Genomic DNA, 241,564 nt, shown 5'->3' on the forward strand with positions numbered 1-241,564 from the left:
TCCTGCTGTCCCTCCTGGCCCTGCTCTCTGTTTGCACTGCAGTGAGCACAGAAACGAGGAGGTTCTCACACCCCAGAGCTTCACTCCACTCCCTCTGACAGGGATGCTGTGGCTGAAAATCCTGACATCCACTGAACTGGAGTCGGGAGAAATGTGGGGATTTTCATCACAACTTCATTGGGCTGCAGATCTGTTCCCAGGGCTGACTCCAAGTCCTCATTAGTAACCTGCTTTTCCTCAGTTTAGCACAGAATACTTGAAAATTGAAGGAGGCTGAGGTTTATGCTAAAAGAAAATGTGATTGCTGCCACATAATTATGACAGAGTGAAAACTCCCACTGTGACTGCTGGAAGTGCAGATGAGACACAGATCCATCAAAGGGAAACTCATCCCACCTCGCCCTCCTTAATGCCTTCATCCTTGGAACCCCTACTTTTGTCTGTGTTTATCACCCTGCCAATATTCTCCTGTTAATTTTCAGTGTCACTTTGAGGGATTTGTGGGGGTTTTATTGATAGTAATAACACAGCCAGACCAGAGCTGCCTGCGAGGTGGAAAGGTGCAAGGGCTTTTCATCCTGATGGTGTCAAACCTCGTGTGCAAACCAGGGAGGTGGGAGAAAACCTTTCAAAATACATGGATTTGCATGAAAGGGTCTCTAATCCAGGCTAGAGACACTTGGATGCCAAGCCCTTGCTCAGGAAGAAAAATACCCCCTCTGCCCCAAGTGCAGTCCTGCATCCCCAATAGGCTGGGGTGTGGGGTTTTATTGGTGGAATTTTCTGAAAGTCTCAAAGCTTGGAAACTTTTCCACTTCTCTCAGACGCTGTCTTGGCACCGGCACAGGATTTCATCGTGATGAAATTTCACTGCTCAACAGTAGAAACCAAATGTTTTTGCTCACAATCGTGCACTCCTTCTCACTTGCAGAACAAGCATTTAGCAGCATATGTGTCCCTCTGGCCTTATGGTGCTGAGAAAGAAGATCCTGCTCTAGGAACAGGAAATTTGCCACGAGCTTGAAGCTTTCCTAACCACAGATTTGTAGGCAGTTACTGCTCCACGCAGCCACAAAGCATTAACTAAGTTTATTTTAATAAAATATTCATTAAATTGCTATTAGATATAACCAAGAACATCCATCCCTCTGTCAAAATATGTGCTGTAAGTCTGCTGAGAGCTCCTCTCAGTACAAACCCATCGTGCCCATTACTCAATCCATAAATGCTGGGATAATAAGTGAGGAGAGCGATGAATCAGGAGCAGAAATCTGCAGGAAGAGCAGAGCTCAAGCTGAGAGCTGCAGCCTCAGTCTCCTCATCAAACGTAAATCACGGCTGGGTCAAAGCAGCCGGGGCTGGGCTGCAGTCACAGGGAGAGCCAGGAGGGTAAAACAGCCAGTGAAACAACGTCTGGAGAACTCCTGGGGGGTCGTGGACCTGGACTAATTCATTAGGCTGAGCTGGAAGCTTTGGGAAAGGAAGCAAGAGCCAGTTGGTCAGTGGCAGGGACAGGGGGTGGAATGGCACTGGCAGGGGGGTTCTGGCAGCAGCCCTAAATCTCCTCAGTTTGTGCTGACTTTCCCTGGCCCCACAGCTCCTCCCTCGGGCACCAGCTCCTGCTCCAGGATGTGGCGAGTCCCTGGTGATTTCAGCTCTGCTGGCTGCGCAGCAGCAGCGATCTCCAGACTCCCAGAGGGGCCCAGGGCTGGGATTCTTCCCTGAGGAGCCAGGGAGCTCACCCCTGCTGTGGCCTGGCCCTGCAGAGCATGGCCGTGGGCACAGCTCAGAGGTGGCACCTCCAGAGGATCCCATCCTGACCCATGCAGAGGCCAAAGTCTGCTCCACCCCAGTGTTCTGTATGAGAACATCCCCCTCTCACGGCCCTGTGAACCAGAAATCCAGAAGCCTTTTTGCAGGGATCTCTCCCAGCAGCACTGGCCAAGCTGGTGAAAATTCTTCTCATTTTTGGCTGACCTTCCCCTGCAGCTCGAGGGGTCAGTCAGCTGCAGCCCCAGCTTAGCCAAAGCCCTGGCATGAGGGATGGCTCAGCCACCAAAGCAGCCCAGAGCAGCCTGTCTGGCACCCTCTGGGTGCACACAAAGGAAAAGGAGCAGTTTGGAGATGCCCAGTTCATCATTTGTTTCCATCAAGCCAAGTGAGGTCAGTGCCACAGCCACAATATTGTTGAAATTCCAGAAAACATTTTCTGCAATTTCCTCAGTCTAAAAGAGGGGGGGAAACCCCTAATTTGCATCCCTAAATGTTGAATGCTTCCATATCAACTCGTGATTCCAGCATTTGTCTGATCCTCCTGCTGGAGGGTGCATCTGCAGCTGGGAACCTGCCTGAAAGCATTCACAGAGCAGAGCCAGGAACAGGGAAAGGAGAAAACAGATGGATGAATCTCCTCAAAACCATGGGAAAGGAGTGAAAAATGAGGGCCATTTGGGTGAGCAGTGGGGTGTTGAGTCAGGGGGAGGAGGAATCTGACCCAGAATTCCAGGGAATGACTTTGCCATGAGCTGTCTCTGATGGGCCTTTACCTCCCTGATTGTAATCACAGCTTCCTTCCTGCCATGGAACAGCAAGAGAAAGTCTGGCAAATTCTCCAGGTTCCAATGGAAAGTGTGGGTTACAGAAATGTTAAAGAACTTGGAAATACTTCAAAGAAATTGATGAAAATCTGTTCTGCTGAAAAAATTCTCTAAATCACCTCTAAATTATTTGCTTGCCAGAGGAACAGTTGACATTTCAGGCATTTGGAAGTTTCTTATGGTACAATCCAGCAAGAAACAATGAAAAACAATCTCAGTTACAGCCTCTTTGGGAGCTCCCTTCATTCCTGGAAGGAGCACTTTGCATTCCCCATGCAAGCCAGCCCTGCAGCTGGAGATGCATCCCCTCCTCAGCAGCACTGAGCTCACAGTTGACATTGCAATTGTGAACACTTCGTGTCCCTGAATGTATTTCATATATGAACATATTTCATTTATGCACATATTTCATATATGCACATATTTCATTTATGAATATATTTCATTGGTGGCAATACCACACCCTAAGGAGGCAGCACTGAGGACAGACACCAGGATGAGATGCGGGCCATGGTAATTATTCGGAATATTCTCCAGATCTGCAGTTGCTTCTCTTCTAGACATCTACTAGAGGCAACCATGAAATTAAACCTTTACTCCAACGTGTATTCCAAAAAGTCTTTCAAGGCTCCACAGAGATAAAACTGTCTGAGCTCTTTTGGAGATTTACTACCATGATGTGCTCACTTAATTTGTGATGGAAAGAGCCTGTTGGAGTTCACATTACTCATTCCTTCAGCTTCTCCTACACTTTCATTTGTCCTCCTGCAACTCTGGAGAGTTTGCTCAGGCTATAAATAAAGGTCTCTGGGGATGCTGGATGTTGCACTCTGAACAAAAATTTCAGTGACTCATTCTCATACGTATTTTCTGCCATTATCTTCATCACGGGCAAACGTTGCCCCTCGCTGCAGAGGGCTGGGAGGAGCGGAGCTGGGACGGGATTCTTGGCAGATGTAGGTCAGGAAGCTCTTTCCTCAGATGCCCTTGAAGGTGAGGTCTCTCTTACCCAACTGCTGGAGCAGTTTCTGCTTACAGCCAAACACCCTTAAGGCCCGGAGCTGTTGGGTGGTTCCTGCCCAAAAAGGGCAAGTTTCTAACCAGGAGAGTGGTGCCAGAGTGACTGACAAGTGCAGTGACTTCATCTGGCATCACTGACTCGGGAGCAGGCACTGCTGCTGGGGTTGCTGCTCCTGAAGGAACTGTGTGGAGCTGGAGTCACCAGTGTCACTCTTAATTACAATAAATACCAGCTAATGGGCTCGGAATGGACGAGGTCTGCAAGCACTGCCTGCTGGGGACACAAATCACCCGAAGAACCCCACACCTCAGCTCTTCCACAGATTATTCCTACAGGACAACCTCCTGTTTGTTTGAAAAGGTGTATTTAATACAAATAAAACACGGGGAGCAGAAATGATTGGCAATATGTAAAACCAGGAGGGTGCTGCTGATGCCTCAGCCTGTACAGACTGCAGTGCCCCCCATCCATGGGTGCTTCCAGCTCTTCCAAAGGCCCCCAGGGATTGTCCCTCAATGCTCCTGGCAGATCCAAGCAAGGTGCTCCTCTCAGCTATTCCTCTGCCATTTTCCTGGGCGCAGTTACTCATCACTAACTCATCATTAACTCATCACTAACTCATCATTAACTCATCATTAACTCATCATTAACTCATCACTAACTCATCATTAACTCATCATTAACTCATCATTAACTCTTCCCCAGATGAGGAAGATGATGGGATTTCATCCAGGGCAGGTGCCCTTGGCTGGGCATGGATCGTGCACTGCCCAGTGCTGGAATGACCCTGCAAACACTCCCTGGAAAGGAATCCCTCATTCCTGATGGATCAGAGCTGCTGCCTTCAGCTCACTTCAATTTCTGACTCATGGTGACTTCTGACACTTTCAGGAATATTACTTGCAGTGTTAAAAAAAACTGAATTCCAACAAAATCTTCCTCATTCCCTCAGTTAGGCAAAGGCCTGGAGCAGCTGCAGCACCGCTGGGCTTTGTTCTTGGAAAACACTTCCAGAGTGGACAGGAAACCTTTCCATGAAAAGGCCCTGCCCTGGGGTGCTGGACCCCAGCCCCTGGTGTCTGTGGGGAATACCAAATCCAGAGCTGTGTTTGGGGGCACTGGGAGCTGCTCCTGCCCCAGGCAGACCCTGCAGCTCTGGGGCCACCTCAGCCCAGCCCCAGGAGCTGCTCCCAGCCCCAGGAGCTGTGTTTGGGGGCACTGGGAGCTGCTCCTGCCCCAGGCAGACCCTGTGGCTCTGGGGCCACCTCAGCCCAGCCCCGGAGCTGCTCCCAGCCCCAGGAGCTGTGTTTGGGAGCACTGGGAGCTGCTCCTGCCCCAGGCAGACCCTGCGGCTCTGGGGCCACCTCAGCCCAGCCCCGGAGCTGCTCCCAGCCCCAGGAGCTGCTCCCAGCCTCCAGAGCTGCTCCCAGCCTCCAGAGCTGTGTTTGGGAGCACTGGGAGCTGCTCCTGCCCCAGGCAGACCCTGCAGCTCTGGGGCCACCTCAGCCCAGCCCCAGGAGCTGCTCCCAGCCTCCAGAGCTGCCGGATTCCAGAACCCAAAGGAGCTCCCAGAGCAGATAAATCACCCCAGCCAGGCCTGCAGAGGTGCTCTGTGTTTTCTATGTGCAGGATTTGCCTGGATGAGCCCCTGTGATTGCAGACCCTCTCCTGCTCCCACATGGAGCAGCAGCAGCCCCAGCAGCTCAGGAATTTGGGGAGCAGCAGGGATCTGTTCACTTCCACCAAATAAACGTTCCCATTGCTCCCCTGCTGCCCTCCACTACCACACAATGCACTTTGCTTTCATACCTAATGCACATTTAATCAGAATTAAATAGAATTAGGTCTTTCCCAGTTGCTTAAACCCTTGATATAATTATTCCAAATCTTGACAAGAAAAAGAGAGAAACAGATGTTTTCTCTCACCTAATTTTTCTCTGGAGAAATAAAGACTGCTTATAGATTTTTATGGCTTCTCACAAGAACAAAATATGGGAAAATAACAGAGTCATGAATATTTAACATTAATTCAAAGAAGAGTTCAGTGTTCATTTAACAGAAAATCCAAGCCAAACTGATTCTTTTCTTCCAGGCTCTCACAGTTCCACCTGTAGTTTGTGTTCTGGCTGCTGAGAGTTCAACTGATGCACTGGGTAACACTGAAAAATACATTTAAACCCTGAATTTAAAAGGAAAAAATCCTTGATTTGTCTCTTACGCTCATCTCCAAAAGATGAAGTAGCACATGCCTCTTTAATTTGCTCTGAGGAGTGTGAAACCACTAATGCATAATTTAAAGTGTGATGAGGTGTTTGTGCATTCCAGCTCTGCTGTGAAGGAGGAGAAGCAGCAGCACTTCCACCCCTGGCTCACAAGCTGAGTGTTAATAATGAGGAAAGGGAATATTTTGGTTCACTCCTTAACAGGAGGGTCCAGATTCCCTTAGAAGAAAAGACACAAAAGAGACATTTTCTCTCAGCGAGTTCCAGACTTTGGGGTTGAGCAAAATTCCCTCTCCAGGTGGATGTACAGCTTGAAGGACTGGCACATTTGAAGATCTGACAGAAGTCACTCTCCTGGTTCTTTTGGCTTTATCTTCCCAAAAGTTCTTCTTTTCAACCCCTTCCTGTAGAGCAAAGAGCTCCTCTTTGTCCTTTGCTTCCTTGTTATCCTGATGTTTTCAGCCCTGCACCAGAAGCACTTTCTGTCCATTTGCAATCCTCCTCCAAGGAGTTCTGCCCTTTAGCATTGTTATTTTTGCAGCAAAGAGTTCAGCAAAGGAATGACTGGGTAATTATTGAGCTTGGGAGGAGGAATACAAATTTCCAGCTCCTCAGGGAAGCAGCAAGACAGGGAGCTGAGACTTCCTTCTCCTCAGAGATGCCCATATTTTAACAAAACTAGATGTCAAAAATGCTTCAAGGTTAGAAAAACTGCTTAATTCCAATAAAGATACCCTGAAATGGATCTAAATGCAGATTTATTAAAAGGAACAGATAAATGAGATGATAGATTGACATCAACCTCACTGAACTAAGATCTTGGCCCATATTTTAAGGCCTATATTATTGCAAATATAAAAGTCATTCCCTGCCTCTCCCAGGCATTTTCATCAAGGCAAAACATCAGAATGGGGTTGTACATCAGCCCTGGAAGATGAATTTCAGTGTTCAGCAGCAGAGATGCCCAGCCACTCACTGGCAATAAGACATTTATGCTGCAATTGCAAGTTCTAAATGTCATAAAGCTGAAATTAAGTGCTGTGCACACCATGATCAGAGCTCAGTGACGTGGAGAGAGGTGGAAAAGAAGTTTATGGGGTTTTTTTGGTTTGTTTTTTTTTAAGGAAATATTGATCTTTCACACAAATGTCCAGCCTGGAAAATGAAGGTTGAAATTTAAAAGTCCCAGGACTTTGGGCACCAAAGTGCTGTGACCTCTCACAGGCAGAATAAACCATCAGGGTATTTAAAAACAAAGGGAGGGCTGTCATTGGGACAGAAATAATCCTGGTGCACAGATCAGGAAGAGTTTCCAGAAGTTTCTGAGGTCTTGTGGTGCTTAAAGATGAAGGTGAAAACTCTCCAGACAGCAAAATTCCCACTCAGCCCAGATATCTTTGAAAAAATCCCTTTCCCAGCCACATTTCTGTTGTGTTACAAATATTCCTCTGGGCTGGGTACCTCATTCTTAGAGTGAAGAAACCACTGAGAAGGAGGCACAGAAATGAGATTAATTTCTTGTGACAGCATGAGGAGCTTTATCCAGCCTGAATTCACCTCCAAATTTATTTCCTGAGGTGTGGGGATTTATAGCACTGTGGTCACCTCAGCCACTTTATCAGGGCTTGTTCCATGAGCCACAAACACCTCTGAGCTGCTCCTCATCTTGCTCAGCCCTTGGCACCACGTTGGTTTATGCCAGTGAGTAACAGGAGCTTTGTGCTGTGTTTAAAATGGTTTTCTATTTCCAGCATTTAATTCCTGCCCTTTTAATCTCAAGTTAAATATTTTCAATGAAGTTTAACTTATTTAATGTAAATAAATGTACCCAGCCTTTTTTAAAAAAAAGACTGGGCAATCTGTATTAATTTGAATTTCTCAGACCTAGAAACATCCAGTTCATTCCTTTATAATTCTACCCCAAAAGAGGCAAGTTCTGAAACAGCTGAAATGTGGAGCAAAGGAAAGGATGCTTCCAGGAGAGCCTGGTGTCCCCTCCGGCCTCTCCACCAGAATTCAGCTGTTTCCCCTCTCCTGGTTCCCTTAAATTCCCTGCAATTGGGATTAGAACTCTGCCAGGTTGCAGAGCCAGAGTTCCCTGGGTTTGGATCCTCTCCAGGTGGGATCAGGCAGGGATCCTCTTTGCTCAGGGCACTTGGGCAGAGCTTCGGGAGGGATTTGCACTTCCTTTGGCCAGAGGTGCCACTGGGACAGCCAGGACAGCAGCTTGGGGTGCACAGCACAGGCAGGACCTGCTCTTGAGGCCGGGACTCACTTTTCCCAAACTCTGATTTCCCACCCCAGCCAAATGCAGAGTCCATTGCTGGCATCACCCTCACAAAGCCTCTGAGACGAGGCCTCCATCAGTAACTGGGAAATTACTGATGAATGCTGGGAGTCTCCAGCACAGTTCTGACAGAAATGCACAGTGAGAAAAAAAAAAAACCACGGTTCAGTGTGGGCAATGAGCCTGCAAAGTCTGGGAGGGGATTTAGGAGCCAGTGACAGCGTGAAAATAATTGTATTTTAGTTAATTCTACCAAAAAAAATGCTCCTGAAATCCTATTTACATTAAAATGACAAGCACTGAATAACTACAGAAAAAAAGATTATTCCAAATTGCAAGTGTGTGCAATCCTGTTTTGGCAAGTTCCAGCTAATAACCTTGGCTGTTAATACAAACCTCAGAGATATTTCCCTTGCTCTGAAAATAAACCCACAAGGCTCTAAATATCACCATTGGGCAACTGCAAATTAGCATTTTAAATGCATTTTTTTCTCTTCTCCTCATGGAAATTCCCTTTCCAGGGTTTCAGGGTTTGTGTGTGCCAGGGAAATGTGTTCCTTGTCAATCACAAAAGGTGAGGAAACCATAATCCGGTGTATTTCCAATGTCTGTGGGAAGTTTTTAGAATTCTGGCTGAGACAAAGAGGCTTTCCATGAAGGATTAAGTTCTGCCCCTCAGAAAGAATGGAAATGAAGGGAATACATTTCGTGGATGACACTGTGTGATTTTTTGTGATTTCCAGAAGAAAGACTTGAGGAAGGAGCCTTGTATCAGCTCTGCAAACTGTACCAGCCTTATCCACTGTAATGAATAAAACAGGCAATAATTAAGTGCAGCTCTGTAGCTAACACTGATGTTTCTATCAAAAGCAGAAAAAAAATGAATCTTTTTATCAGTATAGTTTTAAGGAGCTCCCTACAGAGAAGCTCTGCTCTGGACACAATCTAGAGCCAAACGTTCTCAGAGCTGCAGATACAATTCTTCATCACAGAAATCTAAACAGCCACCCACAGTCACACCAAAAACCTTCCCCAAGCCCAGCTCCTCGCTCCACTGCTTGGTGATGCTCAGATATCAGGGGAAAGAGCAGAGCAGAGAGCTGGAAAGGCTGGAGAGGGATTGTAGAAGACCGTATGGAGATATTCCCGTTCAACCCCTGCAGCAGCTCCTGCCCCACGCCCAGCTGGGAGCAGTGCTGCCCGAGGGCTCTGGGAGTGTCTCTGCTGTGTCTCAGAGTCAGATCCAAACGCCAGCACGTTCTAACACTTGCAAATGAGGGAAAGGAACGCAGCCCCAGCTAAAGGGCTCCTCTTTCAATGAAGGAGTCATTGAAAAACGACTCTGGGAGCATTATTGAAGTATAATTGACTAGGATCTGGGGGTTATTAAATTCACTTTTTCATTGAACACTGTGATTCATCTGGATGAAAGGAACTCTGCCATGGATGCTGTCTGCACTTCTCTGAGCAGGTGTCTTTGACTGGCTCCAAGTCAAACCTGTGGCAGAAAAAGTCCCCTTTTGTCACAGTGCCTATTCCATCCCTCACCCCCAGGCAGGTAAAGAGTTAATGCTGGTGTCTGAGCTTCAATGCGTTTGGTTCTCTTGCAGCACCTGCTGCTGAAGATCTCAGAGCAATCTGTGAGCATTCACCAGCTCAGGCTCATGATCATGCAGGGTTTGTTTTTGCATGCCTGGTGAGCAGGGCTGTGAGAACACACCTGGCTCCTCCAGGGGCTCTGGGAGATGAGCCCCAGCTTTGTCTTCCTTTGGCCCTGGAATGGGATTTTTCCATCTCTTCTTTCCTCCAGAGGGCACAGAAAGCAGCAGCAGGAAGGGAAGCAGAGTGGTGCCAGTGCTGAGCAAATGTTTCAGTGCAGCCATGAGCAGTCAGGACCTGTTCCCTTCCCTCTGCCCCCTCCTCGGCTGTGGGCACCGTGTCCTGGAACCAGCTGACTCCTGGAAGTGGCTGCTGAAAGGCTGTTGAAAGATCTGGCTCCTTGGGACTACAAAGTCTGGTTGGAGTGTGCCCAAAGCCAGGCAGCAGTTCCAGGGCACTCTGTCCCCCTTGGCAGGCCGGGCATGTCCCACAGGATGCCAGCTGACAGCTCACACCCTCGCAGAGCTTTTCTTACGCAGCCTCTCGCATCCTGCACTGATCAAGTTTTCTCACGTGCCAGAGGCTGTAACAGGTTATGTCTGACCTGATGATCCACTCGAACTCTTTTAAATGGGTGCAGCTCGGCCCCCAGCAGAGGGAGGCTGCAGTGGCTCCGTGCCCCCTGTGCCACCAGGACTGCACTGGCTGGTACCAGGGCAGCGCTGTGGCCCCAGGACAGAGCCCCCAGCCTGAGGAATTCACAGACAAGGCAGAGAAGCACAGTCAGAAATCCCCAACAGAGCTGAGAGGGGAGCCCAGAGGAGCTGGAAGTGTGAAGGATGAATGCCCCAAGTCCAGCTGCTGCCTGCCTCTTCAGCACTGGGAGCTCTGCCGTGCACAGGGCAGGGCAGGAAGGCTGAGGTGAAGCTCATCAATCCAGTGTTTGTTCCTCTCCCCTCCAGTGACTCTATGGCATCATCCTGTCATTCTCGTGAGCATTTCTAAGGGAAGTTTCTGAACAACAAAGCTTTGCCGCAGCCCTGCTGCTGGGAAGGGCCACACCAACATCTGCCATGCACTCCCTGACTGAAATTCAGCTTCTGTTTACAAGGTTTGTCCTCAAAACCAGCAGTCAGCTGCAACTCTCAGCCATAGCTGCCTTATTAAAGATGAAGTTTTTATTTTAAACACAGTACACTTTGTAACAGGAAAATCAATATAGAGTAACCCAGAGTACAGCAGACAACAGCTGGGGGACGTAATCGGATGACAGAAAGTTGAGAACAGGATTTTGGTAGGTTTATGCTCAGCAAATCTCTCACTTGTTGTTTTTCATGGCACTGAGTTCTAAAGATCTGAGATTTCTCCCCGAAGCATCACAAGATGAAGAAACCAAGAAACCACTTTCGACAGTAAAGGCTATTATCTACAGAATAAATCATTATTTATATTTTGCTTTATAGGCTACTGTAAGAGGATGACTCTTCCCAGAGCTCTGATGAGTTAACAACATCCGTGACCTCAGAGCCCTGAGCAAAGACTCAAGGAGATACTTCAGCATCAGAGGACTAAAGGTAAAGTATTTCCTAAAGTAAATCCTTGTCTCTGCCTTCCCTTGGGCTGTGGGTGGGGTGCTCAGCTCTGCTCAGGGCTGGGGCTCACAATAAACTCTGCCTGGAAAAGTTACAGAGGTGGAAAAGAGCAGATGAAGCCACAGAGGTGCCCGGTACAGGAGTGCAGAACAGCATCGAGATTTTACTGATCTGTTACAATTTTATTCTATTATCAGATTCTTAATTAAAAACAAACTGTATGCCATCATTGACTATTGAATAGCAGTACTGAATAATGAATCGTACAAATAAACCAGGGATTTTTGGAACCAAGCTATTTGTCCTTAGGAGATGATTAGCTCTCTAAAATGATGTGTGACTCACAAAATAAACTCCAATAGATTTCCTTAACGGGCAAAGGGTAACAGATCATTTTGTCCCGAAACTGCCTTTTTCACCACGTTCTACCAAGGAAATTCTTCCTCAGATAATGCAGCTGGTTTTTTACAGGTTTGCACTGCAGGGTGCTGTGGCCAGCGAGTTAAAGACCGTGATGTTCCCCCGGCGTCGCCCGGCCGGGATTGCCGTCTAGTGCTGTCCCCTCCCTGCGGTCCCCTGCTGTCCCCACTGCTGTCCCCTCACTGCTGTCCCCACGGCTGTCCCCTCACTGTCCCCGCACGGCCGCCGCAGGGTCCCCGCACCGACAGGGCACTGTCACAGACAGTCCCTGCACCGCCTCCGCACAGTCACCAACAGCCGCTGGCAGTCACCGCGCTGTGCTCGCACCGCCACGGCCACCGCACTGTCCCCGCACTGTCACAGCCCGGCCACCGACAGTCCCCGCACAGCCACCGCAGGGTCACCGCACTGTCACAGCCCGGCCACCGACAGTCCCCGCACAGCCACCGCAGGGTCACCGCACTGTCACAGCCCGGCAACCCATAGTCCCCGCACAGCCACCGCAGGGTCACCGCACTGGCCCCGCACCGCCACTGGCCCCGCACGGCGGAGTCTCGCAGGGACCCGGGGCCATCCTCTGTCCCCCTGTCCCTCTGTCCCTCTGTCCCTCTGTCCGTCTGTCACCCGGTCTCTCTGTCCCTCTGTCTCTCTGTCCCCCGGTCCCTCTGTCCCTCTGTCTCCCGGTCCCTCTGTCCCTCTGTCCCTCTGTCCCTGTGTCCCCTGGTCCCTCTGTCCCTCCGCCTCCGGCGCGGCCGCTCCGGGGCCAGCGCAGAGCCCGCCCCGTGTCAGGCACGGCAGCAGCGCAGCTCCCCCGGCTCCGGGCAGCATTGCTGCTCTGCTGCTGCTCTGCTGCTCTGCTGCTCTGCCGCCGCTGTGCCGCCGCTGTGCCGCCGCTGTGCCGCCGCGGGCAGCGGCTGCCGGGCAGTGCCGGAGCCGGAGCAGCCCCGTGCGGGTCCCCCCGGGCTGCCCGGGCCGGGCGGGCTCTCCGTGCCGGGGCCGCGGCTGCCGGGACCATGAATTCCCCTGCTCGCACTGCCCGCGGCTCTGCAGCCACTTCGCGGGTCCAGAGATGACTTTGAGCTGACTCGCCGAGGGACGCGACCCCAGCTTGCTATGGAGGATGAATTTTAAGATGAATAACTACCTTGGCGATACATCCAATACATCGATACCGGGATATTTCAAAGGCTCTGCACTGAATTATGACAATTTTTCTGCAAACAACTCCAACGAGACAGGAAGCGACCTGGATTCACCTGCCTTGGCCACCAGCAGGGCGATCATTGTGGGGCTGATCCTCGGTGCCTTTATTCTCTTTGCTATCGTAGGTAATATCCTGGTCATTCTCTCAGTGGCTTGCAACAGACATTTAAGAATCCCTACGAACTATTTCATCATTAACCTGGCCATAGCTGACCTGCTGCTGAGTTTCACTGTCCTGCCGTTCTCTGCCACGCTGGAGGTGCTTGGCTACTGGGTTTTGGGGAGGATATTCTGTGACATCTGGGCAGCGGTGGATGTGCTGTGCTGCACAGCCTCTATTTTGAGCCTGTGTGCCATCTCCATCGACAGGTACATCGGGGTGCGGTACTCCCTGCAGTACCCCACGCTGGTCACCAGGAGAAGGGCGATTTTAGCTCTCCTGGGTGTCTGGGTCCTGTCCATGGTGATTTCCATCGGGCCCCTGCTGGGCTGGAAGGAGCCGGCCCCGCAGGACGACAGGGAGTGCCGGATCACCGAGGAGCCCTTCTATGCCCTCTTCTCCTCCCTGGGCTCCTTTTACATCCCTTTAATCGTCATCCTGGTCATGTACTGCCGGGTCTACATCGTGGCCAAGAGGACTACCAGGAACCTGGAAGCTGGGGTGATGAAGGAAATGTCCAACTCCAAGGAGCTGACCTTGCGGATTCACTACAAGCACGTTCACGAGGACTCCTTGAACAACACCAAATCCAAGGGTCACAACCCCAGGAACTCCTTAGCTTTCAAACTTTTAAAATTCTCCAGAGAAAAGAAGGCGGCCAAGACGTTGGGAATCGTGGTTGGCATGTTTATCCTGTGCTGGCTCCCCTTCTTCATTGTCCTGCCGCTGGGTGAGTTGGGGATGCGAGGGCAGGGGTTGGGGTGGGTTTGCTGGATCCCACAGACAAATCTTGGAAAGGAATCAGATGAATGAGAAGGAGATTCTGTAGGGAGAGCTGCAGTGAGCAGATGCAAGGAAGGGAATGAAAGGAAGGGAGCTCCCGATGTGCAAAGAGTCATGTTGAACTTTGGGAAGTGTGCAGCTGCACAGAGCTGCTCACCCGCAGTCCCCGGGGCCCGTGTCACCCCAGGGGACAGTTTCTCCAGGGTTCATATCTTGAATCCCCCTTTGTTGAATTGAATTAGGTGTCAGAAACAGCACCAAAATGCTTTACCCCAAATCCTAGATGAGACCAGAGAGCTGCAGCCCTGCAATGTTGGGGGTTCAGGTCACTGCCCCAGGTTTGGGATATAGCACAGTAGGATTTTGGCATTTTAAGGTGCCCTCACTGGAAATGAACTCAAGTAATTGTGAGGGGCAAAACTCCCCTGAGCTTCGGGAAGCTGAAAAGTTCTAGTTGTGAGGTCAAACATTACTGATCAAACCCCAAAAGCAAAGGACATCCCACAGATCCCAAGGAAGGTGCTCATTGGGGTCACCAGCTCTTCGTTCAGGCACTTTGGACACTGCCATGGGAGCTTTTGGCAGCCACTCTGTTCACTTTCAACTTCAAAATACTGTTCAAGCATTGACATAGCCTTAACACATTGCTCAGCGTGCCCAAAGCTGTGAAATGTTCTTGTTCTGTTTTTAATATTAGCACTGCCTCTGAAGGGGAGTATCTCAACATACTCAATTACTGAGCTCTCAGAAATATCTGTCCAAAATTCATTTCTCTGAGACAATCTGGCAGCCTAATTATGGAAAGAGGTGGATAGAGAAAGGGGAGAAAAAGCCTTTATTAATGTTCTGTATTTGTGTTTACTTAGTTACCCAACCAAAACATTTCTGATTGAGTGGTAAGCGAGTATTTTTAGAGATTGTTGTAGAAAACTAAACTGAGTTCAGCAGCCTGGTCCTAGTGGAGTATTATAAAACCATAATTTCTGTGTACCATTAAGAATCTTTACTGCTTCAGCTACTGCAGGGCAACTTTGTCATCTCTAGCTTACTATACTGAATTTTAAGATCTTTATGACTCGAGACTTGCATAAAGGTCACGTTAAGGATGTGAAACATTCCAGACAGAAGGAAAGCCGTGAGTAAAGTTCTCTTTGGCTACCGAAGTTTAAGTCCTCGTTCTGGCTCTTAGAGGAAGTTTCTAACATAAAACAAGCAAAAATACCCAGCTGTGGATGGAAATGTATTTCACCACATGTAGCAGTGCGAGATTTGTAGCAGCAGGTCCCGATCCCCTGGTACAGCAGATGCCCTCCTTGATTGTGAATTTTTGAAGGAAAAAAGCAGCTGTGAACACAGCAGCTCGTGGGGGTGGGTGGCAGGAGCCAGGACTGACACCCCTCACCCAGCCCAGCGAAAACAGACACAGGGCAGGAGCAAAGGGAGCCTCCAACCAGCTCCCAGTTCTTGACACTCAACGACTCAAGTGTCAGCTTTCCCTTTGAGGAGTTATTTCAAATCTCCTGGGCTCTCCGGGGGGTTTAGTGAGAGGCTGTTAAACCACCTGAGGGAGGATTGATAGCTTGGCCGGATGTGATTTTATCTCCTGTGTAAACTGTGCCGAGGCAGCAGTGGGTGACAGGCTGGAGCCTCCAGCGCAGCACTGGGGCTGGCACAGGGGCTGGGGGACAAAGCCAGAGCTGGGGACAGACCCAAAACTGGGGACAAACCCCTCTCTGGGGACCAAACCAGAGCTGGGGACCCCATCCCAGCCCAGGGCTGTGACCCCAACAGCCCCAGGGTGGGGGCACTGGCACCCCAGAGCCGAGGGCAGGAAGAGCTGCAGGGGTGAGCCCTTGGCAGTGCCACAAAACTGCTGGAATCCTGTTCCTGTCAGAAACCCTCTGGCTGGAAAAGGGGGACAGAGGGGGTCCACAGCACCCCATACAGGCTCCAGATGCATTTCCACAGGGGGTGTTTTCCCTTGGTTTTGCTGACTAGGAATAGGCTGGGTTTTTCCCTTGTCCCGGATTTTTCTTTTTAAATTTATGATGTAGCACTGTCCAACCCCTGTATTTTTATCTCCATGTATCAGTGCAGAGCCAATTGAGGATGTCAGGCATGATTCAAGCATTGCTCACTAGGACAGGTGGGAAAAGTCAGTTTCCTGACATGCACAGTGCAGCTGCTCTCAACTGAGGCAGTGGGGACAGAATTCCTAAGTGAGCTGCACTCTTCATAGCAGGAATGTCTTGCTTTGTGTCTTGAAGACACAATATTCAGTGAAATGCTATTAAAACCCTTTAGAGAGCACCCAGTGCTATGAAATCAGCTCCTGGGATAGGCCAACTGTAGAATCCAAAAAGTGCTGATGTTTTCCAAGCTCCCCACTGGTGCCTGGGCTGTCCAGCTGAGACAGCTCCCCTTGCTGCAAGGACAGGCTTCTTCCTCAGCTTCTCCTTCTCACAGCTCCTGTTTGCCCCAGTGACCCAAATCACAGCCTCACATCTGCATCCTTGCTATTTCTGTCTCTATTTCTCTGCTCCCTGTTCCCTCAGTAATTCCATGACTCTGCAGGAGGGTTTTGGCAAAGCAGCTCTGGATTTCTGTGGATCCAGCCTCAGAACATCTGCCAAGCTGGTAAATGTTATTTCTGCAGCACCACAGCCCCTGGTCTGAACAAATCTACTTAGATGTAGCAGAGTTTCCTTGGTATTCTTAGCAGTTCCTTGAGTTTCCCAGGCAAAATTGTTCTTCTTCTAGTCTGGCATTTCAATTTATTCCACAGCTCCCCGTTTGATATTCCAGCCCAGAGTTCCTCCATCAGGTGGCAGCTGTGCCTGGGAGCAGCTGTGGTGCTGAAAGCAGGCAGATTGCTTGGAAAAATGAAAAGAAATTGTATCAATGCTTCCAGAGCATTTTTCAAGCAAAAATCCCAAGGAAATCTCTGCATCCAGTGCAGATTGGAATTGCAGTCCTGACAGCACAGGCACTGAGCAGCATTACATCCTCAGCACTGAATTACCCCCAGTCAGGTCTGGGGCACTGAGCTGTGCTGCCTTCAGCACCTGGGGATGCAGAGCTGGGGTCAGAGAGAGCTCTGAGAGATTTGGGTTATTCCTGGATTGGATATTCTTTCTGCACAGCAGTGGAGCTGCAGAACATCCTGGCTCCACATTTATAAAAGCTCCCTGCCTGTGCAAACAGTCACCCTGCCACTCAAAATTGTTTGTGATTCACCATAAAAAATAAACTAAAGACATTTGTGTCTTTGAGACAACTTCTTGGGCCATAAATTCAGTGACTCAGCTTCGAGGAGTAAATATCTTGTTTTTTTAAAATAAATGTTTCTTTTCATCCCTTTAATACAAATTCTTCCTTGGGCAGCAGGACTACATTAAATATTCATTGCTGATAAATGATGAGTAAAAGAGATTATTTTTATTTAAAGGCTAGAGCCCTGCAGAACCAAGGTAACTCATTAAAACTCCCTCCTTTAAACAATGGAGGGACCAATTTTGGTCAATACCTCTGTTTTAAAAATGAATGCAAAATGAAGGATTGTATAAGGAGAGGTTTGGTGTCGCTCCTGTAAATTAAGATATCAGAGCAGACTTCCCAGTCTCCTCCCAGACATTCCCAGAGGGAAAACTCACCAGGCACTAAACCAGGGCACTTCCCCAGCCTGCTGCATCATTCCAGGGGAGATCAGAGCAGCGTCCACTGCCCAGTTCAGAGCCTGCTCCCACAGATCCTGCAAAGAAAAATAAAATTCCTGGAACTGAGCCGACATGGGAGAGGTCCCAGCAGCCCCAGGATGAAGACACACCTGGTGGGACTGTCACTAAGGATCTGGCTTTTGGAATCTCTCTGTAAGTAATAGAAAAGAACATAAAATGTTCTGCACATTGAAGGTCAGCCAACATGAAATTATTCCTAAAATAAAATGCTGTTTAAGTACAGAATGTAGATTTATGTTATGTCAGGCCAACCTCTGAAATACCAAATTAGGCCCCCTGGTTTCCATGGGAAACCCTTCCAGGCCTTAGGTCTGGTGCTGGCAGTGCCACTGGGCTCTGCTCTCTGCAGGGCTTTAGGCCTGGCTTATCTTCACCTCATTGGCCTCCTCTTCCCCTCCCTGAGCAGTCCAGCTCTCTCGAATCGATGCCCTGGAGTTAATAGTTACAGAATTCAGATAAATTAGTGAGATGTGGCAATCTGGCAGGTCAATCCTGGGGCAAAGTTCAGCTGACAGGAGACAGCAGGAACTGGACAATCAAACATCTGAGGGCATTCACTGAGCAGCACGGAGTGTTTTGGCACGTGGAGAGCAGCAGATCACTTTGGGATGACTTCTTTTCCTGCTGAAATAGCCTCCCTTAAGCCCTGGCTTAAGCCTTTGCTTTGCAAAGGGTATCAGTTACCAGTCACTTACAGACGTCTGGGGTTTAGGACAAAGTTGTTATCAAAGCAGGGGAAACTGCACAAATTCCTGGGTAATTCCCCTGCAGGCTTTGGATTTGTTTGTCAGAGGAACGAAGGGAAATCCTACAGTGGTCAGTGTCACAGAAACAAATACACAGAGCAGTGCAGAAAAACCACAGAGAAATCACCCAGGGCTGACTGTTCACCCCAGGGATGGCAACAGCTCCTGGGTCAGGAGGACAGAGAGGTCCAAGGAGAAAAAACTGAGGACTGAGGCAGTGAGAGGAAATCAAAGGCAGGAGGGAAGGGAGTCTCAGAGGAAATGTTGCTTTTAGCAGGGCAGTTGGACATTTGGTCCTTACCCTCTCAGAGGGGTCTGCAAACACTTGAGCTGCTCAGGCTGGAGGGCACAGGAGCAGCACTGGGGAAAGGGACACAAATCCAGGTGGTCCTAAATCACCTGAGGCCAGAGCTCAGGGTCTCAGGTGCTTCAGGTGAGATGCTGCCAGGACCAAAGAGCCAGGAGGTTTTCCACATCTTCACTAAAACAATCCTGCATGAGCTGCTGCAAGGTTTGGAGCTGTTTTATTGGGCTTCCAGGTGAGCCCCAGGAACTGGAAAGCAAGAACCACCCATCTCTGAGGGAGCAGAGACAAAACCTGTGCTGGAGATTCATCCAGCACCTCTGGAACAGTGCTGGAAAGCAAGAACCACCCATCTCTGAGGGAGCAGAGACAAAACCTGTGCTGGAGATTCATCCAGCACCTCTGGAACAGTGCTGGAAAGCAAGAACCACCCATCTCTGAGGGAGCAGAGACAAAACCTGTGCTGGAGATTCATCCAGCACCTCTGGAACAGTGCTCAGCTCCATGCTGGAGCTATTTCCCACCAGCCATGGCCAAGAGAGATTGGCTCAGCTGTCAGGCAGAAGCAAGGAGGAGAGAAAACACCAGAGCATGTTCAGTAATTGCAGATATTTAAGTACAATAAATGAAATGTCAGCAGACTCAGATTAGCTTTTCTAGACTCCCTCAATCAGCTAATCCCTTACAAAACAAGGATAATCTTGGCTCGTGGGCTGTCTAGTCAGGAGCTGCTGGAGTCTGTAACTGTTTTGGACTAAATAATAACAACAATAATGCTGTGCTTGTGTCCCTGTGCACTGCCAGCTTTAGAGACTGAACAGGATTCTGACCAAGACTGATCTTGGTTTATCATATTTGTCTGAGGGCAGCACAGTTTAAACACAGGTGAGTTCTCTCAGTGGTGTAAGTCACAGCTGAGAGGTGGTGCCCAGGGCAGTAATTCTGTGTTTAAGTCCAAGGCACTGTCCCTTTGGAAATCAAATGTAGCTGCTGTGCTTTGCAACTGCTCGTAATGCAAGGAGGTGAAGCAGCTCTGGGGTTTAGGAAAGCATCTCGTGCCTATCTGTACTCCTTGAAGTCCTGGCTTTATTTTGGCCACTCCAGATAAGTTTCTATTTTCAGAGCCTTTCAAAAGCTCTCAAATTTGAGTCATTGTGAATGAAGTTCATGCTGTTCTCACTGCAGTGATTTGATCATCTGAAATATGAGGCATCTGCTACAGGTTGTCAGTCCTAGGACATAAATTCCTCACAACCAAGACACTATGGAGCACTGAGCAACCTGGGATGGTGGAAGGTGTCCCTGTCCATGGCAGGGAGTGGAACTGGATGAGCTTTAAGGTCCCTTTAAACCAAATCATTCCATGATTCCAGGATATCCATGAGGCACCTATCACTACTCTGAGAATGACAGCTGCCAGACTTGGAGCCCCATCAGATTTGTATGCTATCCATTGTTACATATAATTCCTGCAGTTTCCCCTTCATTTTCCTTATTGAATTTGATTCTGCTTGTTTTGGATGCTCTCTGTGTTTCTCAAGATCATTTTTCACTGTTTTCCAGCTGTTTTCTCTGTTATCCTAATCCTCTTCTCCAGCAGCCTCCCAGCTTGACCAACCCTTAGTTTTATAACCATCCTCTCCACTTCATCATCTACTGTTTGTAAACATCTACTGTTTGGGGTTTTTTTCCTATATTAAATAAGTCCAGGGGAATGTAAACAAACACTGGCTGCTGGAAGGGAAGGAATCAGGAGCTTTAGAAATCCAATTAGCTCTAAAACCTTGGCACGCTGGCTTGGCTGAGCCCGTGGTGCGAAGGGCTGCAGGAAGCTGAAACGAAAGGCAAGCACATCCTTTCAGCACATTCTAACTCACTACAGCTCTGCTCAGGGGCAGATCATTGCTCCTGCAGGGAGGACTGTGCTGGCTGTGCACACAGGGGAGGTAACTCAGCCATCAGCAGCTTCCAGGAGTCGTGGCTCCTGCAGGAACCAAGGGGGAACACGGAGGTTCCCAGCCTGGAAAGTCTCGTGCTGGTCACAGCACAGACCTGATCCATCACTTTTCCCAGGGAAAGCTCCACCATCAGGCAGATTCCTCGCACAGCAAGGCTCGTTTCTGCACCAGCTGACTCCTGGGGGACAGATGGAGGTGGGGGTTGATGTTGGTGAGGTTTCCTGTGTTCCCTGTCTCAGGACTCAGCTGTTACCATTTGGTGTTTTGCAATGCTTTCCCTCGCCAGAGCAGTTTTTAAAACCTTGGAATTTTCTCTTGAAAAGCTCAGATTTAACTCCAGTCAGAATGGCCCCAATCTGCACCAAAACGGAATCTCTGAAAGAAGATTGGCCTTGGATTGCCTTCCAAGGATACCTGTACCCACTCACTAATTACCAATTCTCTCTTTCTATTTTATGGTGTGCAAACAAGGGGGTTTGGAAACACTTCATTTTCAACCCGTTATCAGTAGAGAGAAGGAGTTTCATGTCATGTGGCTCTTTAATCTTCAGACAATGGCAAAGGCATGCAGGTCCCCAGTTTCCCAGCTGGAATATCCAGTGGCACACAGCAAAGCCCTTACATGACTCTGTGGTACCGTTGTACTGCAATAAATCCAGATGTTGAATTTGTTCCAGGAAACTGGAAAGGAGCTCTACACACTCCCCTCTAGGTGTGTTTTCATTTCAGCAAAACTGGATTAGGAAGACTTTGAAATGCAATTCCTTTGTAAGGCACAGAAAACAGCCCCTGACAGCCCCAAATTCATCCCTAGTGACTTGTCCTTAAATCCAGGGAATCCACGGTACTCGTCCCCAATTATTATCTAATCTAAGTATCAAATTCTGAGCAGAACTGATCATTCTATGAGTAATTTATTATACTTAATTGATATCAAACCCACAGTGCATTAAAAATGAATGTTTAATTAAAACCTCCTTCAGTGAATAGTTTTCTTAATTAAGAGTGCAACAATTAAGCCATTCCAGAAGATTTTGCTGCTGCCCACCCTGATGTTTTAAGGACTTTTCCCAGGTCCACTAAAGCCCTTAGGAGCCTTTTCAAAGGGTTTCAAGGACTTCCCTGACGCCAGTGGACTCTGAATTTTAATGTCTCAGCGGTGCTCTGCCTCCATATTCTGCAGAATATGTGAGCAGAATTAATATGGCAAATTGTTTCCCACAGTGTTCCCTAATTTCATTGAGGAGATTGACTGACTTTCTCTGTAATAAAGCATCCATTATAAAGAACCAGTCAGACCCTAAATGAAATTAGTTCTTCCTAAATAAAATACTTCTTAATTCCTTTTTATGATACTTGCTCAGTGTATCTCCAAGCTCAACAGCTCCATCAAGCCTGGGGACTGTGGGCAAAAAACTGATTCCTCCAAAGTGATTTTCTGAAATATTTCCCGTTCTCCACTTGTGCTTTGCAAAATCTCGTTGGTGTCAGTGGTGCAGTGGGAGGGAGATTGTGGTGCTGTGATTAATGAATCTAGGGTTAGTGTCAAGAAATAAAAGTGAGCAGAAAATGCTCATCCCTTGGAGCGAGGCTGTTAAACGTGGAACACCAGAAGAGCAATCGCTTGGAGCAGGGAAATCCCTCTGGCCACCCCACAGGGAATAAATCACTGAGGAGACAACCACATGCAAATTTTCCAGGCACTTTAAAGAGCAGTTTAAATCAGCGCAGGGCTGATTTAATCTCCTTATCAGGCTGCAGTGGGGCAGTGATTGGAGATTAGAGCAGGAAATATCAGTCTGGCGTGCAGGTGTGTCCAGCAGGCTTTGCTTTAGCATCAAAACAGCCCACACTTGATTGCTCCTGACAGGTTGATGCAGCTAAATAGAAGGTACCTTAGTTAATTAAAACAAATAAATAAAATTAAAGATCAGCATTTAGCTGCAATAGTAGAAAGGTTTTGAAACTGAGAAATTCAGGAGTAAGTTCTTGTGTGATATAGATGAGAGAGGCACGACTGGTTTATCTGCGTTGGTTCCCAGTTCTTATCTCTAGACTTTCCCTCATTTCATCTGGCCTGTAAAATTCCTTGTTATTTATTTATTTTGTTTATAGCATTTTCTCTGTCCACGTTTAATCTGACTAAAATTATTTAAATTTGGTAGAGGAATGTGTTACAGCTTTTCAGCTGTTACAGCATCAGACAAAGGCAGACCTTTCAATCCACCTCTGTGGATTCCAATTTGCACCTGAGAAAAAATAGAGACTCCTGAGCCCCTTCATAAGGTTTGCTGGGCTTTAAGAGCTGAAAATAATTTCTATTTTAAAGGAATTCCAGAAAACAATTTAAGAATTTTATCAGTGTGAGCTCCAAGAAGTTCCTTGTACATCATGGTGCTTTGTAGCTGTTTTGTAAAGCCACAGAGCTTCCCTTTTCCCTAAACTGAAGGGAAACATTAGCAATTATCACTTACAAAATAAACCTGCAAAGGCTTTGCAGCTGAGCATGGGGAAGATTCAGCAGCATCCTCCTCATCTTGGCTGCAGCTATAAACTCAGATCAGCTTTTCCTGAAGCTCTGTAAGAATGTAATGGCTCATTCCATGGAATCCCAGGAATTGTCACTGAATCCTTCATGTGAGACGTGCAGGAGACACAGTTCTGGGAGCTGCACTGATTTGGTGCATGCTGGAAATTTTTCAAAAGCATTTCATGGTTTCTCTGATGTTTGACACGTTGTGCTCTGTAATTCCTGCAGCATCCATCAGGATGGAGGCAGGACCTGCAGGATCTGCAGCTGCTGCACAGAAAAGGCTCTGGCCAAACCCTACAGATCATTGCCAGCAGCACCCCCTGAGGGACAGGGGCTCACCCTGCAGGAGTCCTGCAAAACCCTGAAGTGCAGAGTCATGAGGAAATCCCTTAAAACTCTCCATTTAACCCTGAGTTCCTCAGCTGCAGGGCAGACCAGCCCTGGCACCATTCCCAAACTCTGCCAGGATCAAATCTGGGATCTGGCTGCACAGGACCCTCCGTGCAGGGAGTGCAGCCCAGGCCTGGCACCATTCCCAAACTCTGCCAGGATCAAATCTGGGATCTGGCTGCACAGGACCCTCTGTGCAGGGAGTGCAGCCCAGGCCTGGCACCATTCCCAAGCTCTGCCAGGATCAAATCTGGGATCTGGCTGCACAGGACCCTCTGTGCAGGGAGTGCAGCCCAGGCCTGGCACCATTCCCAAGCTCTGCCAGGATCAAATCTGGGATCTGGCTGCACAGGACCCTTCAGGCAGGGAGTGCAGCCCAGGCCTGGCACCATTCCCAAGCTCTGCCAGGATCAAATCTGGGATCTGGCTGCACAGGACCCTCTGTGCAGGGAGTGCAGCCCAGGCCTGGCACCATTCCCAAGCTCTGCCAGGATCAAATCTGGGATCTGGCTGCACAGGACCCTCTGTGCAGGGAGTGCAGCCCAGGCCTGGCACCATTCCCAAACTCTGCCAGGATCAAATCTGGGATCTGGCTGCACAGGACCCTCCGTGCAGGGCGTGCAGCCCAGGCCTGGCCCCACACACGCTGTGCTGGCTGTGCTGGCACCCCAGAGCTGTTACCCAGGAGCAGAGGAAGTGCTCTTGCATAGTTTTGAGGCCCCAGGCACGACCTCTGCATGTCTGTGAGATGGGAACAGTGCCCAGAATCACATCCCTCCCCTCCTGACAGCCACCACTGACTCAGCTGCTTTCACAGCCCAGCTAATCCGAAACACTCCAGAGGAAAAGGTTCCTTCCCAGCCAGGCTGGGCTGTCAGCCTCCATTTGAAAGGCTCTGCAAACCTGACTCCAGTTCCTGACAGAGGAATTCTCTCCTGGATCCCCACTCCTTGGTCACTTGAGGCAGACACAGAGGTGGTTTCCCAGATGGATAACAGAGTCAGCTCTGTTTGCCATAAAAACCTCATACATTCTTTTCTCCAGTCCCATTTGCTAAATTTAGCTGATCAATTACCACTGAAAGTACAGGAAGTGGATTCCCCAGTGTGAGCTTTTGTTTGGTTGTGAAGGGAAGGGGAAGTGTTCACAGAATAACCTCTTGGTCGGGGTCACACCATTTTTATGAATGCCTGAGATGTGGGAAGTTCCCCAATTGAGTTCATGTTTCGGGAGGTTTGTACTCTCAGTAATCTGAATAAACGGAGGGGCATTCAGGAGCTGCCAGAGGATGTATTAGAAGTTTTAAGGTGTGTCTGGAAATGCTCTTTTTGAGGGGCTTTTCTTTAAAAGTGACCTTTGAAAGCTCTTTGAAGAAGGCACAGCCTTATTCCTTGTGTGCCTCGTGCAACAGCCTGGACAAGGGAGGTTTAATCCATCCCTGGGATCAGGAGATGTTCCTGCAGCAGGTGTGGGCCTAGAAACACAAGGATTGCTTCTTTTTTTTTACCCTTCATCAATGATGTGCTCCTTTCTCTTTCAGATGGGAAACATTTCCTTATTAGCTTTAAAAATAACATTTTAGTACCAAAAGACCAACACTGAAAGCAAGATGCATAAAAAAGTTTTAAAGCACAGATTGTAACAGTGATCTGATGAGCACATTCCCTTCCTGAAGGCAGACCAACCCTTTATCTCAGATATTCTCTGCTTGTTTCCCCTGGACAGGATCCCTGTTTTCAGCTCTGAAGCCCCCTGAAACGATCTTCAAGGTGATTTTCTGGCTCGGCTACTTCAACAGCTGCTTGAACCCCATCATCTACCCCTGCTCCAGCAAGGAGTTCAAGAGGGCTTTCATCCAGATCCTGAGGTGCCAGTGCCACCGGCGCAAGCAGCTGGGCTGGTGGCCCTACAGCTACAGAACCTGGAACCGCTGCTCCCTGGAGCACGCCCGCAGGGATTCCCTGGAGGACAGCGGCAGCTTCCTGAGCGGCAGCCAGAGGACTTTATCCTCGGCATCGCCCAGCCCCGGCTACGTGAGCAGGATCAGCCAGCCGCAGCTGGAGCTGTGCACGCTGCACGAGTGCAGGGACTGCAGCTCCCTGCTCAGCCCGGCCCGGCAGAGCGGCGGGCAGCAGGGCCACTGCCACTTCTTCACCTTCCAGCCGCTGCCCGAGCACAACGGGCACGGCCCCGCCGCCGGCCCGGGCTCCGGCCGGGAGCCCCCGGGCACGCCCTGAGCGGCGGCGCTGCCGGGAGAGCCCCGCTGGACGGGCGTTCCGAGCGCTCCGTGCCCTCCGCACGCTGCCCTGCCCGTGGCCGGCGAGGCCGCGGACCCCGCTGGAGCGGAGGAGAGCTCGGGAAGGAGCGGGAGGGACAGGAGGCTTCGTGCCACAGCGGTGCCCGGAGCAGGGGCTGCCCGGATTCCCGGTAATTCCCAGAGAAACTACTGAAGCCAGAGGGCAGGGAGGGTGCAGGGCCCAGGGAAGGGCACAAGGGACTCCTCAGGTGGCCTGGGAGAGCCGAACAGCCAGACACACCCGGGTGGAGAGAGGGTGACATGGGGTGGGCAGGGAGCGGGGGTGCCCAGCTGGGCCAGGGTGGGAAGGGATGGATGGATGATGGATGGATGGATGATGGATGGATGATGGAGGATGGATGATGGATGGATGATGGATGGATGATGGATGGATGGATGGATGATGGATGGATGGATGATGGATGGATGATGGAGGATGGATGATGGATGGATGATGGATGGATGATGGATGGATGATGGATGGATCGATGGATGATGGATGGATGATGGATGGATGATGGATGGATGGATGATGAATGGATGGATGGATGGATGGATGATGGATGATGGATGGATGGATGATGGATGGATGGATGATGGATGGATGATGGATGGATGATGGATGGATGATGGATGGATGATGGATGGATGGATGATGGATGGATGATGGATGGATGATGGATGGATGATGGATGGATGATGGATGGATGGATGGATGGATGATGGATGGATGGATGATGGATGGATGGATGGATGGATGGATGGATGGATGATGGATGGATGGATGGATGGATGGATGATGGATGGATGGATGGATGGATGGATGGATGATGGATGGATGATGGATGGGGATGGATGGATGATGGATGGATGATGGATGGATGGATGGATGGATGGATGGATGATGGATGGATGATGGATGGATGATGGATGGATGGATGGATGATGGATGGATGGATGGATGGATGATGGATGGATGGATGATGGATGGATGGATGATGGATGGATGATGGATGGATGGATGGATGATGGATGGATGGATGGAGCAATGAGGAAGGCACTGCGGTCATTCCTCTCCAGGTTGTCCCTGGCTCTGCCCATAATTCCCAATTGTTCGGTACATCGCTGTACACTCGCACTTTAGAAATGGAAAACAATGATTAAAAGAATTTCTCAACAATTGAAACACTTGCTCCTGTTACTGTAGGGCTGGAATTCAGCACCATCCCTCATCAGGATTGTCTCTACAAAATAAAACACTCATGGCCACTAACGTTGCCACTGTGGCTCGTGGGATGCCGTTGCTTCCCTCGTCACCAACACCCGTAACTCTTCCATCAGGAATTAGTTACAGGAGTTCCTTCACCAGGATCTCTTTGTCAGTTTGAAAATTGGGGGGAAACTCCACGTGGATCTGAAGGAGGGGCTGCAAAGATTACAGAGGAGAAAGTCTGATATGCCACCTTAAAACACGAAACTTGAGCGAGGCCACCTGACTTGTCCAGATGAGATCTATTCTGAATATCTTCATTTTTCCCACTGGAATTTTTTACAACCTCCACCAGGCAAAGCCAGCCCAAACGAGGCTGTACAAATCACCCTCTTCCTTATGTTAGTCCTTCTTTTGATGCAATGTTTTCCTTTAAAGGAAAAGCTATTTGGGCCAGGGCACAATCCTGAGGCCTTGTGGGACAAGCCCATTTTTTATTACAGCAAACTGGGTTTGCCAAGCAGAACACGCGGTGGCAGTGGCACATGGTGGTATCTTTTCTGTGCTCATTCACAGACTTTCTGATGAACACACTCTGTGGGCAAACAGGTTTGCCTCTCTGAACAAATTGCTGCCGTTTAGCACGGAAGGTGTTCATAAAACACTGAATTTCCCCAGGTTAAGCTGCTGTGTGGAGCTTCATCCCTGAGCAGGGGCTGCTCCAGAGCCACTCAGTGGAGAGGCCCAGCTGGAATGGCTCAGGGAGCTCTGTCACAGCCCAGCTGTACAGAAATTAAACCCATTAGGCTTCAGTGCACTCAGCTCTCAATGTGCTGCTTATTTGTGAGGAGAGTTCTGCTAAAATCAATCCAGCTGAATGAGGCTGGAGCTGGAGAGCATCCTCTGCTTCCTCTGCTCTTTGGAAATGCAGCTCCCCATTATCTTTACAAATGTGATGGCGAGAGGAGAGAGAGGACATTGGTATCACAAAGTACAGTTCCAGCCTGGGAAATGTCAAAAGAGCAACTTTCTATTCAGCAGCTGAGCTCTGTGCTCTCGGTTTGTGTGCTTGACTTTCACCCCAGACAAATGAGCAGAAAATTGCCCAGCGCAGGAGATAATCACAGCAGTTATGGGATGGAATAATGGGTGTGCTCACTGCAGTGCTCCTTATCCCACACACTGACCAGGGAATCCCCAGGGAATGCAGGGATTCTGGCTGGATTCACTCCGCAAGGGCTGCTCACCTTCTTCCAGCTCCACATTCCAGAGGGCAGGGCATGGAGCTCAGGGCTGCTGCAGCACACGAGCAGCACCTGCAGCTGGGGAGGCAGAGAGAAACACCTCAGGATGGGGACACTCACCACACTGCCTTTGTGAAATGCTTGCGCCCACTGGGATTTTGGGGACTGGAAGGCTGCGGTTCCACCAATCCCAGGACAACAGGTTTGTCTGCTTGGGTGGGAACTAAACTGAGGGATAAACCAGGTTTGTCTGCTTGGGTTTGAATTAAACTGAGGGACAAACCAGGTTTGTTCTGCTTGGGTGGGAACTAAACTGAGGGACAAACCAGGTTTGTCTGCTTTGGTTTGAATTAAACTGAGGGATAAACCAGGTTTGTTCTGCTTGGGTTTGAATTAAACTGAGGGACAAACCAGGTTTGTCTGCTTGGGTTTGAATTAAACTGAGGGACAAACCAGGTTTGTCTGCTTGGGTGGGAACTAAACTGAGGGATAAACCAGGTTTGTTCTGCTTGGGTTTGAATTAAACTGAGGGACAAACCCAGTGTCCCTGGGCAGAAAACAGGGCTATGATGCCAATTTGTGTCACTGTGACAGAGACAGCTTCCCCTGCACCACTCTGCTCTCCTGCCTGGGTTAAAGCAGAAAATTTCATTATATTTTTACTCAGGTCGAATCTGTGACCTGGCTTTTCCCCAGAATGGCCAAAATTCCAGTGCCACATAAGTGGAAGGAGACAGGGAAAGGAAACCTGGGGCTGTTACTGGGAATTTCTTACAACAAAACCCACTGGCTTGAGCTGTGAAGAACATGCTCACTGTCTAGCAATTCCCAGAATCTTTATAGCACTCCAGCCAAGACATAGAGAAAAAGAGAATGGATATTCAGAATTAATAAGAATCCATCACTGTTTCTCTAATAAGTCAGCCTAAAAAGCGGATGTAGTAAAACTTTAATTTATGGCTGTGATTAAAAAGCCTTTAATTGCCTATTTCACAATTTCCTTTCAAAACGTTCTTTGGGAAGCACAATCATTTGATTCCACTGAGACTTGTGTGCAAATGTTTAATTCTGGTGAAGAACCTGAACTTTCTGTGACCTCCTTCCAGAAAATGGAAATTATTTTTTCCTTTCCTTGATTTGTTCAGCTTTGGTTTCTTCACTGCGAAGATCAAAAAAGCTGTCCGGAGAAGTAAATTTAACATGCGGCCTGGAGCCTGGGGTAGTTGTGCAACATTTGTCCCTCTCCCCAGGGGCTGAGAGTCCAGCCCTGCCCCGCTGGCACCGAACGGGCCCGGTTTGGCACGGGCGGAGCGGGGAGCGGGCTTGGACAACCCAACATCGCCACCTGCGGGATTGCTGCGCCCGGGAGAGGCGCAAATCCCCCGATCCCTGCAGCCCCCGGGCTTGACACGGCACCGATCCCGCCTTTCCAGCAGCAAGGCTTCCCCTGAGGGCAGGGGGGAGCTGGGGATCTGGGGTTCAATAATTATAATAAAACATTACATATAAAAATTAGAATTATTTAGAATTATGTATAATTTATAATCTATTTTAATTATAGTATAAAATTAAAATAAATAATATTATGGTAGATAATATAGTATAATATTATAATAGTATATAGTATTATAATTATCGTATAAAATTATAATAAATAATTTTATATATTATATATATATATATAATAATGGGGAGGTATTTCCCAAATTCTGGGGTTTATCAATTCCAATTATCACCTGGCTCGTGTTGAATCTTCTGCTGTAGGCAGCAGTATTTAGGAACTTCTAAGGAACCACTCAAGTGCAAAACCTCCCAGGTGTGTGGCTGGTTTTATCCAAGGGTGCTGTTCCATCCCCAGGCACAGCTCAAGCCTCCTTTGGGGCTCAGATTTGGAATATCTAAACGCTTTAATGTTGTGTGAAACCAGAATGGGGTGTGAGGCTGAGCAAGAGGAGCACCATCGCAAAGTTCCAGGGGGAAACCCAAATATTCCTGAGCTGTATAAACATGAAATATTCACGGGGAGAAGCAGGTCCTGGGGATCTCGTGGGGCTGGACACGGCCAAGAGCTGGGGCTGCACCTGGATCGGGGAAATTCCTGGGATCAGGCCAGGCTGGGGAGGCACGGGTGGGCAGAGAGGTGGTGGGGGAGAGCTGGGCGTGGAAAATGAACCCCTGCAGCTGGGCTGGCCCCAGCGGGCAGCAGGAGGGGCTGGGATGGAGCCCCTCAGGTGAGAGCCCACCTGCAGGGCTGGCCCAGCACAGGGAGGGGCCGGAGCTGCTGAGCCAGGCCGGGATGAGCAGGGGATGGAGCGGCTCTGCTGGGGGAAAGGCTGGGACAGCTGGGATCCGTCACCGGAGAGGAGAAGCTTCGGGGTGAGCTCAGTGCGGCCTCACAGCGCCTGAGGGAGCCAACAAGAAACACGGACAGAGATTTACACCAGCGCGGCCCTGGGGACAAAGAGGCCACAGGTGGGACCAGGCACCTGCCTCACCTGCCCTCACCTGCCCACACCTGCCTTCCCCTGCCCACACCTGCCTTCCCCTGCCCTCACCTGCCTTCTCCTGCCCTCACCTGCCCTCACCTGCCTTCACTGCCCTCACCTGCCTTCTCCTGCCCACACCTGCCCACACCTGCCTTCTCCTGCCCTCACCTGCCCTCACCTGCCCACACCTGCCTTCACTGCTCTCCCTCAGCTGCCCCACCTCACACAGAGAACTACAGTTCCCGGCATGCTCCGCGCGCACCCCTTCGCCCATTGGCTGTCGCTGCCGGAAGCGGCGCGCACGTGCCGGGGGCGTGGCGGAAGCCGGAAGCCGGAAGCGCGGCTGGCGCAGGTGAGTGCGGGCCCGGGGCTCGGGGGTCCGGGGGGGCCCGGGGGGGCCGGGGGCGGTGGCCCCGATCTGCACCGGCCCCTCCGCTCCGGGCAGCGCGGGGCGGCCGCTGCCAGCCGGGCACGGCGCCCCGGGGGTCGTGGTGGGGCCGGAGGGGCCGCGCTGGGCTGAGCCGTGCCGGGAGCGGGGCCGGGCCCGCGGGGCTGTGCCGGGCCGGCCCCGGGATCCGAGCTCGGCAGCTCCCGCACTCGCGGGCGCAGTGCCCCGGCCCCGTGTCCCTGCACGGGACATGGAATCCGGGGAAGTTTCCCCCGCCCCGAGAGATCCGAGTTTCCCTTAGGGACGTCAAGAGCGCTTTAAAGATTTGTAAATGCGGGTAAGAGAAATGAAATCATTAAGTACACGTAGATGTGTATAAAAGTGCAAGGGGAGGGGGCAGAGCAGCGCCAGGCTGTGCACCAGGCCCAGCACGGGCACCAGAGCCCAGCAATTCCCCTGCCCCGGAGGCAGAAGTGCCCTGGGCAGAGCCCAGCCCTGAGCAGAGCCCAGCGCGGGGCTGCAGTCTCCTCCCGGGGTGCTCCAGAGGACACCCCCCGTGCCCTGTGTTTGGGAGTGCAGGAGCTGGCCCCAGTGACCCTCTGTGGTCCCCTCCAGGCTCACCCCCGGGGTGCTGGGATTCATTTGCTGACAGTCTGTTAATGATGATTGTTGAGTGTCCCTCCTTTCTCATTCCAGGAGCACAGCATGGAAGGATTCCAAGCTGCAAGCCCACCTGAGGAGGCGCTGAATCACCTGAAGCTGTCGGATCTGAAGGCTCCAGAGACTGGCCCCAGAGATGCCCAGCAGCCCCAGAGCCTGGGCAGTGGCTGTGCCCCCTCCCCTGGCCAGGATCCCACAGAGGAGTGTTTCCATGACTGTCACGACTCCTTTGAGGCCAAAGGAGCTGTGCTGGATGATGAAGGGCACGTTCAGGATGATGGGAGTAGCTCCAGGAAGCAGCCAGAGCTAGAGGAAGAATACTTGCTAGAACTAGAGAAAGATATGCCAGAGGAGGAGAAACAGGTAATGCAGAGCACGGAGATCTGTGTGAGGTGATCTGTGTGAGGTGATCTGTGTGAGGTGATCTGTGTGAGGTGATCTGTGTGAGGTGATCTGTGTGAGGTGATCTGTGTGCAGTGATCTGTGTGCAGGTATGAAATTCTCTGTGCAGAGATCTGTGTGCAGTCAGTGCAGGTGTGAGGTGATCTGTGTGCAGGTGTGAGGTGATCTGTGTGAGGTGATCTGTGTGAGGTGATCTGTGTGCAGAGATCTGTGTGCAGGTGTGAGGTGATCTGTGTGCAGTGATCTGTGTGCAGGTATGAAATTCTCTGTGCAGAGATCTGTGTGCAGTCAGTGCAGGTGTGAGGTGATCTGTGTGAGGTGATCTGTGTGCAGTGATCTGTGTGCAGATTTGTAGTGATCTGTGTGCAGTCAGCGTTGGTGTCTGCGGTGCTCTGGGGCTGACACGAGGCACCTTTACAGCCCTGGAGTGCCTGGTTTGACTGTTGTAAATTCCCTCTTTTAGGTTACAATGTTTGTGCCTTTCCTTGCTGCTCTGACTGCTCCGGTTCCAGGGCAGGCCTTGTGTGCCTCGAGCAGTGGCTGAGGTGGCTGTGACTCAGAAATTGGTAATTTCAGCAACAAAACTCTCCCTGTTCCTGCTGTTACTGTCTGTGCATCCCCTGAGTGCCTGCAAGGTGCCTCTCCAGAACTCAGCAGGTTTCAGGATGGTTTTCCTGAAGGGTTGGAACTCAGGGAGCAGGGGTTCAGTTGGAATAGATCCCTGTGGGTTATTGGGGCTTTAACCAGACAAACCCACATTCGATCTGTGGGATTGTTTGCTTTCTCTGCTGGCACATTGGGCAAACTCATCCTGCAGCAGGGAACAGACAAATGCAGCTTTTCATCTGTGGAACCAATCTTTGTGCTGATATAGAAGTGCCTTGAGGGGGAAAAGCAGTGCTGGGGAAGGACAGTTGGGGTAAGTCTCCTTGGAGCAGGAGTGGGGCTGGAAGCCCTGCTGGGCTCTGCAGGAGCTGCTGGGAATGCCTTTGGATCTCAGTGCCTCAGTGTGGGCTCTGAGTGGGCACAGTGATGCTGCCAGCTGTAACTCCGTGGTGGAGAATGGGGGTGGCAATGTCAGGAGGTGTTCTGGGGCATCCCTTGGAGGATTTTAGTGCAAGTCCCTGCCCAGAGCCAGGGGCATCTCTGGCCCAGCCCCTCTGGCTCCCTGTGCTGCTGTTTAACTCTCCTTTTGTCCTATGTTTAATTAGAATCTCCTTTATTGCAGAGCCCTGAGCATCCTGGAGCCCTCTGGGAAGTCAGGGTCTTGTTGTTGCTGGTGTAGGAAGGAGTTTGTTTGATTTGGGGGTTTTTGCCCAAAACAGGGCATTCTCCACATGCATCTCTCAGGTGATGAGCAGAGGGCAAAAATCCTTCCTTGACCTCAGACATAAAAATCATTTCATTGCCCTTGGGTGTTTTCCAGTGTGAGTGAGCAGTCCCTTTTTTCTCCTTGTGTTTGTTCCTGTCCAGTGAGGAGCACTGTCATCGTGAGTCACGCTGGGGCTGCAGCACCAGCCTGGGACTTGAGAGCTGCAGAGGAAAACTGCTGAAAACTGGGGGGAATTGTTCTGGAGCTGAACTCTGGAAAGAGCAGCAAGCCTGGCGATTGGCTGAGTTAATTTTCGTGCTGTTCCTGGTTTGGGTGTATTTTTAGATAATCATCTCATTTTGCACGTGGATCTTTGCCCGCTGTCAAATGACCAAAATAATTGGGAATGCTGAATGTTGGCACCCAGCTTTGTGGAGCTCCACTGAAAGGGGCTCTGGGAGTGCAAAACAGCAACTGCTTCAAACTGGGCAGGTTTCCTCAGAGGAAGGCGGGAGGCAGCTGCAGCTCTCATCTTTCTGCAGGTTATTTCCAGTGGCGTTGAGCAACTCTGCTCTTCAGGGGGGTTTGTGATTTCAGCTACCCAAACTGAGGGATTCTGTCTCACCAGCACCACAAGTTGTGCATCAGCAGGTTTTGGTGTTCCATGGAGAGATTTCTGCCTCTTGCAGGTTTTCAGATGTAGTTTTTTTCTCGAGCAGAGTATTGCTGGTATCTGACCCAAGCAGAGCTGCAGAGCTCTGAATGCAGAGCGGGATCAGGAGCTCAGACAGGTGTGACAGCCCCTTCCATGATCTCCCCTGGACAGGTCACTCCTCAGTTGCTGCTCCAGCTCTGCTCCTTGTACTTACTACTGATGGCCATGAATTTATTTTTAATGTGAAACATTCTGTATATTCTGGTTATAAAAGATTCTGTTAAATGCTGCAGCTTTTAAGGACAAGTCCTGCAGTCCCAGTCTGAAAACAGTGCTGTACATTCATTTACTCAGAACTTTTTTGAACCTTTAAAGCCTCCTTCCAATGACTCAAAAGGTTGGGGTTTTTTGAGAAGGGCAATGTGATTTTTAATTTATTTTTTATTGCAGCTGCAATGATGAGACAAGCAGATGAGACAGAAATAGTCAGAAGTGCTTTTTGGCTGCTGAGGTGGGGAGCAGCCTCTCAGCAGCCCTTGCTGGGTCATTGGGAGCACTCAGGGGGAGTGGAGCTCTGAGGGTGGTGGTTCTCAGGGAAATCAAGCTGGATTTTCAGATCCAGGGCAGTGCTGGTTGAAGCAGATATCAAACAGCAGCCTGGTGCTGGCAGCTGGGGAGATGGATTTGATTTGGCTGCTTGTCTAAAGCACAAAACCTCGCCAGGAACTGGTGCTGCAGCAGCAGCCGTGACCTGGGGGCTCAGGGCACAAGGAGAGCTGGGTGTGAGCCCTGCTGCAGTCACATTTCTGGAGCTGCAGCTCCTTAGCTTGGGGTTTTTGTTACAAAACCCACTGCTGCGTTCAGCAGCTGCAAGAAACGGGCTCTGTGGAGTGGTGCTCAGTAACGGGCTGTAGGAAAAGCCTCTGATTTATTCTGGAGATGCAAAGGCAGCCCCTGGGCCTGGCTCTGGGTGTTTCAGATTCCAGCTTGGAGTAAAACATTCACCTGTGCAGAGGCTGCTGCAGAGCTCAGAGGAAGCAGCCAGGGAGGCATTGTGTGTTTTCTCTAATTACATTTCAAGAGCCCCACACAGGGAGATTCCTAATGCTAAGCAGCAGGGTTCCTTCCAGGGAGACAGCAGGGAAATCTTCTGGGCACAGAGAAGCAAAATAAGAACTTGCAGCGATATTAAGACACAAACCTTTAAGAAGTGTTCTCAAAACCAGAGCCTGGTTCCTTGCCTGGGCTCGCAGCTCTGAGCTTTTTAAGGATTGCAATTCACCTTTGCAGGGTTTGGTTGTTGTTTCACAAGGCTGCTGCTGCCTCAGCAGAGGCACCGAGCAGCAAATTGCTTTTGATGCATTCCAAGCAGATTTTTCTGGCTGCTTGTCAGTGACAGTGATGGCTTTGACATGGGGCTGCTCTGCAGAATGAATCTGAGGACAGCCAGCAGCTGCTGCAGGGTCATTGTTCAGCCTGCCCAGCCCTGCTCTGAGGGACACCCTTAATGAGGAGTTTATGCAGTCCCTCCTTTATCCAGGAGTTTATCCCAGTCCCTCAGCTCCTCCATCGTGGCAGATGCTGTCCTGTGGCAAGGACTTCAGCACCTGGCCTCTAATTTTGGGTACGGAAGCCTGTGTTCTGTGAGCCACTGCAATAAATACCCAGTATTCCTCCTGAGCAGCTCCTTCTCTGGCCTCTCCACGTGCCCTGCACCTGCAGCTGGTGGATCCCAGTCCTGTTCTGGCAGCAGGAAATGGGTCAGCAACACGAGCAAGAGGAGGTTCTTGAGGAGTGTCTTGTGAGCAGCTCTGTAAGAATGTGGCAGAACTGAATTTAAGAAATAGGATTTTTGAGTGATGCCTGAGATTCTTGCTGGGCCAAACAGTAAAATTTCCTTTTTGAACCCCCCTGTTTTCTGCAGGCTCTAGGATATGTTAGAGAACATTGGCTTAGTGAAGACATTTCCTTTCAGCTGCCCCCTCCTCGCCTTTCCTTTGCTCCCTGTGCCTTTGGGTTGATCCCGTTCTTTCCATAAGGGGAAGCTTCTGTATAGAATCAAACATCCTGTTAATGTTCCGAGTGAAAGCCTGGGGAAGAACACTGGGCAGTAAATCTGTATCTGCTGGAGTCATTACTTGCAAGAGCTGGTGAGAGGAATTTGAATAAAAGCTGGAATTAGAATCTCCCTGTGTGATTCATAATTCTTTGAGTTTTAAACAAACAAAACTCTTCTGGAGTGGCATTTTAATAGGAAGAGGGGAAATTCTCCCTTCGGGTCCCTTTGAGTGCTGCTGTCTGCTTTGAGTGCTGTGTTCAGCTGTGCATTTCTGTGGCAGGGCGTGCTGCTGTCACATCCAGGCCTTTGCCCTGCTGCTGATGGCTTTGTGGCAGCTCCTCTCCCTGCCCGAGGCTGTTCCTCTGGAGCCCCCGGGATCAGGGGCACTCTTGGCACTCAGCAAGGGGCACCCTTAGGCTGGGCTTAACTGGAGCTGCCAGGGAGGGCTGTGACCTCCTTCCCTGGACTGGCAGGGCTGCTTCCAGCTCCGTGGAATTTGGTGATTTGGTAGTAGGAGGAGTAAAGCTCTTTTCCATGGAACCCCAGGGAGCAGGGGCAGGCCAGCTCCATCCCTGCCATCGCCCTGGGACCTCCCCAGTGCAGCTCTGGGAGTTGGGGGGTGACTCCAACCCTAACCTGAAACGCAGAGCCTGGGCTGCAGGATAGAGCAGTAGCTTCCCAAAACTGCAGGGGGAAGCAGACAGCTGCTAATGAGTGACTGAGAAGTGAGGCTGGCAGCTGAAAAACATTCCTGATCTGTGTAAAATCCCAGTTTCTGTGCCCCTCTGGACTGCAGGAATTTGGATGTCCCTGGTTTTGGTGACCTTCCCAAGGGACTGAGGGGCAGGCTCACTGGAAGTAGAACCTCTGCAGAACTGGAGGCAGGAGCAGTCCCCAGCAAAGGGAAATGAAGGGATCAGTCCCAGCACAGCAGCAGCCAGAGGAAATGTTGAGGGCAGTGTCACCAGCTGAGGCCCCCACTGGCTGCTCAGGGATTTCACTTCAATGCACTTTCTGTTGCACTGCTCCCTTCCCAAGGAAACAGGGAATATGTAGGGTGCTGTCTTCTCTAATAGCAGACTAATGGTTTATTATTATAAAAATTACATTTAATGTCCAAATGAAATTGATTTGTAATTATATAGTTATAAATGCATTCTAGAAGGTTCTATTTTATATAATGTTTTTCTCGGTAACCCTGAGTGTTTTGGCAGAGCAGCCGAGGTGCAGGGGCTGTGTGGGATTTAGGTTTGTGCTTCATTGTCACGAGGCCAGGCTGTCCCTTGTCATGACTTGAGATCATCTCCAGCAGCCCTGGCTTTGCCAGGCAGGTTTGGGTTAAATACTGATTTTTCTGAGTACGGGATTGGAATTCAGTATCCAAAGTAAACATTTCCAACCAGATCCTGTAAGAATCATCACCAGTTACATTCAGTTATTTCTTCTGAACTTCAAAAAACTGTTTTAACCACATCACAATCAGTGCCTGCCATGCAATTTGTCATTTTTGCATTACTAAAATTCACAAAACCCCCAAAGCTTCTGATTTTGCTGCCACTGGAGAGGTAAATCCTTCCCTGGGGAGCTGTGGCTGCCTCGGGACTGTGTGAGAGCAGCCCCAGGCAGGAGCAGGCCAGGATGGCTTTTCCTGGGATTCAGGCTGACCTCATTCCCTGCCAGGGAGGGAGGGCAGCTCCCGGGGTGTCTGGGGGGACACTGGGGACATCCCTCGGGACTGATCCATGCCAGAGAGCTGCTGGAGGTTCAGCAGGGCAGGGCTGGAGTGCTTTGGGGCTTTCCCTGGCTCTGAGCAGGGTGGTCTCTCTCCGTGCAGCTGCAGTGGAAATCCTGAGAGTTGTTCTGAGCTAGGAACTCCTGCTGCAGGAGTGTCTGGATGGAGGAATAAATAATGCATTTCTTTCACAGCCAGCCTGCTTTGCAGGGCAGTGCCCTTAGCGTGTGAGGGGCTCATCCATTTTTCATGCTCTCACATTTTGTGGAAGAGCCAGAGGAATTGGCTTGGAGACGTTGCTTCTCGGTCAGTGATACCTGAAATGCAAATCCATCCGTGTGCAGGAGGTTCCCCACAGGCTTCACCTCTTTAAAAATACTTTGGCCACTCAGTTTGGAAGTGAAACCCATAAACCAGGGATATGTTGAAAATGTTGGTCGGGCTCTCACAGACATGCGAGTTTTGAACCATTGCTGCTTTGCAGGGAGCTGAATAAATCACAAAATCATACACAGAGCTCTTCAAAGTGCTGCTTTGTCGCTTTGTTGTTTTTCCTTTTTGTTCTTTTTGACTATAAAGCTTATTCTTCTGAAGCTTTCCTGCTGCAAATCACTTGTCACATTAGCATTTAATGCATAATTAGGGTAAACATGTAATATTTTAAAATAATTTTGATAAAATTAAACAAAATATTGATAATGCAGGTGAAACTTTTCATCCGGCATCCCTTGATTGCAGGGTTTCTGCCTCAGGACTGCTGTGAGCATGCTGTAGCTGTGTGGATAATAAAAATCCTTTCATTCTTGTGGAGCTGTAACTGAACCCTGTGCAGCAGAGAGTGCTCGTGGCACTGAAAGGCCACTTCTAAATAGGTCATGAGCAATGAAGTCAGTGGGGTTTGTGTTTCAGGCAGCCCTTCCCCTCGCTGAGGGCATCCGTGGAGATCTTTCCAGCAGGATCCTCCTCTCAGGCCTGCCCTGTGCTGAGATGGGGCTGCTTTGTTCAGTGCCACGAGAGGTTGGGATCATTGCCACCCTTTGTGCCCTGCAGAATATTTTAAAATGCCTTTTTGTGAGTCCGGGCAGGAATTTCTGTCTGCTCCCTGGCAAACTGAGGTGTAGCAGTTCCACGTTCCCTGTGCTGAGCAGCAGAGTTCTGAATCACGCAGAGATTTGGGGTTTCCATGCAGCCTGAAGTGAGGAATTTGTATGTTCACGTTTAGAGAGCACCAGGTGTGTCCCTTGGGGTGTTGTGGCAGGGCTTGGGGGGTTTGTCAGCCCTCCCTGAGCAAAGGCACTCCCTGAATACTGGGGCATGGTGTGTGTGCCCTGTGTGTGGGGGGTTTCCTTAAAACGTGAGCAGTAATTGCTGTTGGAAAAGCTAATTAATAGGCACTGGGAACAAATGTGACGGTCTGGGCATGTGTCAAAGGGGTCAGATGAGATTCTGCTGTGGAATTTCGTGCCATGGCTCGGTGTCCTGCCACTGAGGCTGATCTGTTCTCGAGGTGCTGCCAGTGGTCAGGGGAATCAGTTCCCAAAGCCACAAAAGCAGGAGGGAGAGCCTGGGATTTTGAGCTGTTTGTCAGCTCCTTGGCATAGCTGGGAGCTGCTGCAGCGCTCCACACTCTGTGCTATATTTAGCTGTTTCCAAGGAGATGTTCTGTGTGATATTGATAATTGCATTAATCCTTGATTCACACAATCTGCAGGAAAGGAAACTGCTCCTTTTCCTACTGTTGGCTTTTTAATCGCTCAGTGATCTGTCATTTGCAGACACCTCCACTGAAGTCCTTTGTGTGCTGGGACAAAAACCAGTGCTCCGAGGTTGGCTTTGTAGCACTCCTGAGCTCTGGGGTGCTCCTGCTTTGCCTGCCTTGTTTCAGGAATGTCTGCGGTGGCAGGGGGTGGCAGGGATGGCTCGGGGACATCCTGGGTTTTCTGTGTCACAGGCTGAGAGCCTGAGCCTGGCCTCCCCATGTTCATGGTTGAGAACACAGCTCTGCTCACACGTGCAGTTCTCACTGCACACAGAACCTGCTGCTGGGGGTTCACTTGCTCCCCCTAAGAAATCTTCCAGGGCAGAAATCTTTCTCAGCCCAGACCTTTTCCTCGTGCATCTCTGGAAATAACCGGAATTGCTGCGGTGGAATTATTTCAAGCAAAACTTGTGAGACTTTACATTTAAAATATATTCTGCACAGTTGACCTGCAGTGAGTGAATTAAATGGAGTTGGAAGGGAGAAGCAAACAGCCAGTAAAAGCTGGTGTGCTGGGTTAAAGCATGGAATTCTCCATGGATGCTCTCCCTGCATCCTGGTGGCTGTGGAGTGGAGCTTTTTAATTGCCTTGCTGTTACACTCCAGTGTGTCATGGATACAGAGAGTATTTCAATTCACAGGGTCTACAAGCAGATCTTGGCAGAGTTAAAACTCTTCAGGTTCTGTTTTATTCTGCTTCCCTTCCATACTTTATTTGGAACTGCAGCTGACCTAGTTGCTCATTTCAGTGAAATACTCTGAGACATTGTCTTTCCTTTTGTAGAAAAGAAGAAAGGAGAGCACGGGGCTGAAGGAGAAAGGAAATGAGCACTTCAAGAAAGGAGGTGGGTTGGTCATTCTGAGCACCCTGTGGGTGCTGCTCATCCCACACCAGTACTGAGCCATCGTGGTGCTGCTGCAGGAAGCTCTGAGGAAGACCTCACACCGTCCTTGTTGAATTTTATCACCTCCTGCATTTTTCATCCAGCTCTAGAGAGAGACAGAGCTATCAGAGCTCCTTTAGAGTTGTTTAAATCCAAAGGTTTGGATACTAAAGCAGGATTCCCATGAAAGCTGAGTGTGTACATACAAAACCATGGATTTTGGACTGCCTTCCAAGAGCCAGGGTTTCTTTCACTGATCAAAAAAGGCTTCCCTGGGGCTCTGAGTTGGGCTGATGGTTGTGCTTAGAATTGATGCAAGATTTGGGTCTCTGTAGCTGTCTTGTACTTTTATACACTGATTTTAGGCAACAAACAGAAGGGGGGAATGGTTTTGACACCTGCCTTTGATCGTGTCTGCTGTGGGTGGAGGATTCCAGAGGAAGCAGGAATTGCAGGTTCCTGCTCCCCCAGGGGATCTGTGTGCCCTGAGGAGCAGGCAGAGGCTGGAGGTGCCTCCTGGAGTCCTCAGGGAGCACAGGCCTGGGGATGATGCCCAGCTCTGGAAGGCATCAGACAGGGCAGGAGGGAAGTGCTCAGCCCAGGAGAGCCACAGGCCTGGAGTGCTGCTGGACTCTCACCCCTGGCCTCTCTGTGATCTTTCAGTCAGGTGAGGATGGTGTGGCCATAGAAGCTCCCTGCAGCTGCTCTGAGCAGTGCAGTGACAGCTTTCAGCACTTCATCCAGAGGGACTCCACCTCTGCCCAAAGAGGAAACGATGTCAGGGATGAGAATTGCATCCGCTCCTGTGCACTCATTGCATTCAGCTCAGTATATTCCTGCTTTTATTAGCAAAATTAAGTAAATCCTGAAATAAGTTGTATTTGTGAACTCAGTAATGATCTTTGAGAGCAGCTACTGATTCTGGTGTCACACCACCAGATCCTGAGAGCTGTTTCCAAAGGAGCCTCAGCCTCGGGGCTCGGTGGTTTGAAATGAATGCTTTGGGTTGGGTTTTTTGCTCTGCAGACTATGGAGAGGCAGAAGACTCCTACACCAAGGCTCTGCAGATCTGCCCAGCCTGCTTCCAGAAGGACAGGGCTGTTCTGTTCTCCAACAGAGCTGCTGCAAAAATGAAACAGGTCAGTGCTGCTTTCGTTCTGTGCCACTGGACTGAGTCTGGCACAAGTGCAATCCTCCAGGACCAGGCTGTGCCCCATCCCCACCCTGTCCCCAGCCCAGAGCACTGAGTGCCACCTCCAGGGCTGGGGACATGAAGAAATAGGACTTCAGTCTAACAAAACTGTTTTGTGTTCTAGGACAAGACAGAGGCTGCCCTGACTGACTGCACCAAAGGTACTTTTTCCTCTCTGTGCTGCTCTTGTGCCAGATTTTTATACCTAAATTGTGTCATTTAGTGCCTTTGCTGCAGAGCTGTAATATTGGGCATAAGGGTCCTTAAAGAATTGAACAGAAACCACCCAATTTGTATTACTTATTTTGTAAAATGTCTGTCAAACCTTTCCTATCTGCAGTAGTTTACTTTCTATTCTCTTGTACCATAAGGCTGCAGTTTGTACTTGTTTTTAATAGGAAAGTCTTTTCTGTGCAAACTGTTTGCCACACCTGTGATTTCAAACCCCCTTCCACCTGCCATCACCCCAAATCCTGCTTTAATCCCAGGTTCCAAAGAACTCTGAGGCTTTATAGAGTTAACAGCATTACCAAATCCCTTTCCTGCACAGCTTTTGCTTTGTCACCAGGGCTTATGTTCCCCTGTTCCTGCCCTGCACGGTTCTGTCTCTGCACCTTCTGGTGGAATCAGTTCAGCTGTGCTTTGCTTTATTGCTTCCACCCACTCACCCACCCTCGAGTGTTTGTTAAACTCCCTGTGACAGCTGGGGAAAAAATCCAAATTACCAATCAGAGAACTAATCCAGTGGCTGTGTGCCAGCCCTGCCTGCACAGAAATGGGAGCTGTGCTTGCTGAAAGGGCTCCTGGAGGTACCAAATCCTCCCTGGCCTCTCTCACTGGGGCTCTGCCTGGTTTTGGAGCTGCTGCTTTCTGAAAAACACCTTGAATTTTGCAGTGGCTCAGAGGGAATCAATGTGCTTTGAGCAGGGAGACTTCAGCTGCCAGGGCCTGACACTCCCCAGGGACAGGAGCACAGCAGAGCAATTCAGTCACCTGCAGCTTGCTGACTGTGCCATTGCCTTTGTCCTTGCCAGAAGATAAAGTGGAATATTTACCTGGATAATCTGAGATTTAATTGTCCCCAGAACCATTTTAATGAGCTGGGAATTATAAAATGGACAGACCTCTTTCTGTGATGGAAAATCTTTCACATTCCCTGTTTCTGTGGTGAAATCTTTCACATTCCCTGTTTCTGTGGTGAAAACTGGATGAAGGAATTCTTGAGGAATTACCTTGTGGAGGTGACTGCTGAGTTTAGCATTCAGTCTGAAGTGCCACTGCAAAGAGCCCTGGCTGCCAAGGGAATGACAGAGGAAGAGCTGAGATTCAGTCAGGATGCCCCTCGGCCAGCTCACAGGGCTGAAATCACTGTTTGTGCATTCCCAACACAACCTGAACTGTTTGATATGAAATTCAGAAGAGCTCCAGAAATTCTCCTGGAGTTTGTCTCCACTTGAACTGAGATAAGCGTGGCGAGGCTGATTTTCCCTGCTGTGTGTGTCTGGAGGGATGTTTAACTTTAGCTGCAATCTAATAATAGCCACTGGCTAAACACACAGAAACTGAAACATCTCGCAGGTCCTTGAAGTTTCTGTAGCATCACTTAGAATCCCTGCGTGGATAGGATTGCACGTTTAAAGCTTTGTGATCATAAATCACCTCCATCTGTGAGAGGTTGTGGACATTAAATGAAATATGATCATGAGACTGTCCCAGGCAGCTGCTTCTGAATTCCAGCTTGGCTTTAAGCTGTGCCTCTGCTTGATCCTGAGTTACATTCTAAGGACAACTTACAAATGTAATACACACTTGAGAATCCATTTGAGGGCTGGAGAAATGTTTCAAGTACAATCCTGGGCTTTGCTTTTGTTTTGCAGCTGTGGAATTAGACCCTCACTATGTCAGAGCTTTGCTGAGGAGAGCAGAACTCTATGAAAAAACAGAAAAATTAGATGAAGCTCTGGAAGATTATAAGGCAGTCCTAGAAAAAGACCCCTCAGTTCATCAAGCCAGAGAAGCTTGCATGGTAAGCTTAAGCCTTTCAGTGAACTTTGGCTTAACTTATTTATCATTATTTTAGTTCAGCTTCACACCAGTGAACCTGCAATCGATTCTGCCTCAGAAGGAAAAAGAATCTCACGTGCATCACCTGCAGATTTGTCTCTAAACCCACGCTGAATATGTTGTTACAAAAACCTTCTCGAAAGGCTTAATTGTTTTAAGTATCCATTTGGGAAAATAAATCATTAGCAGTGATTGTGCCCCCCTTTCCCCACACCGTGGTGTTGTAAGTGACAGATTAGGAGCAGCTTTTATGGCATATTAGGCAAGAAACCTTGCCTGGAATGATTTCCTGGGGGACTGGATCAGTTGCACTGATGCAGGAAATATTCTGCTTAACTGTGTGAGTGCTGTTGGTGCTGAGGGGTGACCCCATAAAACTGCTGAGCTCCCATAAAGCACCTGCTGCCTCTGGAGCTGGGCTGGGGCTTCCCCTGGGCCAGGAACAGCTCCCCAGGGAATGGGCACAGCCCAGAGCTCCAGGAGGGCTTGGACACTGCTCCAGGGATGCCCAGGCCGGGGTCAGGAGCTGGGCTGGATGATGCTGGTGGTCTCTCCCCACTGAGGATAATCCAGGACTCTGAGTCAGACCCTCAGGGGTGGCTGGTTCTGTTCAGGCTGCTTGGAACCCCAGCACTGTCCTTGGCCCCTGCAAAGCCAGGATTTTCTCCCAGTGGCCGTGCCCTGCTGATCCCACAGCAGAGCCCTTGCCCAGCCCCAGCCCCAGGAGGGAACCCCCAGCAGTGCTGCTGCTCCTTCAGGCCCAGCTCAGAACGGTCAGTGTTTATTCCTGATTTCTGTGCCTGGGCAGGGCAGGGGCTGGGGTTCACCCCTCCTGCTCCCTGAGCTCCCTTGGCCAGGCAGAGCCTTTGGCTGCAGAACCCTTTGGACAAAATGCCCTCAAATTCCCCCGCCCTGGCATTTGGTCTGTTCTGCCTTGAGCAGAACCTTGAGCAAGAACCACGTCCTTGTCAGATTTGAGGGAAGAAGCAAACTAAGAGACTGAAGCTTAAATCTCCCTTCTTGAAAACCTGTTAAGGAAATCCTGACAGCTATAATTTCACACTTTTCAAATATTCCTCATAAATCTCTAGATTTCACAATGAAACCCCCCAGGTTTCAGCTGTTGGCTCCACATACCTGGTTACATCTCTAACCTGGAGGAGGCTGAGGAGCTTTGCTCTGTTGTCAGGTAAAAGTGTCTCTGCCTTGCAGGAATATCACAGGATCTTTTCCCCCTCACTGGCCATGAAAATGATGCCTCAAGAAAATCTGCAAATGGGTTTCATTCACAGCTAAGCAAATCTTCCTCCTCCCTGCCCACAGGAATGATCTCACACTGCTCTAGGGAATGTCATGACCCTGTTAAATGACAGATTAAAATATGAAATGCACAATAGTTCTTTGATTCCTGATTTGGTGCCTGCTCCAATTCTCGAGCACTGTTTGTATTTCAGGAGTGCAGAGCTGGGGTTCTGATTTCAGTCCTCACTTGGTCTTGACTTTTTCAATGCCAGACTAAGCAGTTTGGAATTACCATGTTTGTGCTCAAATCACCCCTATTGCTGCTTTCCCAGAAAGTCTCATTACATGGAAGCAGTGCTTAGGTTTGGGTTTTCACAGGTGTGTAACTGCTGGGAGAATTTCAGCCTCCACACAGTTTTTGAGGGATTTTAGGGCAGATGAGGAGATTTCCCAGAAGCAGCTGTACTTTGGGATAAGGATCACAGACAGCAGATAAAAATGGCTGTCCATAAGGGCATTCCTGGAGTGGGAGGTGCTGGGGCTCTGCATTAGCAGTTCAGAGCCTGGAACTGCACACCAGGATTTGTGTCTGTCACTGCTGATGTCCAAAATGGGAGCTTTAGTGAAAGCAGGGATCTGATTCCAGTTTTTCTGTCTCTCCACAGAGATTACCACAGCAAATTGAGGAGAGGAATGAAAAATTAAAGAAAGAAATGTTGGGTGAGTAGCATGTACTTCCATAAAAACCTTCATAATCTACTGGGAAAAAAATGCATAAATAGAATTTCTTGTATAAAATTTAAAGGAGGTAAATCTGAAAGGAAATATTTGTTCAGTGTTATACAAAACTCCTGATTTCTTTGTAGTTCTCAATTGCTTGGTTTCACCTTCAGTAAACTGGAGATAAGGAATTCTCCCATGCAGAAAAGGCCATGAGTTCCATTTAAAGAAAGAAAACTTAAAACCTTCTAAAACCATTTCATATTGGTGTATGTAAGAGCTGGGGAAGGTGGTTTGACACAGCCCAACTGCTCAGCCCTTTCTCCCTGCAAACAAACCCTCAAAGCAAACATTCCCATGAAAGGGATAAACCAGGGCTTTCACTAAACCTGTGCCTAAAGGAACTCCCCCAGCTGGAATAACTGGGCATGTTTGATCTGGGGGCTGAAGAAATAAATGTGATTCTTTCTGTAGCACTTCCAGCCCAGAGACCCACAAGTGCTCGTGTTTGCCTTGATTTATTCAGCATTTCATGGCCTTGATTTATTCAGCATTTCATGGCCTTGATTTATTCAGCATTTCGTTGCTGTTTGGTTGGAGGCTGAATTGGACCTGGCCAGGGTTAGCACCAGGAGTGGAATTACCATTCCCAAGGCAGTGTTTGGCTGCTCTGCAGAAAATCAGGTTATACAAACTCAGCCTGTCTTTCCCACTGATTCTTGGGATATTTGGGACTGTTTCAGCTTATGCTGATGTTTTTCTGTAATTTCTTTCCTGCAGCCTCTGATTTGCTCTGGCTCTGTTCTGCTCTGACCTAGCAGAGTGTCAGTGAGGCTTTGCAGAGCTTTACAGGATCAGAGCCTGCTTCCCCCATTGTGCTGAGAACAAGCCCCAAATAGAGCAGGTTAAGGGTGGTGGGGCTATAAATAAATGACAAATGCAGAAAATCTCCGGAAGGATCAGGCCCGTTGGTAGGACAAGGCATGGGTTTCAGCACAAAGTAATATGAAAATAATTCCTGATCTTTGCTGAACTCTAAAGGGCCTCACTAATCACAAGGGATTTGAGTGGAACAGTAAATCCAGCCCCTGCACTGCTGCTTTCTTCCTGGATGTCAGACTAGGTGGGATCTCTTGTGGCAGTGTTAATACTTTAAAAGTGGCAGTTGAGATTTCAAAACTGGGCTGGGCTTTTGGGAGCCACTTCAGACTGTTTCTGTTGGGATTGTGGAGAGAGAAATCCCTTCTCAGTGATGTCACACAAGGAGTTCAAATGGCTGGAGAGCCAGATTGAGAGCAGGGTAGGACAACACAGAACCTGTGTTCATCCCCAGCCTCGTGTGGCAGGATTGTCACAGCTCTGCTTAACTGACAGTGCTGGTGGCAGTGGTGGCTGTGGCTGTCACACAAACTGAGGGGTTTCTACGAAACCTTCTCCTGAAATGAAGTCAGGAATGTGGGCAGCTCCTTCTCCTCAGTGCTCCAAGGCTCCCTGTGTGCTGTTGTTAGGGGAGGCCGTGGTGATGCCATGGAGGAAGGAAACACTTCCAAGGTTTGCAAAGGGCTGCAGCTCTGTCTGAGGTCAGGAGAGCCTGGAGGGGAACTTGGATGGGAGTCCTGGAAGGAGTGGGAGAAGAGAAACTCTGGAATGTGGTGGTTCCTAGATTCCTTTGGATTGTTTTGTTGTACAGTGAATCTGTTTGAAGCTGTTCCCACTTTCCCACCCTTTCTGATGCCATTTCCCACTGCAGGATGGACCTGGCTCGTGGCACTGTGGCTGGAGCTGGGTGACAGGGCTTGGCCAGTGCCAGGGGGCCATTCCTGCCTCCCCAGGGGGCAGCTCGGGTGCCTGGGCTGTATTCCAGGCTTTTGGGCTCCAGCACAGCAAGTCTGAGGCATCCTGATAGTTCCAGGCCAGGCCTGCTGCAGGAGCACTGACTCCAGACTGCAGTTAGGAACAGTGTCCCAGTGTGTGCTTTGGCTCCTTTGCCTGCTGAGCTGATCCTCAGTCAGTGGATTGGCCTCTCCTGCTTTTGCTGAGCTTTTATTCTTTCAACTCAAGCAAGCCTGGGTTGCCCAGCCATCTCCCACTGCCATGAAACTGGAGCTGTGTACAAACAAAGGCAGATAAGTGGAGTGCATCCTCCTCCTTCCCACGTGTGCTTCCTGTTTCCCAGGGCTGCAGCTCATTTCTGTCAGAGGCTGAACCCCCTGTGCAGTGCTTGTGTGTAAATAACCCAGAGCACACATTCCTGGCTGGATTTTCCTTGGGCCCATGTGACTGCTGAGGTTGATGTCACCAGAAAAATCCTGGTTTGTGGCCAGGCCAAGCCCACTGGTGCTGTGTGTCCCCAGGGATGTCCCTCTTGCAAGGCTGGCATTTGTATTTCAGTTCTTGCCACTGGAGTTTGCTCAGGGGGAAGGGAGCCCGGAGCTCACAGCACAGAGCTGGACTGGGGGCAGATTTGAAATCCCAGAGGCTTTTCCAAACTCTGTACTTCCACGAGCATCCTCTGCCCCAGTGACCGAGGATGTGAACAGTGACCATTTTCTGGGGTGTTTTGTGTTTCTCTCCTTAAAGCCAACAATTTGCAGTCTTGTTTAGAGACTTTTATATTATTGTGATATCTGGGACCACTCCTCTGGGGAGAGGGCGTGAGGAGAGGGGAGCTTTGGAATGGTTTTGGAATAGCAGTCTGGGGGCCAGAGCTCCTCACCTGGGCCTTCCTGCCCAAAAGAGATTTTTCCAGCTACCTGAGATCAGCAAAGACATTTATTAAGCTTTGTGCCTAAAGAATTATGGGATTTGTTTGGGTTTTTTTTCTGTTGACAGTTATGTTGTGTTTGCAGCTGAGCTGCTAAACCCCAACCCTGCACAAGGTGATTTTGAGTAGTTAAATCAGAGCCAAATTACAGTTACAGTTCAGTCCTCATTTACCATTTAGGGAAGGGAGAAGATTTGCCCTTGCTCTTTTAATTGCTTAAAAATGTTGGTAATACAAGAAGTTACACAGAGAAGAGACCTCATCAGGAAATTTGTCTTTTCTCCAAAAGAATTCTTTACACAAGCAAGATGGAGCTTTTCAACTTCCAAACCTCACATTAGCACCAGCAACTAAGCCAGAATTATTGCCAGAAAGACTGAATAGCAATTAATTTTGGCTGTTACATCTTAATGTAAATTGTGAGTAATCTTTTCCTGCATCTGCCTCTTTCAATAGGGTGTTGAATTGCAGTTTAGGTGAGTAATGAATCACAGACTTCTGAGCCCTAAATTGATTTTCACAGTTCTGTTTTCTTGTTAACCTCTGAATATTTGCTTCGGTGAAAAACCTGAATGTGCTGGAGTTGCAGGTGGAAAATAAACAGGGTGTGTTTGAAAGAAAAAGAGCAAAATGTGTGAGAATAAGGGCAGAGGGAGGAGAGGGTGACCCTGCTTGGGGACAGGGAGTGGTGGAGGCTGGGCAGCCTCTGCAGCTGAGTCCCAGCTCCACGTGGTGCCTTTTCCTTCCTCCCAGCACAGGCTGTGAGGGAGCTTTTCTTTAGGAGGGGGTTGCAGTTCCCTACAGCCCTTAATTTAGGGCTGAAAGGAGCTGTGGGAGGAGGAGACAGAGCTGCCCTACAATGCTGGCTCTGTGTGTGCCAGGACAGCAGCAGCAGCTCTGGGCTGGAGTGCCCGGAAAAGCCAAGGCTTTCTTCTGCCTCATTAACAATTAATGCAGTGTGGCTGCCCCAGAGCCTGCCTGGGGAGGGACAGAGCAGGAAGGTGAGCTGGGATGTGCTGCTGGAATTATCGTAAAGCCCAAATCCCTGCTCTGCTGGGGAGCTGCTCCAGCTGCAGGGTGGGCCCTGAGGCAGTCAGGGGTGTTTGTGGGTTTGGAAAAGAGCATCCAGCTCTCTGCAATTGGAATAAACCTTTCCAGTGTCCTGCCAGGCAAGCTGTGCTCTCCTGGCCAGCTGCAGGGCTGGGGGGCTCCAGCCACGCCAGATCCTGCAGGATCCTCCCCTGAGACACTGCTCACCCCAGACCTGGAGCTCAGCCCTGGCCAAATGTTTGTCCAGAAGTACAAGAAAACCTCTTCATGTCACTCAGACAGATGCTACCAAAATGCTTTTATAGCCAAAATGCTTTCAGGGTGCTGCATAAAGGGATGAATGTCTTAGTTAATTTATCTTCAACAGGTACACTTAAAAAAAAAATAAGATGTACAAAGAGGTTAATCCTACCAGAGCTGCTGCTGGACTGACTTTGGCCACATCCCTGAACCACCTCATCTGTGAATTCCCATTTAAAAACTCAAGTTGAAGGGAACTTGTGTCTCCCCACCCATTTGCTTTGGTGGGCTCAGGGGTAAGGTTGTCTTTTTCCAGGTACTGGGAAGAAATCCTTCCCTGTGAGGGTGGGCAGGCCCTGGCACAGGGTGCCCAGAGCAGCTGTGGTGCCCCTGGATCCCTGGCAGTGCCCAAGGCCAGGCTGGACACTGGGGCTGGGAGCAGCCTGGGACAGTGGAAGGTGTCCCTGCCGTGGCAGGGGTGGGACAGATGATTTTTAAGGTCCCTTCCAATCCAAACCATTCCAGGATTCCACTGCTCCAGTGTGTCCTTGCCCCAGAGGCCCAGGTGAGGTGAGCACAGTGCCAGGGGGTTCTCAGGACTCCAAGCCCCTCCGGGCAGGAATAGCTGTGGCATTCCCAGGTGTTGTTCCAGGCCCTTGGCTGCTGCAGCTGCTCAGTGGATTTTCCATGGCAGCAATTTCTGTTGTCACACTCAGCTCCCAGCAAAACAAAAGCCATTCCCTGAGGATCAGTGCAGGTGGGAGCTTTTGGAAAGATGGGGTTTCCCTGGGGAGGCAAACCTTGAGAAGGCTTCAACTTGTCCAAACTTCTGCTTTTCCTTTGGGAAATCTACAGTTCTACATTGAAACCAGGAGGAAAAGTGTGTTTTTCTTTGAAAACTGGCCATCTTCCTTTATGTTGTCATGCCAGGGGTTTGTGTTCAGCCAGCAGTGAAGTTGTTACCTCTGCTTGCTGTTTCACTTTATCTATTCTGTAATTTCTATGTAGGATCTTTTTAAGGATGTCCTTTTGTTGTCCTTCCCCTCTTACAGCTGTAGCAAGATCCATTTTCCAGAGTCAGGAATCACATGTGATCCTTATACTGACAGGACTTTATTAACTCTCATACTCTCTGGATATTTAACAGTGATTTTTAATTCCTGCTAAGAGCCTAAATATTAACAAAATGCAGAGATTTCCTCAGCATTTACCTGTGCTGGATAAATCAGCAGGGCTGGACTGTGGCTGGGTGTAATTCAATGGGATTTTCCTCTGCTCAGCTCTCACTGTTCTCTTGGAATGTCACTGCAGGCAAACTGAAGGATCTGGGCAATTTGGTGCTGCGTCCCTTTGGCCTGTCAACAGAGAACTTCCAGATCAAACAGGATTCATCAACTGGCTCCTACTCCATCAACTTTGTTCAAAACCCCAACAACAACAGATAACGTGGATTCAGTGTGGCTCTGCTCATCCCATGCCAGGATCCAGCAAACCAACACCCTCCACCCCCGGGGCAAGAGGAGACTCAGCAAACTCATTTCCCAGCTTGTGAAATTATTTGCAATGTGGATGTAAAGCAACTCATTCAACTTCTCATAGTGATAACTGTGTCCAGTGTGTGATTTATTCTTTTTTTTTCATTTATTTTTCCCCTTCCCTTGCTGTGTTTGGCTTTTCCAAGAGGCAGTTCCTTGGTTTGGCCCACTCAGCGCTGGCAGCAGCAGCTCAGGGGAGTCCAAAGGCTGGGACAAAGGCTGGTGGTGTCCTGGGAATGGGGAGATCAGCAGCAGCACTGCCCCACCCTCAGCTGGGTGGGACAGGCCCCCTGGACACAGCTGTGCCCTGGAATCATGGATCTTCTAACAAAGGCTTGGTCCTTCTGCTCTTGGGGCTGTGAGGTTCTTGCTGGCTGAGCCCTCCCCACGGGGGTTTGGTGTTGAAGGTCCCACAGATAACACCTGGCAGGACGTTCATAGGAAGCCGTGGGGGTTTGGCCCTGCTTGCAGCAGTGTTGTCATTTAACTCCATGCCACCCTTCCAGCAGTTTGTTTACTGGGTATTAATTTTTCTGAATGCAGCAATGACATTTTGTGCCTCCCTCTCCATCTGCACACCTTGCAAAGGTATCTCCAAATGAAATGTGCTCGTCTGAGATCCATTCATGTTGCAGGGATGCACGGGAGATGATTGCAGAAGGTCTCACAGTAACTGGACCTTGAGGACTGGGAAGTGTTTCTAGAATGAGATGACCTCTGAAGTCCCTTCCAGCCCAAGCCAGGCTGTGATACAATATAAATATATGTATATATATATGTGTATATTTATGTGTTCTGTTGTGGTGGTTCATTCAGGTTTTGGAGAAGGTGCCTTTTGTGATTCCTGCTTTCCTGGGGTTTATCAGTGCTGAAGTGCTTACGCTGGAGGCAGATTCTGCAGTTGTCTCCATGCAGATTTCAGTACGTGATTTAATTAAATAATTAGCAGTGGCTGCCTTGGCTATTGGGTGTCATCTCCAGTTCATTTCAGGAAGTCTCTGTGTGTCTGAAGTTCAGGAGCTGCAGCCTTTCACTGAAAGGAAAAGGCACAGCAGCTTTGGTGCTTTAATGTCATTTTTGTCTCTGCAGCTGCACAGAGTTGTTTTGATTGTTAAACTCTGTCCTGCTGCATTTTTAGTTTAGTTTTAGTTTAGAGCTGGGCCTGGGGTTAGGTCAACTGTGAAACCTCTGCTACCTGAGCTGAGCTCGGCAGGGAAGGCTCAGTGGCTTGGGATTAGTAGAAATGTTAACAATCTTCCCTAAAACCTGGAGCAGTGCAGAGCAAAGGTGCCCAGGCTGCTGCAGGGAGCCCAGGCAGGGCTGGGCTGGGTTCAGGGGCAGGCCCAGCACCAGCTGGCTCTGGTTCCACTCACCTGCAGCATCCCAGCACCCCCCTGGCACGTACAAAAATGCAACCACTTTGAACTACCCTGGATGCTTTAAACTTTAATTTTTTTTATAATTCTTACACATTTCCTTGCTCTGACCAGTGGGTTTCTGTCCCTGCCCACACTGTGTGCAGTGTCACTCACCCGTGGGTGGCTCTTGTGCCCAGTTACCAGTGGCCTTTTCCAACCTGCTGCTTCAGGGACAGGATTTCTGTTCCCTCCACTCTGTTCCTGCTTCACCCCTTTGAAAGCCTGGGGAGCTGCAAATACTCCTTCTCAGCTGGAGACTGGGGAATGTCTGGGAAATAGAAGCACAACAAAGCTTTTGAATTTCCTACCTGCTGTGCAAGCACATCATCAAATCATTGTGCAACTCCCCTGCAGGATGCCTGATGTGCACCTGGAGTTTCCAATGAAGGGAAGGGCAAAGGCAGCAGGACTGCAGCTGATTAGTGTTTGTAATTTAATTGGATTGTGTGAAAGTCACTGCGAGCTGGGCATGCTGGTACTGAGAACTCAAAGCTCCAGGTCATCCCTCCCTCCTCAGTGCCACCCTCCAGCTGGACCAGAAACCTCTGGCAGGTGTCATCTGCCAGCACAGCAAGTTCTCCTCTAGGCAAAATTCCAGTTAATTGCATGAAAGTCCTTTTGCATTGCCCAAATCCTGAACAAGTGCATGTGTCTGGCTTTTGATTTTCAAGTGGTTTTTTATGTCTAAACTAGTCCTCACAGCTGCCACCAGTAAAGTAACTGGTGCCTCCTCCTGATGCCACTGGCCACAACTCAGGGAGTGCCAGGGAGTTTTGAGTCACACTTGTTGGATTTACAACCTCTATTAGGAAAAAGCTGTTTTATGAAACACAATCTTTTAAATATAAGTGCTCCTAAACCAAACAGTTCCTTGCTCAAGTGTTCCAACAGTTACTCACCCTGCTGGTAACCAGCATGTGCCTCCTTTCCAGCTGGAGTTGTCCATCCTCAGCTCCTGCCTTTGTTCCTCCTTCCTTTGCCTGCCAAACACAAAACCTTTCAGTAGCTGGCCTTTCCCCTGAGGTGGCTGCACAAAAATAAGGGCAGTGTTGGTCTCGTCCATGAGCTGGGCTAGTCTCTCCCTACAAAGAACTTTCTCCAGGATTTCCATAACATTTGTGGCTCAGACCTTCCATTATTTGACAGCAGAGCTGACAGTGGGATTTGTCTCTGCTTTATGCAGAGGTTCTCACTCATTTCTCTGTTTGTCCCCGCTGAGACCTGAATGTGGCTGCAGATGGGCTGAGGTTTAGAATCACAGATTGCCAGGATGGTTTGGGCTGGAAGGGACAGTGAAGCTCATCCAGTCCCACTGCCTGCCATGGGCAGAGACACCTTCCAGAGAACAGGGACACCTTCCAGAGACCAGGGACACCTTCCATGACCAGGGACACCTTCCACAGGCCAGGGACACCTTCCGTGACCAGGGACACCTTCCATAGAACAGGAACACCTTCCAGAGACCAGGGACACCTTCCATAGAACAGGAACACCTTCCAGAGAACAGGGACACCTTCCAGAGACCAGGGACACCTTCCATAGAACAGGAACACCTTCCAGAGAACAGGGACACCTTCCATGACCAGGGACACCTTCCATAGAACAGGAACACCTTCCAGAGAACAGGGACACCTTCCATGACCAGGGACACCTTCCATGACCAGGGACACCTTCCACAGGCCAGGGACACCTTCCATGACCAGGGACACCTTCCAGAGAACAGGGACACCTTCCACAGAACAGGGACACCTTCCACAGAACAGGGAACCTTCCACAGGCCAGAAACACCTTCCATAGAACAGGGACACCTTCCACAGGCCAGATACATCTTCCAGAGACCAGAAACACCTACCAGAGACCAGTTCGTTCCAAACCCCATCCAACCTGACCTCATTCCAGATCCTGCTCGTGAGTCCCAAGGCCTGGCCCTCAGAGGAGCCGAGCACCTGCAGTTCCTTCCATCCCACCCATGATTTGGAGCATTTAACATCTCTTAAAAGATAAAAAAAGCAGCTCCCCAGTTCACATCTTCAGCTCTGCCTCCCAAAACCCCAGCCCCAAGGGAGGCAGCCACACTCCAGGGCAGGGTCAGTGGGACTGACACAGGCCCAGCACAGCCAATCCCTCCTGCCCAGCAGGATCCAAAGTCTCCCCCAGCTCAGCCCTTGGGACATTCAGGATTTGAAAAAGCACCAAGCTTTGAAGCTCAGTCCTTCCCTCCTTGCACAAAACTTTCTGGGATCTACCTGCCCCTGATTAGCACAGCCCAGCCTGGGAGAGAGGAGAAGCTGCTGGTCACCAGCTTTAATTAGCTGTGTGATTCCCAAGGGATTACTGCTGCAGCCAAGAGCCAATTACACCCAGCGCCTCCCTCCAACACGGGCAAAGATGCGCTGGGGCACATTTAATGTGCAGCATTCATACGCTGCTCATTCACAAGCTTTCCCTCTTTGGATGAATCCCAACATTTTCTTGCTCAGCAACTTTTTCCCACCCCGGGCAGGGCTGTGACTGCTGGGGGGGCTCTGGGCAGCGCCTGGCACAGGAATTGTGGCACTAAGCCAGAGGCATCACTGCCTACCCTGACAAAGATTAAAGGCTCTAAATCAACTGAAAATTAAAATAAACCCATTTTTTTTCCTGATTCTGCATGTTCAGTGGGAATCTCCCAATTGGAAACCATCTGCAGCTGCAGCCTGGAGTCCCCAGAACTGCATATTTCTCCCCCGTTGTTTCTCAAGGAGACGATTTACAAATCCTGCATTCCCTAAATGGATGCAGCAGGATTAGGTTTGCCTTTCCTGGCTGGCTGGGCCCAGTGCTCTGCTCCTGCTTCCCAGGACTCCCTGCCTGCTGTCCATGGGTCCGGGCAGTGTTTGGGAGGGTGCTGGGCTCCAGCAGCAGCTGCTGAGCGGGACAGAGCCCCGGGCAGCCCCGGACCGGGGAGGATCTGGGAGGAGCCGTGCCTGCTCTGGGATAAGCACAGCTGGCCAGGGGGGCCTTTGTTCCTGCCTCTGGCCAGCGAAGGGCAGCAGCTCCTCCCTGCAGACACTCCAGGGAACGGGGATGGCAGGAAGAGGGGGAAATGCTGGTATCTCATCTGGGCGGTGGCTGCTGCCAGAGCTTCCGAAGTGTATTCCTGAGTGGTGCTGGCGAGTGCCCAGCAGGTCCCTGGAGAGGCAGCGGGGCCAGGGCTTTTCTAATTGCATTTGTCCTATTTGCATGAGCTCCTTTGGCTGTGACCCTCCATCCTGGGGCACTTCTCTGTCTGAGGGAGGGAGAATTGCAGTATTTGGAACTTAGGGAAAGGAGGAGGCTGGGAGCTCACAGATTCCCTGCCCATGGCTCCAGCCCTGAGCTGCCCTTGAAGCGTCAGCTCTCGCTGAGCCCCAGCACATTTGTGTCCCTGCTCCCAGCTGGAATGCAGCTGAGGCCTTGGAGCCTGGAGCCAGCAGCAGGTTTTCCAAGGCAAGATGCATCTGATGGCTCCTGACAGGATCCTGCAGTGTTAATGCAGAGGGTGTGAAGTCCAACCCCCCATTTCTGCTCTCACAGCTCATGCCCAATGCTGCCTTTTTAAAGGCAACCACAGCCAAGTGAGTGAATCACAGAAGCACATCCCCATCCATCTGAGCAGTGTCAGTATTCCTGGGGTCTTATCCTTAGCATGGCCCAGTATCCATCCCTGAACACTCTGGGGCCCCAGCCCCTTCCCCTGACAGCTCAGAGCCTTCAGTATTTGGATGAACCCGCCAGCAGGAGCAGCCTCTCTTAATATTTAATGACCAAGACAACCACAGTCAGAAATTCCAGTCCCCAAGCTCTTAAGATGTGGAGCTCAGCTGAAAATCTGGATTTCAAAATCAGAACTACCCCTCCTGGGCTTGGAATATTTACCCCAAACACAGAACATGCCAAAAACCTCTGCAGGGGTGCCCAGTCTGCACGGAGCACCCGCGGCTTGTGCTGCAAACCCAGCAAGGAAGGCAAAAAAAAAAGAGCACAGAGACACTCAGGGGAAAAGCAGGAACAGAACCATAAAAGCCGGATATGGAATGTGAATAAACCCCTCAGTACGACCCAGCAAACAACAGGAGCCTTTTCCTGGCTCCCTGCTCTGCCTGCAGAACACGACAGGGAGAATGAATCCCAAAACAACTGGAGCAAGGACGGGGGAGGAGGACACAAGGCACGGCAGTGAGGGGGAGTTGGTGCCAGGCCTGGGTGCTGCCCGAGGGGCTCGGGGCTGGCACCGCTTCCCTTGGAGCAGAGGGTGAGCCCTTCCCCAGGCTCAGCACCCAGCACACCTCCCCTGCTGGAATCCTCCCAGCCCGGGCCATTCCAGCTTCCCACAAAGACCTCGAGCACAGAAGGGCCTCTCCATGCAAACCTGACGCTCCATGAGGCACATGAGCCCACGGACCCCAAGGGAACTGGGAGCCCTGAGGGAACTGGGAGCCCTGAGGGAATCGGGAACCCTGAGGGAATCGGGAGCCCCGAGGGAATTGGGAACCCTGAGGGAATCAGGAGCCCTGGAATCGAGAGCCCTGAGGGAATCGGGAACCCTGAGGGAATCAGGAACCCTGAGGGAATTGGGAACCCCGAGGGAATCGGGAGCCCTGGAATCGGGAGCCCCGGAATTGGGAACCCTGAGGGAATCGGGAGCCCCGAGGGAATTGGGAACCCTGAGGGAATTGGGAACCCTGAGGGAATTGGGAGCCCTGGAATCGGGAACCCTGAGGGAATCGGGAGCCCCAGAATCGGGAGCCCTGAGGGAATCGGGAGCCCCTCAAGCCCAGCCGGGCCTCACCCGACATGCTCCCAAGTACCCGAGTGTGACAGTGTGAGTTCCCAGTGCCACTGTCACCGAGCCACCATTCCCTTCAGCAGCAGCCCTGTCGGTCTCACCCTGCAAGATCTGAACTCTGAGCCCTCACACTTGGGACGGGAATCTCTCCAAAGCCCTCGTGCCAGGGCTGCGCTTTCGCCCGCATTAAGCGTCGCCCTTTTGATGCCCGGGGGCAGCAGCAAACGCCATTAGCGGGGCCTTGTGTGGGCCTTGTGTGGGCCGCGGGTCACCTTTATCCTTTGCCAACCACTGGAGTGAGGATTAATCCACGGAGTAATTGCAGAGCTCTGAAATCTGCCCGGCCAGCCTCTCTCGTGGCTCCGTCCCCTCAGCGCTGCTGCCAACGCCGTGTCACAAAGGAGAAGCCATTAGCGAGCAATTACACTTCAGCAGGATTCCCAGCCTAATGAGGATCGCTGGCTCGGGAGGAACTGCTGCAAGGCTGGGGGAATAATGAGAGAAAGGGGATGGGAGTTCCTGTAATCCCGACAGAATGAGAAACGACCATGAAGGAAAAGAAAACCATCTGCTGGAGCTGTGCTCGGGCCACAGCCAGATGTGGGTGATTGTCACAGCGCTCCCAAAGCGCCCCAGGCTGAGCCAACAGCAGCGCTCCACAGTAAATTCGATTTTGGGAAAAACTCCTCATTATCCACAGCAGGTCATTGCAACAACCCCTTCCCAGCAGGGTTAGTGCCTCTGGGTGACCCACCAGCTCCTGGCACCCTCTGTGCCATAAAAACACCCTGTGCCATAAAACCACCAATGCTTCCTGGAAATCAGAACTTCCTAGAAATCAAGGTAACTCAAGCTTCTTTTTTGTTTAGCCCAGGAGCTCAACTCAACTTAGGAAATCTTTCTTTACAGTACCAAAATGCAAGTGGAAAAAACGTGTATAAATGCTGCCTTCTATTTGATGGGAAAGTGCAGTTCCAGAGTCTGCCACTCCATAGAATCATGGAAGCACAAAGGTTAAAAAAGAACCTTTCAGATCATCAAGTCCAAGCACCAACCACATGCCACCAGGTATTCTAGAAAAATACTTGCTGGCATGGCCCTCCTTTGAGCACAGTGGGATGGAGCCCTGAAACAGAAATTACCTCTCCAGCACCACCTGATCCCTGCTCCAGGGCAAGGAAACACAGCTGAGGACAAGGCAATTCCTCCCTGGATGGAGAAATCCCCCTGTACACTTACCTGAGAGGGCAAGCCTTGTCTGAAACTCTGAGAACTCCATAAAAACCAGCCCAAGGACTGCGTGTGCCAGGGAGGAGCCCCTTCCCATGGCATCCTCTCCTCCTCCTGGGACTGTGGCAGAGCCACCAGGGCTTCCTTGCATCTGTCTCTACCACACCATCTTTTCTTACTAATTACAATTTTTCCTGCTGTTTTGGGAAGCATCCAGCTGGCTGAGCATGGCTTGGGATCTTCCAGCCACTGTGGTGAAAGGTGAGGTTAGGTAGAGCCTTGTCCACGTGATGGAGTTCCAGCAGTGGACCAGCAACCTCAGTTTAATCTTTGTTTGTTCCAGAAAAACCACTCCTGACATAAATCAAAGGCTTTGGGGTCAAGGACTAATAAAGCAAGAAAGTTAAAGACATCAAAACATTATTTCCCTTAAAAAGAGCACTGAAAAAAATCAAGGCTTTATTTGAATAAATGTTACACAACATTCTTTATCGTTTTTACTTCTCAGCAAACCTTAAAGGGTGAATCAGATTTTCCTCATTCAAGTCTACAAAATGAAAGAGGCATAGTGACCATTCAATATACAGACAAGAAGGTAGCACGGAGCAAAGCTTAAATATTAAGCAACTAAAGCAAAAAAGTGAAAAGCAATACATTACTGTCACTCTCTCTCATTAGAATATCCCTGACAATTTCATTTCCAAACGAAAACGTGGTTTCCAACGCGATGCTGGGAAAAGCAAGGCAGACATGAGCTCCCTTGGATGCTATTTGCTCTATACCCATATTCTCCAGTGCACACCTGCATCCCTTGGGTTAACCCCTCCTGGTTCAGCTGCTGTGCTCAGGGAGGGAGGGGAGGAGAGCCCTGGGGATCCGGGGGCACAGCCAGGCACTACCGGCTTCCAAAACAACAGCAGGCACTCCTCAATCCCATGTGCAACAACCCTGCCACCACAGTCCCGGGCCTTTTTCCTGAGCAGAAACTGGTTTGTGCCATGTGGTTTGGTGGCTTTTCTGTTTGGTTTCTGGGGGGGTGGGGGACAATGTACCTGATGAGGCCGAGCCCCCATCCATCGCCAATCCAAGCGGAGGTGAAAGGCTGGCACGGAGCCGGCACCAAGGCACCCCTTTCCTCATTCACATGTCTCGAGCTTTCCGTTCTAGTCACATCCCAGGCCCTGAGCAGGACCAGACTGCTGGGCCTCTTCCACTGGTGAAAAGGAAAAGCACTGTAGAACAAATATTCATCCAATTTTAAAATAAAAAATTTGTACTTCATGGTGAAATCGTTACGGCAAACGGTACAATTTGAACGTGCTGCACAGCATTGTACAGCCCGATTTTAAAAAGTAGGTAGTGAATATTCAATTTCTGCATTTATAAATAAAGAATTTAGCTCTGAAAAGCAGACACTGAAGCAGCACAAAGCACGAGCTGCCACACACTCAGTGTGTGAATCCCTGATGGGCCTGGCTGGGGTTTGGGGGCCTGTCCCAGCCTGTCACTTCCCCCTCTCCAATTGTTTAACAAGTATAAACCTGTTGCCAATGACAGAGTTGTCCCAACTTCAAATTTTATGTGGTTCATTCAGGCTCCAGACACGAAGAAATTGTCTTTGTGCTGACCCAGAGGCCCCTTGAAAAGTCCCTCTGGTTTTAAACGATCCAGACAAAGACATTCTATTTTCTCCAATTGAATCAGGATATCAGTAAGGAGGAAAAGAGTTTCCTACAAGTCCTTTCATCTCTATAGAAACAGAAATTTGACTTTTAGTAGATTATGTGCACATTTTCATATCTTCAAAACAAATATTTATTTTCCCAGGTTACACAATAAATCCCCTGCTAAGAACTTTAAAGAAATGGTTCTGCCGAGACAGTGTGCACACAATGGAAATAATTAGTGACAAATAAATTAATATTTAATAACTCAAGATTTCAGCAGCGTGTCCAGCATTCCCAAGCTCCACTGAAGTCAGTCTCACCCAAGACCTTTCTAGGAGGGGAATAAAATGGATAAAACCCAGTGGGTTTCTTTTTTTTTTTGATTTACAGCTTTTCAAAGAAGTCAACGCAACTCAGATCAACAACCATCAGAAACTCTAATAAAACCTTTGCTCTCTACTAGTTACCTATCTGAAAAATATTCATGTCAAAAGGAAAAAATAAGCCATGATTTGAAATAGAAATGCCATCCCATGGAATCACTCTCCATTCATGATTCCCATCCTGTTATAGGATTATAAGCAAAACGCTGCTCTCTGCCTTGTAGCCCCTCTCAAGGTCATTTCACAACCCTCAATTCCCTAAGTGTTACAATAGCATAAATAAAATGCAACCATATTCACACAGAAGGAGCTTTCCCATAAAACAGAGATCCATGGAGTTTGTGGTCACTGTCCTTTCCATCACCTCTATGGGAAATGTTGGTCTCAATAGCAGGACTGTTCATATTTCACAATACAACTGGGTTTGGACATGCTTTGATCACAGATCACAGCTCGGCTAACACCTGCACTAAATACTAACTAAGCCTCAGAGAATGTAAAATTGCAATGCTAAAGTCAAGAATTAAAAGAAAAGTTCAAAAGTTACAGTCAACTTCCCAGGCAAATTGGCTCCGTCACTGGCACCTCTCAAAACATACAAACGTGACTGTCACATTACAAAAACCCCGGTTATCTGCAGTGAGTCTTCATCCTAATAATTCAAGTGGTTCCTTGCATGTAAGTGTCATAGAGTCTTTTGTAATTTCATGCGTCATTTATTGCAAAAAAGTTTTATAAAATATTTCCTAACATCTTTTGAAATTTTAAGGAAAATGTACATTAGGTACAGATGCCCTAACGGTGCGAGGGGGAGCTTTAACATCTTTTACCCCCTTTCCCCTTCAAAAAAATGTTTACTACTTGGTGAAGATTTCAGAGGAAAAATAGGACAAGTCAGTCTCAGATTCTCTCAGTCCTGATGAGCTGGTGCTCTTCGTGGCAGTGTAGTGAGGTTCCATAAAAACAGCGGGTCATTAGTGTCTCTGAGCTGAAAAGGGGAGAGAAAGGGAACATGGTTAAATGTCTTCCAGTACATATTGCAAAAGTAGGTAAAGCAAAAGCTGAGGTGGCCAGAAAAGTTACTGGCTCGCCCGCTTTGTGCATCGTGTGCAGAAGACAAAAAATAGATTGACATTATCACAAGACAGACACAAGTGAGCAAACTCCTCCGGGGCTGGGCTTTGAGGAGGAGCCACAGAACCAATCTGTTACATCTCACCCCATTTCAGCATCCAGAGAGAATTCCAATTGTAAAGACATTTAAAGACAGCTCAGGAAGCAGGGAGATGAATTCACAAAATCTATACGTTGATGGCAGTTCCCAACACAAAGCTAAATCTGACCCTGCAGAGCCCTTCCACACACGGAGCCGAGTGCCTGAGGGAGCAGGAACTGCAAACCTGCTAATGGTGTTCCTTTCCCATGGCCGCCTGTGCTTTCCCACTTACTCCAGAGAACAGGAAGAAATTATCATAAAGCAGACAGGAACAGCCCAAGTACTGAGCCCTGCATCACCCAACACCAGTCAGCCACCAGTTCGTACTGGGAGGAGGGGGAGGCCCTGGCACAGTGTCCAGGGAAGCTGTGGCTGCCCCAAGGCCAGGTTGGACAGGGCTTGAGGCAACCTGGGACAGTGGAAGGTGTCCCTGCCCATGGCAGGGGGGGACTGGATGACCCTCCCAACCCAAACCAGTCTGGGCTTCTGGGATTTTATGGAGATTATGCTCCTCAGATCCAGTGTCTGTGCCACTGAATTCCCTGAGTGCAGCCCACTGCCTGTTTCTCACTCATTCCATGGGGTCACTCTCTCCAGGTGGGATCTGTGGTTTGTGGGACAGTGGCAGCTCAGCCTGGCTGAGGGCACGGCTCCCCCAGGATCTCCAGTGAGCTCACAGGCTGGACTCTGCTTTGGAGCAGCTCCATTCAAGTGCTGGAGGCAGAATCACACAGAATCCCAGGATCCCACAGATCCCACATTGGAAAAGCCCTCCCAGAGCACTGAGTCCAGGCTGTGCCTGATGCCCACCCTGTCCCCAGCCCAGAGCCCCGAGTGCCACCTCCAGCCCTTCCTTGGGCACTCCAGGGATGGGCACTCCAAACCTCCCTGGGCAGTTCCAGGGCCTGAGCCCCCTTTCCATGGGGAAATTCCTGCTGTGCCCACCCTGAGCCTGCCCTGGCCCAGCCTGAGGCCGCTCCCTCTCCTCCTGTCCCTGTTCCTGGGAGCAGAGCCCGAGCCCCCGGCTGTCCCCTCCTGGCAGGAGCTGTGCAGAGCCAGAAGGGCCCCCCTGAGCCTCCTTTTCTCCAGGCTGAGCCCCTTCCCAGCTCCCTCAGCCTCTCCTGGGGCTCCAGCCCCTTCCCTATGGAGCCATCCTAAGGACTGCCCCAGAACAAGGTAAGGATGTGTGTCAGGACAGGCACTGGCACGACTCAGGCCCTTCCTGCCTGTCCCACTGAACCCAGCTCACACAGACCTTCCTGGCAGCCAGCACTGCCCTGGGCATTCTCATTCTTCAGTGGGAACATCTTCTCAATCCCTTTGTTCACTGCTGTCCAAAGAGAAGCTCTGCCTTTGAAACTCCTGGCTTTTATCTCCAAAGGAAACACAGAAGGACACCAGGCAGCCATGGAGGGGGAGAAAAGGCACCCCAGAAGGACAAGGGAAGCAAAAATAGCAGCACATCCCATCAGGGATTAAACCTCAAGGCCAGGAGCCCAAATTTAAATAGTTACAGTAACATTTATGCACCTTCCTGAGGGATAATGCTGTGTCTGTGTAGAACTATGGAACAGAAGGCACAAAACTCCTATTTTCCTGCTACAGATTCCATTTGCAGCCAGGGGAGAAGAGAGAAACCAGGCTGCTCTTCCAGATGATGAACTACCAAAAGCAAGAACAGTTTCCTTCCTTCCTTTACAGCCTCCAGCAGCAGGACCTCAGCCACCAGGAAAACAAAGAGCAGCAACACATTCTTCCCTTTGTGTGCCTAATTCCCTGAAATACATGACACAGTAGCAAGAATTCCTAAAACGTTGTCCAACCCAGTTTTTTCCATATAAATGTACCAGAAGAGATTATTCTTAAATCCTTCAACACTTGAAATACCTCAAGACTTTTTTTTTTATTAACTAAACTTCTAACTAAACTGACTACAATTCTTTTAAAATCAATTTTGTGGCTTTAGTTCCTTTTCACCAGAGCTACTAACTACCCAAACTGGCACCACATGCTTTAAAATCCTGACGCACTGCAGAGGTGCAGTTAAACCCCAGCATCTCCTAAAGCCAAACAAAAATCCTACGCATTACCAAATAAAAAAATATGCTAAATTATCATTTAAGCAAATATTTGCTTGGCATTGTGTCTGCTTATTTTACTGACAAAGCAAGATCCCTTCTCCCCCTTGGTGCACCTGTTAAAGGATGGCAAGGACAATTCTGCCACCTGACTTTGCTGTGGCTCTGTTACAGACCCTCAGTGCTGGCAACAAGCCCTTGCCTCCCAAAGCACAGATCCCCAGCACATGCCTGGCACGTAGGAGAATATTCCTTTTTCATATTTGACATCTAAAACATCTGTAAACAAACACGAAAACTGACCTAGATTTGTTTTTTTCCTAAAGAACAACCTGATTTCAAGTTGCTGTTCCATCAGTGGCATCAGCCAAGCAGGAGGCTGCACCCCGAGGCCCCCGGCAGAAGGGCAGTGCAGCTTTCCTCAGCTCAAACCTGGGCTACTCCAAGTGTGATTCCTGCAGGATGTGAGCAGGACACAGGGGGCAGAATCTCTGTTACAGACATATTTTTACAAATATTCTGGTTTTCCAAAACGAGCCTTGCTAATGACAAAGTGACAGGACAGATGCTCCCCCACTGCCGGCTGCACTGAGCCCAGCTCAGCCTGACCCATTGGTTCAAACCCTGCCACCACCCAAGCAGCACCCAGGGTTTCACTGTCACACGTGCAAGCAATACTCCAGTGCTTGACTCCAACTCCCTGCCTCAGTTTAATGTCATTTCCTGTCCCAGCTTTCCCCGTGCCTCTGCCCCATCCCGCAGGGATCCACACACCTGCAACAGCCTCGGTTCCCACAGCCCTCCCTTCCTCCTCTGCACGGAGGAATGGAATCACTGGCACAGAAATGCAATTACAGCTGCTCAAAATGTGCCTGGTCCTGGTTTGGGAAGGAACTTGTCAAACACAGCCCAAACAAACCCCACAGATCCGTTTCTTCACACTGAAGGAGCAAAGCTTGGGTTCAAACTTGCTCCAGGGGACCCTGATTTGTTCCCTGAGCCAATTCCTACCTGCAGGCTGCTGCTAAGTTCTCCCCTCAGGCCATGGGCAGGCAGGAAGAGATCAGACACCACATCCCACGGCACAAGCACAGGAGTCACCTTTTCCAGGTTATTCCACCTTTTCTTTCCCTTTTGCTCCCATGTGTGTCCCTCTTGGATGTGCAAGGTGGCTCAGGTTTTCTGAAGCCCTGGTCTGTCAGCACCACCCACCTCCCAGCTCCTGCTGCTCCCACCTCCTGCCAGCAACACCAATTGGATTTTCCTGAGGAAAACACGGAGCTGTGGATCCAAGCTCTCCTCAGTGGCTGGTGCCTGGCACTAAGGTGATGCTCCAGGGAATCATCCCAAACTGCCCCATCTGGGAGCAACAGCAGAGCTGTGCAGGGAAAAGGCAGGATGGCAAACCAGCCACCAAGTCCCTGGACCACAGCCCTGCCTGGCAACTGCTGCTCTGCCTTGTGTTCACACGAGGGCACTTGTGTCACTGTTCAATTTAAGGGAAAAAATCATTAATTAATTTAAATGACAGTCTGGATTGTATCCACATCCCAGGTAACACAGAAGAGTGAAATGTATGAGTAAATCATAGGGAATCATAAGCTGCTATTAGGATCCAACAATCAAACCCCAATAACCAGAGGTATTTCTGAGCTGGGAGGAATTGCTGCTGCTGGTGCAACCCATCCAAAGGACCACAAACAGTTCTTAGCACAGAGGGCAGAGGGAGGTGGGGTCAGAGTGGACCAGGTACCTGGAAATGCCAGGAGGGTGAGCAGGAAGAGAGGGGAAAAGCCACGGTGCAAGGGATGCTATTCACCTGAACAGCCTCAGCAGGAACACTCTGCCAGGGTGACCTGTGGAAGTGTTTAACCAAAATCCAGAGTGTCCCAGAGAGCAGCTGGGGGGTCAAATGTTGACTGCCATGGTCACTGCAAGGCCAGGGATCACACACAGGCTCTTTCCAGCAGGGATTAAGGAGAATTTGACACTGGATACTCCCATCCTCATCTCTCAAACCTGATCTGATGGATCTTCAGGCAGCCACACAAGTTCTGAGTGTTAAATGTGGGTGACCCCCGATCACTCCGTGGTCAGAAGCTTTGTCAGCTATGGGAAAATCCCCTTTTTGAACAGTGCTAGTCATTGTACCCTATGGATTATGCCACCACACACCGCCAGCCATCCCTTTAGGCTCGAGCTCACTGCACTTCCCTCCCAGCTGTCTTCAGCTCCAGATCAGTGAGGGACCCTCTGCTCTGCCTGAATTTGCTGTTCCTGCAGGCATTCACTGGAACACAATTATAAAGCCAAGGATGGACTGAAATAGCCTTTCCCTGTTATCAGTCTGCTCCTTTCCACAGCTCCTCAGCCAAGAAAGCTGCTCTGCTTTCTCACCGGACTCCACAGAACAGGCAGAAGGACACATGATGATGCTGAGAATGAGCTACTGACATTTATTTTTTAAAATTCACCTTCCTATTCTACTCTTGACAGTTTCAGCAGACACGAAAGAAAATATCAGGACTTCAGAGAGTTAAATAGAACCAGATCTAAGGGCTAGCAATGCACCAAGCAACTCTTACCCTTCCCCACTCCTGCTACTCTTAATCCTAATCACAGTTAGAAACTATGTTTAAAAAACCCAAAGGTATTTTACACCATGCGAAACAAAAAAAGTCTTTTCAGCCTTGCACAGACCTAAACCACCCCAGGAGCCCCACCCCAGGGTAGCTCTGTAGGTTCCAAACTGAACCCAGCAGAGTCTGAAAGAGAAACCAAATCATCACAGATGATTATCTCACTGAAGTGTTGACACAAAGTTCCAACTCTAATTAGAACAGTAACAAATATCTGTTCAATTTCCTGCATGACTCCACTTCAGACACACACAAGCATTTCCTGTTGCTCCCAGCTCTGCTCCTGAAGCCTCACACCTTCAAACAGCCCTGGGGACAGAGCTGAGCCTTGGAATAACTGCTCTCTGCCAAGGCATTTACTGAAGCTGAAGATCTTCAGAGGAACAGAACACCTGGACTGAAACTCCTCATGTCCTGCTCTCCCCTAAACTGACAGGCCACAAACACCCAGCCTCCACTCAGAGGCACTTCATTAACCAAAAAGGCATCAGCTGCCATTTATCCCACTAAGCTGGTGGAAAATAGCAGTCACCCTCTGGGCTGCTGGCCTTCTGAGGGACTGAGGTTGGAGAAGACCTCCAAGGTCACCAAGTCCATTGTGTGCCAGCTCCCCAGCCCAGAGCCCCGAGTGCCACCTCCAGGAATTCCCTGGCACCTCCAGGGATGGGCACTCCAAACCCCCCTGGGCAGCTCCAATCCCAACCACCCTTTCCAGGAAGCAATTCTTCCTGGCCCCCCTGAGCCCCTTCGTACCCACAGGGGTGCTCCTGGTGGGCAAGGGGTAAATCCTGGACAGGGCACGGAAGGTGCCAGCCCTGGGGCTGTGCCGCTGCAGGGGGAGCACAGGCACACAGAGTGGGCTCAGTTTGGCTAATCCAGCCCTAAGCCTCCTCTCAGCCTGTGCCTGCCTGAAGCAGGCTCTGCCCAGCCCTGGAAGCTGCTGCACCCACAGGAGCGAGTTAAAGCAAAGTCAGGGATGAGGATGAAGAGGAGATTTTCAACTTACTGCAACATGGTGTTGCAAAAAATTGATTTAACAAAACAAATTACTTGTTTTGAGCCCCGTTCAGTCTGCAGCCATACAGAACACTCACTATGAAACTGAGGAGAGACTTAAAACTCATCTGCTACAAATCAAAACTGACTTTAAATGCCTTCCATAAACAGTTCTTTGGAACATAAAACCACCTGAAGAAAGCCCTCCCATACCTGCTGCTCCCCCTGTGAACACCTGAGAAAACTCTGCCTATGTAAGCTGCAGTGCTATTCTAATTTTATATAAATTAAGAGAACAAAGCTTCCAGGTCTTCTAAAGAAAAAAGAACAATGTCAATATTGATTTTGCCACTACTTTTCTTACAACAAGTAACTCAAAGCCAGTTCACTTGAGCTTCTAAACCTCAAGGAAGTGGTGTAGACATCTGACCCACCTCACATGGGTTCCTGACTCCAAAAAGCAGTTTGCTTTAATAATAAAATACAGCTTATTTACTTAAAGAAACTGTTTCTGTTTGCAGGAGAGAATACAGAGAAGTGAAACAGATTTTTTTTCCAATTTTTTTTTTTTTTTGTTTTACAAAATCTGTTGTGTGTTTATCACATTCAAAAAGCATTGACCAGTGGGGCTTCTTGGGAACTGTCAGAATGCCAAGGTAAAGCTGGTATATTTGGAAGCTTAATTAGCAGCTAATGACTGTCATCCTGAGGAAAATTTGAACAGCCATGGGTTTGACACATTAGACTTCCAATAGCTCTGTGGGCATGACAGAATCATCGAAAAAGGTAAAAAGAAACTGAATGCTTTGGCAAGACCAGACAGTATCATGAACATATGAAATTGAATCTTAAAATAAAAATATTTTCAGGGTTCAATGATTAAATCCTTGCCCCCTTTGTCATGTCTGTTTAATTTCAGTCTGAGCTTAAATTTTTACATCTGTCACGATTGCCTACGTGGGCAATCCTGGAAAAACCAGGACGAAAACTGCTTTGGGATGAGCACCAGGAGACTCTTCACAGGCACTGCAAGGCTGAAGCAGGAATGGGTTGGAGGACACAGGAATTCACATGGTCAAGTAAGGACCAAAAAAGGCAAGTGCATTGCATGAAAATGCCCCAATAGTGAGCAAAAACCATGCAAGAAAAGCTGGAATGGCAGTGGAGAGCAGCTCTGACTGCTCTGAGATGGAAACGGAAACATTCCCCACTGTACAAGTGACATTATCCACAGGCTCTACTCAAATATACGGCCCAAAAGCTAATTTAGGGAGAAATTTAATCAACTTTCCAGAAAGCCCTCTACAGAGCTGGTTCTGAAACAAAAGGGACAGATAATTAATTAATCATCTCCAAATTAAGACTGAAGTATACCAATAGTATTTACATCAAGCACTTCATCTTTAAGAATGCATGAAAAAGGACAATTTACTTTTAAAGGGTGTCCTCTAAATCCGGCATACAGATAAAATACTCTGACATCCTGGATTTGTTTCAAAGCTTTTTGAGAAACACACACAAATAATTCAGATTTAGTCAATTTTATTTACAGTTTGTTTTTTTACATTTCAGAGCATTACACAATTACATATCTCATTTTTCTGACCTGCAAACAGATACCTTAAACGGAAATAGTTTAAAAAAAAAAAGAAAAAAAAAAGAAAAAAAAAAAGTTAGATACATCCAAAATGCAACAATTACACATCTGACAATTCACAAAGTGTAATTTACTAGGACGTATCCTAAGAATTTAGGAACAACCAGTCAGGAGAAAATCTGACCAATTTCAGCAATTGATTATTTACACATTCAAAACAAAGCCTCTCTTAAGCTAAACCTCCAGGCAAATGGCCTGAAAGATTTCTTCAGGAAGAAAGACCAGAATGATTCACACTATGCAGCATTAACAGCCCTTGATCCCAAACACTGAGGCCTCCTCAGCTTTGTCTTAGAGCTACAGGCATCCCTCGACTTCTCCGACCCTGAAGTGATTTAGTTGTGCCCCCATGTGCATAGAAAGGTTGAGTGTTTAAGTGGTCACTACGATAAAACCCCATTTAATCTGGTCTTTAAGTCACTAAAACTCTTCTTCCTTACAACCTGGAGCAGTCTCCAATGCCATTGAAACCGGCCCGCAGAGGGGAGCGTGAGCCCGCCGGCCCGGCCAGCCTAAACCCATCAGAGACCGCTTAAAAAGAATCTTTAAAGACCATTTAGACAAGGCTTACATTTCTACACTTCCCTGATGGGCCACCTAATAAAACAAAAAAGTCACAGCTACTACTTTCATCCCTCGTGTCAACCCTCGGCCACACAGAACTAGTTATATACTGGGTAGAAACTACTAAAAAATTCCCTGCAAATCAGCTGCCTTCCAGCTGAGGCTATGGCTCCTATGCATCGGGTGGTTTGGTTTGTTTTTTTGTTTTTTTTTTTTTTCTTTCTCTTTAAAAAAATTCTCACTTGAAAAATACCTCAGTCCTGGCTTTTAGGCTAATTTCGATCGCGCGTTCGATTGGTTTCAACCGTCACGACCCGCTCGGCACGGCACGAGTCTCGTGTGAAAAGAGCAGGCGGTCAACCGAGTGCAACTTCTGCCTCTGCCACCTCCTTGCTGGCACTTCTCTAACCTGGCTAGGGTTGGGTGGAGCCTCCAGGTTTCTTGCCTACCTTACTCTCCACGTTCACGTCTCAAACTGCGTCAGCAGGGCCCGCACCTCGGGCGTGAGCTGCTTGGCAGCCTTGGCTGCCTCAGTGACGGCCTTGCGGTACAGACCCTTTCTCTTCTTATTAAAGCGCACCTGGAAGCTTTCTAAAAAGGGGGAGAGCTGTGCAAGAGCAAGGAAAGACGTGGTGGTGGAGCCGAACCACGAGATGCGAGCCTCCTGGCGCACCAGCAGCCCGCTATCCTTGCGGCTCACGGTTATGGTAAGGATACGGGCCGGCCACCAAGGGAAGCCATAAATCTTGGCCCAAACAATGTCCCCTACACATACGGTCCTGCCATCTGGTGTGACACATTTAGAGACGTTTTTGGAAAAGACTTCTGTTTTCAAGGAATTACTGAGCTTTTTCTCTTCCTTCGAAGAGGAGGAGGAGGAGGAAGAGGAGGAGGAGGAGGAAGGTGCATGCATGCTGCCTGGAGGAAAATCAAAGCTTTCGGTAGAGCTACACTCAGAGTTGGTGGATTTCAAATCATCTGTGCTATCACTACTACAAACTGATGCACTGGAAGAGTCAGATTTCTTTTGATTAAGGGTCATGTAAACCGTTATATTGCTTTTGCTGCCTCTCTTGCCCAGTGTCTGCTGTTCATCCTGATCAACAGTTACATGCACTTCACTCGTGTCCTGAACCTCACTGCTGGCCTCTTCGGGGCCTTCTGAGGGGCTCTGGGTTTCTGAAGGGGCCTCACCTGCTGAGCGGGTGGAGGAGCAGCGAGACTGGGGCTTAGTTGCCATCTTGCCGCTCCGAATTTTCTCAAGTCCTGTCTTGAGGGAAGAGTCATTCTCTTCGTTGCGGTACCGCTGGGGCTTTAGGCGCAATCGGGGCGGGAGGGACCCTGAGCTGGTGTTCTGAAGACGCCGCGTGAAGTGGACCTTTGAATGTGCATTTTTGGAAGAGGAGGTTGCACTCTGCTTCTTTTGTGCCTTTTCTTTGGCCATTTTCAAGACTTCCCGAGCTTTTGCATGATCCATGTTTTTGCTCTGGAGAACTTTTTTTGTGTTTAACTGCGCTTTTGAAGTATTTGCTTGTGCGGAAACTTTAACTACTCTGCTTCTGCTGTGGGCAATATTTGAAACCTTGACCACAGCGTTCCTTTTCTGGCTTTCGTTTTGGCTTTTTCCATCCACCTTATGGTCAGTCTTAAGTTTTTTATTCACAGTAGTCACGCTCTCGTTTCTTCGCTTTTTACTATCCTCGTATTTGGAAGAGTCACTTGCATTGCCACCTTTCTTGATCTCCTTTTTCTCCGCCACCACGCTGTTTTTGCACTTGTCACACAGCACCTGCCGGGGCCGTAGCTTGATGGCGTTCATGATGGAAGTGGGTTCCTCCCTGTACATTTTCCGCTTGGGCCGCTTGATTTTCCGGGGTGGAGGCTGAGGTATTGACTGGTTGTAGGTGTCCCTGATAAACAAAGGAGGAGGGTATGGAGCTCCCTCGTGAAAGAGAGGAGGTGGTTTAGAAGTCCAAAGGCTTTTAGCTATGCTGGGCTCTGAGGGCTGCGTGAGGGAGGAGTCATCAGGGACCGCGGCGTCGGCCTCGCACTTCACCTGCGCCTCCTCTTGGAATGGTTTGCTTTGGAGCTGCATGGCTTCAGGTTTGTCCTTGTACTCCCTTTTAGGAAATATGGTCACAGGGATTCCATGGGGGCCAAACCTTCAAGAGAGAGGGAAAAAGAAATTCAGTGTTTGGAGGGAATTTTCGCGGCGTTTATCACAAAGCATTTGGAAACTTGTCTGCGTTAGGCGGCCAGCATTTGAAAACCACCAATCCCAGAGAAACCAAAGCTTCACGTCCAGCCTTACGGGGAGCTTTGAAAATGCAAGACACCAAAATGAAGTCAGCGGAGAACAAAAAATACACAACTTCACTTATTGTCAGTTTCTCTTGTATCAACAAGACGCCCAGAAAATGTAACAAAAATATCCCCGAGACAGCAGCAAAAGAATTAACTTTATGCTTCCTGAAAATGCTTATAAAACCCAAACTCACCCCAACAACTCCCAGTCTACCCAAAAACATTTTCCATACTAGGTCAGCTTTATGAAAAGGCATCTTCAGGAACTTTTCTTCAATTTTTAGCACAGCAGAAAAGGATGAATGGTCCAGATTTAACAGAGACAAATCTGGGCTGCCTAAGTCCTTGCAGTGAACAGGGAGTGCCTCCATCCACAGAAGCTCAGCACCTGATGCTTTCCAGCCCAAAATTCCCCAGCCCAGTCTGAATTTCTCCCAGCAAAACTCCCCTCATTTCAACTCAGCACAAACTGATCCTCACTGTTCCATGAGCAAACAAGATTTTAAACCTTTCACTCCTTTTCTCCAGACTGGAATTGCTCTAGATCAGGACAAGGGAGCAACTCCCCAAGATCTGTCCTCAGGTTTGTGTTGCACTGTGGCTGCTCAACAGCAGCATCCCCTCAGCTGATTAAATTGAACTTTATTTACTTTTATTTGTATAAGTGCCTACACGTTGCCTTTATCTCCTCAAAATTGGATTGAAAAAGCCACCATGTGTTAGAAGGTTCTTTGCAGTGTCCCAAACAAAAGCCACCCCTTCTTTGTCCTTTTGCTTATCACAAGCTTCTTTCTACATCTGAAGTTGTAATTGAAGCAAAGGACCCACCCAAGATTAAATGATCCACCCAGGCTGCATTTCAGCAGCTTGTACAGACATTTTTCCAGCCTATGGTCTGGCATTAAACCACAAGGGACTCGCTCACAACTGACTTTTGCATTCCCTAAAGTCCCACAAGTCCATCAAGGGTAAAGAAGTTGCTTTTCCACAAATGCTTTTCCTCCACAAAGGATTGTAAGCAAGTCACTCAACTCCAAGTAGAGCTTTAAAAGAAACTATCAGCTGACAGTAATTAAATTAGCAATATTTTCAGTGTTACTGGCATCAAGACCTTCAGCTTCTAAAAGAAAATAAGATCCAGATCCTATCATTCACCACCTGATAAAGATTAAGAGGATTTGGTAAAAAGTTAATCTATGCTAAGAGCTGAAAACAAGACAGGGCAAGATCTCTGCTGTGCAAACTCCAATCCCAGAGAGCACAACAGCAGAACTAGACAGGGGTGGGACATCAAACCCCACACAGACAAACATCCCCTGCCCTGCTCTCAGGGCCTCGGGAACTGCATCTCCAGCCCTCCCAGGCCATTCCCAGAGCCAAGCCCTTCTCCGAGAGGGATCTGTGGGACTCTCTCAGGAAATCAGCATCATTAGCTGTCAGCAGGAAGGGCTGTATGAAGAGGACTGCAAGGGTTTCCAGAAGGATCCCATTCAAGTATTTCATCTCTCTTTTTCCCAGCTTTTCATCCTATCGCCTCCCCAGCAAGGTGTGCACGATCCCAAAGGCACAAAGAAGCTGATGGAAAGCTGAGCACATGCCCGACACCAGGAAATCAAAGATTCATTCTGCACCTTCCACTCTCCCTTCCTTCAAGCACAAAACACAGGCCAGGACTAAGACCAGGAAGCCACAAAGGGTAATTTTCATCCAAGATGCAAACCTGCTTTAGCAAGACACAAAACCAATCCAGAGTGAAGCCCTGAAGACAGAGAGTCCCTCACCAAAATTACTGCTTAAAAAATAAACCAGACTCTCCCAGCCCTGCCCACCTACCAAGGAATGAACCGGGGAAGTAAAGAACATTCGTGGACATGGTGCCAGTCATGCACAGCACTGTTCCTGTACACGATGTGTTCACACAGAACACACAGTTAGTCAGGACCACCTGCAGGACAAAATGTATTTGGGAAGCCAAGAGAATGATCGTTATTTCCAACAGCTCGGCGTATTGTGTCTTCTCTTGGCCTCACCCAACAGCAGCCTGGATCTGTAAACAGTTTTGGATTATCTCTGTTTTCTCCCTGGCTAACCAAGTCCTCCAGCAACTTGGAAGAGTGACACGAAAACAAAGAAGAGAAAACAATGGCAGAAAAAGTTGCAAATGAAAACAGTAAAGGTTACAGGGAAGAATAAAGACAAAGAACAAGGTAAGAAGAGAGGGATTTATTTTTCCTAAGAGAAACAGCAGAATGAAGACACGAGCTTAAACATCTTCAGGACAAGGCATGACACAGCATCTAATTAGTTCTGCAGCAAGCACAAGTGTTTATTGCATGTACCAGAATTTCAATGCCTATCTTCACACACCTGGTTGATGGACCTTCAAGAGAAATACTTCTCATACACCCACAGTAGTTTTTGTCACACCAACTGCAAGGCTGAGCTAGTTGGTTGTGTTAGTAGTTAGACAGAAAAACTGCAAAAGCATTTGGTTCATCTGCCACAGAGATGAAGGAGGACCAAAAGGCATTATAGAAAATAAAATTTAAAAACTCCAAGGCACACAGCTCAGTTGTATCGTGACATTTACTGATCCCCCGGTCAGTCATGGCTGGCACTAGATCAGCCCTGAACAGAATTTCAGTTACCCCCACTGAGACTCCCAACAGGCTCCTTTGTCACACGTTCCACGTTTAAGTTCCACAAGGAATTGCCTTGTCTTTATTCCAACAGCAAAATGATTTTTTAATATACTGATCCCAAACATCACCTTACCACACAAGATTTCAAGACTTTCTGGATGAAAGTAGAGATATACTGCAATTGCTGTTTGCTTAAAATAAAAATCCCCTGGTGCCCAAGTTCCAGCTGCTCCCTGCCCAGCCCACTCCTGACTCGTGTAACACTCCCACCTCAGACCATCACAGCCCAAGGAATGCACCAGGCACCGACAGGGATCTAAAAGGAAGTGTTAGAAAAACCAGATTCAGAAATAGGTATTGCACCCTGAATCCAAGGCAGGCTGGGAAGCAGTGCCCTGCTGCTCCCAACCTGTGGAAATCAGAGCCAGTTCTCCATGGAGCCAGCTCCCTCTGCAAAGGTGTCCCAGCTCTGAGAGGCCTTGAGAATGCACCTCTAACACGGGATGGCTGTGATGTACAGAAGTCATTTCTCAGAGGTTTTTCAAGTCACCAGGGCAATCAGCAGGATCTGATGGCACTTCTGCTGTAGATGCACTGCAAAATGCACATTTTCACCGGAGACAGAAATAGCAACAGGACATCAGGACCTGCCCTGAACTGAGAGCCCGATCAATCCTGGCACTGCATGATATTCACACTGAGAGCAGCTTTCAACTGACCAGGGTGTGCAGAGACAGAAACGGGGTAAAAACAGGGAGGCTTCACTTCCAGTTTGCCAGCTGCGAGTTAATTAATAGGCAGCCATGGCATCCAAAAGCCAGTTTGGGTACCAAACCCAAAACTCTGCCATTTAAAGCCAGAGAGTTTTGTGTTACAGACATATAGACTTAAGTACTTAAGGAAAGTAAAGCCACTTTTTCCAAATCTAAATCCTGCAGCAGAATTACTACAATGAATGCAAATTACTGTTCAATTTATATGCAAAACAGAGCAGTTAAAGAGTATTTTTTCAGAAATAACCCTGAGAGATACAGAACAAATCCCATTTTAACTCATGACTGTTTGTACATAAACAAAGTACATAAACAACACACCCTGGGGGAAAGTGTTTTACATTAGTACCTAAAGTTTTAAGTTCTCATCTTTAGCCTCCAATGTCTGACTTCTCTACTAAAAGGGAGAGAAATGAAAAGCCCCTTGCTCTGCCAAAGGAGTGAAGCCACTGAGCAGGTTCAGAACTATTTCCCATCTGTCTCTGACACGCTGAACTGACACCAACAAAGCAGAGAACCTTGTGCTCAAGTGTTCAGTCCGTGGTAAAGGACTGATCAAAACCATCCTCACCACCAGGGCAGGGCAGCAATCTCCTGTTACCTTTCCTGCTCTTGTACCCAAGCCCAACCTCGGTGCTCTGCAAAAGCCAGGACAAGCAACAGCTGAAGCCATTTTCGTTGCATGGATGGAAGTTCCAGGAGTATAATAATATGCTGAAAGAACTATGGATATGTATTTCATGCATCTAAACTGAGGCTTTAAATTATAACATCCCATGTAATACACGGTTAGAGCATAGCTATTTGAACACAAAGTTTTGCAGAACTCCTCAGAATAACCTGCATGGAAAACACAGATTATGCAACAACCTATTTTTAATGAAGGATTTACTTGGTGTGATAAAGCACAAGATGGAATATATTGCTATAAGCGCAGGCACCTTCCTGAAAAAAGCATTCCCAGAAGCCAAACAACCAGCTCCATGGTTTATTCACCTCCTGAGCAAGGCACACCAGGCTAAACAGCCCAGAAAATGCACATTTCACTGAGAGCTCTGAGCCCATGGCAAAGACTGCAGTGTGAGTGACTCTGGAACAGCACGGCATGAAGAAAAGACAGGATGCTCTGAGTTGAGGCTTTCCATTAGTAATTACCATTACCATCACTTTACTGGCACATCTATAAAGCTGAAGGCTGTTTAAACTGCAATACTTTTTAATTTTTACATCTGTTGCCATTATTAGGTGTCAGCTGCATGTGAAGTAGACACTTTGCTGATACATCTACTGTGATCTACTCTGAAGGATTATACCTTGAATATACTCTTCAGGAACACCCATATGCCAGACCCAGGACATATGGAAGAGAATGATACCATTAAATAATGGATGAAGTGTCAGGATGGCAAAGATTCATCAGTCCATAACAGAAAATAAACTGAATGCAGACTGAAAATTTCATCCCTGCCCTGCCTCAACACCTTGAACCAAGACAAGCAACCCTCAGACAGCCAGGACAGGCCACGCTGCTGGAACACAGAATTCCAAAAGGAAGGACAGGTCAGCCACCATCTGTCACATCCCAGACCAACAAAGAGCAGCTGGAGAGCACAGATTCCCTCAGGAAAGGAGAGCTTGAGGCCCAGTCCAGACCCCAGTTCTAAGCCCACCCTCCAAGTGAGGCTACACTTGACACCTTCCATAAAACCTCTCTCAGTCACCAGCTAAAGACACCTGAATCACTCTCTGAACCACACTCCCATCACACCTGAGCTTCCCACATCCTGGGGACAAGAACAACAAATGTCAGAGAAGTGCTGGGGCTGTTTCCTAAATGCCACAATTTCACCAAGCTCCTCTGGGCTCCTGAGGACCTCAAAGAGGGCAGGGGATGGGTGTGGGGACACCTCGGGAACTGAGCGCAAGCTTTAAAATAAAACAAACCAAGACACACAGCCCTGAGCCACAGACATTTCTCTACTGTTGAGAATGTGCATCCCAGAGCAACAGGCATCCCACAAACCCCAGTCCTTGCCCAGACAGGGACGAGCACCTGCTGTCCCTGGTCACTGAACGGAAGAGCAGGCAGAAATGTACCACGTTTTGCAAGTGAGGCTTCTGCTGTTTCCTTCTCACATCATTCCCTTGCAGCAGAAGCTGAATTAACAAACTGGGAAAAGCACAGGATTCTAGAGTCAGTGCTGCACCTGAAAACTGCTTCTGGGATTGTATGAATTGCAAATTGCCTATAAAAGTTTATTTTCATCATACAGCTCATGCACACCTTGGTGCAGGAAGTCCTTCCTTATCTTCCACAACCAAAGCCCAATAAAAAGATAATTTCAAACATATGTCTACTAGGAGCACACTGCACATCTTCTGGGTATCTAACCGAGGCTCTTAGGTCACAAAACAACTTTTTGCTCTCTCTCTCTCTCTCTTGTTCAAGAACTATTATGAACACATGCAAGTCAGAAGGGAACTGGTTTAGAGAAGACAAGACACATGTCCTTCACATCTGCAGGATTAGAAGGACAATTTCAGTAAAATGATAAAGCAATAAAAAGGCCAAGTCTTGACTGTTGGCAAAACAACAGAACATAAATTTAATCCCCCCTCCTCTCCTAATCTTTAGAGAGGTAAAAAAAAAATACACACAGAAATAATTATCCTTTCTCCAGAAGATCAAACTAAAACCACAACTTCTTAATCCTGTGTTTTAAGATTTACAAATGCTACACTTCTCAGGTATTTCCCTCCCTCTTCTTCCTCCAGGTGCAGAGCAGGGTTTACCCTGAGCCAGCAGGTGGGACGGACATCTCCTGTCCCCAAGCAAAGAGGGAGTGACTAATGCCAGGTACAGGCAGCTCACAGGGACTTTAAACACAACCAGGATGGGCTGGAAGGGACCTTAAATCCCATCCAGTGCCACCCCTGCCATGGCAGGGACACCTCCACTGTCCCAGGCTGCTCCAGCCCTGTCCAGCCTGGCCTTGGGGCAGCCCCAGCTGCTCTGGGCACCCTGTGCCAGGGCTGCCCACCCTGCCAGGGAACAATTCCTAATGCCAGCATCCCTGCCAGCCCATGGCCATGGGGAGGATGCTCCTTGCAGTGCCCTCAGCAGCCTGGTGCCTCCTCTGGGTCTGTCCAGCAGCTCCAGCTCCTTGCTGGGCAGGGCCAGCTGGGGCAGCTCTGCAGGTGGGGTCTCACCTGAGCAGGGAAGGATCCCCCCTTTCCTGCTGCCCACGCTGTGGCACCAGCCCTGGATATGCTGAGCTTTTCCCCATCCATTGGTGCTCCATTCCCTGTCTCTCCCCTCAGGACTCCACCAGGCACATCCACCCCGGGAACACCAGGCACATCCACCCCGGGAAGCCCGGCAGAGCCTCAGCCTGGCAGCAGGACAGCGCTTCAGGGGGACGGCAGCAGCCCCAGTGAAGCTGAACAGCAGGAACACATCCCTGATCTGAGCAAGGAGCCTCCGGAGGAAGCACAGCGGGGACATGCTCCTGTCCAGACGAGGATTCACTGCACAGCAAACAGTCTGGCACTCGGGACAGGCGGGTTCCTGCTTCCTGCTGGATGGCAGAACTCCCTGGGCAGCAGGACAGGAGGCTGCCACGGGGCAGGCAGGGAGGGCTCCTCACCTCCAACAAATGCAGGAATAAAGCCCACTCAACACCCAGGGGCTTGTGGTACAAACTCCTAAAGGATATCCCCTTTCCAGGGGGTGGGAGAGGGAATCAGCCCCTTCACAACAGATCACTGACTGCACATCAAAGTCACCAAGAATGAAATGCAAAGCCAGGGCATCATCTCAACCATGGGAAAAGTGATAAAACAGCCAAAAAAACCTTTAAAATCACAATATATGGGGATATTTTTGCTTTTCTTTCATTGTGGAGTTCAAGTAATCCAGAGCATGACTTGAGAAGACAAAAAAGAACACAGTGAAGAGGTTTTTAAAACAGTCACTTAAGCTTACTCTTCTTAGTACTGTATGGAAATAGCACCTTCACTGCTCTGGAGGGTGCAGAGGGGAAAGAGAAATGAAGATCCAAACAGGAACAGGAGTTATTTCCCTCTGATCATACAGTGAACACAGCATTAGCATGTGCAGTGAACACAGCCACTTTTGGAAGCTACCGAATGAGTAAATTCTAATACAAACTGTCACTTTTACTTAGTAAGAACTGTCAGTCTTAAAATATTGATCCCTTTGGCATTAGGAAAATTGAGATTACTCCCATGCATTTGAATGAGACAGATTGCAGCAACCACTCATCTCCCATGCTGGAAATCCCAGTGTTGTCATGTAAATGCATGGAATTTCGGTGGTTTTCATTTAACCCTGCCCTTCTTTTTTCTTTTTGGCCCAGTGGAAAAACTTATGAGGAGAATCCAGGGCCTGCCACAGACACAGAAGGAAGTTCATGAAAAATATTCATGTACTGCGAGTCCAGGTGCTGCTACACCACACAAAAATAAACAGATATAAGGAAAAGCTGACACCTAGACAATGCCACCTGTTAGTCACCACAGAAGTGATAAAATGGAATTGTTGGACATACAGGCAACACTTTTTTTAATAATGCTTCGATTTCTTAGAGGTGGGAATTTCTTGGACTATTTCTAGAGCTTGTTTCCCACTGCATTTCCTGCTCTGAGACGTCTGATAAGAGACTCCTGTTATCTACCAACGTTCTGCTGTCACCAGCCCAATATTACAGACTTTATGTCCCAAAACTCAGTTCTTCTTGTCCAGGCCCTCTGCAGAGCTTGGCCTGGAGGATTCAAACCTCCCCTCCTGGGCTGCCATGTAGAAGCACCTCTGAAGTCAAAAACGGCTCCAGTGCCACAGGACCCTGCGAGGGCCAGCCCCAGGCTCCCTGCATGGCTTCTGCACCGCTCCCACTGCAGAGCTCTGCCCAGGAGCCGGGCTCGGACCCAGGCAGGCTGGAGATGCTCCCAGCACGGCGCAGCAGCAGCAGCCAGCCTGCAAAGCGACTTCTGCTGCAAAGGGCTGCAGATCCGCCGCCTGCCAGAGGCTCCCCGGTGCACAAGAGCCTGGGGAAGCGCGGGATGATCGTGGCCAGGGTGTGTTTAGAGGACAGGATCCCTTTCAGGAGAAAAGGAGAAGCTGGAGAAAAGGAGTGCTTTTCCTGCACTCTTGGCAGCAGAGGCTTTGCCACCCTCCTGCCCAGGGCAACCGTTCTGCTGAGACAACTTCAAAGCTACCCAAGAGTTCGTGTCTCCCAGGATTACACCTCATCTGTGTCACCTCCCGCCCGGATCTGAGAGGCTGTTTCACCCCACAAGTGGCTGGAGTTTTGCTCAGCATTTCACAGCTCATCAAGTGACAGACTGAAATCGTCACTCCGTGACATTATCCAAAACTTGGGGGTCAGGCAAGGCCTTTTGAGTCAAACCCCAACCACGCACTGAGGCCCAAGCCAGGAGTGCCACAATCTCTCTTTTAGAGAGCACTGACAATACTGATATTCCAGGAAGTTGCTAAACAGCTACTAACAACATAAAAGGATGGATAAAAGACATATGTCCACACACAGCTTAAAGCTGGGGGAGAAAAGTGCTGCAGATTTTACATACTGATTATTTTAAATAATAACCTTGCTTGATTTCACTTTTCTCTTATGAACTTGCAGAGGCTTTAGATGTCTAGAAAAAAAACCACTAAGACGAAGAATTTTCACCTGCTGATAGAACCCAGATTGCTTGTAAGATACCATGATTTCTGGTCTCCCAAGAGCTTCTCACTACTGAAAGGCAGCGAAAATAAGCAAACCCCAAACTCTGCTGTCTGATAAGTTATTCAGAGATACGTAAAAATCCCCCCTCGTCCACAAGGATATTTAAAAACCATGAAACTTCACCCCGTCCATTGGTCCATTGCATACAAGGAGCAATCAGTACTAATTAACAACTGCAACAGCCTAGCTGGAAAACCATTATTCTGGAAAATAGTATGTACTGAAAAAGAAGGTTACCTAGGCAATGTAAGCCCGACCGAGCAGGGCAATCAGAGCTCTGATTCTGTACAAAGAGGGCAATAAACGCCGGGCTCTCTCGGGTGCTGCTCCCGGCACGCAGGGATGCTGCTGGAGCCCCGGCCAAGCCCAGAGGCTGTGCCCATGTGCTCGCCCCTCTCCCGGCTCTCCCGTTTCCCCACTCCCCGGGCAGGAGGGGCCCTGCCCACCCCCGGCTGGAAGGGTCGAGGAGGAGGAAGAGGAGGAAGAGGATGCCCGGGATCTGCAGCTCCTTTCCCGGGGGAGAACGCGGGGGCAGGAGCTGCTTGTCCCAGGGCGGAGGGGGCCAAGGAGGGCTGGGATGGGATGAGGAGCGATGGGATGGGATGGGAGGGAAGGGAAGCTGCAGAGCCCACGAGGCTCCCGGCGGGGCCGCCCCCATCCCGCCCCCGGCGGCTCCGGGAGCGCTCCCGGGCTCGGCGCTGGGTGGGGGCTCGGGCTCGGCTCCCCCCGAGCTCTCACCTTTTCGAGAGGTCCATGAGGACCCCGGAAAAAAGCTTCTCTCCCAGCCGGAACGAGACCACCAGGGCGTCCTCGATGATGTGGTCCAGGGTGACCCGCACCTCGGAGCCGGGCAGCAGCGCCGGCACCTCCGCCTCCCCTCCGCCCGGGGCCGCGGGCACGGCCGGCTCGGGCTCCACCGCGGCGGCGGCGGCAGCATCCGGCTCCTCCTCCTCCGGCCGGGGCGGCTCCTCCCCGGGCCCCGCGGAGCCCCCGGCAGCCGGCGGGCAGGGCTGCGGCGGCTCCCGGGCCGGCTCGGGCGGCGGGCAGGGCTGCGGCGGCTCCGAGCAGCCGGGGCTGGGCGCTGCGCGGGGCTCGGCCCGCGGCGATTCCACCCCCGGGCTGCGCGGCGGCGGCGGCTCCTCCGTCCTGCCCGCGTCCGGCTCGCGAGTCCCGCCGGGGCTCCGGGCGCGCTGCACCGGCGGCGGCTCCTCGGCCTTGCCGCCGTCGGCCTCCTCGCCGTCCGGCACCGCCGACTCCACGGCCTCGCTGACGGCCGGTAGAGGGTCCGCGCCGGCCTCGCTGCCCGGGATCGGCTCCATCTCGGGCTCGGCCTCGCCGGCCCCGCCGTCCCCCGGCACCGCCGCAGTCGCCGCCGCCTCCGCAGCCATGGCCGCCATTTTCTCCGCCGCCTCCCTCCAGCAGCGGGAGCGACGGCCACGGCCCGCGGGGAGGGAGAGCCCGCCCCCCGCGCCCGCAGACGGCGCTCTATTGGCGGGCGCGCCGCAATGCTGCGCTTCTACTGGGCAGCGCACCTGTCCATCCAGCCCCGCGGGAACTTCTCGTTGGCCAGCGGGGGCTTCATTCAGTGCAGAGCCGGGAAGGGGAAGAGGAGGCGTGGTTTAACACTTTATAGGCCACCGGGGAGGGGAGGGGTGGGGCTGGTGGGGCTGCTCCGCCATCTGATTGGTGCAGAGAGGCGTCGCTCCCGATGGAGGCCGGTGATTGGCGGCGCCGACTGTCTGTCGCGGGGCCGGGGAGCGCGCGGGGGAAGATGGCGAGGGCGGGAGGGCGGCCATGGGGGATAGGTCGCCCCTCAGAGGGTTCGCCCCTCGGAAGAATCATGTCGCTCCTCAGCATGGTCAGGTCATCCCCCGTGGGATCGCCCTGGAGCGGCTCCCCCGCGGGGCGCAGCCCGGCGCTGCCTCCTGCGTTGTGCAGTGCGGGCAGGGGAGCGGCTGGTCCCCGTGCTGGGAGCACTGAGGGGGTGACACTGAGGAGAGGGGAGATCACAGAAGATGCTGGGTTGGACGGGATCCACAGAATCATCCAGCTCAAGCCCTGGCCCTGCACAGACACCTCAACAATCCACCCTGGGCATCCCTGGAGCGCTGTCCAAACCCTCCTGGAGCTCTGGCAGCCTCGGGCTGTGCCCATCCCTGGGGAGCCTGGGCAGTGTCAGCACCCTCTGGGGAAGAACCTTTCCCAAAATCCAGCCTGACCCTGCCCTGGCCCAGCCCCAGCCCTTCCCTGGCTGCTGTCCCTGTCACCACAGGGCAATGTCTGACCCTCCTGCTGCCCTCCCCCGGTGAGGGGAAGGCAGAGGGACTGGTGCCTTTTGTGAGGTAAATCGGCATTTTAAAGTGTCAAGCACCATGAATTAGGCACATCAGGTGGAAATGTAGACTCGGAAGGGGAAAAAGGAGTGGACGATTTCCTGCCGCTGCAGCCAAGCCCGGAGGGCCGGGGCAGCTCGGGTTCTGCCCTCAGGGCATTCAGACACTCGGGCTCTGCTAAAGCCGGGTTCGACACTCGGGCTCTGCTAAAGCCGGGCTCTGCCCTCAGGGCATTCAGACACTCGGGCTCTGCCACAGCCGGGCTCTGCCCTCAGACACTCGGGCTCTGCTAAAGCCGGGTTCGACACTCGGGCTCTGCTAAAGCCGGGCTCTGCCCTCAGGGCATTCAGACACTCGGGCTCTGCTAAAGCTGGGTTCGACACTCGGGCTCTGCTCCAGCCGGGCTCCGGACACCTTCAGGCACGGAGGCCAGCAGGGTCCTGGCCGTGGCCACCGAGCACGGGGGTTTCTCTTGTGATGGTGTTTCCATCCTCTCAGGACGCTCAGCCCCTGTTTGTAGGCACATTTCTCTTCACAGAGAAAAAAGCAAGGCACAATTCTTCCCAATAATATTTCTGGGCTTCACATTCTCTGAGCGTCAGAAAAAGGAAAAACAATTCTTATCTCATTTGCTGTGCCTTCACAAAGTAGAATGCAGTGTGGAGATGGTTTACCCAAAGTGATGGTGTTTTGTTTCCTTGGCCTGCCAGGGCCAAGCGTGTGTGCCTGTGTGTGTGTGTGTGTGTCGGGACTATCGGGACCAGTCACGAGATTCTGTGCAGGGTGTGCAGAGTCGAGGGCTCGGCAGGTTCAGTTTAGATGTAATGTAACATAGTGTAATATAATATAGAATAATATCGCATAATAAAGTAATTAATTAGCCTTCTGATATCAATGGAGTCCCCCTCATCATTCCTCCTGCCACAGGGGTCAGCCTGTTTCTATACCTGTTCCTTTCCCTGTGATTGCTGAGCAGAGAATTGGACCGTAAATCCTGAGCCTACAAGAAATTCCCAACTAACACAGGAGGAAACTAAAACTACTCAGCCCTGGAGCTGATGGGATGCTCGGATCCAGCAGCTCAGCCCAGCAGGCTCTTTGTTATGTTAAGCTCGGATTTATGTAAAGAATGGGCATAAAATGGAAGATTTCTCCTTGCAAGCCTGCTGCTGGAACGCACCTTTTCAGCAGGTGTTGCTTGTGGAAGACATTCAAATGCAAATTGTTGTGTTTCAGGTCCCCTGGAGTCGCCAGCAATTCCTGTGCTCCATAGGGAACGGAGTGGGTGTATGGCTTGTTCTCTGCTTCACTGCAGTAACAGCAGATTATGTGCTTGACCCTACTGAGGGATCAAAATAAAACATAAACGGCTCCTTTGAATGTTGAAAGGTGCTGCGTGTGCTTTTTAGAAGAGGTAAGTCAGGACATTTATATCCCAGAATAATGCCCCACAGAAATACCGTACCATAGGTAACTCTAAAATTCAACCTCGCCAACACAGGCATGTGGATGCAGGATGGAACTTGTAAATTTAACAAAAAAACACCCCTCACTATATAATTTTTTACATCCCAAATACCTCTGATCACTATTTAATTTCTATGTATTTCAAATCTAACCTGTAATCTCCTTAAGACAGGATTTGCCTTACAGAGACTGGTCTGCAGAGTGATTGCAGAGTTGGAGTCTTTTTTTCTATCCTGGAACCTTTAGAAACTGCCAAAATAAAACTAATTAAGTTAATGAAACAGATTGCACTACCACACTCTCTGTAAATTAAAACAAGTCTCTCTGCGTTCAGCGAGTGGCAGGAAGGACAGAAATGGAGAGAAGGAACTATAAATTACAGAGAGGAACAGAGACAATCGGAGGGAATAAAACAATTAAAATGAAGGCAGGAAAAATGCCGAGCTCCATAAAGATGTGTTGCAGTAAATTGTTGGGATGGGCAGCTGAGGAAGATGAGTTTGGACGGACAGAGTGAGGGGATGTGGGGAAGCAGCAGATCCTGCTGGAGTTTGTGCACGGCACCCACAGGAAGGGAACTGTTTGTGTGGGACGTGAGGAACCTCTAAACTCAGCCTTAGTGAAATTTATTTGTTCTGTCATGAAATTCCTCTCTGGAGGCATGAACAGTCCCAGCAGCCCTGAGGACTTCAGGTAATAAGGAATGGGGTGTGGAGTTTTTAGGTGCTGGACAGTGAGAGCATCACTGTGGGCACTGAGTTCCCTGGAAGTGCAGTGCCACGAAAGAGCCACCGCCAGTGCGGGGCTTTGAGGAGCAATACTCACCAATGGACAGGAACCAGGGTTCCAGTGCAGCCAAACCCTGCCTGCAGCTTCCTCAGCCTCCCTGCAGCCAGGCTGTGGCAGCAGGCTCCACAAGGAGCTGGCCCTGGAACTGCAGTGGCTGGCATTCGTGGTGCTGCTGGTGTCCCAGGGGCTGGGGAGGTCCAGGCTGCCCGAGCTGTCCTTGCTGCAGCTGATCCCTCTCAGGGTGGCACACAGGCTCTAGAGGAGCGTGTAGATTTAGGGACAGTTTGTCTTGCTGGGATCCCTGTCCCGATACCAGCACTGGGGTGGAGGAACTTTAGAGGGGAGGTTCTCAGTCTGCAGTTCCAGCAGCCCCACTGAGGCTTTGGGACTCCCCGCGTTCCAGGATGAGGTTTATATCCTCACTGCGGCCTTTGCAGGCTCTGCTGCAGGGACACAGAGCTCTGCTGCCCTGCTCCATCCCAACTGCAGTCACAGTGGCTTCCTCTGCCTGCCACAGTGACAGCAGCTTCCTGTGACCCTGGGCAGGGCCACCAAACCTCCCCAAGTCAGGTTTAGTGTTCACAGCTTTACACAGTGCTAATAAATCCACCAGTCAGCGTTTTCCAGGCGTGATCTGCTGGTGGGGAATGTTCAAGGCTTTCTAAGTTAAAAAGTGTGACCAGTGAAAACCACTGTATGTGAGCAGTGCAGAGGGATACAGGCAAATAAACTGAACACAAATCTGGGTCTTGGTTGTGCGCTGCAAACTCACTGCTCCTCTAACAGATTGGGAAAGTGATGCTCTCACAACAATTGTTAAGTATATTTAAGCTGGATTGGAATTTGTTAGTGAATTATTACAGAAAGTTAGTCTGGGGTGAGAAAATCATTAGTCCTTCCTGTGATGTTGGTAAGTGGTTTCTGTGGCCCTCTGAACACAGAGCTCATTTTGTTGGGTTTAGGGATGAGCATTAAAGGGTTTGGGAAACCTCACTGCAGTCTCACGTGCCCCAGAATTCTACCCTGCAATCTGAAAAGTCAATTATGTGCTGCATTTCTCGTGAGCAAGTCAATGAGTGGAGCTTAATCTAATGTTCATATGGAGAATTGATTGAAATAGATTTCCAGAGTTGGGATTGCTTTAAAAAGATGGTAATTGTGAGCCCTTGGGGTGAAGGACTGGCGCTGTCTCACTGCTGAGATCTCACTTGGTAATTGGAAGGAAATGGAGTCTGAAGGTACTTCCTGTCTTATCTCCTACTCTGACTGCTTCCTGCCTTCTTCTGCAGCCCGTGCAGCTGCAGGTGCTGGTGGCAGCCATGGACCTCCATGGATTTCTCCATGCAGAGAAAATGGGCTCACCACTGGAGCCAGGACAGATGGGGAGGCCAAACTCAGCTGTGGGCAAGGCAGCTTGGTAATTAATAGGGAATTTCTCGTTAAAGTCTTCTGAGAAATTACAGAAGTCTCTTTAGCCATAAATATGTCAGAGAAACTTTTTTGTTCCTTGTGTTTCTGAGGTTATTCTACGTCTGCAGCCAAGCCCTGTTCACATCAAGAGTGCCCAAGTGGTGAGGTGTGACCTTTCCTCACCTGTGGTCCCTGGAGATGCATCCTATTTCAAATAGGAATAGCAGGAAGGGTACAGCACCTTAATTAGAGGAGTGGGAATCCTACACAGTCTGTTCTCATCGGGGTTGGTTGCTGACAGAGCTCAAGGGGACAGGACAATGGAGGAAATGGAATTGACTGGGAATCATTTGAATCCTTTGTACTTCTGAGCTGGAGGAGCAGCTGCCAACTGCCTGTGTCACTGTGTCCTTCTCTTTGGCACTTCTGTGGAGCCTCAGCCCTGCTGGCTGTGAAAAATGGACAATAACATTTCATTCACACAAGAGTGATGTGGTTTAATTATAGTGAAGGTTTAAAAACAACTTGAGGATGAAGTGCTGTGTAAGTGCTGAATGCTATCCTTGACAATGACACAGGGATCAGAAAATTGGTCTTTCAGATGCATCAAGTTATTCCATAAATTACAAACTAATTTCTGTCCTTAAATGAAGAGTTACTGAGGCATTCCGCTTTCTTGCTAATTGTTTGACTTCAACAACTGGATGGATTTCAGTAAATTGGCTGGTGGAGACAAATGTGTTTTCTAGCACGACATTGTGTGACATGCAACAATTGGCAATGGACTGGCTGCAGAGCAGAGCCAAGCACTGCACGTGGTCCCCAAAGGAGAACAAATTTGTAGTGGGATTTTCTCGGGAGACTTCAAAAGGGCCTGTAACAGACTGTCCCTCCTGAAGGCAGCTTGCCTTCATGGTTTCCCTGAGTAAAACCAAGTAACTCTTGTCTCACACCCTTGTCTGCTTGTCCATGTCACTCAGAAGCTGTAGGTGCTGTCCCTGGGTCTTGCTGGCAGTTCAGTCTGTGATGGAGGCACTGCAGAGCCTGGGGTTCCACACTCCCCTGGTCCCTCTGTCTCTCTTGTGGTACTTTTGAAGCTGTTCCAAAGGCAGGGGCGGGGCAGAAATGACAATGCAGTCAAGTTTTTTAAATCGTGCTTAAAAAGCAAAAGTGTTGAAAGCTCAGCTTTGCCATGCAGTTTGTCTTTCAGTCAAAACCCAAAGAAACCAACCCAAAAAATAAATCCCAGCTCTTCCTGAGGTCTGCAGCTCTCCTGGGAGGGGTGGGAGCAAAGAAGTGCTGTCATCACAGGCAAGTATTTTCAGCTTTCTGATTTTGAAGGTAGACCTTGGTCTGTGTGTCCCTGTCTGCTTTGTGTATTTTGCATTCTGGATAAAAATAATGAAGGGATCCTGGTGATGAATAAAAATGGCAAGTTTGTTATTACTTTAAAATACCACAGGGTTTGAGGGGGAATATGTAAGGAAATCATCTCCCAGATTGCTCTCAGCCAGTGTTTTACCTTGTGCTCTCTTACAGACCTTTGTTCTTGCCATTGTCTCATCTTCTGGTTTCTTGTGGACTTGGAACCTCTTGTGCCAAGTGTATTTCAAGCAAGAGATGAATCCCTGTATTTTATGGATATCTGATAGGCATCTTCTCTCACCCTTTCCTAATCCAATTCCAAGTAGGATCAATTCATGGAGTGCCCAGGCTCAGCCTGAATTCCTGTCAGAGCTCACCTGCAAATCCCAGCGTGGTCCTTTGCAAGTCGCTTCCTTTGGTAAAGTCTGGTCAGTTTTTAATCTCTCCTCCCAGGTAATCTTGTACATTCTGACTCTGAGCAACACCATTTGCAGGGGGCTTGCACATCAAGAGAAAGAATTCTTCACTCCAAGAGCTTGCTCTGTTGCCTTTCCAGGATTGTCAACGGTTGGAAATTGTGTTGCCCTCATTCAGAGACTCGCTTTAACTCAGGCCAGGAATAAAAACATCCCATCACCTCCAGAACAAAACAGGCTGTGGCTCTGACACTGGAATCAATGAAGCACTGGGATTTGTGGTGGCAGGGTGGGTGATTGGCAGCTGCTCCACAAAGCCACGGCAGAGATGATTGACAGGAGTGATTTGATAAGGACACGTGGTGACCTGTGCAAAACGACAGTAAATGCTCCTTGTCCAAGAGTTTTGGGGAGTGTAGAGCTGGAGTGATGCAATCAGAATGGGGACTCTAAAAAATCCTTTTCCTTCGTCCTGTCACAGACAAGTCCATAAAGGGACAAATGCCAGGAATGAGAGCATCCCTGTCAGGGGTCATTCAGCTGTGACTCTTGCACATCTGTCTGTTAGCAGCTCCAAAGGCAGAAGATGAATGCAATTAGAACCAATCTCGATGATTTGCAGAGCATTGTTTGTGCTTTTAATGCATTCCCTGGGACCAGGACTGGATCTTGCCTTTGACCCTCTTTCTAGAGCTGGCCCAGAGAAACTCTCCCCGCTCACCCTTCAGCAAATAATAAAAAGAAAAATGCAAGTCTTCAACAACTGTGTCACCACCCTCTGAGGAAATGTATTGGTGTAGCCAATATTTCTCTACATTGCCCTAATCTAATCCTCCATGTGGGGCTTATCACAGAGCAGGGCCTGAGCTGCTGTGCCCAGGATGTGCTGCTGGAGCTGGATAATACTTTATTCTTAACAGCTCTTTCCCCACTGCTGCTGAAACCACCGTGCTGAGCAGCACAAACTCTGCTGGCAAAAGATACCTGTGCAGCTCACATTTATTTCTGTTCACTGGAACAACCGGCTGGAAGTGTGTGGTTGTTTCTCTTGGGTGTAGGAGAGAAAACATTGAGAAATGCTCAAAAAAAAAAAAGCATTCTCCAGGCACAGCTCATACTGGTTTAGAAAATACAGAAATGAAACCACCACAGAGGTACTTGATGCTGAAAAGGAAGCACCCAGTAATGGCTGCTCTGCTGCAAGATTGTAGGCTTCCTCTGTTTAGGCTCAGCCTGACTTCTGGAATAAAAGGGGATGGGAAACTGTAGAGGAAACAAATGAACTGTACCCATGGAATTGAATTTGTTCTGAGGAAAAGATTGAGAATTCCAGCCACGGTTTGCCAGCAATCTGCCCTTCACCCAGGGTTCATCCCTTGTGTTTGGAGATCTGCACTCTGGATAACGCACAGCAGAGCCCCTGGCACGGGGCATTGCTCTGCTGGCAGTGCCACCTGGGCTTTACTGACAGCTCCACCTCTGGTGCCTCAGCCAGGACAGGTCTGGGGTGCTCTGTTCTGCTTTGGCAAAAATGTTCTGAAATCTGGAATTTCATGCTGCACCCTTCGAGGGACAATTCTGTAGGAAATTCCTCGGGGAATCACACAATGCAAGGTGAGGGACTGGGTCCCAGAAGAATTACCAGGATTGAATCCAGTTATCCCTTAATGAGAATGGAGAAGTCTCAGTCAGGATTCTGCATAAAAGCAGCCCAACCTCCCCAGTGCAGGAAGGAACAGAGCAGGAAGGAGAAAATCTCTTGTCCTCTCTGAGATGAAGAAGGAAAGATGTAAAAATCAGTGCAGTTTAAAATTTGGTAAATAGAATATAATCAGTCCTCACAAAGCATCCTCTGTGCTCATCCGTGCTTGCAGGCACAGAACAGACTTGGCAACTGGCTCCTGCGTGAAATAGGAAAGGTTTGAATGCTTGTGTAAGCTCTTCGAACAAAACAGCTCTTTGCAGTTAAAGCACTGTTCTCTAGGACATTGTATCTGGGAAATGTGAAACAGTTTCTCTGGGTGTTCACCACGGGTTCCCAGCGCTGTGTGACCGGGGTTGGGAAATCTTTTTCTCTGTGGTACAGGGAATTTTTTGTCATTGCAAAGGGTTTTCCTCTAAGGGATAAGTTTAATATAAAAGGGATTCCTGATACTCATTATATTTTCCCCTCAGAGTGAAATCAAATTGGCTGGTGGATGCAGGCTTGGACCAGTGACAGAGCCGATGAATCCTCTTCTGCCCGCAGACTGGAGGCAGGAATACTTTGTCACATCAGTAGTTACAATTTGACTTTAGTTTTGCTTTTTCTCCACCAATCTCAATTTGGTTTGAATTTCTGAAGTCACCCGGGGTGAGTCAGATGTGGTCAGGCCAGAGGAAGTTCTTGAATCATTCCCAAGTGAGGGAAAACATGAGTCAGTTCCGAGGGCTCAGCACGTTGGACACAAAGCACCGCAGATCTTTGCAGGGTCAGGGGGAGAGAAGGAGCCCAGGCTGGAGGTGTTGGGTCGCAGGGCTCTGGTGGCTGCAGGACTGAGAGCTGTGGGTGTGTTTTCCACAGGGAGGACACAATTCCTGGCACTCCTGAGCGTTCCTGCTGCAGCTGGAGCAGCCTGGGTGCACAGACTGCAATTAATGCCAGAGCTTTCCCCAGAGTCAATCTGAGCTCCTGGCTGGGCTCACAGGAGCAGCCGCTGCTCAGCACCGAGGGAAAAGCTCTCCTGCGGGGCTTCATCCACCACAGTGACACAGCACAAGTTTAAATGTGCTTGGGTTTTGGTGCCTCCTGTCCATCAGCACAGGCAGAACACACTGCAGAGTCCAGAGGAGCTGCTACAGCGCGGAGCAGGCTCTGAGGGTGGGGCTACAAAACCAGGTGAAAAATCCTCTGATAAAGGCAGGACCTCAGTGATAATTTTAATTTACAGCCAGGAATGTGCCAAGGCAGATCCCTTTCTTTGAGCTCCTCTCTCCTGATTCGTAGCCCGTTGCTGCTGCCTCATTACCCCCCTGGCCTCTGGTGGGGCAGTAAATCTGGAGGCCTAATGGTGCCCAGGGCCCTTGGAGAACAGCCCTGCCTTTTCAAATATTCATTTCTATGCGGATCAGGGATGTCCCAGTCTGGCTGTAATCAGGGGAAGAGGGAAGGAGACAAATAATCACTGAACATGACTGTTTGGGGAGCAATTCCTGTCAAAAAAATAATCAGCAGCAGAGGCGGATGCGAGCTGGCCTTGCAGCCCCGAGCACGAGGAGTGATGGGGCCCTGTTTGATCCCCATAAACTCTGATTTGCTTCTTCCTTCACCCCCAGCCAGCTGCTTCCCTCGGCCGGGCTGAAATGCCAGTTGTTCTGCGGGAGCAGGGAAAGGTGCCAGGCTGGGGGAGCTGCCCTTCTTTGTGCAGACCCTGCTGCAGGAGCACCAGCCCTGCCCTGCAGGGACAGGGCACCGAGCACAGCACCCTGCAGGCACCTCAGCCCCGGGGACAGCACCCTGCAGGCACCTCAGCCCCGGGGACTGAGCACAGCACCCTGCAGGGCACCTCAGCCCCGGGGACTGAGCACAGCACCCTGCAGGGCACCTCAGCCCCGGTCACAGCACCCTGCAGGGCACCTCAGCCCCGGGGACTGCGCACCCTGCAGGGCCCCTCAGCCCTGGGCACCGAGCACAGCACCCTGCAGGCACCTCAGCCCCGGTCACAGCACCCTGCAGGGCACCTCAGCCCCGGGGACTGCGCACAGCACCCTGCAGGCACCTCAGCCCCGGAGATGTTCTTGTTCCTCCAGGTGGTGCCAGCTGGGGCAGGGATGGCAGGGCTGGAGCAGCAGCACAGCTCTCCCCCAGCTCAGAGCTTGGGTTATTGCAGGTGGAACAGACCCCCGGGCTATGAAATCAGTTTGCAGCAAGTCTGCAGCCCCTGGGATTGGAGCTGATCCCACCCAGCTTAAGGAGCAGTCAGCAGGAGTCACGGTGCCACTAATCCTGATTTAAATGGCAGTTAGGGCAGGCCTTGGATTCCACATCTGCAGAGTGATTCCTTGTGCCGCCCAGACCTCATCAAAGTGTCCTGGGGAAAAGGATTTTAACCCAGCTGTTGTGCTGCGTGTTGGCACAGGAACCTGGGGCGCGGGGTGACTGAGCTGGGAGCTCCCAGAATATCCCCCTGTGCTCAGTCCTGGCTTCATTCAGAGGCACAGCTCCAGGCTGGGCTTTTCTTTGTGTTATCAGGATAACAGCACTAGCGAGGGTGTGTCCATCCCTTCCCCCTCAGGGGGTAAACGCTACATTTTTGCTTGAGGAGGGATATATAAACATTCATATGATAATGAAGAGAAGAACCCAACCATACAAAATTCATATAAACTCATATCTGGCCCTGTGTGAAAAAGTAATCCAGAGGCCATAGAGCTGCAGGGCTGGCTCAGCCAGGCAGTGTCACAGAGAGCTCTTTCTCTTTAATTTTTTATTTGGATCCTCTCTGTATGTAGGTCACAATGACTTAAAAGAGCAGGCACTGGCCAGACAAAACCAAACCTCTCAGAACAAAGCCATTGTTGCAGGAGGAGGATTTTTTTTCCCGGACAAGACCCTAAATCAGCACTGAAGGATTGCAGCGTTCCCTGGGATTCCCCCTCGCGGCACGGGCAGAGCTGCAGCCCCGAGTGCTCTGCTGGGCTGGGAGCTGCTCCCTGGGCCGAGCCATGGAATCCATCCTGCCTGGGCCCCCCTGCCTCGGGAGCAGAGGAGGGATGGGCAGCCTCCCCCTGCAGCTCCCGCCCCTGTGAGCATCACTCCATGGCCACTGCAGGGATCCACTCCCTGCTTCCCTGGGGCAATTCCTCCTTTCTGCAGGGACACACAACCCGAACACCTTCCCTGAGCTGCTCTCCAGCTCTGGGGAGGGCAAACGGATCCTGGGTTTGGCCCTGGCTCAGCCTTGTGCCAGCACAGAACAGCAGGGAGTACCAATAACCTGCAAGGTTTTATTTTGGGAGAGGAGGGGGAGGCAGCCCTTGGTTGGTGCTCAGGAGGTTCAAATGCTCTGGCAGAGCCTTAGTGAGCCCTGGCTTGCAAACAGTGCTGGCAACACTGCAGATAAAAATCCCCCAAAAGCCAGACATAAATAGGCCCTGAGTGCAGATCACAGGTAGAAAAGCTCTGTAGAAATGCAGATTAAAACCCAACAGATTCCCCTTCGGCTTCAAAATCCATATTGTGCCCTGAAACTTTGCATCAGGGGGTTGGAAATGGAGGATCTTCAGGGTCCTTCCAACCCAAACCAGCCTGTGGTCCTGTGATCCTGAGATCCTGAATTTTGCAAATGTGACAAAACCCCCAGTTCTGATGCAGGGAGAGCTGAGATTTTGGTTTCTTTATCTCTCCTGCCTTTTAGGGTTCAGCAGCACGGAGCTGGCACTGGATGGTGCTGTGGCCCAGCTCAGGTGAGCTCACCTGGCTGCCAGACAAATCCTGCTGCTCCTGGAACCACCAGGGGAGCCACAGGGACAGTCAGGATCCTGCTGTACTCCTGGGTGCAAATTCTTTTCAAAAGCAGATTTTGCAAGAGCATTTTGTGCCTGAGGAAGCAGAACTTTGGCTCCTTCCCAGTCACTGAGCTTTTAAGCACCCTGAGAGTGAGCTGTGCATGTTACCAGTGTGAGCCTCTGGAAAAGACAGGTCTAGGTTAAAAATCAAATTGAAAAAAATAAACCAATTTCCACATCACAGAATGCTCTGAGTTGGAAGGGACCCACAAGGATCATCAAGGCCAAGTCCTGAACCCATCCAGGGACTGAACCCACACACCTGGTGTTCTCAGCACCCTGCTCTGATCAGCTGAACCAATCTGGCACTTTTTAGGGGCTTTCTGGCCCCTGATGCTTTCCCGTTGTTTAGGAGGGAAACAGCTGTTGTTTGGCACTCTGGAGTAAAGCAACACTTAAGTAGAAGTTCCGATTTTGAAGTGTTTTCCAGATTTTTCTTCTGATTCTGGAAGGAATCTTTAAGAGAAATGTGGCTTATTCCAGGGTTTGAGAAAATCACAGCTGTTAGCAACTCAGTCTCCTTTTCCCACTTTTCCATCAACGTTGTTTGATTAGTGAGAGCCAGCTTAGTGCTGAGCAACTCAGGGATAAATCAAACTGTAGAAGAGGGACAGCAGATGTAATAAAGCAGCTCCTGGAACAAGGAGATGCAAAGATCTGCTTGGTGTGGAGGTGGGGAAGGACCAGCACGTGAAATGTGTGTATTTTCTCTGCCACACAAGTATATTTTCTTCTCCTGATAAATGTATCCAAGGCAATATAAACAATTTCAAAGAGCTGAAAGCACGCAGTGAGATGTTGCTGTGGATCACACACATCAAAGCAGAGCTGAGGCCCAGAAGAGGTTTCTGTGCAAAGAAAACTGGCTTTTCTTGTATTTCAAGGAAAGAAATCCTTCTCTGCTTCTCAGACTCTGTCTGTCCCTGCACACTTGACTTGGATCGACATTTTCAGTGGGGCACTTACTAAACACTGCACTGGCATAAGAAAAATTCACGCAAATATTGGTTTCTCCTGTCTGCCTTTGAGGTTATTTCAGATCTAATCCCTCTTTGGCTGGTTCCTGGGGTGGTTGCTCCCCAGCTGCAGGCAGGTGCTGCTGCACCTGAGGCCTCTCCCAGGTGAGCTGCAGGGGAGGGAGAGCAGGAGAGGCTTCAGAGGGTGACACGGAGAGGATGGGACTTGGGAACACCAAAAGGTCAACTGCAAACCAGATGTGGCCTCAGAGGAAGAAAAGAGCAGTGTTTGAGTTGAATGTTGCCTTTGACAGAGCTTGGGGAAGCAGAGCCGAGGGAATGCTCTGGAACAGCAGGATTTCTCTGGGTGGGAAGCCACAGCCCGTGAGGAAATCCCAATTAGATTCCCTGGAGGATAAGCTCCCCGTGGAGCTGTGTTATCTGATGTGTCAGCAAGGACAAGCACACAGATATTATCAAGTAATAATATCTTTACAACCCAGCCCATGGACTGTGTAGATAAAGGGGGCGGCTTTGGGGTTGGCTCAGGAAAGTCCAGAGGAGTTGCAATGATTCTGTCTTCAGGGCTGTCATTCCCCTTGTTAGAACTTCATGGATTTCTATATAAGAAACCCACAGAGAGAGGAGATTTAACTCTGATTTTTGACCAGAAGACTCTGCAGATAAAGCTGAATTATATCTTCCTTTTTAGCAACCTTTGAACTATTGTCTATATTAGACTAAAACCGTTTGAGTTCAAAATATTCCACAGTGGCTCTTAATCCACGGATGATACTTCAAAGGCATCTGAGCAGTTTTGTGGGAGCCAAATTGAGAGCAGCCAAAATTAGTCTTCCTGTGCCTCTTCAGGATACACAAATCCAAACTGGCTTAACAAAATTCAAGTCTTCTGTTGTAGTTGTTAAAAATCAAGGTAGCTTCCCATTTCTGCTGTCCATCCCCATCCCATTTAACTGGATATCAGTGAATTCAACCACTGAAAGATTCACTACAGGGTAACTCATTAAAGGAAAGAATCCTGGAGAAAGGAGGGAATTAAATTCCCAAGAAGTCGTGGTACCAGGTACATTTTCCCCAGGTTTGGTTTTCTGTCTCTGTAATTCCCAGCCCAGAGCTCAGCAGTCCCCCTGAGGTTCCACCTGGAGATCAGGAACACCAGAGGGATCCAAGCCCTTCCTACAGAGGCTCTGCCAGCCCGTGCAGCCTGGATGAATCCTTTGGTTGTCTTGTTTTTCTGGAAATTCCTTTTCTGGAGGTCCAGACACGCTGAAGGTTCTCCAGATGGAGTGCTGTCACACAAAATGATCGAATTTTCTTGTAGGGAGTCCCCAGAAGTACAGGATTTTTGGGAGGTCTGTGCCTTCCTGCTCTGCAGGTGTTCCTGTCTCTGAATTCCGTGAGCTCCAGGTTTTCCTGGTTTTGTCAGGCAGGTCCACGTCCCCTCTGGAGCAGGAACAGGCTCCGGGCTGTGTCACCTGTGGAGCGTGGCAGCTGCATTTCCGTGCAGTCTTTGAGCTCTGCCCGAGCTGTGTAACATTTCAACCCCACTCCGGTGATGGATTCTCTGCTCTTTAGGGCTGGAGAGCGGCAACACCTCGGACCAGACTAAACGGGCACTTAACGAGGCCGAGCGAAACAGGGCTCCCCTGGAATTACCCAGCACGTTAAGGCCAAACGAGCTCATCCTGAATTCATTAGCAATGATTACTCTGAGTGCCAGAGGAATTAATAATCATTAGCATTTCCTAAGGAGGGCTGCCGAAGAGCTGCCGGATCCGGCTGCTCCGGGGCTCCACCGGCTTCCCCAGGCAGCGGCATTCGAGGGAGTCATTAACTGCAGGGCTCCCTCTGACATCTTCAATCCGCGCTCCCCGTCCAGCTGCAATCCGGCTCTAAAAGCACTTCAAAGCCCGGCTCTGCCTGGCTCAGTCGCTGCTGGAATTACCTCCCTCATCCTCGTTTTGTCTCCGGGTGAATCTCCCTGGCTTTCTGCTGCTCTTCTGAAAGGTTAATAAACCTGGGAGGCTGCTGGGAGCCACCCAAGGGCAAGGGGACTCCACAGACAAAAGGAATGCAAAAAAGCTGTGTTATTATTTTGTGCGAGCGAATTCTCAAAGTAAAGATACCCAAGGCTTTGATTTGGCTCCTTAAAGCTCCCTCTGTTCCCAGCAGCATTTGAAGACTCGGCTGTTTTGCATATCAGAGGCAGCTGACTTGGAGGCACAGGGAATTCACTGCTCACTTTGGATGACCTTTTCCTTTGGGGATGAGCTTCCACAAGAGTTTTACTTCTCTGACAACTTACTCCAAATACCACACACTTGGAATTTACATCATCTGCTACACTCAAATACAGCAATGAGCTTTTCTGCATAGCTGCTCCTGGTAACCAGCAGGCTCACATCATGGCATTATGGAATCTCCTGTCCATGCCCACGCAGAGCTGTCAGCGTTTTTGCATCTCAGCATGGAACAGCTATCAATATAATCTGATCTTTATGGACAGGGAGCATAAAAGCTCAAGTACCCTTCATATAATCTGATTATCTCCTTCCTTTTACACAGGACTGGGCTGCTTTCCTTATCCAGTTTGATCTGTGTCCCAAGGTCCCTCTGGTGTTACTCTGCCAGTGGAATTGTCCCCTCTGAGTTTTATGTGAGCAGGAGAGTTTATGGCTTGGGTTCATGGACCTCCTTCCCAAGGTTGTGCAGGTCCCTCTGGAGCAGAGCAGTGAGGACTGAGGCTCCCGTGGCTGTGCCACCCCTGCCCTGCTCCCTGTGCCCTGCTCCCTGTGCCAGTGCTGCTTTGCTCTTCACAGCTGGGGCCTCAGCACTGGGGTCCAGATGGGAAAGGAAGTTTCCTTTCATTGGGTTCAGCAATCTTGGGATTAAGCTGAAGGAGTTTTAATGAACAAACTAAGTGTCCCGTATGTTTTCGGGATAGTCAGAATCATTTTACATCATTTTACAGCCACTTTTATATCAAAAGTGCAAAGGAAACCCTGGTGGTGACACAAGTTTCCTCAGGTCTTTCTCTGCAGAGCTGAGAACTGGTGCATGGTCCATTTTTATTTTGCTTTAATTCCATCCTGAATCCAAAACCAGTGAAATCTTAAAAGCAAAAATGCATAATTTTGTTAAAGTCTGCACTAAAGGAAAGCTGAGTCTTTGGCCTTGATTCCTGCTGATCTCCAGCTTATTGGCAAGGATGCACAATTGCCTGATAGCCTTGATTGTCACACAGGTCGATGGCATTGCTGTGACTCAGGGCCATAAACTCCATTTCCAAGGGGTGTGGGCCAGGGGGGCTGAGAGCTCGGGCTGGTCTATAAAGGCAGGCCTCGGCCCAGCTGCTCCATCCTGCTCCCTCCAGCTGCTGTTCTGCTTCCCAGGCTCATCCCAAGGCAGCCATGGCATTCGCAGGCAAATACGAGTTCGAGGGCGACGAGAACTACGATGCCTTTGTGCAGAAGATCGGTGAGTGTGGCTGGGGTCAGGCACGGGCTTGGATAAAAATACTGAGGAAAGGCTGGGAGAGCTGAGAGTGTTCAGCCTGGGGAGGAGAAACACTGGGGCGACCCAGCTGTGGCTTCCCAGTGCCTGAAGGGGCTACAGGAAGGATGGAGAGAGACTCTACAAGGAATGGAGTGACAGGACGAGGGGGAAGGGACTCAAACTTGCAGGGTGTGGGTTTAGATGGGATATTGGGAAGAAATCCTTCCCTGTGAGGGTGGGCAGGCCCTGGCACAGGGTGCCCAGAGCAGCTGTGGCTGCCCCTGGATCCCTGGCAGTGCCCCAGGCCAGGTTGGACGGGGCTGGGAGCAGCCTGGGACAGTGGAAGGTGTCCCTGCCCCTGGCAGAGGGTTGGATGATCTTTAAGCTCCCTCCCAACCCGAACTGTCCAAAGATTCCATGTGCATCTAGTTACAGAGCAAGAGCAAATATACAAATAGGTATGTGCAGCTAAATAGCAAAGGCCCAAGGTCCCACAGATGAAACTCTAGGCATTGCATATGTAGGCTAAGGAGAAGGGAATATTTTATGTACTTTGTACATTTTTCCTACGTATTGTTTCTTAAGGAAAAAGAATGCAAGATTTGTTTTAGCAAACATATTAATGTACCAGTATCTTTCTTTGCATCAGTAATTTCAACTCAGAGCTTTGATATTGTAAAAAAATTAAAAATAAGAAATGAACAACAAATCAGATGCTCTGAGAACAATCACACCACCACCATCCTTCAGTTAAATTCAGCTTAGATTTGATAAACTCTGTGGTTTTGTTGCTGAAGGTCTCCCCAGTGACAAGGTTGAAATGGGAAGGAACTGCAAGATTGTGACAGAGGTGGTGCAGAACGGGAATGACTTCACGTGGACACAGCACTTCCCGGGAGGCCGCACCACCACCAACACCTTCACCGTGGGCCAGGAGGCAGACATGGAGACCATGGGAGGGAAGAAGTTCAAGGTAAATTCATGGAGCCCTTCAGCTCCCCAGCCTCAGGTGGATTTAGGGTGAAAAGCAAACCTGTGTCAGGTCTAGTGAAGGTGTCCCTGCCATGGCAGGGGGTGGAACATGAGGGGCTCTGAGGCCCTTTCCAGCCCAGACCATGCTGGGCTTCCCTGAGTCCCTCACCGCTGATTCCTGGGCTGCCTGCCAGCACTGTTTTCAGAGCTGTTAATGAGAGATGTGCAGATCTGGAACCTGCAGGAATTGGAAGGTAAAAAGTGTCTGTTTTACTTGTGAACACTCAAGAGCTGCAGCCCACGGATTTCAGCCCTGTGCAACACAGAAGCTCTGTCTCATAAACTTCCAGCACCAGATGCAGGTGTTTACAGAATCTGGCAACAGAAATTCCAGCAACCCCAGCAACATGACCCCTTTCTCTCTCACAGGCAACTGTCAAAATGGAAGATGGGAAACTTGTGGCTGATTTCCCCAACTACCGCCACACTGCAGAGATCTGTGGGGGGAAGCTGGTAGAGGTGAGTGCTACAGATCCAGAGTAGTTCATAAAAAAAGAGAATCCCCAACATTTGAAATTCAGGAAAAAATCTTAAGTGAAGGACAGGCTCTGAGCCATCCCCAGGGCTGTTTCCCTGGGACTCTGGAGCTCTGATTACACTGCTCAACCAAAGTTTTGGGTTGTTCTTTGTTCCAGATTTCTACTTCTTCTGGTGTCGTCTACAAAAGGACCAGCAAAAAGATTGCCTAAGGCAGCAAGGCCAGTCTCCTCCAATGCACTGAAAGCCAACAATAAAATAAATAAAGTAAAGTTCTGTCTTCGTCTCTTTCTTGGTTTTACAAACAATGTCATGTTAATGCTGACCCCATTCCTACATATCTGATGGGGTGGGACAAGATGAGATTTAAGGTCCCTCCCAACCAAACCCTTCTGTGACTCTGATTCTCTGCTCTGAGGGACATCACTGATGCTCACACCACTTTGTGCCCTGAGAGGAGCCCTGAGCCTTAAGAACAAGACCTTTTAATCACTTCCTGTGCAGACCAGATGCCTTTGCCGTTAGAGCTGCCTTGATGGGGCTGGGAGGGATTTTACAACTCGGGCTGACAAATTCCTGACTGTTTTTGGCTGGCAAAGCCCGATTCCATTACAAGGACTGTGCTGGGGTGTGGGGGAGGAGACCCAGTGACACAATCTCCAGTGTCAGTGGCACTTCCCAGCTCAGCTTTAGGAAATGACTGTTGGCTTCCATGCTTTATTATAACAATGCAATAACCAAAGCATTCTGCACCACTATTTGAGTTACACGTCCATGGCATGTTGGAATAGTCATGGAATACAGAATGGGTGGCTTTGGGATGGAGACATTCATGAGGCTGCTGAAAGCCTGGTACCCTGTGGAAAAGTCTAAATAAGCCATACAGGGTGCAATCAGCTGATAATCCCATGGGCAAATGTGGAATCATCTGATAATCCCAGGCATGTCCCTCGTAAAGCCATACTTTGTTGGACTGAGGCCCATTTCCTATTTTTCCCCCACAGTTTCTCCTCCTACACTTCATTGAGATAATCTTGGTCAGGATAAATCAAGAATCCAGTAAATAAGCTGTCTGTCCAGTAGGGATCGTAAAAGAGCCCATTTTGCTCCGAGTAAAAGATTTGCAGCCACACCTCATCCTCCTGCTTCAGCGCCAGGATGGTGGATCCAGAGGCCACGTCGTGGTTCCCAGTGTTGGCATCAAAAGTCTTGATGCGGTACTGGCCGTTGTGGACCAGGCCGATGGCCAGGTGCTTGTTGGCCAAGGTGATGTCGTAGGTGAAGTAGTAAATCCCTGGGATGCTGCAGATGAACTTCCCGCTGGAAGCGTTGTAATGTCCTCCCTCGTTCATCAGGATCCTGTCGAACTTGATGGGCAGCCTCTCCCTGGGGTAGCTGGTGGACACGGCCACCGAGAAGGCAGACCTGGCCTTGCTGCCACCGCAGCTGCAGGGTCCCGGCAGCCCCGGGTCCCCCTTGCTCCCTTTGGGCCCCTTCTTCCCCGGGGCCCCGTTCTTCCCGGGATTGCCCTTGACACCCTTGGGCCCCCGGGGCCCTGCCTTGCCAATGGCTCCTGCTTTCCCCTTCGGGCCTGGCTTGCCAGGGTTTCCTGTTCTGCCCTGGGGACCTGGAAGACAAATGATCTTATCAGGTTTTCTTATCACTCTTGAGGGAAAGAGCTGATACAGCAGTGGAAGGGGGTTGGAGCGTTGCAGCAGGGATTTCATTTAGGAGGAAGCCATTGCTGGTGTGAGAATCCCAATGAAATCCCACCAGAGGCTGGACTGACTGACCAGGGGGGTAGCAGGGAGCTGGTGTGGTAGCAGTGGAACTCTGTCCTTTTTAAGGACTAAGAGACTGATTCCACTATCTGGCTCACTTGAGAAAAAGGAGGAATTACAGAACAAGCTTTAAATGTTTGGGTTTTATAGTGGGGCAGGTTCAGTTTGAGCAGGTGAATACTTTTGATCTCATGTCTTTCCTTCTTCTGTGTTTTTTTTTTTTTTTTTTCACATTTAGCATGAGACTGTACAAAAACAAGGTAAAAGTAAGCCTAGATGTGGTAAAAAGCCCAGCCCAGCCCAGCTGGGGGATGAACCAGCAAACACCAGGGGCAGGGGCTGCCTTGAGAAGGAAAAGAAGCTGGACTGGCAGTGATTCTGGCTCGGTGGGATCTGATTTGAGCAAAACCGTGAGGATTTATGCAGTGTCTCCTGACCTGCTGTTAGCAAGAGCAGATCGAAATGCAGCTGAGCTGGAAATCTGCTCTCCAGATTCCCGGTGAGGGGAGGGAGGAGGCAGGCAGCCGCAGGCTGGGCTCGCCGGCGTTGCTGAGGCAGGAGTGCTCTCTAGTGTGGCAGAGGGAAATGTCTGCTGTGCTCGGGGCTGCTCCTGCTCCTCTGGCTCGGGCACAGCCCCGCCTCTGCCCTGCGCTCCGCGCTCGGTCCGGCACGGCCAGCGCCTGTCCGGTTCCAGCGCCCAGGGCAGCCCACGCTGCCTTTTCCCGCGTGGCTCTGGTTTTCCCGGGAGCAGGAGCTGAGAGCAGCTCCTTGTCCGCTCCCGGGAGCCCTGAGCAGCGCAGGGCAAGCCTCGCTGCGTCACAAAATGCAGCCAGCACAAACTGCAGCTGTCGGGACGCGGTGAGAGTCTGGAGCCCCTCGACAAGCGGGACGCTCGGAGGAGTTTGCCATGAGGCGGAGCTGTGGAGGGGCTGTTGTCCCACCGCTGCCACCCTTCCCTTGGCATGTCGAGCGCCTCTCTCTTACCTTCGTCGCCGTGCTCGCCCTTGTCCCCGTCCTGGCCGTCCTTGCCGTCCTTGCCCGGGAAGCCCATCCTGCCCACGGTGCCGGGGGTGCCGGGCACGCCGGGGGGCCCGGGGGGCCCGGGGGGCCCTGGCAGGCTGCAGGCCAGCTGGGCACCCTCCTGCAGCTCCCGCTTGGCAAAGCCCCCCAGGATGTGGTTTGCCACGCAGGGCACGGTCCAGAGGAGCAGCACAGCCGAGATCATGGCACAGCCTGTGGGGAGCAGATGGGATGAGGGAGCAGCCTGTGGGCACCGCTGGCACGGGTGGTGCAGAAACTTGCACGAAAATGGGAAATTATTTGGCTTGTCTTGGCAGGGTGGGGGAGCTGTTTGCTCTGGGGTGATGTGATTCCAGGGACTTGGCTCACGGAGCTTTCTAGTTCAGACCAATATTTTTATTAAACTTACTCTTCCCCAAGTCTGTGTCTGTGGCCATGCCTCATTTCATTTTGCTCCCTGAGCCTCTTTTCCCCCAAAACACCAAGAGCAACAGCAGAGGGGTGCAGAAAGAAAGAGAAGGGGTTTGGTATGAGCATCCCCAGCATGACCTGCCCGTGGTTGGGTCGCTGGGGTTTCTTCAAAGCACAAAGCCCATCATGAGATGAGGGCAGGACCCAGAAGAGAGGTGGGCAGGCTTTGGGCCAGGCCTTGGTGCCTTTTGCCTGTCGGATGAGCTGAGCTTCATCCCCTTCCCCACTGCAGCTCAGCTTCAGCAGCTCCCCAGTACTGTTATGTGCAACCCCTGCACTGGAAATAAGATGCTTAAAGCACTGGCTAAATTCCATGTTGGCCTTAGCTCTCATCTTGCTCTCAGCTCCTGAGGGGTGGAAATGCATATTTAGATGCTCCCAATCCAGCCAGCTGATCCTACATATTTATGCTCAGCAGGAGCCCCCAGTTCTGTGATATTATAATTAAGAACATGCAGAGGAGAGGGAAATGCAAACCAGACCCAGGGCTGGATCTGGCTGCTTAAGCCCTTTGGTTCTTCAGCTCTGATTTGCCGCTGGTTGTTTTAATGGACTTGTGAGACGGAGAACACCACCCAGTGTTCGTGTGGAAGGTTGAATGAAGGCTTCTGAGTTCATGGGAAGGAAACAAAATGCCTGTGGAGTGGGAGATGACAAGGCAAGCTCCATCCCTGCTTCCCAGGAGCCCCTCCAACGGAGCAGAGCAGTGAGAGGTGTCTGGAGATAGATGTGACTCACAAGCTGTGGCAGGGAGAAATGTCATTGTGGAGCATAACCTGGAGAAAAGCCGGGAATGCCTCACGAGGATGAGAAAGGTGTGAGAAGGAGCAGAGGGTGGGAGAGCAGCTCCTCCTGTGACAGTTTCTTACCATAATCACTTCTGATACCTTGAGACAACCCAGCTCATTGACCCAATGGGATAAAAAGTGGCAAACAAAATCCCCAGAGGCCGGGAGGTTTGTGGGACCAGTACTTGGAGAAGTGGGGAGTATCCAAGTAGCTGGGGCTGTGCTCTGGCACAGCTCCAGAGCTGGTGCTAATTAACAGCTCCACAAGAACACTTCATCCCATACCCCAGCAATGTGTGTGGGATGCAGAGCACCACCACATCCACAAGAACATCTATAAATAACCTCTTCAAGAAATCTTTTTGAAAGAGAACAAACCTCATGCTGTTCCACCTTAAAAGGAAAATTGTTCCTCGATGTAGAAGGTCCGATGAGCTCCAAAAAGCAAATTGGAAGCAGATCAGCATCTCCCCTCTCCGTGGTGTGGGCAGCCAGCCCAGCACAGGAGGCTGTGCAGCAGCAGGGCTGATTTTCCAATGACATTTTAACCAATGGCTTTGTCACCAGGGTTAGAGACCTTTGGGCCGTGACCAACGCCTGTTGTGCATTAAAGAAGTGTTTCTGTAAGAAAAGATCCTGCCTGGAAGAGTCGGGATCAGCTGTACTTTCTGCTGCTCCCAGGGCAGCTGGGCTGAAATCCCAGAGGAAAATCCCTGAGGGTTGCCAGATGCAGGGTTTGGTGGCACGTGCAGTGATGATGATTTTTTGGCCAGTGAAGCCACCCTGCGCCATGTGGTGGTGGGAATAGGAAACTGAGGGAATTGCTGCTTGGAGGGAGGCAGGAGCAGGATGAGGGCACCCAGCAGTGAGTGAACACCGTGACCTTCTTCTCTATTTCCTTTCAGTATTTGAGGCTTTCTCAAATAAAACATTCATCTATCTGCCTCACAATTTCCTAGTGTACCTCAAGGTGTCTTAATTAATCTTCAGGATAATCATTATCCCCATGAGCCTAATTCTCAGCTCTGGAGGTTGCCCTGCAGCGTCCCCGGGGTGGAAGCAAAAGGAGCTCTTGGGTGTGAGGCTGATTTCGGTGAAATCAGGTGTGACAGCAGTGACAGAACACAGGAAATGGGTAGATTTAACTGATAGGAGCCAGGGAAGCACTTACACCAACAGGGGTTTGATGTGTTCCCTGCTGCTGCGCAAAGGAGGGAAAGCAGAGGATGCACCTTGTGTCCTTGGCTGCAGGCACTGGGAATTGCTGTGCCAAACCTTCCCTAGCCTGGAGCAGAAACAGCAGGAATTGCTGTGCCAAACCCTTCCTAACCCCGAGCTCAAACCCGTCTGCAGCTGCCCAGTGCAGGGACAGGCTGGAGGAGGTGGGAGCTCCCAGCAAAAGCTGAGGAATGTTTCCCTCATGGTGTTATTTCTTTAACTGGCAACTGTTGCCTTTATGGATTCCTGTGCAGGCTCTGGAAACCTGAGTGCTCAGTGACTTAGACCTTATTTGGGAAGTTTTCAAAGCTAAGGTTAGGAGGAGGGAGAGGCAGAGAAAGGAAAAGTGGATCTACTCACCAGCCTGATCTCCTCAGTGAGATCCTGACAGGCGCTGGCAGCCCCCAGGGCTTCAGGCAGATGTTTTGCTGCAGATCCACAGCCCCGTCCTGCCACAGCAGGTCCTGGGAGGGCTGTGCAGGATTGACTTTGGTCCTTTTTATTCCCGTTTTACTCCTTCTCGTGCGTAGTTTGTGCTCCCTGCAGCAGCTCCACTTTGGCTCCGTGTTGCCAAAGGCATATTTTTATTATTGTGTAATGGATCTGTGCCTCTTCCTCGGTCACGTGGCACGGGAAGGGATTTTTACGCACATGTGGCTGGAAAGCTCTTGATGTTTGGGGAGCTTTTCCCTTTCTCCCTCTCCCTCACAGCCCTGCAGGAAAGGCTCAGGGGCTGCCTGGATCCTTTCTGATCGCTGCTGCCCCTCTCTGCTGCAGTCGCTGCCCACACAAGCAGGGAATGGGTAACGCTGATCCAACTGGGGAACAACATTCACACTTTATCCTGGAGCATTAAAGGGAAGAAAATCTTGTCCTAGGGGTGGAAACCCACTTGAATCACTCCAGGCTTGAATTTAAGGACACAACCATGAAGCAGCAGCTCTGCAGATGCAAATTTGTACCTCAGCACTTCTTCAGGCTGATGTGCACTACAAAATACAACAATGGCAGGGCAGAAATGCTTCTGTCTTGGGAAAGGACTGGGATTTTGTTTGAAGCTTGGAAAGTAATTACAACCCCCCAGCAATTGCTTCAGGTAAGGCAGGAACAGCAGGAGCAGCGGCTGAGGCTGGAGCAGGACGCTCTGGGATGCTCCCAGGGCTGGTGTTGACCAGACTCATCTTTGGTTGTGGGCCCCAGCAGGATCCCTCATGGGCGTGGGACAGGCGTGTGCCTGGTGGCAGGGCTCCAAACCCTGCCCTGCAGCCAGCAAATCCTTTCTGCTCAGTGCAGAACATCAGCTGATCAGGAGAATGCTGGAATTGTCATTCCTTGCTCTGCCCAAATTCATCCTTCTCAGAGCTGTCGTGGTTTATTTTTAAGCTTTCCCCTGTGCTTGCTTTTGGCACTTGGTGGGAACAGATCTACCATAAAAACGAAGTCTGTACACAGTCGGCTTTGTGAGCTGGGGCCAGTTTAGATGCTCCTGGGAGGACTGGGAACATTTGGCTGAGGAAGCACAGGGCTGTTTCCGTGCTGTGCTGACAGTCCCACAGAGCTCCTGCAGAGCCCCTGCCCCAGCTCCCTGGCACTGAACAACCTCCAGGGGAACAGCTGTTCCCAAACCCGTGCACTCATCAGTTTTGCATTTCCCTGGGAAAAGGGCTCTTCTAGAAAAGCTGGCTCCCCTCTGGCACTGGGTGAGCACAGCTGGGACAGACCCAGACACTGCTCCGAGGGCTGCTCTGGAAATGGGTCAGATAGAAATTCTCACTTTTTGCCTGTTTCTGTGAATTTGTAAGAACCCGGATCTCGAGCTGGGCCCCTCTGCCTGGGTGTGGGCCCAAAGGTTCGAGGAACTGCATGTGAAATAGGAAACCCAGTGAGAGCTTCCCTGGGCTTCGCTGCTGTGCCAGTGGGATGGGCCTGGGAAGGCACAGTGGTTTCCTCAGATGGTGTGGAAAAGGAACAGCTCCTCTGCTGACCCTGCCCCTACCCCATGGCACCTGTGCTTTGGGATGGGTGTGACGCGGGCCAGGGATGAGAGGACACACAGCAATCCCGCCAGGCAGCTCCAGGCAGGAGCAGGCAATTCACAGTTCAGGGTGGTTTTGTGCCCAGGTCTGCAGCATGGGGAAGGCAGTGAGAGCCTGACCTGGTTCAGCAGCGTGGGGAGAAACTGCTGGGAAGCTCCTGTTGGGCAGATGGAAAATCTGTCTGTGCTGCACAGCCAGGCCAGGCTCCACCGGGGTCCCAGACAGCGCTGCTGAGAACACTTGGCAGCACAAGTTGTTAAATAAACAAACTGCACAGGGAATCAGAGCAGCCTGAGACTCGTGCTCAGTACTTTTTGTGTCAGTGAGACACTGTGGGGGACATAACAGCAGATCTTGTCCCCTCTGTGCTGCTTTTTAGCAGAAGCCTCTGTGCTGTGACTCCCCCGGTGTCCCCAGGGAAGGGGGGCTGGCTCAGGGACAGGTGTGGGTTGGGGGTGCAGTCCCTGCTCAGGATGCTCTGCCTGGAGTTGGGGGGGAAACAACTCAAACAGTGCTCTGCTTGAAAAGCTGTCAGTGAGTGGAGAAGGTGTTCATGCTGCTTTTGGGGTGAATAATGCTAAAAGCAGCCTGAGCCATGGATCCCAAAGTTAAACATCCTGAGAGCCAGGTGAAAATGTGGCAGAAGATAAAGTGCCTGATAAAGGAACAAACAAGCGATGCTACTGACACCTCACCCAAAGCTGCTGAGCTGGCACAGCTGGCCCAGACACATCTGCCTGACAGCCCAGGCCCACTGTTTAACAGAGGGTTTTCTCCTCTTGGAGAGTGTGTGGAGATTCCTCCCTGCAGTGGGGACACCCCTCAAGGCCACTCCTCAGGGCTGAGCCAAAGAGATTTGCCCACAGTCATTGGTCTGGATGAGTAACACCATTCTCTAGCTAATGCTTTTTGCTGTCTTTAGCATAATTGCCTCAATATGACTGCTTTAACATAAATGCTTCAGTTTTGCTTCAAAACCAGTGCACTGTACTATACTAGTAGTTCTGGCTACCCATTCTAGGTAGCAAATAATTCTGTATAAGGCCTTTTTATTCCTATCACTAGCGTGATAAATCATTTATTTCTATATAAATATATCTGGTTTGCCATCCCTAATCCTGCAGGACAAAGTCACCTAAAGGTTCATTCACCCTTTGCTGTTGCTGTGCACGTGCTGTGGGGGAGAAGTGGGAGTGCCACAATGTGGGTAACCATCAGCTGCCAGCCCAGGACAGGGCTGTGTCCCAGCCTGGAAGGATTTCCCCTTGTTTACCTCCTGAGAACTCACCGGTTTCATTGTTAGGCACTGACCTTGCAGCCACGACTTTGTAACCAAATAAAATGATTCAGCAAATGCCAGAAGAGCTGAAATTCACACCGAGGCTGGAGGCAGCTTAAAACCCAGCAGTAACAATGGGAGTGTGCCTCACCACAGAGGAGTGTCAGTGCGTTGGGGTTTGGGGGAGATACTAATGGGAAGGAAGAAGCATTTTTCCACCAAACAGGCCTCCAGTCTTACTGTGGAATGATGCTTTGAGTAATTTTTATTGCCCTGCATAAAAGCAGTTTGGAGGTCTGTAAGCAGCCTACAGAGAGTGATTGTCCCTCTCCAAAAGTCCCCATAAAAATGAGTCAAAACCCTGTTTAAACTTAAAGGATGCCCTTGAGACCATTAGCTCTGCTTAGGAGCTGCAGCCCTGACCCATTAAGATAAAAATAAATAGAGCTTATTTTGGGAAGACGGAAATGGGAACCAGCCCAATCACCAGCGAGCCACTGCCAGCACTGAGCAGATGCTGTGTGAAGCTTGGGGTTATTGCTTTTTGTTCCACATACCTTCTATTAATAATTCAAAGTAAATTCAGTAAATTCTGTAATTCAAAGTAAATTCAGCAACCTTTTTGACTCACCACAATTGGCCCCTGCCTTGATACCAAATAACATAGTTAGACAAGAAGGGATTCCTGAAAACACCTTGTATTTCCCAATCACAAAAAACCTCCAGTCCCTCTGCTCTGATGTCTGCAGCAGCAGACTTGCACCGTAACCCATCCAACAATAGTATAAAATAAAGAAGACACCAACAAAATGAGAAACAATTTCCCTACTCCTACCTTACAGCCACAACTAAAACCCCATGGCAGAGATCCTGCAAGAAGGACCAGTATAAAAAAATTCTGAAAAAATAACTCAAATCTGGTGTGCAGCAGGTGACCTCAAACCTCACCTCAGGCAGCAAACAGGGCAGGTAACACCAGCAGACTCTCAATTTTTTCACAATTTTTGATTCTTCAGGGCTTTCTTTGCTCTCCAGCTTGTAAACAAGAGCTTGTCAGGCAGGAAAATACACCAGGGAAGCTGAAAGAAATAGTAACAAGCTTGGCAAACTCAGCTTTCCACTGCAGCACACCAAGGCAAGGGAGGCAACATCTGATGTAACCCCTAAATTAAGCCACCTGTGAGATGCTCTCAAAGCAGCCTCAAACCTCCTTCCTTAACAAAACCCACAACTTTATACCCAGAGAGCAGCTGGGTTGCTCATTCAGCTCAGAGCTGGTAAAAATTCTCCACCAGCACATGGAGCGAGGCCAAAGGCTAAGAGCAGTAATATTTAGCTTTATATATTCCTGCAAATAAACCAGGATTAATTAGAGCAGGCAACACTGATGCCTCCCCAGCTCCCTCTGCGGGCTGGCACTCACTCCCAGCCTGTAATTTCCCATGTGAAAAAGGTTAATGCAGAATTAGGATTTCTTTACAATAAGCTTCCAGGGCCAAGGCTTAGCCCAACTGCACTGAACCTGTGGTTTCAGGGACCAGCTGCAGATCTTCCTCTTTGTTTCCTAATCAGAAGGAAACCTCCCTCACATTCCTCAGCTGCAACCTATATAAGGGATGGGGCTCAGGCACTCTTGTTTTTCCTCGAATACTTGAGGGGAGGTCACTTTTCATCTGCAGCCCTCAAGAGCATGGAGAGCACTTGGAGGATCTGTGTTTGCTTGTACTGCTGCTTGCCCTGGCTCTCTGCTGGCACCCAGCGCTCGCCCCGCTCCAGGGCCCGGGGGGGCTCTGCGGAGGCCCCCGGGTTTCTGGCAGCTCCTGAGGACGCTGCCGGGCGGCTCAGCGCGGGGCTGCAGCTGCCCCAAGGTGGGGCACCGGCCCACGCCCTGCTGCCCCCCCTGCTCAAGGTGCTGCACGACCGCGGCCCCCGGGGCTGGCACAGCGAGGCGCCGCGGCTGCAGCCGGACTCCAGGGCGCTTCGGTACATGAAGAGGCTGTACAGGATGTCTGCCACCAGGGACGGCATCCCCAAGGCGCAGCGAGGCCGCCTGTATAACACGGTGCGGCTCTTCACGCCGTGCTGGGAGTGCGAGCACAGCCCCGCGGCCCTGGGGAAAGGTAGGTGTGCGGCGCTGCTGCCGAGGGCACGCGGGGTTTCTGCGTGTCCCGTGCCGGCAGCACCTGGTAAAAATACCTCCTTCCTCCAGAGCTGCTGCTATTTTAGTCCTGGAGGCTCTTCTCCTAAACTGGGGGAGTTTTTCACAGCCTACTTCTCCTGGAGTGGCATTAGGTACAGACTTTGCAGGCTGGGGAACACCACACAAGTGGTATGTATCAGACGTGCTGATGTTTCAGGCTGACTCATCTCCTCATGAGTCAGGAAAAGCCACAAGCAGATCAAAGTGAAGTAAGAAAAGTGGAAAAAATGTTGAGGCATAATGGGCAGTATGTTTCCTTCTACAGCCCATCTTGGCTTTCCTTTTTTCAAAGAACTGCAAGACTGGTATGAGACTTGCACCAAACTGCCAGAACCCACTGCCAGACTCCTCTCCTTGCCCGGTACATTTGCTAGAGAAGAATCATGACCAAAACCTGAAGGGAAGAGTAGAATTACTGATAACTCAGGCTGGGCACACTGTAACATGGTGCTTCTCTGGCTTCCTTAAATGTGGGCTGATACAACAACAGCACCTAGAAATGGTTGGCTGTTAATCCAGCTGAGGTGACCTGAGCTCTCCTGACTCGGGTTTTTCACTAGAAAGATAAACACAAGCATTGTGCTGCTGCACAGGAACAGCCCTTTGAGGTGGAGTTCGTGGTTTGTATCATCTGGAGTGTTTAGTTCCTGTTACCTCACTCCAGCACTAAAGAGACACCAGCTGACTTCCTCCTGTGCTGGTTCTTTTAAAGAAATGAATCCTAATAACTGTTAAAATCAGGGATTTTTTTTGGTTTTTTAAAATTTCTTAATTTTTAACTCTTATGTCTGTGACCAAAGTAGAAATTTCACACAGTAGATATAAGGGAGGGCATTGAAATTGTTTTCTTATGCTGCTGAATAATTTTTACTTACCCACTACAACAGTATTTATGTCTAGGTGAAAAAACAAGACACACTAACACTACAGGAATCTGTTTCCCTTCCCAGGAGATGTTCACTCGGTGGATTTACTCTTCAGCTTGGATCGTGTTACTGCTCTGGAGCACTTACTCAAGTCTGTCTTGCTCTATTCCTTTGACACATCTGTTCCCATTTCCTCTTCCATTACCTGCATATGCCATTTATCCCTTAAGGAACATGATTTTTCCAGCCAAGTTTGTCCCAGCATTTCCCACTCTTTAGCTTTTAGCCTGCACTTTGACGTTAGGAAACGCAAATGGGTGGAGATGGATGTGACTTCTTTCCTGCAGCCTCTGATTGCTACGAACAGGAGGAACATCCACATGGCTCTGAACTTCACTTGTCTGACGGGTGACCCACAAGGGAGCACGAAACTGGAAAACGCTGTTAATGTGACACTGGTTCCCCCTTCCCTCCTGCTGTACCTGAACGACACCAGCGAGCAAGCTTATCACCGGGGGAGCTCACTGGGGCACGGGAGGAAAAGCAGCGGCGCGCTGGCAGATCCTCCAAGGGGTGACGAAGGACGAGGCAATCCCCAGGGTAAAAGGGCCTCTCGCCAGCGAAGGAACGAGAATCCCAAAGCGGCCCCGGCCACCTCGCCTCACAACCTGAGCGAGTACCTGAAGCAGTTTGCGTTCCCTCAGCACGAGTGCGAGCTGCACAGCTTCCGCCTGAGCTTCAGCCAGCTGCGCTGGGACCGCTGGATCATCGCCCCGCACCGCTACAGCCCCCAGTTCTGCCGGGGGGACTGTCCCCGCGCCCTGGGCCACCGCTACGGCTCCCCGGTGCACACCATGGTGCAGACCCTCATCTACGAGCGGCTGGACCCCTCGGTGCCCAGGCCCTCGTGCGTGCCGGCCGCCTACAGCCCGCTCAGCGTGCTGACCATCGAGCCCGACGGCTCCATCGCCTACAAGGAGTACGAGGACATGATCGCCACCAAGTGCACCTGCCGCTAGCGGGGCTCTGCCTGGGGCTGGGCTTGCACCCCCGAACACGAACACGGGTTTTAGTTTTGCATTCCCAAGGTGCTGTAGCTGTGATTGAGCAGTGTTGCTGTAACTCCGGGAGCTGGGATTTAACATGGAGTTAACAGAAGGGGGCTCACATCAGAGCGCTGGTTTTTGTACTCACTCGGCCTTTCTAGAATGTGCAATTAAATGTAAATAGTGTCTTTTTATTGGGAGAATTTTGCATTTAAAATGGGGGAAAGGTTTCAACTACTAAATGTCTATTTTTAAGCTGCTTTATTACAGATTTAAAAAAAAAAAAGAGAAAAATAAAGGGCTATCACGCATACCCTGACATGCAGTGCCTGCTACTCTGCCTCTACAGAAACCTTGCGTGTGGCATCTCCAGCCATGATCAGGAAGGGGAGAAGGTCTTTAATGTCAGAATTATTTCTTCAGTTTTTCATTCTCTTCCCCTACCACATTCCAGCTCTTCCAAGCAGGGTGACAAAACCCTTCATCACAGTTCTATAAAGATTAACAGGTTGTTTTTTGCTTTTCCTCTGTTGCACTCTTTGGGCTTTCTCAGCTAAAAGAAGGGTAAGAATTTGAGGGCAGCTGTGGGTAATTTGTGAACACTTAAATCAAAGCACTATTTTGGTAACAATTGGCATCAGGTGAGGCTTCCTTTGATTCAAGAACAAGGAGCCGCTGTCCATGGGGTGAGGGCAGAGGATTTTCCACTGGAGCCACACTGCCACTGCCTTCTGTAGTAGGAAGATTTGTTTAAAAACCCTAATCCCCCAAAATGGCTTCTAAAAGCCTCAAATGTGTTGATGTAAATGCTGTTCAGTGGGTTTAATACTCTGAAATGCGGGGCTGCAGCTTTGTTTCCTGTCACAATGGAACTGTGGGTAACAAGTGCCTCAACTCTAGATGCTTTCACACCAAATGTTTACTGTAATTGATTTATTATGATTTATCTTCTCCTCCTGGACTTGGGGTCCATACACAAAACCTCTCCGCTTTAGTGGGGATTTTTCTTGTTTGTTTGTTAATTAAAGGCTGTGGAGCAGCACTGTCTTGTAAAACTTGTTCAGAACATTCTTTAACGTTGACTTGCTGCTGGGTTAATAAATAAATGCTGTAACTTTCTGCACTCAGCCACCCACCCAGCCCCTACCTGAGGTCCTGACGCTTCCAGAGCTGGGAATCCAGCCTGGCAGGGCAGGGGCTGCTGCGTGGGGTCACTCTGCTGGTTCACCTGGGCACTGAACCCACGGATGGCGGGGTGTCTGGAGAGCTCCTGGAGCACAAAGCTGCCCTGAAGGTGAGGAGCAGCCTCTGCCTGCTGAAATCAAAGTGGCTGACACCAAAAGCTCAAAACAGCATCCTGGTGTCACAGAAAACCATCCTGCTGCCAGCACTGGGGGAGTTTGGATTGTATCGCTCCTGCTCTTCCCTTCAAACTCCGGGAATTTGGCTTTGCTCACCTGCCAGAAAAGAAAATAAATGGAATTGTTTCCTGAGACAATGTTTCCTTCTAATTATGGTGAAATGTCTGGTGTAGTCCAATAATCCTAATATATTTCAATAGTCCATTAATGGGTATCATCTTTAATATAGTATAATTATTCCAATAATACTGTATTAAATATGTGTAATATATTATAATAATTCCTATAATGTTGAACCTAATATATTCTAACAATAATTCCAACAATGCTGAAGATATTTCTAACAAATTCTAATAAATCTAATATAATGTAATATTAGTTTAAATAATGGCAAATATGTCCAATATAGCATAATGAGCCAAATAAAGTTGAAAATGTCTAATACGGTCTAATAATTCTATTATAATTCAAATAATGGTGAAAATGTCTAATATTCTAACCATCTCATCTAGTCTAATAATAATTCCAATAATGTTAAATATGCCTAACAATTCTAGTATCTTCTAAAAGTTTCAGTTATTTGGAAGATGATTGTTTATATTATAGTAATCCTAATAATTATCCATTAATGTGGAAGCTGATATACTATTATAATTCTAATATACTCTAATTATAATTGCAATAATGTTGAAGATCTCTAATATATTCTAACAATAATTTAAATAAGTTTGATGTTGAATATATTCTATAATTCAATCATATGGAGTATGTCTAATATAGTATAATAATTATAGACTCTATTAATAATTCCAGTAATATTGAGGATATCTAATAGTCTAATAGCATGTGGTAGGTGTCTCATACATTCTAATAATAATTCCAATATTGTTTATGATGCTCATTGAGGCGTGGGGGGGATGTGGCGGGATATTTAACCTTTAAAAGCCTTTTCCAGCGCAAACTCTTCCATAATTCCGCGATTTTCTGCTTCAGACACTTCTGCTGTTCATCGGAGCTCCACAATCGCCATACAAAAGTGGGTTTTTTCCCTCAGATTGTCCATCGGAACTCCACAATCGCCACACCAAAGTGGGGTTTTCAGATTGTCCATCGGAGCATCACAATCGCCACACAAAAGTGTTTTTTTTTCCCTCAGATTGTCCATCGGAGCTCCACAATCGCCACATAGAAGTGGTTTTTTCCTCAGACCGTTATTTATTTTCCATCGGAGCTCCACAATCGCCACACAGCAGTGTTTTTTTCCTCAGACCGTTATTTATTTTCCATCGGAGCTCCACAATCGCCACACAGCAGTGTTTTTTTCCTCAGACCGTTATTTATTTTCCATCGGAGCTCCACAATCGCCACACATTAGTGTTTTTTCTCCATTATTTATTTTTGGCGGGCTCGCCGCTCTGAGGCACCGCCCCCCCCCCCCTCCCCTCTCGGCGCAGGGGCCTCACGTTCCCCCCCCCCCCCCCCCCCCTCAGGGCAGGGCCCGCTTATGGCGCACATCATTTATCACAAATCGCCGGTTAAAACACACTTTGTGTAACTGTGATTGATCACACGCGCGTTCCACCGCCTCTGCCGTTCACCACGAACGGGAAGCGCAGCTCGCGGTGCCCCGGAAGGCGAAGGCCTCGCCGAGGCAGTTCCGGGGCAGGGGCGGCCATTGCGCGGTGACCGAGGGGACACTGCGGCCATGGGGAAGCACTTCGGGAACCTGGCGCGGGTGCGCCATGTCATCTCCTACAGCCTGTCGCCCTTCGAGCAGCAAGCCTTCCCCAATGTCCTGTCCCACGGCGTCCCCAACGTGGGCCGCCGCTTCGCCTCCCAGGTGTTGAAGGTGGTGCCCCGTGAGTACAGAGGGGGATTCCCTCTTTTTTGTACCCCCTTGGTAGTGTAAATCTGGGGAGGGGGAGGCACTGGGGCGGGTTGGGGGGTGTTGTTGTGTCGCAGGAGGTGGGTGCTGTGCGCGGTGCAGTGTCCCCTCACTGCGGTGTCTCCATATTGTGAAGATCCCCTTCTCCCAGTGTCCCCGTGTGGTGAAATCCCGTTATTCCAATGTCCCCTCCCTGCAGTGTCCTTTTGTAGGTGTCCCGTCACCGCATCGTATGCCACTTTATTGCGAATGCCCCCTTACTGCAGCGTCCCCTCGCTGCATTATTCCCTTAGCGCAGTGTTCCCTCGTTCCACTGTCCCTCTATGGCAGTGTCCCTTTCTGGCAGTGTCCCCTCATTGTGGTGTCCCCTGACCGTGCCTTTCCTCTGTCCCTGCCAGCCCTGGCCCTCGGTTACCTCATTTATTCCTGGGGGACGCAGGAGTTCGAGCGGCTCAAGAGGAAGAACCCGGCTGACTACGAGCACGACCAGTGACCAGGAGCAGTGACAGTGACCACGAGCAGTGCCCACGTGGCTCCGGAGCTCCCCGGGGACCTGCTGTGCTTGTTCCCATGGCCGGAGGGGATTAACAGGGAGATAAGCCTCGGCTAATAAACTGTAACTTTGCCCCATGACTCTGTGTGAAATCCGTGTCTTGAGCTGTTTGAGGTGAGGAGCATCAAATCCCTTGTCTGGTTCTCTCTGTACAGGCAGATAATCAGGCTGAAGTTCCATGTGCTCGGATGTTTTATCTTAGAGCACTTCCAGCCTTCGTAATTCCCGTTTCTTTCAAATATGCCTCAGTATAAAGTGCAGCAGAGCTGGTTTGAAATTGTTCCTTGTCCCCTTTATTTTTCCCATCACTGGCCGCTGCTTTTCCTCCAGCCTTGAGATCTGTGAAAAACAAACACTCCCTGGTTTGGTATTGATTAAAGCTGGATGGGCTGGCTGGTGGCTTGGGATTTGGGATGGACCCTGACCTCTGGCTGGAGGCTCGCTCTTCACGGGAGCCCCGGGCAGAAGATGAAGGGGAACAGGTACAGGCTGCACCAGGAGAGGTTTCATCTCTGTGTAACAAAGGAATTTTTTCCAGTGAGAACAATCCGTCCCTGGAACAGCCTGGTGGTTTCAGGGGGTGACTGGACGGGCTGCCAGGTAACCTCCTCTGGGCTCCCTTCCCACAGATGCCTGCACCAGCTGATCTGCCAAGGTCCCTTCCAACCTGGGCTGTTCTCTGATCCTATGATTCTAATTACCTAGTTATGCTAATGTTAATTGGGTGATTAACTACACTCTGTATCTGATCAGTGGTAAGAGGCTGCATCAGAACCTTCTTGAAAACTGCCAGGAGAAGCAAGACTGTTTAATGCCTGAAGATGATTAAAAAATCAGCTGCTGGTAATAAAAGTTGATACAGGGTGACAAATTCACCTTGTGTCTCTGAGTATAGAAACACCTTCACTGTTGGAAGCTCAGAACACCTGGCTGGTTCCTTTATCCTAATTTTTTCCTCCCACTGTTCCTCTGACTGCCTCCAGCTCCCACCCCATGCAGAGCAACACGTTGGTGTTGCTGCCGTGCTATTCCTGGAGCTGTCCTGGGAGTTCTATCTTATCTGCAGGGCAGGAATGACGTTTCCCTGTGTGCTCAGGGCTGGCCTGTCAGGAAGACAATGATGCTCAGGCTCTCACTTCAGGAAGCTGGGGCAATGCAATTTTTATAGCTCAGTGCTGGAGTATTTTGGGGATGAGAGCACGTGAGACCGAGCTCAGCCTCTCGTGTTTCTTCCCAGCACAGCCTGAGGTTGGCACAAGTAGCAATAAAATCAATCAGCCAGCGCTCCCAAGTTGTCCCAAAAATATTCTGTGCTTAACTGCATTTTGGGTCACTGTTATTTTCTAGGCAGCTTAAGCAAGTGGGGAGCAACAAACTGGCTGCTGTGGCTGTGGGCTGGCAGAGGTGTACAGAGGCAGATTTATCCCAGAAGAGACCTCAAAGCCCATCCAGTGCCATCCCTGCCACGGGCAGGGACACCTTCCACTACCCCAGGCTGCTGCAAGCCCTGCCCAGCCTGGCCTTGGACACTAGCAGGGATCCAGGGGCAGCCCCAGCTTCTCTGGGAAATGTGTGTCAGGGCCTCACAGGGAACAATTCCCAATATCCCATCTAACCCTGCCTCTGGCAGTGTGAAGCCATTCCCCCAGCTCTGCCCCGTGTTGAATGTTCCATTCAGAACGCGGTGTCCTGCTCACGGTGCCTCTAAGAGCTGCACAGCTGGGTGGCCTCAGCGACAGCCCCCGTGAAGCTGTGCCTCCCTCAGCAGCTCTGTCACCCTGTGTTGTCCCAGCAGCTGCCCGGGGCTCTCACGAGGTCCCTGCTCCTGCTCACAGACGGCTGAACTGTGCCTGGCCCAGGGGCCAGACTAACGCAAACAGAGGGGCAGCGGCACCGCGGCCACGCGCCGGGCAGGGTCAGCACGGAGGGACAGGCTCAGCACCGAGCTGCTCCACCAGCAGCCCACTGCTACCCTGCCCAGCCCCCCCTGCCCCTGCCCCATCCCAACCCTGCCCTGCCATCCCAACCCTGCCCTGCCATCCTGTCACCCTCCCACTCATCCCAACCCTGCCCACCTACCCCAAACCTTCCCAGCCATCCCAAACCTTCCCACCCACCCCAAACCATCCCAGCCGTGCTCTGCCATGCTGTCACCATGCCCACCTGTTCTAACCCTGCCCTGCCAACCCCACCTCAGATGCAGGCCCCCTTCCCAGCTGGGATGGCTCCTGCCAGCCCTGTGGCAGTGGGAGTTCGACCCATGGGCATTTCAGAATCTGAACAAGGGGCTTGAGAACTTTTCACTCATTTATTTCTGTTCTCCTTTGGGCAATTATTAGAAGTGGCAACAGAACAAGATTTTGTGTTTCTTTTCTCACATCTCTGCTGTGGTGTCTTACTGGCCTGTGGGAATTGAGGGCATGGAAAGGACCAGCTCAGTTATACTCTTTTATCCCCCCAGTTTCTTGCACAGAGCAGTTTGCTGCCTGACAGGGACAGTCTGATGCTGTCAGTGACCCAGAGGGACAGACAACAATTCTGACCTATCATCACAAAGCACCAGCCTTCCCCAGCCAAAAAAGCTGAGAGACAATGACTTACAGAGGGCTCTGCTGCTCTCCAAACCCTGTGCTTCGTGGAAGTAGTCAGGGCTCCTGCTGCTTGTCCTCCTTTGTGTTCTACACTTGTGCCTGATGGAAACAGCAGAAATTAGAACTCAATCAGAACTCTTCATCAGAACATGAAAAGGAAGGACTCCATGGGAAAAACAGCTGAGAAATTCCCACCCAAATATAAAATAAACTTTTCAAGTTCAGCTACTTGTCTGCCATGATTTACTGCCCCCTTTCCTTCCCTTCTTAAAATCCAAGAAGGTAAAATAATGAAAATTTTGCTTCCTTCTTCCAGAGAAGCAAAACAAGTAGGGCAGAGGAAGGTGTGTAAGAACCATCCTATGATGGGAATGATCAAATAGTGTTGTACACTCTGCTGGGAAGGCTTTTCTTTTCATCCCAGGGAAATTTGGGCTAAGGGGTAATCATCTGACATCGCAGCATTATCTTAATCTAAGTCACTTGTCCTCCACGCTGGCACTTGTGCTTCATATTAAGCAATCAGAGAAATAGAGCCTGTGGCATCCAGATCTGTATTTACAATTTAGCTAAAACAGTTCATTATACACTTACTACTTCATGAAGTACTTACTTGAATTCAAACTGTGTTCCAAAGCCTGCACAGTGACCAGGCTGGAATTCTCTGTATCTCTCTGCGATCCCAGATGTCTTGACCTGACAGATGTGGGTGCCAGACAGAACCACGGTGAGGTTTGGGATGGAAAGGCCCTTAAAGCTCTTGCAGTTCCCCCCACCTTCACTAGCCCAGGTTGCTCCAAGCCTCATCCAACGAGATCCACGAGATGCCACAGGTGAGGAGCCACGAGACACTGGGACAGGCACAAGCGTGTAGGCAGAGGGGAGAGGAGAGGTACCAGCTGTGCTCACACCTTTCTCTGCTGCTGCAGTCTCACTCCACAATGGAAAAACTGAATTTTCCTCTTAATGACAATGAGCCCCTCCACCCCCATGGGAGCTGCTGGCACTTCTGGAAGCCTGCTGGTGAGTGACACAGCTCGGGGCAGAGATGGCTCATCCTTGAAACCACAGTCTGCACATGGAGCTCCTCAGCTCCAGACAAGCCCTGAGCAGCCTCTTCAGTTATCTACCCAGCGATGATTATCTTTGACACCTTGGGATTCCTGGGGGAAGAGCTCTGTGTGTTATCACACATTTTGCATTCCCAAACCCAGCTGGAAAGTGTTACACCTGCTTTTTGAGCACTGTGTGCCTGGAAATAAAGGTTAAGCAACTTCCTTATGGTTCTTGCATGTACCAAGAGTGAGAAACAACTCAAAAGCACAATCCTCTGCTCCAAATCAGCTTGGCAGGACAACCCTTACCCCTGGTTGGCTAACTCAGAACTGCAGAAGTTAAATGAGGCTTTTGATCTTAACCACAATAATTGGGGCCACCCCCCCTTTTGCTTACAAATAGACCACGGAGTTCTGGTAACATCTTAGGAGGGCTTTAAAAAAAGGAACAGCTGGCACAAGGGGTCAGCACAACTGACCAGACAAAGTACAGGTGGAAGGGGAGTAAATCATTAGCTCGAGACAGGCCTTGAACCAGATCACTGCAGCAGATGTAGACTTAGCAATTCCCTCTTGCTCCAAAGCGAACTTTGCTCCTGTAATAACTGGCAGCTGATGCAACGATAAGAGAATGAAGTCTATAAAAATGTAGCTGACAGCCTGGGAAGTCCTGACTGGAGCTCTTTGTGCCTCCTCTGCCCACGGCTGCTCCAAGTGACAGCTCCCGCTGGGAAGATGCACTGGTGGAAAGTGATGGCAGCCCTTCTGCTCTGCTCACTGCTGCTCAGCCAGGTAAACTGAGATCATACTGAAATAAACTATTTGAAGGGCTAATTCAAAGGACAGGCAGTCCGTAGAAGCTGCCATGATTTGGATGGACAACTGGCAGGAGCTAAGACGTGACAGCAGGGCTTTTTACAGGATTCAGCATCATAAAAATGTAGAGTTACTGCCTAGTGAATACTGGGCTGCTCTGAGCCATAGCTCAGCCAGTGGTTCTGCCTTCACTCCCAAGAAGATGAAAGCCATCATTAATGTGGGTAGATATTTCTTTGGGGTCGGGCTGCAAGCCGCGCTTGACCCAGAGGCTGCTGCGACCTGCAAACCAGAGAGATTTCAAGCGCCTCCCTTCAGATGAAGACCGTTGAGCTCAGCAGCGGAGCAGGGGAGCGCTGCAGTGCCACGCGCGCTGACGGTCACCCCGCTGTGTTTCAGAGCCACGGCGTGTCCCTGTCCCCGAGGCAGCCCCAGGCCCAGCCCCGCGGTCCCCGGCAGCGGCGGATGACGCCCTTCTGGAGAGGGGTGTCCCTGAGACCCATCGGGGCCTCGTGCAGGGACAACAGCGAGTGCCTCACCATGCTCTGCAGGTAAGCACTTCCACCTGGGCTCCTCCAAACAGGATCCAGAGGTCGCCCTGTGCATAAAAAAAGATACCAGGAACGGGGATGGGGTAACAGACTCAGACTCTTTAGCAAGCAGAACAAACAGAGCAGAGTCCAGGTCTCCTGAGTGCCAGCCCCAGTCCTTTCACTGCAACCCCAAATAACCTGGCTGGGCAAAGAGAACAAAGGGCTCCAGACAGCTTTGGGGCAATTTATAGACCTTCCCATTAATCCTTCCTCCTAAAGCAGGTGCTAACGAAAAGTGAAAAAGCCTCTATTGATATCTTACCCTAAATTGATCACTTTAAGATTTATTATTTGATTATTTATTGATTGTTTTAGCTCTTAGTTTAAAAAGCAACTACATTATCAAAAGCTATTTAGTTCTCATTAGGCATGAGCAAATTATCCAACTACATATAAATTAATTAGTTAAAATTATTACTTAATGACTGAAAGGTGTGCACCTGCTGTACACATACACCAGCACTCAGAAATTGAAAATAGTCATTTTCTACTATATGTAAACAGCAGTAACAGATAAATATGTCCTATTATTAATGAATAATATATACTATATAGTATAGTTTATATAATATATAACAATATACTATATGTATATCCTATTATTAATGAATATTATTATGAATAAGCTTATTTTATATTATAAATTATCAGGATAAGTAAGTAAATAGGACAGGGTGGGCTGCTATGCTATGTTTGGAATAAGATGGAAAGCAAAGAGCAAAAAACGAATCCAGACTGAATAGTGGAGGGAAATACAGAACGCCTGAAGCCAGCACTGCTGGCACAGGGGCACAGAGACGTAGCTGGGACCCCTGGCAGAGCCTGGCAGGGCAGCCCCAGCCCTCAGTGCCTCACGATGGTTTATTCCCCCAGGAAAAACCGCTGCCTCCTCTCCACGGCCTCAGCGTGAGCTGGCACCAAGCACAGCCTGCACTGTTACTGCTGACCATGCTCCACACACTTGGGATGTATTTATTGACTGCTCGGGAGCTGCGAGGGCCTTGAGCAAGCAGAGTATTTAATATTGCTGTCACACGTGCTGACGAAAGGACTTCAAGGAGCTCGAGAGCATCTCCTCCCCAGCCATGCCTCTGGAGGCCTCTGGCTATGCTCAATAAAAGGGCTCTGCATCTCCTGCTCGTTTGGTTTTTTTGTAATGCTTCCTATTATTTATTTGAAGGTGTGAATTAAAATATATATTGAGCAAAGCAGCTTTGGTTTTCCTTGTATCTTGAGCAAAGTGGATGGTGAGCAGAGCTGGGGCTCAGTTCCAGCCAGCCTTTGGGCATTTATCCTTCCCCTGGCAAGAGCATAAAGTAGATCAGGTCCCGTCCCCTCCCACTCGAGCTCTTATCAGCCCCTGATAAAGGCCTGCTGGAAAGAGGGAGCCAAACTGATAACACTGATAGCAATTCCAATATCCGAAATATATCCACAAGAAGTGGAACGAGAACTATTTACTTTTAATTACTTCTAATCAAATTTACTTAAATACACGTCCTAGACTGACTTTTGCCACTGACCTTCTCTCCTGTCTTTAAATGAATTGATCAAAATGCTGGTTTGATGTGTTGGGTGTCGACTTGGAGGCTGAAAGACAAAAAAAAATATCAGCAAGTCTGGACACACACACACTGGATGCTACTTTTCTTTTGTTTCACAGAGCAATAGGATCAATGAAAGAAAATTCTGCCTCAAAATGCACTTCCAGGGAGGAGAAGGCCCCACAGAACAGATACAAGCACAGAGGGTTGGAAGTTTAATACAGAAAATCTATTTGATATTTATTAAACTTAGTTTCTCCAGTTACAGTTTTGCATTGTACAAAGCATTTTAATGACACAGTAGTTAAAAAGATCTTTACAAATTGAAATGTGATACCCTTTTCTCCAAATATTTTAATTGCCATAAATTTGTTTAAAAATACACATTAAACGCATGTTTCAGACACTAAACTTTCTATAATCTCAATACCACAAAATACATAGAATATACTATACAGATGTGGAAAAAATCTAGTTAGTATATAATACTTTGCTCACCATTAACAGCTTTATTACGTGAAATGCACATACTGACTTAGAAATCCTAATTTTGAGCCCCAAAGTACCCTTTGAAATTTCAAATGTATTGCAACAAATAAAATCACAGTTTGTTTCTATTTTTTCTGGTTTTGGTTGAAGACAGATGCCCAAATCTTTTGATAGAAAACAAAATGTAACACATGGACTTGTCATGTACAAAGCATAAAACAGAGACATCCCATTAGTTACTAATAGTACCTTTCTGTAGGATTAATCAGGGCTTCAATTATAAGTGACAGGTTAAAAGTTACCTCCCCTCCCCAGCCCTCCCCCAAAAGAAAAACCCCTTCTTCACCAAATAATAATTTCAAATAAGATAAAGGATTTTTAATAAATATATAAGCACTTTATCCTCCATATACAAAATTTTTTTAAAACAATTTAAAAGGGGGACCAGATACAAATGTCAGGAACTGTGCTTGGAAAGTCATGCCTGGTCCTTGGAGTAGAGTTTGGGATGTGGAATGCCAAGGCAGTGCCAGGAGCCGGTGCTGGGACAGGGCTGGGGACTGGAGGCAGCTGCCCCAGAAGGGGCACACAGCCACCCAGGGAATTCATCCCAGGAGGAATGGAACCAGGGGAAGCACAGCCACACAGCCCCAGGGAATTCATCCCAGGAGGAATGGAACCAGGGGAAGCACGGCCATACCAGGAGCCCAGCTCACACACCCAGCCCCAAGGAATTCATCCCAGGTGGAATGGAACCAGGGGAAGCACAGCCACACCAAGAGCCCAGCCCCAGGGAATTCAGCTCCCAGGTGGAATGGAACCAGGGGAAGCATGGCCACACACCCACAGGGAATTCATCCCAGGAGGAATGGAACCAGGGGAAGCACGGCCACACAGCTCCAGGGAATTCAGCTCCCAGGTGGAATGGAAGCAGGGGAAGCACAGCCACACCAGGAGCCCAGCTCCCTGCGAGCTGCCAGGGCAGCTGGAACTCTCCAGTGCAGCCAGGGCTGAGCCTGGCCCGGGAGCCCTTCCCTCCCCAGGGCCACCACAGCCCCAAAGCTCGGACACAGCAGGATCCACTGCCACCTCCTGCTCGGGAAGCCCCTCCTGGAACAGCTCTGGATCTGGGTGAGTTGGCAAGCAAAGCTCTGGCTCCTCTCTGTCCCTCGGGATGCCCAGCACTGACCTCACTGCTCGGGAACAGGGGTTTTCCAGAACACTGACACAGCACAGGGAGAAGTTTCAACCCTGACCCAAGGATTTGTCGTGAAGGTTAAGAATTTGGAAGTTGTTTACTCCCCAATGGGTAATTCAAACTTGACTTGCTCAGGCCCTTGTGGATCTGCCTCAATGGAAACACTGCAGTGACAGCAAAGATCTGTTCAGAAAATGACATTAAATACAGCAAAGGTAGTTTCTCTCTCTTTCCAGCAGTTTGCCTTTTGGGCAAACTCCATAATTCTCTGCCTACGGCTTTATTTTACTTGCCCCAGGCAAGTGCTACATCATTCCCATAAATTCTGACTCTCTGTGTCTTGGGGCCATTCATAAATACATTTCAGGGCATTTTTTGTTACCACAGCAATCAAGCCTCAGCAATCTAAAGGAATATACATTGCACTCCTGGATAATATGCAATATTTATCACCAATAAGATGGTGACTCAGCACTCAATAAATAATATATCAATATAGTCAGTTGCACCATAATCTAAAAACAAGTATAACATATACTTTGGACAGACTGAGTCATATATATATACATATATATTAAAAGACACATACAATACAAATTGCATACTGCCATCGAAGCCAAGGAGAGCCATCCGTCTGCTCTGCTTTATGGCTGAGATTCAAATCAAAACAAAACTCTTGGGCTGGTTTACTCTGGGGTCCTGAAGATTTGTTTGGAATTATAAATGGTTTGCACCTTTATCACCTGGAACCTGTAAGTCTGAGAGCAAAGTCAAACAGCACAGATAGCTGAGCAAGCCTAGTCTGATTGAGCCATTTTTAAGATTCACCAACTGGGGCCATGATCAGCAAGGGAATTAAAATTACAGCACTGATATGTATTGATCCACATTCCCTGTCCAGGGAATCATTTGGGAAGCCAGGACTGGGGAGTCCCTCCTTAGTCACTCCTGTGACCTGCACTCCCCCTGTGGTGCTGGGACAGGGACAGGGACAGAGCCCTCCTGCTTTGGCAGAGGGATGGAAGCCTAGGACTTATTTGCTTTTTCTTTTTTTTGGCTATAAAATCTGATCAAGTACAGAACTTTCCTCTTGGAAACAAGGGTCAATCCCAAATGAAGATATGCTTTTGGAATTGTGAGGTTTGAAGTGATCTGTTTGCACCAGCCCCAGCTGCACAAGGCATTTCCCGTCCATCCCCGAACCCCTGCGGATCCCCGGCACGGACACGACGCCCGGGACAGCACCCCAGAGGACAGGCCACCGTGGGGCTCAGCCTTCAGCTGGGACGCTCCCAACCAGCTCAGGTCCACCTTTTGACACGATGCAAGAAAAGCCTTCTGGTTGTTTGGAGCCAATTTCTAAGATCCACTGCTCTAGGGACAAGCGATGCGTTTTCAAGGGGCCGATTGCGCGCGACACCAAAAGGTATTTGTGGGACTCTAGTTAAGGAAAAAAAATTCCCCGAGACGACACCATTCCTGCCGACAGCAATGGTGACTGTGCACAAAGGAGCAAGCCAAGAACAGCCACGCTGGCTAGTGCAGCACTACACACAAACCCACCCACGAATGCAACTTCTACCAAGGGATTTCTCAGCGTCAGAGGTGTGCGAGGCACTTCAGAGGAGGAAAGGAAACACAGCTGACAGTGTCCCATGCCCACGGCGGGGAGTTCGAGGGTACAGAGTTCTGTCTCCAACAGCAAAGACTAACAGAAAGGTGACCTTGCACAGTGATTCCATAAAAAGGATGCTCCGACAGACCTGAAGAGTCGAGTCAGGGAGAGCCCCAGGTCTGTTCCCCGTTTATCAATCCGGACGTAGCAAAGCTTTTCTGGAAGTACAAAACACGCTGGGACGCAAAGGAAGCTCTACGAAGATGCAGCTACCTTGTAGTAGGTTACTAATTTGCAAAACTTCTAAACTCTTAAAGCCCATAGGACATACTGCAGTACTAAGGAGCGTAGAATTCTATTCCTTCTCTCGAGGTTGCCGTGATTTTGGCACTTAACTACACCTACACAAAAAATTTAGTGCAATAATTTTCCTGAACATGCACGTTCATATCTGGTACAGAATAAAGGGTTCAATGGGAGAGAAAACAAAGCAGCATTCCACAATCTCACTCCAAAGGATTCAGAGTTGGACTCTGGGGAAGGAGACCACCACGATGAGTCAGTTTGTGTGACAGACACCGGGACTTTGAAAAAGGAAATGGAATTTTACCCAAGTACTGCAGAAGACCACTGCATACAGTATACCTGGTCCTGCTGAAAAACATCTTGTAAACAGTTCATAAAATCTTCATCTAAAAGTAAGGCATAAGGCACACCAGACATGTTGGGGGCACTAAGCAATACTGAAAGCAGTAGCATTTGAAACCTTTAACTCAGACAAGCACCTCACGTAGAAAGGTACTTTGGTTTGCACTCGGAGAGGGGCCACCCGCAGCTCCAGCACCCCTCCGTGGCACCCAGCAGCCCCTCGGGAGCAGACGTGGCGTGACACGAACGGGACCCTCGTTAGCACGGGGTAAAGCCAGGTTTGCCATCCATCCTGCACAGAGCAGGGCTGCCTGCAGGAGCAGCTCTGCTCCCACCCCACGGTGGCTGCTGCACTGCCAGCCTGTAGTGTCCATCACCCAGCAGACCCTAAGAGGACAAAACGGACCTAGAGTTCTACTAAAGATTCCTGGTTTCTCAGTCAATGGAAAAGATGCAAATGACCGTTCTGGTGGGAACTGAGCCGCTCTCGGGTTTGGAACCGCAAAGTTCCCCGATTTCGTAACTGTCAAAAAGTGACAAGCACGGAAACAAAAGGTATTTGAAATGAAGAGATGCAAAAAAGCACGAGATTGTCCTTTTCCAAAGCCTTTCCTGTTTGCATCGCACCCATCGGACTGAAGGTCATTCCTACACCATTGCCTGGACGTTACATTAAATGCAAATTGCTGTAATGTTTTGTGATTGTTATAGTGTTAATCGATGGCTTGAAGCTGCCTTGGAAACAATCCAAGGCAGATCCAGCTAAATATTTTTCCATATAAATTTCTTTATAATTCATTTAAATGAAGTATCTCAATACGTAGAAGAATATCTGGAACTTTTCTATTTAGTACAAATTCTGCAATAATAAATCTGTAGTTGCCATTTATTAGTCGACTCATAGGCATTAGGCATGAGAAGTATGGTGTCCCTACTCGTTAGAACCTATCAACCCTATTTCCTTTTACAGGCTCTACCACCACAAGACATTACAGAGTAACAAAGCTCACAAAGTACTTAAATAAAGTGTCTAGGTTTAATTTCTAAGTACTCAAAAGGGGAAATTTAGGGAAGAAGAAATAGCTAAAACCAGCCCCAAAGGGGGCTTTTCAAAATTAAAATTAAAAAAATTAAAATAAATAGGATTTAAACTGACTATTCATGTATTGTGACCGGAATCCCAATGATCCGTCCACGACAGATCAGCAAAACTACAACTTTTACGTAGCAAATTTTCAAATATTTAAATAACTTAAACCGGGAACACTGGAGAAGTCCATGAACCAGCTGATTTGGGGTTAAACACAAAACACAGATGAGGATGGGAGACACGGGAAAGCATTCCTTGCTCTTAGTGTCAACTAAGCAATGTGTTATGGCAGTCTTCCTTATTGACATGACACAGTGTTGTGGAGAGGAATCAGAGGCAGCTGAGCAGGGCCGGTCTGGGCTCCTCACTTGGCGTCCAGGCGCAGCCAGTGCAGGCCCTGCCGCGTGTAACGCACCAGCTCCGTCATGATGCTCGTGTTGAACACCAGGGGCCCCATCACCTTGTCCAGTTCTGCAAAGAACTCTGCAACGGCACAAACACACGTTAGAGGAGCGCGCTCGGGAACCGCACCCGGCCCAGGAACCAGCAGCCATCGCCGGGGGCAGAGAAAGGGAGAGAGGAGAGGTGGGGGAGTCAAGGGCAAGGTCACTCCTAACCCGTGTCTTTACTCTTCTGCACCAGACTGCTTGGAAACAACCAAACCGCTGCCAAACTTCTTGGTTTTCCCCTAAAAGTTCTATTTCACCAGCTGAGAATAATTAAACTACTGCCAAACTTCCTAAGGAATTTCAGAAAGGGAAATGCACCAAGTTCCTCTTCCTACACCGAACATTTTACAGGAAACACAACAAAGATTTTTATGTCACGACTCCACCACTACCTTGACGACCACAACACCCAGCCTGGGGTATCCCTGCAACCCAAGGTGTCACCCTCCCCCTGATTTTGCAGAGGTTCAGCACCCGGGGCACCATCAACAGAATCAAAGGCTGGCAGAGTTCCAGCCCCCGCTGGAGGTTTCCATCCCCCCGAGGCAGCCCTTACCTTTCTGCTCTCTCGAGAGCTGTTCTGCTTGTTCCCAGATTTCAGTGGCATAGAGGAAGTTGGAGGTGACCTGGACGTAGCTGGCAGCCATCTGATGGATGCGCTGCGGGATCGTCACCGAGGACCCGCTCCCTGAAGGGTTGGCTGCCCCGGAAGAGTAATTTCCTGAATTCCCTGGAGACAGCTTTGGAGAGACTGGAGATGGCATCCCGACAGGTTTGCTGCTCACCCAGAGGGCAAGATGGAATTGGAAAGGCAGAAATGCACCAGCTTTAGACACACCACGCTCTGAGGTGTCCCCTAAGATCCCTCTGCCCACGCTCAGGGTGTGGGATGGGAAACGCTCCCGCTTTACACACCAAAAATCAGGATTTGCCCTACAACAAATGGAAATCTCCAGCTGGGAATTGCTGAGGATCCTCCAGTAATTATTTCTAGCTTACAAAACCTAATTACCAAACCTCAGCATCTCGGAATTCAATAAAATCTAAAATTCATTGTTTAAATGAACTCTTAAGAAAAAATTACAGCTACCTGGTAACTCCACTGCCAGAATATTGCATTGGATAACATTACTGCAGATGACACAATGGAAATCTGGAGTGCCCCCCACTTAAACTATGGAATAATTTATCAAAGGTCCATTGTTGGGTTTAAAAGAGCAGAAGTAACTGCTAAACTATGGAACAGAGAATCCTGCAAGTGCTGGTAACCTCTGGCCTTGCAGCACTGACAGAGCTCTTGTTTGGGGGAGAAGCATTAAATTAAACACCAAAACTCCCTGGGATAAATGGTTTGTGGGTTAGTGGCACACTGCTCCTTTTTTAGCACCTCCTTCCACCATGATAATTACACAAAAAATGGATCAAAATCCACAGCCTTCAAATAACCACCCCCAAAGCTGCTCCTCGAGCCCCCTGGCACACAAGAAATGGAGAAAACTGCCTTTAAGTGAAGAAATAGGAGTAACAGCTTTTACCACTCACCTTCCCATACCAGGTGATGGTGCTTGAGAATTATTGTAGCAATTCTGTGTGGGGAAAAGACACATTTCACCTGATTTGTGTTTATACTTTCACTAGTTACATTTTATCTGCTGGTTTAATTTGTTCTTTTTAACCAAGTTTTGGTGTTTTTTTTTTTTTTTTTTGCAGTTGTACTTTCAAGCAAAGTTCTCAATAATATCACAGTAAACTGAAATTGAGGGAAATATCCTTTTTTACTGAAGGCTAAGACACAAATTAAGGGGTTATTTTAGCCAAACAAACAAGTATTAGTCCATTGCCCCTTATGGGAACATTTTAGTTTTTTTCAGCCCTGTAACAGAAAGAATCTGTTCTCACTGGCAGTGAACAATTAAAGATATCCCAAATCTGAGAGACTGGGTAAGTGATGAGCCTGTTTCCTCTCAGCACTGAGAGCTGGAAGCTTCAGAATCAGCTGCACAGAAATTTAGATAAATTCATGGGTAATTTCCCTAAACCCAGCCAACATCCCACTGCAAACAACCTTCTCCTTGAAGCCTACATGTATTGAAGAAGATGAAATTAACAGAGCTGTCATGCCAGGAGCAGCAGGGTCATGGTTATTAAAGCTCTGCCCAGCTTTAATACACCTTCAAGTCCAGTTCTAAGCAGGTGCTCACATGCAGCAGTCTGAAACTGGATTTGGGAACTTGAAGTGATGTAGAGCTTCCACACCATTGGGTTTTAACGTTCAGAAAACACAGATGCACTTACCTTCAGATGTTCAGTCAGAGTTTTGGAGTATTTCAATGCACTTTCCTTTTTCAGTTTGAAAAGCCTCAGGTACAGCAGAGCTTGGCACCGAAGGCTGCCCAAAGACAGGACAAACCAGTCACAATTAAAGTCAGGTTTATCTCAACTCAGTGAATTTCAAAAATCTAATAGCTGTGGTCTTGATGCTCTCTCTGCTAACTCAGCTGTCAAGATAAAACTCAACCAGAAAACCCACAACCACCTTGAAATTCTGAAGGGAATTCAGAACTGGAACAGCTCCGTGTGCCTCGAGCTGGAACTGAGCTCTCAGTGCTGCTGCTGGGCTGGGGATTCAGCACCCAGCGAGTTCCTAGGAGGGGCTCATTTACTGCCCCGAGCTGGAACTGAGCTCTCATGCTGCTGCTGGGCTGGGGATTCAGCACCCAGTGAGTTCCTAGGAGGGGCTCATTTATTGCTCACCTGAGCCCCTGCCAGGGCCTGCCCTCTGCTCTCCCCTGAACCTCTGCTCCTCTACACCTTCTGCAGCCCCAGCCCCAGGGCTCCTGCCAGCCCCCAGAGCCAGCCCAAGAGTGATTTACCCTGGCTCAGAGCTCAGGAGGCACCTCCTGCTCTCACCCTTCCCTGCTGCTGGCCCTTGCTGGCAGCATCCCCAGGTACAGCAGTCAGACACAGATGAATGTTTGTGAACAGCCAAGAGCAAATCTCCCGTGCTTGGCTCAGGAACAGCCAAGAGCTCACATAAAGCAGCATTTTGTGTAGGTTACAGATGTGAAATGCACGAGGGCACTGCAGGAAGTCCCAGCACACTCACCAAAGCACTGCCAGCCTCTTGTCCGCAGCCGTCGCATCCGGGGCCAAGTAATTCTTCAGTTTCATAGTGTACCTGCAGAGAAAGGCAGCAAATCAGCCCCAAAAAAACCCACCTCCAGTTATCATTCACAAAACACCCATGTTCCCATGAATTTCCAGTTTCAGCTGTCCCCAGTGTTTCAGGAACATCTCTCAGCCCTGAATAAAGCATTGACTCAGCAGTAACCAGAATAACTCTGCTCCTTGTGGGTCACTCATTGCAGAGGGACTCGAAGCCTCAGCAGAAATCATCTCACCCTTCCTGGAAGTGCTTTAAACCCCAGCAACTGGAAAGAACTGGTCACTGCTCCAGTGCTACTGGGAATGACAACAGATCTCAAAAACTGGGGGCAAAACCTCAGCACACCTCAAAAAACCTCAGCACACCTCAAAGCTCTGATCCCCAGAGCTGCCCCCACCCACCTGCCCTGCAGGAGCTCTGCAAAGCTTACTTGATTAATTCCACAGTTTCTGAGTACATAGGGAACGGGGACTTGGATTCCTGAGCGTTTTTCTCCAATGCATTCCCACACTCAATGAAGGACACCACAGCATCCAGGTAGTACACGGCCTTCTCGAACCTGTCCGACTGCAGAGGGAGAGCAGCTCAGCACACCGGGCACACGGTGCCAGGGAATGCCAGCCCAGAGGGCAGGAGCCTGGCACAGGCAGCAAACCAGCCCAGGACGGGGGCACGCGCTGGGGGGGCACTGCAGATCCACTCACCAAAGCGTCCGCGTTGTGTTTCAGCTTCTTTGCTTCCTGCAAATAGTGATCAGCTGAGTACGTCCTGCAAGAGAGGAGGACATGGACTGAGGGACTGAGCCACCCGTGCCACTGCCTTCTGGAGCTGCAGCTCCTTAATGCTGCCACATTGCCACATTGCTGCCACATTGCAGGGCTTTTTCTGCTCCAACTCCGGCTACACTATGATAAAACTGCTTAAAGGAACCTGTTAATTTACTAAACTAAAAATTGTTAAAAGTAGGTTCAAGTTAATTCTGCAGTTCCAGGTAATTCCAACAGTATTTCAAGCAAGTTCTTAAGCAGAAAGTTATTTTACATTTGGTGCAAACACAATGTCATCTGTGAAGTAAATTTAAAGAAGTGCTTTCAGAGCAAGCTGGCATCTGAATCGGCCCAACTGAAACCTCAAGGCTGCACAAGATGGTGAAATATTTGTTTTACTTTCTTTTCAAGGTATTTTCTTTGACAAAGAGCTTGTGTGTAACATCTTCTATGGAGCAAAATGCCAGCTCTGCTCTGTGGGAGCTGCCCGTGCTCGAGATCCAGAGCCCCCAGGGGGAAAGGGAATTTTCTGTCCTTACCTATCATCAAAAACAAGCTTTGCTCTCCTCGACTTCACACTTTCCGTGGCCTGAGCAGAGGCAGGAGGGCAGCTGGAGGAATTGTTCAGGATCTTTTCCTGGAAGAGAAGTCCATGCCACGATTACAAGAAGAGCATTTGTTGTATAAATTTCCCCACGGCTTCCCCATTCCATCCAGGAAGGACGGCCTGCAGGAGCTCTGGGAATAACTCAGCTCCCAGGATGCTCCCACAGGGTGCAGCCAAGGCTTTCCAGACACACCAGGGGCAGGAAACCCCTCCCTCCATCTCACCTGTCACTGTTTCTAAATCCTGCTTTTCTACTCTAACAGAGATGAGGAGGATTTGGAGGATTTCTATCAACAACTCTCTCTCTGAATGCCTTTGCCTTGTAAAACTCACACAGGAGTAGCTACTCCTTTGAGGAAGACAAGAGTAAGCACACCTGAGTATAAAACAACAAACATATCACAAATTAACAGCTGGCTGGGGGACATGCATATTTTTAAATTCCAGAACATCTATCTTCCCAACCTAAATCTCTTACAAACCATTTTCTGCACCATCTCCATGTTTTCTGCCCTCCAACCACGGAGAGCTCTGTAAATTGCTGAGCTGGAGTTGAAATAATCTTTCTACAATGTCATAAGTGAGAGCCAGAGCTTCCCATGCCAGCAGTGAGCATGGACTGAGCTCCTGCTGCCCTCTGAAACCAGGACAAGCTCTGGTTGTGCTCAGAGGAGACAGGAGCAGCCTCACAGTTCCATTCCAGCTTTCTAGGGATGTTCTTCCAAAGCACCTAAGCAATGAGCAGGCAGCACCAGTCACCAGGGTGACCAAAGCCATCCCTCTAACTCAGGAACCTGGCAGGATAAGCATTTGTATTCCATGACCTCTCCAAGCTGTCTTCTCATTTCTGGCCTTCCCAGGCACTTGAGCTCTGTGACAGGAAACAATGCACATCCCAAACTAATGATGCTTCCAACTGAGCTGGAAGTGCTTGTTTGGATCAAACTAAACTGCAGGAGGCAGGCTCAGAACCAGCCCTTCACCTTGGCTTCCTTGGCACTGCTGGACCCCTTCCCCTCTGTCTTCTTCTGCTTGGAAGAGGAGCTGCTCTTGCTGCCACTGCTGCTCTCCTTGCCTGGGTTGCTGCTGGATTTTAGGGATGAGGACTGACTGACTGTTCTCTTCCTGGAGCTGTGCTCCTGCTTGGAATCCTTCTGCAGGGCTGGGGCAGCAGGGGAGGGCAGCAAATCCTTCTCTTTAACAGCACTTGGCTTTGAAGACCTGGAAAAGAGGAACAAATTCAGGGTTTGGGTTTCTTCCTTAACAAACAAAACCAAAACAAACAGAATCAACCCCAAAAACACAACACACAAAAGTCTGATTTTTGAATTTCTAACTAAAAACCTTTTTTCCCCCAAGATTTTTATTGTCAGACCCAGCTTTGGAGAAAAGCAGAATAATCCTCACAGTGAGTAGGTTTCTCCAAAGCCAGATTGAACTTGTTTCCACCATTTTATTTGTTCTGACCTGAAAGCACAGGCAAAGCCAGACAAGTTCTAACCATAAAACCACACCCCTGCACCAGCTCTGTCCAGAAACCAGCCCAAAGCCTCCCAATTTCAGCAGTGGGAGCCAGTGCCAGCGCCAGGCTGTCTGTGCACACCAGCCAGCCAACAGCTCCAGGGAAAGATGCTCCAGATAAAGCTCTGGAACCCAGGGAATGGGAGACTTCCCCAGCACAGCCTTTAGGACACGCACTTGGCTGCTGAGGAATGCTGCTGGCTATTCCTGCCCTCCCACCTTTCTTACTTTTACACATTATTTCTGGAAAAATCATATTTCAATTAATTAAATGTCCTCTAGAGAACTGCACTGGCAGTCAGGCAAACAACAGAAAAAAATCAAATATCAGGTAAAAATCAAACTTTCCATTCATTCTACAGCTGCTTCCTCACAAACAGTAAGAGACTGTTTAATTGAGAAGGGGCAAACAAAAGCTGTAGCATCCAAACTGCTGCAGCCTCTCACACCTCTGTAACTTGGCAATTGCTCACTGGACAGGAATACTTTCCATGACACAATTATACCAGTTTTCATTGCTTGAACTGAAACAGAAGTTTCAAAATGCAGCGGAAAAAAACTTAATCTCTCCTGTGGATTAACACTGACCAAGAAATCCACAAATAAAGGCATAAGAGGTGTTGCAAAAAGCATGGGGAATCCAGAAATAACATATTAAACAAGGGGACCGATCTGCTCACTCTGTACTACCTTGCTCTGGTATCACTCACACTTTTCTTGCACTAACAGATCAAGGAGGTTGGAAGTAAACCCATGGATCCCAAGCTCAACGCCTTCAGCTTCCCCAAGAAAGCCAGTTCAGGAGCTTATTCCCAGTTTAGAACTTACTAAACAGAGAATTACCAGATGGGGTTAATTTAAAAAGCACAGATTTCCATTTCTAGACCAAACCCAAGCCCCACTGTGTATCAGAGAAAACCAGGAAGGAAATATTCCCTCCACAGGAGGGGTCACCTCATTTTGTTAAGGAGCACAATTGTCCTTGGCCAATGTTTTTGGGGATGGAAATTCATTTCCACCAATTGCTAGTGGAAGCTCTGAAGTAAATTTGTTTGAAGGGTAAGAAAAAAATGAAATTTTACCAATTATTTGAGGAAAACTTGGGGTGGGAGAGAGGAGAGGAGGGGGAAGATGAGCACCATTCTCTCCACAGGCACCCTCAGAGCAGAGATACTCACTCCCTGCTGCTGGAATTCTTGTGTCCTGAGGGAGCTTTTTCTTCCAGTTTCGTTTTCTTGCTTTCACTGGCTCTGTTTTCATCCTCGTTCTGAGCAAGGCAAATGAGAAAAACATCCAGCAAAGAGCCACATTTACACATCACTGAGAGTGGAGTATTTCACACACAGACAGCACTGAGCAGCTGTTTCACAGTTACCACAGACCCCAAAACCATGGCCTGTCCTCATCCTTACAAATCCTTACCAGAGCCTGACATTGGAACAAAATGAGCATCCCAGTCTGGCTGCTAAATTACAGCCTGATAAAAGCAGCAAGAGCCAAGCTGCTCATTTCAGCACAGAGAAATTACAGCCACGAAACCTCAGGAAAATCTGCCAAAGGCTTTGGCAAGACCAGGAGACAGATTTGATGTTGTGGGGTCTAAAGAGGTGTCTGATCAATGCCAGGAAAGGGTAAAAATCTAATCAGTCTATTAAAGGCAGCTCAGAGATGCTGAAGACTAGGTATTGATATCCATTTAATCCTCAAGTCACAGGGTCTTGAAGGTAAATTTCTAAGGTGTCTTCACTGAGCACTGGAGGGGTCAATCCAGTGAGTAAGAGGGAAAATGGGGCCCCACAGAATAAATCACCTGGTAACAAACCCCAGTTTTGTTACTGAATAAATCAGAATAAATCACCTGGTAACAAACCCCAGTTTTGTTACTGATGCTGCAACCTGAGAATTGTGATCAAGGAAACCCAGGAAATTAGAAAATCAAGTGGTGGCACTTGGGTTTGGAGCTCAAAGTTAAACTGCAGGGTGGGGAAAGGGGTCCTGTCCTTCCCCACCCAGGTTTCCATCCTCTCAGGAAGCAGCACAGTGACCTGAGCCTCACAACATTTAACCACCACTGTTTCCTGGGATAAAGCCTGAATTTAACTGGTCTCACCAAAGCTTTCTGGTTTGGATGTGAGAGCACAGATCTTTAATACTGTAATTCCAAATGTGTGCTTAAAGGCAAAACTGGCCAAAGAGAGAGAAGTCAGGGAATTCTGACCCACTGGAATGTGTGAGTGCATTCCCAGGAACATCAGGAGCTATACAGCAACCCCTGCAAAAGTCATTGTTCACTGGAGTGGGCAGAGTTATCCCCTTTTTACAAAAGCAGCTCACTTCTCATGCCAGAGTAAACAGGAATCTCAGTTAGGAACAGAACAGAATAAATCTGTTTGCAGTTACATGTCAGGGCTCCTGCACGACACTGACTTCAGCCAGTGATCCAGTTTGCTCTGGTTGCTCAGTAGGAAACTGGTGTGACTGGGATGATCCATCCCCTCAAGAGACTCTGGGAAGGATCTGCCACAATCCTGGGATTGCAGAGGTCAAAGCCTGTCAGATCCTCGGACACGGTAAAGTGGAGTTTTCAGAGGGACATCCAGAGCAGTACAGGGATTTCTGAATCCCTGCCCCAGGGCCTCATAGCCCTTCACTCTTGGAAACCAGACTCCCTGGATCACTGAGCCCAGCTGACAGCCCCAGCTTTGCCCTTTATACAGGCTCCTGTGCTGAGCTTTCAAAAAGCAGTTTAAAATTACACCAGCATTGACTTCTCACATTCCCCCTCCAAGAGTATCCCTTCTGTTCAGTTCCCCACTGACTCCTGCCATTTTACTGTCCCCCAGCCATTCCTGGTTTTTACTTCTAGCTGACAAGATGAAATGCTTTTGGGAAATATTCAGTATTATCACAGAGAGATGACCCTGCTCCTGGTAAAGCAGCACCTGAGATGTTTGCTGCTGCAGTCCTGCCCCATCCCTCATCCTGGCAATGGGCATTTCCACGGCACAGAGAGCTGATCCAGCTGAAAACTGACTTTTGGGGTTTTTTCCCAGGTGGATTTCCCATTGGCTCAGCTGCCTGAGCTGGCCTGCAGAGCACCAGGGTTGGTTCCAGGGGGGCAGGAGAGGGCTGGATGCAGAGCTCAGAGGCAGAGGATCTGCGACCTCCCTGAGCTCCAGGGCTGTCACTCCTGCAGGTGTTTCTGCAAGAAAATCCCAACAGTCTCCTGCACCAGCACAGGGACGATCCAGGGCTTCTACACACGGCAGCAAAGCCACTCCTGCACAGCTCCGTCCCTGCCCCGAGCTGTCACCTGCATCCCGGGCTACCCGAGGCTCTGAGGGCCGAGAGACCAGGGAGCTGTCCCCAGAGGGCTCACCTGTTTGTGTTTCCTCTTGCCCTTGGTGGAGCTCTTGTCCGAGGGCAGCTTGGGGGCGTCGCGGGCGTGTTTCTCCGGAGCGCTCTTCTTCTCCGCCTTGGCTCCCTCTGAGTCCTTGTAAGGCTTCCCCGGTATCCTGGATAAGAGGCTCAGGTCAATCTTCACAATGAGTGGGTACCTTTCATCAGGATCACTCAGCGGGGACAGAAGCTCTTTCTCTTCCATAGGAGAGAACATTCTTTGCCGGAAAAAGCTGTCATCCTCCTCCATGGAAGATTTAACAGGAGTCCTATTGCTCTCAGAGTATTTGGGTGTTTGTGAGGAAGGAGGCAGACTCTCATTTTCATCTGAATCAGAGGATGAGGTATCTGTTTCGATGAATTCCCTGGATTTCTGGGCAGATTTGCTTGAAGCCTTGTATTTCTTTTTCTCTGTTGTAGGTCGAGGGGAAGACTTGGGCTCCTTCTTTATATTGGGTTTCCTGGAGCCTTTGGTGGCTGCCTTGTGCCTGTTTGAAGGGATGTTTGTTGCCATGTCTACTGGGGTTTCGCTTTCTATTTTAAGACCTCCTCTGGGCTCTTCCACAGATGTCTTTTCTGCTTTCTTGGGCTGTTTTTTCCCCACAGTCCTCCTCTGAGTCGAGCTGTCGCTCTGGGCAGGTGATTTCTGCCTCCCACGACTGCTCTCCGAGCCCTTCTGGGTGGGTTTGGAATCTCTCCCTGGTGTAGAAGAAATGGAGTCCTTGGATCCACCTTGATCAGTGTACCCACTCCCTGTACCCTGATCCCGTCCCTCTTTCTTGTAGCCTTGGGAAGAAGGGATATTGCTGTCCACGGAAGAAGCTGGTGACACTTTATGGGAATTCACTTTGTTCAACCAGTTATCCAGCTGCCACTTGTTTGTGGGCGGTGGCTCTGGCTAAAAACAAAGTAAAAAACAGAGTTAGAGAAAATATTTCCCATTTCTTCCACCTTTTCCACGTGGCAGCTGTGTGATGCTGCACGCCAAAGCACGAGGTGCACCCAAAACCTGAGGTAAGTAAATGAAATGCAGGCCCAAAAAGCACAAATTTTCCCTTTGTCTGCCACCAACAGGCAGTATTTGATGCCATGGCTTTTTAGGGTTCTGATACCATATCTAACTCTGCTCTTCAACAGACTACTGGTGGTAAAAACCACTTCAAATCAAACATCAGATGTGGGCTTATCTAGAGAACTGTCACATGCAGCACAGGAACTGCAGCAGAAGAGCCCAGCCTGGCAGCGAGCCCACGCTGCTCGGTGTTGTGTCTCTAACAGAGAGAATTTAACTGAACTTTTGTGCTGCTACACGGCAGGACTGGAGGCCAGGTGCTGAAGGCCAGGCTGCCCTACCTCGGGGGATGCACTCTGGGAGGGCTCGTTGGCCTCGCTGTCGCTGGAGCTGCTCTCGCTCTCCGAGTCGGAGCCGGAGCTGCTCTCGGAGCCGCTGTGGCTGCTCGAGTCATCCCTGGAGTTATCTGCTCCCTCACTGTTGTGCTGGGAAGGCTCAGAATTACTGCAACGGAAAGGAGGGAAACCGAGCATTACCCGAGGCACAGGTACAGCCTTCAAATCCTTTCATTAGAAGAAACAAAACGTAACATTTTCATCGACGTTCAGGAGAAAATTCAGCCTAAGCAAACACAGTTGAGCCTGGAAACAAACAGCCCTTGGGGGCTGCCCCTTCCCAAAGTGGTCATGAAATGTTTAATATTATGTTTATTACTATTTAATCACTGATTAAAGTCTCATCACTTTTGCTTTAGTAGGAGCCAAAGGCCAAAGATGAATTTTGGAAAGGAGACCAAGGCAGGAGTGCTGACGGGGCTGAACATCCCAGGAATTCCTACCTTCCAGGTGTGCTCCTTGGCACTGTCTTATCGCAGTCCTGCAATTAAGAAAAAGAGCATGAAGCTTCTAGAAGTTATTTTAGGCTTGTATATACAATTAAATTGCAAAACATTGGTTTAGAGCCTTTAGTTTTAAAAAAAATCATTATTTGCAGTAGTTTAAATGTATCTGCATTTTCCTTATACGGAAAGAGAAGCAGGGTTATTCTCTCCAAGTTTTCAGAACAAATCTCTATATTCTGACTCCATTTGTGAGAGTTCCCATTTCTGCCTCTAATTGATATCCTGTTTCACCTTTTGAATCAGATGACTCAGCATTTCACAATCATTTTCCTGAGATGCCCAGGGCAAGTGGAGTTCACCAACCCAAAGTTTTCCACTTGAAGAAAATCAAGCAGCAGAACTGAGAAGAAACCCCAGAGCAGTGGGGGTTACTGGGCAGCACAGACACCTATTTCATTTTTATTTAGCATGCTAAGTGCCAGTCTGGCAGAAGCTGCACAAAGTTAATCCTGGAAAGAGTAAAAAAGAGACTTTTTGACAAATATAAAGGTGCAGCTGTACTCCCAGGGACACCCTGTCCCCCTAAACAACCCAGGGCACCAATGCACACAGATGTTCACAGATGAGCTCTGTAGCTGGGATGGCAGAACACAGAGGGGTTTATCTTTAATTAAGGAGCCATGATATCAGTTTTAAAGTGCACTACTGTCATTTGATGTTCAGAGGAGGCCCATGTGAAATCAGTTAATAAGAATTTCCAGATAAAAACAAACTGTTTCCACAAAACACGTCACTTCAATTTGTTTGCACAAAATCTTCCCCAAGATAACATTTAGGAATGCCTGAGGTTTGTCTAAAGACATTCCAGGAGATTCCAGTCGCACAGATCTCCTCTCAGCTGCCCAGGCCTAGCTGGGCCACTGCTCCCTGCCCAGGCTGCCCCCTGGCTGAGGGCAGTGGTTTTTGGGAAGCCCTCTGAGGAACATACCTGCTCTCCATCGCTGTCTTCACTACTGCTGAGTTTTAAGTCATCTTTCAACATACTAAAGGAAAAGGGAGAAAGTGAGACAAGTTTTTCCAAGCACTTCAATTACTTCCAAAGCATTCTGCTGGATTTCAACATGGCACTGTTTATCCTGCGGAGCTGCGTGGGTGAGAGCCACCAGACTGCACTCACACACTTCATGGTTGGGAATGGTGAGCTGAGTCACTCTTAGAGAAGAATGAGGATTCAGGTTCTTTGGCTCCTGAGTCCATTCTCTTAAACTCAGAAAGGAAACCTGACACAATTTACTGGTGTGGGAGGAGGTAACTTGTGTTACGTTCAACTTTAACACACAATGGGCAAGAATTGTGCTGGAAATGGAGGAAAGCAAGGCAGCCCCAGTGGCTGCTTCCTGTCCCGTGGCAGCAGTGCAACTGTCCTAAGCCATCATTACTGACTGGATCCAAAGCCATAATTGCTGCTGGTAGGCACACACACACAGCTTCACACACTGAGAATGCATGAGCACAGTGAAAACACTCGGCAGGGCCTTTGTGATTAGTGGAAACATTCGATTATAAAAAGAAAACATCTTACTCTGTCTGGTTCGATTCACATCTGTGGAGGGAAAAGGAGAAAGAATGAAAAGTCTGACTCTCCTGAGTTTCCCAGGGAGCTGCTCTGCTATCTGAACAGCAACATCAACCTCTAGGAGCCCACTCCTGAACCACTGCTCACTGCTACCGTTTTACAAATGATGCATTTATCTCCTTTTCAAGGGTTTTCTTTACCAGATCATAATCACTTAAAATATATTTGAAGTTGTTTTGTCACAGTAAACATGATTTCAACTTCCTTCTTCTGCATCCCAGCTCAGCAGGTGTCCAGTGCTGCCTCCTGTTTTCAGGGGCTCTCCCACTGCCAGCTTTGGCAAAGGCACAGCTCCCTCTCAGCCCCTCCTGAACTGCCTGCTTTGGGACACTGACTCCAGGTTTCTATGAACTGAAGAGGGTTTCTTTTGTGTTATTTCTTTCCCATAGGTCAGGTGCTTTTTTCTCTTGCCAGTTCTGTGGCAGAAGCACCAGGCTGCATCCTGTGAGTGCATCCCAACAAAGGTTAACTGAGGAATGTTACTAACCCAGAGTCAGCCTTCAGAGTCTGCAGCCTTCATCAACACACAATCAGCTGGTAAATATTTATTTTTATGGGCAGATTTATTTGGAAACCATCTTTTAACTGCATATCACTGATTTTTAAGTCTGAGAAAGGTGGACTACAGCCATGCAGAACATTCCAGTTGTGTCTGAGTTTTTCTGTGTTGCTGGGTCTGTGTGCAAAACACTTGTCAGGACTTAAAGGGAGAGCAGAACAAACCTCACAAGATCCCAGACCCAGTTTTCTGTCTCCTCCAATGCAAAACCTTGCCCATCCTGAATTTGTGCAACCTCCTATGCTAGGTCCCATCCCAGGCTGATGCCCTTTCTGATTCCCAAGCCAATTCCAAGGTCCAGACTCCTGCTCCTCTCCTGGCATCTGACAGGAAAGCAAAGGAACAGAAAGGCAGCTCAGGATATGTTTTACTCACTCCAGTGAGCAATATTTGGTTTATTGTCCCAAAAAACCTTTCCCTGCCAGCCAAGGAGGAGGATGCTGGAGTGTCACTCACATTCTACCACACACCTTTTCCTAAATCTCCTAAAACACAACTTTTGTGTGTGAAATGTTTTCTCAGCAGGCACTTACGATTTGGATTGATGCCCATTGGATGTTTTGGATGAGGGATTGTATCGTTCTAGGAGAAGAAAAGAAGAAAAGCACAGCTGAAAACTCAGGCACAGCAGAAGAAGTCCCCCCCAAAGCTGCCACAAGGATGGATAAAGCAAGGCCATGCGAGGGGACAGGAGGGAGCAGCACCCAGGGGACAGCAGGTACCACCTCCCCCAGGCTGAGGGAGGGAGGAATGCAGAGAAAACACCAAATACAGCAAATGATTGAACCAAGAAAACAGAGAAAATCATTGAAATCATTACTGTGTGAACCCATACACACGTAATTTGTTATTAATGGTATGGAAAAGTCTTCTGTTCCTAGCAAGATGAAATTCTTGCCTCACACATGCAGGATCTGGGATGCAGATCCATCTGCTGAGCATCCCCACACAGCTTCTGATGGATGAGAACCCTCACACCCCAAAATCCAACTCACACACGAATTCTGACAGCAGGAATACACCCTGATAAAATCTGCTTCTTAGTCTGGGGCTTCTTCCCTTCCCTTTTTTCTAATTCTGGTAAATAACTGGGTGCAGCTCAACAAAAACAAGAACTGAGGCTGTTAAAAGCTCTCCAGAAAATCCAAGCAGGCACAGGAAACTGGCTCTGTGTTTAATTAACCTTGGCTCTTCTTTTCCACACCTAAAGATCAGCTGCTCCCATAACGTGAGCCTACGGTTTAGCATCATGGAATTAAGCTTGAATTTGTTTCCTTAATTCCCCACTGTATCAGGTGTTCAGATTAAGCTGCTTGTGAATATCTAAGAATAAACCATTCTTCTTTTACTATTTAAGCTGTTTAATCACTTCAAGAGGGAGCAGAAGGACTTTTGGAAGGTAACAGCACTAATTTAATTCAACTTTACCTGATACTTACTGAGTTTCACGTTCATTTCAGTGATATTCAAAATAATGACAGTTAAAAGAAATAAAAGCTACTTTTTTCCAAAGTCCAAAATGGCAAGAAACTCAAGGACAACAGCATGTGATTGAAGTTCTTGACCAGTTGTCTCTCTTGACTTTAAAATGTCAAAGTAGCAATAAATGGTGAAACTGCCATGTGCTTTTTCTACTGAGATAAAAGCAAAAGCCCTCTTCTGGTTTCTAACACATCCCTAAGCAGGGAGTGGGGTTTTTTAAGGTGTTTTGGTTTAGTACTCAGTTATTTTCAAATCAATCAACCACAGAGGCCTTTTGTACAGAATTGGATCCATTAAAATACATCTTTTCCCTCAAGCACACCCCCCTTCCACCCAGTGATAACCTCCAAGATCTGAACAAGAAACGCAAAAGAAAACCAAGCAACTGTTTAACAGCTTGAAACTGGAGAAAGCAGAGAAAATCTGAAGCCAGCCTCCAGCCTGTGAGCAGTCTGCAAAACCTCATTTCCTAAAAGCCCTGACATCTTGGGAGATGCTGAGAGCAGAAAGACAACAAAAACATTCAACACATTCCAGGAAGTTTCGTGTACTCACTCTGTTCTCCAGTGCCAAAACTGGACTGCTGAGACTCCTGGGGGAATAAAACATCACAAGTGGGATTTTTTCAGTGGGAATTCAAGGTACTAAAAACTAGGCTGTAAGGAAGATATTCTGTCTACCTAAAGGATGACACTTAGTCTCTGGAAAAGGGGAAAAAACAACAACAAGGAAAAAAAAGGGATCCTTTCTCTGAGCCCTGGGGCATCCCAGGTGAGACCTCCACACTCCTCTTCCTCACTCACTTCCTGCTGTTCCCAAGAGCACATCAGGGCTGAACCTCCCAATCCCTGCGTGACTTCCCTAAATCCCCTCCTCCTCTGTGTTTAGGATGGAGAGGAGCTGCTCAGGATGTTTGTTTGTGCTCCTGACACACACACAGACTCTGCTGCTGTTTGAAATGCTTTCCTTCCATTTCTCCTCCTCATTTTCCTTCTCCAGGCACACACAGCAACTGGAACAGGGAAAATCTCAACAAAAAATATTCCTCAGCCACAAAGGAGCCTTAGGGACAAGGTGAGGGTTCAAATGGGACCAGCCCTGCACACTGTGCCCCAAAGGCTCCACGTGGGTCCCTGGCAAACCCAGCCTGGGGGGCAGCACAGCATTCCAGCCAGAACAGCCAGCTCTAGTAGAAAAGCCAATGAAATGGAGTTTTAGATTCACAGGATGGGCTGGAAGGGACCTCAAAGCCCAGCCAGTGCCACCCCTGCCATGGCAGGGACACCTTCCACCATCCCAGGGGCTCCCAGCCCCATCCAGCCTGGCCTGGGCACTGCCAGGGATCCAGGGACAGCCCCAGCTGCTCTGGGCACCTGTGCCAGGGCCTGCCCACCTCACAGGGGACAATTCCTAACTCCCAATATCCTATAAAACCAGCCAGGAAAGAGGAAACCTTGCAGATTTCAGCACTTCTATCATCCTCAGTATTCCCACTTCAGAAACTCCAATTCTGACTCCCAAGACACAGCAGAGGATGAACTTTACTGAAATCTCAAACCCTTGCTTTAACAAATACACAGAGGCTGCTGAGCCCCTGCAAGCTCCCTTCCAGGCTCCAGTGTCTTTTTAAAATAGGACTTCCTGACCTCATTTCAAAATGAGGACAACTGACAGCCCCAGAAAAATAAATTGAGTCCAATATTTGCAATTTCTAGTTGTATACACACATTTCACTTACATGCTCTGGCAATGGCAAACCAGAACTACAACTCAACAATGAATTCCATTTTTCCTGGTCCACCTGTGACCTGGTTTTCCCTCACACCAAGCCAGTGCCAGGCAGTGCTTCCAGAGGCAATTTACAGAATGAAGTTTTCAAACACACAAAAGCTTTACACAGCAAAGCACCCTCGAGATGTTTTCAATTTCCCTCAGCTTTGTATTTCAAAAATGGAATAATGCATTGAACAAGAATTTTGTGGATGGAGAACTTCCTAAGGAGCTTTCCTTGGGAGGTGTTTCCAACACCTCTGATCTTTAGCAACTGAAAGGAAGGGACAATAAAAACAATAATGAATTAAGAAAGAATTCAAGAGCAAAGTGAAGATGGAGAGAAGCCTTGTGAACAGCCACACTCCCTTCAAAATAAATCAATTCCTTATCATTTCACAGGTAGGAGGAGGCAGGTGGGAATCCCTGGTTTCCTTTTGCCACTGGCAGCTCAGCCAAGCCAACAAACGGAGTGAAAAAAGAAATAAAGACCTCCAACTCTACATTTCCAAAGCCACAGCTGTGGGGGAGCACGGGATGGGGAACTGGCACCCCTTCCAGCAGCACACGGATTGGGAACTGTGCAGAACACACCTGCCTAATTCCCCACTTGAGTCAGCTTCCTATTGCAGAGGCAAAGCACTGGCTCCCAGCTAAGTGCACTTTAATGAGGTGTTATGGTTCAATGTGCAACTTTTTCCAACTCCCTTGCCATCTCCTGGATATATATTTCTTTAAGAAACTCAGAGACTAAAAAGAAAAAGCTCTACTTTCAACTCCCAGGTTATTGAGAGCAGCAGCTCCTAAAGGTCTGCTTCAGGAAGAAACTGCACCCAGCTGAGAGGAAGGAAACCCTTCAAAGCAGAATGGACTGAGGTTACACAGGGAGGACCCTGGAGCAGGGAACAAAAACTCTGACAAAAACACCTGGAGAGGAATTCTCCAGCTGGACAGGAGGCAGCAGGGCTGGGCTCCCATCCCACAGCCCTGGCTGAGGGGAACATTCCCAGGTGACACCTGAAACCTCAGCTCAGATCTCCTCTCTGCTTCCCAGGAGGAAGTCTGTGTGTCCCAGCAGGGCAGGGATGGCAGGAGGGCTCCTGCTGGCCCCAGTCTGCAGCTCAGCACCACCTCTGCAGAGGGACAGGCACAGCCACCCCCCTGGAAGCCAAGCCTTCCCTCCCAGCCAGCAGCTGGGCTGCTCAGTGCATTTTATAAACACTGCCAGCATTTCTGGAGTGTCTGACTGAGAGCCCATGGATAAAATTATAGAGTGTTAGGTCACAGGATAACATTTTTTATCAAGACACAGCAATCTGCATTTTTCCATAGCATCCATAAAACTTTCCCTGACCTATTTTCATGGAGTTTTCTCTTCTGATCCAAGACTTCCTGGGAACTATCAGATATATTTATAGTAATCAGAGAGGCCCCAGTCAGGAGGTTGGGTTCCTTCACTCCCTACACACAGGGAAAGTGATCCCATCCCAAGAGTCTGACAAATAAAACCAAGTGGTCCAGCAAGGGCAGCTTCATTTAATGTGAGCAGGAAGAGCCCACCAGGCTGTGCCCACAGGGGCAATGCTGTGAAACACTTCAGAAGCAGATGGAGCACAGTATGAAAGGGAAGGAGCTTTCCTCCAACAGAACTGCTTGATTAAAGCAAACCACTGTTGTGTTTTGTTTGGTGGATTCTGCTCTGGGCCCAGACTGCACAGGCCCATGGCTCACTAACTCCCTGGAATTCTGCAGAGCTGCTGCTGCCAAGAATGACAGAGGGGAGAAGGCAGAGGAAATTATAGGCTTTGGATGCAGAGAGAGAACTTGACAGAGTTCCACGGCTAAGATGTGCAGCCACAAAATAAAAAAGCTGGCAAAAAGTCAAAAAGACTCAGAGCAGCCATAAATGGAATTTTTTGCAAACTGGGTGAAGAGACACAGTCCAGGTTGAGAGGTTCAAAAAGTCTCCTTTTTGTTCAGGCATTGCCAGAGCTGTGCAGTGTTCCGTGGCCTCTGTGCCACAGCCACAGGGATTTCTGCACACCTTCCTCTTCCCAAACTCAGCCAAATGCCAGGGAAACTAAAACCAAGCAGCCCCACAGCCAGGGGTGCTCAAAATGCAAAGGGAAAATATCTCACCAAAGGTTCAGCAATGAGTACTCAAAGCAGAGGAATAAGGACCTTTGTTGATGAGGAAAGGTGTGGAATTTCCTTGTAAGAAAAGGTCTGAATTATTTCCAGGCTGTCAGTTTTACATAGCACGCAAATAAACCCTGACTAAAAGTAATATTTGCAAGATTAATATTGATCCAATGCTAGGAAAACAGAAAGCAGGATTTATTTCTTGGTATGCCTTCCAAAGTAAAGCTGAGAACTGAATGGTAAATTCTGCATTTTTTGATACTGAAGAGAAGCAAAAGGCAATGACCAGGGACAGGTCACACAGAGGTGGTGACAGCAGGACTGCCCTGGTCTGGGATATCCAGCCAGGATGAGAACCTGGACCAGTGTGGGGGAGGTCTGTGGATGTGCCCCTCCAGCAGGGACTGGAACCTTTGGCTGAAGGAAGGTCATGTCAAAGCATCCACATAAAAGGATGGGATTAGAGAGATGACAGCAGAAACCTCAGTGAGAAAGTCTTCTCAAAGTGATTCCCTCAGATGTTCTGTTTTGGGGAGCAATTTGGATCAAACAGGAAATTAAGAGCAATTAAGTGGTGTCTAGAACAGCAGCTGGTCAGAGAGAGCATGGTCTGAATTATTACATAGGTAACTTTAAAAAGACAAACAGGGCAATTTCTTCACTCTGAAGCTCTGCCAAGTTAGGGGTGGAGCACCCCAATGCATCCCAGAGAGATGTTGAGTCTGGAGAAAAATCACATTGTGGAGCTGAATCTTTTGCTGGTAATCAGCAGAGCAGGAACCAGACCGTGGATTCCTGGGTGAGTCAGCTCCCCGTGCTGGCTTTCACCCTGGCTTTCCAGGATCCTGCAGAGCTGCTCTTCCAGGCAAACAATTCCCAGCGCCCTGTGTGTGCCCTGCAACCCCGGAGCTGCCTGGAGCCCCAGGGGAGGCAGCAGCAGAATTCCTTCCTCAGAGGTGTCAGCTCCAGCAGCTCCCCTGGACACGTGCCCTGTGCTCTCAGCAGCAGCAGAGGTGGATTTCTCTCTGGAATTAACTGCTTAAACCCTTCAGCACTTCTTAAGAACACAGGAGGCTGGGAAGAGGATCTCTTGGAACAACTGATTTCTTCAGCAAAACATGTGATTCTTAAACTGTGTTAATTTTTTGTAACTGAAAATGCAAAAAAATCTCACACAACTTTTAGTGGACTTCAAACTAAGAGGAAAATTCAGTTTAGGCAGAAAAGCCCATTTAGATTCTCAGCATTTACCATTCAACTCCGTTTTTCTACATGGAGGGAAACTCACTTGGTTCTACACAAAATGGTGCAGAGAGCATTTCCCTCTTAGGGAAAGGGCTCAAAGGCATTTCCAGGCTTCAAAAGTTTGAAAGTTTGAATTTCTCCAACAAAAATGAAAAAGGTAAGTCGGATCACAGATAACTTTGCAGACTGTCTGTGCAAAGCAGAGGAAAACCAAGGACATTTTTCATAAAGCCACTGCTGACAGATGAGGTGAAGATAAATAAAGAGGGCCAAAGCACTGAAACAAACCCAGATTATACAGAACTGAATGCAGGAGTTGCAAAATCCTGATCTTTAACTGGAGTTACTTTTGCAACAGCATCCACTGCTGGATTCAGCACTGACCTTGGTTGGAAAGGGGAATTTGGAGGGTTCAGTTTTGCAGGGGGTGTGGATGGCAGTCAGTGGAGGAGGCCAGGAGTGGGTCATCTCCTAAAACACAACAGAAATGAAAGTTATTAACAAAATAAATCAGATTTCAACTTGCAATCTGGATTCTCTCAATTTTCAGTTCATTGTTCACCCTTCACTAAGCTTTATATTCAAATCTTAATTTCCCAAATGTGCAACAAAGATTTTGCATGTGAACCTGAATGTCAAATTGCTACCCAGGAGAAGGGAGAGTTATGACATAATAACAAGCAGCAAGGCATAAATCAATCAGCTGGGCTGGCCTGAAGATAAACTGCAGCACCAGTCAGTGTGATCCTTTCAGAGTGTGTGGCAAGAAGAATCCCAGCAAAGGCAGGCCTGCAGAGTTTGAGGAAGAGGGGGAAATAAACGCCTGCAGCTGCAAAGTGCCTCCTGTGCTCTCAGAGCATCCCCAGGGCCCCTGGAGGTGACAGGAAATAACAAGCCATGGAAATGCTCCAGAGGGATCTGGTGATGCTTCTGTGAGGGCAGACACAGGACAGGGCATCACAGGAGGGGTAAAAGGACTCGGGAAAAGAGCCCAGGTATGAGAGAGGGAAAGTGCTGCCATGGGGCAGCAAAGCATCTACTATAACCTAAAATATCAGGATTAAGAACTGTAATTTGGTGGAAGAAACGTAGTTCTGTTTATCAGGGAGGAGGAATGCAGCGAGGATCTCCAGGGGATGAGGTGCACACCACAGCACCCAGCGGCCAGCCCTGCTCCCAGCCTGGAGGAGCACCAGGAGAGCCCTCCTGTGCCAACCTGCCCCTGGACAGGCTGTGACACGGCAGAGTCCTTCCCCATCCCTGGGAATGGCTGTACTTTCAACAAACTAGGCAACAAGAACACCAAGAACTTACTTTTAGGATTTCATCCACGCAGCTCACCTCACCAGAGGCTGATGCCTACAAACGAAAACTCAAAATTAACATCTCCCAGATTCTCCAGGGACTAGAAACAGTTAAAAACAAACTTCAGTCCTTATTGTGACTCATATGGACTCTACATAGACACAAACAGCCCTTGCTAACTCTTTTCATCAATTTTAACATCAGATAGATGCATGTTTTTATGGCATGAGTCACAGTTATGAGAAGCAAATACATGACATCCATAAAACTGTGATAATAATCTCTCACTTTTCTCTTGACAGTCAAAGTGATCACAGGCAGGCAGGGATATTAAAAACTCGTAGAGAGGGAAAAGAGAATCACAGCTTTCAGTCATTTCCTGGAAGCAGCCCAGGATAATATCTGAATTCAAGAGCAGGACCGTGAATGCACGGGAATGACAAAGTGCATTCCCAAGTAAAGCACTCATCACGGCGAGATCCCAGAAACAGCAACAACTACCAAACTATGAATCCTCTGCACCCCTGGCTGCCACAAGCAGAAAGAAGCAAAGCTACTTAAGGATCCACTGCATCAGCATTGATGTGGCAGGTCTTCACAAATAAAGTCATTTCTGATTTCCTTACCCGTGTGCTGGATCCTACTGTGCTATCTGCTGCAATCCCAGGAACAAGGGCTTTTCTCTGGCTACCACGATTCCAGCAGTTGCACAGGAGATGAAATGAGACTTTATTACGAGCAAAGGCACTCTCTGAGTGAGCTGGAGTCAGAGTCTGTGTCCTAATGATTTGGGAATTACCAAACTCTTCCAAGTTGTTAACCCAATAGTATTTTATATCCAGCACAGCTGATAAAAGTTCTGCACCCTGCTCAATTTGGTGTGAAGGTATAATGATCACATCTAGTAATTGCTACTCACTTCAAAAGAAAATCTGATACAGGCAGATTGTATCAACAGCTCTAAGTCAATTCAGCTCCCAGGAACAACAATGTATTTACCCAGCTTGTCAAAATATTTGTGGATATCCTACAATTTCCCTAACTCCTGACTAGAGAAATACTCTGTGAAAATTGGCCTCTTGGGGTTAAGTAAGCCTCTCAGAACGTCTCAGCCTTTATTTAATAAAAAACCCAGCATCCACACCGAAGAAGCAGAAGACAAAAACAATTACTTCTGCGTGCTCCCCACTGAAAATACAGCTTAGGTGGAGGCGCTTTGAGTAACAGAAACACCGTGTTTACTAAAAACTCCATTTAGGTTAGGCAGATTGGGATTTGGGAGACGCCGGAAAATCCCAGCCCGGGCGGATTTACATTTAAGAAGGCAGGACACGGCCAGCAACTTACATCCAGCGGCTGAGAAGGAATTTTCAGCTTGGTCAGGTGCGCCTTGCTGCTGGGCTTCAGCTCGTTGACGCCGCTGCCGTGGCTCTGGCCGCTGTAGTGTTCCGAGGATAGCTTTGGCTCCATGGACTCCTGCCCGTCCATCGGCCTGACGTAGGCAGTGGGTTTCTGTAACATCGAACTGGACTTGGACATCAGCGAGGGGGGGAAGGACTGGTTCGAGTGCTGCCCGCTGGCGAACGAGGGCACGCGGGAGGGAGAGTCCCAGCTGGGCTCGGCGTCGCGGGGCGACTTGGAGCGCTGGTGCTCCTTGCCGTGGTGCTCGCCGTGGGCTCGGGAGTGGCCGGAGGCCAGCGAGGACACGGCCGGCGGCTTCCCGGGGCTGCCGGAGCGGCCCTTGGAGTGCTCGGAGCCGTGCTGGCCCTTCTTGCGGCCGCCGCCGCCGCCGTAGGAGTCGCGCTCGTGGCGGGTCCCCGCGCCGGCCGCGCCGCCCCCGGAGCGCTGCCCGTGGCCCCCCAGCCCCTGGGAGCGCTTCTGGGACTGGGCCGAGGTGCTGGGGGCCGGCCCCACCGGGGTCCATTTGCTGCTCTGGTGGGAGCCCGCGCCGTGCCGCTGCTCGCCGAAGAAGCCGGGCGTGGGTTTGTCATCGGGCGCCGCGGGGACAGAGGGCTTGGGGATGGCCACGATCTTCTGGAGCGGCCGGTCCCCGATGAGATCTGTCATCTCGTCATAGTTCCCCAGCATGCTCTGGATGCGGCTCGACAGCTTGTCCTCTTTGCTGGTCTGGGACAAGAAGCCACCAAAATCGGGATTTAGAACCGGTCACGACTCCGCACGAAGTGAAATGGTCTGATAATCACAGCACTCAGCCTGAAGCTCAGCTAGAACACACCTCTTTCTTTGCCCGTTTCCAATTCTGAATTTTAGGTCTTAAAACAGCAATCTGACTCCCTAAAACATATTACAAGTATGTAACAATATATATTTAACTCCCTAAAACATACTAGAAATTCAGCAGCAGGGACAGCTGAACCAGCAATAATCAAATAATGCACTGCTGAGCTGCATGCCAGTTCCAAAGCTGCAGATGCCTCCCGTCACCTTCCAGACTGCAATTTCTCTAATACAGAATGCATCAGCCCTAAAAGGTTTTAATTAGCAGTAAAATAAAATCAACTTAACCTCACACCCCTGTAAGTCATTTTTAATTGGTATTTATATTGGCACAATGTTTGTTGCACACAGTTAAAAGGGTTCTTTGTTCTATACCCATTTTGTTTTCCAATTCTGGGATCCTGGATCATTCCCCCGTGCATCCCAACCAGCTCCAGTTAACTTCACACATGTGGAATCTGGTTATCAAGCACAGGAACAAAAAATCACCAGGTATTTCTCAACTTTCCTGCTGCAGGAAGAGAGTTTTCAGTCATGCTTTACTTCTTGTAAACCAGCTGAAATTGCAGCAAGGGAAGGGTTTACTTTCAAAGTGAGTTTTGAACTACGTAATTAAACTATTAAATAATATTTTATTAGTTATTCCAGAATTAGGTTATTTTTTCCAGTACTGTTCAGCAAAGCAACCTGGAAGGAAACCCAGCACAGGCTGAAAGCTGGGCAGGGCCACAAACAGAATCAATTCCTTCAAAACAAACTAAAATATCAGTCACAAACTACAGGAGCACTAGTTGGAGCTGATAATTCATGTCAAACATAGTCATATCAAACATTCCAGCATTTTGAATTAACCTCCCATTTAAACATTCTCTTCCTGACCTTATCCAGGTCTGGATTATGTTGATGAAAGGTCAGAAAGTTCAGCAACGGGCTAAAGCACCCCAAAAATGGCAATTTGGCATCACCCAACGGACAGTTCAATTGTTTCGAGTCACTGTACAGAAGGTGAAGGAAGGAAAAAATTTTGATGGTTTTATTTTTGCTTTTCTCACTCCCTGTACAGGCTCCTCCCCTTCCCAAGCATTATAAATCCGCCAGTGGAGCTGTGACTGTCCAGCTTTATTTTCAAGCCCTGCTTAAACACCCGGTTACCCAAAGAGCTTCCTGTCTAACAAGAACAGAGACAAAAAGAAAACATGAATTTGCAGACGATTTCTGTGACAAACCCTGCATTTTTCTGAGGTGCAGGAACTCACCACTTTGTACGGCTCAGCAAAGAGAGGAGAGTTGGGTGGGAAGGCTTCGTCGCCCTGCTGAATTTCTTGATTTCGCCTTTCCCTTTCTTTCATACGCAGCACATTCCGGTCTTCACGGTTCATGTTGCTACGAGCAAAAACATCCGTGCTGATCACACAGGGAAGCAGGAGGGATGTGAGGGCCCGGGGGAGGGATGAGAGAGCCCAAAGGAGGGATCTAAGTGCCCCCAAGCAGCCTCTGGCCCTGTTTGGCCATGGAGTGATCTCTGTTAAGAACCCTCCGAGGGCCACGATTCCTCAGAACTGTCCAATTTCAGCCCCCTCCAAAAGGCTGCAACCCCCAACCCACAGCTGGCTCCTAACAGGGAAACTTTATGCAGCAATAAAAAAAAAAAAAAAAGAAAAAAGAAAAAAAATCCACCAGGTCCTCAGGCAAGCAGCTATTTCAAACCACTTCACCCGCTCGAATCATCTCGGCTCCAGCCCACGCCAAACATCTCCCATTCATTTCTAAAATACCTTTTCTCCCCCACATCCCCCAGATGTTCTGCCATCCCCCCACGAAGCAGTGCTTGACTTCTCCTGCAGATTAGGGTTATTTTTGGTGCTGACATACCTTTTTTTGGCACTCATTCTCCAACATATTCTAACCTCAAGCTTTGATGTGGTTTCCAGGTCTCTCTCCCTCCCTGATTCCCAAAAGGCATTTCAACTCAAAGCAGTAATTTCAGGGAAGTTCTGGCAATAATGCACCTTTTGCCTTGGACCATATCCTCCTACTGCAAAAATGCAGATTAAGAACCTGCCAATCCCCCTTCTTAACAAACTTTCCCTTGCAGTTTGGTCTTGCTGCTTCTGTTAACAGAAATGCATCAAATTCTCCCAAAACACACACGAAAGCTGGAAAACATTTCCTCTGAGCTTGACACAGCACTGGGACATAAAGGAGTAAACAAAATGAGATGATAAACAAGGTGCCATTAACTCCTTTAACATCAAACCACAGAATGGATTGGGCTGGGAGGGGCCTCAAAGCCCACCCAGTGGCACCCCAGCCATGGCAGGGACACTGCCACTGTCCCAGGTGCTCCCAGCCCCGTCCAGCCCGGCCTTGGGCACTGCCAGGGATCCAGGGGCACCCACAATATGTGCTACACTCTGCATCAAGAGATTTAGAAATGTTCTTTACTGATCTGCACAAAATACAGTTGGTGCATCCAGGAAAGAATTTGATGTTCCACCACATAATTTGCAGTCTGAAATGAAAATGTTGGCTGCTTAGAAAATCATTATTTCATGTCGTTAGACAGCTGGTTATTAAAAATGATAAATGACTTGCTAGAGCATGACTCTGAAAGCTGTGCAAACCCAGCTCTTGCATTCTCAACAAGAAAACTCCAACCCATCAGTCAGTTTTTAAAACACGAGTCTTCTCACCTCAGTAACACTCTTGCCTCTCACATCTCCTCCCCATTTGCCTTCTGCTCTGAAAGCAGTGACATCTCCAGGGCAGCCCGGAGCAGACCAACCCCAGGGTGCAAGCTGAGATCCCTGATGCTTCCTAAGGCACCAGCTTTGCTGCATCTCCCTGCCTTGCAAACGAGGTACAAGCACTGGCATAACCCAGCCGTGTGCTGATACCAAACCCATGAATAAACCTCCACTTCACATGAAAAATCACTTTGATCTCCAGTTCTCCTGTAACCTGCTGAACTCATGTAACCACAGGTGGCCACCAGGGCGGAGAGAGGGACCTGTGCACTGGAATGTGGCCAGCAAACTCCTGGGATCCTTCTGGCATTGATGACAAACTTGTTTTAGAAGTCTGAGGCTTGAAAAGCACATTCTTGAGACTGCAGCCCAATTTGTCACATATGTAGGATTTCAACACAGATAAATATCAGATTTAATTACAGACACTGATCAGTTAAAGCCAACTGGAACAGTCTGAGTCCATGGCATTTACTATTAAAAGCAATTTTTGAGGCAGGGAATAGGAATGCTCTGGCTCTGGGTGGATCATTCCCAGCAATACACTAAGATCAGGAATTATATGCAGCTATATATCCAGAACATTATAATCTTAACAAAGAATTTCACACCTGTTTTCCAAACAGAGGGTTAAATATTTACAAAGACCTCAATTATTTTTTACAGAGATAAGCATCCTCTTTTAAAATTGCATCAACATTTCCTATACCTCTCAGAGCTGAGGAGAAACCATCATTTGTACCAACACTGTCACACAAAAGGAACACTACAACAAAGATTCACTCGAGATGTGAGCTGGTGCAAACCCAGAGCTGATCTGGCTGTACCTGCCCAGGTCAATGTAAAATTAGTCATCAGAAAGACTCCAGTTAATGGCACTTTGAACCACTCCTCCCCAGCCTTTTGTAAGACAGTAAATGATAGATACCCTCTTGGGGAGTCACCTTGACTGTATGGGGATTCCGTTTAGCTTTCTTTAACTCTTTTACATTTTTTATTAGAGCAAATAGTTTGACTGTGATACGAGTTAGACTCGTTGGTATCTAATCATCCAATCTCCACACGGAGCTATTTTAAGTGCCTATAACGTGTACAAGGCCATTAAAATCACACCAGCATGAAATGTGTAAATAGAGGAAGTTCGTGGGGCTTCCTCAGCTCTGCGCTTCAGACAGCTTCCCACTCAAAGCCCATCTTCCACAGCCACAGCCTGCAGCAGGGAAATGCTCCCATGCCCAGGGAGAGGGGCTTGGAAAGGCAGATCAGCAAGGCCTGGCTGCTGATCAGCAGGGCTGGCTGTTAACCCAGCAGGAAACTGCAGGAGTTCAGTTTTCAGACCAGCTGAAGTTGTGACAAACCTTTAATGCCCACTAAAACGCCCTGCTCCACCACTCCTACCCCATCCTCTGGGAACAAGGACAGCACCCCTGCTCGTCCCTGCACAGGCCTGCAAGAGGAAGATGAAGAACTTGCTGCCTCATACCTGGTGCTACCAAGGTAATCCTGCTAAAATTCCCCTTTTCCCAGGTGGCCTGAGCTAAAGAGTGAAGGAGGAGCAGAGCCAGGATGAGAGAGCCAGAACAATGTCCCTGCAGCAAGGGCCAAAGTCATCTCAGTTTCCGTACCTGGGAAAAGAGAAATTCAAAAATTTTTTTAAAAATCAGGGAACGGGCCTAAAGCACAGCAGAGTATTTCCATTTTCAGGAAGTCGAACTCCACATGGTTTGAGTCACTCCTCCTGCATTGTCCCACTGTACTTTGAACAGTCCCTGTGTCTGAGACTTCCCTGCACAACCAACCCTCCACATCTCACACCTCTGCTCCAGCTCAACAGGAAGAGCTGAAAGCAAGCAGGAAATGCAGCAGGGAATTCACAGAAACCCCTGAGCCAGCCTCCCCTGTGTGTGTTCCTGAAGCACCATTCCAGGCTGCTCCAGGCACACCAACACCAGCATCACCACATCCCCCAGACCAGACACAGCTTTCCTTTCTCCTTCCCACCTCTTCCTGAATCCCACCTGGTCTTTCTGCTCATCCCTAACCCAGCAAGGGCGTGCCTTTGGTTTGAGAGATCATCACTTTGGGTGTGCAACCCGGGGCATGAAATGCCAGCTCTGCTGCTGCCCTCTCCTCCCACCCCCTCAGCTCTGGGCAGGGGGCACATCCCAGCTCTGGGGCGTTTGGAGCACAACTCCAGCCTGAAGACAAAGCCCAAGCAGCACACCCACGCTGCCTGAGTTTTCCTGGCAGAGCTGTTAAAAGAAAGAGGAGCTCGGCCAAACCCTTCTCACCCCCCTGAACCACACCAGGCACCCAAGCCCTCGCTCCAGCTCAGCAGCAGCAGCATCTCCTCACCTTCCCAGACTCCAAAACCATCAAAGGCAAGGCTGGCCCAGGGAACCCTGTGCCAGAGGGACCTGGCCCCAGAGGGACCCGACCCCAAAGACCTCACCCAGCCACCAGTGCACCTTCAAAGCCTGCTGCAACACCTCCACTTCCTTCAAGACATCCTCATTTAACTCCGGGCCTCCTTCAATCCCAACGGGTTTCGTGAGCAAGAGGAATCAAACAGTTAATTGGTTAATTGGCCGCGATGAAACCCCGATTTTGGATCCAAGGATAAACAGGCTGAGAGGGAACGTGCAGGATCCCAGCTCCGTGCGGGGCACGCCCAGCTGCGGGGGCACACCCAGCTCCCATGATTTCATCCTTTTTTCTTAAAAGGAAGGGGAAAAAGAGCTGGAGAGCCTGCCTGTAACAAGGAATGATGTTTTCAGAAGGCATTTAAGAATACCTGAAGCTGCCTTAATACTGCACACAAAGATGCCTGTTGATTATTTTAAATATTCTTTTTACCACGGGCAAGGGGCATCTCAGGAGCTGGCACAGCACACTTCTCCCAGCTTGTGCATCAAGTAGGGCATCACCACAAATCCTGCCCTGAAATCATCTGCATGAGCCTAAAATGCTACTCTGCCAGCTTTTAATAAAACACACTCCCAGAGGAGCTGTTCAAAAAGGGAGACATGGAAAAATAACTGTCCTGCAACAACAAAATTAACACAAAAACACAAAGAGGAACATGCTCTGGTGTCACCAAGAGCTACTTATAGAAGTGTACACAGAATCTTAACTTCCACGTTCTATGTGATGGTGAAGAAGAAAAACACAGAAAAAAAAAACATTTCCCACTAAAACAATACTGCTTTGCCCAAAAAAGCACAGACAGGATGATTGTCCAGGACAGGTTTAGAGGATAACTGTGACGGTGCTAATACAGAACCAGCAGAGTCACCTCCAGAGTTTTGTAACTGAAATAAGGAACACAACTAAAAACAAGACTTTACACAGAATTCAAGTAGTTTTTGTGTGTATCCAGACAGAGAAAAAACCCAACTTCCCAAAAGCATGAAGTTTTCTGTTTCTGCCCCTCACCTTCTGACACAGAGGCTCCAGGCCAAGGGAGGGGATTTGGTTTGGGATGGCTCCTGGTGCACCTGGGACCTGCTCTGCCAAAGGAAAGGCTGCGATACCACCAGGATCCCAAAATTCTATCCCAGGAACTCAGAACCACAGGGGGAGGCTGCACAGGTGAACACAGGAAACCCTGAGCCACCCTCCTGCTCAGCTCTTTTGATGAGAATGAGCTTCTCCACAGCTCCAGCTCCCTCTTCCCAAGGTTTCATTTGAGCTCCTGGGAATACAATTCAAATACAATTGTACCGGTAATATGATACAAATATAAATCAGATTCACCACTAATGAAACATAAACGTTTCTCATTCCTACAACACAAACACAAATGCTTCTCTCTCTCCCACCCTTCACACCAGGAGTTCCTACTGCACCCTCAACAGGGAGAACATAAAGTGCCCCAAGAGCTGTCTGGGAACACCTCTGTACGTACCCAGGGTGGGAGAGCTTTAAATAAAAATAATAAAAAAGTGAGTTGGCCTAGGCCTGGTTAATGTTTGACAAGAACTCCCAGGGAGGGCAGAGCCAGCAGTTTGCTGCAGGCACTTCTCCTTCCCACTCAGCTCTGGAGCAGCCAGAAATCCCCACCAAGCACGATGTGCCTGGGCTTGTGCTGCTCCCCAGACAAAGCAGCACAAATCCTTCACCACCGTTAGCTGAGAATTCCAGAGCACCTTCTGTGGGAGCACTGCCTTAATTCCAGCGTCTCAGACAAGTGATGGTGCAAGTAATTACATCCTGCTTTTGAGTTTGAGCTGCCAGAGTCCCCTTCACCCCTGAAATATCAGGTTACCTGAGGATCAGTCAGCATCTTCCACCTGAGAAGCCGACACGCAGCGATGGTGGATAAAAGAATTCCAGTGATCATTTGTAACTCAACACTAACCACTGGAAAAGGACTTGGGGATCCTTTAGAAAGAGGCTCTGTAAGTGTAATATTTCATTTAACGAGCCCAGATGAGAACTGGGTGCATCATTCATCATGCATGAGATTCAGCACACAGAAGCAAGGGAGAAATGGAGTTGGGGTTGGAAGAGACTTTAAAAATCATCCAGTTTCACACCTCCTGCCAAGGTAAGGTAAAAGAACTAAGGTCAAAGTGAGCCCCCAGCAAGTGGATTTTAGAAGCCAAGTCAAGGAGGACATTTCTAAATTCAGCACTTGCAGTGCAGCTCATTTAAAACCATTTCCAAGTCCATTTTAAAATCATACTACTAAAACAGCTCAGAATTGTTTATAGCCGAGAATTTGCAAGACTGGTTTGATGTAATTCACTCAAGGGACCTTAAAAATGCACAACCACACATCTTAAATGTCTCATTTTTGTGCAGAAGTACTACCCAGGAGGGAACACGTCTGGTCCCCCCTCCCTGACGAACACAGAAATTAATTCCCAACTCTCTTCCTTCACAGGGAGCAGAGCTGCTCAAAGGACATCAGTCCCCCCTTTCTGTGCCAGAGCCCTGCTCCCTCCTCCCTGCACGGCCAGGGAGCAGAGGGAGGCTCGCTCCTCCAGCCACTGTCCCTCTCTCCCCAGGCTCCATCCTGGGAGACAGCAGAGATCCCACAGTGCCACCCTGACTCAGAGCACAGGAACCTCGGGGATTGACACTATGAGACCACAAAGCCACCAGAATTGTCATTTTCTGCACCTAGCCCCAGGCCAGGTCAGGATCCCAGGTCACAAAAGGCACAGGAGCCTCAATGAGCTGCTGCCACAAGGAGCAGCCCCAGCCAGGAGAGGGAAGTGAAGCTGCTGCTGCTGCTCAGCAAAGCTCAATTTCAACCTGGCCTTCCCTGCATTTCTACGTGGCTCACCCTGCAATATCTACTCTGAGGAACAGGGGGCTTTCTTAGCCAGGCAGTGAAACTCCTTACCCTGAGGTGCCACAGCTGAGATCACCTGGCCAGCAGTGCACACTGTCCTTGAGCTCAGCCATCACCAGGAGCACTCTTTTCTTTCTCAGCTGAATCTCTCCCCAGCCAACCTCAGCCCAATTCCACCTCCCAGCCAAGCAAGGACATCCTCCCCATTTTTCCACTCTCCATCGCTGGGAGAGTCTTTAATTCCCCCAGTGCAAAGATGGGCCATCAAAAATTCAGCATTTTTACATGCAATCCTTTCATGTCCACACAGGCTAACCAAAATATATTCCAACACAGTTTCCCAACAAATTTCTGCCCTTTAATTGGGCAGAAACTTAATAACCCAATTCCTGCGCCTACATGTTCATCTGCTTAAACTTTGAAGCCAAGACAATTGGCATTTAGATTTTATTAAGCAATAGTTATTCAGACATCTAACATTAATCTGGCTATTATCATTCTGACTTCCTCCCAATAATTTACTTTCATAAAAGACATCATTACATTTGAGTGCTATGAACTCTGTGGCAGTAGGATTAAGAAAGTATTCACTTGACAGAAATTCTCAGATAAATCTGCTCTGTGCAAGATCTGAAACAGCAGACAAGGCTTTAATGAGGTGCCATTTAAACCAGGAGTGAAAAGGCAAAAGGGAAAATCACATTCAAGGTTCACATCCTTCTCCCACCTCAGCTGCAGAAAAAGAAAGGAGAGAGAAGTTTATCAGCCCCTTCAGCCTGGTGTAACTGTCACTTCCTCCAGCCCTGGTGTAAGATCATGTCTGCACTGTCTCACAAGACATTTATCTTGGACTTCTCATCGTGACAAGGTTCACCACTGTGCTGCATCCCCCGCCCAGCTGAGCGCCAGGGTTTGAGATGAAAATTCTGTCCTGTGCTTGTGAGGGATGGAGGAAGAGCAGGAGGATGCTGGGGAGCAGGGCAACCAGAATTAAAAACTGCATTGTTCCATGATTTAACTCTCCCCAGAACCCTGGGAAACCACTCGGGGTGAGCCACAGGACAAGTGAGAGGCCCAAAGGGCAATCTGTGTCCAGGCTGTTCCCAGCACAGCTGCAGGGGAAGCCCCAAAAGCACGGGGTGGATCCAGGTCAGCAGCACTAGCCTTTCTACATTCCCATCAATTCATTATTATCAGCTCCTTGCCAAGAGTGGAGGCCTGAGCTCCCACAGGGCACAGCTCCCCACTGGCAGCTGCAGCAGTTCTAGGATTGCTTTACAGATTTCCCAAAATCCACAATTCTGAGTACCAGAGAAGTGGGAACACAAGTGTTCCCTCCCAGTTTCCAGCCCTAACTCATATTCAAAGGGCTCAGCATCATTTCCTACCTGTCTAAAACCTGCTGCCAGAACACGACAGCTTTGAGACCTGGGATGCTTCCTGGTACCTTCAAACTTTCTTTTGAAATTTCAACACGCTGAAGATGAGAGCACAGAGCAGTTAAAACTCTGGAAAAACCTAGGGAAGAGGAGCATTTAAGATTTGCAGGCAAAGCAAAAAAATTTGGAAGCGAGAGGAAGGGCCCAGAACTCTCTACAGAGGGAAGCTGAAATGCAGCAGGAAAGCCACAGCTTTGATGTGCTGTGCTTCCAAACAAACACTGCCTAAAACCTTGGAAAGTTTTCACTTTTCATCCTGCCTACTAAATGCCACCTGTGCTTTACAATCCCCCTGAGCAGATGCAGAAAAACATTTCTGCCCCCACTGAGTAAACAGGGCATTTAGTGAGGTATCTTTTACCTCAGGAAAACAGTTAACAAATGTTAATTTAGCTGTACAAACTCTTTTAACATAGATGACATCATATTTTCCCAAAATAATCATGTTTGGGGTTTTTCCCCCTGAAGTTCTTGTAGCTTTATGCAAGTGGATGTGGCCTTAAACCAAGAGGCAATAAACTACAGAACACAGAATCCTACCAACACATTTCACTTCCAGCCAGGGAGACTCGGTGAGTTTTGCCACCAGAAAGAGAAATTCAGCTTTTTGTGGCACGAAGTTAAAGACAAACACAAGGACATTGCAAAAGCTGAGTCAAAATTCAGTTGGGTTTCAAAACCCTTCATGCAAGAGGCCACTTCACACCGAGCTGGGTCAGAGCTGGAGCCTGGAAACGTCTCTGGAAGAGCCCAAACTGCCCCGAGTGCCACAGAAATGCCATGGTGGGAGCTGCTACAGCTCTGCTGCAGCTCAGCAGGCACCAGGCACTGATGGGCACCCCAGCCTGGGGTTCAATTCATGGAATTCTTCTAAGCACAAGTTCAAATTAATTTTTTTTTTAAGGTATGATTCACTATTCATAGTGAGAGTCACACATAATAATTTTTAAGAATTTAATAATGCATTGAAATAAATTGTATAGCAAGGAATCAGCCCATTAGAGCAGCTAATGGGATCCAAATCTCATACTCCAAAATAGCAGTGAGGATTAAACCACACCCATTTCTGACCATCTCGAGCTTCAAGTCTGTCAGCAAATCATGACTGGACGGATTTAAACATTCCTCTGAATAAATAAGAAAAAACAAACAAAAAACATTTCTGAATGCCAATTCAGCATGGACCTTGCTTCACACGGGCAGGAAATAATGCAACTTTTTCCACTAAAAAAAAAGGAGAAAGCTGAAGGAAAAAACCTGAAGAAAAAACCTGAAGAAAGTATTTTTTTAGGAGGTTATTAGTGATTAACAAATTTAAGCTGAAGACTACTTGTTAAAACTCTCCTATTAAAACATATTTCTGGTAATTATTGGCTAAGAATGTGTCACAGTGCAAAGTCCTTACTTGTGTTTTTTGCTCATTAAATATAATTAGTGGAGCTCTTTCAGCACGAGCAATTGCTCCAGGAAAAACCTCTTCACCCTTTATCTTTTAAAGGCTGCTTTACACCAAACACCAGTTTCCACCATGGCAAATCAATGCTGTAATATGATGCTAATTTATCCTATCAGCATCAGAAGGCTAAATTAAATCTAAATTAATTAATTTTAAAATAAATTCGTTAACTAGAAATGCCAAACTTCACCGGGCAATTTAAACCAATATTCCACGTGGCCACAGTGCTTTCCAGCCACAGCCAGGGGGGTCCCAGCAGCTCCACAGCCCCGAGAGTCAGAGGGGAGCTGAAGGCTCACTGGGAAATGTCAAACAAACACAGCACCTCGCTCCAAAACATAAAAACCTTCTCAAAACACACAAACAAACTCTCAGGAAGCTCTGTTCCACAGAGGACAACTCAGAACAGAAAAAAACCCCGGAGAAAGGAAAAACATCAGGACATGAGCCCATTTAACCTCCTCTTGGCCAGCCTTTGTGCTTCAAGGACCCCTGAAGTTACAAAAACACAATAATATTAGGAGACCTTTGTAAAATCCAGCATTTTTCACCCAGCAATTTCCATTAGGTTCATGTTATTTATGCCAAAGCACAGGACAACTCGCTGAAGTCACAGCATGTTCCCTTAAGTTCTTCAACCTGTTTCCCACATTCAATTTTCTGAAATTTCCATCCTAATGTTTTCAAATCTGGATCTTGACCGAAAAATTTTTAAATTATCTTTAAATAAGGAAGTGCTCATGTTAATTGTAATGCAACACTGGAAAGCTACATGGGCAGATCTCTCAAATGATTTTCTTTTTCCACAGAAACTCTGGCTATTCCCCTGCCCACGAAACCCACGACATCACACAAACCAAATCCCATTTTGATGTAGCTTTTTTTGGTTTGCCGTTCCCCTTCCCTGTGGGAAAAACAGAATTATAGGATTGTTTAGGCTGGAAAAGCCCTTCAAGTTCCTCGAGCTCAACCAATCCCACTGCCCCAAGTCCCCAAAGTGCCACCTCCACATCTAAAGCCAGGCAGGGAGGGGGACTCCAGCCCTGCCCTGGGCAGCCTGGGGGGGCTGGACAGCCTTTTCCATGCAGGAATTTTCCCAGTTTCCAGCCTGGAGCTCCCCTGGCACAGCTTGAGGCTGTTTTCCCCTGTCCTGTGCCTTTGGGATTTCCTGAACATTTCCTCCTCCCCGAGTTCCTCTGCAGCCCAGGCACACAAAGGGAACTGGGGACTCTGATCTCTTCATCCTCCTCGCTTTAATGATTTGTGCACATCAAAGCCTGATTAAAACCATTTAAGCACTTCCATCACTGAAATCTCTTTAACGTCTTTTGGAAATTAAATTAAATGCAGAAACAAAAAATCTCCATGTGAATGCACAAAGCCGGACAATTGTGGTCAGGTTTGAGCTTTCATGGGGAAATACATGGGAGTACACAGCTTTGGAAGCCTAATTTATATAAAAATATAGCAGGCAACCAATAGAAATACCCAACACTCATTTAAAATCAGACACCTTCAACAGGATCACACCAAGGAAAGTGAACATTAGGAATTCCAAAGGAAAATGAAGTGAGAAACTGAATGACTGTTCAATGGCATGAAATTTCCACAGGAACCAACTGTTGAGGGAAATATCTACTCTGGAACAATTTACCTCTGTGAAATCTTAGAATCCCAGCTAAGGACAAGTGGAAACAGTTTCCTCTGCCTCAGGACTTTGACTTGTCACTGATCACAAACACTGTTTTCCCAGCGTCTGGTTCTGCAAATCAAACATCCTTTATTTTTCTTCTTAAACTGGAAAATGTCTGTCATTAAAGCGATGTGTGACTGATGTGTGACAGTGAGGCACCACGGCCTGCCCCCCCTCCCAGGAGATGACAAAGTGACACCAAAACCTGGCTGCCAAAGGTTACAGAGCTGGAAAAGCTCAAAGGTTTGGGATCTGCTTTGGTTTGGGACCTTTTCTGACATTTCCCAACCCTCAGGAAGCTGCAGGAGCAGCTCAGCCATCCCAGGGCTCATTCCTGCCCCTCCACGAGGAACCCCCCGAGCTGAAAAGCTGAGGGGAGTGTCCAGCCCAAAGCACAAACAGCTTCAAGCTGCTCTTGGAAACTGCAAATACCGTGGGAGCATCAGTCCTTCAGGGAGAAGCACAGCGAAGAGGAGCACACCATTCTCCTGCTCTGGTCCTCTTCATGCTCCCAGGGCAGCCCTGGGAACAGCAGGAAACTGCTGTGGGGCTGCAGAGGAGCACAGCCACCCCCGGGGAGGGACACGGAATGATAAAACAGCCTCTCCTGGAGAGCTTGATCACTACAGGATTACACATTAGGAAAAGCACACTCTAGCTGCTTAATTATAAAACACGAAAGCAGCACGTTCAAGGAATTTATCAATAAATGTGACATGAATATAAACTAAGATGAACTGTTAAAAAAAAAAAAAAAAGGCAGCAAAAGGGGGCTCTGAGCTGCCTCATGAGGTGTTGTTTTCCATAAAAAGATGAGCAGGAAGATTTCTCTTAATGAGCTGTTAACAGAAGAAAATTAGTTCAAGACTTCAGGGCAGGAACTTCCTTATTCCAGGTTTGTACAGTAGGGAGTAGGAGATTTTTCTTCCTGCTGGTACCTGGTGCAGGTGGCAGCTCACAACCCAGGTTTTACATTCATCAGCAGCAATTAATGAACCAAGGAAGAACAAGAGACAAGACAAGCCAAGGAAAACTGCAAGAGACAGAGCGAGGGAAGAGCGGGTGTGAAACACAGAGCTGAGGAAAGCCCCCGGGGAAGCAGCAAAGGTCTGAGAGCCCTTTGGGGAGGCGGCAGACCCCAAAGGAGACACCAGAGCACGAGGCCAACAGCTCCCAGGGCAGGGAACACGGGATTCTGGCTGGGCCAGCCCCAGGGAGCCGCGCCACGCCGAGCTCTGGGCACAGTCACCCCAGAGAGCAGCGGCCCTGCTCCACACTGCAAGGGCTGGCACCTGGTGCGAGCAGCTCAGGAGAGAGGACAGCGGATTCCCGCGGGAGACAGGCACAGGAGAGCAGCACAGCTCTCACCCGGGGCTGCCTGCGCGCACAGCTCCTCGGTGACAGGAAGGAGCAGAGGATTTCCCAAGCAGTGACAGCAGCCCTGTCATTTCACAAGCTGCAGAGCATCTCCTTAGTCATTAGTGACTGCAGAGAAGGAACCATCCTGCCCGAGAAGAGTAACTGCCACGCAAGTTCTTTCATCTCGACTTTTGCAATTCTATGAACTTGATTGCTTATTTTCTTAGTTTAACACAGTTAGCGAGATACTTTACATACATCTAACCCTGCTCTAGCTAAATGTAATCTGCTAAAGTTTCTTGACTCGTTTCCAGACACTCCCTCCTCATCCTACAGCCTCTCCATCTCCCCACAGCTCGGGGGGTTCTGTTCCCCCAGTTCAGAGAAGGTGACACCAACCTCATTTTGGTTTTGGGACATACTCTGAGGAGACACTGAAGGTGAAGGAGGACAGGGGATCTTGGTTGGAAGACACCTAAAAGCCCACCCAGTGCCAACCCAGCCATGGCAGGGACACCTTCCACTGTCCCAGGTGCTCCCAGCCCATCCAACCTGGCCTGGGACACTGCCAGGGATCCAGGGGCAGCCCCAGCTGCTCTGGGCACCCTGGGCCAGGGCCTCACACCCTCCCAGGGAAGGATTGCTTCTGTGAATCTAATTTAAACTGAAGTTTAGATATCTAGTATCAAATTTAGTTATTTCTGAGCCTCTGCTGAAGATAACTGTGACATAGTAGCGAGAGAAAGGAAACAGGCCTGCAGAACAAACCACAGGTGAGTAACAAACTGAAATTATGTGGCCAAGAACAATTATTGCCACAGAAAAGAAACCTCAGTCACCAAAAACTCCAGACTATTCCTACATCCTCACACAGGGGGACTCCAAACACGACCCTGCAACTCCTACTGCTCCCGGCTCAGCACACACTGCGGCCTCTTGGAAGCTGCTCAAGCTCTCTCCCCGTGCCCAAATCTGCCCATGGCAGAGGCGCTGCCTTCCTGGCTCAGCTCTGGAGACTCAGCTCTCAGCACTTCCTCCCTCAACACCGCGAATTCGCGGCGATCTGGAGCAAAGAGTAAGAGCAGTGACGATGACAAAGCTCCCGGACCGAGAGCAGGAGCGGGAAGGGACAAAGGGAGGCAGCAGGACAGTCACGAGCAGCTTTGGCCCCTGTCCCAAGCACTGGAAACGCAGCGAGGGACACGATGGCAGCAGTGCCACCATCACCTGGTCAGAGTGCCAGGCAGAAGATGCCAAGGGCTGTCTCAGTCAGTAAGGTCACGCGTGTCCTTAGTCACATCCGACACGGGAGCACCCACGCTGGAAAACACCGGGGCAGCACACACCCACCAGCAGCCACAGCAGCAACTGCTGGCAAATGCCACCCTGCCGTGGGCCAGCTGCAACCCCGGGACACGTTTCTGCTGCAGCTCTGTGTCCACAAGGCCCCCAGGAAGCAAACTGCAAGGTCTGTGCAGACAGAAATGCGGCATCTTCTCCTTACAGAACCGGGTCGTAACCGGGCAAGAGCATCTGCACTTTCCAGCTCCCCCAAAAAACCATCCTAGGAATGCCAGCCATATTCCACTGGGGTTTTATCACCGTCTGTCAAGGCCAGGTCACTAGAAGCGGCAAGAATGCTAAACACATAAATATGAATTATTTTTCTGGGTTGCTGTGTGGCTTCTCACACAGAAACTGACCCGGGGGCTCGGTCTCACTCGCTCAGTGTTTGAGACAAGGAGAAAAGCCATGAAACAAGAACTGCAGAGATGTTCAGAGGAAATATCAGGGACCTGAGACACTTGTGAGACCAGAGTTGAAATCCACTCTTTTCCTCATTGCTGTCAAACTGCACTGGAGTGCTGGGGGCACTGCTGGGTGCCACAATATAAAGAAGATTTAAAAAATATAACATCCAAACAAGGGACACAGGATGGGGAAGGGTGTGGGAGGATCCACGAAGGAGCTGCTGAAGGCACTGGGATTGTTCTGCTGGAGAAGAGGAGCCTGAGGTCAGAGCCCACTGGGGGCTACAGCTCCAGTCTCTGCTCTGGGACAGGGACAGCAGCCAGGGCAGGGCTGGGTCAGGCTGGATTTTGGGAAAGGTTCTTCCCCAGAGGGTGCTGGGCACTGCCCAGGCTCCTCAGGGATGGGACACTGCTCCAGGGATCCCAGGGTGGGATTTTGGGGGGTCTGGGCAGGGCCAGGGGCTGGGCTGGGTGATCCAGTGTGCTCCTTGCAGCTCAGGATATCCCAGAGCTGTCTCACTCCTGAACACAGGAGAGTCTGCTCTCACATAGAGCTGCAAACACACCCCGTGCAGGAGGCAGCAAATGCCAAAAATCGACACTGACACATTAATAAAGCCGAGATGTTAATAATGCCAAAAGAGGAATTTTCCCTTTTGCTCCTGACCAAGAGGACCTGCCCCAGTGCCAGTCCAACCCAAGTGACTCCAGAGTGACACTGGCACTGTCCCACACCTCCAGGCTGGCAGTTTAATCAGTTTAATCACGTTCCCCTCATTAGAGGAGCCATGAAACCAACCAGGAGCAGAACCACTCCTGCAGAGCACTTCACTGGACCCTGTTTTGCAATAACCCCGAGGCTGCAAATCCCCATTTGCCAGGGAGCTGAGAGAAGAATTCCGTAGTTTTAAAGGAATGCCAGGAACTAGAAATACACCTGCGAGATCAGCAGCTGGAAGGGAGCCCAGGTGACAAACAAACACCCGGGGCTGAGCAGGACCAGCTCAGGGGCACCGAGGAAGGGCCTGCTCAGGCCCACAGGGCTGTTTAAAACCACCGGGATTCCTGAGGAAATGACCAAAGAAGGCTGTAAGGAGCTGAGAGAGGAGCTGGGCACAGCAGGCCCCACACCTGCCCCTCTTCGGGCTCCTTTTGCATCGTGCACTGCCCGGGTGGGAGCGGGGTGCGGGCACAAGCACGCAGCTCTGCCCCGAAATTCAGTGAAACACTCGCTCGTGTCCAGGACAGAGCCACAGACAGCCCCGGACGCAGCGGGCACAGCCTCAGCCCCGCCTCAGCCCCGCTCGCTTCGCCGGCTTCACTGCAAAAGGGAAAAAGGGAAAAAGCCGGCGCAGAGCGCGGAGCCAGCGCTCTTTTACCCAGTCCGGGGTGACCCACCGGGCAGGAGGCTTTACATAACAGCGGCCCTGGCTCCGGGCTGTGCCCGGGCCCGGCTCTGCCTCGCCGCCCTTCGGCAGCGCCTCCCGGAGCCGGTTCCGGCAGCGGCCCCGCGCCCGGCCCAGCGGCTCCGGCCCCGACCCCCGGCGGAGAGCAGAGGGGAAGGAACAAAGCCCTGACGTCAATTACCGGAACAGGATTAAATCCATCACCGGGCCGGGCGGCGCGGCGGCCCCGCCGGCACCGAGCCCGGCCCGAGCCCCGCTCCCGGTGCCTGCCCCGGCCGTGCCTCCCGGGAGGGACCCCCGCCCTCCGCACGGTGTCACCGCGGGGCGCGACGCGGCCAAACCCGCGCTTCCCGGCGGGAGATGCGCTCGCAGCGGCCGATGCCGCCCCGGGCCCCGCCGGTCCCGCCGCGGGGGGGGCCGGGGTGTCCCGGGAGTGCCCGGGGCGGGGGCGGCCCGGCCCCGCCGCCGGGGGAGGCTCGGCCCGGCCGCGCTCACCTGCGCTGGCCGCTCCGCTAGGCCCGGACCATCTCCTGGCTGCCGCCACCGGCGAACGATGAGGCCCGAGGAGCCGCCGGCGAGTCACGGAGCGCCGGGGGGCGCGGGGCGGGCCCGGCCCGGGGGCGGGGGGGGGGAGGCGGCTCACAAGCGGGCGGCCGCTCCGTAGGGGTCCCGGCGGTCCATGGCGGGCCGGCGCCGGGCTGGCGGCTGGCAGGAGCGCGGCGCGGCCGGGGCTGCGCTGGGCCCGGTCCCGGTGCCGATCCCGATCCCGGCCCGGTCCCGCCTGGCGCTTCCCGGCGGCCCCCGCGCGCCGCCGCCGCCGCCCCGATCACGTGACGCGCGGGGGAAACCACGTGACCCCCCGGCGGAGCGCGCGCGCCCGGGGGGCGTGGCGAGAAGCCGGCCCCGCCTCCCTCGCGCGGCGGCGGCGGGAGAGTCACGTGGGGCGGCGCGCGGGGAGCGCCCCCCGCGGCCGCGGCGCCCCCTGGCGGCGGCGAGCGGGACCCGGCACCCCCGGGAGCGGCTCCAGGTCGGGGGGAAGGGGCAGGAATTCCCGGCTGGCAGAGGGGCAGCCCGGGCACAGCGTGCCAGAGCAGCCGGGGCTGCCCCTGCATCCCTGGCAGTGCCCAGGCCAGGCTGGACACCGGGGCTGGAGCACCTAGGACAGTGGGAGGTGTCCCTGCCAGGGCAGGGTGGCACTGGGTGGTGGCACTTTGAGGCCCTCCCAAGCCAAACCATCCTGGGACTCTGGGATTCTCTGCTGCTGTGGTGCCAAGGTGTGCAGCACCACAGCTGATGAACAAAGGAGGCTGTGGAGGCCCGGCTCGGGCAGCAGCCATGGGCACGGGGCCAGTAAAGCCCGGTTCGGGCAGGAGCCATGGGCACGGGGCCCCTAAAGCCCGGCTCGGGCAGCAGCCATGGGCACGGGGCCCCTAAAGCCCAGTTCGGGCAGGAGCCGTCGGCACAGGGCAGGTAAAGGCTCATCTCACACAAGCAGAATGTCACAAGGCAAATCCATTCACTAGAGAAGCTGCTGGTGTCAAGGACTCCTCCCTAAGAAAATAAACCAGCGCACTCCCCCACAGGGACCGCTGGAGACCCCCAAGGGCAGCTTCTGGGTTAACAGAGCCCTGCACTCACAAACGGGGCTGCCTCCCCCTTCTCCTGCTCCCCTCTGTTTCTCCTGGGGAGGTGAGGGCTTTTCCCGAGGCTGTTTTCCTGGCAGGCTGCAAGGAGCAGCGGCAGCTTTGCTTGGAGAGGGAGGGATGGAACAGAGCAGTCCCTGGAAGCCCCCCTGGCTAACAGGGCATGTATAAACCCTCACCAGCCAGCAGAGCAGAAGTGAGGCAGCAGCTCTGGCCAGGCTGGGGGGTTACTCTGTAAAATAACACCTAGAGACAAAGTAACCAGAAACAGCAAGAAGGGAAAGAAAAAAAATCCAATATAAACATTGTATTTGAAACTAAACCTTTCATCTGGATACAGAGGGACTTCTGGCTGGAGAACTTCCTGAGGAGCAATCCTGCCCCTCTGTGAGGGAACACCAGGGTAACTCCAGCTGAAACCTGCACACAAACACCACAAATATTTTAGATATTTGCAGTAAGCCTCAACTTAGCAACTAGTGTTTAATAATTGGTTGGCTTTCCCATTAAATGGCACATTCACTCCACAAGACTTGAACGCCTTTCTGGTAGTTTTATTTACAGCCTGCAGCGTGTTCTGTAAAACACAGGAGTGGTCACAGACAGACACACAGCATGGGGATTTTCAAACATTTAAATAAGTACAGTTTATTCCAAAGTAAGTCTACACACTACTCTTTCCATAAAAATATAAAAAATAGTTTAGTTACTGTATTTAACCTAAACCAAGATACTCGAGAATTCTTCCACAAGAGATGCCCCCTCCCCACAAGGGCACTCCAACAATAAGAAACTCAGGAGACTGCATCACCAAATACCAACAGCAACTGCTTCAACCCACCAGAAAACCACACAACTCCCACTCTGCAGCCAGCAATCCCTGCTCTGCAGCATGTTTGGATCTGCTTTTGCTGGGCTGGGGGGTTTGCACTCACTTGTTTCTCCAGGGCCAGTCCCGCACCCAGAGGATGGCTGGATCCCTGCAGACTGCCACCCAGCACAGCCTGGCAGTCCTGCATGTCACACATTCCTTGGGAAGCACATCCAGAGGGGAGCACTTTCCTTGGACCTTTACTTCATGGAGTCCCTTCTCTACTGAGCACCCAGCAAGAACAGTGCCCAGTTCTGTCTGCCATGATTTCTCTGCTTTGCTGCCCATATCACAGGTGGGAATGTTCTGATGGAGCTCTGCAGAACACCCACGCCAGCCCTTGTCTCTGGGGTACACTGAATTTACAAAAAAAGGCACAAAGATGGAACTCCTCAAGCAGCAGCAGCCCCGATTCCCTGAGCTGCTGCCCTCCAGCACCGCCCCTGTGTCTCAGCAAACACCTCCAGCACAGCAGCCAAGGACACGGGGCAGGCAAGAGCCCAGAGCCCGTGGGCAGGACAAGCACGACACCGAGCAGGGACAAAGCAGCACAGCTCAGCTGGGTGCTGCAGCTAAGACTGGACCTGGAAGCATCAGGAAAAGCCACTGGAACACAAGCTCAGCAGCACAGAGCCCGTTTGTCCCTGCGAGATGGGAGGCTCTGTGCGGGACACGTTGTGCATTCAGGTTCAACAATGCCAGAGCTCCACAGCAGCACTGGAAAACTTCTGCTTTTAACAGTTGGGAGGATTTTTCTCAATGGAAGTGAAGCTGTCATTAACAGAGGAACAGCACATGATGCACAGCAGAATCTGCAACAAAAAAAAAAAGCTTTTGCTTTCCAGCATGTAAACATCCAGCTGCTGCTGGACTTTAGCTCTTATAAACAAATCTGATGATAGATTTTTTTTTTTGGGAGCTAAAAAAGTAAAATCTTCCATAAAAGGATAAACCACAAAAATACTCTCTCAGTAAGTCTCACGTGCCATTTAATACCTTCCATGTCCTATGAACAACTAGGCAGAACACTTAGAAATGGGAGCAGTAGAAATGTTGATGGTTGAGTGTTGGGCAGCCGTGTGCTCCAGCCCCTGGGAGGGCAGTGTCACTCACTCCACACCAGTCCTGCACTCCCCAGCTATTTCTTCTTCTTTTTCCTTGGGGGCTCATCCTCGGAGCTGCTGTCTGTGCTGCTGCTGCTGCTGCTGGAGGAGCTGGAATCCGACTCAAAGTCGGAGGAGGAGGAGGAAGAGCTGCTGGAGGAGGGGGAGGAGGAGGAGTTGCTGTCCTCACTGTCACTGTCTGAGGAGGACGAGGAGGAGGAAGAGGAGTCCTCGCTGTCGGAGGAGGAGTCGCTGGCTGAGCTGTCACTGCTGCTGCTGCTGGAACTGGTCACACTCTTGGACCTGAGAGAGGACAAAGAGCTGAGCACAGCCCTGCCAGAGCCCATCACAGCCCTGCCAGAGCCCATCACACACACAGCTCCCCCTGCTCTGTCGCAATAATCCAAAGATCAATTCCTCGCCTTGAAAATTTCCACACCTCACCACTGAAATTTCCAGGCCTCACATCTCAGAGGAGTCCCTGTGCCCTCCCCTCCCTTCTCCCTCCAGGAGTGGATTTTGGCCATTTGAGCAATGGCAGAGTGGCCCCAGGACATGACATAACCCACAGGACAGCAGAGAGGGGCAGGGAGGGGAAGCTGGCCAGGGTCTCGTTCCTGCCCCGAGCAGGGGCTTTGCTGGCCTGACTGCCCTGAACCAGCCAGGCCTGGCTCAGTCCCTGCCTCACCCCTGCAGCAGGGAAATCCTGCCACTGCCAGAGCCAGGGGAGCTTTCAGCAGAGATTCCACCAAGGTCAGAGCTGCTCCCAGCAAAAACTGTTCTTAGATTACTCCTGGCAAAAGAACCCAAAGTACCTGCCACTACAGGATGCTTGTGTTTTCCAGGTGGAGGAGAAGGGTGGAAACAATCCAAGGTTAAGACAGAATGATGAACACAGCAAAGAGGATTTCAGTGTGCTCTGCACTTCTTTTTTTTCCATGTTCATCCCTTCCCGGGGCCATTGTTTTCAAGACCAACGTCTCTGATTTAGGGGGGTGACACAAATTCCAAGATAGCACAATTCAATTCTCCCACAGATCTTTCCCCAAAGTACAAGACACTGATTCACCTCCCTTCCCACCAAAGTCAATCAAAGAGCATCCAGAAATGTAAACTATGATAATGCAGAATCTTGTTTCCATTAGAAAATTAATGCAGTATTTTCATCAGAGGCTTTGTTCAGTGTAACAGCTCAGGAAGTGCCTGTGCTAAGGTTACTGAAGAGTGAGGTTTTTTCATCATATCAGCCCTGTCAGCTGACAAATGTGGGTGTGGATGAAGCCACAAAGCACTGAAGTTTTTGTAATACATCTGTAATCTGCTGTCTCTGTGTGCAGACACAACTGCTCATTACAGATAAATCCACAAGGGCTGCTTAAACACTGACTTTTCTGGGGAAAAAAACAGCACTAAGATGAGGAAAATAGAAAATATGGGAGTAGTTCTTTCAATCTGAGCAGTTCCACGAGATGGGCAGGAGTGAGAGGATGCCCTGGGTAACTCTGAACTTGCTTTTCCTGGCCACCTCTGACAGAATCCACAGCAGCAATCCTTGGACACCCAGTGTTTAGGTTTACTCCAAAACCCACTCCCAGAAACATCAGGATATTGCACTCAGAGCTGCCTCTCCCAGAGGAAACAGGCAGGAAGTTGTTCCCAGGAGAGGCAACACGTGGGCTGCTGCTACTGCCAGCAGGAGGATGGAGATGGGGACAGCTAAAACTCACAACACAGTTTGGGAGTGTCACAGTGCAGAGCCTGTGGGCTGGTGAGCTAAGACTGTGGGCTTTATCACACCTCTGGGAAAGCACTGAATTTTTAACGTAAATACTATTCATCCTCCTCAGGACAAGTTTCCAAGAGTTTGTCTCTGGTTCTGTGCCCCTGTGTGGGCCAAGTGCTGTTGGAGCCTGGGCTGTCCCCCCAGGCTGGCCCCTGCTCTGCTCTGACACCCCCGGGGTTTCCAGTGCCACTGACACCCAAAAGCCACAAGTGTGGGCACAGCCACAGCTGGGGCCTGAGGGCAATGGGCAGGGAATTCAGGCATTCCAGGTGGGACACTGAGGCCAAAGAGCACCTGGAAGGTGGCTCTGTCACCTGAGGTCACAGGGCTCTGCAGCAGCTGCTCTGCCTCAGCCTGTTTTTCTGGTTAGCCTGAGCTCCCTCATTAGTGTTTGTATCAAAACAAACACACTCTGTGCAAAAGGTTTGTGCTCCTCCTGCCAGGACCCAAACTTTTACAGATTTATTTTAAATCTGGAACTCATAAATGTGCTGGATTCTCCACATTTAACTCTTCCCATGTTATAATAAAAAATCTAAATAGCAAACTGACTGGAAAGGAATTTATATTGGGATTATTCTGGGCTTGCATAGAAGCAGGAGAATAATTCAAATTTACAAGAGTTATGAAATTTCAAGGAAAAAGTGCCCAAACCACCCCCTTCCCCGTGAACCCTTTTGCTCTGTCCATTTTTGCACTGGTTTGGAGCTCACATCCTCTGTAAATAATGATGCCAGCAAAGGCTGCAGTGTCTGAGGAGACTAAGGCAGGAAGAGGCCTGAGCTGCCCAGCTCAAAACCAGCAAATTCATGATCTCACCAGTCCTGAGGATCTCCAGCAATAAACTGGCACTGAGGGAAAGCAGCCCTGGCTAGCACACACTGAGACAGGCCAGCACTGCAATAAAGCACATTCCACAGGGCAGCCTGGAGCAGAGAACACAGATCTGCTCTGCCTTATTGACTGCCTGCCTCACACAGCAAAGGCCTGGCCCTCAAACCCCTCCTGGAAACTGAGAGCAGACAGGGACACAGAGGTGACACTAAAAGGGAAGAGGGGCTGGGCTGTTACTGCACAGGCATTCCCTGCTGCAACACTCCCAGCACCACTCCAGGAGTGCTCCTGGCTGCTCCTGCTTTCCATTTGCTAAGAAAGCAAATTCCCAAAAAACAGTAATGCAAGGTAAAGTACAGACAATGTCAAAAGAGTTCCTGGCTCCAAGCAGGACATGGAGAGGGCCAGGGTCATTTCCTGGATTTTGCTTTAGTTGGGGATCAAGGGGGTTTTGTTTGGTTTTGGGGTTGGGCTTTTTAAGATGTTTTATTTCATCCTCTAGACAAAGCTTGAGAGAGAGAGAACTGGCAGGAGAAGGGAATGAAAAGAGCAGAAGCAATGAGAGACCAGAACCCCTGTGCCAGTCTTGTTCCAGAGACTCCTGATGGACTCTGAGGCACAAACAGGAAGACTTTTATTCCTACAGCAAGATCATGCAGGGGGAGGAAAACCAGCAGGGAGAAAAACACAGAATAACATTTTGAAAGATTTTGGACAGGGAGGAGTAGAAATTCTCCAGATGTCTGTCAGACAAAAGCTGTTACAGCCTCAAAGCAGTACAACCAAAACTTATTTACACAGCTACTCTTGCCACCCCCTCCCAAAGTCCTGCTGGAACAGCCCCACTGGGGCAGGGCCAGTCCCCCCAGTCCCCACATACCGTTTTTTCTTGCTCTTCTTTTCTGCAGCACTTTCTCCAGCGCTAATTAAGGGGAAAAAATAACGGCTTTGATTAATGGAATAGGAAAATTAAATAAATAGCAGCACACTGAGACTGAGTTTGATATTCAAGGGGCACTGGGCAGCTCAGTCCTGTGCAAAGGAGAGCAAAACCCACCTGTGAGCCAGGGGAGGAAAACCCAGCAATTCACCCCTCACTTTCTGTGCTATTTTTGCTCTGCCCAACCCTTGGTACCATTTTGTAGGGACAGCAGCAGCTGGGGTGTGAAAGGCACGGGAGGAAAGGATACAAAGAAGTTCTGTGTAACTATATTTAGCACTAAGTGAATCGATTGAAATCAACGGTAAAAGCTTGACTTTGCCCACAGCTTTCACATTTCTTTCAAGTGCATAAAGAAACAGAAAAGTCCATTTATATTGATGCTTTCCAGCTATGTGTCTGTCAGGTTCCCAAGTGTTCATCCCTTCACACAGTTTTAGTGGTGCCACAGAAGAAAGCTCTTTGTGTGCCACCAGAAAAATGAGATTTCTCCAATTTTTTTATTTTCACACACGAGGTATGAAAACATTATCAGCACACAAGAGTTCTCCACACTCCCCACGCTCTCCTGTGGGCAAGGGGAAGATTCTCTGATATTCAGATCCCAACCCCTCCCATCCATATTTACATTCCTAAGGCCTCAGACCCTCTGCAGGTAACCAGGGGGCTCCCAGGTAGGAGGAGTCACTGTGAGAAGAGAATTCAACCCCAAACCACCTTTGAGGAGACAGCACCTAGCTCAGGGAGTGCCTCCCTGTCGTGTGTGAGGTGTGGGTTACTCACGAGTTACTCCAGGAGCCCCTCTCTGCTCAGGCCAGACCTGCTCTGGGCACTCCCTCCATGAAGCGAGCCCTAAAGCCAGCTCAGGGCTGGGCTCAGAGCCCACCAGCCCAGGAATGAGATTCCCTCAGCTCCCTGCCCCATCCAGGCTGGCAGGCACAGGGGGGCTCACTGACACTCCAGAATCGGGGGGGCTCACTGACACCTCCAGAATCGGGGGGGCTCACTGACACCTCCAGAATCGGGGGGGCTCACTGACACTCCAGAATCGTGGGGCCAACGCCAGGCAAGCACAGGGAGCCTGGAGCAACTGGGAAAGGAGCTCATGCTGCAAAAGCCTGGGTGAGTTGTCAGAGGTAAATATTGATCTTTTTAGGCTGGGTTTGCCTTCTGGTTAATGATTCCCGCGTGGCTCTTTAGGGTGGTGACACAGGCTGTCCAAAGCAGACCCAGCTTCTCCAAAGGCAAGGAGAAGCTCCCAAAGCAAGTGCCACAAACAGCACACGTGTGACCCAGGAGGAAGCTGTTTTTCCAAGAAGAAAAAGCTTCATCCCTGGCAGTGCAGCCCGGCAGCTGAGGAACAGGATCCTCCTGGCACACTGAGGAGCTCATGGTGACACCAGCCCTGGCAAGGCTGGGCCAGGCTGGACTGCACACGAAGCACTGCTCCCACCGGGGCACTGCTCAGGCTTCCTTTCCCAAGAGGATTGTCCCAGCACGTGCCCCTCACTGGAGGAGCCCCTTTTTGTGCCAGACTGGCCAGTCCTGTGACTCCCACACAGCGTGATCCCACACTCAGGTGCCAGCCCAAGGACAGGACAAGGAATTGCACCCTCAATTCACCATCCTCCAGTGGGAACCTGCAGAATGCACCAGAAAGGGGCAGAAAAGCAGCAAGGAGACAATCTGAGCCTTAAACTCAAACTGAGCCTAAAACTCTTGAGTCTCCGAAGAGACTCTGCCTCCAAACGGAGCCAAGTGCCAGAGGTCAAGCACTGCTGGTCTCTCTGCAGCACTGGGTGACTCTCATTACTTCACAGTTACTCACTGGATGAGAATTAACCTCAAAATCAATCACTCTACACCACTCTCCTCCCAAGCTAATGAGGCTCCACTGCAGGCAGGGTTTCAGCCCTGTGCCCCAGAACTGCTGAGGAGCCCAGGGAGCCCTGCCTGGCCCAGCTCCCACCCCTCCCTGAGCCACCAGCAGGGGCCAAACTGGGAATGCTCTGCCCACCTCCCATGGCAGGGCACTGCCTAAGGACACCCGGCCAAAGCCTCAGGAACTCCAGGTGCAAGGAGTGGCACTGGCAGTGACCCTGCCCCCATCCCAAAACCAAACTGGAGTGGCAGGAAGGACCCCGACACGTGGAATTGCATGGAAAACTGAGGAGCTGCATTACTTCAGCTTGTTAAAGCAATTATTAATTAACCTGGGGGAACCACTGAAGTGAATGTACTCCCAGGGCAAGAGGGAAAGGAAATCAGGTGCCACAGGCAGAGCTCTGCTGAGGTTTCTGTGCTCCTTCCCCTTCTGGGCTGTCACCACAGGTGACAATTGTGCAATTCAGTGAGCTGCTTTCACTTCATGTTGAGTTAGAGCTGATAACCCAACTCTCCCTCACCTGCCCGACCCTGCAGCTCACAGGGAGCAGCTGGGCCAGGTTTAACTGCAGCCCTGAGCAGCAGATCTGGACACGGGCAAGAATTGCTGCTTTGCTGGAAATAAATCCACAGCTTTCACTGCCTGGACAGCGCAGAAACATCACATCAAACAACCAGGGATTCAGGAAACTGCTCCACTACCAAAAAGGCTCCAACTGATTGAACTTTGGCTCAGGGCATGGCTTTTGGTTCAGACAGGCCAAAACAGTTTTAGATGTGTTTCAGATGAGCAGGTGTTGATGAAATTAAAATGTTGATTTCAATTCCCTGGGACCTGAGTGTAAATATTTCACCTAACACACAAATCAGCTCCAGCATTAAATCGAGCACACATTCCACAGTCTGGAGGGAAAGATCACAGAAAATGGCCTGGGAGAACATCTTTCATTTCACTCACAAACCAGACATTTCACCCTGCCAGTCTTACCTCTGTTGCAGCAGGAGTTGCTTTTCTTTCTCCTTAAGGATTTTGGCCAGCTGAGCTGTCCTTGAAGGCCTGTGCAGGTATTTTCTCTTCCCTTTACATTCATATGTCCAGTGGCCAAACTCTAAACACTTCTGACACCTCACATGCTGCTTGTTTGCCTCCCTAGAAAAATGCAGAATTGCTTAAGTAACTCATTCCAGGTCTGCTCTACCCAGTGGAAAAATATTGAGTTTTTTTATCATGCAGCTTTAATCAAGCTATGGTTAAACCAGATGTTCATAGGTGCTTCAGGTTTTCTTTTGAATCAGGACACAGGCAGCAGCAGCAGCGAGTAGACACAATTCAGGCAGACAGATCTTCATTAATTCAATCACTTGCACAAGGGAACAACCACACTGCTCACTTTGCTGCTCTCCACGGCTGCAGGTGGCTCTGGCTCCAGAGAAACCACTGGAATTGTGTTTAGCACAAAGAGCAGCAGCTCCATCTCCAGTTCCTGCAGTGTGGCACCCGAGTCCCCAGGTGCCCAGCTGTCCCCCAGAGCCTGGCAGTCTCTGAGAGGCTCCCAGAGGAGCTGGCAAAGCCTGGCACAAGGCTGATCTTTGGGACAATCAGGTTCCTGCTCCTTCAGTGCAGAGTGACCCAGGCAGACCCCCCTGGCCTGTCCCCAGACAGCTGCAGCAGCAGGGACACGTCACACTCCATTCCAGCTCTCCCTCTGCTAAAAGCCCAGGGGCACTGTCAGAGATCAGGGAAGGGAAAACGCTCCTGTTTCCGTGCTGAGCCCTTCAGCTGCTCTTCTGAAGCTCTGCAAAGCTGTTTTGCCTCCTGTCCTGGCTGCTCTCCTCCTTCACAAAGAAGGGAACTCACCCAGCCCAGGAGCTGCTCAAGGTCACAGCCAAAATTAGTCCTGAGCTCAGGGCTGTGCCACTTCAGCTCCCTGCCGCTGCTGTCCCTCCCTGCCACCTTCAGTTTTTGTTCCAAGCACCAAAACATGAATTTTTCAAGGCCAGCCCACGTGAAGTGTCTGAAGTTGCAGCCTGGCTGATCTGGGAAGCTGCCAGACTCGTGTGTGAGGATGAAGGCTCAGACCAGCAGGGAGCACTTCCCTCTCCCAGCCAGGCTGGGAATTGCTTCTCCCTCAGCTTCTCCCTCCACTCTGAGCCCGTTCCTGCAGGGAACCTTGTGTGAACAGTCATGCCTTTCTCAGTGCAGAGCACTTGCCTTCATCCTCAGGCCTCAGGAATACTCGGCTAAAGCAGCACAAAAATCTGATTAAACTCCACCTGCAGAGCACAACGAAGCTGGCCTGGGGCAGGAACAGAACAGCTGGGAACGAGCAGAAAAGGCTCTGCCTTTGCCTCCTGGCCACGGCAGCTACACTCAGCAGCGAAGGCTCCCCCTCCTCCTCCTCAGCACAAACCCCAGGCCGTGTTTGTCCCCCAGCCCCTCCCCAGCCGTGCCCGCAGGAACAGCCCCAGGGGCTGCAGAGCTGCTCGGCCCAGCAGAGCCCAGGGGGGAAGAGGGGTCAGGAGGAAGCCCCAGAGGCAAGGGAACGATCAGGGCAACGCCAGCCCTGCTGAGCAGCAGCAGAGCTGCAAACGGCACGGCAGCACCAACGAAGAGCACGGACTGCAGGAAACCTTGAGCAGGGAGCAGCAGAGGGACAGCTCAGAGCACACCCAGCAAGGACAGACAGCAAAGCCAAAAACGAGTCCTCAACTCCCATAAAACAGCAGCTCAAAAGAACAAGTGTGCCAGGAGAACTTTGAAATCCCGTTACTTTTCACGGGAAAATAGAAAAGAAATGATTGCTAAATCACAAAGATATTGACCACATTCTGCACACTGCGTTTGGGCAAAAACCTCAGAGTCCAAAAACTGAAACAAGAGAAATACATTGAGAAAAAAACAACACCCAAACCAACAAAGAGCTGAAAATCCAACACCAGCACCCCATGGGAGTGGGACACACATTTTTTTTTCCGCACAAAAAAAGCCAAAGCGTGGTTTCCTCCTTCCAGGGCTCTGCAATCGGATCCCCTCGGTGCTGAGGGAATTCCTGGATTGCAACACCCGCGTCTGAGCAAGAGTCGCCCGCTCGGCTTTCCTCTGCCTTTCTGACAGCCCCGCAACGCATCACAACACGAACCTGAGGGTTACCGTGTCACGTTTGAACTGCTGGCTCTGCGATAAGGAGCAGGGAAGTGACCCCGGGAGCTCCTCCCGAGCCCCGCTCCCGTTCCCCACGCTCCCACGGCAGCGCCCAAGGCCAACAACTCCCTCAGCCTCTGCAGCGCCGCTCTCGCGGGACGCCCTGAGCAGAAAGGACCCTCCGCGACCCTCGAGTGCAAGCCCCGGCCGTGCACGGACACCCGAGGCCGCCACCGTTCCGCCCCAGCCGTGTTTTGGGGCGGTTTCCCCTCAGCCGAGCCGCGCCTCCTCCCGACACACAGCGCAGCGGCGCGGAGGCCGCAGAGCGCCGGGAAACCGCCGTGTCCGCCGCTCCTCAGCCCGAGCCCGCCCCGCGCGGCCCCCCGGCCCCACTCACGCCTGTCTGCGGGCAATCAGCCGGTGCATGGGCGTCGCCATTTAAGCGGCCGGGCCGGAAGTGGGGCTGCCGCGGGGAACGACGGGACTAGTGCCGCGGGCAGGGCGCGGCCGCCATAGAGAGAGACCTCCAGGGTCATAGAGAACGAGACCTCCTAAACCATAGAGAATGAGTCCTCCGGCGGCCAGAGCGGCAACGCCCGCCCGCCTGCACTCTCTACCGCCCCTGCCGCTCCCGCCATGTCATTGCAGCGCCCGGGCCCGGGCCCTTTTATTGTCCCTGTCCTGTCCCTGTTCCTATCCCTGTCCCTGTCCCTGTTTCTGTCCTGTCCCTGTCTCGGATACTTTGCGGCTCGTTCAGCAGGCAGCCATCCAGCTCTGATGGTTGAATTTGGAATCCCATGATACCTAACTCTCTCTCAGGTTTGATGGAAAGCTGTGAAACCAGAAGAAAAGGAAATGTATCATTCTAATATTTCCCTGCAGACTGCTGATCCAAGGGGACAGGTGGGAACGGCTCCCGGGTGACGCTGGTGGCACAGGGAGGTGGGATGGGACGGGTGGGAACGGCTCCCGGGTGACGCTGGTGGCACAGGGAGGTGGGATGGCACTGGTGGGAACGGCTCCCGGGTGATGGTGGCACAGGGAGGTGGGATGGGACGGGTGGGAACGGCTCCCGGGTGACGCTGGTGGCACAGGGAGGTGGGATGGCACTGGTGGGAACGGCTCCCGGGTGATGGTGGCACAGGGAGGTGGGATGGCACTGGTGGGAACGGCTCCCGGGTGATGGTGGCACAGGGAGGTGGGGTGGCACTGGTGGGAACGGCTCCCGGGTGATGGTGGCACAGGGAGGTGGGATGGCACGGGTGGGAACGGCTCCCGGGTGACGCCGGTGGCACAGGGAGGTGGGATTTGGGGAGCTGGGTTATCTGGGGTGAGGTTGGTGTCAGAGCTCGGGGCAGCCTGTCTGCACATCCCTCAGGGAGGGGATCACAAAGCCTCTCCTGTCTGAATATCCCAGAATAGCCCGGTGAGCCCGGGTGACGTGTGAGGGCTATTTCCAGCGGCCCGAGGAAGAGCAGGGACACGCGGCAGCCAGGGATTGTTTAAGGCCACGTTCGTGCTCGTGTTTGGCTGGCATTGGTGAATTCCGAGACCGAACTGCAATTGCAATCAGCTGCAAACGGAGGCTGCAGCCTCTGGGAGGAGGCTGGGACGCTCCGTGCTGGGGCATTCCAGCGAAATCACAGATCTGTGTCTCCTGCAGGTCACAGGAAAGCAGGCTGTGGGGTGTGCCAGGCCAGGATTCTCATGAGTCAGTGTGGAGCAGCTCGGGGGGCTGCAGGCTGGGCTCAGGAGTGCCCAGAGCGAGCCAAGCCCTGAACGGAGCCCAGGCTGGCTCTGAGGAACAGAGTGTGGCTGCTGGGGCTGGCAGGGCCCCTCTGCCCCACCTCCTCCCGCGCCCAGGGCAGCAGCCCTGGCAGGTCGCAGGGCCCTGTGCCAGCCCAGGGTCACTCCCGATCCCCTCTGACCCGGCTCTGCTCCCTGGCTCCCTCTGGAAAGGCCAAGGAAAAATCCTGAAAGGAAGCTAGGCTCCCGGGCTGAGGCTGCACGGTCCCCACAGGGGCAGCAGCCAGCGCAGTTCCCTGGCACCTCGTGCCGTGCTCAGGTGGTGCCCGAGAGGCTGCCCGGAGCAGAGGCTGGGCAGGGTTCCAGGAATAAAGCAGGGATTTAATAAAAACCCTTCACAGGACACACCTCGGGCAGTGCCAGAGCCCGGCCGTGGCTCCACCCCAGATGGACTCCTGGCCACGAGTTCTCACTCTTTGATCAGTTTTGGTCCATTTCCACCCTGGGCTTCAGTGTCCAATTCCAGCTCCAGGGGATGCAGTCCCACCCTCCCAGGCTGCTCCCCTCAGTTCCCTGTTGTTGGCACTTTTTGGGCTGGAAAAGGATTGTTCTGTGGGACTGAGCTGTGAGGAGAGCTTGCCCACACTTGATCTGGAGTTCAGAGTTCTGTACCAGTGCAGTGCAGAGTCTGGAAAACAGGAAAGCTCAGACTGAAGGCATCACAAGGACGCCCGAGGTCAAACCCTTCATTAATATCATGTCATTAGCACCGTGATGCAATTCCCGAGGCAATTCCCAGCCCAAGCAGGTGCCAGAGCAGAGTGGCTGAGGCAGGCCCTGGCCCGGGGGCACAGCCCTCCTGCCTGCACCAGCGAGTGTCTCCGGGTGTGTGTTCTGTGTCACTGACACAAGGGGCAGCCGTGTAAATACAGCACTGTTTGTGCTGCCGCGCAGTTTTTGGCGTGCTTCATCGTGGAATTAAAAGTATTCCCAAACATTCAGTTTCACGAAACTCACAGATGTAAGTATCGAGGTCAGGTTTGTGTTAGGATGAATCCACCAATCCCTCGTGCTTTCATCCCAAAATGCTTCCCTTGGCAGAACCTTTCACACTGCCCAGGGGAGCAGCTCCAGTGTCCACTGTCCCCTCCACTGCTGAGACCATGCAATGTCCCAGGAACTTCTAGGGAATTTTTCTTTTAATTTTGTTTGGCTCTTTAAGGATTCCTGATCCTTTAAAGGACTTTTCTCCCACACGCCCACAAAGCACTTGGTGGCCAAACACTGCCCTGCAAAACACAATGTGTCTGTACTCACCCAAACTGCAGTAGAGGGCCCCAGTGAGATACAATAATATTAAAATATTCTCTAATGATTATACACCAAGTGTGCTGTAAATCCTACTGGACATAAAGCAGTCAAATGCTGAATTTTATTGGGAGCACGGTTGGTATCAAGTTATCTTTTAACACAATCTCAAATTTTGGCACCTTGGATTTTTAGCCTGGGATCATCAAAACCAGCCTTGTACTTTCTGCTGTAATTCAGGAATAATCAGAACAGCGAATTCCAGAAGGGTTTGGGTTGAAAGAACCCTAAAGCTCACCTCACTCCACCCCTGCCATGGCACAGACTCCTTCTGCTATCCCAGGGTGCTCCAAGTCCTGTCCAGCCTGGCCTTGGACGTTTCAAGTGATGTCTGAATCGCAAATGAAAAATTCTGAGGAGGCGTTGAAGTCCTTTTCTGCAAAAAACTGTGTTTCCAGAGGCTGTACTTGTATCCTCACTACATCTCACGGCGTGTGCGCTGTTCTCATCCGCCACATCTGTCCCCTCAGGACCCTACATCACGGGCAAGGAGAAATTTTCACCAAACGCCTTTTCTGCCGCACCGGCCGCTTCGGACTGAGGGCAACAACTCAGCGACCTTGGCAGCGCTGCCGAGTCGCGCCTTTATCGCCTTTTTCCGCCGTTCCTGAGGGAAGGACGGAGCCGGGCAAAGGCGGGAGGCGCCGAGCGCCCTCAGAGCCCGCCCCGCGCGCCCGCCCTCAGCCCGCCGCGCGCCCCGCGCTCTCGCGAGATCTCGGCCGCCCTCAGCGCCGGCGCGGCCGCGGCCCGACGGGATCTTTCGAGAATTGCCGGCACCGCGCTTCCCCCTCAGCGCCGCCGCCATGTCCGTGGTGGGCATCGACCTGGGCTTCCAGAGCTGCTACGTGGCTGTGGCCCGCGCCGGCGGCATCGAGACTGTCGCCAACGAGTACAGCGACCGCAGCACGCCGTGAGTGAGCCCGGGAGCCGCGCTGAGGCGGCGGCGAGGGGCTCGCGGGGCCCGGCGTGGCGGGGCCGGGGAGGGAGGGAAGCGGCGGGGCCGGGCGGAGCGGAGGTATAAAGTGTTTACAGAGATGCGGTAAAGCGCGGCAGACGCGGAGGGGGCTTCGGGAGACCCGTTCAGCTGCCTTTCGTAGAATCACAGGATCAGAGGATGCTAAGGGGGTGGAAGGGACCTTAAAGCTCATTCAGTTCTACCCCTCTTTCTTGGGCAGGGACACCTTCCACCATCCCAGGCTGCTCCAAACCCCGTCCAGCCTGACCTCGGATACTTCCAGGGATGGGGCAGCCACAGTTTTTGGTGGGCAGTCTGTGCCAGTGCCTCCTGACCCTCACAGGGAAGAATTTCTACCCTACATCTAATTTAAATTTCCCTTCTTTCAGCCTGAAGCCGTTCCCCCTTGTGCTGTCAGTCCAGTTCCTGATGCAGAGTCCCTCTCTGGCTTCCTTGTAGCCCCCTGAGACGCTGCAAGACGCTCCGAGTGTCCGCAGAGCCTTCTCCTTTCCGGGCGGAGCGGCCGCAGCTCTCCCCGCCTTTCGGTGCAGTACGGCCGGTTTGTCCCCCCCGAGGCGGGGCTCTGCCCTTGGGATTAGAGGGACGGGGGCTGTGAGTGTAGAGAAAAGCATCCCTGGCTGCTGGAAGTGCCAGACCTTAATTCGCTGTGTGCTCGTACGCCGTGTTCTGGTGGCACGGCTGTGATTCCCCTGCGATCCCAGCACAGCAGGACCGGGGAGGGCTGAGCTGGGCTGGGCTGGTGCCGGGCTCGGTGTGAGCCGTGGCTTGTCCTGGGATCAGAGTTTGGAAAGCTACTCAGCAGCCTGCAGTGCCAGGACAAGGGGAATGGCTTCAAAACTGACAGAGAGGAGATCTGGATTGAATATTGGGAAGAAATTCTTCCTTGTGAGGATGGGGGGGCCCTGGTACAGGGTGCCCAGGGAAGCTGTGGCTGCCCCTGGCTTGGAACAGCCTGGGATAGTGGAAGGTCCCTCCCAGTCCATGATTCCATGGTACACTGTGGTCAGGATGTTCTAGCCCTGCTTGTGTAACGATCCCTGCTACCACATTCTCAACAGGTGCGTGCATTGTCTGCCTTTGTTAAGGAGCTTCCTCAGAAGGAGGGAGAGAACTGCTATAAAACTCTATGAATGAGTTGTGAAATGAAGGTGGAAAAAGAATTGGCATCAAGAATTTGGCTCTCCAATCAGGCTTGGAGAGGAACTGTGGGGGGAGAGCTGTCCTAAAAGTGTTTCTGGAGCTTGCCCTCTGTTGCAGTGTGGCTTTATTTAAGCAGATCCTGGAGTGGCTGTCTCGGTGAGACAGCTGCATCATCTTCCGTGTTTGGGCTGTTCTAGATCCCTCACATCACTTCGGAAAGCCCAGAGTGACCTTGTCTCTCATTAGACAGTACATCACTGCTGGCTCCTGTCTCCAAGCAGTGAATAAATGGAGAGGGAGCTTCTGAATTCAGCATGTGTGCCCGAGTATCTGGAGATCTCTTAAGTGTTCTCAATAACGTGGAAGTGTAAAGGTTAGATGTGCTGGGGAAATATTGAATGTGGGGAGGATCAGAGCTGCGTTCTAACAGCTGCAGGTATTTGGCCCTCAGGGAGTTGAAGCTCTGCTGGTAAATAAATCTGAATGTTTGAGATGGGAGCACACATCTCCCTTGTTGAAGGAGATGAGCTAAATAAAATATCTGACACGGTGCATCTCCTGGGAAATAATTCAGAAATGGGAGCCTGAAGTGAAACTGGAAAGAATGAGCATAATGCAAATGAGAGGGTTTCAGCAGGGCTTAATCTGCAGGTACTGTTCTGAGGGAATGCAGGAAACCATTCTGCAAGCAGACCCTTCTATTAGAAGAACTTCTGCGTGCTTTTAAAGTGACTGGGAATCAGAGCCTGGCTCAGAGCTGAGTGCTGAGCAGTTGTTACAGTGGGCAAGGTGTAGTGACAGGTTTCCTCGGGCACTGGCTCGTGGTCAGGGTTAAACACAGTGTTTTTATGTGTATTGTAATCATTTGTGTTATTAAAATCAACCCTGCTGAGTTCAGCGGCACAGGTGACACTCCCACAGAGCCTGCCTTCAGCTCTGGTGCTTGGATTCTTCTGGAGTGCTGGACAATTTGAACTCGTACATCCCAAAGCTGTGCAAAGTGTGTTTGTCTTTCGACATGGAAAAGGGGTAGAGAGAAAGGTAGTGGAAACTGAGAGGAAAAAATGAGATAGTTTAATTATTTCTGTAGGGATGAAGGGCCTCGAGTTAAATGAAATGATTGTGACTGACGTTCTGGAGCTGGTGCTGATGAACAGTGCAGAGGACACGAGCTGTCAGGGACAGGGGACCTTCCCAGGAAGTGGCAGAGGGTGGCAGGGTGGGGAGGTGCCTCCACGTGTGTGAAGCAGAGATTTTCACTTTCTGAAGCTGTGTCATTAGACCTCGGATGACCTTCACTGTGAATGTTTCTACTTCAAGTGCACCGGTTAGTTTCTCAGCTCCCAGAAATTGTGTAATAGTGTAATTTGTATTTCATTAGTTTACTGGTTCTTGTGAACTGACTTTGGGAATGAGAATGAGGTTGAAAATTCTTCCTTCTCTCCCTCCTTCCTCCTGGTTTCATTCCCTCTGTGCTGGGTCCCTGCCAGGGCTCTCATCTCAATTAGTGCGTTTGTGTTGGTGAGGGGATTCGTGAATTCAGCAGTGAAGTGGCTGTATTTTTTTTTTTTTCTAAGAGAAAGGGCACAATTCATGTCTTAATTCCTTTCAGGAGACCAGAGTAAATTAATAACCAGCTCCCTGCTCTGGGCTCATTAGGTTTTTCCCTCCTGTTCCATTGGTGTGGGCCTGAGGGTCTGCAGAGCACAAACTTTGCTTTTTTTTTAAAACTAATGTCCTGAATAGTTGTTTCAAGCAACTGCAGATTTATTCAGAAATGTTAATTCTGTTGCAGCACAGACTTTAGGGTAGGCCTTGTTGCATTTGTGAAGTTGTTAATAAGTTGGAAGAAGGTACACACCCAATGCAGTTCCGTCCCCCCGGCCTTCGGGCTGGTTTTAGTTTCTGCTTGGAACACTCAATTCCAAAGCTCAGGCTGAGCTGGAATGTTTTCTGTAGCAGCCCTGTGGCATCACCCTGCTGCAAAGCAGATTCTCAACCTGCTGCATGGAGAGCAGCTTAACTAGCCTTAGCTGGCATGTTGTGTGAGCAGTAAAGAGCTGCTCACCTAATGGCAGGGTTCCCCCCACCAGGTTTACCTCAGTGGTATGAGCAGCTCGGATTAGAGGGCTGGATTTTGTTTTGCTGGGGCTCCTGCAGTTTGTTAAATATGTAAATCAAGAGGCTTAATCGGCCGAGGAATTTCTCCTGAGAGGAGAATTTCTGTGTTCAGAGCTGCAGGCTGTCACAAAGCAGGGGGGAGTAGAACTCATTTCTCTTTTTGTGCTCCATGTTGTTTCAGTGCGTGCAGATGAAACTCTGAAAGACCAACCTTTCTCTGCAGGTAGTTTCTGCCCTTGAAGGGTTTGCCTTAACCCTGGCAAGCTTAGTTAGGATCTGCTGCAGGCGTGTAGGAACGATTTCCCTAACAGCTGATTCTCCTCGTGTCTGTGTGCTAGCAGTGGCGTGGTTCCTGTCCACCAGCCTGTCCCTGTCCCTGAGCGCGTCACACACGGGCAGTTTGTGTGCCAGCAGCGCTCGGGTGGGCAGCGTGGAGGAGCAGGGATGAGTGGGGGTGAGTGTGCTCTGCAGGGAGGGCTGCTGCTGGTTAGATGCAGGTACAGTGCCTGTTTTTCCCAGGATCCACAGAACGTTCCGTGCACAGATTGCAGCGGGTGACCAAGGTTTTTAGTGCTCCAAATCGTATTAATTGCAGTGCTCTTCCAGGCACCATCGGTGCTTTTTACCCAGAAGATGCGCAGTAGGTGTGCAGCTTCGGGTCACTGACTGAGCTCGCTCTTCCTTGCAGAGCCTGTATCTCCTTTGGGCCCAAGAATCGCTCCATCGGCGCTGCAGCTAAAAGCCAGGTGAGTCGGGTTTGGGTGGAACAGCCTCAGAGCAGCAGTGTGGCTTTGTCACTGCACGTAACAGATGTCCCTGAGCTGCTGCCCTGGTGCCTCCCTAACCAACGCACAGCTGGGCTGCCTCAGCTGTTCACCATGGGCTGCTGCTTTGTCATCTGGCAGAGAAATCTCAGGGCTGATCCTTGCACATGATGAAGTGTACAAAATAAAGCTGTGCCTCTTAAGAAATTCTGCTAACTACTATTTTTTTGTTCAGGTTGTGAACCTAAATTCGCAAGTGGTGCTTCACCCTGCCCTAGTTTGTTCCAGTCCCTGTGCTTTATGATGGCTTTTAATTATGTGACTCTCTCCTATAGAATTCCATTGAGTGCATGGTTTTGGCAGAAAGGAGGCATATTTGAGTGTAAATAGTCAGAGCTTTCTTGACCCTTTGTGGCTGAATTGCCACCTAAATATCCCTCTTGGGTGTTCTTGACCATAGTCTGAGTTTCTGTTGCTGTAGGCAGGTGAATGTTGTCTGCTCCTGGTATTTGGGTCTTGCTGGATCAGATTTTATGTTGCTGTGTGAGTAACCCCTATAAAAGATGATTTATTTTTTCAAGTTTTCTACAGGAGGTGACTAGTCAAACAGTTGTTTTTTCTTAGCCTAAAAAGCCTAGAGATGTGTGAAGATTTTTTCCCTAAAATACAAAAATCCCTGGACACAGCCATGTTACTCAAGAACAGCACAACTGTACTAGAACCAAACACAGCTGTTTTTGCTGAAATTGAGTCTGCTTAGATAAATGAAATCCATTGGTGCAGAGCCCTGTAGAGATGAGTATGTCCTGCACAGACTAAACTTAGAGAACATCAGCCCAAGTTTCTAAGGAAGCAGACACCTGCCTGAGCCCAGCTCCCAGGTAATCTCTGTGGAACAGTGCCTGTCTGCTCTCTCAGTGCCTGTGGTTTCAGTGTGTGCCTCGCTCTGCTGTCACTGACAGAATTCCCTTCACTTGTGCTACGTGAAGCCAGCTGGGATGGCCTTTCACTTCTCTGTGCTGATCTCTGCTGGGAATGAAAGTCAGTCTACCTTTTGTCAGTTAAATCAAGGTGACAGCATTATTTTAGGGGACCTCCTGACCTCCTAAATCTTCATGAGCAGGTCCTTGAGCTCTTGTGGGAATATCTGTGTGTTGAGTGTCATGTGCATGTGAAGAACCTGAGCTGGAGTTTAATCCATGTGCTTGTTATGTTTGGGCAGTCACTGACAGTAGAAAGGTAGGGGGTAGAGAACAGCTGAGTGGGAAAGAGATTCTGCTAGCAGTTCTAAAGAGTTTCCTACACGTGCACTATGAAATTTGAGTGTGGTTGTAATCAATATTTTATAGACTTGGCTCAGTTTTTAGCGTACATTTTATTTTCCATCTCAAATTGCTGTAGGTTCCCTGAGCAACCAGAGGGAACTTGCCTCCCAGCACCTGCCCAGATGCTGCTAAGATACAAGTGACAAAAATACTCTGGCTGGAGAAGCATGAGAACAAAACTCTGTCTTCTGTTTGAAATTCAGATGTTCCCCTGCCACGTTGTATTAAAGATTTCTTTTCCTCTAGGTTATTTCAAATGCAAAGAATACAGTACAAAGTTTTAAAAGATTTCATGGTCGTGCATTCTCAGATCCCTTTGTTCAAGCTGAAAAAGCAAGCCTTGCCTATGAACTTGTCCAGCTGCCAACAGGCTCAACTGGCATCAAGGTAAGTCTGGCATGTTTGAGGAGCCAGAGGAGGAAACTGATAAAGTTTCCTTTTATTTCTCTGTTTTGAATCTGCTCGCTGTAGTTTGTGTTCTCTTTTGAATGGAAAGCCTTAATAGGCAAGGGAATAAAAGGCTGATCGTGGGGATGGTGCATGGGTTCCACTGCAGTGTAATGAGTGTGCACAATTTTTATTTGAAGGCCATGTATATGGAAGAAGAAAGAAACTTTACAATTGAGCAGGTGACAGGAATGCTTCTGACCAAATTAAAGGAGACTGCTGAGAATGCTCTTAAGAAGCCTGTGGTTGACTGTGTTGTTTCTGTAAGTATGGAACCCAGCAAAACACACAGAACTTAGTTACTGTCTGAACTGAAAGGGCTGCAGCATTAAATTAAACCTGATTAAACTGGCCAGTAAACTTGAATGTCCAGGTATCTTTCTTTACAGATCCTGGAAATGAGACTTATATCATCAATGGTCTTAAAATGCTGCTAATTAGAAGCATAAATAATATTTGATTCCTGTTTTCTGATTATGTCCTCCAGAAATGAGTGGCTTGTGATATGGAATAGAAAAAGGAACTTTGTCTTTATGTAATTTTTTTTTTTGCTTTTCTTCTATTGCAACTGAAATGAGCACTGTATTTGAAGGAGGCCTGTGCTCCACGAGCTCACTGTCCACCCTGGTAACTGTTTCCTGAAGGGGCTCCTGGAAATGTTAATATTGGCTCTCTGACCTCCTTGCAGGTTCCTTGTTTCTACACAGATGCAGAAAGGAGATCTGTGATGGATGCTACCCAGATTGCTGGTCTCAACTGTCTGAAACTAATCAATGAAACAACTGCAGGTAATTCCTTCCTGTCCCTCAGAAAAGGCTTTTCTTCTGCCAGTGAGCCTTGCTTTCTGGAATTACGGCTGGTTTTATGCGCTTGGAATAGATGAGTTGATCAGAATCTTCAGTTCGGGTCTGTTTTTCCATTGCTTTACAAAGGTGTAACAGTATTTGGTGAATGTTTCAGTGCAGCTGAGGGAGGGGTGGTACTCTTTAATGTTCCTCTGTGTTTCTTTAGCTTTGAGAATTCTGTTTATTCAATGTCTGTAGCTTGAGGAGCACAATGAAATGCTGATGCTGATTCCTGATTACTACTTATCTCTTGATAATTACAAACCTCTATGTCCTAACTCTACTTTTATTTCTCTAGTTGCCCTTGCATATGGGATCTATAAGCAAGACCTGCCTGCCTACGAAGAAAAGCCACGGAACGTTGTTTTTGTGGACATGGGGCATTCTGCATATCAAGTTTCTGTTTGTGCATTCAACAAAGGCAAACTGAAAGTAAACAAGCTGTTACACATCCGTTTTGATTATCTGTAGAACAGTGATCAGCACACCCATGGACTGTGGCAGGCAGTTTGCCTGGCTTCACAGAGGGGCATCCACACAGCTCAGTTCTTGTTCTTGAAATTGCACTTTGTCTGGAGCAAAAAGTAGGGCAGGGAACTAGAGCAGTGAGCAGAGGAAGCAAATATGCCTTTTGAGCAGTGTGTGGAGGAAGCAAACATGCCTTAATCAGCAGACTCTGGCAAAGAATAAAAAGCCTGGAGTAAATGGTTTATTCAGAAATTATCATATCTGACTGTGCTGCTTTCAGAAAGATACTCCAGTGCAGTCATGAGATCGGGTGTTGAAGCAGGAGTTCCTGCAGTGGTGTAAGTGACACACATTGTCTCTGAACCCTCGCTGTGGGGCTCATGTACAAGTGAAACATTCCTGCTTGCTGCCAGTGGAAGCTCAGCAGATGACAGTGTGTTTGTGAGTGGACCCTGCCAAAGCATTGCTGTTTTGCAGCAAACACTAACATTTCCTACTGGCACTTTATTATTATTATTATTGATTATTACAATCTGGACTTCGCAGTTACAATACCTTTCTCACGATTGGCTGGAGAATCAGATGCAGAATTTAAAGCATGAGGCAGTGAAATGCAGAGAAGGGTTCTGACAGCATTCGTTTTCTCATAGTTTTGTTTATGTGAGGAAATGTTACCTTTGTGTTTCTCTTGGATTTGTTTTTCACACTTGGAAGCCATGGCAGTGTGGAAAGGATGCTTTGTGGTCCAAGTGCAGGGCTGTTAGCCAGTGCAGAGGCCAAAGCCATCTGAAGGGGTATTGAGGGTGATTTCTGTTCCAAAAAAATAAATTCCTGGTTTGTTTACAGAGCAGCATGAGCTGAGGTGGGTGGGCTACAGGTGTTCTTTCCAGATAATTCCTTCATCAAAAAGGAGCACCTGTTTTAAGAGTTAGTATCATTTATTTTCTTCCTGTTTTATTTTTAGCTTTGGGTAAGCATGTTCCACCCTTAGGAGGCATCGAATATTAAACTGGGATATGACTCAAACTGACAGTGGCTAAGCAGAATTTGGAACAGAGATCTGCTCCCAGCACAAGCTATGGAACAGATCGTGTTGCCAAGTCCTGCTCAATCTCCTAAATTCCATTTAAAGCAGTTGTCACCTCATTCCAGGAAGGCCGATTTCTTTAACTTAGAGTTGAACTATATTTGAAACAAAGCGCTGCTCTGATGTGAGCTGCTGATTGCTTTCATGGGGTAATGGCACACTGTACTGTTGGTGAAGGGTTCCTTTCCTTTAAGGTTCTTGCTACAGCCTTTGATACAACCCTTGGAGGCAGGAAGTTTGATGAGGTGTTGGTGGAATACTTTTGTGAGGAGTTTGGGAAGAAATACAAGCTTGACATCAAGTCCAAGATCCGAGCGCTGCTGAGGCTGTACCAGGAGTGTGAGAGGCTGAAGAAGCTGATGAGTGCCAACGCCTCTGACCTGCCCATGAACATAGAGTGCTTCATGAATGACATAGATGTGTCTGGAACCATGAACAGGTAACCTTGGCTGCTCTACAAGGGCAAACTTCAGAGTGCCCTTCTTCAGGCAGTTAGAAACTTGAATGAAGTGTCAGCTCTCAGGGCCAAAGGGAGGTGAGAAATCAAAGAACAGCATGTGCAGGAATGCTGCTGGAAATGAAAGTGTTTGGAGCCTGGTCAGTGGCCTTGAGTTCGGAGGGAGGGCTGCGAATGTTGAAAGCATGCCAGGGTTACTGGAACCAGGTTTTGTCTGGGAGAACAGACTAAAGTATAAAGCTAGGACTGGAGGAGAGAAAACCCTGCAGTACACAGTGCAAGTGGCCCTCCTTCAGTTTGGGCACCCTGTTTGCAATGTTGCTTATGGTGCTAGAGCTTTGTTTCTGGATTCCTCCAACAGAAGCAAGTTTTTAGAGATGTGTGAAGGACTCCTGGCAAGAGTGGAGCCGCCCCTGCGCAGCGTGCTGGAGCAAGCCAGTAAGTGGGGCTGTGTGGGGCTGCTCTGCATGCACACAGGAGCCAGCCAGAGGGCAGGCTGCCGCTGCACCTTGGACACTGGGGTTTACCACAAACAACAGTTGCTTGCTTAGGAGTTACAAGATTAAAAAACTTTCTCACTCAAGCTAAGAGCTGAAATTTTTACTGCTTAGAAACTTGGCCTAAAGTTGTTGCATTAAAACTTATGGTTTATGATGTCGGTGCATTAATGTGGAAGAGAAACATTTCATCTATTGTCTGACTCCTTTCTAGGGTTGAAGAAGGAGGATATTTATGCAGTAGAGATAGTTGGTGGTACCACAAGAATCCCCGCTGTCAAAGAGAAGATCAGTAAGTTTTTTGGCAAAGAAGTCAGTACGACCCTGAATGCAGATGAGGCTGTGGCACGAGGCTGTGCACTGCAGGTAAAAAGTGCTGTTTGCTCTTGCTGTGAGAATGTTAAGCAGCATCAGTAGCTACTTGCTGAATGAAATGCTTGTTCACCTAAAGTCTGAACGTTTGTAACGTGGCTTTTTGCTCTTGCAGTGTGCAATCCTGTCCCCGGCTTTCAAAGTGAGAGAGTTTTCTATCACCGATTTGATACCGTACCCCATCTCCTTGCGATGGAATTCACCAGCAGAGGAGGGCCTGAGGTAACACCACTACAATCTTCTTGCATGTTACTGCTTAAAATCACTGCTGATGGTTAGAGTAAATAACAAACGTCAGTAAATACCCTTAGAACAAGGTATTTCCAGGGTTAAATGCCCATTTAACATTACAGTTTTGATACTTCTGAAGTTAATCATGGCAGAAAACAAAACCGAGGCTGAGTGGCAGTTTGGCACTTCCTGCGTGGCTGTTGTGTTACTTTACCTGAAAGATCAGGACAGTCTTGTCACTTCTTAAGGAAGCTTTTTCCCTAAAAGTATCTAGAAACGTTTAGTTACCTTAGCAGCTGTGTTGTCACACTGAACACAGGCTGTGTTTTCTCTTGCAGTGACTGTGAGGTCTTCCCCAAGAACCACCCTGCTCCCTTTTCCAAGGTCCTCACTTTCTACAGGAAGGAGCCCTTCACTCTGGAGGCCTACTACAGTTCCCCCAAGGAGCTGCCTTACCCAGACCCTGCTATAGGTTAGCACCATTTTGTACCTTTAGCTAAGAATCTTTTGTGTGTTTCTAGCCTTTTCTGTCTAATTGTGTAGCCAGGACATGCAGCCTACTGCAAATGCACTCAGGACAACATTTCAAATGAATTTTCAGTGAAATAGGTGGAGTAGCATGAAGTTTATGGGCAAAAAAAGTATCCTAATGCTGGAGCAAATGTGGAGAGCCACACTGAGAGTTGTGCAGTCTTTTGCTCTGATAAAAGTAACACCAGGTTTGACAGAAAGAATTCCCAATGGCTGTGCCCCAGCATTGCTGAGTAAAGAATCTGGGTTGTCCAACTTGAGCAGGCTTGACCATTCCCTGAGCACATTGCAGCGCGCTGTGTCGGCAGCAGTTGGGGTTTGCTTTGCTTCAGAACTGAGGTTAATCAAAAGTGTTTGTTGTTTTCCTCTCTGTTTAGCTCACTTCTTGGTTCAGAAGGTCACTCCTCAAACAGATGGATCCAGTTCCAAAGTGAAAGTCAAAGTCAGAATAAATATCCATGGCATCTTCAGCGTTTCGAGTGCATCTCTGGTGGAGGTTCACAAATCTGACGAGAACGAGGAGCCAATGGAGACGGATCAGCACGCCAAGGAGGAAGAGGTAACAGCCTCACTGCTGCCAGCTGCTCAGAGTCCCCATGGCACAGCTGGCCAGGGGCTCAGGCTTGTGTAGGGATTCACTAGGCATGCCCACAACTGAAATATGAGACTGAGCACTCGTTGTAGCATGTTACACCAGTGATAGATCTCTTGAGACCAGGACTTGGGGTGTAGATCAGATTCTTACTGATGGAGCCGTGGATTGCTGGAGCAAAGACCATTATGAGGGAGCTCATAATTGATTCCTGCAGTTCCATTCTGTTTGTTTTGCCTGAAGAGCATTAGAGGTGTTCAGGGATCAGCCTAGGGACTTAAGCAGTGATCTGCATTTGTTTGATGTGTGAAATTGGATCTCTCTCAATTTCAGAAGATGCAAGTAGACGAGGAGCAACAAAAGGCTGAAGAGCAACAGCAAACCCAGCCTGAAAATAAGGCAGAGTCTGAAGAAATGGAGGTAAGAGGAGCATTTGAGACTTTATTTTCATGAGAATATGAGGAGTGTGAGCACATCTGCTGCCTTTGTCATAGTTCTGGAAGCTGAACTTTTATTTCAGTGCCCTGGTGGTCTATTGTGATTAGAGCTTTAGAAAGGACACAAAAGGCACTGATAACTGCAGACCTGTCAGGTGACCTGCTGCTGATAAAATGGGGGAATTCTCCTGTTCAGGGAAGAAATAATCGTCTAGTTTTCTGTAACTTGAATACTGGAACAGGGTTCTGCCATGAGCACCCTCCCCTGTGAATGCAGAGCACCCAGAAGAGGTCAGTTTATTAATTGTCTGCATCAATTGTCTCTGGCTTCAGCAGCTGAGGTGTCAGAATGGCAGGGAGTGCTTGGTTCTCCTGCTGAGGGGCTGACTCAGTTTTTCTGATGCTCCCCTTGAGTTGAGTGGGGATGCTGTTTTTACTGTGAGTGTAACTCTTTTCCAATGCAGACTTGCCAGGCTGACTCCAAAGACAAGAAAGTGGATCAGCCACCTCAGGCCAAGAAGGCCAAAGTGAAGACGACCACAGTGGACCTTCCCATTGAGAACCAGCTGGTGTGGCAGATAGGGAAGGACATGCTCAACTTGTTCATTGAGAACGAGGTAAACTCTTCCTGCCCAAGCTAAAAATGTCACCTGTTGGTCTCCAGGAATGCTGTTTTTCATTAAAATGGTTAGGGAAGGTCAAGGAAAGGATTAAAAGGAATAAAACAAGCAGTTAGAAGTCTGGGGTGAACAGCAGTGGCCCATGGAGGCAGAATGCATTCATTTCTCCTGGCCAGGGAGCTGCCACTCTCAAAGGGCTGCTCTGCAGAGAACCTCCACAATCACCTACAAGGTGAAGATGACCCTCAGCTGGAGGAGGATTGTCCTCTGCTGTATTGGACATCTCAACAAAACTGAAATGAGTTTTCAGTCATGGGCTGTAAATCCCAGTTCTCCTAAAGCTTGATCTTTGCTAACAAGGTGTCCTGGAAATAAATGTTAAACAATGAGCTTTTTAGCCAATGAATTTGACACTTTGTTCACAGGGTAAGATGATAATGCAGGATAAGCTGGAGAAGGAGAGGAATGATGCCAAGAATGCAGTGGAGGAGTATGTGTATGAAATGAGAGACAAACTCTGCGGCGTTTATGAGAAGTTCGTCGGTGAGGATGTGAGTATTGCTGCTTGGCTGGCCTGACACACTGTGGTACAACCAGCAGCTGGATTTAGTAACTCTTGACCTGTATCACATACTGTAGTTATATAAGTTACATATTCAAACTTTAAATTTGAGGAAATAGTTGTCACCTTTCTGGCTCTGAAGAGAATCTGCTAAATGTGGGCACTGTGTCTGAACTGGTTGCCTGAAAATCCCTCGGCATTATTAGTCAGCTTTCCCTGCTGTAGTGAAGGAGCTCGGTGTGGAATGAATTTAACTCTGCTTCTAGGGATGAGCCTTTGAGCACCTGCCTGCATCTCCATTGACTGCATGGAGCTTTGCCAGCCAGGTGCCTGCAGAGCCCAAACTGGGACATGCCAGGTGACATTTATGGCACCTTTGCCAAAGAAAAGTTTCCCTCTGTTCTCAGGCTTGCTCATGTAGTGACAATGAAAACGTGTGGGGGACAAAAAAGCCTTTGATGTGACAGTATTTGCTCTGAAATGTGGCTGTCACACGTGGCTCTTCCTTGGGCCTGGAATCCACCACAAAGCTCTACAGAAGAGTATTTCTTATTTCTCACTAAAATAGGATAAAGAGTTCCAGACAGAGTTTTTATATTCTAAAAATAGAACCCTTCCAGAAAGGTGTCAGGTACCATTTAATGCCATTTGTCACCTAGTCAATGATGTCACCTGCCTGTTTTTGTGCCTTGCTGCAGGATCGCAATAGCTTCACTCTGAAGCTGGAGGACACAGAAAATTGGCTTTATGAGGATGGTGAAGACCAGCCCAAACAAATATACATTGATAAGCTGGCAGAACTGAAGGTGAGTGGTTTTTACGTTCCCATGGGAATTTCCAAAGCTGGAGAACTTTGTCCAGCGAGGAGCTGTCTGGGGTCTGCTGGTTCTGAGGTAACAAGAGCCTGCTTTGGACTGTGTGTCTCCAACAGACCTTAACAACAGGGCTGAGGGAGGCTCAGTGTTCCCTGGCAGTTGAGGGAAGAGTCAGAGTTCTGAGGAGTTAGGAAAGTGGATGTGTCCTGTCAAGCCCTGAGGATCCCTCAGCGATGCTCCGTGAGTTTTGATACCTGTTGTGCTTCGTTTCAGACTCTGGGTCAGCCTATTCAGGCAAGATTCCAAGAATCAGAGGAAAGACCAAAAGCGTTTGAGGACTTGGGGAAGCAAATCCAGCAGTACATGAAAGCTGTTCATGCATTCAAAGCAAAGGTATTTTCATACTTAATTTCTGGAAAACGCAAGCAAATTGTGCAAATATTTTCTGAATTTTAAGTGACCTGCTTCAGACAAAAATCTGGTGCAGCCTCCCAGTGAGCTTACAAGTTCTTGATGTTTAATAGATTTTCAGAAGTGGATTTTGGGCCTTGCACATCTCAGTCCCTTTTTAGTCAGTGTTGATTTCCTCATGGAGGCAAAATGCCAGCAGCAGGACATCTTCAGTCTCTGGTTGCCAAGCTGAGGGTGATCAGTTCTGTTGATTTAACACAGCAGCTCTTGGCTAAATGGTCTTTTACTATTTTGAAGCTAAGTTTTGAGGAAATCAGGATGCAGTCTGTGCTCAAACACTGACGCAGCTGCTCCTGTTTGGGGGTTGCAGGATGAACTGTACGAGCATCTCGATGAAGCAGACATGGCAAAGGTGGAGAAGAGCACCAATGAAGCCATGGAGTGGATGAACAACAACCTCAACCTTCAGAACAAGAGGAGTCTTACTCTGGACCCAGTTATAAAAGCAAAAGACATACAGTCTAAAGCAAAGGTAAGTTTTTCTGCATAACTCCCTGTATTTCCATGAGGTTTTGTGTTTACTACTCTATCAGAAAACTCTGAGGTGAGAAATCTCAGAAGCACCAGGGAACATCAGCCCTCAACTGGAGTATTCCCAGCCGTGGTTTCAAAAGTTCAGCTGTGGGAGATAAAACCATTTCTAAGACGTGTCATTTCTGCGTTCTCCAGGAATTGGCAAGCATTTGTAATCCCATCGTGAACAAACCCAAGCCCAAGGTGGAGCTGCCCAAGGAGGAGCAGAAGCCCACGGAACCCAACGGACCATTGGACGGGCAGGGGGACGCCGGGAGCGGGAGCCAGCCCCCCGAGCAGGGCTCTGCCCCCACGGCCACCGACAAGAAGCTTCCAGAGATGGACATTGACTGAATTTCAGCACTTGTTTATATTATTGCAAACTACAATAAAGCTTTAAGTTGTCGACTTTGTACGTTCTGAATACAAACTGAAGCAAGTGAATCCCACAGCACTCTTGGTAACTCTTGGAGAGGTTTGGGCAGGGCAGCAGGTCAGAACACGGAGGTGGCGAAGGACTCGCTCGGCTCGGCGGTGTTTGCCTTTATTGATTGTATTTAGAAGTTTTGGTAGTCTAACTAGACCTCTAGGAACAGCCGTAAGCTGCTTCTCCATTTTTAATGTCCAGGCTGAGTCAGTTCTCCCTTGAAGGAGGGAGACGGCAGCATCTGCAGTCTGACGTGCCCCCTGCTCTTCCCTTCCCTGTGGATCGCAGCGCTGGCGCCGCAGGGAGGGCAGGGCAGAGCCAAGGCAGAGTCTTCCATTGCTCTTGGTTTAGCGTGAATGCCTGCTCTGGACTCGCTCTGATTTGCACTGGAACACTCGATGGTTACAGGAGGTTGGCAGAGCAGGGGCTGGCTCATCAGCACCTTTATTCCTTAGCCCAGACTGCAGATCAGACTCAGAATGTGCTCCTGGACAGGGGAGTGTGTTTCTCACAAACTCCCCGGCTCATTAGGCCCTGTAAACTCCTTGTCTTTAGTTGAATTAGCTGCTTGTAGGAAGAGTGAATACTTGTATTTCAGCTGCCTATGCTGATAGTTGATTCTGACTTGTTCCTAACTTTTTCTGGCAGGGGTATGCTTGCTTCCACGAGGCCTTCATTTGGAATGCTTGGTTTTTTGTTTTGGTTTCTTTTTTTCCAGGAAAACCAAGAACTGACAGATATGTTGGTTTGTTTTGTTTTGTTTTTCTATGAGCTTTATACGATGAATTGCTTCTAGTACTGATTGTCATTAAACTTGCAAAAATTAATTTGTATGTGTTAAAATCCAAAGCTGAAAAACACCCATTCGGTTATTGCAAGAAATAAATGCACTGGATTCTACTGGATCACCTGCTGCAGCTGTTGATTGCGAGGCAGGGAGCGGTGCCGGGGTGGAGGGAAGGGCTGTGTCCCTGGCTCTGGGGCTGCGCAGGGAGCTCTGCCGGGCTGCTGCGGGGCTTTGCGGCTTCCCCCGGGGTGCGGGTGGCTGCGAGTTTGAGCTCCCTGGAATGAATCACAACCGTGGAATGCCCCGCGTTAAAGGGACCCACAGGGCCCGCTGAGTCCAGCTCCTTCCCCTGCACAGCGCTCCCACCGTGCCCCTTCCCGGGCAGCCCGGCCAGAGCCCGAGCCCCGCTGCCGGAGGCGCCCGCTCGGTGCCCGCTGTGTCCCTGCCGGGGCCGGGAGGAGCGGCAGGCGGGGCCCGCAGCGGCACCGAGCACCCCGGGCTGGGCTGGGCCGGGCCCTCCCGACCGCCGGGGGAGCTGCGGGGCCGGGCCGGCGCCTCCTCCGCCCGCCGGCGCTTCCCGTCCCTTCCCGTGCCCTCCCTTCCCGTCCCTCCCCGTCCCTCCCGCCGCCGCTCCGCGAGGGGCAGGGCCGGGCCCCCCTCGCTGTCCCCGGCCCGCGCGGCCCGGCCGGGCTGCCCCGGTGAGCAGCGGGTGAGGAGCGGGGGAGGCGGGGCCGGGCTGGGCTGTCCCCCGGGGCCGGGCTGGGCTCTCCCCCCGGGCCGGGCTCTCCCCCCGGGGCCGGGCTCTCCCCCCGGGGCCAGGCTGGGCTCTCCCCCCGGGCCGGGCTCTCCCTCCGGGCCGGGCTCTCACCCCGGGGCCGGGCTCTCCTCCCGGGGCCAGGCCGGGCTGTCCCCCCGGGGCCGGGCTGTCCCCCCGGGCCAGGCTCTCCCCCCGGGGTCGGGCTCTCCCCCCGGGTCGGGCTCTCCCCCGGGGCTGGGCTCTCCTCCCGGGGCCGGCCGGGGCGCAGCGGGGGCAGCGGCCGGAGCCGCCACAGCCGCGGGCAGCCGGGCCTGGAGCGCGGGGTCGGGCCCGCAGCTCGGTCCCTGCTCCTGCGGCTGGAAATGCGCCCCGAGCCCCGGGCGAGCCGTGGGGCACCGGAGGCGCTCTCAGCCGGGCCCGTGCTGACGCCGGTGCCGCTGTTTGTCCGCAGCAGCCCCAGGCCGGCGCAGCGCCGCGGTTCCCTCAGCAGCCGTGCCCGGAGGGACGAGAGGCTCCGGCCCTGGAGGGATGCGCAGGGAGCGGCTGCTCGGCTCGGCCTCCGCGCGGCTCTGACTCCGAAGGTAACTCGGCAAGTAAAGCCTCAAACTGGCTTTGTGTATGTAAAGACTCAAACTGGCTTTGTTTATGTAAAGACGCAAACTGGCTTTGTGTATGTAAAGACTCAAACTGGCTTTATTTCCCCAAATGTGGAGCTGAGATGCTCCACGAGTGCATCTACAAGATGCCTGTGCGGTATTTGAACCTTTTTCTGATATTTTTAGTCACAAATGGGACTGTTTCCCTGTTTGTGTTAGAGCACTGGGCAAGAGCTACTGTTACTAGTTCATTTCTCCTGTGTTTTTTGGGGGATCTGTTTTCTTCCAAGCATCAGTGAAATGGCCCTGTGTCACCTGTGCCATCTCCATCTTTCTTTATTTCCCCCCTTAAAGCTGTCTTTACCTAATAACACACAGTTTGCTTTCTGAGTTTTCAATATTCTGTTGGGGTTTTTTTTTTTTTTATTTTATAAAGCTACCAATACTTTTTTCAATCTGTAAAATACCTTAATTATATTTCACATTGGTTTGCACTGGTTACCTGGCTTTTTCTGAAGTTTACTATGCTATAAAATAGCTGCCTGCAATTGATAATTTGAATTGGATGCATTAACCTGGTTGATGTTGCAGAGTGGTGGCAACTCTACAGAAAAGTTAAATGTCTTCAGAGGACAAGGAGGCTCAGGAGGACGAGCTGCTGGCTCTGGCCAGCATCTACGACGAGGATGAGTTTAAGAGAGCAGAGTCTGCCCAAGGAGGAGAAACAAGAATTTGTCTGGAGTTGCCTCAAGACTTCAAAATTTTTGTGAGGGGTGAGTTGAGATGTTTTGTGTTATCCCAAGGGAGGCTTTACCAAGCTCAGGAGGTTGCTGAGGGAGCGGTGGCTGGACAAAGCTGTGGCTCACCCTCTGCTGTGCTTGTTGAGCATTGTGTTTGAGCAGTTTAATCCTCATCCACAGAATGTCCTCAGTAAACTCTAAAATCACAGATAGCACTTCTTCAGAATAATTAAGTTCATTTATTGGGTTTTTATTCCCCCAGGGATATGTCCCCAGGCTCCTGGTTTGTGCAGAGTCTGACATTTCACAGTGCTGCTCTTGAACTGCTTTAATCACAGACCTCCAACCCTGTGACATTTTACTGCACTGAGAGTTTTGTTATTTAGGGGGGAACAAATAGTTTTAACCCCAGAAATACATCAAATTAACAGACATTGGGTGCTGCCAGAAACAGCAACAGTTGGTTAGTTTTCATTTCTCTGTTATTTCTCCTCTGCCTGGGTGGCCCTGGCTCAGGCAGCTCCACAGAGAGCCTCCAGAGCAGTGGGTTTGAGTACTCCGTGTGCTTCCTGCCTCCCCTCGTGCTGAATTTCGAGCTCCCACCTGACTACCCATCGACCTCCCCGCCCGTGTTCACCCTCAGTGGGAAATGGCTCTCCCAGGCCCAGGTTTGCAGGGGATTTCTTACATTTTGACTGCTGAGTAAGTTAATAATTGCCAGTTAAGCAAAGTAAAAAACCAATGACGTTGCTCCTCAGTTGGCTCTTCTTTGTCTCTTGCTGGTTCTCATTTGATTGCTGTTCTTGCATCTGTGAGAACTATTTTATTCAGCATAAAAACTGCTGAGTCTGAAATCAAAGTTTGCACTGAGGACTGTGTGAGGGGAGGAGCGCAGTGAGGAGTCAGAAACTCCCTGAAATCAGGAATTCTTTGTTCTTTCCCAGCTCAGCGCTCTTTGCAAGCACTTGGACAACGTGTGGGAAGAGAACCGAGGCTGCGTGGTGCTCTTTGCCTGGATGCAGTTTCTGAAGGAGGAAACGCTGAATTACCTGAATATTTCATCGCCCTACGAGCTGAAAATGTGCCCTCAGGGGAAGGGGCAGGGCCGGACGCCAGCGGGGCCCCTCGAGGCTGGGAAGGACTGTGGGGGTGCCACAGGCTCTGCCACAGCTGAGGAGGAAATGGTGGATGCCAGGGCCGTGCAGGATGTGGAGTCCTTGTCCAGTCTGATCAGGGACATCTTGGACTTCGACCAGGCGCAGAGGAGGAAGTGCTTCAACAGCAAGATGTACTCGTGCAGCATCTGCTTCTGTGAGAAGCTGGGCAGTGAGTGCATGCACTTCACCGAGTGCAGCCACGTGTACTGCAAGGCCTGCCTGAAGGACTACTTTGAGATCCAGATCAGGGATGGACAGGTGCACTGCCTCAACTGCCCCGAGCCCAAGTGTTCTTCTGTCGCCACTCCAGGCCAGGTAACTCCTGTGCACAGGGGCTGGGAGCTCTGGAACCCAACCCGAGTTCAGGGCATGCTGGACATTGGCAGTCCCGGAGTCATTTGGGTCAGAAAAGACCTCCAAGGCCACCAAGTTCAGCCTTTGATCCAGTCCCACCATGCCACTAAACCGTGTCATGAAGTGCCACATCCTTGGGCACTTCCAGGGATGGGCACTCCAAACCTCCCTGGGCAGCCCCTGGCAAGGCCTGAGCCCCCTTTCCATGGGGAAATTCCTGCTGCTGTCCACCCTGAGCCTGCCCTGGCCCAGCCTGAGGCTGTTTCCTCTTGTCCTGTTCCTGTTCCCTGGGAGCAGATCCTTGGCCCCCTGTGACCTGTTGGAGAACCCAAAGTGGATTCATCCCAGCTCTTGGTACCTTGTCACTGACTTGCTGCTTGTTGCTGCAGCAGGGTCACAATGACAGATGCAAGGAATTGGGGAATCCCAGACTGGTTTGGGTTGGAAAGGACCTTAAAGCCCATCCAGTGCCATGGCAGGGACACTTCCCACTGACCCAGGCTGCTCCCAGCCCTGCCCAGCCTGGCCTTGGGCACTGCCAGGGATCCAGGGATGCAGGGGCAGCTCTGGGCACGCTGTGCCAGGGCCCGGGTGCGTGTGGGGGAAGGTTTGTGCCCACATGGCTGTGTTGGCAGGTGAAGGAGCTGGTTGGGGAGGAGCTGTTTGCCCGCTACGACCGCCTGCTGCTGCAGTCCAGCCTGGACCTGATGGCTGACGTGGTTTATTGCCCCCGGCCTGGCTGCCAGACCCCCGTGATGCAGGAGCCCGGCTGCACCATGGGCATCTGCTCCTGCTGCAACTACGCCTTCTGCACCCTCTGCAAGATGACTTACCACGGGGTGTCCCCCTGCAAGGTCACCGCAGGTCAGTCACCTCCCCTGGCTCCCCTGGCACTCCCACACACGGCTGAATCCTGGGTGAAGTCCAGAGCTGGGCAAGGCTCCTCACCCCGAGCTTTCTGGAAGGTGCATTCGTTTGGAGGAGGGATCTTGCTGGCAATGAAATATTCCTTTGGTGAGACTCCTCAGCTCAGGAGCTCCCTGAACTGCTGAGAGGCTGTAGCAGGGGAAGAATTCCTTCACATTCTCACTAGTTTGTATTGCCAGAGTTAATACTGGAATCAGCTGGAGGCTTCTCTCTCTGGCCTTAAAATCCTGTGACAGAATTTCATTGAACATATAGTCAGAAAAAAATATTTCCATTTTCAGTTTATTTTACACTGTTCTAATTCCATCAACAGATCTTTTTTATAATAAAACAGTGTCAAACTGCTGAATTTTGGGGCAGAGTGGTTTTAATATTGTCATCTTATGTATTTTAATAGTTTTCTTGCTTTTTAATTCATGACATTATTGTTCTTTAAGAATCTTTGTGCTGCAATTAGCTGGACTTCTAAATCTAATATCTTACAAAAGCTGCCTGGTTTGGTTTGATTTTGCCCACCAGAGAAACTAATGGATTTGAGGAATGAATATTTAGAAGCAGATGAGACAACTAAAAGATTTTTGGAACAACGCTATGGCAAGAGAGTGATTCAGAAAGCCCTGGAGGAGATGGAGAGTAAGGAATGGCTGGAGAAGAACTCCAAGTCTTGTCCTTGCTGTGGGACCCACATCGAGGTGAGTGAGGAGGGGAAGGCTGGGAACCATGGAACAGAAAATAACGCACAAGGAGGCAGTTCTGGTGTGTTGGAGCCTCTGGGGAGAGGAAGTCTCTAGGAAATACTGAGAGAACTTTCCATGTCTGTGTGGCGTGGAAAAGGAGGTGAGGTGATATTTGTGGATCCCAAGGACTGGTGGTCAGGCTCCCACTAAACAGACCCACGCCGACTCTGGACCTGAATGAATCCTTTTGTTTTCCTGGTGTTTCAGGCTACCTCTGCTTCCCACTAGAGCTGGAAATGAATCCAGCTTCAGAAGATAGTGATTTCAGTGTTGTGCATTACAGCCAGTTGGCAGTGCTGGGATCCCAGCTGCCATGGCAGTGTCGGTGTGGTGGGGCCAGGGGGGTGTGCTCACTGCCTGCTGTGCTCCTGGGGCTGCTGGCAGAGAGCCACCGAGCCCTGCCACAGCCTGCCACAGCGGGGCTCTGTTACCACCTTTCCTTGGTTTTTCCCCCAGAAACTGGACGGCTGTAACAAGATGACGTGCACGGGGTGCATGCAGTATTTCTGCTGGCTCTGCATGGGCTCCCTGTCCCGGGCCAACCCCTACCGGCACTTCAGCGACCCCTCCTCGCCCTGCTTCAACAGGTGGGTGCTTCAGGGACCCCTCCTCTGCTGCAACACCCACTTGCCACTCTTACACTCTCCCAGATTCTTTCCTGAAATGTGTAGCTACAGGTTAAGGCACACTTTCTCCTCTCACATATTGGCACTAACAGTAAAAATCAGGAGGGATTCAGTATGTGCTTTTGCTTGTTTGAGAACTTTGGTTTTAAAATTCTGGAGTCTTCTGAGCCTGTTCCTGATTTTTTTGGTCAGGTCATGACCTCACCCCTTTGGTGCTGAGTTTTCCTGAGTGTTTCCCTGGCAATGCTCAGGAGCAGCTCGAGGATTTGGGGAAGAGCTGCTTTAAGGAGCTGCAGACTTGCCTGACATTCCCCTGGGGAAGAGCCAAGGGACACAGGTGCTGCTGTGGGACAGGTGACAGGCAGGCCACAGCAGGGGGACAATGGCAGCCTCTCTTGTCCCTTCCATGGGGCACAGATGGTGATACTGAAGAAACCAAGGGAGCTTGCTGTACTGTTGTTGCATTTAGGGTGATCCTTTTTTAACATATTTGACTTTTTTTATGGTATCACTGATTCTCTGTCTTGCAGATTGTTTCAAGCCATGCACATCGATGATGGGGAGTTCTGGGAAGTGGAAGGTGATGATCAGTAGTTTCCTCCAGCACCACAAGGTGAACAAACCAGGGACAGATGCTTTTTGTGTGTCCTTTGTTTGCTTTTCACTTCCGTTGTGTGACAGAAGAGTGGTAACTGCACTGCAGGACACACACACCTCAGAGCCTGTTGCCAAAACCAAAGGAGACCTTTTCCCCATCCTGGGATCAGGATCATCATGGAATGCCCAAACATGTCCATTATTAAAGTCAGAAATTGGAAAACCACTGGAAAAAACATATACCAAGAAGTGCCCCTTTTTTAAAAGCCAACAGACAAAATGGAAGCCTCAAATGCTGGAAGTATTTTGGGGGTTTCCTTTAGGGAGACTGACCCTTGGATCAGACCCCTGAATACTGTGGGGTTTGGGGTGGCTGGTGGAGCTCTAGTGCTCTCTCTGGGGCTGCTTGGACTGGGGGTTTTCTGATACAATACAGAAAGTTTCTTCTGTATTCAGCAACAAAGTTTGTTGCTTTTACAAATGTCCTGATGTGCTTCTCTGAAAAGCAGCTCCTGGCTCTGTCACTGGTACTTCCTAATGACATTAAAGCTGATTCTCCCCAGCCCTTCTCGTTGGCTGCTGTGCCTGAGCCTTTGCATCCCCGAGAGCTTGGGCAGAAAATGACCAACAGCCATTCCCAGGGGTTTCTGAGAGGCTGCTGCCTCCCTGTGCTGCTGTTGGATGCCCTCACGTTGCCTGTCCTTGTTTTGGCAGGGATGAGGGCCAAGGCAGTGAGCTGAGGATGTGACCAGTGAGAGGGTGAAAAGTATCAGGAAGAGATGAACTTGAATTCTTCAAGATACTGGCAATTACCTTGTGTTCTCAGTTGATGAAGTAATTTATTTTTTATTAACTCTTCATATGAGAAATTTGGTGGTTGGTACTTTTGCTTCTGGACTAGATCCTTTATTTCCACTGGTTTTGCACTTCAAATTATTTCAGAACCAAATTGTTTCCCCTAAAATCTCAGCAAGTGGTTTTGCCAGTATAAAGGTGATTACTGGAGGCAAACACTGATTTTTTACAAGTTTTTTCCACTTGCAGAACAGTCTAAAAGATGATTTGGAAACAAAAGCTGCATGTGCTGTGTTCAAGAGCAGCAGGGCCTGGATGGAAAGCTCTGGAGCTGAGGCTCCTCAGGAACTGTGTGTGATCACAGCTCACTCACTTCTGACCAAGTTAATAAATTTATCCTGGGATGTGGGGCTAAATGAGTGGTGCTGCAGCTCCCTGTGCAGAGGAGGAGTCTGCATTGTGGAGCTGGCACAGAGATTAAAGAGATGGAAGGAGGAGCAAATCTCACCTCAGCTGAATCTCTAGGTCAGCGTGTAGGAAAAGCGTACGTTGCGTATGGTTCGAGTGGTTTTTCCTGCACCTTTCACACGCACTAAATTCACTTTAAGATGGTAAACACAGTCTCCCTGCTTGTCTTCCTTCTGGCATGGATTTGGCAGCACAGGTGTGCCCAGGTGCTCCTGGGATGGGGCAGCCCAGAGCCCCCAGCTGGAGCTGGCAGGGATGTGTTCTGCTGGTGGGATTTAGTGCATCAGAGCGCCCTCCCACCCCAGGGCCCTGCTTTTCCCTCGGAGGAAAACCTGCCAGCAAACCCCGGGCAAGGAAGGGGGAGCAGCAGGAGCTCTTCCCACCACACTGCCTCCAGGACAGCTTTGCTACCGTGAGCACACTGAGACCGAGCACCAGATACGCTCAAATGTCACCGTTTTAAAAATTAAAGACATTTAGTGAAGAAAGTCACATTACGGATCAACAACTTACAAAACTTCTGTATAAAGAAAATAAATGTTGCCCAGTTTTCTTGCCCCTCGTGTGAGAGCGCTGGACAGAAATCCCAGAGTCACATTTCAGAATTGCTGGGGTCTTGGCTGTTGGCCACCTGTGTGGGGTGTCTGTAACTAAACAGAGGCTGAAGCCAGTGGGGACAGAGTGTTTCCTTTGGGGCTGGTCTGGCTTTTCCTCAGAGAAATGGAAATTCCTGGAGAAGAGAGAGCACCAGGCATAGCAAATCATAGCTGACAGCAGTGACATCCTCAGGTGCCCTGGACCCCGAGGGGGGGATGCTGCTGGTGCCTCTTCTGCTGAGGGGTCTCAAGTCCAAAAGCAGGGCTCAAGCAGGGCTTTATCCAGTCAGGTCTTGGCAGCCTCCTAAGGAGAGAGCCATGGGGATCCTGTCCCACTGCTCGGCTGTTCCCACAGTGGGGTTTTATCCTCTCCAGCGTGAGCATCGTGTCTCCACTCCCACCCCACTGTCCCTTCTCCTCTTCCCCCTGGCTCCGTCTCGTGGCCGTGGGTGCTGCTGAGCTTTCCCTTCTCCAGCTGGACAATCCTCTTTTCCAGGATTCTAATGTAAGAGTGTTTCATGGAGGAGGAAGGAATAACAGAGATACACCCCAAAGTTATCACCCACTTGTTTCTGAAACATTGTACTCTCATTTATCCTCACACTTCAGTTCTGCAGCCTCAGTCTGTGATTACAGCCAGTTCACAGATCAAACAATTCATTCTTCATTTCCTTCAGAGAATGAGTTGGTGGCAGAAGTTTGTGGAACACAACACTGGATCCCATCCTCCTTTGGTTAATTAAGGCAGGCGTTTGGCATCTGTCTCTTTAATGGAGAAAAGGAACCGTACGATCATTCTGCTAATTTAAGAACAAATATAAGATCAGTTTCTGCAGCAATTCCCTTTTCTCCCAGCTGTTTTCAGCAGCTGCTTCAGCACTGCCCCAGCACATTAATCACTGTACGGCTTCTTGGACTGGCTCCTCTCTGCTCCCATCTCCTTCATGCTGTACAGGGGCTCCACGAGCTTGTTGTGAACCAGCATTAAACCTGGAGAGAGTCAAACGGCAATTTAAGAAGCATAAGGAAAGTTCTCCTTCACTGGATGCTCATGGAATCAGACATTACTGTTGTCCTTGTGCCCTTGCTCCCACACCCAGCATTAACCATTTACCTTCACACACACTACTGTGTAGTATATTTAAAGAATTTACTCCTTTGGGAGTTACTCATACAGCAACACCTCTGCAAAGCGTGGCTCGTGGCTCCTGAAGATGTAACCGAGCAGCTGCCTGGCCTGGTCAAACACTCACCTTTGAAGTATTTCACTGTTTTGACTTTGAGCTCCAGCGTGGCGTCCTCGTCGCACACGAACACGGTGTTGGGGTGCTGCTGGAAGGCCGACACCGTCCACATGTGGTTGACACCATCCTCGATGGCCTTGTACAGGGCAAAGGCTTTGTGGGCTCCTGTGATCAGGATCATCACCTGCACCCCCAGACACAGAGAGGGGCAGTGAGGGAGAGCCCAACCACACCCTGCCAAGCTGAGAATGGGGACACCCCTGTCACCCTCCCCACAGCCACTTCTCTGTGCTGCTGCTGCTCTGGCTGCCTCAGCTCCCAGCGAAATCACAGCCCGGTGGCTCACTGCAATGATCCTTTGGGCACCTGTACACTGAGATTTGACAAGTGTAGATCAAGAACAGGCTCCAGTAAAAGCGGGCCCACACAGTTTTCATGACCTGCTGGTGTGACATCAAGTCTCCGGTTACTCTCCAGGTGAGACTCCTAACCAAAGACACCCTCCCAGACCTTCCTGGCTCCCTGAGGGGAACAGCTGCTGCAGGGTTACACAAGCACAAGTGCCAGCAGAGATGGAGCAAGAGCCTCTCCATGGTGTTGCAGGAGCCAGAGGACAGGAGGGTCAGGCATTCTGTGGCAGGCATGTCCTACACCAGAGGACACGGGGCTGCTCCATAACAGGACAATCTTTGGCTGCTCCAGAGGCACTGCAGGAAGCCACTTCTTATTTCCTCACCTCTCTGGCATCCATGACAGTGCCTACTCCAACCGTCAAAGCCATGGTGGGCACTTTGGAGAGGTCACCATCAAAGAACCTGGCATTGGCCAGGATGGTGTCCATGGCCAAGGTCTTCACTCGTGTCCTGGACACCAAACTGGATCCCGGCTCGTTGAAGGCGATGTGACCGTCAGGGCCGATACCTGGACAGGGACAGTGCCAGCACGGGGTCAGCTGTGGCAGCAGAGCCAGCAGCTCTCCCAGGAGGAGCACAGGCAGTGCTCAGGAGAACACAGAGCTGAGAAAAACCCCTGCAGTTCCTCTGCTCCAGCTCAGATTTGTGTCCGCTAGGAACAACAGCAAGAGCCCCCTCAGGAGCCACCAGGCAACGCCCTGACTGCCCTGGGACAAGGACAAAGCAAAGGAGGTGGCAGAACCTTATGGCAAACGGATGGGAAGAGATTGTGTGGGAAAAGCTACTCCCAGCAGTTTCCTGTTGCCACTGACAATTGATAAATGCCTCACATTTGCACAGTTCTAGCCCTTCCCATTTCTTCTGCTAACACTTCCTGAACAGTTCACTGGCTGCACTGAGAGGCCGAAAGCTGGGAGTGGCGGGTGGGGAGACAAGGCTGCCAGGACACTGCAGTGCCCAGGGCCGTGGACTGTGGGGTGGATCTCACTGCAAATGCACTGAAAATTAACAATCCTGGCAATAAATGAGAGGGGAGGACAGGGGAGGACAGGCACAGCTTTGGGATGGGGTTTAGAGGCTGCTGCTCTCGGGTTCTCACCTCCAACAAAGAGCTCGATGCCTCCAGCTGCTTTGATTTTCTCCTCAAATGCATCACACTCTGCCTGGAGATCAGGGGCATTTCCATCCAAGATGTGGACGTTTTCTGGTGAGATGTCAATGTGCTTGAAGAAGTTATTCCACATGAAGGAATGGTAACTTTCTGGGTGATCCCTCGGGAGGCCTGGTAACAGAACACATGGGACTGAGGCCAACTGGACCAGTACCACCCATAACAAAGCACTTCCACAGCCCTGCAGTGGCTTTGGTGACAGAATACGGCTCTCTCTGTCCTCTGTCACACCCTCAGCTTTCAGAGTTGTTTCTATTTCCCTAAATACCAGAATTAAAATCAGCTCCTGTAAGACACATATTAATATATTAATATTAATATATATATAATATACAACACATGTTCAAAAAGCAGGTGCATCCTGTGCCTCATCTGTGCCTCACCTTTTCAGCCCTCTTCCCATTTCATATTAGTAAGAATTATTAAAAAACTGTGCAGAAGCCTGGGAAATAATAATTATTGTATAATTATTGCATATTTACCTCCCTTGAATGCTGTAAACCCACACTGTACTGCTTATTCCCTAATGCTGCTTGATTGGGATTGTTCACAGGAAAAAAACCCCTCCTGACCAGGATAAAATTAGCATTAGCAAATATTTAGCTTGTATGTTTTTCACCTTTGGATCTATTTCTTCTGAGGAGACTGTTTCACCATGACTTCATCACTGGCAGTCCTTTGCTATCTCAGCAGGAGATACCTGAGGGCACTCAGGGGACACACTGCTCTTTGTAAGGGGCCTTTATAACCCCAGAGCAAAGGTGGAAGGTAATGCTGCACGCTGAGCCTGCAGTGATAAGCTGTTCTTGCCTGGTCAGTGCCTGAGTGCAGCTAACACACAGCAGTGTCTGTAACAGTGTGTGCAGTACTGGGCAACACCCAGCGTCCAGTTTTGTCCAAACGTTCTCAAACCTATGGAAAAATTTCACATTTCTTCCAGAGGTTTTCAAATTGTCCCCGTTTGCTAATTCCCCGGAGGTGTTTAAGGAAAGTCTGGACATGGCACTCAGCGCCGTGGTTCAGCTGACACTGAGGTGTGGGGTCACAGGCTGGACCCGATGGTCTCAGAGGTTTTTTCCATCCTAACTGATGCTGTAGCTCTGTGAATGTTGTCTCTCTTACCTGCACAGGTGGATTTCGGGCACCGCCAGGCTCTGCCGGGGTAAGGGCCCAGCAGCTCCCGGGCAGGGACAAAGGCGACAGGACAGGTGGCTGCAGCACTCACCCACATACTCGTCCATGTTGAAGGTCTTCACGTACTTGAAGGAGAGGTCCCCGTTGCGGTAATACTCCACCAGCTTGCTGTAGCAGCCCAGGGGGGTGCTGCCTGCGGGGAGCGGCCGCCTCAGCCGGGGCAGGGCCCGCGCTCGGCCCCGGCCCGGCCGCCCCCCGGCACCCACCTGTGGGCAGCCCCAGCGTGAAGAAGCGCCCGGGGCCGGGCCCGAACTGCACGATGCGGTTGCGGATGTACTTGGCCGCCCACTCGCTGGCCTGCGAGTAATTCTCCAGGATGATGAGCTTCATGCTGGGGCCGCCCGGCACCGCCGCTGCCTTCGCCGGGGATCGCCGCCGCCTCCCGGATCGCCTGTGCCCGCGATCGCCGCCGCTGCGGATCACCCCTGCCCGGAACCTCCGCTTGCTCCCGCCTCGCCCTGCCCGGGATTACTTCCGCGGGTGGGCGGGCAGCGCCGGGCCCGGCCCCGTGGGAGGGCGCCGGGCAGGGCCGGAGCGGAGCGGAGGGGCTGAGGGCACCGGGAGAGGGACTCGGCTGAGGGCACCGGGAGAGGGACTCGGCTGAGGGCACCGGGATAGGGACACGGCTGAGGGCAACGGGAGAGGGACGCTGCGGCTGAGGGCAACGGGAGAGGGACGCGGCTGAGGGCACCGGGATAGGGACACGGCTGAGGGCAACGGGAGAGGGACGCTGCGGCTGCCGAGGGGCTGCTCGGTGATTTATTAAAAAAACGTGGCTATTGATCTATTACCGATATCCAACTGTGACGGACAAAAACTCTCTAACAGTTTAAAGTTAGAAAGTGTGTGCTTGTTGCGACGCCGGGCAGCGTGCGGGATAGCTCCCAAATACACACCGCGATTTATAGGTGATTACAGAGTCCTTTTATCTATACAAGTATTGAATACCCAAAATACAAATGCCCAAAATACAAATACATTCATAGCTTTGGTACATCCCATTCCCCGCTTCGTGTGGTAATTAGTTCAAAAGCTATTAAGCATGCGTAGTGTGTTCCTTGAAATGGGTCGGTGGTCCCTTTCATGGGGAGGGGTCCCAAAATGAGGAAGTAAATGAAGTCTTCCTTGTTCTGACCCTTCTACCTTTTTGATGCAAATATGATAAATGAACCCTTGGTAGAACTCCCATTCCGTGTCTTAATTGGTTTCGGAACAGAGGAGGCCCACAATTGTCTTATGTTCCTAGAAGCTATTTGTCAGTTTCGATATTCTTCATTATAAACCCAGCAAACCAAACATTGTGTTGACAAGCAATCAATTATTAGTTAACTACTAACTCTTAACTGCATCAAGGCCTACCTATCTATTTTCATTAACTCCAATAAAGCCTATCTCTAACTAAAATCTTAGCTCCTCTAAAATCTCGAAATTCCCTAAAGTTTATGTCTCAAATGTCACCGCACTGCCAGCCCGCCTGTCGTCCAGACAAAGTTCCGGGAAGCAATGCTTCCTCCAGATACATGAAAACAGCCCTAAATATCTCGGTGTGGTTCTGCTGGAGTGTCACCATCACAGCAGGGATCCACCCGACTCTGTCCTGCAGCTTTTCAGCCCTGAAGCGAAGCTCCCAGCCTTGTCCCACCGAAACGAGCTGCTCTCACGCTTGAACTGTGCTGCAGGCACTCACTTTGGGGCAGGTTGGGGTTGTTCTGGGGGATGCAGAGACCATGATCTGTCTGTCCTTGCCCCTGGCACAGAGGTGTCCCCAAAACACCTTCCTGCTGTTGCTGCAGAGGTCAAGCTCTCATGAAAATGTGCCCGACCTCTCCTTGCACAGGCTTGGTTCATTGTTGGGATACAAAGCTCTTACTTCAAAGGTAGACCGACACTCAATTTCATCAGAAGGAAGAATGAGCTACAAATTGCTTTGCTGGGATCCAGCCCGTGCAGTTACTTTTCATTTTAATAATTTAAATGACCTGGCTAGAACCAGTGCTCCCGGTATTGTCTCATCCAGGAGAGCCCTTGGGTTGCCCGTGGGAGTGATGGGTGTGGCGGGCTGTGGGCACACACGGGAAGGGTTTTGGGCCACAGAGACTGAATAAATTCCATGGCCGTGTGTTCCAGAGCAGTGTCAGCCCGCGGGCAGGTCTCTCGGTGGCCGGGGTTGGGTGAGAGCTGGCAGCAGCGGCATTCCCGGCTCTCCCGCAGGCAGGGCAGCCTGGGCTCTGGCTCTGTGTGACTCAGCTCTTCGCCTGTGCCATCGGGGCCATTTCGGTGCGACAGACCCACGGCTTCCCCGGCCACTGGCAGGAATCACGGAGGGTTCAGGGGCACAGGGCCGAGCTGCCGGGCTAACCGGGGGCTGAGCCCCGCTGGGAAAGAGGGGACGGGGACCTGGCTGAGGTCTGGACCCTTCCCATCCTGGAGCTGCTTCAGTCCTTTCTCCAGGATGCTGCCGGCACCGAGGACACCTGGTGAGCGCACACCTGCCCCGCACACACACCTGGCAGCTCCCGCATCACCCCTGCTGCGGCACAACTGCGGCTTCTGCTGTGCGAAGCCAAAACTGCTGCGGGGCTCGGCCGGGAGGGAGCACCGGCACCGCCGCTCCCCACAGAGCCTCCGCGGCTCGCTCGGCGTTACCGTGGAAACTCGGGAACAGCAAACAGCGGAGGCACAGCCCGCATCGGAATCGACGGCAGGGACACCACGGACTCCCCTCGCCGCTGAGCTCTAGGGCAAAGCCGGGGTGACTTGCGGCTTGTGGGCTTTGCCTGCCCTCAGAGCGGCCCGGGACAGCGTCACCTCATCCCTGCCTCCACCTCACCTGCCCCGGGAGCAGTGGAGAGCTGCTGCCTTTGGCGCCGGCCCCGCAGCCCCCAGCTGCTCACACAGCGCCGTTGTGGGGATGGGGTGGGTGAAATCCGAGTGTTGAGGGCTCTGACTGCACAGGTGCGGCTTGGGCAGCTGCAGTGCACAAAGATGCAGGAGGAGCCGACGGGCTCCCCGTAAAAGCAAACCATGTTTTGGTGAAAGCAGAAACCGCAGCGGAGCCAAGCAGGTGCCCCCGCGCTGCCCTCACCCAGCGCATCCTGCGGATCCACACGCTCCATCCACCCCGAGCTGCTCCGGGGCTGGGCTGTGCGTGTGACTCGCATGCCGGGTATTTTTAGGTATGATAATTTCTGCCCGTTATTGTTCCTGCATTTACAGCGAGCTGTTCCCATGCTGAAGAACTTCCTGGTGTCTGAACAGGCTGATTTTCCTTCCTTGCAAAAGCAGCAGATGGAAGGAAACAAACACTTCTCTTCAGGAGAAGTTGATGTTTAATGGAGGAGCTCTAACAAATACAGCACTTTCTTTTGCCCCATCTTGAAGGGATCAGAGTCAGCAGCGCTCAGAGACCAGGGCTTTTGCTATTGGGAACTGCTTGGGAGCACTGGGATTCTTTTCCTGAAACAGCAACAATTAAAAAATTATCTCCATGAAGAATCCTCTTTCCAAATCCTGTAATTAAAGAATCTTTTTAATATCCACCATCAGTCACCTCTTCCTGCTCCAGCATGTTCCATTTACCTTCTGACCCCAATTTATAAGAAAAGGAGAAATAATAGATCTGGAGGGGAGCTGCTATTTCCTGCAGGCCCCACTCACAGCTCTCCCAACAGCACCCAAATCCTAATTAGGATTTTTTTGGGGTCACAACAAGCCTATGAGTAGGGCAATGCATGAACAGGCAGCTCTGGAGAGCGCCCATGCCAGTCCCTTCCCATTCTGCAGGTGACGTTGCCATGACAAAGCTGTCAGGACCTCACTCCTCACCAGGTTCAAAACTGCCAGCCTAAGCAGTAAGGGATTTAATCTGGATAGCAAGGTTAAATTAACCGTTGGTTAACTGTGATTTCTCCAGTAGGATGAAGAAATAACAGAGCAACAAAGTGCATTGGTGAAATCAGTGAGCTGGGGCCTCTGAAGTCAGGCTGGACTGAGCTGGCTGTGCTATGTGGAGGCAATTTGGAGCTCAGCTCTGCTTGCCCCGTGCACCATCCAGCACAACTCATTGCATCCTCCATATCTGCCCCTCGGTTCTGCTGCTGGGTTTCAGAGGAAGAGAACTCCCCTTGGGAAATTCTTCCAATTCAATGCCACTGTTGTTTTCATTCCTCCTCCTCACAATACTCGTGGCTTATTGGGCCATAATTTTCCACCCCAGTGAACAAGGCACTGCTTCCACCCGGCTGCGGGACGTGTGGCTGTGCTCGCTGGGGCTCTCCTCGTTCCAGCAGACCCCGTGTGACCCGGTGGCTTTTGTTGTTGTAACAAACACCGAAATTGCAGCTGCCTGTGTGTCCAGAACCCCGCAGGGAGCCCGCACCTGCAGAACCTGCTGCTTCCGAGGCAGGGGGGCAGCTGCCCTGGGCAGGGACTGCCGCAGAGCCACAGAATGGTTTGGGTGGGAAGGGACCTTAAGATTGTCCAGTTCAACCCCTGCCATGAGCATTCCACCATCCCAGGTGGCTCCAAGCCCGATCCAACCCGGCCTTAGACACTTCCAGGGATGGGCCAGCCACAGTTTGGCTTTTTTTGGGCAAAAAGATCAAAGATGATTCAAATGCAAGGTGATCCCAAGCACAAAAAGTCTTTGTGGCCAAGTGATGTTTTTGGGAGGAGCATCTGTTAGACAGTATTTATTAATCCTTAACAAATCTCTCCAGATTAATTCTAGGACTCTAATTCAGGATGTTATTCCACAGCGGGGAATGACATCTATGGATATTCAAACCCTGTGAATCCAATTCTTGCACAGGGACTGTCTCTGCCTCCAGGGACACAGGAGTACTTTTGAATTGATGACAAAATGTTTCTGTCATGTGAACATTTTGATTTTTTTTAATTGGGTAATTTAGCACTAAAAGGCTAGAAGAAAAATCTAGCTTTAATGTCCTGCTCAGTTCTTACTAGTTTAGCTTACACACCCTGCTTTTGAGGTTTATTATTTAGCTTTTAGTGTTCAATATTTATTACAAAGTGCAGATTAAAAGTGTTCCCTTTACTGCTCAGTTGTACACAATAATTAAAGGAACACATGTACAGCTCCAAGATTTCAGAGGACTCACTCCTCTACTTGTCATACTTTCAATTGCTTTCAAATACTTTCACAGCACATCCCGTACGGAAGTCACTAAAATCAATGACTTCAAGCTTCAAGTGTCTCTTGGGAGAAAAGACATTTTGTACTGGAGAAAAAGACAAAAAACACAGAGCATGAAGTGATTTGCCTCAAACCACTTGGGAAATGAAAGCAGAACCAGTCATGTGCTGTAACCACAGCATCATCTTTCTACTGAGTTTCCCCACCTCAGAAAACAAAAATAAATACAGGGAGAGAAGCTGGAAGAAATTGCCCTTACCCCTCTGGAGTCAGTCATGCTCAGACTAGATGGACTAATTAGCCTGTGATTTGCCTCCACTGGCCCCAAAATGGCTTTGACACAAATGGTTTCACCATTTCTCCAGGATACGTTCCAGCATCTTCTCCAAGGACATGCACAGGTTGCGTCTTATTTTAATCTCTGTGTTGTCCAAGTCAATCACTGTGCAGCTAATTACCACTGCTGCTACAGCCTTACTTAGGGGTGTAATCCCACCTCAGCAGCCAGGAAATCCGTGCATGTCATCAGGACAGCTCCTCACTGCAGGGAGCTTCTCAGTGCAAATCGAGAGTCTTGTGGAAAGGTGAAACCAGGGTCTGTCAGTGCCTGCAGCTCTTGTTCCAGCTCCTTCAAAGGCATCTGTGTTGCAAGAGCCCTGCCTCGTCCTTATGTCTCCAGCATTTCTCAGGAGTCACTCTTGGAGGTTATTCATCGCTGAAATCCTTCACGGTTCCTGCCTCTCCTTCAGCATGAGAACTGGGATGTTCATTCATCTCACTAAGACATCGATGAACTCCCTACCCCTCAAAGGCAAAATACAGGGAGAAAAGAATCCAGGCTGATTATGGCAGGGAATAATGAGCTCTGAGGCCTGTATTTATGACTGAGTGTGCAGTTCAAAACCATGTCCTCGGGCTTCAATGCTTGCAACTCTCTGAATTTGCAGTTTGGAATCCCAGCGGGGCTGATTCAGCCTTCCTCATCCTAAAGCTGATATATTTAAATCTCATCCACCTTAGGGATTGATGTGGGTAATTTTGTGCAAGCCTGACTAGAGCTGAACCGCGCATGTAGAAAACAAACGTTACACAAGCTGAGAGGTGTTTTGGCCAATGTAACACTGAAGAACTCAGAATAAACCAACTTCTCTCACTGCGTGGTTTCCTACACGTGCTCCTTTTGGAAGGAAGGAGCTCAACACCATCTGCTCCCTGTGGATATGGAAGAGCTGACGGCCAACACCTCGTGTTTGGTGCAGCTGCCCTGTTCCCTGCCTGCGTGGTGGGACAGGGATGGCTGGGCTCATGTGTGACCCAGGCTTGGTCAGTGTGGCTCACCCAGGGCTGGTTCCTCAATGCTGGCTCTGCTGTGTCCCCACTGAGGCAGCATGGCTTTACATCAATTTCCTGACTCCCTAGGTTTCACTATCACATCCCATGGCAGCTTCCACTCTGAAAATTATACTTGAGTTCCACAATGAACATTGTATGTAGTGCACGGAGTTTGTGGGGTCACTCCTGCAGCTGCAGTGCTGGGGACATGCTGCTAGTGGCACACCGGGTCCCCACGCACAGCTGGGCTGGCTCTGGGCTGGCTCGGGTCACCCTCCAGCCCCAGTGGAGCTGTCCTGGTTGGGAACCAGCCCGGCAGAGAAGGACCTGGGGGTGCTGCTTGACAGCAGCTGAACATGAGCCCAGGTGTGCCCAGGAGGGCGAGAGGCCAATGGCACCTGGGCTGTCTCAGCAGTACCGTGGCAGCAGGAGCAGGGCAGGGACTGTGCCCTGTGCTGGCACTGCTGAGGTGACAGCGTGAGTGCTGTGTCCAGTTCTGGGCCCTCATGGTGAGAGAGACATTGAGGGGCTGGAGCGTGCCCAGGGAAGGGAATGGAGCTGAGGAAGGGTCTGGAGAATCCCTGAGGGAGCTGGGAAGGGGCTCAGCCTGGAGAAAAGGAGGCTCAGGGAGGCCCTTCTGGCTCTGCACAGCTCCTGCCAGGAGGGGACAGCTGGGGGGTCGGGCTCTGCTCCCAGGAACAGGGACAGGAGGAGAGGGAGCGGCCTCAGGCTGGGCCAGGGCAGGCTCAGGGTGGGCACAGCAGGAATTTCCCCATGGAAAGGGGGCTCAGGCCCTGGAACTGCCCAGGGAGGTTTGGATCCCCATCCCTGGAGGGTCCAAGGAAGGGCTGGAGGTGGCACTCGGGGCTCTGGGCTGGGGACAGGGTGGGGATGGGGCACAGCCCGGACTCGCGGTGCTGCAGCTCTCTCGCAGCCTCGGCGGTTCGGCGATTCCGCGGCGCCTCCAGCAGCGCTGCTCGCGGCCCGGGGCGGCTCCGGCGGCGGGCGGGGCGGGAGGCGGCGCGGCCGAGCGTGACGGGGAGGGCGGGAGCGAGCGGAGCCCGCAGCGAGCAGCGCCCGGGCCGCCGCCGCCTCCGCCTGCGCAGCGCCCGCACCGACCCCGCAGCGCCATGGCGGCCGCGGCCGCCGAGCCCAGCACCGGCCGCTACCAGCAGGTGAGGGGCGGCGGGGCCGGGGCCGGGCGGCTCCCGGGGCGTCGGGGCCGGGAGCGGGGCCTGTGCTGGCGGCAGCGCCCGAGGCGGAGGCCGCTGGTCCCCGCGGGGTCAGGCCGGGCTCGGCCGCGGAGCCGCTCCCCGCCGGCTGCGGGCTGGGCGTGCCCGCGGCCGGTGTTTGCCCAGTCCCGGGGCCGGTGTTTGCTCTGTCCTGGGGCCGGTGTTTGCCCAGTCCCGGGGCCGGGTGTGTCCGGGGCCGGTGTTTGCCCGGTCCCGGGGCGACCTTGGCGCGGGGCGCTGACCCCGCCGCTCATCTCCCCCCGCGGCCAGCGACCCCCTCCGCCAGGGAACGGTCTCGTTCCGCATCGTCCCGAGGTCACCGTTAGTTTTCTTCCATCTTTTACGTGTGGGCTCCCTCTAGGCCGGGGGCTGGCCTTAAAGAGCTCCCTGGGGAATTCGGGTCGTTCTTCTCGTCCTGCCTGCCGTTTGTCGGCAGTACCGGCCCCGCGGAAAGGGCCGGGTGTCGGCCGGGCCCCCCGGTGTGACCCAGTTCTGGCAGGCGCCTCTCTGACATCAGACATGGAGAATTCTTTACTTAGGGAATGGAGAGATACCTCAGAACGGCAGACAGCTCGCTCCCGCTGAACCGAGGCCCTCGCAAGGAATCGCTGTGTTGTGACTTTTCCCGGGTAGCATTCCCAGCGTGGGTAGGCTCCTGCTCGGCAGAGTTCGAGATGCACCCTCCCATGGGATGGAGTACTTGTCTCGTCTGACAGCTGCAGGTCTCCGTGTTTTTACATACTGGAAATGTAGAAGTTAAGCAAAACTTAGGCTTTTTTTTTTTTTTTTTTTTTTTTTTTTTTTTTTTTTTTGTTCAGTGCTAAACAGATGTGCTCAGTTACAATGGCAAATCTCTTTGTGTTGTTTTGAGACCTGCTAGGGACATAACCAGGTCTCTGCACTAATTGCCTTTCCTGGTTTCCTGGCAGAGTCCTGCTGGTGGTATCGACCCCAACAAGTGTCTTCACAAATGCCTTTTCCCTTTTCCCAAGGGATGTGCAGCGTGTGCCATCACCCAGAGCAGTGGGGATGGGTGCCAGAATCGCTGCCACTGCCCGCTGTGGTGTTACCTGGCTGCTGCACACACTCCTGGTCTCCCCCGAGAGGGGTGTGTAAAGCTGTTGTTGCCTGCTCGGAGCTGTGTCTGCTCACACCTCGGGCAGAGCCGGGGCAGAGCCATCTGCGGAGCCCTGCGGAGATTAGGGAGCCAGCCTGTGCCAGAGGATTTGCACTGCTAAAGACAAGCACATCATGGAGGCCTGTGGAGCCACTGGTTGCACTGGAGTGAGAGGCAGATTCTCACATGTAAATGTATTTACTTTTGTGCAGCTGTTTAGAAATTGCTTCTCTTTCCTTGCCCTCTGCCAGAAGCCAGTGTTCCCGTTGGGAAGTGTGTTATAGCTGAACTGGCTCCTCATGCTTGTGTTGTTTCAAACCCTGCAAGCTGTGGGGATGCAGTTGGGATTTAGATAGAGAGAGGATGAGAGAGTGGGAGAGTCTCTGTAGCATTGAATGTGTCAATTTTCCCCCCATATTTTGAAACTTATTGTGTGTGGGAATGTACAATAATGAATGCACCATGTGCCAAGGAAGAGAGAGTGATAGTGAAGAGATAACTGCAAGGGCTAGAGTGAACACAGGACCCAGTCAGTGAAGGTAGCCTGGAGAAATTCACAACAAGCTCATTTAATCCTTTAAGTTATTGGATTATGAGTCAGTGGAGGAATTTTTAAGGCTTGATCTTTTTGGGTGATGGGGTAATGCATTAATGGAGTTGGTTATGCAGGTAGGTGGTTCCTGTACTGGTAAAAGTGATTGACTGTCCAAGCATGCCAGGGATGTGTAACCCTCACTCTGGGATGGGTTCCTGATGTGTCCATGTCTGTGTGGGAGCAGCACTGAGGGGTGGGCACTGTGGAACCTGTGCAATATTTGTAGGATTCCTGTGGAACCTGTACAATATTTGTAGGATTCCTCAAGTGCCTGTATTTTCAGGAAGAAAAGGAGAGAGTTAGTGACCATGATCTGAGCACAGCAGAACCCAGTTTGAGACCTGTGTGTTTCCTCTCCCAGCCCCTCCTCAGCCTTGCAGGTGGGATGTGGGAAGGTGGGAATGCTGTGCTCCATCAGCAGCCTCTTTCTTCCCTGCAGGCTCCCGGCCCGTGTCTGTTCACTGTCGTGGGCAGTGTGCAAGGGGCGTGCACTGATTTATTTTCCAAAGCCAACTTCCTAACCCGTGGCTTTGATCAGGCAGGAGATGATCTGATAAAATGTAGTCTGCAGTGGTGCCTTTGGGCGACGCGAGTCTGAGCTCAGTACTGAGGAGGTGCAGCTCCCTGTAAGATAGAACTGGGACTCTGGAGAAGGGATTTCAGCCTCCCCAGCCCTTCCATGGGGAGCAGGGCTGGGACAGGCTCAGGCTGCTGGATATGGATCCTCCTCTGCAGGCCAGGTGCTGGGGCTGTGCTTGTGGAGGTGGGAATGGAGAGGTTTGGGAAGGAGAGAGAGCTGCAGCCCGCCCTGGTGCTGTTATTCCGGGCACTGCTGTCCCCAAAAAGGGACACTGAGAGGCTGTTGTCGTTTCAGTCTGCCATTGGGAAAGTTATACAGGGATGTTGCTGGGATTAGTGGGCTTAAAGCCTTCCCAGCATAACCCTGGATTGAGAGTTCAGTTGGCAGAACTGTATTTCATGCTTGGAATAGAAATTACCCTGCATTCTGGAAAAATAGCCCAGCGTTAACAGGTTTATTTACACTCTGTGTTTTCCAGGCATGCTTTGCACTTGGAGCATTCGAAAATACATGTGAGGTGTATGAGTAATGTGAACCCACCTAGGAAATGGTGGGAGTGTTAAATAATGAAGATGTATTCCTTTTTGAGTGCTGTGTCTTCCTGTTCCACTTGTTGAAGGTTTACATGGATCATGAATCATTCCACGAAGGGAGGTGTCAGTGGGAAAAATAAGGAAGAAAGATTTTTCCATTTGTTTGTTTTTTGTTCTGTGAAAACTGTAGAAGAAATACATTGCTAGAAATAGAATGGGAATAGAGTTTGAGTCCATGAAGGACTACAGTGCTTCTTTAATACCCGGAGTGGAACAGGGAGGCAGATATCAGTTGCTGCCTGGTGTGTACCTTGAGCTTGTGTTTAATTTTGCAGCTGAAATGGGCACACAGCTTGAAACTGAAAAATGAGAACATCCCAAATCTTTTCATGTCAGCAATTGGAATCAGAAATGTCAGTGGCTGTTTCCTCAGTGAGGTCCTTGCAGTGTGCAAGATGTGCTGGCTAAAGATAAGAATGCTAAGAAAAGTTGCAGGGTAGGTTGTTTGCATATTTAGTTATATATTTTATTTTCTTTGTAAGCAGAATAGGAGATGCCATTGACATAAACCCGGTAAAATTAGAAAAATTGCAGAGTAAAATTGTGCAGCCTCTGCTCTGAGGTTGTGCTGAAGCTGCCCCGTGTACAGCCTCAGCTGTGCTCAGGTGACTAAAATCTGATTATTTTCCTCTGAAACATCCACCTCTGCAGGCAACAGTACCTGTCAGGTAACTGCAAGGGTTTAGTGATTGTGTGTGCAAAAAGAATTTAAATAGATCCTGTCCCTAAAGATCAAAGGATGTGGGAAAGGCAGGGAAACAGCAGCAGTCCAGTGTCATCTCACAGCTTGTGTAGCAGGAGAAAATAGCTTTGCATGCAAACTTTTAGATACGATATCATCTCAGGCATCAGGGTGGTGTGGAGCTCTGAGCTGGGCTTTTTTAGTAACTTTTCTCTCATGACTGAAATTCAGTGGGGCTCAGTAACCCCTCTGGGAAGCAGCTGTAGGAGCAGTCCCCGAGGGCTTTGGGGTGTTCAGGGCTCCCAGGAGAGGAGCAACCTTTTTCTGTGGGTCTGGCATCATGACTTAGAATGCAAGGATCGAAAGTTCTGTGTGTGTGTGTGAATTCTGATCCTTTGTCATGGGGACGAGTGAGCAAAATTCAGTATCAGGGGCTATCCAATCAATCTGTTCCTGCCCGTTGGGAAATAACCAAATTTGATCCATGGTGGCACAATGGGATTTTTTTCCATGGAAGATACTTAACCTTCATCATATGACCATTTAAAAATGTGATATTTTAAAATGTTTAGAAGTCTTACTGAAATACCCTAATGTCCAGAAAAATATTAATCTGATTCTAAATATTATGAGAAGGCTTTATGCTTTAAGTGTGGGAAATTCAATTACAGCTATCCAAGATTAAAACCAAATTTTTCCGTATTAAGACCTTGATCTCTCAAGTCTAAGGCCGGTGTGTGGCACAGGTTTGTGCTGGCCCAAGTGCTTGTTTCCAGTGTGTCCAGACCAGTCCGACTCCCTGCTTGAGCAGAAACGAGGGAATTAGACCAGCTTGTTTCCCAGGACTGAGGAGCATTTCTGTGCTGTCAGGCCCTTGGCTGCAGTGAGTCAGAGGACAACACCCTCCTGAGCACAGGTTGTACTTTATGGGGTTAAAATAGGTTTTGAGTTGTGTTTTTGCCTTTGGGTGGCTCATGGGGTTGTTGCCATCACCCCCTCAGCTGGGTGCTGCTGCTGCCTCCTGCTCCTGGGTGCTCCCTGGGTGCCAGGGACCTGCTCCAGCTGGCTCTGGGAGTGGGGGCACACTTTCAGTCCTTTCTTAAAAGGGAGGAGTATCTCAGAATCTCAAAGTCACTCAGCTTGGAAAAATCGAGTCCCAGCTGTGCCCCATGCCCACCTTGTCCCCAGCCCAGAGCTCCGAGTGCCACCTCCAGGTGCCACCTCCAGGGATGGGGATCCAAACCCCCCTGGGCAGCCCCTGCCCAGGCCTGAGCCCCCTTCCCGTGTGGAAATTCTGGCCTTGGCACGTGTAGGGAGCTCACTCCTGGGGCTGGGCTCTGCTCAGGGCTGGCTCCCAGCACCCAGCTCGGGCAGGAGCCTCAGCATCTCCCCGGGAGGGTTGGCTTGGCACAGGTGCCACATGTGTCACCTGAGAGGAGCTCAGCACACCTGGGCCAGTGCAGGGGCTGGGCCAGGCACTCAGGGCTGTCCCTGCTCCAGGGAAATGGGCTGGAAGAGCCTGCAGGAGAAAACAGTTATTTGCTCATCAGGGAGAGGGCTGAAGGGAGTGGGCTGGCTTGTCTGGGAGCTTATCCTTATTCCTGCTGATTGATTAGGTGATATTAAGTAGCAGAAATTTGCAACATGATCGAGCAAAAGTCCGGATTTTAAATCAGGGTGTGTTTAATTAAGTGAAGCAAAAGTCAGTAAAAATAACTCTGCTTTTCAGAGTTGGTAGTGACTTTAATTGACTTCCAAAAGGCTGAAGATATGTAATGATATGTGAGCTGTTGCTAAGGCCAAGCTTGTAGAAATGCTGGTTTACTGTAGTGATGCTCATTTGGTGTAAAGAACATTTACATGCAGCCTCAGAACTTGGCAAAGGGGAGTTAAAAGATAAAGATTCAAAACTATGTGAGCAGCCCATATGCTGAGTTTAGGAAATTTGGAAGAATTAACCAATATATTTATTGGAAATGATTTCTTCAAAGTTTACACGGAAATATTTCCAAGCAGCTTGGAAGATTTCAACTTTTCTGTTGCTGTGCTGTGTATTTACATGGGACAGGTCTCAGTTAGGGCAGGTGGCAATCAGAGGTGATGTCCTGCTCAGTGCCAGGCTTCTGATGATGGGGGTTTTTTTTGAAAATAGATATCCCTGTGTGTTCTGTCAGTTGAGTTTCTGTTGGTTTAGCAGTCTGGTGAAAAAATCCCAGCCAAGCTGTTGTTTCAATAACTGCATGCATGGCTCTAAAGACTGGCTTATTTTCTTATGCCACGAATACCAGAACCTTGCCTGAAAAGCTAAAATCCACCAGTGAATCTAGGAGAGAATTATCCCACAGCCTCAGCAGAGCAGACTGAAGTCAGGCACTGCTTTTAAGCCGGCTCTCTGGGTTCTGAGGCCTCGGGGGAATTCTCTGGGAGTCCATACCTGGAGCTGTGCAGGGCAGGTGGGAGCCAGGGCCAGGCCGGGGCAGCAGGCTGATGAGTCATTCTTCCTGTCACATGAACCCTCCCTGCTCTGCTAATAGGCACTTAGTTGAATTTTAGATGCCTGGAATCATTAAAAAGGCTGGAAGGCATTTGTGTACCTTGTCCATTAGAAGAAAAATATGTTTTCTATAGCTGTAACCTCCTACAGCCTCGAGCTCAGCTTCAGAAAGTGGCTGCATTTTTTGTGTCATTATCCATTACCTGAATTGGGATGTTTGAAGGCAGCAGTGAATTCAGCTGCTTTCTCCCACGTGACATTGGTGGAAGAGCATGCATTTCTTTTTACTATTGAAGGAAGAACCAGTGGTAGGAGTTAATATTCCACTCAAGATCTGTGTCCTCTTCTGTTTCGTTTCTTCCAGTGTTGTCACATGTGGTGCTTTCCTCCCCCCTCCCTGGTGACTGTGCTCTCAGGCTGTACCTGCCTTCTTTCTCACAGGCATGAGGGGTTGAATTTCTGCCACCCCCTCACCTGGAGAGCAGGTACCAAAGGGCACGTGGAATGCAGAGTGTCCCAGCTGTGACAGAGCCTTTCCTCCTCATAATAGACCAGGTCCTGCACAGGCAGAGGGAGAAAAGAAGTGCTGAGTTTTCATATTTTCATGGATAGCATTGGTGGAGCATTTTCTGAGAATTCTTAAACTACAGAGCTGGGGGAATCATGGAATCACAGAATGGTTTGGGTTGGGATGACCTTAAAGATAATTTTTAAAACCTTTTTCTACCCCTGCCATGTCCAGGGATCCAGGGGCAGCCTCTCTGGGCAGAGATTGAATCGAGCAGTTTGGCTCTGTGTTTTCCTGTCCCTTCCATTGCCCCTCGTGCTCTGTGCAGGGTGGTTTGGGATTTCTGGATGATGTCTTTTTATAAAAAAATTAAAGCATATTCTAATAGGCTTCTCAAGTTGGTTTGCATTTACTTCTAATGCTGAGCTCCATGGGGTTTATAGAATGAGGCGTTTTTGTTTCTTGGAAAGGCTTTGGGAAGATGAAGGTGCCTTGCTGTGGTGGGAGGTGCTGCAGCTCCTCCTGTCCCTGCTCAGTGCCTGGGGCTCAGTAAAGCTGCAGGTGAGGCCGGGGCTGCCCCCTCCAGCCAGGGCCTCCCAGCCTGGGGTTGTGTGCTGTGCCTCACATCTGGCCAGGGAGCAGCTCTGGGGCTGTGTCCTGTGACAGCTGTGCTGGGAGCTGCTCCCTGGAGCACGGATTAAATCGTCATCCTGATCGCTGATTCCTCCTCCTTCAGGGAAGTGGTTCAGCGTTGTCATGTGAGGACTCCTTACAAAGCTTGGGGCTGACCCAAGGACTCTTTTTTTCTTCCCCACCTCTTCTGTGTAGAAAATGTTCCTGGGGAGCAGAGTGAGCTTCAGCCGACGTGGAACTGGAGTGCAGGACTGTGGTGCTCTGCTGTTTTGCTGTGCCTGGACTGGCAGACAGTGCTCCTGATTTTGTTCTGGTGCTTCCCAGTGTCATTTCCTCCCTTTTCCCCCTCTCAGCTGACCCCTTGGGCCTGCCAGCAGAACCACTCACTGCCATCTGCTAAGCACAGCCAAGGCTTTCACAGAGGGTGTGGGTGTTGAGTATAGATTGTAGACTTTCCCTGGCACAGAGCAGCTGGGGCTGCCCCTGGATCCCTGGAATTGTCCAAGGCCGGGTTGGACACTGGGGCTTGGAGCAGCCTGGGACTGTGGGAGGTGTCCCTGCCATGGCAGGGTGTGGAACGAGATGGGCTTTAAGGGATGGCCCAACCCAAACCATTCTGTGATCTGTGATGTTAAGCAGCAGAAGGAGTAAAACTCTGAAGCACAGAACACTTGGATATCCAAGATCTGCGTTTAGAAGTGGGAGCTGATTTATTTTCCTCTGATAGAAATAAGATAAGAACATCCCCCTACGCCCCCACCCCTGTGTTAAATGCTCGAGGAGAATGGCAACACGTCTCTCCAAAGAAAACAAAATATCCTGGATGGCTTCAGGAGCAAATGTGTGGGGCTGCAGGAGGGAGAGCTGGAGGAGACACTGTTTGGTGATGGTCTCAAACGAGGGCAGTGCCTCCTGCTCAGCCCAGTGCCTCAGTCTGGAGGTGCTTGCTTGAGGTCAGTTGTTCTGCAGAAAACCTCAGTGCTTTTGCTGCTGAGGTGCTGAGAAATGGAAGGAAGGGAAACATGAGATGGCAGCTGTAACCTCCTTTCTGGCCTGGTACTGCTGCTTCCCTGATCAGAGCTGCCACGGCACACCTGCCTCGTGCGGGTGATGCTGGATCTGTGATAGCTCCTGGTTATTTATACAGAGCCTGTGGGAAGCACAGTGCACAAAATAAACCGGCTCCTTTTCAGTCATGCAGTGTGAAAGGTTGAAGGGAAATGGCAACATTTGTACTTCTGTGCATCATTATGTAATGTATCCATGGAAAAAACCCTTCCTTAGCAAAGCCACAGGCAGCAATGGAGCCTTTTGTTGGGTATCTCACTGTGTTTCTTTGACTAAAACAGATGCAACTGCAGCTTCTAAGCAGTGTGCGCTGAGGAAGTGCCAGGGAAATGGAAAGGTACTGGAAAGCTGTGTGGAGTCCAGGTGTGTGAGGAGAGGATTTAAAAACAGCATTAAAACTGAGATGGAGGATTGATCCTTTCAAGTGGGAATGCTCCGGAGGGAGGCTGAGCAGCTGCTCCGTGTCCCGTGCTGCTTCCAGAAGAGTCTGTTGCGTGCAGTTAAAGCTGCAGGGGTGGTGTCAGAGCACTGAGAAGCCCCTGAGCCCTGGTGTGTGGTTCTGTTCAGCTGCAGAATGAAGAGGAGCCGGGCGAGGCCGTGCCGGTGGTGAACGACGCCCCTCCGCCCTACAGCAGCATTTCTGCAGAGAACACAGGTACGGTCACCTGGGGACAGGGCTGGCATTGCTCTGCTGCCCCTGCCTGCTCTCCTCATCCACGGCTGGCTCTGCAGGGCCTTCCCAAGCTGCAGGGATCAGGATTGATCCGCACAGCCTGCCGGTACTTGTGGTTTAGGAGATGCAATTTGGCTGCGCTCGTCTGATGTCATCCCATCAAGGGGTGTTCAAGTTACAGTTCACAGTGTTCTCAGTAAATTGGAGACAGTTAAAAATCAAAGTGCTGGGAGGATTTGTGGTTCCCCTCTCATTATCTGGCATTTGGACGATGCTGTGCCCCTTCCTTAAAGGATTGGTTACTTAAAAGGGTTTAAAGAATTCACTTTTCCTGCACTTTCCAATAACTAAGCACTTGGTCGTAAGGATGGGACTTTGACTCATCCTCCTGTCCTGTCGCTAATAACTTCAATAACCACTTGGATCTGGAAACGTGACTATTTCTGAGTATCCAGGTCAGCAGAGGCCCAGCGTGTGGTGTTGTTTTCAGCAGAAGTACAGCCAGACGTGTTCAGTGAGTGTTCTCTGGCTTGCTGGCTGTCAGAGAAGGCGCTCCTGTGCTTTTCCCTCTCTGCTTTGGGATGGCAGGAGGCTGGGATGGGTGGAAGGCTGGGGAATGGGGCTCACTGGAAGTCACCGGGGCACTGCTCATTCCCAGCACGGTGTTGCTGAGGAGGTGCTGAGCTCCCTCTGTGTCACTGCTTTTGTGCAGCTTACTTTGACTACAAGGACGAGTCAGGGTTCCCGAAGCCGCCGTCCTACAACGTGGCCACCACTCTGCCCAGCTACGACGAGGCCGAGAGGAGCAAGGCTGAGGCCACCATTCCCTTGGTTCCTGGCAGGGTGAGTGTCCCTGCCTGTCCCTGCCCTGCTGGCTGCCATTTCAGCTTTAACTCCTGCCCATCGTGTGTCATGACTCTTAAAATTTGTGTCGTGTTTTTGAAGCTTTCTGGGGTGGTGATATTCCACACTTCTGAGAGTCCTGTGGCTATTTTTTAATTTTTTTTTCGTTTTCCTCTGAGCACTGTGATGATGTCAGACATCTCAGTAATGCCAGCATGTGCTAGCCAGATTAGCTTGGCAAGCTGACAGAGGGACTGTACTGTATCCCTGTGTACTGACACTGGGGTTTTTGTTGGTTTTTTTATTTTTAAAAAAGATTTAGGATTAATTCTTCAGCTGTCTGGCATATCTACCCTTGATACTCCTGCTGCTTACTTAGTTGACTTTTCTAGAGGTCAGTGTAGCTGATACAAGGACGATAAAACCATTCTGTCAGAATTATTTCCTTTTGTTTTTTTCAACATTGTCTCTTTCATATCTGTTCAGCCATTCTTTCCACCCCTGCTAGCATTAGAAGTCCACTGCTCATTACACTTCTTCACAGAAGCCACATTCCTTGCTGAGATGATAATTTTTTGATGAGTTGAAGAATTCTTCACAGTGAGAACAAGAACATGCTGGATCTTGACTATGTTAAAAATAAAGATACATTTCCTATTATACAGATAACATTTCATGCCCTGCACCATTTGAGGATGAGAAACAGGAATTTTCTCGTGCCTGCATTTGTAGCCTTTTGATATTTAGGGTTACAGCCCTTTTTTTGAAGAGTCATGGCCAGAAGTGGGATTGCTGTGTGGACTGACCTAAATCCCCCATGTGCTGCTCCCTCTGCATTGCAGGATGATGACTTTGTGACACGGGATGACTTTGATGACACTGACCAGCTGAGGATAGGAAATGATGGCATTTTCATGCTGACTTTCTTCAGTAAGTACCTGATGGAATGAACTTTTTTCCAAGCAGTGATCCAAAACAGTTTGGGTCACATTTATGTTTGTGCAGCACCAGGAAAAACCTGTGTGCAAGGGGGTTAAGGTTTTTTCCTTGAAATATAAAGGTGTCTTGACCTGCTGCTTTTCTCCTGCTTTCTCAGTGGCATTCCTCTTCAACTGGATTGGATTTTTCCTGTCTTTCTGTCTGACTACTTCAGCTGCAGGACGATATGGGGCCATTTCTGGCTTTGGTCTGTCTCTCATTAAGTGGATCCTTATTGTCAGGGTGAGTTGTGTGGTGCAAAAACCACGTACACAGACACTGATTCTCTTTTTCCCCAGCAGGTTTTTATCCCATACTGAAGTTGGTGATAAATTTAGGGGATTTTTTAAAATAATGAAATAATCTTTGAGCTACTTACTCACTAAAACCAGGGCTTTTCCATAAGTGTATCCTGTTTATATGCTGGAATTACAGCTGTAGTAAAAGAAAAGAAAGATTGCACACCCAGATATGCTTTGGGGATGCTCCATCCTTGGAAGTGTCCGAGTTTAAGCTGGACAGGGATTCCTGGGATAGTGGGAGGCGTCCCTGTCTGTGGCAAAAAGGAGGAGCTGTGGGATCCTTTCCAGCCCACCCGCTGTGGGATTCTGGGGTTCATTCTGTGTGTCTGACAGAGGCACTGGCCTGATCAGAGGCTTTGTGCTGAGCAGCAACGCTCTGAGCCTGGGAAAACCCAGGCAAAGGCAGCCCTGCCTTCAGCCTCTGCAGCCTGCCGTGCCCTGGGCTCTGCTCTGGAAAGAGGGAAATTCTCTAAAATGCAGGAGTGCTGATGAGGAGAGGGAAATAGGGCCGTGGGAGGACTGAGGTTTGGAGCAGCAGTGGGAGAAGGCCGTGGGTGCCCTCTGGTGCAGCCTCCCTGCGGCACAGCAGCGGGGACTGGGAGCAGGCTGCCATCCTTCTCCAGGTTTTTTAGCTCTTAGATTTTTTTTTTGGGATTTGGAGAAAATATTTCCATCGGGAAATCTTTATTTGGAGCCTGTGAAATGATGGCATTCCGGGCTGAAAGTTGAATTTCAAGCAAAGCAGCTGTAAGTAGAAGTAGAGAGCATTCATGTCAGAGCTGTCACTTCCTACCCTGTCTTTGGGGGCTGGGAATTCTAATTTGTAAATACAGCATCTCTTCACTTTTCTGTAGACAGTTTTTGTGGTCATCTTGCTTCAGAGGTGTTAAGGACTGTTTGCTGGATTAAGAGGTGTGACAGAAGGAGGTGACATTATCTGTGGGTTTGATTTAAATGTCAGTAACAAGTTTATCTTTTGCTGGGTTTTTAAGTTTGAATAGAACAAGCCCAGAGGGATGATACTGTATTTATGCTGAAACTGTGAACTTCAGTGCTCTCATAGTGTTGGTGCCTTTCCTTCAACAGCAGTCATTTTCCCAACTGGGAATCTTGTCAGTGGGCTCCACAGATGTGGGATTTCTTTCCCAGCTGTTACACCTTCCATCCTGACAGTGTAATGAATGTGCTGCGCTGTTGCAAGCCTGCTCTGCCCTCTCAGAAACTGCAGCTGTGCTTTATAAGCATCCAGGACACAATTTAAATCAGGAATATTTGCCCAGCAGTGTCCTTGTGCCTCACTGATTGCCAGAATTCAGAGCTGGGTGTTGAATCTGTCCCGTTCCCCTTGTTGGAGCTGGTGCATTAAAGCTATAAACAGCAGCTTGTGCAGGTAGCTCACTCCTGCAGCTGGTGACATGCAGCATTCCAGGGGATCCCTTGTGTGCAGCCCTGATCTGGTTACTGCTAAAATGGTGGGGATATACTTTGGTCCACAAACTTCCATGTGCTCTGAGCTGTACTTTTTTTTTTGCTGTTTTCCAGTTCTCCACCTATTTTCCTGGTTACTTTGATGGCCAGTACTGGCTTTGGTGGGTCTTCCTTGTACTAGGTGAGTGTCTGTGGGGGGAAAGATGCTTAAAAACTGTCCAGTCGGATTTTATGAGCATTCCTGGCTGTTAAATAGGTGTGTGGGGATGTCCAGATGAAATGTGACCCTCCTACTCCTCTGACTGAGCACATTCAGGTTTTAAAGGCACATGTAAACACTGTCCTGCCAGTTCCTGGTGGCAGCATCCTGACATCATCCAGAAGTTAAGAAGAGAATAATGCTTGTAACTGATGTTGTGTCTGCTCTTGCATCTTAAATGGAGGCGTGGATTGTTCCCTTCCTCATTTTATTTTCTCTTTCCTGCTGTGGGAGTGACTGGATCTTGTTTGGAGTCAAAAGTTTTGTGATTGCCCAAGGAAAGTTTGTTTTTGAAGTTACCTGAAATGGAAAGATGAGGTGTTATTGCTAGCAAAAATAATTACTGTGTGTGAAGTTACCTGAAATGGAGAGATGAGGTGTTATTGCTAGCAAAAATAATTACTGTGTGTGAAGTTACCTGAAATGGAGAGATGAGGTGTTATTGCTAGCAAAAATAATTGCTGTGTGTGATCAGCTGCTGTGCACGCCAGTGATGAGGTCCCTCTGTAGGGTGGCAGGGAGTTCAGCTGCTCCCTCTCCTTGAAGAAGCATCACCTGTGTTAACTGGACAAATGTGTCTCTCCCCTGCAGGTTTTCTGCTGTTTCTCAGAGGATTTATTAATTATGCAAAGGTTAGGAAGATGCCAGATACGTTTTCCACTCTTCCCAGAACCAGAGTTCTCTTTATTTACTAAAGGTAAATTTTCTGCTTTCCTGAATTTATTCTGCTTTGATTTTAACTCTCTTTAGTGACTTTTCTAGGCTACACTTTCCATTGCTTGAATGTTTTTAGAACTCAAGGAAGCAGGGAACAGTTGTTTCTTGGTGTCCCTTACCCAGCTCCAGGGTCTGCAGAGCCCAGGCTCACCTGATGGGGGGCAGAGGAGCACTGGGCATTTCCCCCTGAGTTTTTGCTGTGAGGAATTGGATATTCACTCGATTCCCTGACTAGATACTGTGAGAACAAAACCTCTGCTCCTTGGTACTGCTGAGTATGTGGCAAATGTGTCTTTGAGAGCAAATCACATGCCTGAAGCACGTGCTGTGTCCCAAACCCGAGGAGAGGTCCCAGAATGTTGTTGGGGGGCGTGCCGGTGCCTTTGGCTTTTGTCCCAGAACGAGCAATTTGTCTGAATTCCGCTGTTCCAAACTGCTGCCAGGTTCCCGAAGAAATGACAGCCTTGCACACCTTTGCTCTCCTCAGACCCTCCCACACACCTGAGCTGTCCTGCCTGAGCAGACCCCTGAGTGCCTGGGAGTCTTTAGCTCCAGTGCTGGGCCTCAGGCTGGCTGCCCTCACGGGGCTCGGAAGGAGGAGGCTTAAGCAGCTGAAGCCTTGGAGCATCATTTCCTGCTCACTGCAGATAATGGCCCGGCATTAACTGTCCCTCCCCGAGGGGAAGGAAATCCTGGAATAGGTCGCTTCCCAGCTGGGGAATGCAACACGATGCTCCCTTTAGAAATACCGTAATAACACTCCATTTCCCCAGAGAGGCAATTGCAGCTGGGACAGTCAAAGAAACCAAACCAGCCCCAGCTTTAAATTGGGGGTCATTAAATTGTTGAGATTTGAAAACCGAGCCTTGGCTTTCCAAATGCACTTCCCTTTTATTAGAAACTGCAAATTGCCCACGATTTACTTCATTTCCAGGCTGTGAGGAGAACCTGCAGCACAGAGCAGCCTTTGTGCAGGGCTTTCCTCTGCTGATAGTGTGTAAAAATAGTTCAGCCCATTTCTTTACGTGTTTCAGTTCTGTTTAACAAAGTTCTGGTTTGTGACCTCCTCCGGGATCTGTAATGTCCTCCCAGGCTCCTGCTGAGTCACCAGAGGCTTGATTTCCCCCAGTTTATGGTCACAGAGTGTGAGCATTTAAAGTCAGCTTTATATCTGTATTTTGCCCGACTGAACAATTTTTTAAAACATTTTGCTCCTTTACCAAAAATTTATTTTTTATTTCCCAAAGGAACTCTGTGGTTTCTTTTTGCATAGACTTTTCCTAAGTTTGAAATTTGAAATTACAGGTTAGAGACCTGGCTTGATTCCTTGCTTGGGGAGGTGTAGAGTGTTTAAATTCTTATTTATGTGTCATTTTAGAGCATTTTCAAAAAGCACTTTCAGATATGCTGAGATAAATGTCCAGAAGAATTAATAAATATTTCAACTATTATACTTCCCCTGAAAATAAATCTTTAATCCTGAATTCTGAGTGAAGAAACCAAAAAGACTTGGATTTTTAGTGCAATATTGTCCTTAGATGAGATTTTCTCTTCAGGATGTGATGCAAAGGGCACAGTGAGGGATTATTGTTATTTCAGAGCAGGGATAATTTTTAGAAAATTAGGAGGGGAATAATGAATGCAAACCAGAAAATACAGCCTGGTGAAATGAATCTGGTGAAAAGCTGGAGTTTACCATCCAGCTGTGTGTGCAGTAATGGACACAGTCCTGGTGTTATCCTGTAAAATGCTCACAGACTCCTGAGCGTTTTGCTGGAGTCACATCATTGTGTGCTGAGACACTTCATAAGCCCTTAGACATCCTGTGCTGTGTGAACAACATCCTCCTGTTATCCAAAATAACCCTCTGACTGCAGCTTCGGTGTTCAATATCCTTCTCCAGCAGATGTTTTCTGGCAAACGTCTTCCTGCATTAGTGAAATCCCCCCCAAGAAGCAGCAGGACACCTGCAGGAAGTGAATCAAGGCTCTGGAGCAGAAGAAAAAATAATCACCTGCTTTAAAATAAATAAATAAAAGTACTGTTGGAAAAAGAACAAAAAAAAAAAAAAAAAGGAGAAGCATTTCTTTCGATTTGTTTTTAGGTGTAAAATTTTAATAATTAACGCAGAATTCTGTAATTGTTACTCATTAGTGGCTAATGTTTGGAGCAGCTCTTGCAGCGAGTCTGTGGTGTGCTGGTAGAGCCCTGCAGGCAGAGTTTGGGCGTTTGGGCAGAGGAGCCGTCCCGGGGCCAGCAGGGGCCAGCCTTGCTTTAGATCCTCTCCAGCCTGGGAGCTGCCCGGGCTCTGCCTGTGCTGGGTGTGACACCCTGGGCTGTGTGTGACACCCTGGGCTGTGTGTGACACCCTGTGCTGGGTGTGACACCGTGTCCTGGACTGTGTGTGACACCCTGTGCTGGGCAGAGTGTGACACCCTGTGTTCTGCAGTGTGTGACACCCTGAGCTGTGCTGTGTGTGACACCCTGTGCTGTGTGTGACACCCTGTGCTGTGCAGTGTGTGTGCCCTGTGTCCTGTACAGCCCATGTAACTCCGTGTCCTGTACAGTCCCCACGTGTCACATCCTGTACAGCCTGTGAGCATTGTGTCCTGTCCATCCCTGTACTCCATGTCCTGTACCTGTCCATCCCTGTCCCCCATGTCCATCCCTGTCCCCCGTGTTCTGTCTGTCCCAGTCCATCCCTGTCCCCCGTGTCCTGTCTGTCCATCCCTGTCCCCCGTGTCCATCCCTGTGCCCCGTGTCCTGTGTGTCCATCCCATGTGCCCATGTCCATCCCTGTGCCCCGTGTCCTGTGTGTCCATCCCTGTGCCCCGTGTCCTGTGTGTCCATCCCATGTGCCCATGTCCATCCCTGTCCCCCGTGTCCTGTCTGTCCATCCCTGTGCCCCGTGTCCTGTGTGTCCATCCCTGTGCCCCGTGTTCTGTCTGTCCATCCCTGGATGGGCACAGGACACATCCCATGTGCCCATGTCCATCCCTGGGCCCCGTGTCCTGTCTGTCCATCCCTGTGCCCCGTGTCCTGTCTGGCAGCACAGGGGTGGCTCTGGAGCTGAGGTGACAGCACAGGGTGGCTGTGCTCCTGCAGTCCCCCCGCACCCAGGGGCCCGTGGAGGCAAAGGGATCCCTGCAGTCCAGATTCCGAGGTGTCCTGGGAATTTCCAGGTGGCACAAGTATTAACTTTTAACGTCTCTCTTCTCGGTGTTGTAGTCTCCTCTCCTTTCGCACCACCAACTTTTTGGGCTCTCCAGGGGTTTTCACAGAACAAGTCTGTAGTGTAAAACTGAAAGATCATGTTGCAACTTTGTATAAAAACCATCTTGCAAAAAAAAAAAAGGCCTTTTTTTTTTCTTTGGCTTGGGACTTTTGAGACAATTCCTAACATACCTGTAATTCTTGCTTTTATAATTTGTGTTAGCAGAGACTCTGATGCGTTGGAAATGTAGATTTAATGTGCACTCCTGTGCTTTCTGCCAAGTGGTCATTCACTTTGGAGTTTTACTATGTTCAACCTGTAAATACAGCAGAACGTCAATAAATGTCACTTCTGTAGCAATTGTTGCTGTAGGAAAATGTTTAATTGAGTTTTGATGTGTTATTGCACCTGGTTATCCATGGCAAGCACAGATTACCTGGGGACATTCCATCACTTTGCATGGAAGGTGTAACACAGATCTCCAGGGTGTCTGTCTCTTTTGTAAGCAAGCCTGTCGGGAAATGGTGGTTCCATTTTGGGGGATTCGTTGGATTTTTGGGTAGTTACATGACTTACCTGGGCCATGGAACTGGTTTTGGTTCACAGCTGAACTTCTCAAATGCACTGTCCCCACAAAGAAGCAGTTGGGGCTGACAGAGATGCATAGAGTTCCACAGATTCCTCTTTGAACAGGAATAAGTGAACACAGAACCAGGAATTTCATCCTACAAGGCAGAATCTGCAGCACTGGGGAACTGAATCACATTTGCCCAAACTTGGTCGATCAGCCTCGTGTTTGCTCTCCTGGCATCTGGGCCTTATTTGGGCTCGACTGTCCAGAGAAGTGGAATATTTGGCATTCCTGCTGCTCCTGCTGGGGTGGCCTGAAGCTGCAGACACCTCCAGCTCCGTGTTCCTGCTCGGCCAGAGGCTCGGGGAGGGCCGGGCTCTGGAGCAGCCAGGCTGTGTTTGGGGTGGGTTCACAGGCTCAGATTCTTGTGTTGGGTCTGGGACAGCTCAGCCACTTCACACCAGCCAAGTGGCAGGGCTGTGGTCACCTGCAGTGACCAAGTAAATAGCTCTGGCCTTCCCCGAGCCAGGCTGGGGTGGAGGCTGTGGGTGCTGGGGAGGGCACACACGAGTGGAGCTGCTGGGCTGGGGTGGGGAGAGAGCTCAGAGTCCCCAGGACTACTGACATGGCCAGGGAGTGATAGGATAGAGGGAATGGCTTCCCCCTGCCAGAGGGCAGGGATGGATGGGATATTGGGAAGGAATTCCTGGCTGTGAGGGTGGGGAGGTGTGCCCAGAGAAGCCCTGGCTTCACTGGCAGTGCCCAAGGCCAGGCTGGACACTGGGGCTGGAGCACCTGGGACAGTGGAAGGTGTCCCTGCCATGGCAGGGGTGGAATGAGATGGGCTTTAAGGTCCCTTCCTACCCAAACCAGTAAGAAGTGTGTCTTGAGATCTGATTTCCAGTTTCCATGGAAGACAGAAAAGCAACCCGAGGGGAAAAGGCTCAGCTGAAGGGAGAACAGCAAGTGCTGGAGGAAATCAGATCTGCCTGTGGAGGAGGTAGGAGCACCACGGAGGAGAGGAGTGGGGTCTGCCCCTTGTCTGTGCTCTTCTGCCTGCTCTGGTGGGAGCCCCAGTGAAAATATTGGTGCTAATTGTCCTTGGCATAATGTGAAACAGAGGATTACACTGAGGAATAAGAACACAACTGGAGACCTCCCAGTTTCTTCAACTGGACCTTTCCCCTCTCCTCTTGTAATACATGTGCAAGAAATGGATAAATATTGCTGGATTTAGGAATGATTTCTCTAAACCTTCTGGCTGTACTGCAGGAGTCCTTTCTCACCAGAGAAGCACTCCAGTGAATTAATCCCTGTGTGCCTTGGCCACACAAAGCCAAGGACTGACTCAGTTTGGGTGCCTTTGTTGGCGGCAGTAATTCATGGGTGGGATTGCCCTCTCCTCTCCTCTCCTCTCCTCTCCTCTCCTCTCCTCTCCTCTCCTCTCCTCTCCTCTCCTCTCCTCTCCTCTCCTCTCCTCTCCTCTCCTCTCCTCTCCTCTCCTCTCCTCTCCTCTCCTCTCCGAATCCTGGAGCAGGGGCTGGGAGGGAACAGCTCAAAGGGCCAGAAAATGTGACAGGGCAGAGCTCATCCCAGGGCTGCTGTGGCTCCGTGTGCCCAACCTGTGCCTGCAGGGCCTGAGGAAATTCCTTTTCACATGAAGTTAAGTTTTCATAGCACCTACTCTTGTTTCCACTGCCTTGTGTTCAGAAGATGGCACAGCTTCCATGGGAGCGGAGAAGAAACCCAAGTGTTTGAAAATACACGCAGTGCTCCAGACCTGGTAGCAGCTGGATCAAAGAACTGTTTAAAACCTCGACACAGAACATTTGCAAGGGCTGTTTTAGTGCTGATACCTGTTACTCATCACATAAAACACTTCACAGTGTGGTACTGGTGGGGTCTTTGTGTTCCCCCAGCTCCTGGGGATGCCCAAGTCCGTTCACTGCTCCAGCTGTTGCTCAGCTGGGCTGTCACCCCATCCCATTTCTGCTCAGGGCTCAGTGCTGCTTAGAAGGAGAATTTCCTCTTGGCTTTTTTTTCCCTCTGAGATTTTTGGGTAAAATGGAAAAAAGCCAGGCAGGA

At 49.9% G+C, this 241,564-nt stretch overlaps 14 protein-coding genes and 1 long non-coding RNA gene across 33 annotated transcripts; 9 read left to right on the forward strand and 6 right to left on the reverse strand.

The window, feature by feature from the left end:
- The first annotated feature begins 12,388 nt into the window (after positions 1-12,388).
- On the forward strand, positions 12,389-26,146 carry ADRA1B (adrenoceptor alpha 1B). The gene is made up of 2 exons (XM_038150527.1): positions 12,389-13,831; positions 25,278-26,146. The coding sequence occupies exons 1-2, from the start codon at positions 12,859-12,861 to the stop codon at positions 25,787-25,789; spliced, it is 1,485 nt and encodes a 494-aa protein (XP_038006455.1). The 5' UTR covers positions 12,389-12,858; the 3' UTR covers positions 25,790-26,146.
- Positions 26,147-31,087: 4,941 nt separating this feature from the next.
- TTC1 (tetratricopeptide repeat domain 1) lies at positions 31,088-51,795 on the forward strand. 3 transcript variants are annotated; one of them, XM_038150037.1, is made up of 9 exons: positions 31,151-31,513; positions 31,873-32,199; positions 40,540-40,600; positions 41,666-41,778; positions 41,956-41,992; positions 43,709-43,857; positions 45,009-45,084; positions 45,803-45,857; positions 51,223-51,362. In XM_038150037.1, the coding sequence occupies exons 1-8, from the start codon at positions 31,508-31,510 to the stop codon at positions 45,820-45,822; spliced, it is 789 nt and encodes a 262-aa protein (XP_038005965.1). In that variant the 5' UTR covers positions 31,151-31,507; the 3' UTR covers positions 45,823-45,857; positions 51,223-51,362. The 3 variants fall into 3 exon arrangements, with proteins under 3 accessions (XP_038005964.1, XP_038005965.1, XP_038005963.1); XM_038150036.1 differs by lacking the exons at positions 31,151-31,513; positions 45,009-45,084 and adding an exon at positions 31,088-31,140 and having other exon boundaries at positions 51,223-51,795; XM_038150035.1 differs by lacking the exon at positions 45,009-45,084 and having other exon boundaries at positions 51,223-51,795.
- Positions 51,796-52,348: 553 nt separating this feature from the next.
- PWWP2A (PWWP domain containing 2A) lies at positions 52,349-83,183 on the reverse strand. 6 transcript variants are annotated; one of them, XR_005258522.1, is made up of 5 exons: positions 82,330-83,183; positions 71,296-72,263; positions 53,764-53,844; positions 52,979-53,132; positions 52,349-52,479 (listed from the first exon to the last, which is right to left on the reverse strand). XR_005258522.1 is itself a non-coding variant. In XM_038150031.1 (4 exons), exons 1-3 carry the CDS (start codon positions 82,986-82,988, stop codon positions 53,813-53,815), a joined length of 1,659 nt encoding a protein of 552 aa, XP_038005959.1. In that variant the 5' UTR covers positions 82,989-83,183; the 3' UTR covers positions 52,540-53,132; positions 53,764-53,812. The 6 variants fall into 6 exon arrangements, 5 of the variants coding, with proteins under 5 accessions (XP_038005959.1, XP_038005960.1, XP_038005958.1 ...); XM_038150031.1 differs by lacking the exon at positions 52,349-52,479 and having other exon boundaries at positions 52,540-53,132; XM_038150032.1 differs by lacking the exons at positions 52,349-52,479; positions 52,979-53,132; positions 53,764-53,844 and adding an exon at positions 59,322-61,939.
- A 15,629-nt stretch (positions 83,184-98,812) lies between these two features.
- On the forward strand, positions 98,813-101,453 carry FABP6 (fatty acid binding protein 6). Its single transcript, XM_038150487.1, has 4 exons — positions 98,813-99,372; positions 100,188-100,363; positions 100,792-100,881; positions 101,058-101,453. The coding sequence occupies exons 1-4, from the start codon at positions 99,306-99,308 to the stop codon at positions 101,109-101,111; spliced, it is 387 nt and encodes a 128-aa protein (XP_038006415.1). The 5' UTR covers positions 98,813-99,305; the 3' UTR covers positions 101,112-101,453.
- A 149-nt stretch (positions 101,454-101,602) lies between these two features.
- C1QTNF2 (C1q and TNF related 2) lies at positions 101,603-116,372 on the reverse strand. The gene is made up of 6 exons (XM_038150477.1): positions 115,902-116,372; positions 114,752-115,061; positions 110,441-110,571; positions 106,538-107,021; positions 103,665-103,913; positions 101,603-102,526 (listed from the first exon to the last, which is right to left on the reverse strand). Exons 5-6 carry the CDS (start codon positions 103,903-103,905, stop codon positions 101,913-101,915), a joined length of 855 nt encoding a protein of 284 aa, XP_038006405.1. The 5' UTR covers positions 103,906-103,913; positions 106,538-107,021; positions 110,441-110,571; positions 114,752-115,061; positions 115,902-116,372; the 3' UTR covers positions 101,603-101,912.
- GDF9 (growth differentiation factor 9) lies at positions 110,819-114,758 on the forward strand. Of its 2 annotated transcripts, none has more exons than XM_038150464.1 (2): positions 110,819-111,612; positions 112,643-114,758. In XM_038150464.1, exons 1-2 carry the CDS (start codon positions 110,880-110,882, stop codon positions 113,575-113,577), a joined length of 1,668 nt encoding a protein of 555 aa, XP_038006392.1. In that variant the 5' UTR covers positions 110,819-110,879; the 3' UTR covers positions 113,578-114,758. The 2 variants fall into 2 exon arrangements, with proteins under 2 accessions (XP_038006392.1, XP_038006393.1); XM_038150465.1 differs by having other exon boundaries at positions 112,646-114,758.
- A 117-nt stretch (positions 116,373-116,489) lies between the features above and the next one.
- LOC119706613 (cytochrome b-c1 complex subunit 8) lies at positions 116,490-117,483 on the forward strand. The gene is made up of 2 exons (XM_038150485.1): positions 116,490-116,824; positions 117,249-117,483. Exons 1-2 carry the CDS (start codon positions 116,671-116,673, stop codon positions 117,341-117,343), a joined length of 249 nt encoding a protein of 82 aa, XP_038006413.1. The 5' UTR covers positions 116,490-116,670; the 3' UTR covers positions 117,344-117,483.
- A 150-nt stretch (positions 117,484-117,633) lies between these two features.
- LOC119706616 lies at positions 117,634-123,325 on the reverse strand. Its single transcript, XR_005258581.1, has 3 exons — positions 122,405-123,325; positions 120,005-120,690; positions 117,634-117,915 (listed from the first exon to the last, which is right to left on the reverse strand). It is a non-coding gene; the product is annotated as an uncharacterized LOC119706616 (long non-coding RNA).
- On the forward strand, positions 121,475-123,666 carry LEAP2 (liver enriched antimicrobial peptide 2). Its single transcript, XM_038150486.1, has 3 exons — positions 121,475-121,841; positions 122,265-122,416; positions 123,332-123,666. The coding sequence occupies exons 1-3, from the start codon at positions 121,785-121,787 to the stop codon at positions 123,366-123,368; spliced, it is 246 nt and encodes an 81-aa protein (XP_038006414.1). The 5' UTR covers positions 121,475-121,784; the 3' UTR covers positions 123,369-123,666.
- Positions 123,667-124,209: 543 nt separating this feature from the next.
- On the reverse strand, positions 124,210-171,166 carry AFF4 (AF4/FMR2 family member 4). 2 transcript variants are annotated; one of them, XM_038150459.1, is made up of 23 exons: positions 170,830-171,166; positions 157,412-157,553; positions 154,438-154,564; positions 152,291-153,070; positions 150,953-150,997; positions 150,023-150,109; positions 145,037-145,073; positions 143,533-143,581; positions 142,387-142,407; positions 141,793-141,847; positions 140,802-140,839; positions 140,305-140,467; positions 138,932-139,849; positions 136,731-136,819; positions 135,015-135,252; positions 133,964-134,061; positions 133,362-133,425; positions 133,088-133,224; positions 132,598-132,669; positions 131,787-131,880; positions 131,034-131,077; positions 130,048-130,268; positions 124,210-129,525 (listed from the first exon to the last, which is right to left on the reverse strand). In XM_038150459.1, exons 3-23 carry the CDS (start codon positions 154,558-154,560, stop codon positions 129,407-129,409), a joined length of 3,492 nt encoding a protein of 1,163 aa, XP_038006387.1. In that variant the 5' UTR covers positions 154,561-154,564; positions 157,412-157,553; positions 170,830-171,166; the 3' UTR covers positions 124,210-129,406. The 2 variants fall into 2 exon arrangements, with proteins under 2 accessions (XP_038006387.1, XP_038006386.1); XM_038150458.1 differs by lacking the exon at positions 157,412-157,553.
- A 1,342-nt stretch (positions 171,167-172,508) lies between these two features.
- ZCCHC10 (zinc finger CCHC-type containing 10) lies at positions 172,509-186,294 on the reverse strand. 3 transcript variants are annotated; one of them, XM_038150483.1, is made up of 4 exons: positions 185,887-186,294; positions 180,381-180,542; positions 177,451-177,490; positions 172,509-174,257 (listed from the first exon to the last, which is right to left on the reverse strand). In XM_038150483.1, exons 2-4 carry the CDS (start codon positions 180,481-180,483, stop codon positions 173,987-173,989), a joined length of 414 nt encoding a protein of 137 aa, XP_038006411.1. In that variant the 5' UTR covers positions 180,484-180,542; positions 185,887-186,294; the 3' UTR covers positions 172,509-173,986. The 3 variants fall into 3 exon arrangements, with proteins under 3 accessions (XP_038006411.1, XP_038006412.1, XP_038006410.1); XM_038150484.1 differs by lacking the exon at positions 185,887-186,294 and adding an exon at positions 182,932-183,192 and having other exon boundaries at positions 172,509-174,254; positions 177,449-177,490; XM_038150482.1 differs by lacking the exon at positions 185,887-186,294 and adding an exon at positions 182,533-182,665.
- Positions 186,295-186,369: 75 nt separating this feature from the next.
- On the forward strand, positions 186,370-202,251 carry HSPA4 (heat shock protein family A (Hsp70) member 4). Its single transcript, XM_038150460.1, has 19 exons — positions 186,370-186,558; positions 190,574-190,631; positions 192,221-192,361; positions 192,562-192,684; positions 193,110-193,209; positions 193,565-193,698; positions 195,016-195,260; positions 195,640-195,716; positions 195,990-196,141; positions 196,263-196,369; positions 196,717-196,850; positions 197,287-197,468; positions 197,835-197,921; positions 198,403-198,555; positions 198,984-199,109; positions 199,819-199,926; positions 200,209-200,328; positions 200,717-200,878; positions 201,076-202,251. The coding sequence occupies exons 1-19, from the start codon at positions 186,452-186,454 to the stop codon at positions 201,271-201,273; spliced, it is 2,514 nt and encodes an 837-aa protein (XP_038006388.1). The 5' UTR covers positions 186,370-186,451; the 3' UTR covers positions 201,274-202,251.
- A 447-nt stretch (positions 202,252-202,698) lies between these two features.
- On the forward strand, positions 202,699-214,503 carry RNF14 (ring finger protein 14). Of its 7 annotated transcripts, none has more exons than XM_038150471.1 (10): positions 202,771-202,831; positions 203,342-203,471; positions 204,078-204,259; positions 204,743-204,894; positions 205,171-205,698; positions 206,373-206,601; positions 207,184-207,356; positions 207,858-207,988; positions 208,558-208,640; positions 214,442-214,503. In XM_038150471.1, exons 3-9 carry the CDS (start codon positions 204,106-204,108, stop codon positions 208,619-208,621), a joined length of 1,431 nt encoding a protein of 476 aa, XP_038006399.1. In that variant the 5' UTR covers positions 202,771-202,831; positions 203,342-203,471; positions 204,078-204,105; the 3' UTR covers positions 208,622-208,640; positions 214,442-214,503. The 7 variants fall into 7 exon arrangements, with proteins under 7 accessions (XP_038006396.1, XP_038006399.1, XP_038006398.1 ...); XM_038150470.1 differs by lacking the exon at positions 214,442-214,503 and adding an exon at positions 209,339-210,443; XM_038150472.1 differs by lacking the exon at positions 214,442-214,503 and adding an exon at positions 209,669-210,443.
- On the reverse strand, positions 210,349-215,106 carry GNPDA1 (glucosamine-6-phosphate deaminase 1). The gene is made up of 6 exons (XM_038150476.1): positions 214,712-215,106; positions 214,537-214,638; positions 213,240-213,422; positions 212,464-212,648; positions 211,737-211,911; positions 210,349-211,473 (listed from the first exon to the last, which is right to left on the reverse strand). Exons 1-6 carry the CDS (start codon positions 214,833-214,835, stop codon positions 211,376-211,378), a joined length of 867 nt encoding a protein of 288 aa, XP_038006404.1. The 5' UTR covers positions 214,836-215,106; the 3' UTR covers positions 210,349-211,375.
- A 6,903-nt stretch (positions 215,107-222,009) lies between these two features.
- NDFIP1 (Nedd4 family interacting protein 1) lies at positions 222,010-237,768 on the forward strand. 2 transcript variants are annotated; one of them, XM_038150481.1, is made up of 8 exons: positions 222,010-222,167; positions 231,062-231,149; positions 231,880-232,010; positions 232,853-232,940; positions 233,107-233,231; positions 234,833-234,899; positions 235,569-235,674; positions 237,598-237,768. In XM_038150481.1, exons 1-7 carry the CDS (start codon positions 222,123-222,125, stop codon positions 235,670-235,672), a joined length of 648 nt encoding a protein of 215 aa, XP_038006409.1. In that variant the 5' UTR covers positions 222,010-222,122; the 3' UTR covers positions 235,673-235,674; positions 237,598-237,768. The 2 variants fall into 2 exon arrangements, with proteins under 2 accessions (XP_038006409.1, XP_038006407.1); XM_038150479.1 differs by having other exon boundaries at positions 237,601-237,768.
- The last annotated feature ends 3,796 nt before the right edge of the window (positions 237,769-241,564 follow it).

This window comes from Motacilla alba, chromosome 13 (genome assembly GCF_015832195.1).
Source record: "Motacilla alba alba isolate MOTALB_02 chromosome 13, Motacilla_alba_V1.0_pri, whole genome shotgun sequence".
NCBI lineage: Eukaryota > Metazoa > Chordata > Aves > Passeriformes > Motacillidae > Motacilla > Motacilla alba.

What these genes read in the sequence shown, in the direction of transcription:
- HSPA4 (XM_038150460.1), top strand. Translation starts at nt 186,452, where the DNA reads ATGTCCGTGGTGGGCATCGACCTGGGCTTCCAGAGCTGCTACGTGGCT. An exon ending in AGAAGTTCGTCGGTGAGGAT is followed by an intron (nt 199,110 to 199,818) that starts GTGAGTATTGCT and finishes GCCTTGCTGCAG; the next exon opens with GATCGCAATAGCTTCACTCT. An exon ending in ATAAGCTGGCAGAACTGAAG is followed by an intron (nt 199,927 to 200,208) that starts GTGAGTGGTTTT and finishes GCTTCGTTTCAG; the next exon opens with ACTCTGGGTCAGCCTATTCA.
- FABP6 (XM_038150487.1), top strand. Translation starts at nt 99,306, where the DNA reads ATGGCATTCGCAGGCAAATACGAGTTCGAGGGCGACGAGAACTACGAT. An exon ending in TGGGAGGGAAGAAGTTCAAG is followed by an intron (nt 100,364 to 100,791) that starts GTAAATTCATGG and finishes TCTCTCTCACAG; the next exon opens with GCAACTGTCAAAATGGAAGA. An exon ending in GTGGGGGGAAGCTGGTAGAG is followed by an intron (nt 100,882 to 101,057) that starts GTGAGTGCTACA and finishes TCTTTGTTCCAG; the next exon opens with ATTTCTACTTCTTCTGGTGT.
- C1QTNF2 (XM_038150477.1), bottom strand. Translation starts at nt 103,905, where the DNA reads ATGATCTCGGCTGTGCTGCTCCTCTGGACCGTGCCCTGCGTGGCAAAC. An exon ending in GGGCGAGCACGGCGACGAAG is followed by an intron (nt 102,527 to 103,664) that starts GTAAGAGAGAGG and finishes TTTGTCTTCCAG; the next exon opens with GTCCCCAGGGCAGAACAGGA.
- PWWP2A (XM_038150029.1), bottom strand. Translation starts at nt 82,988, where the DNA reads ATGGCGGCCATGGCTGCGGAGGCGGCGGCGACTGCGGCGGTGCCGGGG. An exon ending in CTCATGGACCTCTCGAAAAG is followed by an intron (nt 72,264 to 82,329) that starts GTGAGAGCTCGG and finishes TCTCTCTTGAAG; the next exon opens with GTTTGGCCCCCATGGAATCC.
- ZCCHC10 (XM_038150484.1), bottom strand. Translation starts at nt 182,972, where the DNA reads ATGGCGACGCCCATGCACCGGCTGATTGCCCGCAGACAGGC. An exon ending in CTGATTGCCCGCAGACAGGC is followed by an intron (nt 180,543 to 182,931) that starts GTGAGTGGGGCC and finishes GCATTTTTCTAG; the next exon opens with GGAGGCAAACAAGCAGCATG. An exon ending in AAGAAGAGCAAGAAAAAACG is followed by an intron (nt 174,255 to 177,448) that starts GTATGTGGGGAC and finishes GTCCTCTCTCAG; the next exon opens with GTCCAAGAGTGTGACCAGTT.
- RNF14 (XM_038150468.1), top strand. Translation starts at nt 204,106, where the DNA reads ATGTCTTCAGAGGACAAGGAGGCTCAGGAGGACGAGCTGCTGGCTCTG. An exon ending in AATGGCTCTCCCAGGCCCAG is followed by an intron (nt 204,895 to 205,170) that starts GTTTGCAGGGGA and finishes GTTCTTTCCCAG; the next exon opens with CTCAGCGCTCTTTGCAAGCA. An exon ending in CTGTCGCCACTCCAGGCCAG is followed by an intron (nt 205,699 to 206,372) that starts GTAACTCCTGTG and finishes CTGTGTTGGCAG; the next exon opens with GTGAAGGAGCTGGTTGGGGA.
- TTC1 (XM_038150035.1), top strand. An exon ending in TGCCAGAGGAGGAGAAACAG is followed by an intron (nt 32,200 to 40,539) that starts GTAATGCAGAGC and finishes TTCCTTTTGTAG; the next exon opens with AAAAGAAGAAAGGAGAGCAC. An exon ending in AAGCCAGAGAAGCTTGCATG is followed by an intron (nt 43,858 to 45,802) that starts GTAAGCTTAAGC and finishes GTCTCTCCACAG; the next exon opens with AGATTACCACAGCAAATTGA.
- AFF4 (XM_038150458.1), bottom strand. Translation starts at nt 154,560, where the DNA reads ATGAACCGTGAAGACCGGAATGTGCTGCGTATGAAAGAAAGGGAAAGG. An exon ending in TGTGAATCGAACCAGACAGA is followed by an intron (nt 141,848 to 142,386) that starts GTAAGATGTTTT and finishes CTTTTCCTTTAG; the next exon opens with TATGTTGAAAGATGACTTAA. An exon ending in AAGCTTGTTTTTGATGATAG is followed by an intron (nt 133,426 to 133,963) that starts GTAAGGACAGAA and finishes CCTCTCTTGCAG; the next exon opens with GACGTACTCAGCTGATCACT.
- GDF9 (XM_038150464.1), top strand. Translation starts at nt 110,880, where the DNA reads ATGCCTCCCCAGCTCCCTCTGCGGGCTGGCACTCACTCCCAGCCTGTA. An exon ending in CCCCGCGGCCCTGGGGAAAG is followed by an intron (nt 111,613 to 112,642) that starts GTAGGTGTGCGG and finishes TTCCCTTCCCAG; the next exon opens with GAGATGTTCACTCGGTGGAT.
- GNPDA1 (XM_038150476.1), bottom strand. Translation starts at nt 214,835, where the DNA reads ATGAAGCTCATCATCCTGGAGAATTACTCGCAGGCCAGCGAGTGGGCG. An exon ending in CACGCTGGGGCTGCCCACAG is followed by an intron (nt 214,639 to 214,711) that starts GTGGGTGCCGGG and finishes CGCTCCCCGCAG; the next exon opens with GCAGCACCCCCCTGGGCTGC. An exon ending in CATCGAGCTCTTTGTTGGAG is followed by an intron (nt 212,649 to 213,239) that starts GTGAGAACCCGA and finishes GTCCCTGTCCAG; the next exon opens with GTATCGGCCCTGACGGTCAC.
- NDFIP1 (XM_038150481.1), top strand. Translation starts at nt 222,123, where the DNA reads ATGGCGGCCGCGGCCGCCGAGCCCAGCACCGGCCGCTACCAGCAG. An exon ending in TTTCATGCTGACTTTCTTCA is followed by an intron (nt 232,941 to 233,106) that starts GTAAGTACCTGA and finishes CTGCTTTCTCAG; the next exon opens with TGGCATTCCTCTTCAACTGG. An exon ending in AGTGGATCCTTATTGTCAGG is followed by an intron (nt 233,232 to 234,832) that starts GTGAGTTGTGTG and finishes GCTGTTTTCCAG; the next exon opens with TTCTCCACCTATTTTCCTGG.
- ADRA1B (XM_038150527.1), top strand. Translation starts at nt 12,859, where the DNA reads ATGAATTTTAAGATGAATAACTACCTTGGCGATACATCCAATACATCG. An exon ending in CTTCATTGTCCTGCCGCTGG is followed by an intron (nt 13,832 to 25,277) that starts GTGAGTTGGGGA and finishes TCCCCTGGACAG; the next exon opens with GATCCCTGTTTTCAGCTCTG.
- LOC119706613 (XM_038150485.1), top strand. Translation starts at nt 116,671, where the DNA reads ATGGGGAAGCACTTCGGGAACCTGGCGCGGGTGCGCCATGTCATCTCC. An exon ending in GGTGTTGAAGGTGGTGCCCC is followed by an intron (nt 116,825 to 117,248) that starts GTGAGTACAGAG and finishes TGTCCCTGCCAG; the next exon opens with CCCTGGCCCTCGGTTACCTC.
- LEAP2 (XM_038150486.1), top strand. Translation starts at nt 121,785, where the DNA reads ATGCACTGGTGGAAAGTGATGGCAGCCCTTCTGCTCTGCTCACTGCTG. An exon ending in GCTCACTGCTGCTCAGCCAG is followed by an intron (nt 121,842 to 122,264) that starts GTAAACTGAGAT and finishes GCTGTGTTTCAG; the next exon opens with AGCCACGGCGTGTCCCTGTC. An exon ending in TGCCTCACCATGCTCTGCAG is followed by an intron (nt 122,417 to 123,331) that starts GTAAGCACTTCC and finishes TTATTCCCCCAG; the next exon opens with GAAAAACCGCTGCCTCCTCT.